This window comes from Pelobates fuscus, chromosome 8 (assembly GCF_036172605.1).
Source record: "Pelobates fuscus isolate aPelFus1 chromosome 8, aPelFus1.pri, whole genome shotgun sequence".
NCBI lineage: Eukaryota > Metazoa > Chordata > Amphibia > Anura > Pelobatidae > Pelobates > Pelobates fuscus.
The window spans coordinates 34831600-35119957 of NC_086324.1; the positions used below are offsets into that span (position 1 = coordinate 34831600).

At 38.1% G+C, this 288358-nt stretch overlaps 1 protein-coding gene across 3 annotated transcripts; it reads right to left on the reverse strand.

Annotated features, from left to right (window-relative positions):
- Positions 1-28889: 28889 nt before the first annotated feature.
- Positions 28890-167563, reverse strand: FIGN (fidgetin, microtubule severing factor). 3 transcript variants are annotated; one of them, XM_063429678.1, is made up of 4 exons: positions 167142-167563; positions 166121-166293; positions 33489-33518; positions 28890-32484 (listed from the first exon to the last, which is right to left on the reverse strand). In XM_063429678.1, the coding sequence occupies exons 2-4, from the start codon at positions 166140-166142 to the stop codon at positions 30242-30244; spliced, it is 2295 nt and encodes a 764-aa protein (XP_063285748.1). In that variant the 5' UTR covers positions 166143-166293; positions 167142-167563; the 3' UTR covers positions 28890-30241. The 3 variants fall into 3 exon arrangements, with proteins under 3 accessions (XP_063285748.1, XP_063285749.1, XP_063285750.1); XM_063429679.1 differs by lacking the exon at positions 33489-33518; XM_063429680.1 differs by lacking the exons at positions 33489-33518; positions 166121-166293; positions 167142-167563 and adding an exon at positions 155163-155191.
- Positions 167564-288358: the final 120795 nt, after the last annotated feature.

Sequence of the window (288358 nt, forward strand, 5' to 3'; positions counted from 1 at the left end):
GTAAGGGGGAAAAAGAGTCACAAACTGATACCTCAAGAAGAAAGCAGTTAACATTCAGAACCAGATGTAATATACCTTAGTCCTAATAGCATTTTGTCTTTGTTTGTGTGTGTTTTCTGTGTTGCTAAATACAATGGTTGAGTCTGAGCTCTTATTTAACATAGATGATAAGGACATTTTTATTTATATTTATAAAATATTTTACCAGGAAAGATACATTGAGATTTCTCTCGTTTTCAAGTATGTCCTGGGTCCACCTTCCTTTTTCAATCCTCCACTTTCTCTAGGATTCCACTACACTAACGTAATGAGCTCTTGACTCTCAATTTCCACGAACGCATATATAATATTCAGCGCAATTATACTAAACAGGAAAAAGAAAGTCAATGGTTAAATGCAGATGTTATCACAATTTAAAAACTTCAAGGGGTTTGTATTCAGTGACTGTACATATATTTATCAATGAGATACATTGTAGATGTGCTGCGAGATTTCTGAATAATTACATGGATCAATTTAAATAAGCAATTAGATTCAATTAACTATTTGCCATATTTGAATAGAATGGGGTCTAGCCTATTTTAAAAATCAATCACATTATCAGAATTTTCCTAATGCATGCACACAGAGAGATTTGAATTAGAACTTATGAAAAATAAATCTTAACTTACTTTTTATTAAAACTTAGATTACCTTGATAACACCTGTCCTGAATAGTCCCATGCAGAATGTAACACTTATTGGGACATTTTGTCATTAAAGTCTTCTAAGTCAAGTAGTGAACTCTTACTTGCTGTGCTAATATTATTGCATCGTACTCTATACATGTCCCTTTCTTGTTGCTGTCACTACTTGATCAGACAATCAGTAATGAAGATTCTGAAATTGTTACCCTTATTTCTTCTCCTTATGGGTGTGAGAGTGATGGTTAATAATAATCTGTATATATTGCCTTACGTTCTTTCTCTATTTGTAGACTGGAGTCAACCCATTATTTGTAACATCTCAGTTTTGTGCTTAATTTTATAGGATTACTCAAACCTTGTTTTACCCCTTTTATTATGATTGCTTCCAATACCACTGTCACTTACTTACCACCCGCTTTTTATTTATCTGCAAAACATTGAAAAATTGTCTAAAACATCCCCATAAACCCAGTGTCTGGTCAAGTCCTCACGGATCTGTTCCATGCTTTTTTTCCTCGTCACACCACATCATCGTTTGATGTTCCTTGGTATGTTCAAAAGTTTATCATAGAGTAGCATTGTTGAGGTTTGTGCACATATTCAGTGAGCAGTGTAAAAATGCCAAACAGCTTCTTCTGATTTGATCCAATGATTCCCTATAAGAAGCAGTGAACGCTATGGCACTCATGCACACAGTATAAACATTCACATGGGGCAAGATAAGTTGAGTGACAGCTAATTCCACCACTAAAGCCTAATTTTATACACACACCTAATTTTAGCCAGCACTGATGCGTCTATCTCACCTATCACCTCACAGCTCTGAGCAGAGGAGGGGAGTGAGTGTGGGGTAGGCAAGGAGTTGTACAGAGGTAGGTGAAACAAATCCCTAGACACCTGAAATATCTGATAGGGAGGCAGCGAGGGCTGGGAGGGCTTACATGAGGACAGAAGGAGACCAATAAAAAACAGGAACAATTATTTGGCTACTAATTGCAGGTGTGTCATAGTGCTGCATGCAGGTGAAGTAGCTGATTACATCCGTTGCCAGCTTGCAATGCATGCTGACGATGAACACAATTTTGCATATGGCTCACAGAGTTCTGGGCTGCTTAAGTCACGTGTGCTAGACCCTAGCACAAAAGGACACATTTCTCAGCATAGGCAACATTTCAAGCTGCACATATACATTGCTTGCTCCATGACACTTCTAAAAGCAGAAGTGGCCATGGAGGTTAGAGTTACCCTTTAATATTAAAAATGTAAAAAGAAAAAAGAACAGTTCCAGTTCATTTCTACTGTTCCACATCCTACCAAAAATTTGGCATGAATTAAGTTTTGTCCTTATTTAGAGGGTCTTGAGTTTTGTAAGTAAAACGTTACATTATTAGTTATTACTACTTGATTGCATTTATCAGGGAATGCAATCATCACACTGATGCATTTACCCATGAAATAATAGTTTATCTTATTTCAATTGTCATTTTTCCTTTTTAGTACACCACAAATGCCGCTGCTGCCAGGCAAGTGCAGGAACAAGTAATATTTACCAGCAATGAAGGACAAGAAAACAAAAAAGTTTATTCTGTAATGCTCAGATTCCGAGGTACTTTCACCTCTGCCTAGCTGAAAATATCTCCCGTAGTTAGCCAGGCTGTGATGGGGCAGCTGCATGACTCCCGTTTATAGGATTCAAATGCCCAAAGGCTGTACTTCGTTATTTACTACCTCAAGCAATGGAACAGCCACTGCTTTAAATTATACTCATAGGAGCCTGTGTATAAATACACAGAATTAAGTTTTTTTTAGAATATGGCTGTTTTGCTCTAAATACATAACTGCAGATGCCACGTGTGTTGTTCCAAATAAAACTGAATGTATTAAGCAAATATGTTAGGATGGCTGTACGGCTTGTGCATTTGACCTGGATTACATAGGAAAACAATAAACGGTGCAGAATTTTAAATATTGACTGAAATTCTTACATACAAAACAGTGCAAACTCCTTGAGAATCTGCTTAGAAATAGCCTCACGTTTTAAAAACATGTATTATTATTATTTTTTTTATTATTCAATTCTGTGTTTTCTATGTCCAGACTCTCATTGCTAGGAAGAGTTGTTCATGACTATGGCATTGAAATGAGATAGATCTGCTTCTTTATATGTGCAATTTATTACAGTTTTTAATCATAAATAATAAAAAAGTTTTAAAAAAATCACCATTTATGAAATAAAATACACATGCTAATTTATTGTATGAAAATAAAGTCCTTTAAAGGTGTATGTTGTAGTATAATAACAAGTATAACATAATAATATTTGCAGCATAATAACATGATCATATCTGGTTGGCAAAGAAACAAGAAAAGAAAAAGGTCCAGGAAGTGCACATCTGAATACCGATGTGCATTCTACAGAATTGTTCTCTAACAATGTCCTGCTATTTTTAAACATAGCAGCACAGGTTAGGATCTAAATAGTAAAATTCTCAGTAATGGACAGCAGTTTGCCATTGTTGGCACTCCTTAGTATATTAGTGACCAGTTTCATGGATTTGAATCTGCAGGGCTGCTTAGATAAAAAAAACAAAAGTTGTAGCAAGTGAAAAGAGGACCAAAAATTACTCACTGACCTTAACCACCATGTTTTTTTTTTACTTATTGCAGATGTTATGGTGCAGTGAATTGATTTTCCAATGCCCAGCCATTTTATGGTTTAACTCCTTAAGGACACAACTTCTGGAATAAAAGGGAACCATGACGGAATAGTTCCGTCATGTGTCCTTAAGGGGTTAATATAGGCTTTTGTCCAGCAGCCAATGAGCAATACATCTGCAACCAATTGGAAAGTGCATAAGATAAACTAAAATTAAGCTAGAATTAATCAGACAGAAAGGATATGAATTAAGCTAAAATTATGACTTGCGATCAAATGCAAAGAACAGTGACCAGATCTTCCTCTTGTGTTTAAAGGGGGGGGGGGGGACATAAAATAATAAATGGTTCTCTGCTGTGTAGATCCAAAACTGGTTCTGGAATTTGGGATTTACATCCTATTTTGAGTAGGAGACCGGCTGAATGTTATGGAAAATGTGTTCTTATAACAACTAGTGCTCTATAGGTGGTCTAGCCCAGTTTTCTTCAGAAACCACATACAATACAGCGTTAATCAGAAATAGATGTAAAACTGTTTCAATATACTGTAGGAGTGATTGCTAATTCTGCAGTTATTGTATTCAAAGCCTACAATTAGTCACACTGAATCCTTTCAGAACATTAAGTGGCAGGAGCTTAATATTCATGGTATTAATTCAGCTTACATGTACAGGAGATAAAAATGACCAATCCCAGCAAGTCATTAGCAGCTGCATAGGTATCTCCAGCATAAACACAAATCCAGCATATTTTCTATGCAAATGACTGCAGATTGAAAAACCCATCAATAGGTGCTACAGTCTGCAAATAGTTTCCGTGTCGGCTTGGCAACTGTGACTCACGCTGTCCGACAAGTGAAAAGAAAACCGCAGTCAGCAGCTATTCAGCAGCAAATCATTAATTAATTACATTTTAATGAACCTTAAGCGGCTACTGTGGGAGCCTTCAGAAGTTTATCAAAAATGAAGAATTGCCTTGTGTAAATCCTAAGCTGACTAAAAAAAAATCTCGGGCCTGAGGGTAACAGTTCTGCACAATTTATATATATATATATATATATATATATCATTGAAAAAATGCTTAAGAACATTCAGAAATGCTTTTTTTTTTTTTTAATAAATGATGCATCCAAAACACTTCCCCCCACAGCTTAAACTTGCCTATGGGAAAGTTTAGTATAAAAGGCTTTAGCTGTCTTAAATCCACCCATGATGTCACCTATTGGATTTTCCAGTAAATTCAGTATTTACCTGGAATTTACACCCACTCAGGAGAAGACATCCTGGTGAACATCATTACAAAATGCTAATGGAGACAGACCAGCTATGGTAACTTAGGACCACTATTATGTCGAGATCATGTTGGGGAAAGTCCTCGTGGGACAGTAAAGATTTGTTACTCTTATTATTGAATTAATAAGAGGGGTTTAGTGTGGCCTAGATGCCAGGCTCCCCTGATCTCCTGACATTTCATCAATTCATGTTGACAGTTTTGTTATTATGTCAACGTCAATTATCCCCTGTTTATAACCAAACTATTGGAAGAAGAAGCATTTTAGCCTGTCTGAAATCCAGAAAATAGCAAAGAATATCAGCACCCACAAAAATTCCCATTCAGTCTTTCATTATGAATGAAGACATGTAGAAGATACCAGGATGAAACCATGCATATGGAGCAGGGCCTACATAGAGGCAGCTGATTATTCAGTGAAGTCACAGTAACATGGGCAATATAAACTAATTTATGTTGTATTATATTACCGCTTTCTACACATTTGTATTATTTTCCATGGAATGCTTCAGTACAGATTGAGTAAATTCATTTATGACTGTTTTGAATGCAGTGTATAGCTGGCTGGGGAACGCTACAGTTTAGTGATTTGAAGTGGTCATGGTGGCAGGAGTCTGTATGAGCAGTGTTTAAGGAGGCACATTAGGAGCTTCGCTTGTCGCTGGATTTAAGGTAAGGTTAAAAGTTTTTTTTCAGCATTTAAACAAGGGGACCTAATAATATTGTCTAATAGTGCATATTATAAAAAAAATGACAATGCTTAAGAATGGCTACAGACCCCTTTGGGTGCCCATTGCCATTTAAAGGCCTTTCGTTTGGCTTTGTAACTTCACCTAGACATAAACTCACAAATGTAGCTTCCTAGCCTATACAATTGGATATCGCTAGTGAGCTATACTTAATATGATACAGTACCCTACTACTAAACTTTTATACTTGTCTTCAAAACCCTAAGCCTGTTCATTTTTTAGCCAATATATCATAAAACATTACATCAAAGTTAAGCTTAGGGATACATTCATATTGAAACCAAATTGAAGTGTACCACCAATCACTGTCAGTTAAGTAAAATGGAATTATTTCTATCACAAATGAGAGCACGCATATGGCAGTGACAAAATGTTCCATTCTTGCACTGCCTTACATACATATGTGCATTTATTGCATCATACATTACAGAGTAAGAAACTATTTTACATGCAGATGTGGAATCAATTCTGTAAAAACTAAAAGCAGCATTTTTTTTTTTACTAAAAGGTAAAATGCAATTCAAATTGTTTTATTTTTCATTTCTAAGACCAAACTAGACAAGATATGAACTCTTGTTGTCTTTTATAGAAATATTCATATTTTAAATGCAAATGTTTCTAAAAAAAAAAAAAAGCCCCTGTAACTAAACTGAGCAAATTTTCTCTCAATTGACTGTTTGAATCCCATAAATTACAATGTTTCACGAAATATAAAAATTTGTTGGAAATGCTGATGGCACCAAATTCTCATCTAAATGGACACTATAGTCACCAGAACAACTACAGCTTAATGTAGTTGTTCTGCTAGCTACGACTGCATCCGCACAGCATTGGAAAAAGGTGCACAAAATCACAATTTTAACCGGAGCCGGAAGACTAAACAGCTATGTAGACCTATAGTGTCAGGAAAAAAGGATTTGTATTCCTGATTCATAGTGTTCCTTCAACACCCAAAGTGGATTCTGTGAATGGACAATTCAAGTATTTCCACAATCCCTACGATTATTATTAATCTAATGGTTAGTGAAAATTGTTCAGTTCTACAATGAAACATGAAAATAAATAAAAAAATAATTACGAATTAGTTTATAATTTTACATGAGTTTTAATCATTAGTCACTAGAGAAGTGTAATACAAAAATTCAATTATGCATCAGAGAAGACTGGACCGGAGTTGCTTATTGAAATATTAAGATGCTCCCACCAATTGTTAGCCTTACCGTTATGGATAACTGGAACTTCTTCTTTCCTCATAGTAGTTCACAAGCCGTTGTAGTACTATCTTTTGCACAAGCACATTAATTTCCATAGCATTTAGCTGAATAAAGGTGGTAAATGTGGTTTTAATAGTCTGGAAACCAACGTTTAAGTTACAAGTGTATTTTAGTATTTGCAATATTATATAATTTTGAAGAGATTAGTTTTTTTTTCTTTTTTATAATTCTTTATTTTTATAGTGCAAAAAAAGCAATGAGGGTCATAGAGATTTGACACAAAACATGAAGAAATATTGCATTGTTTTTTGTTAAAGTAGTAGACGCATAGTAGGTAGTCACAATGTCTGTTTAACTGAGAAATAACTAGGAACTACAGCTTGCGTTAGAGCAAATTACAGCTTGTCAGGCATTCATGCATCAGATGATAGAGGAGGTAAAGTAAATTACGAGAGACATACTCTCTCTGCCATCTATATTTGCCTTGCTATAAAAAAAAAAACTAGAACAATACCTCAAAACATTATCATAAAAAGTGACATAAATTGTGATAGGGTAACTATGTTTTGCTATTTTAAAATAAAAGAAATACAGGTATTTCCCAGTTTACAAACTCCCGCTTTACGTTTTCCCACCTTTACGTAAACTTCCCGGCCGCGCTGCCATTTTATTTCACCGCCATTTTGTGTCGGCGCTCTGTGGATGCGGACCAAGGAGCGTCCCCTTTGGAAAAGAGTTTGTGGTCAGGAGAAGAGAAAGGTAAGTGTGCTTGCTGCTCAACCCCTGCTGCCACTCTGCAGTCTGCCAGGAGGTGCTCACAGAGAGAGCACTTCCTGTCAGACCGGGTACTGTACAGAGGTGAGCAGGTACAGGAGGGGAGGGGGAGAGACACATGGACAGGTACAGGAGAGGAGGGGGAAGAGACACATGGACAGGCACAGGAGGTGAGGGGGGAGAGACACATGGACAGGTACAGGAGGGGAGGGGGGAGAGACACATGGACAGGTACAGGAGGTGAGGGGGGAGAGACACACGGACAGGTACAGGAGGGGAGGGGAGGTAGAGACACATGGGGGAGCTGGGAGTGGGGAATGAGACACATGGAGGGGCTGGGAGGGGGAATGGGAGACATGGAGGGGCTGGGAGGGGGAATGGGACACATGGAGGGGCTGGGAGGGGGGAATGGGACACATGCAGGGGCTGGAAGGGGGGATGTTACACATGGAGGGGCTGGCAGGGGGAAATGGGACACAGTGAGGGGGAAATGTTACACATGGAGGGGGGAGTGTGAAATATGGAGTGGGCAATGAGACGCATGGAGGGGATGGGAGGGGGGAATGGGAAACACGGAGGGGGGGAATGAGACTTCAACATGTGCCAGACCATTGAGGGTGGACCCATTCAACATGTCATTGAGAAAGGATGGTATGTATTCCTTTAATGTTCCTACAGCATATATGTATTTGCTATGCTTTCATTTTGTATTTGTATAATAATCCAAATGCTGTTCTGAACTCATAGAATCATATTCTCTATATTTACAATGCCTTTAGCATTAGATGTTCCTGACTATAGCCCTAGGTGATGCCACACTATGTGTAATTTGAAGCAATACATACAGTTAGGCCTTGATTTCATAGTGAATTCAAATTATTACACTCTGTTAGAAAAACCTTTCAATTAATTTACCTACAACTATTTCCATAGATGTTAATAAATAATTTGAAAAATAAAATTGTGATAATTTGATAAGCATAACCAAACCAAAGTTTTGGATAGTCCACTAATCACCCATAATCAAGGGTATACCTCATAAACATAAACAAATGTGTTATATTATAGGATATGTTGTATGTACAAGAATCAACACATTGTATGTACAACTACATTTTAAGATGAGCCATGTATTTTTCAGAGATCACTTTAAAAGAATTAAAAAAAAAAAAACGATTAAAAACAATGACAAAGTTAAAGGTTTAAAGAAAGTGCCTATAAAGTTAAAAAAAATTAAAGCTGAAGTTTTTCTGAGAAACACTATTGTGTTGGCCTCTTGCGAAATAAAAAAGTTTAACAAATTACAATGAACTTGCTTTTCACTAGGAGCAATATGTCAAATCAGTACTTTGTACAAGAGAAAGATCCTGACAGATTTATATAGAATAGAACAACGTCTGTGCATTATGTCTTATTTTTTTTCCCAAGGATAAGATGTTCAATTTAAAGAAAACTTTTTTGGTGGTTGTAATGACTTATAGTCAAGTTTACTCTAGTCTTGAACTTTTTTAAAACTCCTTGTTTGTCGGGATACATTTTGTTTTTACAGATACGTATGTGACTCATCCATTTCAGTACTATAATAAGGAGATGATCTCTGACCTCTATATCACAATTGAGACTTTTAATGAACAAGATACATCTTCACTTAAGGATGTGTCTAATACATATATCTACCCAGGAAAACTAGTCAGCTCTCAAAAAACTTGGTCAATTTGTAAAATCCAATTTCACACTGAATTGTACCATCCAGGCTGATATTGCATTATAGTCACTTCAGCCAGCCTCTAAAGATCTGATACATCTAAAATCATCATAAAAAGGTAAACCGCTAACTATTATAATATAGCAATGATAGCCATGGCATTTTTTTACTTGAGTTGGACAATAATAATATCTATACTCCAAGACATAATAATACACATTGTATCAACTTCAGAAGGTTGTCTTCATGGATTAAAACCAAAGGTTCTGAGGTTTGAACATATAATACAGTTGATGTGGAACTAAATTGTCTATATAAATATTTTTTGTTAAATGCTTAAAGGGACACTGTAGACACCCAGACCACTTCAACTCATTGAGGACCTCCAGCATCAGATGTAATAGTAAAGCATTGAATAATGTTTTCCAATGGGGAAATCCTAATGTGAGGCGGCCATTGGCGCGCATGCGCATTAGGACTCCTCCGCCGCTGATGCCAGAGCCTGACCGGAACTGGCTTCAGGTTAATGACTGAAGGGGTTTTAACCCCTTCAGAGATGCAGGAGAGGGGTCGCGGCGGAGGGGGGCACTGTAGGATTTTATAGTACCAGGAAAACGACTTTGTTTTCCTGGCACTATAGGATCCCATTAACTTTTCCCTCCCATTAATATGTAAACATTAATTAGCAGCAGCATATACTGCAGCAGCAGCAGCAGTATACTATTTTATATTTATTTTAAAGTTTTGTTCAAATAAAGCTATTTACTTTTTTACTTCCACACCTGTCGGCTAAGAGTGAGGGCTTTCAGCAAACTACAATATGGAGCCCACGCACACGAAGGGCTTATCCTCCTGGAGCCTGATAGTCTGGAGTGGTACTTCAACCACTCCACAATTGTGAGTTTTTATTTTCCTCATCTTCATTATTTGTTCTTATACAGTATTGCACTAGGTCTATATTTTTATGTATTGTAGATTGGACTGCCTGACAAGACCTGTGCAAGTATATGTCCAGTAATTCTATTTGTATCTGTCTGCATGGTAATTGTGCATATTTGGTGTTAATCCACTGCATATATCTGCATTATTACACATTTCTGTACCTATTTGGGTGACACTCTGCATGTCCTACACATTTTATAATTTGTTTTTCAGCTTTGAATGCTGTTTTATATATTAATTTGCGCACCTACACTTCTGTATTTTTAATATAATTCTGTGGAGATTGTGTATATCAGAACTCCCTGTAGGTTGCTGCATTAGCCTAATATTTTATACTTTATTTTTTCCAGTTGCGCCAACTCATTCAATCCTGAAGAGAAACAACTTTATTATTGAGAGCATAATGCTTACATTAAGATGTTGTTTTTACTTTCTGCTGGAATTTTGGGGATTCTGCATTCCTTAAATGTGACATTAGATTTCTTACATATATTCATAAAGAAGGAGGATATATATTTATGTCTATTTTTGTCACGCCTACTATCTGTAACCAAAAAAGAAAGGCTGATGTATAATACATTTTCAGACGGTGAATTTAAGATAAAATCAATTCGCCTATTTACATAATTGTGTTTATCTGGGTTTCTGAAATAATTAGATAAACAAAATTGTTATGTTATGATTTTTTTGTGGTAGCTATGCCTAAACTATTGGTTTCCTAGTAAAACTTTAGAATTACTGTGAAATAAAAAAATAAAAAAAATATTATATATATATATATATATATATATATATATATATATATATATATATAACTAATTGTATCCAATAAACACGAGTTGTTTATAGAAATATAAGTTTATATAAAATACGACCATTTGATATTTACATTGATGAGAATTATATTGACGCAAATGTCATATAGAATCAATTCATATTTTTCTTTAGTATCATTTATTTTACTGTCTGGCAAATTCTATCCATATATATATTTAAATGGTGCTTACTAGAAATAAAACAGCATTTGTCTAATGAAGTAATTTATTTTTAATATACATTTTTTTTCCACCTGTCATTAAAAACAAAAACAAAACACTCAGGGCCGGACAGGGAAACAAATTTGGCCCAGGAATTTTTTAATCACAGTGGCCCACTGAGTAGGGGGTGAAGGTGGAGGTGGGGCTAGGGGGGGGGGGGGTTGTCAAGAGCAATGATAACCATACCCCATCTCAAAGTGAAAATCTGTTGGTTCAATGCTCTTCCAGGGCAACCCATGCTTAGAGCCTGCTGAAGAGCTCTCACATGGAAAAACATCTGGCATTTGTTCTGCTCAGCGCAGAACATAAGTGGGATACAAGAGGACAATATGACGAGGGAAGCATATTGTGCATGTGTTTGGAGCACACTTAGGAATTGCGTGTTTGGAGAGTTAGTTGATTGTGGTGTGGTGTTTTATGTAAATGTCAGTTTCAGTTGTGTTGTGTTTGTGGTGCAATATGTGTGGCTAGGGGCTGTAGAGAGTGAGCGAGTGTGTGTATAGGGGATGTAGCAAGTATGTGCATAGGGTCTGCAGTGTGTGTGCGTGTGAAGGGTGCAATGTGTTTGTGTGTGAGGGGTGTACTGTGTGTGTGTGAGGGGTGCACTGTGTGTTTAAGGGGTTGCAGTGTGTGTGAAGGGTGCAGTGTGTATGAGGGGTGCAGTGTGAGTATGAGGGGTGCAGTTGGTGGGGGATGCAGTGTGTGTGTGTGAGGGGTGCAATGTGTGTGTGTGTGAGAGGTGCAGTGTGTGTGTTTGTGTGTATGAAGGGTGCAGTGTGCGTGTGTGTGTTTGTGAAGAGTGCAGTGTGTGTGCTTAGGATGCAGTGTTTGTGTGCTTGGGATGCAGTGCGTGTGTGTTTGGGGTGCAGTGCACTGGCCATTTACCCAGTTTGAGCGATGGTCAGTCCAGACCTGGTTAAATGATAAATTATAACTTGAGATACATTTGTCTTAACAAAATATGATTTATTTAATTGATGTATGCAATATTAGTACTTTCATATTGCATAGTAAATTAGAAATAAGCGCACTCTTCATCAATACTAGTCTAGGTTGCATATCCAGATCTGGAACTGATAAGCTCCAAAAATTTAGCTTGATAAACACCTTACTTAAAGTCACAATGCTGCTGCTGTGGAGAAGCCTTTTATAGCAAACACGCACCCCTTAAGGATCATGTGTTAAGTCACACAGTATTCTATAGGCAAAATGATATATGGTACATTGTCACTGGGGATGCTATTAATTGATTGGGATAACCTGCCTGACCTCACCTTTTAATCTATATAAGTATGCAATATCTCTGAAAAAAATCAATTGTTCAATAAAGGTATAGAAATGTCATATATTTCAGTATTACCACTGATATTATTGTATGTTCTAGATGTAACATAACTGTTTTAAAAGCTATGTAGAGAAAATATGCTACCAAAATGTGTTTAAAAAGATATATTAAGACTGAAGCAACTGGTCGCAAGCTGTTGTAGCTCCGAGCTAAATGCAGCTGAAAACCCGCTTTTTGACACCGAAAACGCCACTATTTGGACCCGGGGAACAACATCAGCTAGCCCAGGAGCCATGGGTCGCAAATCTAAAAAGCCCAAGCCCGATAGACCAAGCATGGGGATGAATATTGGTGACTTGTGGAGGCAAGCGCAGGGCGCGTGCGGACCTAAAATGGCCGCCCTATCGGGTGGTTGCTCGGATTTCTCCGACGAGCTGTCCATGGACGGGGAAGAAGCGATCTTACCGGCCCCAGCGCAGCCAAAGCCGGCTCCATCAGCTCCGGATTCAGCACCCGTTACCACCGCTGTGCTTAAAGAGCTCCTGGCGGACCTGAAAGCCACCCTTCAGGGGGACATAGCCACGATCAGCGGAGGCCTACAGGGCCTGACAGGCCGCATCGTAGTCCTGGAAGAAGCCTCCCAGACAGGCACACGCCGCATGGACTCGATGCAGCAGGAGATCCGAGAACTGCAGAAGCAGAACCAAATATATGAACGCCGCCTCGCGGCACAGGAAGATATCCGACGACGGAACAATTTAAAAGTCAGAGGGATCTCGGAGGATGTCCCGGACGCAGAGTTACCGCACTTTTTGAGGAGACTCATGGCCGCCCTTATGCCGTCACGCCAGGCTAAAGCTATTGTCCTGGATGGCCTATTTCGACTCCCTAAACCGGCTAAGGCACCAGCAGCTGTCCCGAGAGACTTAGTGGTCCACTTCAGATCCGGGGCCGACAAAGCAGCAGTCCTTGCGGCCCTTAAGGGGATATCTCTATACCAATTTGAGAACATGTCACTGGCTTTCTTCCAGGATCTCTCCAACAGCACATTGGCCTGGAGGTCCTTCAAACCACTTACCTCGCTCCTCCAGCAAAGAAATATACGCTACCGCTGGCGTCTATCACGCACCCTCCTTGTCATGCACGGAGACTCCACGTACCCGCTTCAAGACCTCCGAGACGCAACAGGACTGTTAAATGACCTGGGACTGCCGCAAGACAGTCTGATCAATATGGGCCAAACCACCGCTCTCAGAGCTCCACACACATGGAACCCGGCTGCAGTTATCCCGTTCACCCCACGGAACCCCACGAGAGACTCGTATGCTGCAACAACTACTTAAGGACGGTCACACATGCAGACTTGCCTTACAGACTTCTGCTTAGTTTTATAGCATATTACCTAAAACTCGCTATGCTTTGTAACCATATAGGTCTTCTATTCTTCTATTACGCTAAATATGAGGCTCACCTCGACAGACTGAATACCTGTATTCACTATTTCCCTACATAGTGTCCCACTTCCTCACCGACACCACTTCACTGATATCAGGGGGCAACATGGGCTTATTCACATCTCTTTGCTGTTATGCTCACTGGTTCTAGCTCACTGGCCCTCACATCCGTACCACACGGCACTGCAAAGAGCAACCTGCCCTTACATACACTCACCTGTACCCTGACATAACTGTGTCTTATCTATATCACAGGCGCAACCTAAACACTCCCCATCCATGTAGTGGCCCTAGCCCTGCACCAGTCTGCATTACTTTATAACTCGCTACGTTGCCTAATATTAAGGGGGCAAATTAAATGGAGCTTCCAAGCTTGTCATATAGCCCTTGGAAGCTTGAGTAATTTTCTGTCCCAACTCCTACACGACCCAGTCGCAAAGTACTCATCCACCCTTCTTGCTACAACAGGCAACGTATTTACATTTGTTTATTATTATTACTTTTATTGTTACTTGTCAATGTTTCTATACTTATAAAAATGTACATTTGTTTGGAATGCCATAGAAATATGCATACACACCTTGAACTACCCACCTTGGCTAAGCAGTCACACGCTATCAGCTGGCCGGGTCTGTTGTTTCATCACTTGCTGACCAGAGTTTAATGTGTCTAGCCTAGCTGTTTTGTGCCCTCGTTTTTAATGTACACTACACTGCTACTCTTTGATAAATAACAATAGACAAGTTGTTTTAATCGTTGTTGAAGCTTTATAACATAAAATGTGCAATGACCAGATATGCCAAACACTTGTTTTTATATGTTGTTCTAAAAAGCTGGCAATAGCTGTTGTGGCATTGCTTGCCTCTTTGTATCTTTCGTGCACGACAAAATAAAGAATTAAAAAAAAAAAAAAAAGATATATTAAACAATTTTAATGTAATCAATTATTTTCATCTTCATGTCTTCATGTCTATCTTCAATAACTTTTGTAAAAAAACTCAGTGAATGCCAGTCCATCGAGACAGGTGGGGCAGCACCAACCTACCATTTGTGCAGTAAAGACTAATGATAAGTGTGTGTTGGAAAAAACATATTGTGTCTGTCATGGTTATATCTGCAGTTTTCTCTACCTGTATCGATGACCGGAGATGCTACCGTGAAGCCACAAATTAATCATGTTAATATTTTTGGACGTTTATGAAAAAAAAAAAACTTTCAGGGTATAGACCTCTAACAGAGGCTTTGCATGCAGCATACTCTTCTGTTTTGTAGGGCTGTAATTGGTTAACAACACTAGGGGGCGCAGCTGGACCTCTTCAAAGTGTACTCCACAGCAACTGGAGTGTCAAAGGTTGTCTAACCCTGATCTATAAGTTTAAGGTGTTGAGGAAGGCATGGTTTATCATTGGGCCAAAGGCAACTGTTTAGAGAAGAAACTATTGCCTTTGGAACTGTCATTGAAAACTCCTATTAGCATAGAAAATCCCTATTGGAGGTACTAATTTATTAATGGGAGAGTGGGAAAATGGTGACCGTGGATGAAAATAAATAGAGGTCAAGATATTAGGGTATTTGTTTTATCAAACTGTTCTGAAAAATGTCCTTTATTATTGGTCTATAATCCATCTGCATTTATTAAATTGTTATAAAAATGTTCTAAACATATTCAGCATTTCTATGCCTGAATTCAGCCATTTTTCAGAAAATTATCTAGTTTGGGAAAAAAACTCCACATTTAGAATGGCAAAAAAAGAAAAGAAATGACAAATGACACTTTTGTTTGGAATTTTTTTGGTGGATGAAAAAATTGCATATATTAAAATATTATGGTGCGTGTAAAAGAAGCAACAGATAAGTCTCTCCCACTGAGTTCACAGCGTACACACACCTGCATAATGATAGGGGCACCACTGTATACTATTTAAATACCTATATTTAATTTTATTTTAACCTTAAGTGAAAATGTAGTCTTGTATTTGTATTAACGCCTAGTGAAGAAGCCATGAGGCTTTATAAAAAGTGAGAGTTCTTTACAGATTCAACTTCAATTCATAAAACCTTATATTGAGCAAGTAACCTTATTTAAAAAAAAATGTATATTGTTTTATTTGCTTTATTTATTTTGTTTTATTTAAAAATGAAATAACAGCAGCACATTTTGTTTTTGATGTGAGTATATACCTTTAAGGCACTGATGAGGGTTGAAAAAATCCTGGTAGCTTCCCTTTAAGGTACTGTTTAAATGATCATTGGATTATACATTGTTAATGATAGTTTCACTTTAAACACTGTCACACGGGTACTCTAACCAAGGGGTATAAAAAAAGGAAATGCATTCATAAAATGTGATCTTTATTCGTCTGTGTGCACTCATCGCCTGGTAATTTTAATTTACATAACAAACGTTAGTGTGATTGACAGTTGAATGTGAATCTATAAGAATTCAGTACAAATAATACAATCAATATATTTTTAGCTCAGGGTTGTTTTTATTTGAGGTATGCTTGTTCTTTTCTTATTTCAGGATAGTAGCATAGCCATATACAACAAACATTACAATAGAGAAAACTTTTCATAAAAATATCTGCCTTCAACCACTTCATTTTTTTTTTATTAATTTTTTTTTTTTTTTTGCTTTTTTGTTGGGGGTTTCTATTGAAACTAGTTAATCTTATATGTAAAACATATTCTCCCAGTGGTAGCAAGTATTTATGAAAAGTGATATTCAGTAGGGACAGTTAGTTACAATATTGAGCACTGATTTCAATTTAATATTACAGTGCAGACACTTAAGAAAATAAGATGCAGTGGATTACAATTGAAACTGTAGCAAAGACAAAAAGCATTTTCAGATTTTCAAGTTAATTGTACAGCGGCTTTCTACACACACATGATCAATCATATAATGATTCCATCAACATAAAAATCTAAGCAGAAATGTCTCATTTACATTAATAATGTCCACAAATTATATGAATTCATTTTGCAAGTGATGGATAATTTAAGCTTTCATCATCTAAAGCGTGTCTGTTTTTCCCCCAAAGAGAAATGGACTGTTTCATTTTTAATGAGTGCAATGATGATACATTTAGTTGCAGCAGATGCAAAAAAAAAAAAAAAAAAAAACACAATAAAACATCATTTTAAAATAGCAGAGCAAATAAATATACACTGATTAAAATTTTAAAAAGCTGTAGATAAGCGCTAAAGGCTCATGTACAGATATTTCTAACCTTTAGCTTTTAAGGACGTGATGAAAACAGGGTCCTGGTAAGACCTATGTCTGTATGTCTGCTAATTAGCAAAAAGTTACCAATACTTACAATGATGTGGTTAAACTGTGCGCATATCTTAAACATTGGAAAGACTAAAGCATTGACATTTAAAGTGTGTCAAAAGTATACATCTTTTGTTTGTGTATTTGGACAGGAACACTGAACAAACAGGAAACAGAGTGCAAATTGCCAAGATTTGTAAATATAAATAAAATGGAGTACATTGAGGGTATACCTCAAAACACAATACCTTACGATAGCCATCTCTTTACACTTTATTATTTGTTTGTATACATATGCACTACAACTGGACTGTTCGACTGACATTTTGCTGTTGTTGGCATGTACCATCTATGTTTCTAGTCTTCCATTTAAGACTTGCAGAGGGTTGAAGAAGTTGAATTTAATGTCAGTTAACTGGCTATAGTTCATCCATCCACCACTAAGAGATTATGCAGGGCTAAAAAACAATGACTAAATTGATACTAAAAGCAGGTATTGAAACATGTCCTATATTTTGGTTTACCATGGTCATAGAAGTGGTGTAGACACGTCTGATTATCAACTGATCAACTGCTGGGACGTGAGATTTAATAATGACATGGAAATAAATGCTTTCAATCCCATGAAGAACGGAAGCATTTTAGAGTGCAAATGATTGCAAACTTTCAACTCCTGAAATAACATTATAATTTCAAGTTGTTTAAAGCTTGGGCTTAAAGGGACATTATAGTCACCAGAACAACTACGGCTTATTGAATTTGTTCTGGTGAGTAGAATCAATACCTTCAGGCTTTTTGCTGTAAACACTGTCTTTTCAGAGAAAATGCAGTGTTTATATTGCAGCCTAGTGATAACTTCACTGGCCACTCCCCATGTGGCTGTTAGAGATTATTCCTGGGTCATGGCTGTCTAAAATGCATCCAAACATTCATAGTCTCCTCCCTCTGCATGCAGGCACTGAACTTTCCTCATAGAGATTCATTTATTCAATGTATCTCTATGAGGAGATGCTGATTGGCCAGGGCTGTGTTTAAATTGTGCTGGCTCTGCCCCTGATCTGCCTACTTGTCGCTCTCAGCCAATCCTATGGAGAAGCACTGTTTTTTTCCATTAACAACAAAAATATATAAAACATCCAAACACTATCCACTGTAGAAAAGCATTTACATGTACAGATTTCTTATGCCTTAAATCAGGGGTGCCCAAAAGGTAGATCTCTAGATCTCTAGATGTTGCAGAACTACAACTCCCATGATGCTTTGCATGCCTTTAGAATGTCTTTAGAACAAAAAAGCATCATGGAAGTTGTAGTTTTAAAACATCTGGGGATATACCTTTTGGGCACGCCTGTTGGAACTTTGGGAAGCTCGTTTTTGGTTTTAAGATTATGTTGCCTTTCATGCTATGTTTGTTTTAGATATACTCTTACATCTCAGGATTTTTGTTAATATTATATAAATTTTCATATTAGTAGTATATTGTTTTACCATAAAACAACCAATAAAGCTGATTTCTATTGTTTGTTGAAAACCATATCATTGCAAAGGATACAATGGCGCACAAGACTGGATAATTAACCTGTTTCATGTCCATTGCAATTGTAGCAATCATATTCCATTACACATATAGGTATATTAAGATAATAGCAATTTATCATTAAACACTTGCTAAATGTTCTATATTTAACAGACCCCTTGAGTGTATGCATCTTATTGAGTTGGTAGGGATGTTTCTGTAGTTGCTTTGATAGAATAAAGTATATTGATAGAATTGCATGGAGTGAGTGGTAGACTGAAGTAATAATCTTCTTGGCTCCCATTGGCTGCATACAATTTCTAAAATGTATTTTTCTGGTTTGCACACCCCATCTGACATCACTCCTCCCCTCTCCAATGTCCAATGAAACACTTCTCATACAGAAGCATTTGATTGTACAGTTTCACAAGCTCAGAGTGCAAGTATGCATCCTTATTCTTGGAGAGGAGGGAGTGAGTGAGGACTACAAGCAGAAGTGGCCATGGTGGTTGGAGTAGCCCTTTAGACTACAAATTCTTGGTGTGAGATGCTCGATTGGTTTCCTAGTGATTACTCCTTATTTAGCACTTTGTTGCAGAATAGCACCTGTTTTTGCCTTGATGAATCTACTCCATGACACCCCTATTTTTGGTAAAACTTAGTGCCTCCGAACAAATCTTCAGACACTCATTTTCAATCAAGAGTATCTGTCTTCCTCTCTCAAATGTTGATAAGTTTGACATTCAAGATCATTGGCAGCAGTTAACTCCCAGGGTAGTGGATATCATAGATTTTGTACAACATTCATCTGCAGATTTGATGGACACAAGTTGTTTAAGGAATTGTTATAGTTTATCAACAGTTGAAGATCTATGCCTTACACCCCTATGCTTGAAGGGTGATTTAAATATTTTCACACAACACTTTGTTTCTAACCCATATCACCCCTATTAAACATGCATGAACCTTTGGAATTTACACTGTATTATTCTCTCAGTTTAATTGCCTTTGACTATTGATCTGGCAGATGTTAAGACTGGCAGTGTAATTTTTTAAGAAAATAGTTAATTTAATATGGAATATTCTTGATTTACACATAATACTAAGGGGAATCAAGTGTCCTTATGCTGTAAGATTCTGAATATGCACTAATGTGGCAGATAGATTTTTGTCAGTTTATAAGCATTTTTATTTCTAATGCTGAGTGTGAAATTAATTCATGTTCATTATATCTATTTGAGTGCTTATTAAGTTAGAAGTGAGTCACGGTGAGTTAAATATTCACTTTCAAAAAGAAAGAAATGATTTAAGGGACACTATAGTCACCAGAGCAACTACGGCTTATTGTTATTGTTCTGGTGAGTATAATCAGTCCCTTCAGACTTTTTGCAGTCAACACTGTCTTTTCAGAGAAAATGCAGTGTTTACATTACAGCCTAGGGATACCTAAACTGGCCACTACTCATAGAGGTGCTTCCTGGGACAGTGCTGCACAGTGTGCTATGTTGACATTCAGTGTCTCCACCCTCTGTATGGAGACACTGAACTTTCCTCACAGAGATGCATTGATTCAATGCATTTCTATGAGGAGATGCTGATTGGCCAGTGCTGCATTTGACTTGTTCTAGCTCTGCCACTGATCTGCCTCCTTGGCAATCTTAGCCAATCCAATGCTTTCCTGTGGGAAAGCATTGTGATTGGCTTTGGACAACACTTCTGATGATGACAGATAAGTAGGCAGATCAGGGACGGAGCCAGCAGCAGCAGACTGGAATACAGATACATTGTTACTATATTGAGGGGATAAAGGGGAGGGGGCAGAGGTGCTAGATGGTGTTTTTAACACAGTAGAGCCAGGAATACATGTTTGTGCTCCTGACCCTATAGCGTTCCTTTAAGGCTAGAATGGCAAAACGTATAATGTTAAAACAAATAAAAATGTTAATGTAAAGGAAACAAACTTCTACTTTTCCCTTTACTGCTGCAAATCTTCAACTGCATAGGCCAGGACATGACTAATATTCTTAAAACAATCCTGTTAAATAAATAGAATTCTGTTCAGCATATACCATAAACTACATATGGTGTGAGCAGTCGTGGCACCAGTAATAGTAAAGTAGTATAGTAGGATAAAATCATCATCAGCAATTTTGGTAGTCATTTTTTACGGTTTGTTCGTTCTATTTACTAAGAAGCATTATATTAGTTCAGCAAGTTCAGCAAGTTTAGGAATGAGTTTAGGAACAAGAACATACTTAACTTATGACAACTTATTCTCTCAACTATACTCTCTAGTACATAGTCCACCAAGGTGTGAAGAGTACAATTCACCCCTTATGTGCATTAATATCAGGAAGTATTACTTTACTGAGAGGGTAGTGGATGCATGAAATAGCCTTCCAGCTGAAGTGGTAGAGGTTAACACAGTAAAGGAGTTTAAGCATGCGTGGGATAGGCATAAGGCTATCCTAACTATAAGATAAAGCCAGGGACTAATGAAAGTATTTAGAAAATTGGTCAGACTAGATGGGCCAAATGGTTCTTATCTGCCGTCACATTCTATGTTTCTATGTTTCTACTTTAAGGAATTAATACTTTATTGTGAGGCCAGGTTGAAAATTGAGTGCATTACATATATACATTAAATAAATGTGAAGTTTCCTACAAGGTCACATTGACAGTAAAGGTCTCTATAAAATAGGCACCCTTTTATATATTCAAAAAACATTTAAATTACATATGTATTTCAAATAGTGTGGTTCAAAAAATAAACTTTCTTTTAAAGCTTCTTGACCATGCATTTGCATGGAGACAATGCTAAATTAAAAAAAAAAGAAAGGCATGGATTTGGGTGATTGCATGAGTGAATAAAGTAGCTTTTTTAAAGGGACTCTATAGGCACCGAGATTACTTCATCTCAAGTGGTCTGGGTGGACTGTCCCTGTCCCCCTTAGCCCTGCAGCAGCAGACATTGCAGTTTCATAGAAATTGCAATGTTTCATTGCAGGGTCAAGGCAGTCTCTAGTGGCTATTTACCAGACAGCCACTAAAGTCACTTTCTTGCCTTTCATGGAGTTTCACGCATTGCATGTCCAGCATCTTCTAAATCCCCATAGGAAAGCGTTGAATAAGTGCTTTCATATTGGGAAGACCTAATGTGCGAGAGGCACTTTCTGCGCATGTGCATTATGTCCTTCCATTGGCGGAGGAAGAGTCCGATACAGCACAGAGGGACTTTGTCGCTAAAATCATGTAGGTTAAGGAAAGGGTTACAATCATAGGCATGCGCACGGGGTGTGCCGGGTGTGCCTGGGCACACCCTTATCCCTGCGGCACGCCTATGGATTGAGACCGGCAGGGGAGATCTCAGGATCTCCCCTGTCGGCTCATGCAGAGCCGGCGCTATCCGAGCGCCGGCTCTGTTCTAAGCCTCAATAGGCCGGTGGGGAGATCAAAGATCTACCTCACCGACCCACAGCAGCATGGGGAGAGGCAGGAGAGGACCCACTGGACCACCAGGAATGGCACATGGCAGCAAGGATCCCCCCTCCCTACATAAGGTGAGAAGGAAGGGGGGATATTAAGTAATCTGCCCCCACCTCCACTGGACCACCAGGGAAGGCAGCAGCATGGTCCCCCCTCCCCACAAAAGGTAAGAGGGGAGGGGGATATTTATAAACTAATCTGCCCCCACCTCCACCCCCACAAATCACCCAAACATACAGCGCACACACACATACAGCACACACACACAGCACCCACACACATAAAGCACACACACAGCACCCTCACACACACAGTACACTAATAGCACCCTCACAAACACACAGCATCCTCACACATAGCACACTAACAGCACCCTCACACACACACACAGCACCCTCACACACACAGCACACTAACAGCACCCTCACAAACACACAAACAGCATTCTCACACACACAGCACACTAACAGTACCATCACAAATACACAATACCCACACACAGCATACAAACAGCACCCTCACACACACACAGCACCCTCACACAGCACACGACACCCACACACATCACCTTCACACAGCACACTAACAGGACCCTAACAAACACACACACAGCACACTACCAGTACCCTCACACACATCACACAAACAGCACCCTAACACACAAACAAACCCTCACACAGTACACTAACAGCATCCTCACAAACACACACACAAACACCCTCACACACACATCACACTAACAGCACCCTCACACCACCCTCACACAGCGCACACACACACACACACACACACACACACACACAGCAGTGTATGTATGTGTGTGTGTGTGTGTATATATATATATAAATATATATATATACATACATACATACATATACACGCGGCGTGTGCTTGTGCTTTAGGGTGCACACCCTAATGCAATAGGCTGCACATGCCTATGGTTACTATACTCCCTAGCTGGCGCTTGTAGAGTGCGCATGTGCTGTGGTTGCTATGCTCAGGAGAGGCATTGCAGCAGCTGCAGATTTGAATAGAAGTAAGAGTTTACTATATTTAGGGGGTAAGTGGGACCAGGGAGGCTGCATTGTACTATAGGGTCAAGAATCAAGAATACATGTTTGTTTACCTGACTCTATAGTCTTCCTTTAAATAACCCTTTTTTCACTTACCTGATTCCAGTGCTGACCTCTTCTGACATCAGTCGATAGCCAAATCTACTGCGTATTAAGTGTGTACTGCTGCAGTTTTTCTAACTCAGCATTCTTCTGTCTATGGGACCTCTCAACTGTCCATCTTACAAATGGACAGAATTTCGGAATCAAATTCACCTTTCCTTCTCTTCCACCCTGGTTTTCCTTTTTTCTTAGGAGCTTATAACTGGAAAAGCAAATATACTGATCTAAAGCAATACTATTGGAAGTGATGCGTCTATGAATGCAGTGTATGTATTCAGGAAATGTATTATAAATTGAATAACCCTTTTTACACTTACCTGATTCCAGCGCTGATCTTGTCGCTTGGTTGGGCTCTTCTAACGTCAGCCGACAGTGGAACCTAATGCGCATGCGCAGCGAGTGCCGTACACTTATTAGGCCTTCCCCAAAGGCCTGTGGGAATTTAGAAGACACTGGACCTCCTCATGCAAAGTGTGAGGACATCCAGCATTTTTTCATGGAGTCAAACCTCCGTGGAAGACCATGAAGCATATCTTGTGGATAACTGGTAGACAACCACTAAAAGCAGGCCTAACCCTGCAATGTAAACATTGCAGTTTATTTGAAACTGCAATGTTTGCAGCTGCAGGAATAAAATGACAGGGACACTGCACCAAGGCAACTTCAATAAGATGAACAGGTCTGGATGCATGTAGTGTCCATTTAATGTTATTCTCAAGACTTCATTGAACATTCAAACAATATAAATATATATTATGTTATCACATTTTCTATAAGTAAATACTGTAAGGGTTGCCAAGTTCCCCCTCTCTAATTGGATATCAGAATTATTAGGAAATGTGATGGATTTGTAAGACAAAAACATCTACACAATCAGTTTTTCCACTTTTATGGACCTCCTTTCAAAATATCCTGACACAGTCTACTTATGGAATGGTCCTGCTAAATTCTGAAAAGACCAGTCGACTTTGATGGTTGGACCTGTTACCTTATTGATTGATTAAAGAGTCCTGGGGATCTCTAGTCAAAAATTCCTCCACAATTATTTGGTTATGATTATTAAACACTGCACTCATTATGGAGTACATTGTAAGGGGCTTAATAAGAGCATATTTATTGAATTATAAGATTCATTTTGGTTATCAAACAAGCTAAAATATGACTAACTGAGAGGTATATAATTTATAAGGGCAGGTCAGTTGGCGCAGTTCATGGCAAAAAAAGTAGACAAAGAAGCAATGCAGACTTTATGTACTAAACTTGCTAGAGTATGCAAAATATTTTTATGCAAATTATATCAATATTTTATACTTAATACACATACTCTGACTGTATATGTAAAATATTGGCCACATTTCGAAAAAGTTTGACCTGTATTTTTAAATGGAACCAGAAACTTAATTAAAATCATTAAATATACATATTTGTATTAATGCATCTGAATTTTTAATAAAGAAATTATTGTTTTTTAATTGTTCAGTGTTTGTTCCTGAGCAAATGTATTTGCATTATGAAACAAAACAAAACAAAATAAAATAGAAAGTGAAAACATATATTTAAAAATTGCAATGTGATGTTCATTAAATAAAAAATAGCTTTGAATGAGAATATTTCTTGATTTGTTTATATTACTGTGGCCAAAGTAATTTGGCAGGTACTATTGAAAATTAAGTAAAATGACTCCTCTTATGCAAATTAAAGAGCAATCTAAGCACCATAACTGGATAGTTGACAAGTATGCTAATTTAGAAGATCTATGGGTTGAGCAAAGAAATCCCTAAAGGATTTGCAGTCAGTCATATTTGGTGAATGAAAGAGCATGTTTTGATAACATTTACATACAATTTACATTGTACAATGAGCCAGTTGCATCACTCCGCAGGCTACAAAAATCAGGTAAGAGTGATTTGTTTTACATTTACCTGCTGTTTCTTTTGTATCCTTTCCACATCCAACTCCGGGCATTTACTAATCTACTAATCTTACCAATCAGTGTCCTATCCCTAGGAATGCTAGGAAAGAGAATCGGGCATGCCTGACAGATTTACACATGCAATTGTAAGTGGAAAACTTCCCTAGCTGAGAGGCGTGCCTAATAGTGCAATATGACCAAGTTTATAAACAAATAATACATACTTTTTACATTTTTCTAGTTTTTGTTTTGGTTTGTATATTTATTTTAAAGTGTTTGTTGGTTAAAAAAAAATTGTCAAGTGATGCATGTCCCTTTAATAAATTGGTGCTAAGCTGAAGTAAAATTCAGGTATGTGTGTGTGTTTTTTTTTTAGAGACATTTCAATACCCCATACATGCTATGCATTTATATAGAATGTATATATTACATAATGGTAAAATTGGAGGACGATGTATTATTGGAAAATAATGCTATCAATTGTTTCAGGAAATTTCGTAAATAACCTTATAAGTACCTTACAATCTACGTATAAATAAACCTTATAAATGTCTCCAGAGCTCACAAATAGTATTACTTTTCGACAGTTCGTCATTAAAAGTCATTAGATTACATGTTTTTTATAGGCTAGGGTTTGTTTATGTTTTAAGGGAAAGGAGGGGAAAAAGATTAACTTTGGAGTACTGTTGGGGTTTATGCTTTGCTTTAATGTAATATGATTGTAGTGCAGGGAATAAAATTAGTTACAGTGTAGTGAAATATTTAGTATTTAGTGTAGTGAAGTGAAGAGGTTAATGTTAAAGGATCACTATAGGGTCAGGAACACAAACATGTATTCCTGACCCTATAGTGTTAACACCACCATCTAGCCCCCCTGGGCCCCTCATGCCTCCATAAATATAGCAAAATCTTACTGTATTCAAGCCTGAAGCTGTAAATGTGCATGCTGTTTGACTCAGAAAAACAAGCAGTCTGATTACATCATCAGAAATTGTGGCCTGATCCAATCACAGTGCTTCCCCATAGGATTGGCTGAACCTGTCAAAGAGGCAGATCAGTGGCAGAGCTAGCATGATTCAAACACAGCCCTGGCCAATCAGCATCTCCTCATAGAGATGAACTGAATCAATGAATCTCTACGAGGAAAGTTCAGTGCCTGCATGCAGAGGGAGGAGATACTGAATGTTTGGATACATTTTAGGCAGCCATGAACCAGGAAGGATCTCTAATAGCCATCTGAGGAGTGGCCAGTGAAGTGATCACTAGGCTGTAATGTAAACACTGCATTTTCTCTGAAAAGCCAATGTTTACAGCAAAAAGCCTGAAGGTAATGATTCTACTCACCAGAACAAATTCAATAAGCTGTAGTTGTTCTGGTGACTGTAGTGTCCCTTTACTGTCTAGTGCATGAGGGAAGTGTGGTGATTAAGGTAAGGTTGTGTGAAATTAAAATATTAATATTTAGTGTAGTGTAGAGGTTAATGTTTAGTGTATTGGAGTAATGTGCTGATTAAAATAAAGTTTTAAATAAAATAAAAAATTAAAATAATTGAATAAAAAAAGGAATAAAAAATAAAATTACACACACACACACACACACACATATATACACAAACAAGCCCAGAAATCTGTAAAGACTGGATAGGTTTCAAGCACAATTGTTTTCATTATAAAGTGAAGCAATTCAATAATTGTCAAACTATGTGAATTTTAACAGATCATATTTTATTTACATGTAGTTTGTATAATTTACAGGTACATTACCATGTATTGTGAATAGAATGCTTTTGTCAAGTTTTGTATATAAGGTTCATACAAGAGTATGTGTACATATCAGTTTTTACTCTGAATATTCATCGTAAATCATAAAAGAAACATATTTAAACCTGTATAAATTGCCACTTCATTCCATTTTTGGTTGCAAGAAAATATTGTGGTTTTTTTTTTTTAAGATTTTTTTTTTAAGATTTTTTTTTTCTTAACAGATCATACTTAACATTTATCCAGAATATTTTATGAGTAGTGCAGCAATTCAACTAAACAACAATAAGGGAACACTGCTATTGGTTAGTCCTCTGCAACAACACACCACAATTTAATCCGTTGCATTCCAGAAGTGTGCCCAACACATTACTTTGAAAAATGTATGGCAGATCCCTGGCACTCAATGGGTTGATTTTTCATTACCAGAAAGATACGCTTCTCCATCCAGTATTGAAAAAGGTTAAAAGGTTTGGTCTCTGCAAGAATTTTTATGCAATTCCCGAAACGATGAATGATATAAGCTATTACAAAGTCACGTTTTTTTACAGTAAAACAAAGATTGTGTTGTTCAACTGGTATGGACACAATGCTGTACTTAGTGCTGCAATGTATTGTTTATCTCTTTGGAGCTCTGCGTTAAAGATTTTTATTAACTACTGAGAACTTTTGCCTTTTACAACCATCAAATTCCCTGATCCCAAATACCCAACCCCCAGCCCCTCACCCGACATACACACACTTACACATTTTAAGTATATGTGTGAAATGTTCCAAACCATTTTTGAAAGAAACTTAAAAAAAAAAAAAATCAGGATTTACAGGATTTTGTTCGATAGGACGCTCAGTGCATTTATTACATGTCTTAAATGTACATTGAATGCCAGTGCTTTGAAACAGCTTCATGCTGCCTCTATTAAAGTAAACAAACAAAAAATACATTCAAAGGCTATGCAGCAGTAGGATTTGGGGCATTTTGTTATCCGTACACTGCTTGTCTGTCTGCAAAGCTAGCCAACATCAACTGGCTGTCATGGCAAGAGTGGTAAGCAAACAAAAAAAAAAATACAGTAACAAAGCAAAAAAAAACAACATAAAACAAAATGCCCAGAGGACAATGGAAGGAGGTGAAAAAATAAAAAATGTCATAGAAATTACTTGACAAATTATACAATACACACGATGGGGGAATATTATAACACGTACTTACCAGTAAACATATTGTTTAGTTAAAACTATTATAGAAAAATCAGAGAAATCATGTTGTTCTTCGATAGCTGGTGATTGTCACCAAGGGAAAATCAGAAAAATTTAACTGCCATTTTTTTTATTTTATTTTTATACAATGTGTGGTTGATATGATTGTAATGCAACCTGGAGGATTTGTGAGTTACCAATTAAAGCTAAATCTTTTAGTTTGGAAAAGAGCATTGTAGGATAGTGTTTTTGAGAGATGTGCGGTAAGAGCACAAGAGATTTGAAGATTTTGAAAGCCTTTTGTGCTACTCACGAATGCAGTTGTTATATCTTTGAAGAATGTTTTAGTGGCTCCATTAGGTGGTATCACAACAGCTTATAAATGTGCGATCCTACAGGATCAAATAACACTGCAACTAGATACAGTATTACTAACAAGAAAACAAATTAAAACAAGCTCTTTTTTTTTCTTTAAATAATATATTTTAATGTATTTTGGTTGTTTAGCACTGCTCTCTTTAAGCAGTTTTTAGAAAAGCATATTATGAACTTGCTCTATCAGATTTCGAACGTAATGCAAAAAGTTTATGAATTATAGAGCTCTTGAAACCATCTTCAGAAAGTTATCTATGTATCTGTATATATTTAACTATACTGAGATACAGACACACACATGAATGAAACAGATAAATGTGTTTATGTTTCAGGATATATATATATATATATATATATATATATATATATATAAATATATAAATATATAAATACCCTAAACATTTTTGGTGTCTGAATTTTTTATTTTTTTTTTGGAATTTCCATCAACTATTTTGAAAAGGAAAATGTAAAATAACATTTCTCCACAAAAATGATTTCCCCATCTACATTGAATATGCTTTTCTCCAGGACTGGTAATACTGTACACCTGATGAGTCAAGAAAACTAAATATCGGCAGTTGTGTCAATGTTTAAGAATCAACAATCGAGTTGCATGATGTTTGCCCTTGCCTGAATGAATTGATTAATTATTAAGAAGCAGTAGATGACTTCCAGTTGCACTAGTTAATAAATACTGATATGAAAATAATTGTTGCACATTATGACCATAATTAAAAGGACTATTGTTTAACACTGCCCTAAGTCACAGTCTAAACCATGTTAGGTTAACCACATCTAGGATCTTCACCTGTTGAAGAACATATCTCCTATCATCAAACTCCAGATGGCCAAAGATGATAAGAGTCACTGTTGCCCAACACCAGCTGAAGGTACTTGTTTTAGAGTAAGATTTGATAGATGTCATTGGACAATTTACCATGGTTAGACTTTAGCCATTTTCTTTTAGAATCAACCAAATACATTCAAAATTGTCCATGCCTCTTTCCAATTGTTGAGGTAAACATACATTTCAATATAAATGTATTGTTGACGCCTACCATATTACTCTCTCAGCAGTACATAACATAACACATTCCTTTGAGGTACTGTACAAATCAATCACTTTCCTGAGTTTGCTGTTTTTTTTAGTTGTTTGTTTTTGCAGACAGGACATTAAAAAAATGAACTGCTGAAATTAAGGTCCAGATTATGGTTTCCTGTTCTACAGAACAGAGAGGATTGAGGAATATTGTTGCTTAGAAATGGTAAATCTGGCTTTTCTGTCTCTCAATACAACATTTTTTTCTCTAGTCCTCTAAATGTTTGAAGTTAAAGCTCTTTATATTAGCACATGCCACCAATGTAGTTGTGAGGCAAACAAACATAAAAAAATAAAATAAAATATAATAAAGCACCACGTCAGGCACTTGACAGCAACTAAATCTGAAAGAACAGCAGAATGGAATCAACACATGGGGTTCACGTCCTTCCAAAAAGTCAACCCACTTCCACTCTGCTTCTTTTGGAGTGCTGACTAGCTTGAACAGATCTAAACATCAATGTATGTTCTTTGTCATATGGTTTCAATCAGAACATTGGCTGATGCAAGTTTATTTCAAGTCTACCCTGACTCTTCAGATGCAAGGTAATCATGGTTGTCTAGGTACCTTTAATAATCAGGACACCACCAGGAAAGGGAACTCTTTTCCCCATTTTTATGTGCCAACATTCCTTGTAATGTTTAAGGAATATCACTGACTGCAACCAAACATTTTGTTCCATTCAATATACATATCAAGTTCTTTTTGAGATATGCTAGGTTGAATCTTGCAGAACACATTTTCAAAGTCTTGATATGTGACAGGCCTCAACTGGCTGGGCATAATGGCTGAAAGGTCTGAGGGTGCTATGGCATGGAGAGGACCTACCACAGCTTCCTGACACAAGCGAGCCACATCCAGTCCAGAAAAACCTTCTGTGCGCTGGACTAGGAGTGCAACCTCTTTGTCATTGAGACAGTAATTGTGCTGTGAGAGCAGTTGAATAATTATCTGATGTCTGGCTGTGCTGTCTGGAAGTGGAATTAAAAGTCTTTTCATGAAATATCTCCTAAGAGATTCATCTATTTCTTCAGGTTTACTTGTGGCACAAATTACAACTATTTGGTCCTCTGCAGACGAAAGAACAGTGTCTATCTGCATAAGAAATTCTGTTCTCATGCGACTTATTGGACTGTGTTCTTCGCTCACTTGGGAAGAAAGAAGCAGCTCAATGTCACTAACAAAAATCACTGATGGTTGTCGACACCTTGCCACAAGAAATGAGGCATGGACAATTTTGTCTCCTTCTGTTATCCACTTTGTGACAAGATTAGAGGCAGAAATTTTAAAAAATGTGGCACCAAGTTGACTAGCTATACATCTACCCAATAATGTTTTGCCTGTTCCTCTAGGTCCAAATAACAGAATGCTCCGAGGCAAAGCTGTGAGTCCACTGAAGGCATCAGATCGAATTACAGGCCACAAAACCTCTTCTTTTATGAAAGCCTTAATTAAATCAAGACCAGCAATTTCATCCCAGTCTACTGGATGTCCCTGGTTGATTATCTCATTACTTACAAGTTCAATGAGGTGTGTGTCAGTGTTTTTCAGCTGTTCGTCAACTGAGTGGCTGGATGAGGTAGCAGTGTGAAGCCCAGTGCCTTGCAGTGGATGTGGGAGAAGCTGTCTATGCTCATCACTATGTTCATTAATTGAAGAGGAATTATATTTTCCAAAACCTTCACTTGTTCTTGAATTTTTAGAACTGTTATATGAAGGTGGTGTTAGAGCTCTTGTGGACTGACTGGTAAATTTCCTTTGCTGCTCAGAGGGCCCAAGCTGCTTTGTAGGCTTAAAAGCTAATGATGTAGTCTCAACACTTCTGTCAAAACCATTTCCCCTATTTGAGTTGGATATACTTGTATCAGACATTCTGTACATGGGGCTATGTGAGGTTCTCTGTTGGCCATAGCTGTAATTTCCATAACTGGAGTCTATATCTCCTTGACCAGCCATGTAAAAAGCTTTTCTTTTCAGTGAACTAGCAGAGCTGTTGGTCAGGGCAGATGGTGCTATTGGTGTCAAACCATGACTCTGATAGCTATAGCCTGGGACAGTAGTGGGAGGAAGAGGAGTAGGTGCAGGGATACCTGAAGGAAGGTAGGCCGAAGGAGGAGGTGCGCTTCCAGGACTATAACCAGACCCAACTGATGACTGAGGTGGATAACCAGCAGGTGGGTAATTGTAACTGGAAATATTTGAGGCTCCATTATAACCTGGCACAAGAGCAGAAGGTGGTGGGGGAGGTGGAGGAGGTTGTAGGAGTCCAGAGCTGTGAAGTGGTGATGGGTGAGGAGATGGAAGTGCTGATGCAGATTGGCTGCTGTAAGTTGTATGCAAGTAGGAACCATTATATCCAGTGGCATATTCCTGAGATGGTAGACCTGAATGAAGACTAGGTACTGTGTGACCTCCACATGTACTGTTAGAATAATTAGGTTCTGTCAGGTTGCTGGCCACCCCTGGGGAACTGCCAATGCTAGCAGAAACATCTGATGGTGGAATAGTAGCACCCACCCCAGCTTTGCTAGCTGTAATGACATCAGTTACACAGTTCATAGGATAAACACTGTCAGAATTTAAAGAGCTCTGCCAAGAATCACTTTCGCTTTTTCGTCCATTTACTAGGCCAGATTGAGCTTCAGTGTAATTACTCAGGATAGGTCTTTCCATGGAGCCATCCAAGATTCCCGAATATTTTTCTGCATATTTCTTAAGCAGGTTAGACGCAGTCAGAGCAGAGATATCATCATTAGCCCACGCATACTGGTAGGTACGTTGCAGGTGGCCACGGTACGCTTCAACTTTGTGAGCCGGTGACCGTGTAGTTGAAGTTATATCGAAGTGCTGTTCTGGCCACTGTGCATGCTCCGGCGTCCACTGCATCTTCAAGCCTAACACAAAAAATATATAAAACAGATAAGAGGAAAGCATTAAAATAATTTTTTTGATTTGTTAAAAACAACATTATTTCTTTATTTAAAAACATTAAATCAATATAAAAAGTATTTCTATTACACTAGTATGTGTGTTAAAAAAAATAAGAAAATACGAAAATATTGTTATTTGCAACAAATTGCTCATGTATTGCACATTACATACACCACATGACTTGGTTAATAATGTTGTATAAGCAGCAATTCTATCTTTACAATACCAGTTTCAGGTCTTTTTTTTTCCCCTCAATCTAAAAATATGAGATACAGCTGGCAGATCACATCTAGGATACCTCTCTTATTTGGTGCTGAACACCTAGTTAGCAAAGCATAATGCACCCTGTGCAGAACAATATGACACAGACGCTGCAGGTCATTCCATAATCCAACTCTCATCTAAAGTGGTCCACAACAGTTTCAAATCTGCTTCTTGGAGTGCAGCAAAGCAATCTCCAAGGCAGCGATCCGTCGCTTTCATCACACAAAGCCTAGAACTCAGTATGAATTACAACTGCCTGCTTTCTGCCTTTGAGTTATGTTGTTGAACCTCTGAAAAAAAATAAGCATCACTTGTCTTCCCCTATCTTTTTCTTCTTACAGTCCCCAGAGTGCAAACAAATATACAAATGGGGGGCTTAAGTACCCTTAAAACAATCATCGAGCAAACAGTAACACATCATTTTCAATTAACATCATTTGAATGCCAGATTATTTGTGAAGGACAATCCTCTTTTCTTATTCAATTTAATGTAATTGTTGATTTTGCACCCTTATGTTTGTATTATGCTATATTCTCTTTATATCTACCTATTCATTTTTTACAACACATTTCAAACAAATCAATGCACATAATATTACAATCGCAAAACTTAACTATTGCATATAGTCTGCTGAATACTATACATATATGTATTTTTTTAGTTTTCATTTTTATTATTTTATATAATTAAAATATTATTTACCATAAAAGGAACGATGTGGAACTTGCCACCCTAAAAAGAAAAACAGATAAGGATTCTTTCTAAACAGTAGCTATAACAATGATTAAACAAAGTTCTCATCAGAAATCACAATTGCATATACATGTCAGTATACTGTCCATACTAATGGCTGAACTATTGGGGATATTTTTGCGTCTTCAAATAATTGCTTTTCACCCGTTGTGGGCTCAAGTGATAACAGTTCTTTCAAAAGGTTAAAACATATTATGACTTTTCAGGTTTTCATTTATTTTTCAATCCCCCCCATAAATCTTGGCTTGTCACTGGTCTTTAAGGGGTTAAAAAGTTTTTTGTTTTTTTTGTTTTTTTTTAAATCACTTTAACAGGAAAAGAAATGGCATGGCCTTTGTCTCAGATATAAACAAAAAGTAAAATGTCTAAAATGTGGATTGTACCAGTCACTCCTCACACCAATATTCTACAAGCTTTTGGAATATGTTTGCGCTTTTTAGATAAGTGATGAAAATAATTATATTTTTTTTTACATTGCTATAACCTTATTGTGAAAGTATTTTTCCCATATCACATAAAAAAAGTTTTCATGTTAACTGAAATCTTCCAAAAACCTCAATTTTGAATCTTCTCGCTTCTAACTTCCAGAATCCCATAATGCATTTGATATCTAGTTTTGCTATGCTAGATCATGTACAACACAGTTTGCTAACATGGCATGTCGATTCCCTATGGACTCTGCTTCTCTTGTTTGCACAATTTCTGCACGAGACCCTGGAAGTTAATTAGCAGGACGATGCTGTGCTAATTGTATTAATTTACAAGATTTTAGTCAAAGAGTATCATGCCAAGCTTGGCACTGCTGTCATGTTTCTGACTTAATGACTTTGAAATACCAAAAACAAGGTGGGAAGGATAGCAGTAATTACACAATAAATGAATAAAACAGCAGGATTCAATTGCTAATATATGTTATTGCAATTGTACTGATGTGCAATTAGATTTCCACGCAAGCCATGTATAAAAATAAATGGAAAAATAAAAAAGATATTTGAAAATACACACTTGCAGTAAAAGTCTATGTGTAGATCTGGTATTTGAATATGCTGAAGGCTGTGTGATCGAATATGTTTGGTTTTTTTCTAAGTGGATAAGTAGACATTAATTGTAAACTATTTAAAAGCAAAACAACGCAACAGGATATTTTCTCCCAATCAAACCTTATTACGTTTTCAAAGGAAGTGTTTCCTTGTCAAGTTAGCTATATCTCTCCATCACATACTTACATTTTACTGCTAAAATATAATATCCCTCTCAACAAACAAATAGCTCTCGAATTAAGTTAAGGCAAATTAAATACTAAATATAACAGGCATTTAGCATCTCGTATCACTTGCTGCTACCAATGTGTTTCACCTTTTAACACGAGGGGAAGAGATGATGACATACTGGACTCATTTTCAAAGATAGCTTACTCCGGAATCAGCTATAGTGTATGGAAATTGGTAATTGTTTGGTGTAATAATGCCCGATTACGCTAAAGGAACACTCCACAACTCTAAAGCACTCTAACTTGCTAAAGCAAAAGGCAATACTTCTCTTTGAGAAGCATTGTATGAGCATCATGTCAATTCCTGCACGTTGACCCTATTGTCCAATTCTTATCTAAGCAAAGCAATCTGTTGGCCAGGAAATCAATAGTGACGACAAAGTGGAATTTCAATAAAAAGTTGTTTCAATGAGATGCTACTATACTAAATATGTCTAAAATAAGGTTATGGGAAGAATGATTCTTTTCTACTAACACAATAAATGTTTCTTTGTTTCTCAGGCAACAACCTAGGTCATGCTTATGGTGGGATTTGCCCCCAAAATGATTCACAGCATCAGTGTAACCCCAAGGAAAGAGAAGAAACGAAAAAATGATCTAAACAGAGAAAGAACAACAATCAATTTGCACAAAGTAAGTACTGCACAGTCTCAGTACTCATTCTGCAATCTTTAAATAAGGCCCCTCTGGATCTCTGCTGTCAAGCTGTATGTGGCAGTATCACCAAGCTTACGCTTCAGCAGAGGCACACGAGTAAGTGCCTGCAAAGAATCCTGCTGTAAGCAGCTCTGGGAAATAAACAGAAAGTCAATAGCTATGAAAACAAGCCTTTTTTTTTTTCATTTCACACACAGATTGTTTAATCCAACACTGTTAGATAACTGTGAGCATCCAACAAAATAGGACTTGCAATTTACTATGCACATGTGGTAATGCTGGGTTATCATACACATATAATAAAACATATGCCCTGATACCAATAACTATATAAATGCTAATAATTACTATTATTATTTTTAGAAACTATTATTATTATAACTTATTCTGCAGGTGCTTTACAATACTACACACACATATATATATATATATATATATATATATATATATATATATATATATATATATAACAGTCCAGACTCTGGCACTCAACCCAAAAAAAAGTATATATTGTATATGAGTATATTACCAGGGTGCCTCCAGGCCAGTAGATATGAAGGTAAAAACAGGAGCACTCACTTGGATTTTTCAAACGTGTATTAACAGTCTTAACACAAATCTACATCAACGTTTCGACCCTTCAGGGTCTTTATCAAGATATATTATGTCTATAAACATTGGTGCTATATAAATGCCAATAATTCTAGTAATTATTTATATATAGAATTATTATTGGCATTTATATGTAATTAGTATCAGCGTGCGTTCTGTGCAGTGCAGATGCTATCAACATAAACACAAATTGCATTGCACTCTTTTTGATATCGTAAATTTTTGTGCAACAGTTCAGTCCAACAATATTGACCCTTATCTATCACATCCGGCCAATATTGCTACTTAAGAATGCTATAGTTATGACTGGGTGTTGTACACCCATCACCCATATTCAGGGCCGCCACCAGAAATTTTGGGGCCCCTAACTCAGCTCAGGGTCTGGGCCCCCTGGGGCCCGCCTCCAATCCCGCCCACAGGGTCCACCTCCAAATCCCGCCCACAGGAATACACACAGACACAAAAACACACACTGATACAAAAGGACACAGACACACACACACATACACACACAAAAATACATACTAACAGACACACATACTGAAACAGAAATACACGCATATAGGCATACGTACTGACACACACATACTGAGACATACACACATATACAGACACACAGGCATACATAGTGACAGATAGACACATACTAACATACATACATACAGACACACATGCATGAGGACTTACACACACATACACCGACATCACATACATACACACAGACATACATTAATTCATACTGGCATACATACATATAGACATACTGACATACTGACATACACACACAGACAGTCACAGACATTCTGACATACACACAGACATTCTAACATACACACAGACATTCTAACATACACACAGACATTCTGACATACACACAGACATTCTGACATACACACAGACATACTGACATACACACAGACATTCTAACATACACACAGACATTCTGACATACACACAGACATTCTGACATACACACAGACATACTGACATACACACAGACATTCTAACATACACACAGACATTCTGACATACACACAGACATTCTAACATACACACAGACATTCTAACATACACACAGACATACTGACATACACACAGACATTCTGACATACACACAGACATACTGACATACACACAGACATTCTGACATACACACAGACATACTGACATACACACAGACATTCTAACATACACACAGACATACTGACATACACACAGACATTCTAACATACACACAGACATACTGACATACATACAGACATTCTAACATACACACAGACATACTGACATACACACAGACATAGTGACATACACACAGACATACTGACATACACACAGACATTCTAACATACACACAGACATTCTAACATACATACAGACATTCTAACATACACACAGACATTCTAACATACACACAGACATTCTAACATACACACATACATTCTAACATACATACAGACATTCTAACATACACACAGACATTCTAACATACACACAGACATACATACACAAATACAGCTAATTTTTCTTACCTTTTTTTGCAGGTGGAAGGCTGTGGCTGATGGGAGTCGGCGTGGCTCCTGCGGGCTGCAGGCCTGTCCTTCTTGCCTCCCGCGCGGTGCTGAGGGGAGGGGAGGGAGCTGGGAGGAAGTGACGGCCACTTCCTCCCAGCAGTACTTTGCGGTTGGGATTTTTTTTTAAGGGGCCCGGTCGCGCTATTGCACGGCCGCAGCGCTGACCGGGCCCCTGAAGATACAGGGCCCATGGGGTGGCCCTAAGTGAGTGGGCCACCCGATGGGCCCCATCAGCATGCGCTACACGTGGGGCCCGGGCGGCCGGGCCCCCCAGGGCCGCCGGGCCCGTGACAACCGTTATGGTTGTCACCCCCTGATGGCGGCCCTGCCCATATTTCATCTTGCAAACACCTACCAGATAAATAGACAGACAGACAAACAAGACAGATAAGATAGTTGGATTAAAAACATGATCACAACCCAAACTATAAAAAAGGAAGCAGCACAGCCCTTTAGGGATCAATGTAACATATAACACTGTAACATAATGTTTATTTTCGTTTTTACATGTTATTTATTTATTTATTTTGCTAATGTTATGCATGTCGAACTTTTTGTTTTGTTGGGGGTTTTTGTAAGCCCTTTCTCGAAGTTGACCTTTTCTTAGTGCAATTAAAGCACAACTGCCACTAAGAGCCGGGTAGAGAAGTGTGTCCACTGAAAATGTCATTCTGTTGCAGACTGCTAATGGGATACATTAAGGAAAGACTCCTGTTAATAGCTGAACGAGAGCGCACGATTTTAAACAGATACATACAAGACATGAGACATAAAACAGATGACAGAGATGAAAAAAAAACAAGACTCAAAAATGTGAAGGGATTTAAGCTATTTTGTCAGATAATCTTAAAAATATTGACTAATTCATCTGCTTAATTTCAATTTAGCTACCAAGAAAAATGAAAATGAAACCAGTTTTGAAATCTCATCTGGTTTCTATAAGAATGGTTAATGTGCTTACAAACCAGGGAAACTAACACAGTCACTGCCAGAGACATAAGTTTTTCAAAGACGTTAGGCAACTGAAAGGAGATCTCACAAGCCTTCAAATTAAACATTGTAACAGACACTCTTGCTGTGAGTGCAACTTACTAGAATTCAGAATGTGAAAACTTTGCTTTCAGATATGAATGATTGTACGTAGCAGTTTAAATAACTAAAGTAATTAATTCAACTTTGTTTAAGGTTTTTATAAGACTAATTTTAAGCAATCTTGTAACTTCTTTGATAATGTAACACAACTATACTGTAACAGTTTTGTGTTTATTATCTATAGTCACATAGCTAAGCCCAAAAGAGCAACTGATCCGTGAACAGTGTCTGAAAGGGAGAAGCAAGCAATATACTTACCCAAAGCTCTCTCTCATAGGCACCGCCATCTTTCTTTTCCAGTTCTTGGCACTTCATCTAGCAGAAGATACATAAGTGCTGTGTTCTCCCACAGGGCGAGAATAAAACACTGAGATCCATGGACAATCTCACAAGATTGTGGATTGCTCTATAAATCTATAATCGCAATGCACGAGAAGATGCCTCTTTTCCACAACCGTTGTTGGCGATGGCTGCAGAGATTGACAAAAACTGCCTGTTGTCAACTGTTGAGAACCTCCTACTTGTGTTATGATATCTTTTGATTACATCGGTATTTTAATGGAATTCCAATTTAGTGATGAGTATTTCATAATTTGTAATGAGTATAACAAATGATTTAACTTCTCTAGAGGTAAAAAAAAAAAAAACCTGTCTCCAAAACAATGTCTATTTTAAGCTTTAAAGATGTATAGAGTTTGTAACAGATTTTCAAGGTGAGGCCTCAGACGAAACTCAAACATGAGGCCCCACTAACAAAAAAGTGAGACAAATAGAGTTGCAATACATGCACACTGTCACATATACACATTAATGCACAGTTTACCTGTGTATGTGCCTGAGAGTGTCTCTGACAGAGTACCTTGTGTGTGTGAATGTATGTCTCTGTGATCATGTTTGCATTTTTGTCTAGGACCCTATGTGTATGGGGTAGCTGCTTTAAGTGTGTTGTGTGTATGGGGGGGTGATGGTGAGAGGGAGGAGGGTGATTGGAGAGGGAGAGGGGGTGTTGGTGAGAGGAAGAGATGAGAGTTGGAGAGGCGGGTGATGAGAGGGAGATGGAGAGGCAGGTGATGGTGAGTGGGAGAGGCGGATGATGGTGAGAGGGGGTGATGGTGAGTGGGAGAAGCAGGTGATGGTGAGTGGCAGAGGGGGTGATGGTGAGTGGGAGAGGTGAGTGGGAGAGGGGGTGATGGTGAGTGGGAGAGGGGGTGATGGTGACAGAGGGTGATGAGGATGGGGGTGATGGTAACTGGGGGTGATGGTAAGGGTGAGATGTGAGGGTGAGGGGGTGATGTGAGGGTGAGGGTGTGATGTGAGAGGGAGGGGGGTGATGTGAGGGTGAGGGGGGTTATGTAAGAGAGAGGGGGGTGGATGTTGAGGGTGAGGGGGGTGATGTGAGAGAGAGGGGGATTATGAGGGAGGGGGTGATCCTGAGGGAAGTGAGTTATTGTGAGGGATTGGGGTTGATAGTGAGGGAGGGGGGTTGATGGTGAGGAAGCTGGGGGATGCTCAGGGTGGTGAGGGATGGTGATAGTGGGGGGGGTGGTTAAGGTGAGGGGGGTGATGCTGAGGAAGGGGGTGATGGTGAGGGTGGTGAGAGAAGGGGAATGGTGGGGGGTAATGCTGAGGGAGAGGGGTTGAGGGTAGTGAGAGGGGGTTATAGTGAGGGGGTAGTGATGCTGAGGGTGGTGAGGCAGAGGGTGGTGAGGGGGTGATAGTTAGGGGGGGTCACAACATACCCTTTCTTCCCTGGTGGTCCAGTGGGCTCCCTGGTGGTCCAGTGGGCTCCCTGGTGGTCCGGTGGCCATTGCTTCCGATCTGCAACTCCGCAGAGCTGCAGACCATGTAATCTCGCGAGACCATCAGAGCGTTGCCATGGTAACCCACGGCAATGCTCTGATTGGCCAGTTCTCATGAGACACATGGTCTGCAGCTCTGCTCACTGTGGAGCTGCAGACCAGTGTCTGATGGCTGGCCGGGCAGCCAGGAGGGGCCTCGCACCCGGCGGCATACCGGGCAAGCCGCCAGGTCCCCTATTGGTGTTGGGTCCTCGGTCAGTGACCGAGCACCCAACACAGTCTTCCCTCAGGCAGTCTAGGCTGCCTAAACCGACCTAATTAGGGAGCCGCCCCTGTTGCTAATGGTTCTGGACTAATAAGATTTACATTTGCTATCTGCACACTTTTGCAAACTGTGGATGTTAAACTTTAAGTAACTGCTTCTTTTTAAATTATTTTGATTGAAATACACAACACATATTCAAGAAAAAACACAAAACTATAAAATTCACGTTTTAATTTTAAGGAAATCAAAATTATTTTCAGTTACGATATAATGATAACTCACCTGAAATATGCATGCGTCTCAAAGGTGCTGTTTTAGCTGGGACTGTCCTGTCTCGGATTCACAAATACATCCCCTGGTTTCCCATGGAACACCAGGAAACTGTCCCCAGTCAGCACAATGCTAGCACTTGCACAGTGGGCACTACAAAGAGCGTGTCAGAAGTATCTGCATGATCTGCCCTATGTGGGGCCAACCAGAAGGCTGTCTGTCAGCCTGGTGTGCATTCACGCTAGGTTTACACACTCTTCATGACTGGTCCATTTTGGACATTGCTAGTGACCCTCATGCTCACCCAGGCCCATCGCAATCACAAACCTCACAAACTTGTTATTTGTCAAAAATATATACTGATTTTAAACAGGAAATGATGTGGATAAAACTGTTTAGTGATATGAAAAAGCATATTTTACAATGTTTAATTTCCAGTTTAGGATATTACAACAAGTTTGCCTTTTTAGAGTTTTTTGGCTATCACGCTACATGTGATTATATTTGATCCAGTAGCGCACAGAATTCTACTTTTCCAGGTGGCAAGGATGAGGTAGTCCTGGGGAAAATGGGAGATATAATACGCTTTTGGATTAATTTGGTTTCATTCCCCTAAAGCAAGGTTCCCCAAACTTCGGCCCTCCAGATGTTGCTGGACTACAACTCCCACGATTCTATGAATGAAATAGATAGACTGAGAATCATGGGAGTTGTAGTCCAGCAACACCTGGCGGGCCGGAGTTTGGGGAAGCCTGCCCTAAAGTGTACCATTACTTTGGAAAGCAGAACAGAAAGTTGTTTCAAGTAGATGTCAGATCTACTAAGATTAGTGGATTAGTCAGCCACCAGGAATCTGGTGCCAAAATCAGACAAATCTGAAAATAGCTAGTTATGACAATACTACCAATTGCCAAAAAGTGCAGGCGAAACATTTAAATATCCTGCATTAGAAGATTATTGTGTTGGATCTATTCTAATATTTGTGGCAGCAGATATAGCTTGTTTAAGTGATGGGATTTCTTATACACGATTTCAAGAGTACACTATGGTAAAAAAAAGAAAAAAAAGTCTTTATAATCTCAAATGCATAATAAGAAAAAAGTGAGACACAAGTCAAAACCAATAACTATTGTCAAACTTGGATAGTAAAGATCCAAGGATTCATACCGGAATATTGGAACATCCACCATCTGTGAAAGACAACTAGTTATTAAAATATATTATTTCATACTCATGGAATCTCAAAACAGTTGCAAACCTAAAGTTCTGACATCAAACTGGTCTGGAATGTTTTCTGTCATAAACATTTAGAATTAAGATTTAATGTCAATTTAAGTACAATACTTGACAAGTCCACTGACAGCAAAAGCTTTAGCAAATGATGTACTAAATACATTTCAAGTTTCCTTGGGTGCTCAACTTGGGAGTCTCACTATGGCGGAATTACTCTGAAATTAGCCTTTGGGGTGGACTACAACCAAATCAATGTTTACTCAAAAAAAGGACTTCTTGTAAAAGTAGTGAATTGGCCACGCATTCATTTAAGTGTTTAAGTGTCTAAGTGTAGCAAAGATCTACAGTTACTGGAAACAACCCAAAATCTAAAATATCCCGATAGCCATGAGATATTTACTTTGCAAATGTCTGTCCGTCAAGAGCCAAGATTGCAATTTTATTCTATCCATGTTCTTCAGTGAAAAATGCAGTTTGTCGTTATTGCCAACATTTTCAGTGAGTGACATGATTTTATATGGAATCAATAGAAGGAATCCTAACTAGATTCCCGGTACTGATTTCACATAAAGATACAGTTCTTATACTGCAGAAGCAGTAAGAGAACTGCACAAACAGAAATGCACTTTGCCTTCACTTACACTGAAGAATCTGATACTGCCAGCTTTTGTCTTTTATTTGCCTGATCAACTATCAGACAGCAGTAGGTGACAACAAGTGAAAAAGAGTATGTATCTGTAAGTAAATACAGAAAAGTGATTGACATATGAGGAATGGAGACATTTTATATTTTGATTTTAAAATGAAATCTATGCATTAGCTCATTGGTTCCCAAACCAGCCATCGTGGCCCACGAACAATACATGATTTCTGTATTTCCTTATTTTATTCCAATGGAGATACTGACAAAACCTGGATTGTTGGTTGGTCTTGAGAACTTGTTTGGGAAACATAGGAAATCTATGTTTGGGGAAAATTCACAAACATAGACCAGTTCACCAGAGCAGGGAATCCCTAAAATCTATGTTCAGAAGAAATTGGCCGCTAATGTGGAGAATCCCTCCAATCCCCATGCTAGAGAGCTGACCATAAGTCCGAGCCGTCGCTATGCAGGTAAGTCGCACAGCGGGGACTGTATTAAAGGTTTATTTCTACAGGAAAAAAATGTTATGTTGCAAAAGGAATGATTACAGCAGTGTACAGTATAAAATGATCTCCAAATTACTGTGAGTTTTTGTATTGCCAGTTAAGAATCTCGATGTATCCGCATATTCACACACCCAAATACAGACACATAAATACAAACATACAGGGTCAAAATTTGAATTCCATCAAGGAAAAGAACAATTTGAGTACATCAGAAATAAGCTGTGCTCAATTTTGACCCAATAGACTGAGCTAACAGGGGTCAAAAAACAAATTTATAGGTCTAATAACTGCAGGCCTTAGCCACGAATGAACAAGGCATCCAATGCTTTTATGGATCTTTTTTTTCTGAGAGCAAAGCATTTAAAAAGTGTTATGTGGTCAGATGTGGTTGGGAAAATTCTATATATTTATGAGATACATTTGTGCATTACACAGTTTTTTTACAGATGTTATCTAGATTATGTGATTAATGTAACAATTAAAAAAAAACTGAAGTACCTCTGAGCTGAAAATAAATAAAAAAAAAATTCTATTGGACAGGAGGACAGAGTGACACAGTACATTAATTCTGTGTCCTTCACTCCAGGGACCTCTGTATAATTCAGTCTGCATCTGATGTAGGAGAAGCTACATATAAAATTCATTTGTGTGGGCTAATGTGGTTTTTTTCACAGTTTCATACAAGACACCATACAAAGATTAACTACCTTCCACAACTACTTAAAACACTGGATTAAATGACTGCATTACTAGTACTGTGTGACACTGTCCAAATTGTAAAAAAAATATATATCTTCCATATACCAGTAATTAAATTTAAAATATATAATAAATATATTTTATAATATAAAATGCATCTTCTGATTGTTTAATATAATACTCTTCTTTTATATAAACTGAAATTCTATAACTTGTCAAAAAAAAAGTATTGTTACATATATGTGGAATCAGGCTATCTACTGTGTAATTAAAAAATATATATATTTATATTAAAAAATAAACTAAATAAATCAACTATTAATTTCACATAGGTGTTGCACAGTGCACCATTTGATTTGATTGAAGAATGTCTTTTGACCTATTAGAGACATGACAGGGTGCTGCATGGTTCATCATATTAAGTAATTATATTTTCCTGTGGAATAGACAGGCTTGCCTATATTTAAACAATACTTTGTTTCCCTGGTGTATTGTAGCACTTTTACAATAATTCTTCATTTCTAGGGAAAGCACATGTGTTTTATATCACATTTCCGAGAATGCAAATAGCCATTTCTTTCCACTTTTCTCATAAAACCGAAGATTTCATTTTGTCTTCTTTCATTCTTAAACAAAGAAACTGCTGACACCCTTAATCTAAATTGGTTGCTCGGGTTTGGTCACAACAAGGAAATCACTGCAATCAGACTTTCCGTCATTTAAAGAGCAGAATAAATAAATAAAATATAGATTCATTGTGAAAACACTGTAAAATTTAGCAGGTCAAATGTTAAAAACTTTCAGATGTCATGTGCAGCATCTAAGATTGGTGTCCCTCTGAGACCATTGTCCCTTAACATTTCATATTTATCATTTAAAAAAAAAATTAATAATTGTTTTAATTGATAGAAGAATTCTCGTATGGCACAAATAATCTACATGGTACCATTTAAGACATAAATAATAATAAAAAAAAAATAATAATAATAATAATATCAATTACTCAAGTTACCTTAGGACTCTGAAACAAAAATGGGAAAGGGCATCTAAAACTTACTTTTATTAAGCATGGCTACCTTTCTCTGGGATGGGGGGTTAATATTTGTTTTGGAGCAATTGAAAACAAATTTTCTCCCACCCCTGGTGCCATGGCTAAGGGATCACCAAGACTGCTGACTAAAAAAAATACTGTATCTAAAGAACTAGGTAATGTATGTATTGTTCATTAGACACTACTCCACTTGGTTCACAATGCCCAGAGGTACATGGCAAAAGGATTTTGCTGATAAGTGGATTATCATCCAGAAGCAGAATAAGTTAGTCTTTTTTTTTATTCCCGCTCGACATTGCTAATTGAACTGCAATCATGCACACTGATATGGTTTAATTGAAGAGTGGAATCTTGAAAATAACAAAGGTAATTAAGCTGTGATAGTATTATGATGTTATATCAAAGAAACCTCCTCTAGCAATCTTTCACCTTAGAAATAGTCCTCATAAACCTTTTCAAAGCCTTTTAGTTCTGGCAAGGCTAGCAGCTCTGGTTGACTGGTTTGCAGAGCTGTTTGTCAGCTCAACATGTTGACACACCCACTTTTATGGAGTACCTCCTAAAGCGCAAGGTCATTGCTAAGTGGCAAAAACACGAGAAACTTCAGCCTAACCTCCAGAGGAAGAGAGGCAGTATCTCATGAAACTAGTAGACTACAGTGGGAGTATTAACGGAATTAAGTAAATGGTAATTCACTATTGAAGGCTCCTGTGTGCGCTTAATTTATAAGACGAAATCTTTGGCCCAGTGATAAGTTTGATGGCTTCTCTCACCTGTACTGACTTATACACCTCTCACATGTCCAATTTGTAGACTTAAATCCTGCTACCCTACCCATAGCAATTCCTCTGTCTGGGTGCAGAGGTATGCCTTTCTCAGACTGTCCTATTTTATACATTTAAATGTTATGAGGTAAGAAGTTGTCTGATATTATTATCCATCTAATCTAATTTCTACATTGACTAGAAAATGGAAAGGTATAATTTATAGCATTAAAAATATTTATCTAGTCTAGTGTGCTTCCCAATGTTGTTTGATATCTTGGATGAATTCATGGCAGTAGCCACCTTGGAAGAGGCTGTATCTTATTTTAATGTATACATTTGTTAACAGTCGTGCCAGCATAGTGTATACAATAATTACGCATATGTACTTGACGCTGGCCATGGCATTGACTCTTTTTGTATAATAGACCCATTAACTGATATATCAAAAATACAGAAACAGGCACAACAAAAGCAATTTTTTTTTAATTTTAACTTAAATGTAACCATTAATATTCTTCATCAAATGCACTTAAGAATGCCTGAACAAACAATATTACATTTTAAAATACAAAATATATACACGAGACAATAATATTTGTCAACGCATCCTTATGCAATATCGGTAACCACATATTACAATATACGGGAAAATATTTGTACCTGGATATGTACATAGATTCAAATTCTTCTATTAATATAGGCACAGGAAATAAAAGCACCTATTATTTTGCTCTTCAGCATACACTATAGAATGGAATGTTTGTCATTCTCAATACTACTACTCAGCACGTACGACTATGTGCATTCTTCTATCTTGTCCTTTTTTGTTATATTCATTTTATTATACTATACTACTTTCGAAAATCTTTTATCAAGTTCAATGTCAAATTGTATTATCAGGAAGCATATGCTACACATGGTAGAAAACAGGGTGTTGTATGCGCTGTCCGCGGAACTCACAAAAGCATTAAAATGTTACTAAAGTAACCATTTGATGAAAAATGACAGCTTAATCACTATAAAGCATTTTGCATTAACACAGTTTTTTCCAATTCGGGAAGTAATGTCTCAGAATAATTTAATGGGGGTTAGACATTTAACGTTGTTAAATAACCTACATCTTGCACCCAAATTGAGTGTAATATCAATTAAATAATAACTTACACATTTCCAAAGTGCTAAAATGTGTTTTCAAGGTGTAAATCGTGAATAAAATGTTAAATATGTCATGATTTTTTTTTTATATGCTACGTCCATCTACTAATGCATACACAAACATATACACAGATAAAAAGCAAAACATAAAAATAACGAGTAAAATAAAAATAGCATTAGAATAACAATTACATTTAAAAATAAATAACGGAAAATAAAAGGCTTGATTTGTTCAATAGATCAAATTTGTTGATCGATCTAATCTAAAAGAACGAATTGAAACATCTTCCTATTTTGACTTAATTATCATAAAAATTATCATAAAAAATATCATTAAAAAAACTATATAACCATTTTGAATGTCCATCCAAATTTACAATTTTTACATACTTTAACCTACCACTAGGACAGTTTTGTACTCATTACAGATTCTTACAAAAGAAAGCAGAAAGGTTTTTTTTTTTTTCATACAATTCTTTCCCTTGAGCAATACAATTTGATGTAGACTAGAAAATACAGTAACATCGAGAACTTTTTATTTTTTTTTATTTTCTTGCTTGACAAGCCGTTGTAATTGAAATGAAGTCTAATCAGCCTCATTACTGTTTTCAGCAATTTGCACTAGCAAAGATGCTTATTAGGTAACTGTGTTTAATAAACCACTCTCTAGAAAAATAACAGTAATGAGCTCTTAACAGTCAATCCTCAGTGTGAATGTAATTTGAAAAGTGTTGCTGGTGCAGAATTGATTTTCACATTTAGTAGTGCCATAATCAAGTTTTAGAAATCTTTACAGAAGGTACAATGCTGAAATAACTTGCACAAACAGCGAGACTAGAAAAAGAATTGGCTATTTGAATTGCAGAGTGAATGGCCATTACGCAAAAGCATTTTCCTTGAAAGGAATATTTACTCCTCTTGAGAATAAAGGAAGCAAGCGCTTACTTTAAAAAAAAAAAAAAGATAAATATTTAGCTCCCTAGAGAAACTCTATGTGGGTAGGATGATTCATACTCAAGATGAGAAAAGTGAGAGCTAAAAGATTTGTGTTAAATAAAATATATAAAAAGTATTAAATATCAAAACAATTGTTTAGAATTTTGCTCCACTTGAACTTTTCTTAGTTAAACACTTACCTTGAGGTATAAATACTTTCAAAGACCCCAAAACAATCAGAGCACTCAATTTCAATAAATTTCAATAAAGTTGTTTTGATGCAGTCACCCTTTAGATTTAACCCCGCAACGTAAATAATTGCCATTTTGTAGAAATTGCTATTTTTTTCATTGCAGAGTTTAACACAGCTCTGGTGGCTGTCTTCATGCCAGCCACTAGAGGCACTTACCTTTGAGAACTCTGCTCTCAATAGAATGATGGTCCTAGAGAGTTGTTGCGCATGTCCGCTAGCCTCCCAGTCCTTCCCTATGGGGAACCATCGGATTGGCTGAGATCATCGATCTTGATGACCTCAGCCAGGGAAGTGGAGCAGCGAGGGCAGAAAGCTCAGTGAAATTCAAATCCACAAAGGCAAGGAGACTCCTAAATAGGTAAAGGAACACTATAGCATTATCAATATATGTTTCTATTCTTAATGTCTATAAGGCACTGGTTTAGATTTATCACAAAGTCCAAGCCTAACCTTTCAATAGTATCGCATTTACTGGACTATACCATTGATGCTATTTTTTCTACAACTGATGGACATTTCAAATACTTTTATTTTCATGTTTAATTTTCTTTGAAGGTTTTTAAAATAATGTTGACAACTTGTTGATCCTAGGTCCATTTGAAGTCTACTACTGCAACCCCTCCCCCCCCCCCCAATACTGTGGTCCCATAAAGTGGAACGCTATTGTGTTGGACAGGCTAGTGATGTAAACTGCCCAGAAGGGGGATCACCCATAGAATAGACATGTCAGACAGTCCCATAAAAGGTGGACTACAGAGATAGTGCTGTTGCAGCACTCTCGGTATGGTCCTAATGTGCTTAGTGTAGTCTAATAATGCACTTTCTGTAGATGGTTCCATGATGGCCCCAAAAGTGGGATACCAGGGAACAAACCCATACATAGTGGGGCCAGATTCTGAAATAGGGACTGTCCCATCAAAATTGAGACTAATGGGAGGCCTGATTCTGGTATGATATAAAGTGGGATATTCCTGTTGTAATTGTAGGAGATAATACCTCTATAATTTTAACCTTTCCAAAGTCACTCTTCCAATTAAACACCTTCAGTTTTGTGATACAGTTTCAAGTTTAGGAACCATTCCAAGCTGTCCATCTAACTTACCAGGCCTTATTCTCCTTGTCAATAATGGTTACCATGCATAAGATGGGCAGTCTGTTTCTGGGATATAGGATCCCGTAATATAGTCTCAGGATGGAGAATAGTATCAAAGGGTCTATATGACTCAAAATGCCAGAATCATAACTACTAGAATCAATTATTGACAAGCTAGATCTTCTCCATGTTTAAGGGAGAATGGTTGAGAAAACCTATGCACTAGTCCATGCTGCTGTTCCCAATTTTAAATAAATGTATTTTCTGTTGTACCAGTTTATCAAAGCTAGTTAATATGTTGCAAGGATGTACCGGCCCAGGGGGTGCAAGATTCGAGTGACCCAGCAGAAGGGAATCGCACAGCGCTCCCTCCTGCCAGTCACTCAGTGTAGCGTGGCTGGGCGCCGTGGACCACGGTACAGGAGCGTCTGTTTTCTGTACCCAGCCGGACTGAAAGGAAATGCTCTCTCAGTGAGCACTTCCTGTCAGTCTGGCCAGGTACAGGAAACAGAAGTTCCTTTACCGCAGTCCACGCCGCCTGGCAATGGAGGCACAACAAGTAAAGGAGGGGAGATGGGGGGTAGAAGAGACCACTAAGGGAAATATGGGGGGGAGGAGAAACCACTAAGGGAAAGATAGGAGGGGAGAGACCACTAAGGGAAAGATGGGGGGGAGGAGAGACCACTAAGGGAAAAATGGGCGGGGGGAGGAGAGACCACTAAGGGAAAGATGGGGGGAGACCACTAAGGGAAAGATGGGGGGTAGGAGAGACCACTAAGGGAAAGATGGGGGGGAGGAGAGATCACTAAGGGAAAGATGGGGGGGAGACCACTAAGGGAAAGATGGGGGGGCAGGAGAGACCACTAAGGGAAAGATGGGGGGGAGGAAATACCACTAAGGGAAAGATAGGAGGGGAGACACCACTAAGGGAAATATGGGGGGGAGGAGAGACCACTAAGGGAAAAATGGGCGGGGGGAGGAGAGACCAGTAAGGGAAAGATGGGGGGAGGAGAGACCACTAAGGGAAAGATAGGGAGGAGGAAAGACCACTAAGGGAAAGATGGAGGGGAGGAGAGACCACTAAGGGAAAGATGGGGGAGGAGAGACCACTAAGGGGAAGATAGGGAGGAAGAAAGACCACTAAAGGAAAGATGGGGGAGGAGAGACCACTAAGGGAAAGATGGGGGAGACCACTAAGGGAAAGATGGGGGGCAGGAGAGACCTCTAAGGGAAATATGGGGGGGGAGGAGAGACCACTAAGGGGAAGATGGGGGGGAGACCACTAAGGAAAAGATGGAGGGGTGAGGAGAGACCACTAAGGGACATATGGGGGGAGGAGAGACCACTAAGGGACAGATAGGAGGGAAGAGAGACCACTAAAGGACAGATGGGGGAGGAGAGACCACTAAAGGACAGATAGGGGGGAAGAGAGACCACTACAGGACAGATATGGGAGCGAGCCCACTAAGGGAAAGATGAAGGGGGAGAGACCACTATGGGAAAGATGAGAGGAGGAGAGACCAGTAAAGGAAAGATAGGGGGGTGGAAATGAGACCGCTAAGGGACGGGGGAAGTGAAAGAGATCATTAAGGGACAGGGAGAGTGTAAGACACACTGAGAGGCTAAGGAAGGGGTGAAAGAGAAGCACAGAAGGGTTGGTAGGGGAGACAGAGACACTTGCATGCACCCCTGTATTTTATTTCATTGAAAAGGTAGGAATACTGTGTTGGCTAGATTGTAGATACCATAGACATTTTTAAGAATCGGTGTTGTTTTAATGATTTTCTAAGACTCTTAAAAGAATAAATTTTTGAGAGTCCGTTAGGAAATTAAGAATTAGAATTATAATATTTAGTGGATTTTAGAGGTATGTACCATTTCAGGAAAAATAAGACAGCAAAAGATGTGATTAATCTAAAAATGAGTACTTTTTCAGCATTATTTAAATTAAATAAATTTGAGTGCTATCAGGAAAATAGTGATATGCAAGTTGTCATCATTGTTTTTATAGGAAAGCTTTTTAACATTCGTGCATCAAGAATCTGTACATAATCTTAACATTCATCTATATTTTGTCTCTCGTCTTGTCTTACTTTCTGGATTTTTAAGCACTTTTTAGCTGCAGTAAAGTAAAAGAGTTAGATCAAAGAAGAAGTAAGAAAAGCTATAGATATCACCAACAAGGAAACCAAAAGAAGAAATGATACTGTGTTTCTGTGTGAGCATGCCTGTGATTGCCTTTATAAAAACTTCATGGACAAGAATCCTGCTCAGTATTATTTGTGCTCTGCAGAAGTCAGCCTCATGAGGCTCCCTGCTCCCTGTGGTGAGGGAATAGCCTTTCTGAGCAAGAGGCATCTATTAGTAGCATACAAAGCACAGTCTGCTATTACCTGAGTGCGATTATCTCATTAAAGAGACAGCAGAGACAAGGGAAGGGGCTTTCTAAGACTATTGATAGCTTTCCTTCCCTTGTGAGCTTTAAACCAGTTCAAAAATGTAACATAAAAAATACAGTGATAAATAAAACATGCAATATTATAATAACCAATCAATATGGCTCACCCAGACTACGTTTGTTGATATCACTTTAAATAATTTTTTTTTTTACAAAATTAAAAGACTGAAAAATATATATGTTACAGGTATAAGTAATGAGAGACGTGGGGAATTCCCCAGTAATATAAATGAATGACTAGTTCAACATGATATTCTCTCTATCTCTATCTGTCTGTCTATCTATCTGTCTGTCTGTCCATCTATCTGTCTGTCTGTCCATCTATCTATCTATCTATCTATATGTCTGTCTATCTATCTATCTATCTATCTATCTATCTATCTATCTATCTATCTGTCTGTCTGTCTGTCTGTCTGTCTGTCTGTCTGTCTGTCTGTCTGTCTGTCTGTCTGTCTGTCTATCTATCTATCTGTCTGTCTGTCTGTCTGTCTGTCTGTCTGTCTGTCTGTCTATCTATCTATCTATCTATCTGTCTGTCTGTCTATCTATCTATCTATCTATCTATCAGCTTTTGAAGCAGCATGCTAGGGTTTTATTACTCGTAGTCATTTATTTGTCCACTTGTTTGAATTCCTAATTGAGTTACTTGTTTAGGTTTACTATTCTCAAAATATCTGTTAATTGAGAAAAATATCTTTACCGATTGGGTAACTATGATATAAATACACAACATGTACAGTCACATCCTTTATTGTAATACTCTCTGGCTTTTACCGTAAGTCAATAAGTTGCCTGGTGACTACCCAATTCACACTTTCCTTTTAAGTGAACAAAAGTTGTTAAATTGTTATTGATGTATTTAAATCATTTTCACGACTCTATACTGTAATTTCACAACTCTATACTGTAATTAACTTTAGGTGGCCTCTCAATTTTATTTTATTTTTAGTAGGTAAAAAAGAGGGAGGCTTAGTATATACCTATGCAGGTTGTTAGGATATCCATGAACACATAAGCAGGGGATCTAGAATTCTAGCGTATAAGTGAACAAAATTTAAATGTTATGAAACATATTATATATTCATGGGTGAATGACTACCAGTGATTCAGGGATTTACATCCAGTCTATCACAACATTTGGGGACTTGTGAGAGGCATGCTCAGTGAGTTTTCCCATTGATTTTAATACATATGAAAAGAGCAGCTGGGGAAATTCACAGGTCAAATCACAGAGAAATCTTTGTATAGTTTGTTCAATGCTGTATTTTGATTGGCTGTCTGCCTGTCCTTCCGTCTATTCACCTTTGATGCATTTAATGTCATATTGGATAAGGCAGATGCATAAAACACCTCTGCCTCTTAAGTTAGGATAGCACCCAGGTAGAATTAGGACACTTTACTTTGAGGCGGTGGTAGAAGCTGGATTTATCCGAATTTTTAGGTATCTTGCAATGTCTTGTCATATGAGATCAGAGAGAAATAGATTAATCAATTTAAGATCTGAAAGGAAATGCCTTGCTTAATACAAGATGATACTACTTTTGCAGCATATAACTGCAAATATATCGCTTACGACAAGACACTTATGAGGGAAATTCACATCTAAATCCACAGTTTTGAAATAGTGATTTACACATTGGCGGCCCTGTTCTAATTTCTTTCTTAGGAGCAGGCCTGTCGCTAGCGGTCAGGCAAACCAAGCAACTACTTGGGGCCACAAGCTGGCCCGGGGGCCCCAAGCACAGTCGGTGCTTCCTATAAGGCTGCAGTCGCCTGAGCACTCTATAGAGAGCCTCAAGCGGCTGCAGCACTCCTCGTCATCACCTCCCCTTCTCTGGCTGTAGCGTGCAGGAGCTCCTCTTCCTCCTGTCAGTCTGGCCGGGTACCGCGCTTTACAGGAGATTCAGTTTCCTGTTCCTGGCTGGACTGACAGGAAGTGCACACTGAGTGGACTGACAGCCAGGAGGAAGAGGAAGCTCGGCCACGCTACAGCCAGAGAAGGGGAGGTGAGAAGAACATAGGGAAGGAGGGAGGGGATGGGAGTATTAATAGAACATAGGGAGGGGAGGGGGTAGTAAAAAAACATAGGGGGGAGTAAAAAGAACATAGAGAGGGGGAGGGGAGTAAGAAGGACACAGGGAGGGGAGGGGGAGTAAGAAGGACACAGGGAGGGGGGAGGGGAGTAAGAAGGACACAGGAAGGGGGAGGGGAGTAAGAAGGACACAGGGAGGGGAAGGGGGAATAAGAATGACACAGTGAGGGGGAGGGGAGTAAGAAGGACACAGGGAGGGGGAGGAGGGAGTAAGGACACAGGGAGGGGGAGGGGAGTAAGAAGGACACAGGGAGGGGGAAGTAAGAAGGACACAGGGAGAGGGAGGGGAGTAAGAAGGACACAGGGAGGGGGAGGGGGAGTAAGATGGACACAGGGAGGGGGAGGGGGAGTAAGATGGACACAGGGAGGGGGGGAGAGGAGTAAGAAGGACACAGGGAAGGGGGAGGGGAGTAGGAAGGACACAGGGAGAGAGAGGGGAGTAAGAAGGACACAGGGAGGGGGAGGGGAGTAGGAAGGACACAGGGAGATGGGGAGGGGAGTAAGAAGGACATAGGGAGGGGGAGGGGGAGTAGTAAGAAGAACATAGGGAGGGGGAGGAGTAAGAAGAACACAGGGAGATGGGGGTGAGGAGATGAGGAAAACAAAGGGAAGGGAGAGATGAGGAGCGCGGAGATGAGGAGAACACAGGGGGGTGAGGAGAAGCAGAGATGAGGAGAACACAGGGAGGGGGTGAGGAGAATACGGGGGGTGAGAAGAGACTGGTAGGGGAGGGTGGGGGGAGAGGAAAGACCACTAAGGGGCAGGGCAGAGCTCTAAGCAGTATTTGCACTGTAAACCTTTTTTATTTATATAAAGTGTGGGTGAACTTAAACTGTATGGCTATGCTGTGGTTCCTGTAGGCTTTGCATGCATTTGGGGGGTTGGGGGGGATGGGGTTTGGGGGGGCCTCCATGTCCATTTTGCTTGGGGCCCCCAAACTCCAAACCAAGTGAAGCACTTTTTGAGAGTACACCTCCTTCGTAAATAGGAGGTTATTTTTCTGGTTTATTGTCCTCCTATATATTGTCTATATAAATATTTGTTGTTGATATCAGTTTGTTTATATCTAATTGTTATAATATCTATTTATCTATCTATCTATATGTACTGTGTGATAAAATATCACTCATAAAGTTATAAGAAACACCAGTGAATTATTGTTAAACTTTTACAATACATAAAACTGAGAGGCATTTTCTTCAAGATACACAACCTTTTAAACATTTCTTATCTTTGAAATTCTTTAATTTCGAAGACAGGTTTGTAGAGAATAAAAAAGTGTATGGTTCTCTATGAGTTATAACGAGTATTGTGGAGGGTTGCACAATACAGTATGAAATACAAAGTGCATTTACCTCTGCTTGTTTAAAAGCAAAACCTAAATAAAAGCAGCTATTCATTCTTAGTAGTTGACTTTTGACCATACATGTTAGAGGGAATAACGTTGATAAATAAGTACATTACACTAAAGTAGATTTGATGGGCCATTTTATATTAAGTAAAACCAGACCTAACATTTTCTAGAAAAGGTCTGCCGTGTTAAGTAGGAGGATGCCCTAAACTGTTCACTCAAAAAATCGGTTGTTGAACTTGATTGCATTTTTAATATACGTAATGTTTTTGAAAGAAAGACCGTAAAACTGGACATGTTTTTGTAATATAAATCTTTGGTGTGAACTGAGTATTTTCAATATCGGTTACATAACATACTCTTAGAATGATTAAAGTGTCTCTCACAGAGCTTTAAATTATATACTATTTGAGGGAAGCCGTAGTTAAGCTACAGTAGAGGAATTCATGCTGTGATTAATAGGTTAGAATCTGTTCTAGGATGATCTTTCATAATACACAACTCTGCTATTATATGGTATTCTATAAATTTTTGTATCAATCTCTTTCGATTCCAGTACAGAAAAACATGTCATCCAACATTCCAATGAAGACAACACCTCTAAGGAACAAAGTAAATATATTTTAAGATGCTTTGCTCATGTGACTTTAAAAATACAATATAATTACCTCAGTAGTTATCTACAGTAAAAACTGCAGGCTCATTGATTACTAAAATATATTTAATTTAGTTTCACCTTGAAATATAGCATTAAATACAATTTGAGAGTATACGTATTTTTAATCTATATATTGAGCAGAAATACATGCAAGTATTATGTGCAAGTTAGACAATTTATTAGTAGTGATGTCCCGAACGGTTCCCTGGCGAACATAGCTTGTTCGCGTTTGCCACGGATGGCGAACATATGCGATGTTCGGTCCGCCCCCTATTCGTCATCATTGAGTAAACTTTGACCCTGTACCTCACAGTCAGCAGACACATTCCAGCCAATCAGCAGCAGACCCTCCCTCCTAGACCCTCCCACATCCTAGACAGCATTCAATTTAGATTAATTCTGAAGCTGCATTCTTTTTTTCTTTTTTTTTTCTTAATTCTTTTTTGTGTGTTTGTGTTTATTATACATTATACTCCATAGCCAGTAACCTGTGTTTATTATACATTATCCCCCATAGCCAGTAACCTGTGTTTATTATACATTATCCCCCCACAGCCAGTAACCTGTGTTTATTATACATTATCCCCCATAGCCAGTAACCTGTGTTTATTATACATTATCCTCCCATAGCCAGTAACCTGTGTTTATTATACATTATCCCCCCCATAGCCAGTAACCTGTGTTTATTATACATTATCCTCCCATAGCCAGTAACCTGTGTTTATTATACATTATCCCCCACATAGCCAGTAACCTGTGCTTATTATACATTATCTCCCCCATAGCCAGTAACCTGTGTTTATTATACATTATCCCCCCACAACCAGTAACCTGTGTTTTATATACATTATCCCCCCATAGCCAGTAACCTGTGTTTATTATACATTATCCCTCCCATAGCCAGTAACCTGTGTTTATTATACATTATCCTCCCATAGCCAGTAACCTGTGCTTATTATACAATATCCCCCCATAGCCAGTAACCTGTGTTTATTATACATTATCCTCCCATAGCCAGTAACCTGTGTTTATTATACATTACCCCTCCCATAGCCAGTAACCTGTGTTTATTATACAGTATCCCCCCATAGCCAGTAACCTGTGTTTATTATACATTATCATCCCATAGCCAGTAACCTGTGCTTATTATACATTATCCTCCCATAGCCAGTAACCTGTGTTTATTATACATTATCCCCCCATAGCCAGTAACCTGTGTTTATTATACATTATCCCCCCCCCCCATAGCCAGTAACCTGTGTTTATTATACATTATCCCCCATAGTCATTTATCGTTGGACCTAGGCAGCATGATGTCTTAGGCCGGCCCAGAGAGTGAGTGAGTGAATAATATAATATATATGTTCAGAAACATATTAGTGATATATGTAAATCGGGTTCATGCAAAGAAGGTGAAAAGGTATTAAAGAAAAACACACTTATTGCATCAAATTTACAAAGCCAAACTTTTAAAAGCTTTCCTCTTTTCTTTCTCGGGATGAGGAATATATCGGTTGTAGACTGAGGATTTCCATCTGCCCAATCTTTTAATAATATGCACTGGAGTGTCAGTGTTGAAGGAGACCGAAGCTGCCCCTATTCTAAATGAAAGACCCGAGACATGGATACAACCCAATCTTAGGAGTAGTGTTCTGATGTAGAAGATGAATTTAGCCATAGTTAGAGGGATTCAGTGAGAGTAGTGGTGAAATGTGTGTGGCATGACTGAGTGTGGGTAAGTAAGAGTCAAGTATTTTAACTGGGCACTAGTTCTAGGTGGGATAAAGTGGTATAGCGGATGGATGAGTAGTTTGGTTCGTTTTAGAGGTTTGTAGAGAAAGTATATAGTGATCCAGATTTTTTGCGATATCCAATATTTTTAAGGTGGTCTCAAACAAACATAAAATGCTATATAAAATTTGTTTGAATATCGAATAGTCATGTACAGTAAATCAGAGAGGGCTCAGAATATCGAACCATTGATCGGTAACCTGGATGAAGTAGGGGGTCTATCTGTTTTATTAAATACGCGGTAATATGCTTTTAATGGGATAGTACGTTAGGAAAGGTGTGTGATTGGGATAAGTGGTTGTGGCTGTATTTACCTTATCCTGGGACCGACTTGGCTCCTAAGCTTGAGCCGCACGTGGCTGGATCACTCCTGCCTCCACACGAGCCGCATGCGGCTTGATCTCCTCTTCTGACTTAGCCGCGTGCACTGACCGCAGTGATCGGTCACGTGGCCCGCCTGGCACTAGGAGCATGGCTCGAGTCACGAGCTCGCTCTTAAAGGGGGAGTGGGAGCCAAAAGTTGATTCAGGCTCCCATTGGCCCACGTCATTCCAGCACCCCCACACACAAACGTTTTGGAGGTGTAGGCATGACGTGGGCCAATCACTGGTGTAACACAGTAATTTGACTGTGAAATAATAGCAGTCAGTTTCCTTCACACGTGTGCGTTTCAGGGCCTGCCAGGACACAGTGTCATATCTGGTGTAACAGTAGTGTACATTTAAAAAAAAAAATACAGGGGGCTTGTTGTCACCTTTCGGGGACCCTTGGTGTTGTACGTGGCTGGGTGGAGGAAGAGACCTTTAATGACATCAGTGAGGACAAGGAACGGGACATGGCTAGCTTGGTATCCAACCTTGTGCAAATGGGGAGTTTGCGGTTGTGCAAATGGACTGTTTGCGGTTGTTTGCGGTGCGTTAAAAAGGGAGTTTGGTCTGTCACTGTGAAGCGGGCGTAACCCTTACACTACCTGATCGATACAACATCATACCTGATGTTTTAAAGCACGTTATTGCAAACAATTTAGGAATGTTAGGTGATTTATGCCCTTTATGGATTAAAACCAGACTCTGCATCAACTATGTAATTTTCCATGGGAGTTTTGCCATGGATCCCCCTCCGGCATGCCACAGTCCAGGTGTTAGTCCCCTTGAAACAACTTTTCCATCACTATTGTGGCCAGAAAGAGTCCCTGTGGGTTTTAAAATTCGCCTGCCTATTGAAGTCTATGGCGGTTCGCCCGGTTCGCGAACATTTGTGGAAGTTTGCGTTCGCGAACTGAAAATGTTATGTTCGCAACATCACTATTTATTAGTATTAAAGACATTTAAGAAACATCTATCACCAATAGCAGTCAATAGCATCTACTATCAATAAGAACCAAGATACATTACAGTTGACGACAGTCTATAGCGGACATTAAATAACTGGAGGGCAGTCCTGGTCAGAATAAAACCTGAAGTAATGCTGCCTATTGTTTGATCTGAATAAATATATATATATATATATATATATATATATATGCACACACACACACACACATACATACATGTACACACACACATGCACTTCTTTATTTTCAAGCGTCTATATAGTGTTCTTATCTCGGGCACTTTACATAAAGAACATGATTTAACAGACAACGGGACATATAATCATACACACTGATAAAAGGAAGTAGAAACCCCTGAATGTGGACTTCAACTTCCTGTAAGGTACTATGCAGAACAGCTCGTAATTTTACAGTCTAGTATATGTAGGCAACTACTTTGTGTACTCCAGTGGAAGACAGAGATGCATATCACTCAACAAAATTATTAAAGCAAACCATACCTGGAAACACATATTAATGATCTAATTCAGTACTTACACAGAAAGTAAATAAACTATTGCAGGGATAAATTAATGGGCAATATGACTTGGTGCAAGACTGGCATAGTAGTCTGTATCAAGGCTATATTTCTTGGGAGCAATTTTTTTTCAACTGTTGCCATCTACCACTATCAAGAATGTGTATTACATACAACTAGCAAAGTTTTGGAATAGATCAATCGCACTTTTTTACATAATGAAACCTCTATTTAATGTGTTTTTTTGTTAAATATTGTCCATGTTTAAGTAGACCTCTTGTTCCAAGTTGTGCAGTCCTCATTTAGAGTGAAATACTGTAATTGATTAAACATAGAAAAGGAAACGAGTGAAATGATAGCTTTAAAATACACTTTCAAATGTTAGTGGATAAATTAATCTCATAATAGGTTTTAATGCAGACGGTTTATAGTCCTGGCAATGCATTGATATTTTACATCATTTGTGAGAATAATCATCAAAGTGTTTCACTTATGTAATAGAAGGAGCAATAGACAGACAGGGGAAATTCTACATTATTTATATTGTCAGATTCACGATGGCTACATTTCATTTTTCTTTTATGAAAATATTACATTTTAAAGAGTCATCATTCTATAAAAATGCATATGGATTTGTATTTTGTATCTCAAAATTATATGTTCATTAGCTTTGCTCAATTGAATCAAATCGGTCCATGAACTCCTTTCTGAATATTATAGTGAGGTAGGCATTAATAGATTATGACTGCATGAATGGGGCATGTGATAGATGTATTTTATAACTAATTTGTCAAAAAGGATATTTCATTGAATATAACCATACCAAGAACTTTGGTTATCTGTTATAGTTGCGATGGGTTTTGCTAGCCATTGAGGTACTGAAGAAATTACTAGGTGAGGGTGGTGTTTATGTTTTCTCACTCATAACTAATTAACTAGTGGGGGCAGCAATAGTGTACTGGCACCACCAGTTCCGCCACCAGAGAAACTGGAATTTTTACATTGTAGGGTTAAGACTTCCTCTCATGGCTCTCTACCAGGCTGCCACTAGAGGTGCTTCCTGCTGTTTTTTTACAGAGTTTAACTCCGTAAAATGACACTGGATATCCTCATGCAAAGCATCTTCAAATACCCAACAGGAAAGCATTGATTCAATACTTTACTACGGGGAAGGTCTAATGCACGCGGTACTCACCACACATGCGCATTAAGTACCCCCTCGTACTGGCATCAGAGGAGGAGACACAGCCTGTGCAGAGGGATCTCAGCACTGGATTTAAGTAAGGTGCTTAAAGGGGTTTTATCCCTTTGATAGCCACAGGAAATGGGGACAAGGAGTTAGTAATACAGCTTTATATTCCTTTAAAGGAATATATTCCATTAAGGAAATCACAAAAGGCCTGATGGATGAGAATATGTATGAAAAGAAGCAACTTACTTTTTATCTCACTTTCCTATTGATTTCTCAGCCTATCTAGAAGGTGTGCAGGCATTTTTTTGCTGTATTTGAAGTACTCCTTGCATGTACGATGATGGTTGGTCAAAATGTCTACAATGTCTACAGAGCCTTAAACCACTGGTACTCTGTTGACCTGCTCTGCCACACACTGCTTCTTAAACTCAGCACTGAGGATTCTAAAAGTGAATGAAGTAGTCTACCATACTCACCAGGGCTGATTTTCCACTCAACAGTGTCCAGTGGGCATGTTCTATTAATCCAGTGCTTAAAATAGTCCTTCTATATCATCCTTGTATCCTGCCTCTAATTCCTCTCTACTCGATTCTAAAATATTTAATTTATTGTCTACATTCTGATTATTTGATGTCCATCTTGATCTCGATGGTTTTTTTATTATCTCCATAATTCTCTCTTCAGCAACCATCATCCTATCTCCTATCAGCAATGTTGCTTATAACACTTTGTAAGGTTTAATGGTGATGTGTACATCCCTGCATCAATACCGAAATATCTCAAATAAATGTACATATCAAATTCAATATAGATAGAATATAATGATTACTGATTATTTCGGGGCTATGAGAATATGTAATGGTTTCAATATATTTCCATATTACCATGTATATTTTATAGAATATTGCATGAGAAAGAGGATAGATTTGAAGCAGAATTTTAATGGCTTACTCCTGATTTAAATTTGCAAGCACTTTATTTCTGCTCAACTTGAAATATATTCCTATGTAGAGCGTCATACCTCACACTGGCAAGTTTTTAACTTTGCAATTTAAATTCATCCACTGTATTTTTCTCACAAAGAATACCAATCTTGGGGAAAAAGGCCATTCATACTGCTCACTGCAGGCATTTAAGATTTAATGGCAGCCCGTGTCTCCTACTGACTTTCATCAGCCAGATATTACAAGTGGTGAGACAGACTAAATTGTAGGTTTAGTCATCTGTAATGTTGATATATGCCAAAACGAAACTTAGTGTCTACATAAGCATGTTAAGTAAATTGTGTCAGAAATACCCTACACAAGATAAAATTGGATAATTGATTTCAATCCAAATTACATACAGCATGCTTCAGTTTCTTTACATAAACGGAATATATTTATCGGGACTGGATTGACACATGGTAAAACGTGGAGACAGAATGGAGGCAGATAGAAGATTTCAGAAAAACATCTAAGGCAACAGTCCCCAGGGGAAAATAAACTGCACAAATCTTTTAAATGCCATTTTCTGGATTCTGAGGTTACCAAACATGAAATTTAAGAGACAGCCAAAGCAAAGTATAAAAGTCATTTCTGGCAGGGGTATAAAGAGGGCACAGTGTGTACCAACAACAATGAAATGCATATGTTTTATTTTATACATGTTTAAAAAAAACAAAAACAAAAAAACAAAGCTAAACTAGGAACGTTTACGTTAGGATATACCCTACAGCTATATAAATGTCCATCTGGTTTTGTATAAAACCATAAACAGTGTGACATTTAACAGGGTTAAAACAATATGATTGGAGCTGCACTTGAACCGAATGTTTTCTTGCTTATATCACTCTTAAATAACATTTTGGAATTTAGTTTCAAGATATGTGAGTGCTCTCAATTCATATCCGTTATTCTGGATCCGAGCAGAGAGAGTTGGACATCATGCAACAGCCTATTTTCTTTTAGTTTTTTTGTTGTTGCTGCATTCAATATTAGTTCCAAAGCTCCAACATATTCCACAGCATGGTACTTTGGCACTTGATATCTGTGTTAAGCACTTCTCATCTCAAGAGACAATGGGATATATGCAAGCATGGTGAAATAGTTAATTAGTTAAGATGAGAGACAGCTAAAGGATCAGTATGAAAGAAGGTGGGAGGGTGCGTAGATAACGTAAAACATTTGCGCTTGGTTGCAGAGGAAAGTCAGGGTACATGGATGATCTGCAGATGGGAAACAATTTAAATAATTTACAAACATGCTACAGGCTTTTCTGTAAAGTGGTACTGAGGAGAAGAGGGTTGGTATGGAGAGAGGCATGTGTAGCAGTTGTTAGTAATGTGAAAACATTTTGGCAAAAATATTCTCTCTAAAAATTAGTAATATATACAAATGTTAGAACTAGGAACAAGAGTTATACTAATAGTTGTAAAAGTATTGTAGGATATTTAGCTACAAATAACATGGATTTGTAATCTTAGTTGAAGTGTTCCTTAATTGCCTGCAGAATATGTTGCAAAATGTGGGTTTACGTGAAGAGCAAAGTCAAACTCAACAGAGAGGGGTTTATATACAAAACAGTTAATTGTAATGATATGAAAATGTAATTGCAAAATTCAATAGAAAGTAGTGGATTTGAAAATGTTCCAATTTTGCTACAGTAACTTCTTGACTATTTAAGTCTGGATTTTCCAACTAAAACAATTGATTGTAACACAATACCCAACTGAAATAGAATGAACAGCACTAACTAACAGCATCACCCAACCACACTGGGAAGATCAACATTACCAATACTCCTAGGAGTGAACAGCATTACCCAATCTCACTCCGAATGACAAGCATGACCCAATTTCGCTGAGAATGACAAACATGAACCAATCATAATGGGAATATATAGCATTACCCAATAACTTTCAAATGACCAGCTTGACGAAGTCACATTCAGAATGGCATGACTCAGTCATACTAGTAATGGAGAGCATCTAGCATGACCCAATCCCTCTCTGAATGACCAGCACAACCCAATCACACTGGCAATGTACAGCATGACCCAATCACACACTTATTGACCAGGAAGACCCAATCCCATTGCAAATGAAAAGTAGGTCCCAATCACACTGGGAATGGAAAACATTACTCAATCACACTGGGAATGGAAAACGTTACCCAATCACAGTGGGAATGGACAGTATTGCCCAATCTTATTCAAAATAACCAACATGATCCAATCACACCCTGAATGACCAGCATGACCCAAACACACTGGCAATGGATAGCATTACTCAACCTCACACAGAATGGCCAGCATGACTCAATCACACTATGTATGGACAACATAACCAAATCACATTGGGAATGGATATTATTATGCAATCTCACTCAGAATGACCAGCACGGCCCAATCATACTCTGAATGTTACCAGCATGACCCAATCACACTGGTAATATACAGCATTGCCCAGTTTACTCAAAATGACCAGAATGACCCAATCACACTTGTAATGGACAGTATTACACAATCACACAGGGAATGGACAGCATTGCTTAATCACACTTGGAGTGGACAGCATTACCCAATTTCACTCAGAATGACCCGCATGACCCAATCACACTGGGAATGGACAGCATTACCCAATTTCACGTAGAATGACCAGCATGACTCATTCACACTGGGAATGGACAGCATTACCCAATTTCACGTAGAATGACCAGCATGACTCATTCACACTGGGAATGGACAGCATTACAAAGCTACACTGGCAGCCAACAAGGTTACTTATTTTGCATTTTGAAATGATGAAGAAAGTGTGGGAGTGGTTATTCAAGCTATTAGTTTGCACAGCATTCTGTATAGAAGTCTTTTACTAATATTCAAAGGGTTATTCATGAAACTGGGAATTATCTAAATGAACCAGTAAATTGCAAATTTGAAGCGAAACAATAGCCAGGCTGAAAGAAAACCACATATAGTTTTTCCAATTTGCTTATTTTGGGCTAAAAATTGCAATTCCCTTGTCCATTACAAGTAATTCTGTGATTTGTGAATAAGCCAGAAAAAAAATGTCATAAAAGAAAGTATCAGTGTAACAGTGTTCAAATATACTTGATAGTATATGCTATAACAAAGTAACATTTTAAATCCTATAAACAGCAAAAAAACTGAAACACGACTCTTAAAACTATCTGCTCATGCAACTACTAAGTTTAAAAGATCACTGTCTCCCTGTTCAGTTTGACTCAAAACTTTAGTGATTTGTGAAAATTGTTACGTCAGAAAAATGTGTATTACATTTAATAGTAATATCAACTAATATGTAATATATATACATTTTTTTTACATTTATTTTTACACTTAATTGAACAATGACAGTGCCTCTTGGCTATAAATTCTATCCCTGCCTATGATTTTTAAATATACACTTTTTCAGAGGTGCTTAAAAAAACCGAAATGTATTTCACAGCTGATCCACAAAGCGCAATGAATAAAAAATATCTTGAAGTCTAAAACACTGTTCTATTCATTATTTAATGTTCTGGAAAACCAAGATGAACAAAATGATCAAGCACAGATGGGATTGTTTAGATGGCAAATTATTGGCTTGACACCAATTCGAGATTCATTAAAACCCGTTAATCCACCATTGTGTACCATATTGAATTTAATAAGTTTACACTCATATCCATAAACTGTAATATACATCATGATAATAGGGTGTTAGCTGTTATTTCAATACTTGTTAATTATGTGCCTTGAAGAACTTAGATTTTATGACACTTTGATAAAATTGCATATGCACAGCCTACAGAGATATCTTTTTCTGTACCGGTGTTATCTGTTAGCTTATATTTATTCACATTTGACTATCCATGACTTAGGAGTAATTACGCAGGAGCAAAAGAAGATGTCAGGGAGACATTCCAGGGTGGATTGCACCCATTCTTTTTAAATGTATTAAAAGTATTCACAATATAAATTCACATTTAGAGTAGATATATTTGCTACAAAACATCAGCCTTTGCATCATCTGATGTAAACCACCAAACCAAAAAGGGACTTGTGCTAACTTGCTATTGTGCTGCTGACCTTATCCCATAAGCAGTGCTATTTTCTGGGAGCTATAGTCTAATTCAGTGGTTCCCAACCCAGTCCTCAAGTACCCCCTAACAGTCCAGGATTTAGGGATTACCCAGTTATGTCTAAGATGTTTTTAGAAAAAGGAAAAAAAAAACACTTTATCAATTAGACCAGTGGTTCCCAACGCAGTCCTCAAGTACCCCCTACCAGTCCAGGATTTAGGGATTACCCTGTTGTGTCTAGATTTCTACTGAAATATCATCACTTAAAACAGTAATCTTCGCACAAATATGGAAACTCTGTAGGTTCACAGAACAAGATTAATTATTAAAGAAAACTAAAAATAAAGATTGTTAAAAAAAAAAAAAATACTCAGCATAATTAAAGGAGCACTAAATGCATCCAGACCACTTCAGCTCAATAAAGTGGTTTGGGTGATGAGATTTTTTTTAGTTTTAATTCTTCAATGTAAAGCATTGTTATTTAGTAGATACAGCAATGCTGACATTGCAGGGTTAAATATACTTCTTGAAACTATCTACCTGCGAGCCACCAGCATACCTCCCAACTTCTTGCCTGCACAATTTGGGACGGAGCCGGAGTCCTGAGGAGGCGTAGCCAGGGACAAGAACTAGCAATGGGCCACCTCATCCAAAAAAATGTCAGACTATCCTTAAAAAAGGGCAGGCTTGCCTCTTGATAGGAAGCCTGGCCAGCCTCCAGCTATCAGAACCATGCAAGGATCACTGCTGAAGCTCTCCTTGCATGGGCCTAGTGCCCGCTGCACAGTTCAAGCGTGTCTAATGATGCACTTGCGTTGTGCTGCCTGGGGACAGTTCCCTGGTGTCTTCAGATGTGGGTCACCAGGGAACTAACTTGGGATGGTGGGACAGCAACTCAAAATCATAACAATCCAGTGAAAAGCAAATTAGTAAATCTCGATTTTCACAGCTAGCCTCCAACCTCACCACTGCACATGTGCTTTTAGCTCCCCAATACTCTTATATTAGGAACATTGGATTGGACTGCGATTATGTGACGTTACAGGTGGCAGGACGAGTGGCAGCAGAACTTTATCTTTTCTTCCGTGATATTTTTTTAGGTTTAGGGGAAATTGAATATAATGGATAAAGGTTTGTGTTCCTAACACTATAGTGTCCCTTTAACCTACCCGAAACATTCATGTTCCATAAGAGAAATATGATCTAATTTAGTAGATGAACCATTTTGAAACAAGCAGTTCCGGGTGCTGGGCAGGACATTTTTTTTCCCATTACCCTAGTTACAGGCAAGCAGCAGGACTGATTTAGGGGCACAGGTCCCTCTCAATCCTGCAGCCTCTAATGAGTACAGACTGCGAGGGAATAATAACCATGAATTGCACTCCATGGAGGTGCAAACCACAGTCTCCACCATCAGGTTGTCCTCCCGATCTCCTCCTCCTGTCGGTTGGAAAGCGGTATCGGGCTCAGCAGCAGCATTTGCAATCTGCTCACTGTTGGGCTTCCTGCTGTCTCACTTCTCCCTCTGTCCCAATCCTAGTGTTTGCTCCCCTAAATTCTAACTCCCTAGAATTATATTTCTAAATAAGCATTTTCCGTAGACACTCTTTAAATATTTTTTTATGCTTCCATCTTAACATTCAAATAAGCTTTCTAATCCAAAAGAAACTGAAATATTGTGATCATTCTCAAAATGTTCTTCTAGTAATTACAGATTGTCATTTACTGTTGAGAGCAATTAATTTCTCATAAATCATACTTCCCTTGATACGGGAAAAATAAATAATATGTGGCATTCTCCAGAAAAAAGGTTTTAATTTCATTTCTGTTGTTCTAACTGAAATGGAATATTTAGGATTTTCTTTTAACATACAGAAGTATTAACACATTACACTATAATGTTATACTATATGCATTTATTGGCATCTGAATTGAGCAGCACTATAAAATGATAATTAAAAAAAAATTAGAAAATAACTCTTTGCCCCATTTTGTTTTCTATTTTTTTTATTTATTTTTTATTATATGTATTGGGTCTAAAGAGTACTATAGTTGTTGTTGCCACCCAAGCGTAGTGGGAGTTTGAGAGCTGTGTTAGTAATATAGTGTATCTCATTCCCGTGCAAGTGTATCTCATTCCCAATGCTCCTACATGAGAGGCATTGGATTGGACTCTAGAGGCGATCCAGTATGACATCACAAGAATCGCCAAGAAAGTCTCAGCACTATAGAAAAGGTAAGTGAAAGTCTTTTTTCAGCTTTTTATTGCATACACGAATGAGGCACTAGGACATTAAAGCTTTAGGAATACAGGTTTGCATTCGTAATGCTACAGTGTTCCTTTAAGTTGAATTAACCAAACGAGAAAAAATATCTAATTTAGCTTTGATTTGGCTACTCCTAATAACCCTAATAAGGATTAAATATTTAGGGAACAAAAATCTTTATTGTCAGAGAAGAACTTGATTGAATTATAGAGGAAGACTCTGTGGATGAATAACTAATTAAGATATACCCTGGAGTACAGAATGTCCTTTTCTTATTGCTGAGTGGTCAGTCAATGTCATCTTGTCATTCCTGACAAACATCTGTTTTGTCCAACTTAAGTTCAACCTGAGCAGTAAATTTGATTTAAGATGTCTACAGGCAGAATAATGCAAACGGGAACATTAAAAATAGATTATTGCCACCCTTGTCCTTTCTAAATATAATAATCATTCAAATAGTCAGGATAGTAAAAGCATAACCACTCAGAGGAATAATAAAAGTCCAGTCGCTAAAGACAAACTGTCATGTGTGAGAGAAAATTGTTTTTGAATCCAAAGAATGAGTAACAATTACAAGTCTTTTATATATGTCTTTCTAATATTCTTTGATTATTAAAACTACAGAATGGCATCACTAATGCTTTGTGATAAAACAGAGATAGGACATTTCATTCTAATGACATTGCTCAATGGTACAATGCAGCTGTCAGGATCCCTTTTATTAACGTTAACAATACAGGATGCAAAAGGGGGAGGGGGGGGCTAAGATCTACAGAATATTAGTTGCAAAGTGTAACTACCAAAGTAATGAACAATGTGTTCTAAAGGGATGCTGTCACCACTTAGCTGGCCCTCCACTCGCCTGCTGAGGTGGGTATTACAGTTTGGTCCACCTGTGCTCCTCCTCCACACTTGTTGAATTGCCATGCTTAGGGATAGTTCCCCAAACAGGGCAAACCTCCTCCAAATTGCCGACACACTGACTTCACTGCCAGGCAGCGTGCCAGCTTCTAAAGTGAGTGAGATCATGTCACTCTGCAGTGCCGGCTAGGGAGTTACCATAGCAAACACAGTGCAATGCATGCGGTTGCAATGGATGGAGAGCAGAGGAATGTCCCATGGGAGGTATCTACAACTCTCCTTATCAGTTCATTGGCTTTGAGTGTCTGCCAAGGAACTAAGAGAAAGATAGGAGAAATCCCTACTTTTAAATAGGTTTTTCTCACAATCTATAGATTTCCTGGCAAAACTGTTAGCACAAAGTATAGATGGATTTTGAGGCTCTTTTACTAAGAGCTAAAGTAATCGGAACTGATCCTGGGTGAGTGCATAGAGGTGGATAGAGAAGGTATGCAGTTCTAGACTCTGCACCTCTCATTAGGCTCTGCACATTTTAAATGGCATTGCAAACAGCTTGAGAGCTTTTAACCTTTTCCTTCCAGCCCTGCTGCCCAGCGCATATTGCAAGTGGGCGGGGCCGAAAAACAAGGGGTGTGGCTTAATGTGAGGGGGTGGGGTCTTGTGATGCACATCTTCACCAAACCGCCTCTTTGCACCCATTGATATAAAACCCTAATACATACTTGATTGCCATTTGCTGTACTCATCTTGCAGGATAATCTCTCTCTTTTTTTTTTTTATTATGTAGAATTATTTACCTTTAGTAAAGCTTTTTATTAACTAATTTATAACCTAGATTTTTGGATCAAGTATGGAATTATATTCTCTCACTCCGACCCTAATTATAAGTCTACAGTCCACAATATTCAATATCTATTTTCTTCTTTTTCCCTGCATTCGGAACTTTCAATTTCATTGCATTATCACTAAGATACCTCTCTTACAGTCAAAAGCTAAAGTCATTTCAAAGTGTATTTCAGATAATACTCCACTACAATGAATGTGTCTTCTTTATGCTATTACAATATGTTAAACTAAAATGGAATTTATCAAAACCAAACTTGTTTCGACAGAGTTTACAATCCAAAATAATTGCAAAATATATTACAAGCCATTAAGGTTAGTCATTTCTTACGAAAGACAAATCCTTTGTTAAAAATTATAATGTGGAAATAATATACTTTAAAATACGTACGTAACTCAGAGAATGGGTGAAATGTTACACTTCTCTAACACTTGGGATAAGGCAAAGTTTAAAACCTGCAGTTAACGAGAATCTTTTTCAAGATGCTGATAGTGGTCAAAATGTTGGGGACATTTGCCTAACAAGAACATGCTTGCTCAAGATAAACCCATTTCATATTATGTTCTATACCAGTAAATATATTCTTATAAATAATCAAAAAGACCATAGATGGTCTTATAGTGTGTTGCGGGATATGCAATCCCAAGGTCAGACTTGTTGAGAACATTTTATACAAGTTTATTGCCAATTTAAATCCATTATTTAATTGAATTATTTGGAACATAACAAAATGATGTATGTAAAGAGTATAAACTATTTGTTGACCAATTTTCTAAACAAATGTATAATTGTTTAACATATATCAGAGGTTGGGGTAATAAAAAACACAGTACTTTGTGTTTCGTTATATACTAATAGATATCAAAGAATTCTGCAATGCTAGAATAGAAAATTGGAACATGAAGTATCCCTCCTAATGAGGAACTCGTGGAAGTAGAGCTGCCAAAGTGGCCAGGCTATTCTGGATGCATATAGTTTTTTTCATGCTCATGGGCAGTTTGTGTAAAGTGCTACTCCAAAATATGTAATAGTCACATGAGGAAGATGTAAATATTAAAGGGGCAGTATAGGCAACAAAACAACTTTAGCTGACTTAAGCAGTTTTACTATGTAGATCATGCCCCTGCAATCTCACTGATCAATGATATGCCATTTCGAAGTTAAATAACATGGTTTATACAATCCCTGTGACCCCTCCCTGCATGTGACTTGCACAGCCTTCCTGTAAAAATACATCTAATGGTTAAGCTTCCTTTAGTGCACATTCTGTTTCATTTAGAATTTCTCGACTCCTGCTCTGCTAATAGCCTCTTAGATTGGCAGAAGCATCATTTGTGTGATTAAAGTACAATTTACAGAGCATAAGATTTTAAAAAACATCTAAAGCAAGTTAACATCTGATTTAAAAGGGAACCGTTGCTTTTCATGAAGGTTGTATAAGTCACAGCCAGCAGAGGTGGGGCTAGGGCTTCAGGGATAGAAACAAAAGTGATTTAACTTCTAAATGGCAGATAATTGAGCAGTGCATTATTAAGCTGAAGTTGTTTTGTTGTTTAGTGTCCTTTAAATTCACTTATCAACACATGCATTCTTGAAAAAAAAAAACTATCTGCACTTAAATAAATTCAGGGGCAGAGTTCTGATCATAGAACAATCACCAGAAACATTCTAGTGGTTATCATAATATTTTAAGAACATTTTGCCACCAAGTTTTGCAGGTGCAATACACATGTACCTAGAAAAATTGGGAGTGCATTTGCCTATTATGTATCAAATTAAATATCATCACACCCAGAATCATTAACTTTGACAAATGCCAAAATAATTAAGCTTAATGCATTGGAGAGGAAGATTCTAAACAATATTTTTGCGCAAATTAGCGAATTTCAGAGTTCATGAAAATGAACAGCAATAGTTTTTCATACTTTTCATTTCTCCAAATGTAATCATGTTTCTTAATCTGACAGCCCTGTGATTTACACATATAATATGTATTCTATTAGCTTCATAAAAAAAAATACTATAATAATAGGTGATGAAATGTATTTTGATTAACAATTCAAATTAAAGAAAAAACACATCATAGTACTAAACTAGATATATTTCATCACTGTCACAACTAGGCTAATATGGCTGCTACAGATGAATCAATTAAAGTTGAAATTGTAGGATGTTGCAAGCACTGGTGTGAAATGTAGCAATACTGATCCTATCAAGGTGATTTCCAATCAACTGTGCAGTGAAGCAAGAATTATTACTGTGAACCAGAGAAGACCCTTTCATTTCCTTTAATAGCATTCTTTAAATTGTGAATACTAATACAAAAATCAACATAAATGCCTGGTTAGTGTGTGCAATTATATTTGGAAAAATCATTTTCAACATAACAATAACTTATTCCTTGTCATAACCTTCAATTTATTACAATGTCTGTTCTTTTTCAATCCCCATGAATAGAATCCAAATTCTGACTTAAAACAGTTTAAATTTAAACTTTTAATAGACATTCTGGAGTATAAATGCTCACTATGACGGTATTAAAGGACTCACTTTTACACCTTATTCTATTTATGTGACCTGCCCAATGCTTGAAAAAATTATCAAATTACACTTTATGACATTATGGCACCATACTGTATGAAGAGTAAGTTTTGTTCTACTGTTATAGCTGCATAGCTAGCATTGAAAACAATACTTATATTAGACGTGTGCATGGCGAGGGGGGATTCACTTCGGCTGAACAATTTTTCCTGAAAATCGATTCTTTTTTGGGAAGTCCTAATTTTGGCCATATGTTGTTTCAGCTGAGCAGAATTTTGGTATAAATAAGATAAACAAAAGGGTGTAAAAATGGGTCCATTAGAGTACTGCATATATTTACATAATATCATATTGGGTATATATTTTGCTGTATACTGATAGGAGTATTTCCCTGCCATTTGGTTCACAAATCAAGTGAAAAAAGTAACCAATATAGAGAAAAACAGGGCGAGCAGTGAAAAAAAAATCTATACAGTATTTATATATTTGCTAAGTAAAAAATATCTTAATAAATAAATATTGTTTTTATGATTTACTGCTTATTTTTTCCCTCCGTCACTTCCCATTAGATCTGTAATTAAAATCAACATTTAGTGGCTCTCTCTTAGTCATCAATCATCTATCTTTTCAGTGGAATTCAGAATCACATATCAAAATGAACATGTTCGATCGTTGTGCGGCTTGATTGGTTCGTGATTTGGCTAAATTTTGGCCCAAATTGGGACGATCTGCAGATTGGACAGAATCTAATGTCCAGTGTATATACCAGCTCAGCCAGAGTACCAATGAAACATTGTGCATCATTGTGCTGGATAAGTTGTATAGCTATCAGAAAGTAACAAATACTCCCTTAAAGGAACACTATAGTCACCTAAACAACTTTAGCTTAATGAAGCAGTTTTAGTGTATATATCATGCCTCTCAGGTTTTACTGCTTAAAGGGACAATCTAGGCACCCAGACCACTTCTGCTCATTGGAGTGGTCTGGGTGCCAACTTCCACTACTCTTAACCCTGCAAGTGTAATTATTGCAGTTTTTTATAAACTGCAATACTTACATTGCAGGGTTAACTCCACCTCTAGTGGCTGTCTATTAGACAGCCACTAGAGGTCACTTCCTGGGTTCTAGCACAGGAAACCTGTGCTAGAGCGTCGCTGGATGTCCTCACGCTGTGTGAGGACCTCCAGCGTCGCTCAAAACCCCATAGGAAAGCATTGAAATTATTTTTCAATGCTTTCCTATGGGGAGACGTAATGCGCATGCGCGGCATTGCCGCGCATGCGCATTAGGTCCCCTCGGCCGGTGGGCGAGATCAGTCTCGCCCACCGGCCGATGCAATGAAGAGGAGGAGCGTCGCGGAGGCGGAGACAGCGACGAGGGACATCGCCGCTGCCTCAGGTAAGTCACTGAAGGGGTTTTCACCCCTTCAGTAACCGGGGATTGGGGGTGGGAGGGAGAGGGACCCTCGAGTGCCAAGAAAACGGATCGTTTTCCTGGCACTGGAGTTTCCCTTTAATTCACTGCCATTTAGGAGTTAAATCACTTTGTTTCTGTTTATGCAACCCTTGCCACACCTCCCCTGACTCTGATTGACACAGCCTGCATGACAAAAAACTGGTTTCACTTTTAATCAGATGTAATTTACCTTAAAAATGTTATCACTTGCTCTGTAAATTGAACTTTAATCACATACAGGAGGTTCTTGCAGGGTCTAGCAAGCTATTAGCAGGAGATAAGAAAATCTAAATTTAACAGAACTTTAGATGACTCTTTACAGGAAGTGTTTAGGAAGACTGTGCAAGTCACATGCAGGGAGGTGTGACTAGGGTTAATAAACAAAGGGATTTAACTCCTAAATGGCAGAGAATTGAGCAGTGAGGCTGCAGGGGCATGTTCTATACACCAAAACTACTTCATTAAGCTAAGGTTGTTTTGCTGACATAGTGTCCCTTTAAGGTTTAAGTAAATTGTGAAATGTAGTGTTATGCATTGTCCACATATTTTAATATATATCTTTAAACATATGAGGGAAAAATCAGTGTGTAAAGCAAACATCTGGTATACTAGAAACGTGAACTAAATCTAAGTAGAGAACAATAAAAGTTTCAGGTTATATAGAGAAAAAACAAGTGCCGATTGTCAACCCAACTAATCTCACATCACATGACATTCACGATACTGGGGTTAAACAAAATATGTGAATAAAAGAACACTGTACAAACAAACCTGTATTCCGAACTCTTCAGTGTCCATGTCCTTAATTTTATAGGTCCCCCTCCCAGTGTGTCATATAAAAATAATAAAGGTTTTTATTTACCCTTTGCACAGCATTTTTGATTACCTCTCCTTCTTCCACAAAATCATGGAGGAGGCATGGCCTCCTCCAGCATTGTCCAATCCAATGCTCCTCATAAACTGTGGAAACATTTAGCAATTGCTGGAACTTCCATTTTTTGCGTGTGCAAAAAAATGACACGCCATCATGTTAATCCCATTATTATAAATGCATTACACTGTGCAGATATCATTTTACTGACAGATCTAAACTTGTGGAACTTTAAATCTACACTGTTGGTGTTGAGTAAAAACCTACACAATTGCATGCATTTCTTCCCACAATGCCATGCATGATATTCTAAAATGTTAAATGTGTTTTTTCTTCTGACAAACAAATTAGCAAATTGATACTAATACAAATGTTTATACCGTTTTCTGTAAACTTCATGCAGAAATGCACCTTTGTACTCAAACTAAACGAAAATAATTCGATTGTCAACATTTACATGAAAAAAAGGAAACCAAAGGGGGACTAGGAGGAAAAACACCTTACTGTTTCTCATAAACTTTAATTGTATTCCTTTGATAGCTATAACCAACAAGCATTGAGCATTCTGTATAGTAGCACATGTATATTATTTTATAATTCTTGATTTAACACATTGTTTAAAAAATATTTTGGCAACACACATATTATTTCGAATAATGTATATGAAATTGATGTGAAATTATTGAACTTTCTCACACTAGCAGAAAGTGGTATAAAATATAAATATAAATGTGGCTGCCAAAATGTATGCAGGTACCTTTGTGTTCTCCCACAATTCTAATTGATTTTGCAAGTGCAACACATTGATTATATACGTGGCGAGTCCCCTTTAGTCTGATACGCACTGAAGCATGATAATATTGACAATTATTTATACCAAGTGGAGAGTTCAAGAGCAAATATTACATTAACTGCATAAACATTTACCAGTTTGTCTAAATGATATTTTTTTTACATACTGCTCCAACAAACTCCGTAGCTAGGATGGCAATAGTGTGGACAGCAGCAAACATTGTGCATATTGCTAAGATACATACTAAAATAAACGATTAAGGGCCCTGTTCATACATGCTATCTATTAATATCAAATCTAAAAATGAAAATCCGATTTTATACCATTTCTACTCTATGACACAAATCTGATTCTCCTATCTCTTCACATTTTCCATTATATTATTTTTATAAATATTAAATTGACTTTATCTAGACTAGACAGTTAGTCCATACTGTCATTAAAAACGGTAGATAGGGATCAAAATTTAAGCTCTCCCATTAGCCAATGGTGAGTTAAAGTACAGCCCTGGCATGCAGAAATTCACCTGTGGTGAGTGTGGCATGGACCCTTCATGTTTACAATGGCAAGTAATTTTTAGGACTTGAAATTGTTAACACTGAGGAGTAAATATAGGTTATGGCTTATTTAGAGAGGGAATAGCATCCTATTTTTTCATGTCTGATAACCATATTTAAAGAGACACTATAGTCACTCAGACTACTTCATCTCAATTACGTGGTTTGGGTGCAGTGACCCTGTCCTTTAAATCCTGCAATGTAAACCATTTCAGTTTTTAAGAAACTACAATCTTTACATTGCAGGGTTAAATACACCTCTAATGGCTATCTTACAGAAAACCACTAGAGGCTCTTCCACTAAACTGACCGTTGGAATTCAACACTCCTAATGTTCGACCGCCTGCTCCAACAAGAAAAAGCCATTAACGACTATTTGTATGCCCGGGGTGCTAGCACAGCCTCTGCGGAGCTGGGAATTTTTTTGCCACGTTACTGGACGCTCATGCGCAATGCCTGTAGGCTTTTGCCTTTTGAGGAGGTGACAAACCTAGTCAGTCGCACTGAAGGCACCATCAGCAACATCATACCATTTGTTTTCTTCCTGGAGTGTGCCCTGCGAAGAGTGATGGATCAGGCCGTAGATGAGCGCGAAGAGGAAGAGGAAGAGTTGTGGTCACCATCACCACCAGAAACAGCCTTATCAGCATTGCTTGCTGGACCTGCGGCAACGCTGGAAGAGGATTGTGAGGAAGAGGAGTCAGAGGAGGAATGTGGCTTTGAGGAGGAGGAGGAAGACCAACCACAACAGGCATCCCAGGGTGCTCGTTGTCACCTATCTGGTACCCGTGGTGTTGTACGTGGCTGGGGGGAAGAACATACCTTCAGTGAGATCACTGAGGACGAGGAACGGGACATGAGTAGCTCAGCATCCAACCTTGTGCAAATGGGGTCTTTCATGCTGTCGTGCCCGTTGAGGGACCCTCGTATAAAAAGGCTGAAGGAGAACGACCTGTACTGGGTGTCCACGCTACTAGACCCCCGGTAAAAGCAGAAAGTGCCTGAAATGTTACTGAATTACCGCAAGTCGGAAAGGATGCAGCAGTTCCAAAATAAATTAAAAAGTATGCTTTACACAGCGTATAAGGGTGATGTCACAGCACAACGGGAATCTAACAGGGGATGAGGTGAAAGTAATCCTCCTCCTCCCACGACCACGCCGGCAAGGACAGGACGCTTTACAGATGTGTTGTTGATGGAGGACATGCAGAGCTTTTTAAGTCCTACGCATCGCCACAGCCTTTTGGGGTCCACCTTCAGAGAACGACTCGACCGACAGGTAGCAGACTACCTCGCCTTAACTGCAGATATCGACACTCTGAGGAGCGATGAACCTCTTGAATACTGGGTGTGCAGGCTTGACCTGTGGCCTGAGCTATCCCAATTTGCGATAGAACTTCTGGCCTGCCCCGCTTCAAGTGTCCTGTCAGAAAGGACCTTCAGTGCAGCAGGAGGTATTGTCACTGAGAAGAAAAGTCGCCTAGGTCAAAAAAGTCTAGATTACCTCACATTTATTAAGATGAATGAGGGATGGATCCCAAAGGGACTAACAGTGGGCGATACATTCGACTAAAAAAGGCCTGATGAGGGGGACGTAACAGGGATTAAACTGATAAGAATAGTACTACTTAACACACCACTCCTATCTGGTGGCACATTAGATTGCACACGCAGTGCCCCAAATTTGAAGTAGGAGGACCGACCAAGCATCTTTTTCCATCTCTCGGTTCCTAAAATCGATGCCATATACGCGTCCCCTGATAGGGGACGTAACAGGGATTAAACTGATAAGAATAGTACTAATTAACACACCACTCCTATCTGGTGGCACATTAGATTACACGCGCAGTGCCCCAAACTTGAAGTAGGAGGACCAACCAAGCATCTTTTTCCATCTCCCAATTCCTAAAATCGATGCCATATACACGTCCCCTGATAGGGGACGTAACAGGGATTAAACTGATAAGAATAGTACTACTTAACACACCACTCCTATCTGGTGGCACATTAGATTGCACTCGCAGTGGCCCAAATTTGAAGTAGGAGGACCGACCAAGCATCTTTTTCCATCTCCCGGTTCCTAAAATCGATGCCATATACACGTCCCCTGATAGGGGACGTAACAGGGATTAAACTGATAGGAATAGTACTACTTAACACACCTTATAATAATGCAGAGAGAGGCAATGCAGAGAGAGGAGTCTGAAGAAGAGGAGTCAGAGGAGGAAGGTGGCTTTGAGGAGGTGGAAGACCAAACACAGAAGGCGTCCCAGGGGGCTTGTTGTCACCTTTTGGGGACCCTTGGTGTTGTACGTGGCTGGGTGGAGGAAAAGACCTTCAATGACATCAGTGAGGACAAGGAACGGGACATGGCTAGCTTGGTATCCAACCTTAAGCAAATGGGGAGTTTACGGTTGTGCAAATGGACTGTTTGCGGTTGTTTGCAGTGCGTTAAACGGGGAGTTTGGTCTGTCACTGTGAAGCGGGCGTAACCCTTACACTACCTGATCAATACAACATCATACCTGATGTTTTAAAGCATGTTATTCCAAACAATTTAGGAATGTTAGGTGATTTATGCCCTTTATGGATTAAAACCAGACTCTGCATCAACTATGTAATTTTCCATGGGAGTTTTGCCATGGATCCCCTTCCGGCATGCCACAGTCCAGGTGTTAGTCCCCTTGAAACAACTTTTCCATCACTATTGTGGCCAGAAAGAGTCCCTGTGGGTTTTAAAATTCGCCTGCCTGTTGAAGTCTATGGCGGTTCGCCCGGTTCGCCCGTTCGCGAACATTTGCGGAAATTCGTGTTTGCCGTTTGCGAACGGAAAATTTTATGTTCACGACATCTCTATTTAAAAGCATTACGGGAGACAATCCTCAACATCTAGAGTGCCGAAGGATGCCTACCCCAGCACTATAGTGTTCCCTTAAAATGTTATAATGTAAGAGCTCTGACCAATGCAGCAGGGAAGCCTATACATTTCCATGAATGTTATATGAATTAGACTTGTGCATTCAGTTTCAAACAAATTGTGACTTAACAAAAATTTGCGCGACTGGTGATTTGTAAAATAAAAACCTAGACCAGTAGGAAACCTTCAGCTCATCTCCGTAATGCTCTTGCAGCCATAATGCTAGGAAAAGCATCAGGGAGATGTAGTCCACAATGACTGGGGTACCATATGTTGCCTATATTTGACCTAGACCAGGGGTAGGCAACCTCCGGCACTCCAGATGTTTTGGACTACATCTCCCAAAATGCACTTAAGCCACAATGCTGGCAAAGCATCAAAAGAGATGTAGTCCACAACATCTGGGGTGCCGAAGGTTGCCTCGCCCTGCCCTAGACCATTGTGATGATAGTACTAGGGAATTTAATTGACCACCTCTGAAAGGTTCACTCGTCCTTTGTCTAGCCTCTTCATTTCATTATACCATATCAAATTTACACACTTTATCAAAATTGTCATTTTATTTTCATCAACTAAAACGAACGTGTTGCCTGCATGTTCAATTTGAAAATAAAAATATTTCTCACTGTAGGTCTAAAATAAAAGATTATTTGATTTAAAGCGTATATGCCAATAAGATTTTTAAAATGAAAATGTTTGAATAAATAAATAAAAAAATGCTAAGAAAAGAGTCTAACCGTACTAAACATAACTGTGTTTATTTAGATGTTCTAAATTCTGATTCGGCAATCTTGAATTTTTTTTTGATCTCGATCACTTGGGAAAGAATTGTCTTGCTACATTATGTGTCAAAATGTGAAAGTAACAAGATCAGACAATGAAGCAGGAGGGACAGAAGCTTTACACCTAAGAGAGTTAAAACCATTTTAAAAAATCCCATTAGCTTTGGCAAGGAAATTGATTTCCCAGATAATGAAAACACTTTTTTTCCTTCTAGAAGAGGATCCCAATGAAAAGAAAGAAGCTGGTAAAATGCTGTTGTTGGATAATCGAAAAGAAATAGATATAACCAAAGTAGATTTAATATAGTAATACGTAATATATATAAAAAAAAAAAGTCCCATGTGCTCATAAATTAATTAATGACATTATAAGGCCCTACACATTTATATCTACAAATTCAAAATGTAGAAAAAAAAATGTCATTCTCTTGCAATAAAAAATACAACATATCGGATCTCATGTAGCTTTTATCGAAACTGTCAGGTCTTCAACAAGGCTCCTGCTTTGTTTTACGTTTTTGTTATATTTTGTAATTTGATAGCTTAGCATTCTGATATACTCCCATGTTATATAATTGTACATAAACCAAGTCCCTAAGGGAAGAGAGATCAAAATACACTATATCCAACTACTTTGGCAGACACCACTGGTCTTGAAGGAAATTTTGCCCATAAATCTAGGGTTTTTGGTGAGTGGGGTACATTTTGCATTGCTATTTACATCAATTCTAAAAAAAAAAAAATAACAATATCAATTGTGTGCACATGCATGTATCCACAGAACTTTCCCACGCTGTGTAAAATGACACAGAGCACTCTGATTGGTGGATTTCAAACCAACCAATCAGAGTGCTGTGACAGGTAAATGTAGAGACTTACCTGTCAGTCTCTTCATTTACCTGTCAGAGCATTCTGATTGGATGGCTTAAACCCACCAATCAGAGTGCTCTGAGCCTAATTGCAGGGCGGGGCAAGGCTTTATAAGCCTTCCCCCTCCCTGCAGAGCTCAGTCTGCGCGGAGCCCTCGCTGGGTGAAGATGGCTTATTTTTTTTATTGCGTCGGTTATTATGGATATTTATTTGCCCTTTTTTGGGGCTGAAAAAAGAAGATTTTAGAAGAAAGAAAACATTGAATGGTAAGTTATTTTTTTTTTACAGGTTCTTAGTTAAATGTCCCCCCCTCATTATTTTTAGGGTGAGGGGGGTAGGTAGGGGGATCATTTTTTTTGGGGGGGAGGGGGTGACTAGGGGTTTGGGGACCCCTAGTCACCTGGGGACGACGACATTTTTTTAGGGCCCCCACCCGCCGCTCAGGGGTGGGGGCCAGGGGGGAGGACAATAGGTCCCCCCCATTGGTGTTTAGGACCCCACCCGCCACTCAGGGGTGGGCGCCGGGGGGGAGGACAATAGGTCCCCCCCTATTGGTATTTAGGGCCCCCACCCGCCGCTCAGGGGTGGGGGCCAGGGGGGAGGACAATAGGTGCCCCCCTATTGGTATTTAGGGCCCCCACCCACCGCTCAGGGGTGGGGGCCGGGGAGAAGGACAATAGGTCCCCCCTATTGGTATTTAGGGCCCCCACCTGCCGCTCTGGGGTGGGGGCGGGGGGGAGGACAATATGTCCCCCCCTATTGGTATTTAGGGCCTCCACCCGCCGCTCAAGGGTGGGGGCCAGGGGGAGGACAATAGGTCCCCCCCTATTGGTATTTAGGGCCCCCACCCGCCGCTTAAGGGTGGGGGCCAGGGGGGAGGACATTAGGTCCCCCCCAATTTGTCTTTAGGGCCCCCACCCACTGCTCAGGGGTGGGGGCCAGGGGGAGGACATAAGGTCCCCCCTTATTCTTCTTTAGGGCCCCCACCCACCGCTCAGGTGGGTGGGGGCCATCACTATTGTGGCCAGAAAGAGTCCCTGTGGGTTTTAAAATTCGCCTGCTATTGAAGTCTATGGCGGTTCGCCAGGTTCGCCTGTTCGCGAACATTTGCGGAAGTTCGCTTTCGCCGTTCGCGAACGGAAAATTTCATGTTCGCAACATCACTACTTGAAGGTTCAAATCAAAAAATTCCAGATAAAATAAGCTATGGATATTGATGTGCTACAAAAACATATCTACAATGAAAAATTTGAATCTAGTCAACTGCTTTGGCCATAATATACAGTTAGTCCTTGCTTTAGAGAAATCTAGGTATCTAAGTCTGAGTCTCATTTTCTTTAATAAATAATTAATCTGTATAAACGAAGGTTCTCCTATTACTTATAGAGAATAATCTGCATACTAAGACTTTCCAATAATTTATGGTGAAATGTGTACACTATTAATGAGGCATGTGTGGATGGAAGGGCAGCTTACCCTAGAATACATGATATCTCAATCTATTTTCAACAGATTATTTTCTGTAGCTTGTATGGAGTGTGCTTTTCACTCCATGTTATATGTACAGTGTGATTTTAATATAAATAATACTGAGTAAACAACTATAATATACTTTGGAAGGCATTGCTAACCAGTGGAGGCTGGTCAACAGGGAGCAGATGGAGCAGCATCCCTCCACCTCCAGTTATTGTCACAATAAAAAAAATAAAATACAATCTCTTGTTATCATCAGGACAATTGATAAGTGTTAGTTAGAAAAAAAATATTGTGGCTATTATTATTAGTTCTGCAGTTTAGCCCCCTACTGAGAGTTTAAGTCACTAATCATGTCAAGCTTTTGAGGCATTTTTTAAATAAATATCATATTTTCTGAGGGAAGACCTCTGAGGCCTGTACTAAAGGGATTTCTGATGTCACTCATGGTTTTTGCATTGGGACATCAGAGCTTAGATGCCCTAAAAGACAGACATGTGTACTGTTCTGCTTTGTAGGACTAACATTGGGTAACAGCATCAGAGGGAGATGTTTTACCTCTTTAAAGTGGTTGTTGTTTCTTGCATACATATAGAGTTTAGTCGGGTAGAGTCTATTGCCACACTATTTTCACTTGACTAGCTGTCACTGTTGCTAACTGCTTGGGCTAACTTGATTGCTTGGAGTATCCCAGATCATATCCATCAAATAGCAAATACCCATGTGGGCTTTTTTCAGTAAACAGGAAATTGTAGGAAAATTGAATAAAAATGTTCAGACCAAAATCTTTACCAACTCACATCACAACTTAACTAATTTAACGTGCATTCATAAATTTGGTTTACATTTCTCCACATTTTATTATACAGTGCTTAATTATCTCTATGTGTATAGTAGTGTATTGTAACGTTATTATTAAAACCAAACTGAACTATAACCAGCAAAAGCAGTTGAATGTTTCAATGGCTGTACCTCACAGGCAGTCAAGTGTTCTAATCCTGAACACATCACAATACACAACTTCCAACATGTGAGTGGTATTCTGAATGCTACCCTTGAGCAGTGCTTGTCATGAACCACTAATGGTACAATAATAAAGGATTCATATAAACAAAAGACAGAAACCAATATATTCAAGGAGATAGTGTAGGATGAAGACAAAAGAAAGCCATAGAAATAAAGGTGCAGAACAAAGCACTCCCATGAACCAAACGAAGCATGTATACAAAGTGAAAATTCAATCCGTAAGTACTGCTAGTACAGCCAGGATGCAACCTGTCATGTATCGGACAAAGACAGTCATTACCCGTAGGTGCGAGGAGACATGGTACAATGCTGTGCATTGGTCTTACCTATATCACCAAAAAGAAAAAAGAAGACTTGCCCACAGTCATGAGTTATACAGACAGACAATGATATTTACAAACATCCCCACCAATAACAAGCAGTTTTGTCATGTTCTTTTCTTCCCGTAAGATAGCGGGTAGATTAAAATTACAACAAACATCAGTGTATAATTTATTTCGATTACATAAATTGTAGAATATTTTTTTTAAAATACACTGCAATAAATTCACTGTTATTATGCAACCAGTAACCCTACTTTTCATTGTGTGTATGTGTATATAAGAAGTATATTCATTCTAAAAAAGAACATTGACAGGAGATGCTATACATTTTATGAAACATAAATGACATAAGACAATCTATTCTATAATTTCACTTTTAATTATTTTTTCTTGCTTTGCATATGAAGAACATGCTGCCTTTTCATATCTTGACTAAAACATGTCTAAGATTGCGAAGAAAACCGAACACCTCTTGTTATCCTTGACGTAATAAGAGAAGAATTATTAAAACAGAATACTATTATTTGTCAAAGAATTGTATCTACAGTGAAGGACATATTATTGTACTACTTACCAGTATGATATGAAGCACAAATATTTATCTTTATCTACATTACAGTTATGCCTCAATTGACAAAATGTGTACATCAAATAGCCTTCCAGATCATGTTAAATCTCACAATAACAGCCCACAGTACATCTGTATATCAAAATCACATTCTCCCCAAGGAATGAAACCTATAAAATATTTGTATTCTTGGCTAAGATATAGCATGAAATATACATTTATTATTTATTTTCTCTTACATTCACCAGTGTGAATACAGAAAATCACATATAACGTTCTTTACTTGCTACTAGCATGTTGATATCTTTATTATTGCGGTAGATGATTTGTAAATTTGAATGCATTTTGCGTCACTGTACATATAGTTTTAATACAATTATATAGAATGTATTATACATATCTTTTACTTTGTCTCTAATGAACTGTACAAATTCTACATTTTAGTTCAGATGAAAATATTTGTGGAAAAGAATAAATCATTCCAAATAAATAAAATATATAATTCTATATAGTGTTTTTTTTTTAGATAATTGATATTTAGGCTAAACTTCTGTGATATATACTCTTATCTTTATGGCTTATATGTGATAATTAGATCACAAGGGAAAAAATGTAATGGACTATACTATGTCCATGTATACTATGACTATTTTGTTACTATGTATAGTAACAAAAGTAAAAATATGGTAGTAACTCCAAAATATCATAAAATAGGTTCAGGGATGAACTACTAAAGAAGGTCATTGGTACATTTCACCATCTTGTTTATTCTTTGTTTGAAGTTGGCTTCAAATGTACCCGTTCTTTAAATAAAAGGGCTACATTCCTAGATATATACATTGTCCTTAAGGTTGGCCAAGTTTGCTGTTTTATTTCATAGAAATCTTTTATTTACTTGAAATAAAAAAATGACCTTCAATAAAGTTAGTTCTTCGTTTTTTTTTTTAAATTCTTTATTTTTGTTGCACAGTTGATTACATTAACAACGACACACGCCACAACAGCGTATACATGCTTATTAAACAGGCTAAATAGTGGCATTGACAATAGTGCATTTTTTGGTTTATGAATACAGGCTAATTTAATGAAAATGAGTTACAACTCTAACAGATATAGGCTTATTAGCTAAGGTTTGCAGGATTGATCTATCTTGTGCTGTACTCTATCTTAGACTTCGTGCTAAAGGCAGGTAAGTGATTATGTCGAGTTATACGTTCTGCCATAATGTTTAGAGAGCGAGTAAGATTACACCAAAGTAAATAAAAATAATGAGAGAACAACATTGATTACGTCAGTCAATTAGTAAATGCGATTAACCTATGCGATAAGTTACCTGAACATAAACAGTACCAGGCAGGCGGGCTTGTCATCTTTAACTTAGCAGGCTACAGGCGTTCTGAGTGTTTAACTGACGCTTGTGTTGAGGACTTATACAGTTATTGGGAGGCTATTATGAGAGTGCTAAACAAAGCTTAACTAAAGAGCTTAACTAAAGAGCATGGCTAAAGAACAAAAATAAAACAAAACGACTAAGCAGGGGGTATGACTTTGGAGTCCCTTGTCATTAGCGAGTCCCTGTTCAGGAGGCTACTGTATGGTTTCGTTTGCGTCCCTTGTATCAGAGGCTCCAGGCCTGGTCCTCCACGTTTCCCAGCATGTAGGTTCTCCTTCAGCCTATACCCCTCATGGGGAAGGGTGTCAGGTATGCCTGTAATTCCTGCAGGGGCATAGCAAGAAGCGGCTTTATGGATGCCAGTGGTTGTCCCCTCTGCCTGTCGCTGTGGGAGCCTGTGTTGACCTTGCAGGTGAGCAGTGTCTGTGTCTTTGGGGTTCCCATTATCAGTGTGTGGGCTCTGTGCTGAGGGGGGGACTTGCCTTCTTTTGGTTGCTTTTCGGGCCTCGGTTTCATGCAGGGTCTGGCTGGAGCCTGTGTGCCCCTTCGGTAGGGCATCTCTGTGCAGCGCGGTCTTGTCCGGTTGCGTTTACGCGGGAAAGGTCTCCGCCGCCTGCACCATGTTTTCAGAGCAGATCGTGGCTGGTAGCAGGGCTCTAGGTGTGTGGCTATTCGGCTGTGGTAATCTCCAGCTGCTTTGGAATGCTGGCGTGGAGCTTTGCGACCCGGTAACTACGGTCGTCTCCGCCGCCATCTTTGTCGAGCTCCCTTAACCCTGAGAACCACATGTTTGCGACGGGAGCGTGGATGCGGTGGTTGGGCTTGTGGCTTTTGGAGGGCATCAGCTTGCTGGCGCTCACAAATCTTGCGCTCCAGCCGTCTCCAGAAAGCCGAGAAGATTGCATCCAGTTTGTCCTCTAGCTCATGGTGGGTGTCTCTGGGGTCCGGGGGCGACGCGTTTGCCGCCATGTTAGGTGAGTCACAGGAGGTTCTAGTGGCTTGTGCTCTCCCTGTTGCCTCCGAGGATTGGACCGGGATAACCCCCGCCGGTCAAAGGGGGGGATGACGGGGCTCTTGCGTGGGGACAGATGCTGTGGTGCGCTGCTGGATCGGGAGATCGGCCGCCTCTCCCTTCCCAAGCTTGCTAGGCCGCCATCGTAGGCCGCAGCCTGCCACTTGTAGTTCTCGCTTGCGGGAAACACTCAAGTCCGGTGTCGGATGATTCACCAGGGCGCCCCCAGTAAGGGTAGCACACCCCGGCTTTAATTCAGGCATGAGATCTGCTGTTATTGTCCTGTAAATAGCCTTCAGGGTGGGAGCTTATCCACCATGCGACTGCTCTGCTTGCCGGTCAGGCCCCGCCCCCAGTTCTTCGTTTTTTACTGGCAGTTTTACGATTCGATTTTCAATTTGCATGAGATTTCATATTTTTATTTTTCATTAGTTTTTAAATAAAAAAAAAAATGAATGTATTGCATTATTCAGTTTATATATTAGTAAATCAAATAGTAACACTGAAAACTTCTCATTCTGTCTCATCCCAAAGGTACGATTTAGTATTGAGAGTGTGGTTCGTGAAAGTCATTGGAGTAAACTGAAGTCACTGTCAAGTTTATTGAGCTTAAACACAATGTGATTTGTGGTTTGTGTTGATGGTGTGGGCATTATTCTGTTGGAATTAACCATTTTACATCCCAAAAAGCTTATTGAGAGGCTCTCTATGCAGACCCACTCTGAACTGCTCATGTGCATGTGGTGAATGCACACCAAGCTGCTTGGCAATCATCCAGGCCCGTCCACTAAGTGCGAACAATGCAGAGAGAACTGTTTCAGTGTTGTTTCCATGGGACAAGACCTAAAATTGGCACTGTCCAGCTGGAATTAAGATGGTTGGGAGGACTGGCTTGTGCTATTGTAAATGCCATGAGGAAACACATTTGTGTGCATTTGAACCAAAGTAGTAAAAAAAAAATTTTTCTCAAAGGACCACACATACCTTCTCCTCCATGTCAACAATCTTGAACAACCCTCCCATATAATACGGGTTTGAGATTTCTTTTACAAAGATTTTGGAAGAAATATTAAAGATCCTTTCTATTTTAATATACTGGTATATTTAAGCCAACATACTAGCATTATACATTTTTAATACTTTAAATTTGTACATAGCATGCAGCAAAGCAAAATTATGTACTATGCAATCACTACAGTGCAGTGGTTCCCAACCCAGTCCTCAAGTATCCCCCTAAAAGTCCAGGATTTAGGGATTACCCAGTTGCATGTAAGGTGTTTTTAGAATTGAAAAAAATACATTTTAGACACAACAGGGTAATCCTTAAACCCTGGACTGGTAGGGGGTATTTGAGGACTGGGTTGGGAACCCCATGCTATAGTGGAACTGTAATTAATTATATAATTGGTTTAAAATAAATGTTAAATAAAATAGCAAAAATAATGCCCATCTAAACGATAAAATGTTATACTGAATATCATATTTGGTGTTAACTAGGTATATCCTGCACATGGAACATATAATTACAGAAAATGTTCTTTTTAACACTTCCATAAGAAGGCTGTAAACCTGTGATTAAGAGCCATTAGGTTTTTTTTTTCTTGTAAAAGAATTTATTATGACAAATGGTTTTCACTAATTGAGATTTTCCATTTCATAAACAAGCTTACTTGAGCACATCCACTGCTTTAATAAATAATAGTCCTGATAAATAATATAATCCATTAAATACCTTAGTAGAAATAAAATATAATCTATTAAATACCTTAGTAGAAATAAAATATAATCTATTAAATACCTTAGTGCTTCTTAGTTGTCCATAAAATAACGGTACATAATGCTTCTGTTCATTTGCCCCCTTAATGAATTCCATTTCTTTCTTTTTTATAATCAAAATCCAAGAATCTCATCCCTCATGTTATCTCAAGGGAGCCTACAGTAACATTATTTACTTTTATTATACATAAATGCAGAGTCTCTGAATTTTCCCCGGAGCCACAAGGATTTCCAGGCAATTAATGTGTATCTGAAAACATCTTCAGTCACCTTGCCTCTTTTTCACAACTCTTCTAACAATGACATCATCAGGAGAGAGTGAAGGTCTGTAGATTTTTAGACCAACAGTGTGGTTAGGTATGTCCGACTTACTTTTGGAAACCCTTACAAAAGGAGTGGCATTCAAACAATTCTTCAGCTAGAAAATATTAACAACTGATCTGTTATGGTTGTGTTGAGTATTCCACAAATAAAAAAGACACCTTCTAATCATCAATGGTATGTAAATCAGTTTATATGTTCTATGATTCCAGTTTTAACTTGGGCAAACAACATTAAAGGGACAGTATAGTCACTATAGTTTAGCTTAATGAAGCAATGTTGATGTATAGATCTCACTGCTCAATTCTCTGCCTTTTAGGAGTTAAATCACGTTGTCTATGCAGCCATAGTTACACCTCCCTACATGTGACTTAAACACTTCCTGTAAAGAGTCATATAATGTTTACACTTCCTTTACTGCAAATTCTGTTTAATTTAGATTTTCTCCTGCCCTGTTAATAGCTTGCTAGACCCTGCAGGGGTAATACAAATTAAATTTACAAAGCAGGACTTACAAACTTTTAAAGTAAGTTACATCTGATTGAACATGAAACACATTTACTTTCATGCAGGCTGTGTCAGTAACAGCCAGGGGAGGTGTCGTTAGGACTGTATAAACTGAAACAAAAGTGATATAACTCCTAAATGGCAGAAAATTGAGATGTGAATCTTCAGAGGCACAATCAATACACAAAAACTGCTTCAGTAACCTAAAGTTGTTCTGTTGACTATAGTGTCACTTTATCAGATGCAAGACATAAGTCCCTTTTAAAGCCAGAATTGACCAAAGCTAAGTGACCAAACTCCAGAGATTTTTTAATGAAGAAAATATGTTCCCAGCTGACTAAGCCAACATGACTTTCAAAAATCAGGGGGACATGTAATTATAGGCTTAACAGATTTGCATAAACAGTAGCAAATTCTGAACAGCAATTTGGCCACTACCTATTTTTAGTAGTTGATCACATTCACTTCTGTTAATTTTACACAACCGTATAAATCAAAGGAGTTTAATAAAATGACTACACTGTGGAAAGATATATTTACTCCTGCAAACAATGCTATTAGAAGCAATATACTCTACTAATATATCCTGATCTCCACATCGAGCAAAGCGACAGTAGACATTGTAAATTCTTGAAGCTAAGCTCTGTAGACTTCACCTTTGATAGGGCAGAAATCATACACTGTACCATGTTTAAAAGATAAACAATCATAAACTACTGGTTTGAGCTATTTCACCATAACGTTGGATGGACCTGTTGTCATGGAAATATTCATCAAGAGACAACTTTGTATTGGAATTGAGCGTTATCTAAAACTGGGATGGAATAATTCAATACAATTGATTTTGTGTATATATAAAATGCAATGTTTCTTAAAAATAAGGAGCCATTAAGATTTAATTTTACTAAATGGTAAAAATCACACCAGAGGATTTATTTTGATCTAAAACAAAAGCAATCAGTTTGGGGCTTTTATGCTGCCGATTGTCAAGGAAAATTAGAAAAATATACAGATTTTCAATAAGCCAAAATAAAAACCCAAAGCACAACAGAATATGTTATCTATCTTCTTGTTAAAAGGCACCGTTTTTCTTGGCACTATAAATGAAATGCATTAAAGGGACAGTCTAAGTACCATAACCTCTATTGCCAGTTCTAGTGATTTGTGGTGCTAGTAGACACCATCATCTAGTTTTGTGTCAAATTGCGAGAGAAAAAAAACACTTGCCATATGGCTAAGGTGGAATTTGGGAGCATAAGGAGGGTATTAAACCTATTTTTATTATTCCTTTATTCTATACTGTGGAATTAATAATCATGGCTAATCCATTGAGGTTTGTTTTGTGATACTTCCATTTGGCATTTTGGAGTTGTGGAATTCATTTGGAGTTGTGGAATTCAGTTGCTAGGTCCCAAATACAGATAGAAGGTGGGTGGTATGGATAATAGTATAAATAAGCATCATGGGTGGTTAGGAGCGATAACAGTATGGAAAGAATAATAAATATATACAATTAATCGGGGGATGCTGGTAGGTAAGATTGGTGGAATTGATAGGAAAAAATGAAAGAGGAGAAGATATGTGACGGATGGAGGGGGTGTTTTTGGAGCTATATGGATTGGGGTAAAAGGGATGGCTGGGAGGAATAGGATATGGGAAAAGAAAATGGTGGGATTGATAGGCAGTTATATAAAATACAGGATTGATGGGAGTGATAGGAAGATGAAGAAAGGAAGGGATAGGTGGTAACTATAAGATGTTTGGGGATCGAAGGGAGAGCTAGGAAACTATGTATAAGACCAAGTTCAGAAGAACCACTACTCATCCTTAGTATGGCAGTTGCTAGAAGGTTAAAAAAAATCATAGAATTTCACAGCTAAGATAAACAATGGCTTAACAATCCTTATGAAAACGTTTAAGTTCACGTTATTGAGCTCTCATAGAGCAGCAATCTTTTGACTTTTTTAAGAGGGTCTTTATCAAGTCATGTTATCATGTGTGAGCACAATAGGGGGAACTTAAAGTGGATACTAAAGGGTGCAGAAACATTTGCTTTGCATTTTTACTGAATGGGGCCTGATCCACAAGTGAAACAGATGTGATGTCACATCCCCACCACCCAATACAAGCTTTATTCACTCATGGAATACCCCATGGAAAGCAGTGGCAGGAGGCAGCAAAACATATTGCCTAGTAATGCACATGGACATACACCACCAGAGGTGGGGGTTATGGACCTCCTACTTCCATCACTGAACTTGTGGTACGTGTCTATAGTGTGCTGGAACTTCAGAGGACTTGAGGAAATCAATTAAATAGTCTAAATCATACTCAGGGCTTTTCAGGAATGTTTCACACTAACATTTTAACACTTGGGCTTTAAGTTCACGGTCAGCAGTAGTGACATCAATTGTCAACTATCCACTTTAAACCTTTCATTAGCTAAAAACATATTCTCATAATCCTATTTCAATGGTGTTGCGAAAAAGTATAAATATATTTTTAAAGTACAACATAAGCAGTTATTATGCTTAATAAATGTAATTTTGTTTTATTTTTATGGAAGCAATTAGAATAATATCACTTAGAATATTGCCAAGTCAGTGACAGCACACAAAAAAAGAATCCTCCTTGAATCTTCTAATATCTAAGAAAACTTTTCTTTTTCTGCAATTTTGTTGCAGTAATTGTTTATTTTCACATGCCATTGTATATATTTCTTGCTACTTACTGATACAAAACAGATTTGGAAACACATTTCTAAGATATTTAAGAGTCACTGCTAACATCACACACCATCTAGATGCCCTGAGCAAGAATTGATGCTATTTTATGTCTGTTTTGTGTGAAATAAAAAGAAAGATTATCCTTTGTGTTGGGATACTTGTATACTGTACTTCTGATAAATTTTTAGACTCAGCTTTGGAGTAAAAGGGTTAATTTTATAAATATTCTCATTCATAAATAATTGTCTCCCTGGTTTTCCATCACTGACATGTTTTGAGGAAAACCAAAGCAGTTTGTGTTTAATTGTGACAACATACAAGAAAACAGATGAGTGAGAGGTACAGATCCCATTTAACAGCGAGAGTCAACAAAGTTTCATTTCTCAACGTTAAAACCATAAGCTTTGTTTAAAGATGTCAATCACATTGCTGGACTGTCTGAAATTATTTACATATGTATTTGTCATAGGGCTGAGAAATCAGTCCTAAAAAACAACGTTTGGCAGCATCGCTTGAAATGTTCTGTAGCTTTGTGCTAAGAGCTGAATCTTTCTACAAGAAAAGTCAAAGAGTATTCTATCGTCAAGTTGACAGAAGGCTTTGAGATAAAATAAAAGAATGACATTCAGCAAGTCATTCTAAATCACAAGCAAATCAAAACCACGGGCAAAAATAACAAAGTATGGAAGTGGTGCGATTACCTGACCAATATAAACCCTATGATTGGAAAGGTTTACTTAAGAAAATTAATTGGATTTTTTAATACTTTTTAGTATAATTAAATAAGATTCTTCACCATAGTTGGTCACTGCTTCTTTCAAACGACACTGAGGTCCCATTTCCATCACAATTGCAATTTGAAACTGCTGGTGGGGACATCATTCCACTGGGAACAGGAAAACAAGGAAGAATTCTGAAAAAAACCTTCTAGTTACTCTACACATGGCACCATTAATTTGACTTTATCCATGATAAATAAAGATCAATATTGCGTAGACCACAGATAGCAACCTTTGGCACATCAGATGTTGTGGACGACATCTCCCCTGAAGCTTTGCCAGTATTATGGCTGCAAACACATTATGGGAGATGTAGTCCCCAACATCTGGACTGTTGAAGACCCTTGGATTACACTATACATAATATCCCTGTCTGCCAGACTTTGCCACTTCTATGGAGCATCAGAGGAAACCTATTAAAATTGCTATTATTTGTGTCATACATATTGCCCTCAATTCAATAAGCTTTCTAAATGATTCAACACTGTTTGAAAAAAATTCCAAATGATTTATCTACACGATATCTGTAGATAGATCATTTGGAAAGTGTTTTTTTTTTTAAATGTATTGAATCATTGTTGAGTAAAAATAAGTAACAATAAACAGTATATAGCAATTATTGTGCTTCCCACTAAACATCTTGACTTGGCATTAAAGGGATACTGTAGTGCCAGGAATACAAAGCTGTATTCCTGGCACTGCCGATCCCTCTGCCTACCCCCTCCCTTACGCCCCCTGCTACCCAGTAAATAAAGGGTTAAAACCCTTTATTTACTTACCTTATCCCAGCGCCAATGTCTCTCAGCGCTAGTCGAAGCTCTGCCCCTCCTCCATCCCGCAACAAGCACGGCATAATGCTCATGTGTCCCGCTGTTTTAGGATTTTTTTATATGTATATGTGTTTAAAGCACTAATAATTTCTTCTCAACATATCTTAGCAGCCATTGTCTCTTTTTAAAGTAAAATTATACTGTTTATCTTATCTTTATATGATAATTTGCATTATTTGTATAAATGCACACTTTAATCTAAAATTATTTTTTTGGGAGGGGAGGGGGAGTAATGTACTTTATCAATTGATCAATTTACTAAAACCCTGAGTGATTACACTGTCATTCAACTGATAACAGTGTAGACATAAATAAGAATATTGCCTAGTAACACAATTACTCTTTTAAAGCCCTTGGTGAGGACTTGGCATTTTTTGAGTAACGGTAAAAGGGTATTTCAAAATTATTATAATATTTAGATGCACAAAAAGACACACATCTATTATATATCTAAGCTAATAATATAGAGTGATATATAAACGAATAACCTATAGAGCATTCCAGACGCATCTAGGACACATTTAAATATATAATACAATGCATATTTTCCATAAATTCAGATGTTTTCGCCAGGGGCTTAATGTATATTCCACAGAAGCAGCATAAAATAATTCAATGGGCCTGTTTAAATATGTGCATGTACATTATATATGTCAAGACTTAGAGCTTTTCACATATGTTTAAGATTGCAAGTCCTGAGCAAGACCTTGTTAGAAACGACATGAAATATGACATATACTTTTCTTGATTGCAAATTCTCGAGTTCTTATTAGTATACATAATGGCATTAAAGTGTACATTGTATGTAGTCTGAGTTCTTTCTCCCACACTGTGCTATCAGACATGACCACTTATGCTAACGTTATGCATTGTTTACAAAAAACTAAACAAAGCAGTAAACTCAACAACGTTTAGAAAACGAACAAACAAAAACATGAAACAAAATAAAAATATAATAATATAAACACTGCTTGAAAGAGTTCACATTATAGAAAAACAGTACTTTGACGCATAAAGACCAATAACAGAGATGTTTTTTATCTAAACTTTGGGCTCCGTCAAGGAAGCTTTTTAGTAAAAAAAGAAAAAAAGGCTCAAAAAGTTACATACTCCTTTATCGGTTTAAAATAAAAGTGAAAACAAGTTACAGCTAATCTGTAATTATTAAAACCATTCTTCTATAAGCAAAAAAAATGTCAAAAAAACAGAAAGGCTAAAATCAGTGAACATATTTTGATAAACTATACTCAAATCTAAATATATTAACTTATAACATGAAGTTATTATTATAATTATTACTCTTGATTTTATTGTTTAGCCGTTTAGCACAAAAGCCTTAAAGTGACACTGTAGGCACCCAGACTACTTCAGCTAATTAAAGTGGTCTGGCTGCTGTGATCCTTTTGCACTAAGTGCTGCAATGTAAAACCTTGCAGTTCCAGAGAAACTACAATGTTTACATTGCAGCTCTAAGTCTGCCCTCTGTGGCTGTCTACCAGACAGCCACTAGAGGGCTTCTGGAATCCAAAGAGACTTTTGGTCCAATATCTGACGCTGGAGGTCCTGACCTCCAGCGTCTGATTTTCCCCACTGGAAAGCATTGAATAATGCTTTCCTATGGGGAGGTCTAATGCGCACGCAGCCATTGCCGCGCATGCGCATTAGAGCTTCCCGGCCGGCTGATTTCGGTGGGAGAGGAGCGTGGGCAGAGCCTGGCCCAGCACCGAGGGACATCGGCGCTGGATTCAGGTAAGTGACTGAAGGGATTTTAACCCCTTCAGCCCTGTGGGAGGGGGGCCCCAAGGGAGTGGGGCACTCCAGGAGCCAATAGTGCCAGTAAAACAGGTTTGTCATCAAAATATTTGAGATGACAAAAAAAATCTAATATAAAACTCTACCTACACTTTAACAATATTTCCGATATTCACAATATTTGTGTGTACGATTAGCCTGCACTCTGTAAAAAAGAAAATAAACAACACATCTTATGCAGATTTTTCTAACATAACTGGTTAGCTGTAAGGTATCCAATTAGAAATCAATAGATCCCTATAGTTTCCAAACAACCAATCTGCAAACGATCTCTGTTTTCATGTAAAAAGTCATGAAAGACCTAGACACTTGCCATAAGCATTTACAAATAGCACAATTAACACACTGTGAGGCCTCTGAGTCAAAACAGGTCAATAGTTCTGAAGTACTGTACAGTGAAAACAATTGTGGTTGCCATTCGCACAGCTCTGCTTGCTAATAAGCTATGCTATTTCTACAGCTCTGTGAAATGTTAACAATTATAGATGTGTTTGCTGCGTCTCCAATTATAACAATATTGTCAACAGTACATCTATAATCATTTTGCAAAAAAAAAAAAAAAAAAGATAGGAAAACTGTCACTAACGGTGCTAAAGTGTGCATCAGAATTTTGACAATTGCAATTATTGTATAAAATGCCTTTATTATTCGAGAAATGTCACAAAATGCATCTGCATTACAAATATTGATACAATTGAACAAAGTTGGTAAGTGCAGTGAGTGACAAAGAAAAACAAACAAAATGAGCAAACAAAAACACATATAGATCTACAAAAAGTTATATATAATTTCAGGCCTGACGTCTCGTTTTGGGATTCCATTCAAAATACTTAAATTAGCATGAACACTGCTACTCTTACCCATATTTCTACGGTTAAAACGGACCTCAGGCGCTAGACGATCAGGAGAAGCCACACTCCGAATCTCAAACAGGCGTGAGAAAGGCTCCTATGGGGGCTAAAACAATGATGTGTTTATACCTGAAATAAACTGCCCTTTCAGTAATTGGTGTACCCGATTGTGCTTCTTGTTTTTTAATATTTATAATTATTATGCTATTATTTATATAGCGCCAACAAATTCCGCGGTGCTTTACAGTGGGTGGACCAACACACATGTACTTGTAACCAGGCGAGTTGGACACACAGGAACAGAGGGGTTGAGGGTCCTGCTCAATGAGCTTACATGCTAGAAGGAGTGGGGTAAAGTGACACAAAAGGTAAGGATAGTATTAGACTAGTGACAGTTGCAAGAGAGGAATCAGTCGGGAGCTATTAACAGATTCATTGATATGCTTTTATGAAGAAGTGGGTTTTTAATGATTTTTTTTAAAGGGGTGGAGACTGGGTGAGCTTTTAATGTTGTCCTATCAATATCCTACTATTTTAATTATAGATTTGGGTCAAAATCAAAAGGTAACCTGAAAATAAAATATTTTTGTCCAGTTACAGACAGTTGTTTTACTACACCCTATTGGCATCCCTAGTGACATGAAGCTACCTTGGTTCATGGAAAGACACCCTAAGCACATCATTCAGATAAATATTAGAGGTACACTCCAAGCACCAAGAGTGTTTTGTAGTTGTTATGGTGGCAGGAATGCCATACCCTCCCCCCGTAACACACGCACAACCCATGTAAGTAGTCAAACCATTTAGTAAAGGTTTAACTTCTTAGCTGGGATTCACTGGGAACTGACTTTGACTTCAAAGAGCAAAAAACATTAAAGGAAAAAAACACAGAATAACCACTTTTGATACTGAGAACCTCAAATGCATAAGAATTAATATGAGTGAAAATTACTTTACCGTTATATACCCCCCAAAAATGGAATGAAATAATATTCTTGTGGCTTCCAATATTTATAGTAGTCATTATACTAGGATACAATACAAAATATGACAATTTTTGGCCAGACCATTTACATGCACTGAACTGTGAATGATGGAATCCAGAAAATGGAATGTGTGTGTGTGTGTGTGTATGTATGTATGTGTATATATATATAACATTTAAATTGATTTTGTCACCCCTCCTGGGTGGTATATATTCCTCATTTTCAGGTCCTCTACCAGAGGCCTGGGAGCCTGGGATTCTGTGCAAAATCTTAGCCGTTCCTAGAACTGCACTCTTCAGACAGCGATCTCAGATGTTCCACCTGCAATCTGTTGCCCCGAGTGCTCCTATCACAACTGGGACTTCTACTGCCTTCACTTTCCACATCCTCTCTACATATCCATGGCTCTGATTTCAGTAACTCCCAGGAGAGCTATTATAGTCACTGTTAATGCACGCTGTGCATGCTGTCATTAAAATAAGAGATATATATTAACTTTCAAATGGAATAAAAAGAGGTTTGCCATAGACATATTAGTCTATAATGGCTATTAAATATCTCTAATGCTACTGGCATAAAACAGAAGGCAAAAAAAGAACATTAAATCATTGAAGCTAATCATCTAATTATGATTTAGACCCCTAACAGAGAGCGTATCAAAGTATTATTCCACTGTTTTATATTGTTATTGATCTGTCGCTTGATTGGCTATTGAAATAATGCATTTTAAGTTGGTTAAACATATTGATTGCGACGCTATAAAGACTGAAAATGTAAAGCATTAATTTCTAATTTATTGTTCTATAAAATAAATAATGTTAAAATATATTGCACTTAATGTGGAGACATGTATTATTGAGATACATGCCTTTTTTTTTTGTTGCCAGGTAACTTCCATTCATTAACAGACTGCTCCAGACCTTGACAACCAATCGCTACTTCCTGCATATTGACAGACGTAACCTCTACAAGGTCCTCTCTACATTCTATATCTATAAACCAGGGTAGTGAGCATCCATCGACAGAATTAACTGACATAAATGGTGACTTCAGGGGTAACTGATGAAGACGGGCACTGAGAGCCTGATAACGACGCTGATGAGTGTAAAACAACATGTATCTGCAAATATACACAATACAATTTACACTGATTGATCAGTGCATTGATTTTAACTTTTTACTCTTAAAGAGATAAAAGTAAAAAAAAAAGGAAGCTCAATGTCACTTGAACAAGGCTGATTTTAATGTTCGTATGGTTTCTCTCATTGAACAGATTACAAGCTTTCCTAAGTAGACCGTGATATAAAATAGATTACATTCAAACGCCAATCTGTTTTCAAGAGGTAGTATTAATTATTTTTCATTCTCCCGTGACCACAAGAGTTTGAGACAGTTCTCTGGGTCCAACAGCTGCATATTTCAAACTTGCAAAGAAGGCCCATAACTGCCCTATTTGCTCACAGTGCACTTAATTGACCTTTGACAATTTTACTCAGAGACCCTCCATGAGAGCATATTATGAAGAGTTAAGAAATAAATGGGAATGGTAGAGTGATAGGTATTTATCAATTGGCCATCCACCATGTTCCATTCTATATTAGTGCACAGAGTGGAACAACCCGTATTAAAGTGCAAGCTCTGTGGTGCCATAATTGTATTTTTAGCATAGTATTGAATAGCAGCATTGCATAATAAATGAGGTTTACATATATAGGTTGAAAAAGAGACTTGCGTCCATCAAGTTCAGCCTTTTGCTGTTAATCCAAAACAAGGCAAAAAAAAAAAACAGTCTGAATTGCTTTTCAATTTTGCAAAAAAAATGGGGAAAAAAAATTCCTTTTCAACTCCAGAATGGCAGTCAGATCTCTCCTTGGATCAATAAGCTGAAGTTTTCATTTTAACATGCTGGATGGATAAAAAAAATTGAACTATCTGAACCTGACAGAGCGCTGAAAGGTTTGCTAGACACAAATATTTAAAGTGCTGTGTTTTGCATTGTAAAAACCTTAATTGTACAGTCTATGTTGAGCTTCAGTGCTGAATAGATGTTTTTATTTGGGTGAAGGTCTAAATAAAATGTATTGAAAATTACACTGCACCTATTTGCTCTGTTACTCTATATAGATCACAATCTATGATGAACTGAGGTTTTAAAAGGAGACCGACACTGATACTAAGAATTCTATAGAGAGATTGTGGTTCATGGGTATAATTAGGTTGATGGGACCCCTTTTACGCTAAGATGGAACTACTACTGAGTTTTCTGCATACTCTAATAGTAAAGTAAATCTAGCTATCGGGCTATGGGTTACACTGCAGTGTTGGTTTGTATTTTGAAGTTTACATTGTATGCCTGGCTGTCCTAGACCAGCCAGAGCTTCCTATGCACTATTGCAGGAAAGTCCAATCAATCATGCTTTTGTAGGTTTCTGTGTTTCTGCAGAAGCCAAGAGCACTCGGGAAACATGACATCACCTTGGACTCATAGGTGTTGCAGAAGTAGCTCCTCTGTACTATGCACGTCAGTAGGAAATCCATTTGTGTTTAATGGAGTAAGGGAATGAGGGCCTGTTCCTATCAAACAAGTGACAGTTCTGCTATAATGGCGAGTCGAGTCCTGAGCACTTGAGCTATGGAGAAGACATTGCTCAGATGCAAAAATATATAAATATATTGCTAGATACATAAAATAGTGATTTGCAAGATTTAGGTGAAATCAGATGAGAGTGTTTTGCTGCTGCCTTTGTTTCACCAACAAACATCCCTAGACATTCTAACTTATGGAACTAAAACAGGACACGCCATACATTCTATATTGACTCACATCCTAAGCCTAAACTTAATTTTATTGAGATAAACTGTTTGGATTGTTTAAAAACAAAATCTAATTTGTAACTCTAAATACTACTACTAAACCTAACTCTTTGTACTCCCTGAATCCTATATAACACTCCTAACCCCAATTCTAAATACGAAACCTAAATATTACTCTTAACCTTTACTACAAACCCTAAGCATTAATTACTACCCATAATCCAAAATCTCTGTTTAACCCTAAATTCAAACCATTGATCATCATCTCTAAATAGTATACCTATCACCGACCCTTTATACTATTCTTTACCAACCCATGATAAAATGACACTGCTCTTGCTTTAGACATTGTATGGTGCTGGAACATCACATCCCCAGAAAGTTCAAGGTTCACCCAAACCGCATCTAATTTTATGATGCTTAGGATCAGATTGTGCGAACAGATTTAATGTACATTTTAGCACTGCATAGTACAGGCATTGGCAACCTACGGCACTCCAGATATTTTGGACTACACCTCCCACGATGCTCTGCCAGCATTATGGGTGTAAGAGCATTGTGGGGGATGCAGTACACAACATCTGGAGTGCCGAAGGTTGCCTATCCCTGGCATAGTAAATACATACGTTTTACTAAGATTCTTTTTTTATAATACGAGTATGCCTTGTTATACCTGCATTGATACAGAGTAAAGTACGCTCAAAAAACCTTAATGGACTAAACAATATGACAGATGTTACCTCCGCATCAATGCTAGATATAACACTGGGCAGAAATATCTATCCATCGCAAGTAAAAAAACAGCATATTTTCTCACTTTCTTATTCCCCCTGCTGGGTTAATTAATGTTATGTTCAATAGGAATTTACAGGACAGAATGGCATATTTGCGTCATCCGTCATAAAGCATAATGCCCTTTGTTTTCGCAGATTCTTAACTCTGTGCATAGCACATTAACTCTGGGAGCATAATTGGTCATTTCTACCTCAACCATCTTTATTTGCCCTAACATAATATTGGGTCTTTGTGAAGTGAACTATAACTGATGAATAATTAATCCAGATTGGTCAGGAGAATGATACATTAAAATGATATAACAATCTTTTTTTAATGACCTTTTTCCTTTGCTTAAGAGTAAAGCGAGGGGTCAAGAGAAAATTTGAAACCTAAAATTACTATTTTAGTTTCCTTTGAGTGTTACACATCAAAGACTGAGCGCGATTTGAGTGTCTCTCTGGGAAAATCAGCTGATTGCTGAAGGAGAACCTACTTTGCAAACACAATGTTAATTCATGATCGCTCGACTGACATTAACTCATTGAGTATCAGGTGGGTAGCAGTGATTTTAAGGTGAATGTCATAATGTAATGATGCTTGCCAGATGATACCTGGAAGTTCAAACCACGTAGGCATCAATTTCCAACTTATTTAATATTCTACATAATCATATGAATAGTTGAACGAACACAGCACAGCCCATATAGTATATTAACTCCTATGTACATATTCTGAACCCTCTGAGGATGGGAAGAGGGTAATATTCACTACTATAATAAAGTACACACCTGTATTTGAGCATACGGAATAAAGGTTTCTCATATTCATTTGCTTTTAAAAGACAGATCGAAAGATAAACATATAGATAGACCAGGGATAGGCAACCTTCGGCTCTCCAGATGTTGTGTACTACATCCCCCATAATGCTCTTACACACATAATGCTGGCAAAGCATCATGGGAGGTGTAGTCCTAAACATCTGGAGAGCCGAAGGTTGCCTATCCCTGAGATAGACCATTACGTAGATGGACGGACATTTAAACAAACAGATAGCAAGTCATCTCCTAGTAACATTTGTAATAGTTTGTCTAATTTACTGTTACATGGTACAATTGCAGTAGAGTGAGATATTTTGTCACTATAAAAATGGCAATAATAATAATAATAATAATAATAATAATAATAATATAGACAGACATGCAGGCAGATAGAACATTAGACAGACCATATTTACTTGATGCCTTTTAGATCACATAGTGCTTAACAAGACAATGCCTGAGGAACAATAAGTAATGAAAACATTGACTTTTAACAAAGAAATTGAGGGTGAGATAACATCCTAATTACATAAAGATCAAGCAATCATTCCCTGTGAGTGAGAACTAAAAGCTCAAGTTATTATTGTCCCAACCTATAAGTGTCTTTGTGACTACATCATCCATATGACACAAAATGTTTGGTGGAGAAGCAACATCATTCATCTTACATTGTGAGTGCATTTGGCAGACTGAACAGTAGATGGAGTTGTAGCAAGATGAAAGGTTTGTCTACTGATTTTTGCTCTATATATATATATATAATACAAAGATCCTTGCACTCACGCTTGCAGTTCCTTCTGCTTTTGCCTATAGGCTTGCCGGGTGCCAGTCCTTTTAGGGATGTTGATGTAAATAAATTGAAAATGCAGGCTGCACTCACGGACTTTTAAATTCAATAGTATTTATTTCATCAAACAAGTAGATAAATCAACGTTTCGGTCCGCACAGGGACCTTCCTCAGGATCAAGTGATATCAGCCTGCATTTTCAATTTATATATATATATATATAATATAATTAGGGACAGTTGTGAGGTATGATTTAATAGGTTTGTAGTGTAATGTTTAAGGGAGGTCAATTTAAGGGAGATTATCATATGGGTTTTTTCACCTTCACAGGAAAATGACTCCAAAATGTAATTTACTACTGGGTGTATTATATGAGCTGTGTCAACAACAACAAAAAAAGGCTTCTCTCTGGTGCAAAACCACTGAATAGGAAATTATAAAAATTCAATGTCATCACAAATTAATAAGAACAAGGTCTTATACCTAAAATTCCTACAGTAAACATAGAATGTGACGGCAGATAAGAACCATTCGGCCCATCTAGTCTGTCCAATTTTCTAAATACTTTCATTAGTCCCTGGCCTTATCTTATAGCTAGGACATGGGATTCTATCATTTGTTGTGCCACTAGGTAGGCTATCTAACAGTCTGACTGGGTGACAAAAGTAGAATCAACCCCTTCAGGAACACAGTGGAGACCAGTGCAAACGTTTACAATAAAGTAAAATAATTAACAATGCAACATGTATGGGTTTTATTGGTCTCCATTGTAACCCAGATATGTATGCTAGCAATTAATGCACTGATATAGAATAATTTCTCATGTCATTTTTAAGGAGGACTAAAAAATGTGGTTAGAAGTTTGGGGAGGAAAACAAACACACAAACAAAACTGTCTGTGCTTATATAATGCCTATCAACACTGGGAGATATGAGATCAGGACAAATTGGAGGGCCTGAGAGGGGGTGTCACCAGCGACACAACTCATGTCACTGGTGATGGTTTTAATGGGCATGCATGTCCAGAAAATGGATGGATCTGCCCAGTAAAGGAATGTGTCCACCCACTGAAGGACTAATGAGGCCTGGCTCTAAACCTCAATACCTGAAAGAGAGTGCTTCCGAGGCACTCTGTGCAGAATCCTTGTGCCTGTGCATAGCACAAGCGTGTCAAATGACAAACTGACAGTTCCATGGTGTCCCCGGATGTGGAACTAGACCTAGAGACAATTCTGGGAATGCTACCTTTCAAAACTGCTTTTTTTAAGTTGTGCCTTTTCTAACATTTGCCTTAGGGTACACAGGTAATGTCCAACACAACATTTCTGAATATATTTAAATTGATAGGTAGTTTATATCACTTTTTGATTCCACTACGTCTTTGGTTATGCCAGTTTGCTAGTTTTCTTTGCCAGTTTTCCACCGTTAAACCAGAGATGTACCACACTGACATTACCATTAGGAAAAAGTGCATAGATGATGATTGGACATTGATCTACAGACATAAAACTTGGCTTTAAAACAGTCTGTCATTGCAAGGGAACCAATGGCAAAAAGTATGCATATTCAGCATAGGATTCTGGAAGAATTGTGGAAATATTGTCTTTCTAAACTGCAGAGGAATATCTTTTTTTTTTTTTCTATAGTAGTCATCGTTTCAAGTTTGGAGCGTTCATGACGTTTTATCGCCAAGAAGCTCAACTGGATAAAACGTGAAGAATTTCAATAGCAACCATCAATACAAATGTCGATACACTAATGATAAAATCCATAGCACTGAGCAATGCATTGCGCATCAATATGTTTCAACCATTTATTTTTAAACGTGTCAATGATTTCTCTCTTATTTATATTCATAAAAAATGGACTAGTGGACACCTTTTTCAGGAACCGAATTTAGGTTTTCTCCCATTTAGCTGTTACAAAGGATTACAGAGAGGAGCATTTTGTAGAACAATTCCAGTAATCACTCTTGTTACGTATTCTTTTGTCCTGTAATTTCTGTGTTACTGAGCATGCTATTAATTAGATGGTTGTTCATTCTGAAAGGCCTTATATAGTATATTCTTACCATCTCTTTATTCACAGCAGCATTAATTAAGAATTTTATGTTAAAAGTGTACATCTGAATGAGATGCAAAATGCTGGGTTAAAAAAATCTGGAAAAAAAATGCATATGAAAGGTTCATCAGTTGTTATTGACAATTATTATACCACAAGAACATTGTGGAAGTATGATGGAGATATAAGCAAACAAAACAATTGACAAATGTGGTCAAGGTGAAATAGTAAATAGCAACATATCAACTCCGTAAGCAGAGGTCCCAACATATAGCAAATCATAATACAAGTTTAAATTAGTCATAATATCCTATCATCAGAAGGATTAAAGAACAATCATCATCAAATTTTCACTTTTCATTATTTAAAATTACATTTAATGAAACAATGATTTATTTTTTTAATTATGTATATAGATTTTTCTTTCTTCAAAAAAATGCACATTTTATCAGTTGGATTAGATCAGTGGAGGATGGAGGATGGTGAAGTTTAAAGATGGTTGGGTGTTGCCACCCAGAGTTATTGGGCTTTACCCACTTTACCCCATGAGGTGCCAAGTACTGTTGGAGACTGTCTGGATTCTTATTTATCAAAAAAAAAGGAGAATGGAAACTGCAGATATAATTATCACAGGCATTTTTTTTTCAACACATATTTTCAGGTCCTTGCAATGCTAATAAAATGTATTTAATTTTTGTTGTTTTTTTTGTTTTGTTTTTTAACAAACTACATTTAGATCTGCACTTTGGACCAGCCTCCACTGGGTCAGAGTCTAGTGTTATCTGACCAACTACCGCAGTCTCAGACAGAGCAATCACAGCAGCAGGCAAGTTACCAAGATGGCTGCTCAGCCAGACAAAAAGTGAAAATTAAAAAAAAAAAAATTCACTATTCACTTTTCAATTTGAAAATTCTCTTTTGGCAACAAATAATACCTCATTACAGGAGTTTTAAGGGGCAGTTAAAGACACCTACACCACTTCATCTCAAAGAAGTGGTCTGGGTGCAGTAGCCTTGTCAGCGGACATTTTGACGAGGAAAGAGTCACAGTGCGGGAGACTTACCTAGAAACAAGGTAAGTAAACTTACACTCTCAGATCAGCATAGCAAATGCTCCACTGCCAAACGCTTACAGATATCTGAACATTACTTCCTAACTTTATTTATAAAAACAAGGCCAGTACACTATGAACATTGATTCCACCAACATGACAGGTACGCAGTATGCACGTATACACATGACTATACAAAACGGATGCACACATGACTATTCAGATGCACACATGAATTTGCTTCCAGTGCATTCCTTCTGAATGCTCCATGCAATGCTGAGCCCAACTGGCACCTTCTTCATGCCTGCAGTATGGACGTCAGACAGAACAGCATTTGCTAGAGACAAGTTGAGGCATTACGTTATTCCGTTTAGGTACCAAATTACATTGTGAAAATAATGGGCATGAGTACATGACTTTATTCTCTTTTGAGCACTTATGCTGTAAGTACTTACTTCACTATTGCAATATCCTTTTGTTTTTTTATATGATCTGCACACTGCACTCTATCGGAGATACAAGAGTTGACTAGAGCTTCATATATCCTTAGACGGGGATTGTTCCATCCATGTGCATTACAGCAGAGCTCTGAGATAGCTCTAGTAAATGTGAGTTATATACGATTACTTTAGCACTCACCCACTGGACATACCATATTGCACTATTGTTTTTCTTTGTTCCTTTTGTCTTTGAGGTCTACTGTATATGCAACTTTAAACAATTTGTGTACGTATACAATTTTTGAATTTTACTGTTTGGGGCACGGTCTCCTTCCTCCCCTTTCTATGAATCTAATAATGTCTATAATATAAAAATATAATTCAACTATAGTACAATTTATAAAATTTGTAAAAACCTACTGAATGATATCAATCGATAAGCAAATCCTTGACCCCTGATCCCTGATACCAATCCCTTAACGAAATAGAATCACAGAATCTCTTGGGAAATAGAAAAAGTTGGCATAAAACAGTTTAAATACTAAAAAAATAAAAATAAATAACACTACACAGAATATTATATTGTATTTAGAGTACTGTAGTCTGCATAGGTCCTTATCAGAACTTGTGCTTTGGCAATAGTTGTGTATTCTCCGTATTAGTTATTTTAACACATTTTTTTTTTTACTCTTCTCTTAAAATGCCAACGGGTTAATAGGGGTATTATATATTTCTAGTATATCACTACAGTGTATTAATGTAAGATCCTGTTTTGGTTTGCAAAGCCATTACAAAATGTTTATGTTCAATAAACCTGGAGACTGTTGAGAATCAATGAGAAAATTGCAACATTCTGGGTATCATATTGAAACTGTAAACATGTTCTACACATCTATTTTACTAGGTTGCCTATTTTGACCCAAAAATGCACAATTCCATTGCCCTTTTTCCACAATTCACAGTTATAATAGGGAACAGTAGGTTCTGTATTTAAATCTCACTGAATGCTTTACAAATAACAAAAAAAGTAATTTGTGTGGTTTATGATAAATTAATTCTACATAATATTGTGTATATACCCTAATAGAACCCAGAGAGTTAAACAGTCCATTTACATAAAACCCGTGTGTCATTTGGTCTTAAAAGAAGATAAGGGAAATGAATATCACACATTTGTATCCTTATAAAAATTGTATGCATATATGTAATGAATGATAACATGCAAAAGGCAGTATGTGTGCTGATTAAGTAGAAGACTGGTCTAAGCAAGAATTAATTCTATTATCATAAATGCCACATATAGGATAAGCTTACCGTTATCTCAAATTTCTTATGTCTAACTTAGCCCCTGTAAGTGAATTAATGCATCAAATTATTACTATTAATGTATTTATAAACTGCTAAAGTATTAAGCCCAGTGGAAAAATATTTAGAAACTAAGTGGAAAATAAAATATCAGAATAAATATATTCCTATGATACTACTGGTACTCAGTTATTGGTAATATTTGTGAAAATACAGTTTAATAGCTTAATTTTATCTAATTGCATGTCTGTGCTAATGATGTTGTTGTGCTTGTTATCTATTATATTATTAATCACTATAGACCAACTGTAACAAGCCGTGTTGTGCACAAGATGTGTAGTATAGTAATTCTATAAATGTGCATATAGTTAAAAATGCAGAAGGTAATTTGTGGTTAGTTTTTTATCAGTGGTGATGATTTGACAACCAATTTTAAAAATTTGGATCAGAATACCCATATATTTTTTTTCAACTTTTAACTAGCAATCATATACCTCCCAACAATGGGAGAGATGGATATGGGAGTGGCGTCACCAGTTCCATGACTATGTGTGGAAAAGGGGCATGCTCGTTTACTGTCAGGCTGCATAGCCGGCTGTATCAGGACCATGCAGGGGCTGAAGCCTGCAGCACAGCACGGGAGCATCTGTTAAAGGGACACTATAGTCACCTGAACAACTTTAGCTTAACCCCTTATGGACACATGACGTGTGACATGTCATGATTCCCTTTTATTTTTAGAAGTTTGGTCCTTAAGGGGTTAATGAAGCAGTTTTGGTGTATAGAACATGCCCCTGCAGCCTCACTGTTCAATCCTCTGCCATTTAGGAGTTAAATCCCTTTGTTTATGAACCCTAGTCACACCTCCCTGCATGTGACTTGCACAGCCTTCCATAGACACTTCCTGTAAAGAGAGCCCTATTTATGCTTTCTTTATTGCAAGTTCTAATAATTAAGATTTTCTTATCCCCTGCTATGTTAATAGCTTGCTAGACCCTGCAAGAGCCTCCTGTATGTGATTACAGTTCAATTTAGAGCTTGAGATACAATTATTTAAGGTAAATTACATCTGTTTAAAAGTGAAACCAGTTTTTTGTTTTCATGCAGGCTCTGTCAATCATAGCCAGGGGAGGTGTGGCTGGGGCTGTATAAACAGAAACAAAGTGATTTAACTCCTAAATGACAGTGAATTGAGCAGTGAAATTGCAGGGGAACGATCTATACACTAAAACTGCTTTATTTAGCTAAAGTAATTTAGGTGACTATAGTGTTCCTTTAAATGATGTGGGACACCAGGCAACTGAAGCAGGACAGTAAAATCGGGACGGTCCTGACAAAAAAGGGACTGTTGGGAGGCTTGTCAATTATCATATTGCATTTTCATATTAAATTAAAAACCCCATGCCAATCACAACTGGGATATGAAAATATCTTGTGAAATAAATAGTAAAATTGTTATTCTTGTTTTGAGCTGATGCATTAAAAATGGCACAAGCATAATAATAATTAAAAAAGGAATTCCCACCTTCAGATATGGAATCATGCTGATTTGTTAATTATTATCCTAATATTGAGCCTTGGTTCCATTAACTAGCCTAAGTCTGCAAACAGACCTCAATTTCAAATCTTCTTTTCTTTTTTACGGACAGATCCAATTCTAAAATTCCTATTCTCACAAAAATTGCATTGCAAGAGTCTCATCACATGAACAAGTGTAGGTATTGATACAGACTACACATGCAATTAACACTGTGGTCTGTATTCTTTATGTGACCAATTGCATTCAAGGAAGTAATTTGTAAATGTTTATAAGAAAAATACTATTTGGAGCTTAACAACCCTAGGCATTATAGCACACCATGGCTTTAGTCCACTGATCCTTAAAAGGACATTCTACTGCCAAAATACAAAAGCAAATATACCTGCTATACATGCTCAACTGAGCTAAACTACCAGGAAGTAACAGAACCGGTTGTCTAATTGACAGTCAGGGGGTGTAGACAGAGTAACTTGTAAAAGTGCCAATTGTTTATTGAAATCTGAGCCTTCCTTTAAAGGGACACTAAAAGCACCCAAAAATATCTAGCTTAATGAAGTAGTTCTGGTGTATTGAGCAGGTCCCTACAGTCAAACCTCTCCATTCACTGACATTTAGAAGTTAAATCACTTTGTTTATGCAGCCCTAAGCACATCTCCCTGCATGTAACATACATAGTCCCCCTACGCATTCCATGTAAAGAGAGATTTACTGTTTAAACTTCCTTTATTGCACAATCTGTTTAATTTAGAATTTCCTATATCTTGTTCTACTAATAGCCTGCTAGAGCCTACACAAGCTTTGTGTGTGATTAAAGTTGAATTAACATAGCAGGAGATAAAAACTTTTAAATATGGTGTGCTGTAATATTTGATTAAAAATTAAACCATATTTCTCATGTTGGCTGTGTGAGTCACAGCCAAGATAGGTGTGGCCAGGGCTGCAAAAAAACAGAAACAAAAGTGATTTAATTGCTATTTGGCAGAGAATTGAGCAGTGAGACTGCAGGGGAGTGATCTATACACCCAAACTGCTTCATTAAGGTAAATGTGTTTAAGTCTCAAAGTATGCCTTTAATACAAATTGGGTTTACTGTACCTTTAACAATAATTATTATATATCTACTATGTTCCTTGAAAACATTAAAACAAAGTTAAAAAAACAGGATGAATACACATAAAATGGCACTGATATTTATAATGACCCTGGGCAACATCACACTACAATATATTTAAGGTTCAAAAGACAGACACATTTCTCATTATGGATTCATTTTAAAGTAAAGTGTTACACAACCCCCTGGCACTCAAGAGCAGCTGCTGTAAATGACATTTTTCACTGTGAAATATATATCTCAACATATCCCCCTCTCATACTTTTTATTTTAACCCTCACACCTAATTAACCCCCCCCCTCCAAAAAAAATTAAATTAAAATGAATATATCTACTTTTTTTTCTTGACTCACATATTTCAAGAAGACAAAGAGCTCTTTATTAAAATCATTGGGCAGTTTCACTTGAAATTTTATTATAGGGACATTTTTTTTTTTTAATAGTGATACAAGCTTGTGCAAATTAAGTTCGAGGGTGGGAAGATGGATCCTAAAATAAAGGTGGCATCACCGACAAGGGATAGGGATATATCTCCTTGTAGCTTCTCTCCTGGCTGTTGCCTTGGGGGTGCCGCCTAATGTGACTTCAATATCAAGGGGAAACAATCTCGGACTACATTATACATGTTGGCATATATCAAATAACACCCCAATCTGTTTTAGTGAATACAGTTACAGTAGACTACATTGAGAAAAGTACATGTTTATTAATTATTGTTCGCAATAATATTTCATTCCTAAAGCATGGCATTGCAAGTACACTCAAACACAATAAAAACAAGCACATAAAGTTATTGTCTGTATGAGACATTCCTTCAATTGTTATTTGCTTGAAGCCAAGAGAACCTTTACAAATGAGAAATGCAGGTAGTGTACACATCATTTATAACAGCATAAGTGTAGTTGCCTTGAAAGCTTTTTTTTTTTTTTATTATCATTAAACAGAAACCGAGTTCTTCTTAAATTCTAAACATCAGGCCTCTATTCAGCTTCAAGGTCCCAGTTCTCTAGCAGATACTCTTTACCAGACTACCATCAGAATCCTAATTGTGTTTTATTTAGCATCATGTTGTATTGGAGTGCAAAATCAATACTATTTGTACAGCAATGAAGAAAAATGCAATCTATAAAGTGTTCTTATTGAGTAATTAAACACCCTATTATTGTCAAGTGTAGTGAAACCATGAATTTGACAAAATGCTTTATTCAGGAATATGCTGCAGTGATTAATACCTCCCTACGTATTAGATAAAAATGACAGTTCTTTGTGTGGGGTAGCTTGCAGCCACATCTATAAGAGAAGTAGATGCCACAATAACGGAGTAACCTTGAACTGAACCCATCCTCAAGAAATTAAATGCTTTACCGGGACTTTAAATCCTTCCACTTAGAGCTCATTTGTGTTTCATATCACCTGCAGTTACTGAAGAGAACTCATTATCGTAAAAAAAAAAAAAAGACAATCCTTTTATAATTTCTTTTATAAATGTGAATTTTGTTTGAACAAAAAAAAGAGTTTGCATCTGAAAGAAATCACAGTAATAACACTCTAAGCAAAGTAAAACACTTTACTGTTAATGTGCATTTGCCATTTCTCAGGTAAAACGAACAAAGGAAAAAAAAAAAAAACTACAAGAACAAAAAAAATATATATTAAAAAAAAGAATGAATACCAGAAATTATTTTCCATTTATTTATTTTTTATTTTTTTGTATTTAATGTACATTGCTCATGTATTGGTTGTTATTACAAGATTTATCTGTTTTAATCTTCCAGAATATTTTTTTTTATTATATTGCAGTGCTATTATCCCCATGTTCAATATGATATGGTATAATATGAATGTGTAACATAAATAACTAAATAAAACGTAATTGCAAAAAAAAAAAAACAGTTGTGCATTGTTTCACAAGAGTACTTGAAATACAAAAAGAAAAAAATAGTCATTAAGTAAAGTGACACTGCTATCAAAACTGTTGAAAATAATATTCATAACAATTAAAAATATTTACAATGAACTAATCTATATTAAGTTTAGCTGTAATTATTGAGGTTGAAGATCAGAGATCTGAGAGTATTGCAGCATGGAGACATCTTGAAATTGCACCACATTTTTCAAACCTGTACCCGGACCACGTTACGGATAAATAGCAAAAACAAAGCTTGCAAACACTAGGTTATATCAGCAAACCAATCAAAAACTGCTATTTGCAGGAAATGTTCTGTGAACGTTCTGAAACATGTCATTTGTTGAAATGTTTTGATGACAAAAACATATCTATAATAAACTTTAAAATGTATTCTCTTGTGAATTGCAAGAGCATATCAAATAAAATGTTGACTTTTAGATTAATTTAAAAACTCCAGTCTATAATAAAAAAAAACTTTTAGAGATTTTCTGCTCTAAATTCAAATGCCTATGTTTTGCAGAAAAAGCAGATTTATTTTGTAATATGACAAGTTAGAACATGGTACTCCAAATAATACAATACTGTCACACAAGTTGGGAGGACTGTGGCGACCACATATTTAAATAAGCTTGCACTGCACTCAGGATAAAATTAAGAGCATTTCAACCGATAAACAACCAGCAGCATTCAGAGTTTGGGCCTTTCATCCTAGCACACATACAGTGGCGTACACACAACCCATGGGGCCCCGGTGCGAAAACTGATCTGTGGGCCCCCCCCCCCGCTTACTCTGCGCGGGCTGGGGCCGCAACACATGGCGGGCGGGCACCTGGTCTGCGGTATGTACGCCAGTGCATGCATAAACACATACACTTAAAGGACCACTACAGACACCCAGATCAAATCAGCTCAATGAAGTGGTCTGGGTGCCAGGTCTCTCTAGTTTTAACCCTGCAGCTGAAAACAGTTTCAGAGAAACTGCTATGTTTCACTGAGGGTTAATCCATCTCTAGTGGCTGTCTCATTGACAGCCGCTAGAGGATTTTCTGCGATTCTCACTGTGAAAATCACAGTGAGAAGACGCTGAACGTCCATAGGAAAGCATTGAGTAATGCTTTCCTATATGGGCGGTTTGAATGCGCGCGTGGCTCTTGCCACGCATGTGCATTCGGAGCTGAGAGGCGGATCGGGACGGAGAGATCCCCAGCGCCAAGGGAGCCCGGCGCTGGAGAAAGGTAAGTGCTTTAGACACACACACACACACTCTCATGAACAGACGCACACATTTACTGACAGACACACACTCAGTGACAGACGCACACAAACATACTCAGTAACAGACACACACACTAACACTAACACACTCTAAAACTAACACACTCACTCACACTAACACACTCACTAACACACTCACTAACACACTCACTAACACACACTCACTCACTCACACTCACTCACTCACACTCACTAACACACACAAAAACTAACACAAACTAACACTAACACACTCACTAACACTAACACTAACACACTCACATTAACACTAACACACTCACTAACACACTCTCTCACTAACACACACACACACACTAACACAAACTAACACTAACACACTCACACACTCACATTAACACACTCACTAACACACACACTCACTCACTAACACTCACACACTCACTAACACACTCACATTAACACACTCACTAACACTAACACACTCACTAACACACTCACTCACACTCTCACTAACACACTCACTAACACACTCACTCACACTAACACACTCACATTAACACACTCACTAACACTCTCACTAACACACTCACTAACACACTCACTAACACACTCACTCACTAACACACTCACTAAACACACACACACACGTTTTTTCTTTTTTTTTTTTTTGTAATTTAATCCCCCCAGCCTCCTTACCTGTGTGAGAGCTGGGGGGATTCCCTGGGGTCCAGTGGTGTTGCTGGTCACCCGGCTGGCGGGCGCGCGAGGGAGCACTGTCCCCTGTGTGCTCCCTCTTCAGCTCCCTCGCGCGCCGCGTACTGATACCGGAGCCGGAAGATGACGTCATCTTCCGGCTCCGGTTTCAGTGCGGTGCGCGAGGGAGCTGAAGAGGGAGCACCCAGGGGACAGTGCTCCCTCGCGCGCCCGCCAGCCGGGTGACAGCAGGGCCAGCCTCGGGGGGCCCGGAGGTGGCCGGCTCCTGGGCCCCCCAGCAGAAGAGGTTGGCCCTGTGGGTACATACCGGGTCGCAGGGGCGGCCGGGCCCCCTGGTGGGCCGGGCCCGGTCGCAGCCGCGACCCCTGCGACCCTGGTATGTACGCCACTGCACACATAAACTCAGGGTTGACAATCCTCAGTCCTTTACAAGCTGACACAAAACCGGTAGCAGAGGCGCCGGTGCGAATATTGCCCTAGGGCCCCCCCATACGTCTACTCTGCCCCCTCCCATAAGCCCCCCTGTTCCCTAAACATACATGCAGACAAACAGATATACATGCACACACACACATAGGCACACACACACATATACAGAGAAATACACACACACACATACAGACATACATACACACATACAAACACACATACACATACACATACACACACATATACATACATACACATATACATACAAAGACACACATACACTAACACACACACATGCAAATAATTTTAGTCACCCTCCTGTTTCCTATCTTTTAGGTGCAAGAGGGTGACTTTCCCTGGGTTCCCACTCTGACTCCCTTATCTCCTTCCTCCTCCCTTGTGGCTCTCTATGGTTGCTGGGAGGAAGTGACTGGGGCAGTCACTTCCCCTCAGCGTCTAACATCATCAGATTGCAAAAGCGCCGCAGCGCTGACCAGGCCCTGTTGAAATTCATTGCCATCGGGTGGCCCTAACAGCATCCCTGGTGATTTTACTGCGCAGGCCGGGCTGCATTACATAGCCTCTTGGAGTGACGGGCCCGGTTGCAGCTGAGACCCCTGCAACCATGGTAGTTCCGCCACTGATCGGTAGTGCTATTTATATCGCTAGCACACACTAGCACATCTTCCGCCCTTCCACAATTCCTTCTACTGACCTCCTACTTGTACGATTCTGGCAGGTAAGTTAGCAGATTAAGTCCTTTGACACCAGTAAGTAGCAGAAACCACTCAGTCAATCCAAGTTACCAGTTACTAGCAATGAGTTGTGTAATTTAACACTGGGTAGCATTATTGTTCATGTAGACATAAATTAACTGCTTCACAAGGTACATAGAATCGGTGTTGCAACATTTTGTTACTAGGATGTTGTAACACTGATTGGGAGAGGGCCTGGGAAGGCAGAAACAATGTGATTCGCTTTACCTAGCTCATCTCCCTGCACATCACTATAGGAAGAGAGAATAATAATTAAAAAAAAAAAAACAGCCACAAATAACTTCTATGTAGGTGTGTAACTGTACTAATCTTGGGCAGACCAGAACAGGTATATCACAGTGCAGCCCTAAGATGGAAGAAACCATTATACTAACCTGAGACGTAAGCGCCAAGTTCTCACCATAATTTAAACAAATAATGCAATATGGGATATTCATTACAATATTGATATAAGATATTTATGAGAAGAAAAATTCCATAAAGGCAGGGCCAGATTTGGAGACTTCTAAGGAGTCCTCTGTCCCCACCTCCCCTCTCCCCCCCAAAAAATTAAAAATAAAATGATAAAGTGTGTTTGATTCATTTTTTTAACTACTGGATATTGCAGACATAAAAATGTCTAAAAAACATATACTGGTATTTAATAACTGCATATGTATTAATGTATTATGTGCATAGATAATATGTGAGTGTAGTGAGTGTATGCCTATAAATCCCTATCCAGCAGGTGTTTTGGGGAATAAATATTTCCATTTATTGCATAGAGTAAATGTAACTCTTCAATAGGATGACAGCAGCTAGAACATGGATTTGCTCAGCCTCTTAACATTTTACTGGCCTGTTTTGTGTGCACCAATTTCCTGTTTTGCTGACTGGGCATGTGCACAGACACAGCTCAAGCTGCCTCTAAGGGAGGAGAGATATGCTCATCATAGCTGTGCTTGCACAATATGGATGTTTCTTGGATAGTACAGGAGTAAACCCTTCTCTTTTGATTTTAATGCTTGAGAGCCGGGGGAAAATTTGAAGCTGTAGTCATGTTTGTATATTGCAGCAGTTAGAAGCCACACTGCAGGGATACAGGATGCAGGGAAATCTACACCTAATCTCAATATTTCCACTCATCAATAGCCATAGGTGAGAGACAATGTAGCCCTGGTGAGAAGTTCACTCCTAGTAAATGGATTGGAGAGAATCTTAATGGCCAGGCTAGCGGCAAATGATTTGTAATCTTAAAAGGGACACTGTAGGCTCTATAACCATTCCATCTCAATAAATTGGTTATAGTGCCTGGAGTCCCCTGTCACTGGCTCTCCAATCAGTGCTTAACCATTTTTGAGCAGTTTATCAATGAATGAGGATATCTTGCATCCCATAGCCTGGCCCCAACTGAACATGTAAGAGCAACATTATAGATTTAATAAATATATATTATATACATTTAGATTAGTTTTACTGCTCCTCCTTCTTCCTACATGGTAACATAAATGATGGAAGGAAACATGCATCCAAAATATAAAAGATTAGAAGATTGTCACTTTTCCTTCCAACAGAAGAGAGGTGAATTTACCCAAGTTTAATTTTTTTTTATCCTTCATCAGCATTTAATTGAAGTGCAAAGTAAATTCATGTCATTGAAAACAGACAAGACAGAATTCACAGATTTTTCCAAATGAACTTGAATAACTATAGTCAAGACGCATACAATTAACCTAGAAAGAAATTGTGAGCTTCTATTCATTCCATGACACCACCAATATATTTGAAAAACCACTATTAAAGGACCACTGTAGTGCCAGGAAATCAAACTCGTTTTTCTGTCACTATATAGTCCTTAGGTCCCTCCCTTCAGCCACTTACCTTAATCCAGCGCCGGGCTCCCTCAGCGCTGGTGTCCTCTCCTCCCCCTCCGATGTCAGCTCCCGAGTGGAGCAGAATGCGCATGCCCGGCCGGAGCCGCGCGCGCAATCAATCTGCCCATAGGAAAGCATTACTTAATGCTTTCCTATGGATGTTCTGCGTGCTCAATGCTATTTTCGTGATTGAGCGTCGCAAAAGCACCTCTAGCAGCTATCGAGAAGACAGCCACTAAAGGCTGTATTAACCCTGCAATGTAAACCTAGCAGTTTCTCTGAAACTGCTATGTTTACAGCTGCAAGGTTAAAACCTGGGAGACCTGACACCCAGACCACATCATTGAGCTTAAGTGGTCTGGGTGACTATAGTGGTCCTTTAACTAAACACTATTACCACTAGTATATTCACAAGTTCTTGATACAGGTTACACATTTCCAACAAAAGTATTTTATCATAAAACCATACCTGCCGACTTTCATAGATTTTAGGTATGGACTAGATTTGTGCACAATGGGATCATATGATTCATATGATGGTTTGGCTTGGCCTAACATCATTCATTAAAAACTATTCTGGGAAATATTCAGACAAACTAAAAAAAGGTGCAAAAATAGGCCAAATAATGTATTGCAAAATATATACATAACAAAAATATACTTTACCACCATTTGGTTCACAACTCAAGTGAGAAAAAGAAACCAAGAGAGGATAAAAGGAGAAGAATCAGTGAAAAACTCAAAATGTGTAAAATATATATTTATCAACTATTTAATATAGGGTTTTTTTCTGCCCCTCTTTTTTGCCTTTATTGTTCACTTCCCACTTGACAGGTGAATAAAATCAACATTTAGTGACTGTGCCCTAGCCATCGATCATCTCTTTTATTGTGAAGGTGGGTGGAACTCTGAATTGTAAATGTTCGGCCATTGCACTAGTTGATAAGTCCATATTTAGAGATATGGAGCTTTGGAGATATGGAATACGACCAAATAGTAGATCGTCCCAAATGTGTCAAAATTGCACTTTGGCTCAATCCAAATGTACAAGTCTAATATGGACTCCTTTGCTACCATCTGTTTTTCTGTGGTGTCTCACTTTTGGGTTCGTGAGAGAATAATCCCCGGAATATCATTAAATATGCATACTGCTATGTAAGGCAATTTTATCCAATAAAGAGATCTAAGACCATTCTGCCCAATGAAGGGCTCTTCTATAGTGCTGTGACGTGGGGCAGTCCACGCTAGTGTGTCTGTCAATCTTAGTAAAGATGCAAGCCTGGCTAAAACTCCCAATTTCAGTCACAGTTCAGTACCAGAAATACATTCACAACCAAGAGCGCTCCTCCATTCCAACCCAACAGAAATCCCACCGGGCAAGTAACAGTTTGCCTCCCCGTTTCAGTCATCACGTAGGATGGCAAATAGGCCTAATCTAACCCCTACGCACTAGGCAGCTGCCTAAATTCACCTTATGGTCAGTTATGCTCTGCATCTCACCTCCTTAACTGTAATAATTTTAGTTATTAAAGAATAAAGAATTCAGTATTCCAAATAGCTTCTAATAATATTACTGCTTACTCAAAAATATATTTATACAAGAAATGAGTGTACCTATTCTAGCATATTGTTAAAATACTAAACACTCATTTTTTTAGTAATATTCAGGAATTCATTATTAATGACAAGGTAGTAATAGAATATCTCCACATTTTATAGACATTCTCAATCTTTTCAGTCTTGGAAGCATGTGCGTATGTTCTTTTTTTAACTTTAACAGGATGCCAAGATGAAAAGTATAATCAATGTGCTTATTAGAATTTATAATGTAGCCAGCTATTTGTTCTTTAGAAGACAGTATTTCACTAGGAACATCTGACCAACATTTAATGTTAAATAGTCACCTACTATAGAAATCTTTGCTTAAATAACTAACGTGCCATAATCACTATATGGGTAGGCTGTCCCTTGATGGAAGAGAATCTTTAATCAGATTGTTCTGATAATGTAGCTAAGGGGTAGGCAGCTGCCAGCACTCCATATGTTTTGGACTACATTTCCCTTAATGCTTTGCCGGCATTATGGGAGATGTAGTCCAAAGGATCTGAAGTGCCAATGGTTGCCTACCCCTGATATAAGTGATTAAGAAGAAAGAATGGTTAAGAAGAAATCAAAATCTGGTGTAATATTGAGAAATTGGTGTATAGTTACACATATCTTACAACAATAAGTAAACATAGAAGTGCCGTAGGATTTAAAATGCGGCTGTCTTGATGAAAACCAGTTGACTTGTTACAATTTCCTGAGGTGATAAAAGAAAGCACTGAATTGTTTTGTTTTTTTTGCTTCAAGGGTTTTATACAGTACAATCTGCTATAAAAAATTATATAGTGTCAGAAATGAGCAACAGCATTAACAAGGTTATCGTGCAACCGTGCTAATTGTAGTTTTGCCACATGGTAGACACGCAGAATATAGATTTGCTGCTACATATCGCAATGGAAGCTGGAATTTTCTACTCTGCTGTCACAGCAAACAAGCTGAATTGCTAACGAAGTGGTCAGCGGAGGTGCTATCACACCTCACACCAGGTCTGATGAAGCCAGCCTTCAATGCAGAAGCAGAACTGGCTCGTTTTCCAGTCTTGTAATAAAGTTCATTGTATCTTCCTTATACATTCACGGCGAATCACTATAAGTTTTTTTTTTTTTTCAAGTGATGCCATGAAGATTTTAGTACACTACAAAAAAAGGTTTCAGTCTCATACTATAAAACGTTAATATTACAACACACACACACGCAAACACAAAGATATATGATTCATAAAAATGATACCATCAAAAATCCTGGAGACATCATAATAATAAGCACACGAGATGGATGTACACAGTAGTGGACTGTGCATTAATCCAGATTCAACTGGAGAGAGAGAAAAAGAAAGTTTGTTTGTGTGTGTGTATGTGTGTGTGTGTGTATGTATGTGCGTGTAGAGTATTATGGGAAATTAATCAAGAGGTTCTGAAGGAATTAGAATAAACCAGGGTTAAAACTCTAAAATATGCGTAATGTACATATTACATTGTATTTCAGATTAAGGTTAGTTTTATTGTACCACGGTAGTGTGGAGGTAGTGTGAAGGTACTGTAAGGATTAATGTTTAGTGTCAGTGCAGAGTAAGGGTTAATAGGGTTAAATGTAGTGTAGGAGTTAATATTTAGTGATAGCAGAATAATATAAAGGTTAATGTTTAACACAGTGTATTCGGGTAATGTGGGGAATAATGTGTAGAGGCATGTGTTAGGATAGTGTAGGGTTTAAGGAGGTTACTTTACAGTACTGTCCCAGTGCTGCCTGAGATTAGAGGGAGTTGTAGTTTCGGGTGGCAGCTTTTTCAGCTAATGCCGTTAAAATAGCAGCAGACTCAGGAAAGTGTGTCCAGGTCTGCCGAGCTTAGGTCCCCTAGACTGTATATATATATACACACATACCATAATATTAATTTAAATAGAAAATTATGTTTATCATAAAATATAACATATATAATATAATTTCGGCAGATATACAGACAGATAGATAAACGATAGCTTTCTAGACAGAACAGTTAGATAGTTTGTATGTTTTCTACTGCAAATCATGATACAGAATGCATATTTTACCAGGTAACAGAGAGGAAATTTGCTGTGCATGCTAGTAAAATATATTTTGCAACTGTGGATGCGTGACCATGACATACTTGCCTCACATTCTGTGAGATTGTAATGGCCAGCGATACATAAACACTGCAATATTGGCTTCATGCTTGATCTCAATGTCAATAAAATACATAGAAACCCTTTGCTAAATCTAATTGCTACTGTTAAAAGGATCCCACTGTGAGAAGCTGTGTCTTACAGTATTTATAAGTTGTAAATGCTGCCAGAGTTGAATTTCATTCTTTATAAATTGTAAATGGAAATCATAATATTTTTATCACATCAAAAGCTTTTGAAATAAACAGTTTATTAATATTTTTTTACATCGATGGGGTTAGTTTCTTACAAACTGTACAAACAGACGTGTCGATTAATTTCTGATCTGATTTTTGTATGGCTATTATGAAATGCATTAAATCCTTCGAAACAAGGTGATAGTTGATGCAACCTAATTTATATGTACGTGTACCACTGTTTAAAAAGAAAAACATTAGTGAGTTATATTGCCTTTGATCTCGGTGATAAATGCATTAGAATCAAACATTCTCCAAAAAAGTAAACCACGCTCAATACTAACCACGCAACAGACATTTACCTTAAATGTATACACATTATTCACACTGTAGCTTTAAGCAAACTCGCAGACATTACAAAGCACTTACACTATGTCACAAAGTAAAAAAAAATACTTAAAATTCTAATTAACTAGATATGCTATATGTGGGAGGATGAATAAGCCTGGGTGCAGTGATTCTCTATAATTGATGGTGACTATGACTATATTTGGGAAGAGGGGTTATCTCCTCTTCTCTCTTTCAGTTTATCAAAATGTATTCATACATCATGTAAATACCCTTTAATATGGCACGAAACGCTATAGGTACCAAACAGGACATGATTTCATCTAAAAAGTTCTTAATAGCCAAATCATGGGTCATACCTCTAGACACCACACTTGTATAAAAAGTTATATTTCTATGAAGTTTTGGAATCTATGTTTTTTCAGTTAAAGAAGTAAGGGTAAGATTGTAACTCTTCATATACTGAATATGTACTAGCTAACTGTGCCTTGACTGACGAATGCCACTGATGTTTCCAGCTGTGCATCTATAAGTTATAACAGCAATATAATCATCACCACTGGTACAAGAACAATCACCAATCAAGAACATGAGAAATCGAGACATACAGTACTGACAACTAATAAATATGTACATTCTGTGAGTATACAATTACGTGGTAATACGCAGCAATTGTGTATTTGTTTAACCCCTTAAGGACACATGACGTGTGTGACATGTCATAATTCCCTTTTATTCCAGAATTTTGGTCCTTAAGGGGTTAAGGCAATGAAACTTTGAATATATTAAGGAATAACTTTCACATCAAAACAATGTTTTAATATATTAATAATTTCATCAAAGTTGTTTTTTTATTTCTCTAATGAAGTACACGTGAAAATAAATATGATAAACTCTCATCCCTATCTTTAGTATTTGATATGATCCTTCAGCCACATGCATGAATCTTTGGTGGGACAGTGTTTGAAAACCAACTGCGATCTTCCTGATTCAATATCTGCACAGAAGCAGGTAAGATCATATTTACTGACAGTCGGTTTTCAAATGCTTTCCGACCAAAGGTGCAAGTGTATTGGTGAAATATTCTGTCATATAGTAAAGGTACAGATTAGTTTTTCTCATTTTTTTTTTTACATGTACTTCATTAAAAAAAAAAACACTGTTTGCTTTAAAAACCTAAAAGGATTATTATATTAAAAAAAAGTTTTAAAGTGACAGTTGCCATTTAAGTTACAAGAGTCAGTAATCCTGATCTGCATGCCAACTTGAATGATTTATTCTTTGAGATGAACTGAGGCTAAAAAACAATTGCAAACAATTTACAATGTAATCTAAGTACAAGATAGATTGGACCTGGACCACATGGGGACTGGAATATAGAGTTAAAATAAGATGTCATTTATACCTCCCAATATTAGGAGATATTAATGTGGGATGGAGGGTGGGATAAGCCAGTGTGGGGTATGACAGTAATGGAGCAGGCAATGGAGCAACCACTCTAGGCTGCCCAAGCACATGTAGGTACTGAAGCAGAGGTGCCCTCATCTCGGTGTACACAGTGAGGGTGCTTATAATTATAAGCTCACACTCTATTAATTGCGGATATTTCATTGTTGACACTAGGGCAACTCAGGGACAGTGGGACAGGATCCTAAATTCAGTACTGGCCAAATCCAGAACTGTTGGGGGTATAGTCATTAGTTATAATATAATATATATACAGTAAGGGAAAAAAGTATTCCCTGTTGATTTTGAATGTTTGCCCATTGACAAAGAAATGATTAGTCTATAATTTTAATGGTTGGTGTATTTTAACGGTGAGAGACAGAATAACAAAAAACAAAAAATCCAGAAAAACACGTAAAAAAAGTTATACATTTATTTGCATGTCAATGAGTAAAATAAGTATTTGACCCCTTCGACTTAGTACTTGGTGGCAAAATCCTTTTTGGCAATCACAGAGGTCAGATGTTTCTTGTAGTTGGCCACCAGGTTTGTACACATCTTAGGAGGGATTTTGTCCCACTCCTCTTTGCAGATCCTCTCCAAGTCATTAAGGTTTCAAGGCTGATGTTTGGCAATTGGAACCTTCAGCTCCCTCCACAGATTTTCTATGGGATTAAAGGACCACTCTAGGCACCCGGACCACTTCAGCTTAATGAAGTGGCCTGGGTGCCAGGTCCAGCTAGGGTTAACCCATTTTTTTATAAACATAGCAGTTTCAGAGAAACTGCTATGTTTATAAATGGGTTAAGCCTTCCCCCAAATCCTCTACTGGCTGTCTCATTGACAGCCGCTAGAGGCGCTTGCGTGATTCTCACTGTGAAAATCACAGTGAGAGCACGCAAGCGTCCATAGGAAAGCATTGTAAATGCTTTCCTATGCGACTGGCTGAATGCACGCGCAGCACTTGCCACGCGTGCGCATTCAGCCGATGGGGCGGAACGGAGTAGGATCGGAGGCAGAGAGCTCCCCGCCCAGCGCTGGAAAAAGGTAAGTTTTACCCCTTTTCCCCTTTCCAGAGCCGGGCGGGAGGGGGACCCTGAGGGTGGGGGCACCCTCAGGGCACTATAGTATGTTTTCCTGGCACTATAGTGGTCCTTTAAGGTCTAGAGACTGGCTAGGCTACTCAAGGACCTTAATGTGCGGCTGTGTGTTTTGGGTTATTGTCATGCTGGAATACCCATCCACGACACGTTTTCAATGCCCTGGCTGAGGGAAGGAGGTTCTCACCCAAGATTTGATGGTACATGGCCCTGTCCATTGCCCTTTGATGCGGTGCAGTTGTCCTGTCCCCTTAGCAGAAATACACCCCCAAAGCATAATGTTTCCACTTCCATGTTTGACGGCAGGGATGGCGTTCTTGGAGTCATACACGGCATTCCTCCTCCTCCAAAAAATGCGAGTTGAGTTGATCCCAAAGAGCTCGATTTTGGTCTCATCTGACCACAACACTTACATCCAGTTCTTCTCTGAATCATTCAGATGTTCATTGGCAAACTTCAGATGGGTCTGTTCAAGTGCTTTCTTGAGCAGGGGGACCTTGCGGGCGCTGCAGGATTTCAGTCCTTCACGGCGTAGTGTTACCAATTGTTTTCTTGGTGACTATGGTCCCAGCTGCCTTGAGATCATAAGCAAGATCCTCCCGTGTAGTTCTGGGCTGATTCCTCACCATTCTCATGATCACTGAAACTCCACGAGGTGAGATCTTGCATGGAGCACCAGACCGATGGAGACTGACAGTTATTTTGTGTTTCTTCCATTTGCAAATAATCTCACCAACTGTTGTCACCTTCTCACCAAGCTGTTTGGCGATGGTCTTGTAGCCCATTCCAGTTTAGTGTAGGTCTACAATCTTGTCCCTGACATCCTTGAACAGCTCTTTGGTCTTGGCCATTGTGGAGAGTTTGAAATCAGATTGATTGATTGCTTCTGTGGACAGATGTCTTTTATACAGGTAATGAGCTGAGATTAGGATGCTATCCCTTAAAGAGAGTGCTCCTAATCTCAGCTTGTTACCTGTATAAAAGACACCTGGGAGCTAGAAATCTTGCTGATTGATAGGGGATCGAATACTTATTTCACTCATTGACATGCAAAGCAATTTATAACTTTTTTGACATTTTTCTGTATTTATTTTTTTTTTTTTTTGTTATTCTGTCTCTCACTGTTAAAATACACCGGCCATTAAGATTATAGACTGGTTATTTCTAAAATCAAATACTTTTTTCCCCTTACTGCATATATTTTTTTTTATATATATACATTTTAGATATTTATATAAAAATAAATATATATAATGACAAAAGATAAAATATTAAGTATAATGTCACTTTTAATATTATATTTCTTGCATTTCTTACATGTTTCCATTTCCTATTAATTAACTGAGCTGACGCAGAATACACCAATTATTGATTTGCTATAAATTATAACATTATTCCAAAGTACAATCATTCTAAAGTCATATATCTCAGCAGCATACTAGACACTCATACTATTTGCATGCAGGCAGTGGTATTTTTCATTTAAGAAGAGCTAAAATATGCTGTCATCTTTACCACAAATGGTATCTTCTGGATCTCAGTGAGCACACATTCTCAGTGACAGCGAATGTGTAATTATTAAACCATTATTGATTCTTTCTATTTTAAACTGTAAATTAATAACTGAAAAACAAACCTCATCAGCACATCCAGAAGCAGCTCTCATTCTAATTTTTTTTTTTTTAAAGACAGAAAAGCAGAAACGTGTACTAAAAGCAAAAAGCAAAAACAAAAAAACAAAAAACAAACACTATAATTATTTAAATACAAATCTTATCAATGTAACGGGGAAAAGTAGTTGCTCCACATTACAAAACACATTGACACTGTTCTGTTAATAAATATAAACATATCTCTTTGCTCCGTAATTCTTCTATTTTTTTCTAATATAAATAAAAAGGAATACTGAAGATTATAAAAAAAAAAGTTATATTTATGGATATGACTTCATGCAATTCACACAGTTTGTTCCAAAATAAATTAAGGTCTTTAAACTGTTCAAAATAAGAACTGAACATTTCTCAGTTCAAAGTACAAACAGTTGTATGGCTTTATTCTCCATGGGCTCTCCATGGGTCCAGGTTTACTAAGATGTTTAAAAAAGGTCATGCAGATCTATGTGTTGGACTAATTGGGGCTGTCTTTAGAATTTAGGACATTCATCCCATGTAAGGGTGCTTCGGTAAAGAAGTATATGTAGTACTGAGTGGGGCAGGCCAATGCAGCCCATCTGTAAGCTTCCGCGACGTATCACGGTGCACTTCCTTGTATCCCTCTCCGATCCCAATCCTGCATTTAGACCTCAACTTGGCAGATATGTGCTTGGTAACTGGTCCTTCAAGCCAACGTTATAGGAAATCTTGAACCATTGATAATATTGTTGCCATTGTGTGTTTTATTTATCTACTATGAATAGAGATGACAGAATTCAATGAAAGCACATATCTTGTGCTTGGTGTCCAAAATTATGCAGTCCAAAATACACAAAAGAGTTTCTAATGCACACAATATTCATAGACAAATGACTAAAAACAGGCAAAAATATTGTTTTTGCTTATATGTTGTGTTTGCTTTTGTTAGCTATATAAAATTAAACATAATTTTAACGGGATAGATTAATTCAGAGGAAAATGAAGGTGTCAGCTTCCATCTACACCATGAGTACTAGATATCAACATATTTCTAATTATCGTGGTGGATTAGAATAGTATAATCTTTGATGTATAAGGTGTAGCACACATTTCATTGATAATATGCATTGACAGCTTAAACCTGATATCTTTGACAGGCCTAAGTGGAAAGCTTACACGTTTCCAGTCCAGATCCTTCCACTTTCTATAGAAATGTGTATATAAAATTGACACTTTGAATTTATTTTAACCACAATGTAAAGCTACCATTGTTGCGTTCACCAGTGTGTTATTTTACCTAGATTAAACATTACTTTAACAGCCCTGTTAATATTTGTACCTAAAATTAACTTTTGAGGTCAAGCGTGTATCAGGTGTATCTGACGTTACTGTACACCTTCACAGTAAACTCTTAATAAGACAGCTTTGTCATCTAGATCGTCTTGGCTTCTTTTAATTCCTCTTGGAAATGGCTATATGTTGGATAAATGGCTAAATTAAATCCATTTGACATCTTAAGCACGTTTCCTCCTTTTTGAGTGTGTTAGTCTCTCATTCCAATGGAGCAAGCAGATAATCCAACTTCTCACTACTGCTATGCTAAAACAACATCATTTTAATGGCTGCAGTTGGCTTAATTTAAAAATTAAACACTAGCCTTTGATGACACCGAGTAGGTGTGTGAAAATCTGCATATAGTTTGGTGTTGGAGGGACAGCAGTAATATTTTGGGGCAGCACAGTAATGGTTTGGGTAAAAAGGTGGAGGATGCGGGTTGTTATAGTGACATGAAATTGTCTTGCCTTTATTCCTTTTATGATCACACTCTACGGTCTTACACGTCTTTTTCTAATCCGTGAAAAAAAGAAAAACAAAATTTATTTAAAAAAAAAATATCATCATTAGTAAGCCAGGGAAAGAGAGAGAGAGAAAAAGAAAGAAAGAGAAAGAGAAAGAAAGAGGGAGAGAGAGAGAGAGAGAGAGAGAGAGAGAGGGAGAGAGAAAGAAAGAAAGAAAGAAATTGGTGAATGAATGGGAGGTTTTGTATAATTGTATAACCATCCCAGAGCTATATGATAATTTACCAGAAAACACACTGATGTTAGAATTCATCCCATCACAAAGCATTATCAATTTAAGAACATATCAGAAGTGAAAGCAGAGGGGTACATACCACAAATCTATAAAGTAACTAGCCTTACTTACCTACTGAGGGGGAAGGAACAGCTGAACATTTCTACATTTTAGAAATCCCATGTGTTTTAACTCACAACTTTCATTTTAAACAGTGTTACTTCCTGTCTGGCCTACAATTCAGAATCGAGAACTCTGTAGCGTGGAGGTAAGGAAATCACTCTTCTTGTATGTTCTCTTTAGTCTTTGTACAATATGCATGCCTCCCAACTGTCCCGAATTCGGGAGGTCAGTCCCGATTTTCAGTTCCGGTCCCACCATTCCGCCTTAGTCTCCTGGTGTCCTTCTTTTGGGGGCACCAGAGCACAGTGCCCTACATTCTAAGCAAAAGGGCATCGATAGAGCATCAGTAGACACACTTGCGCTAGAATTAGGGCTCTAGGACCCTGCAGGAAGTATTTAAACAGTGTTCCCTAGTGGACCAGCCTACATGATTGACAGGCAGCCTGGCATTCACACCAGGCTGATCTTTCATTAACTTGAGCGAACCAGCCCTCTTTCTGTGCAAGCCCGCCCCTTGCAGTATAGAGCTAGTGGAGCTTTGCCCATTAAAGAGCTCTGCCGGGCTCCATTTACCTCCCTTACATTGGCATCCCAATTTGCAGATTGCTAGAGTTATAGGAGGCATGAATATATTATAGTGAAAATGGAGGGGCAGGAGTTATATGACGATTTCCAGAAACAGATTAAGTAATAAAACCTCCATTCTCTCATGCAAAATATTAATCAGAAATTCTCTCTTGCAGGAATTCACCAAGTCAAAAACTCACCAAGATAAAAACAGTAACAAAAAATAGAACAAGGAGATTAATTGTAGCTCACTCTCTTGAGAGCCGCAGCTTGGTCTTTGTTACTTTAATTTATTTGATTACATTAATCAGTTCAAAGCATTATTAGAAACATTTTCTAAATCCTGACTACAAAGGGTTTTTTGGGGATATAAAAATCTGAAGTTTAAAGAAAGCAAAAGAAACGTGCTTTTGTCAATATCTGTCTATCTACCTATCTCTCTCTCTCTCTTTCTCTCTCTCTCTCTCTCTCTCTATCCCTTTCTCTCTCTCTATCTATCTCTCTCTCTATCTATCTCTCTCTATCTCTTTCTCTCTCTCTCTCTCTCTCTCTCTTTCTCTCTATCTCTTTATCTATCTACCTATCTATCTCTCTATCTCTCTCTCTCTATCTCTCTCATTCTATCTCTCTCTTTCTCTCTCTCTCTCTCTCTCTCTCTCTCTCTCTCTATCTATCTATCTACCTACCTACCTATCTAAATACACATACACACACAAGATGGCATTTTCTAGTTGTTTAAGCTTTTTCTCCTGAACCCTTTCAACATATTAATAAAATAATGGTCTGTGCACTGCTATGAGGGAATAAAAATAATAGATTCTACGGATGACCAAATCCGAGCTAAATAAACCTTGAATTAAATTCATGGTTATATACTCAAACATTTTTTAGCCTTTGCTACTTGAAGCAAAATATAAATATTATCTGAAACATTAATGATTGTTTATTTATTTTTTTATTATTATTATTATTATTATTATTATTATTATTATTTTGCAAAACTGATCAGGAAAGACAGATTTTCTTTTAATATACTATGTTTTCTGCAGATAAATGAAAACAAGACAGTGGAAACGAATGCACAACTCAGTCAAATGTTATGGGTCCGTTCAGTAGATCAACAGTGCAGTGACCTCCTGTACCTCTGACTCATTATCTTGAATCCAAGTTCTGCTGATAGGAATTGGGATTTGAATTTGCACACCAATGTGCAGCATTTCAGGATCTTGAGCACAGCAGACAGATGGGTCACAGTGAAGTGGAGGACGTTTGCCCCCCGGGAGGAGAAGGCTGAATGAGTGACTGTTGCACAGTTCAAGCAGTCGACATGCTGCTGCTGACTCAGGAGTGGTCACTGACTGGCACCTCTGCTACAATCCAGGCATCTCCGCTGGGAGTTATTATAGACCAATGGTGCTGACAAGTACATATGAAAGTTAGGGACTGTTCACGTCTATACTATAAACACACACAACACAAATATAATATATAATATAATAAAATAAATCTTAACCATTTTAGCATAAGAAAATAATTATTTTGTTTTAATTATTACTATTATCTGCCTCATCCAAGGTACTGAGAGGGAGACAAAGAACCACAAAGCAAGATAATAAAATAAAAAAACAGAAACAAACTTCAAACAGGTTTAAAAAAAAAAAAAACGTAATTATGTCATCTCTTGCATAGTGATTTTAGGACTACTGGAGTCTAATAGTGAATAAAGCTGTAAATCAGAGAAACAACTAATGCATGCAACAGACAAACGGATGTCATGCTGGTACGATTAAAAGACCTGTGCCAATACCATAGAAAATTAATTTATGCACCACAGAGGACACTCTGTTTTAGTGTCTTGGTGCTCTGCTGCTGAACCATTTGGTAAGTAGGGTTCTGGAACCTCATGTAGCTTCATGAATTTGGGCCCCCTAATTAATAGAGAAACTATTTATCACAGGACTTTTTATAGCATCTTGGCTTATTCTGTTCAGTAAATTGTTATGGCCAAGGAGAATGGAAGCTATTCAAGCTGTGTATTTGTATAAAACAGTGGTGTCCAACTTTGCTCCCCCCAACATGCACACTCCCCCAGCTGTTGCTGGACTGAATTAACAATAATTCCCAACCAGCTGTGGGATAGCAGAGAGTTTAGGGAACCTGTTGTTCCACGGCAATTGGGGGCCAAGAGTAAACACCCCAGCTATAGAAGATTAGATTGAAGTCTAATGAAATCCAGGTAATGTGTCCAGCATTTATAAAGATACATGATTTCTCCTGAGTTTAAATGATGTTAGATTTTACCAACTCAGAATAAAATATCATTTAAAAATGAATAAAGAAATATAATTAAAGAACAAATTAAAGGACGCAATGTTTGCATTTTAAGAAATCATTGTCCTTTTCTTCCAAACTGCAATTTGCCCCACTCTTCATAATTCATCTTATCCCAAATAAATCACTTTAAGTGCAATTGTCCAAGTAGAAGAAGTATTCAGTTTTCTAATTAAAATGTAAACTGTATAATAAAGACATCAGGTTTTTAAGCAAATGTCTTTTTTCCTTGCCACTTGGGGTATGGTAATTACTGGAGCAGATCCATGAATGCTCTTGAATTCCACACAGGTCCAGATTAAACCTTGCTTTTTTACACAAGGGAATGCTAGGCCTTAACCGATTCCAAGAACATGCCTTTCAGCTCATTCTATTTAATAGAGCAATGTATGATAAATACAATAACAGTATTGTTTGATTATTATGTGGTTTCCAATAGCGCTGTGTTTAAAATGTTTAACTCTTTGTTTTTTTGTACGTGTCAGAGGACATCCCCAACTGACATTTAATTAGTTAAATGAATAAAGGATATAGCTAAGGAAAACAAAAATAATAATAATAATAATAATAATAAAAAATGAAAATTATATAATAATGATAAAATTATAATTATATAAATAATTTCTACACCTGATACCTGATAGTGATTCTTCAGTAGAGCATAAAGCGGAAAACTAAGTCATAAAATACAGTGTTCTTTAAAACAAAAATAAAATAATAATATGAAATAAGTGCCTTATCTCTTAACTACTTTGTGACATTTTATTAAAACTGGAAGCTTTGTACGCAAATAAGGCACATTATTATTATTATTATAATTATTATTATTATTATCGCTATTTATATAGCACCAACAGATTCCATAGCGCTTTACAATATTATTAGAGGGGGGATTTAACTATACATAGGACAATTACAAGAAAACTTACAGGAACAATAGGTTGAAGAGGACCCTGTTTAAATGAGCTTACAGTCTATACATGCAACCTCCCATCTTCACACCCCTTAAATAAGAAATGCTCTTTAAAAATAAAATAATAAATTTTGTTATATAACTGCATCCACGTTGTGTGAGACATAACGTGTAATTTTGCCAAGGGTTCCATCTGTTCTCTGCACGTGTGGATGTTTATTTACCTCCCGACATTATCAGGTGCGCAAGTAGAGAGAGAGAAAAAAAAATCACTTTTGTGTTAATTTGCTAGTGGTTGGGAGGGTCCATGCTAATTAATATACAAATGAAACAAGCACAAACCATATTGGAGCTATACATCACTCATTACTCTTCATAGATTCAGAAAAAACTTAACATGCAGCCGCGACACCGTCCCTTTAAATTAGCAATATTTAACACTATGTAGAAAGACATGTAAAATGATTAATAAACACACACACAAACATGCATAGAAACAATCTAAAATATAACTAAAATCAGTGGATTAGGCAGGTAGTTTCCCATTATGAACAGAACTACAAATCCCATGATGCCATGCTCACAAAGCAAAAAAAGTGTGGACTCAAGCAGTTCTCTTTCGGTCGACTTTGACACTGAGCAGATTCTTGAAGAGAATTGATGCATTACACTTTCTGGGTAATTCCTTTACAAATTACTACGTATACACAGGGAATGCATTCATTATATGTACTGATCTTTCTGTTTGTTTAAAGATCAATATATACACTACAATACCACTTATCTACAGAACAACAGACACTATGTCTCAGTGCAGAAACAAATAATGGAAGGTATGTAAATATAAAATACCTACTGTAGGAAAAAAAGATGAGTAACATTTCCCCTTTATGGCTACTTCTATACAATAATCAATTTATTGGTTAATAAACTGTAAATTAATATATCTTATATAGAAATAAATGGCGAGAACATTTATTTAAATATATATGTAATATGTATTATGCTTAAATCAATTCATAAATATATTGCATATGTTTGCATACTTAATATATATATATATATATATATATATATATATATATATAAAAGTCTGCATTGAAAACATATTCTGCCCGACTGCCTAGAGTGGCCAATTACTTTTTGCATGCAGGAAATCCGAGTTCAGCTTCATGTTTTTCCTGAAGGAGATATAACATTCTAACACAATACAATTCCAAAAATTTATTTTTCAAAATTTAATATTTAGGATGCTTTCCATAGGAACTCCCATGTAAGTTAAAAACGTTAGATTTTCTCATAGATGTCTCCCATAATGCACATTAATCCAGGGAAATGATCTTATTATGAATATTAAAATTCATGAAACTAGACTAAAAAACCTAAAGTATGTATTGAATTCTACCTGAATCCTGAAAAGATTTATTTTTCTGCAGAAAACAAGAAAAAACAAAAAGAATCAATACACTTGATTACTTGCGGGATAACTTTACTGCAAAGAACTTGACTTGTGCTCAGTTTTTTTGCAGACATGATACTATGTTATTTTTGCTTGAAATAATATCACATGATGGAAGCAGTGATACAGTAGTTGAATCCCTGGTAACAAGAGAAGCTCGAGATGTCTACTAAAAGAATTTTTTTATTTTTTTTACCTCTCAGGTCTCAAAGTCTACAATCTGACGGCTCAAGCCAACCCTCATATTATTTTTACATAAATGCCAGACAAGCTTGTCTGCTAAGCTAACCTGGCTTATGAGGACCTAAGTGACTATCAAATGTAAAAAAAAAAAAAAAAAAGTGCGTCTATATTCTGCGTAACGCAAGGCAGCATTACAATCCTCTCGACGTAATGATTTAAGATTAAAGCATCAAAAATAATATGAGAAATTATAACCATTAATAATAAAGTTCTTCAGTAACACGACACTAAATTCTCTCCCTAAACACCCTAGCAGCATTTAAGCTTTATTTCGTAACCCGACAAAAATAGCAAAGACTCTATTCAGAATTTACAGAAATTATTGTTGATTTGGGGATGTGGTCAAGATAATGACAATGGCTTATTTCCACTGCGGTTAGTTAATAGGGTATAAGCATACTTAACAGCAGCCGGGATTTTTTTTTCTTTAATATGCATTTGATTATTTTATTGCTTTCTAGAACTGGTTCAAGATTATTAGTCTCAAATTACCATTGAAATGTAAATGATCAGTGTAAAAAGCAGAAGATTAATAGGAAGAGAGCAGTTACGTTCCAGGCATAGTATAATATGTATTTTTAAATTTGCCTGTGCCAGATGCTGCCAGTCAGAACAAAAAACTGTCCAAGCAGACAAAGTGTGCGCCTGAATGTTGATCGCGTTGGAAAGTGAAGGGGGGGGAGGGGGAGAGTGTGTCAAGGATTCGTGGTCCTTCATCTTTGCAGTAGAGCAAACACGTCTCCTAGTATAGCATAGACAGCTGCTTCCACTTTCTAATGTGCCCTAACTTAGATCAGTGAAAGAATTGTCAGCACTCACAGAAACACACAAAGATAACACAGTCAGCTGCCATAGCAAGGCGAATACAGCACAGCTCAGAAGAAATGGGATTTGTTCCATTTGCATGATGCTGGCTCCCTTGGGCCCCTTTCTTTCATATCCAAGGCACAAAAGACAACACTTAACATATTTGCTTAAAGATGACAACCTCATGTTGATTTCATTTGGATGTAACAGTGTCAGGACTACAGCTATAGGAATACATTATATCTATAACACTGGTTGACAAATGTATCCATCAGTAGACTTGTCTGATTAATGTGGCTTATACAACCATTTTAGCCTCCCATGGGTGCTGTCTAAGTAGTAACTTTAGAAGAATGAAGGTCTAATTTTATTACACTGCATTTCAACCCACTAAACAATATTATTTCTAAAATACATCATTTTTATTGGAAGTCTCCCTGATGACAAAAATCCACTAGCCACTTGAGAATTTATGAACTGTGAGGGTCCTCCGAATCCAATACGCTTTTCATTTTCGACAACTTTCTCTTAGCATGGTTAAAACGTCACCGAATAAAATTAAAAAAAAACATGTTTGAAGAAATGTCATGGTCCAATTTTAACATTCTTATTTTGGATCTGCTATAGTGCAGTAATATCATCTAGTCAACCCCATATTTTCAAAATATGCAGGAAAGGATCTAAACGATGTAGATGTTAAAAAAAAAATGCAAAGAATAAAAATAAGCTTTCTATACACATGTATTCGAGCATCATGAATTCATTTTGATTTTTTTCCTAATCAAGTGTAAAAAATGAAGACTGTATTCATTTATGTTATAATACACAATTCTAGTATGGCTGATTTAAGATGTTTTCCCAATAGGCATTATTTAACCGATGTACTGCATTCTGCCTGCATTTTTCTTCAAACCTTAAACAATGTGTTTCTATTTTATTTGCTTGCACAAGAGAAATAGCTTTTAATTTATTAAATTAGCCTTGATTTGTAAAAAATACAGCGTGGAATTTTTAGCACTGCAAACAATTACTTTTACTTATTTTCAATTTGCCTGCAAAGTAAAGAAATACAAAGAAAATAAGGATGTAATAAAAAGTAATACAAATACCAGCAGGTTCTCTAATTCTTAATTATAAATTAAACTCAACAAAGGACTAAAGAAACATATACAACAGGAAAACAGTATTAAACAAGAGCAATTCTCTCCTTGGGAGGAAAAGAATTCCTTTAATATCACAATTATTGAATATCCAGAAACATATTAATCCCTGCATTCATAGGCTTGCCATAACAGAAGAAGAACATCCTGTGACTTATGTGGAACAGTATCAGTTGTCTTACTTGAAGGGACCCATTTATAGACATGTGCACTCACACCAAAATTAAGCTGTAAATAGTTGAGCGGGACTACTTCTGAATCCGAGAAACATCTGGGTCTACAGCCTAAACCAAGCTCTACTCCCACAATGTCTGAGTAATTGCTTCTATGATTTATACTTTGCTATTTCTATTAAAACTGGCTTTCCAAGGAGCCATTGAGAAGGTAAACTCTATAATAAAATAGCTAATCTGAGCTCACGGTTTACAAAAACAGATTTTTATTTTTTTTAAGTATAAAATAAACGGGGTTTATTATAAAATGTTATCCAACGCATTACAATACAAAGTACAAGGTTATTGTTGACTTTAACAATGGCTAGAAATAACATTGATCCAATCATGGGGTGGGATGAATGAAAAAATTCTTATATTTTTATTTTTATATTTGAAAGGTATACAACATGTCATCTCACTTCTTGCTGCCCTGACTGCTACTGAAGGGAGAAAGATAAATTAAATGATGATGCCAATCTAAAGCAATATGGTACTGTGATCATAAAATTACCAACTGCTAAAATGGTTATTTAATTACCCTTTAATGAGATTCAGTCCGGCTCAGTTGATGTCCTATCTTGAAATGTCACTCAATGAGCGGCACAATTCCGATTGCTTTGTTATTTGATTGAAAGTCGGTGGAGCAAAATGCTTTTAATTTAATTTAGTTAAAACTTTATTCTAGTTTGAATAATGAGTAGACACGCAATAACCCCAATAACAGTAAAACAAATGTAAATGTGTATTGCTCATTGGACATTGGAAAAGAACCAGTAGGATTGTGGGGACATTATATATATTGCTGTGTAGCAAAATAAAAAAACAATCACAATATTATCAGTAGTTTTAGCATTGAACAATATCTGCTGTGGTTGTATTAGAGCCTGTGCAGTACATACACAGACCACTAGAGCTTATATCAAGGAAACTAAATAGACAGAAAAACATGCATTTTATACTAAAACAAAAATTGATTAAAAATTATATATACTTAAATCCTGCACTATATTAGTCTATAGCGGATCTCCACTCCTTAAGGGTTATTGTCACTTCCCCAAATTTGTATTAATATGTTCCTTATGTTTAACAAATATGTATTTGTGAGATGCGAAAAATATAAATTAATGTATACCTGTATATTCCCATCTCTTTATCCTGCAAATGGGCACCTCCGTCTTAGCTCCCTGTTTATTACTGTATTACGCACTGTTTTTCTGCACCTGACAGTATAAAGTGTACATAAATAGATGAAATGACACAATGTTTCTATTTCTCCTCTTAATTTGCAATGTTGTTTACCCCGGCCTTGCCTTGTCTGAACTGGATTATGATATAATTTGCTAAAACTTCAATATGAATTTAAAAGAAAATGAAACTTCTCATGATATAAATGTTAACACGTTATAGGTGATTTACAGTGATTTCAGGTGATTTCAGGTGTTTCAGGTGATTTACAGTGTTTCTAATGTAGGGTAATAACTGCTTGATCCAGGGATAAATCTGACTGCCATTCTGGGGTCAAGAAGGATTTTTTTTCCTAGCTTGTTGCAAAATTGGAAGTGCTTCAAACTAGGTTTTTTTGGCCTTCTTTTGGATCAACAGCAAAAAACATATGTGAGGAAGGCTGAACTTGATGGACGCAAGTCTCTTTTCAGCTATGTAACTATGTAACTATGTAACTATGTACTCAACAGGGTAAATTCCAAAGAAATAATAGTTCAGTCCTCACTAAAGTAACTTTTTCCATGTTGCCAATGCAAAATGACAAAGCACAGCTTTTAACTGCATCAATGAGGATCTATTAAATTAAATAACAAATATATTAAGTTTTATCATATTAGTAGAATGGACCTATGATTGGACCTTTAAAATAATGGGTGCATGTTTCAACATGTAAGATGCTCTCTAGGGGCACCTGTATGTGCTCTCCTGACCCATCTCAAACCAACCAGTGTACTATGCAGAAAAGATAATTATTGAGAAACATTGGGCCCAGATTTTCAGCTGAGCGCATCAATGACTCACTGGCGGAACATTGCGAGTACAGTATATACAGTTACTGGCCAGCTGGCCAGTGATTGGCTGAGGGTGTCAGCTGACACTCTCAGCCAATCACTGGCACCAAATACTGCTCAATGACTCCCATCTCTGATCAGTACAGAGGCTCAGCTGAGAGACAGAAGAGGGACTGAGGGACAGAAGAGCATCTTAGATGCAAAACTGTTTAAAAATGGTTTAACACCAAGAGGAATGGCTTCATTCAGGGACTCCAGCATGTAAAACAACTGTAGTTTTTTTAAGGGAAGTGGGCCCCTTTATTGTCTAATAACAATATAATATAGCATATCCTGCTATGTAAATATAGGTTTTAATATAAAAAAATATTGAGTCTTTTGTTTCAGTTACTGATATTTCTGATTTAATAAATAGGACTCTTTTTGGTACAAAACATGAACAAAAATAATAATTAAACACTGTAGCTAAATCTGTAAACTGAATAATGGACGATGAGTCACTTGTAAATACATCCTACTCTTGTATCTTTTGAATGTTGCAATGTACAGCAAAGTATGACTAATACTTATAGTCCAAGTTAGTGTAATAGCAATACAGAATATTATTTGGTGTTCTAAATTATTCAATAGGATGCAGTAATGCTTTTCTTAGTAGATTTATATCACAAAAAGATCAGATGAAGAAAACAAGTTTCAGATATTTCAGAAATGGGATACTCTACATATTAGTGCATTGATTACTTTACATGCCAATATAATTATGATTAGATAATAATTACAAAGCTTGCTGAATACAAGGGAACAAATGGTGGATATCAAAATGTGTTGAATAGTTAACAACACGCAAAAGCTTTATTGAGCTCTTTTAAATCATATAATGTATGCATATTTATGTCAGAAAAATGTTCATACCACCTGGGTTGTTATAGACAAGAACTGGTAAACATCCCAATGTGCCAGGAGCTCTCCAATCTGTCACATGTTTGCTCTTGTCACATGGCAGACAAAGCCAATATAGCGAAAAGATAATGGTCACGAACAAATCTGCACTATATTAAAGGTATGGATTATGGCCAAATTCTAAATTATATGAGTAATCAAATATTAATCAAGGCAGTTGAAAATGTTGCAACTTACTCATCACTTGTGTAGGTCCCCAACCATCCTGATTTCTACAGGCAGCCACAATTTAAGGGTGCTGTTCTGCCCTTTTGGGGACCTGTCTGTTAAAGTTGTAGTGAAGTCATCTAATGATGTCCTAGCATGATGATATAAGGGGACAGTTCCCTAGCATTGAAACAGTGCTCTCTGCATTGCTTGCCCTCAATGGATTGACCTAGATGATTCACATTCACGACAGTATGATCAGCCAATTCTTGAGGCAGGTCCATCCCCATTCTGGGCATGTCCAAATCCCTTTCGGCAGCACCAGAAAGATGATATGCATCATTTGTTTGCCCCATTTACCCTGACAGCTTATTCACCTTTTTCACAGGACACCGATGTTGGGGGGTATGTCGGTCTTTTAACCTGTGCAACCTAGTAGGCAATGCAAAGTATCTCTACGTCTTGGGTTAGTAAAATGAATCTAATTAAGAAAAATAATTTCAGTCTATAGCTATAAAATTGGTCTATCAACATTTGTTTCATTATTAGAACATACTCATTTTTATTCAGTTACAAATGAAAATACATTCTGCTTAAAAAATCGATAATGAAAATATAAGGGATTCCATGTATCTGTTCCACACTGACCAGAGCCCTTTTTTTTTTTTTTTTATTAATAGTACCAGAACACAACTATTAGACGAAAAAACTAAGGCAGATCTATAAAAAAAATTAAAAAAATTGTTTAAAGTCTACAATGGCTGGGTGCAGTACTACAATATCTGTTCCACTATTAAAGAATAGACCATTTAATAATGTATCAAAATATCTTCATCATATAACATGAAAATATAATTAGCAAAAGACACAACAAAAATAAAACAAATAAAATAAAAACATACCATACAACTGTTAGTATATATATATATATATATATATACATATATACATTTATATATATAATTTTTATTAATTATTCTTGCATATATATTTTTTATTAATTATTCTTGCATATATATATATATATATATATATATATAAGCAAGAATAATTAATAAATTAATAAAAAAATTGCAAATTTTAGCAAATGGTAGCAATTAATTCTTCTGCACACATTTATTTAAACGTCTTGTGTTGATATATTCCTATTAATGATCCAAGAAAAAAAAAAAATCATTCATGAGACATTATTTCCAACTGAGTATTGCATAAATTGAATATACAACTGTGGATGATAAACAATTTAACCTTTGCTCATACTAGATGAATGAGACTTGACAGGACTGTCAACAATCCCTCCTCTGAATAATTTACACTATTTTCCTAGGCAGGAAAAATAATCACATATAGCACATATTAATAAAAAAAGGCCAAATATAGACCAAAGTTTGTATCTGATGTTATAGCCATTATCAAACAAAAATCCACAATTTGATATATTAAGTGTTGCAGGGCAACCGAACTCAAAGGAAAATCTATTTTAACTAATTGTGTCCATTTTTATTTACTCATGTCGTCTTTTAGTTATTGAATTGCATGGATCAATTTTTCTTTCTTTTATCTGAAATAACGACCAACAAAAGCAAATATCAAATATTTGGATCAAGGGCCGTATTTGGGAATCCACTATTTGAATTTACTTGATTTTTATGCCCTGGAAATGTAGTCTTAAACACTTAAAGTGTTACAATATAGATAGACTAGTAAGTTTACAGATCTATTACACTAGAAAGAAAACTAAAAAAAAAATGATAAGGAAATAAACCTGCCATTGTCTCAGTGTACGTTTTGTAATAAGAACCATAAAGAACCATGTGTGAAACCTATTGTACCTCTTGTCCCTCACTTTGAAGAAGAATGACATGCTAACGGTTAAAGGGACACTCCAGTACCAGGAAAACAAATCGTTTTCCTGGCACTGCAGGTCCCCTCTCCCTCCCACCCCCCATCCCATGTTGCTAAAGGGGTGAAAACCCCTTCAGTGACTTACCTGAGACCACCGCCGATGTCCTTCAGTGGTGGTTTAGGGTCCCCCACGCTCCGTCCACGCATGGCCGCCGGTGGGATGAGACCTAATGTGCATGAGACTTAGATCTCCCCATAGGAAATCCTTGAAAATGCTTTCAATGCTTTCCTATGGGGATTTTAGCAACACTGGAGGTCCTCACATAGCGTGAGGACGTCCAGCGACGCTATAGCACAATACCTGTGCTATAGACCAGGAAGTGCCCTGTAGTGACTGTCTAGAGGACAGCCACTAGAGGACAACTTAACTCTGCAATGTAAATATTGCAGTTTATGAAAACTGCAATAATTACATTTGCAGGGTTAAGAGTAGTGGGAGTTGGCACCCAGACCACTCCAATGGGCAGAAGTGGTCTTGGTGCCTGGATGTCCCTTTAATGACTAGAGGTATGTTTCCCTTAAAGTTCTGCTCAGGGAATCATGCAATACATGAGCCTATAAATCATCCTGTTTTACATTTCTGGTTGCAAATGCAGTGTGTGCTCCAAAACACACTATGCTTCCCATAAATCGTAGTATTGGAGGCATTTTTGGAAATCAACAACTATGAGAACTATGACAGTTGAAATTTCCCATTTTCAGGATGAATAGGACATCCTTGGATTCATATTCTCAGGATTTTGTGAAAGAGAGGGACACTCAAAATAGAATTAAAAGGGATGCACTTGTGCCTCAAATCACTCTGGCTACATAATCTCTGCATTCTCTTCACGTTACGAAAGTTGGATAATTTATAAGGCAGCTTAGACAGCCACCTAGGAACCAGGCTCAGACAAAAGATCTCCCTGCTAATCTTTGAATCCCCTCACCTGCTCGAAGGATAGTTGTGGCCTGTGCTAATATTGGGTGCAGAATCATTTAAGAGCACTCTCATGATCCCCCGGTGCTTCTCAATGACTCAATGACCCCGGTACTTTAAATCATTGACTGAGTTCCAGAACTGTGACTCAGCAAACACTCAGGAAATCTTAGACCCCCACCCCCCCCCCCCAACACACACACAACACTCAGCTACCACATACACAACTCTGACAGAACAGAACTCTTGGCCAGGCAGTGGTCCCAATCTGGCATCACGCCCTTAATCTGACTCTGCTCTTGACTAACCTTGGCAATCTAGTTGGACATCTGTGTCTGCAGAGGCATAAACCTCAATTCCATATTACTGAATACAGGATTGCAGGACCTCTAGTCTATATCTCCAAGCACGAGGGTACAGAATGATGATACAGAAAAAGAAATATTTTATACACTGTGCCCTCAGCCCTTAGTTATGCCACTGGCTTCTTTAGAATGAATCTAGTTATTCATAGTGATAATAGGCATTGTTGACTGATCCATTAATCAGAAAGATAGTGAAGAGGTGTGCAAATGTTTACAGGTGGGGAAGGTCAGAGATTATTCTTATCCAGCTCACAAATTTGAATTTAAATGATGTACTTAAATAAGCAGTCTACTAATTTTGCTTCCCTAGGCCAATGACCTTTCCCTTGAGTGTTTTTTTTTTCTATGAGTACAAAATTAGGCATATTAGCTAAACCAGAACTTGTAAGCAATTTACAATTTTTCCAGTTTCTATATTTAGGCCTAAGATTTTAAATTCCCTGATTAATTTTTTGATTCAGTGAATAAACAGGGCTTCCCTCTTAATTCTAGATAATTTATAAATTCGCACATCTATCTATCTATCTATCTATCTATCTATCTGTCTGTCTGTCTGTCTGTCTGTCTGTCTGTCTGTCTGTCTATCTATCCATCCATCCATCCATCCATCTATCTATATATCTAATATCTATCATCTATCTATCTATCTATCCATCTATCTATCTATCTATCTATCCTATCTATCCATCTATCTATATATCTATTATCTATCATCTATCTATCTATCTATCAATCCATCTATTTATCTATCTATCTATATATCTATATATCTATCTATCCATCTATTTATCTATCTATCTATCTATCTATCTATCATCTATCTATCTATTTATCATCTATCTATCTATCTATCTATCTATCTATCCATCCATCTATCCATCTCTCCCTGCTTGTCTGTCACATATGTATTTTTTTTGCACAAATTTGTTAAGCTGTCACTATTTATTTTATGGGTATTAATTTTCCCTACATGAAATATTTCCATCCTGCATCCTTGATCATGTTCTTGTATCACTAGTAACACACTCACTATGAGTATAGAATTTTCGAAATTGTTCAAATAAATGCAGTTTGCAGACGAGCAATATATTTCCGTCTACTGCACATAATATTTCTGTAGGGATATAGTTTAAATAGTAAATGCACGAGATGAAAAATGAACAACAATCTACTCTTGGAGAGAAATAATGTGTTGGAGAATACTCTATGACTTTATGAGCTAGCAAGATCGTGAAGAGCTTCAAAACAGTTTCCTTTAAGTTGCTATCATTTGAACCTGTCAACCACAGACTTTTTGTATGTTACAAACTGACATCAAAGCCATTCACTGCAATGCCTTCAGCATCTATAAAAGTGAAATGCAGATTACATGTGTTTCACTAGTACTGTCCAGTTTAACATCGTGAGCAGTTGCGTAAATGTAATTTGCAAATGTATGTCTCTGTAATGGGTAGCTTCAAGGTTACTCGACTATTATTCAGCGATGTGTTTTGCATTTATATTTTCTTATCATTTACTAGTAAATGTCTTAATATATTCACATAAAACCAACTGGAAGTACAGAACGATGTAATTAGTCTAGCAGCTACTTTAATAAAAGTTCAGTTCAACATATTGACATGTGGCAGCAATGCAATTATCAGCCATTAGCCCAATTACTCCCCCCAAACCCTCCCACCACAAACACAAACCACTAGAATCAAGTTTTATGTCGTCAGAATGTGATATATAAAATAAGTACAGTAAGGATAGTTATTACATGGAATATAGAGGGAATGTATATTAATGTGCAAAGATTGCACTTCAAGAACAAAGAAAACATTAAAATGTGATAATAACACAGATTTTATATATTTAACATAATTCCAATTTAAAATTTTATATAAAAGTTATCCCTTATATATTGTTCTCCCAGTGCTTGTGTAAAAGTTAATAATAATTAGATATTTATACTTAAAGGGACACTATAGTCATCGGAACAACTACATCTTATAGTATTTATTCTGGTGAATATAATCATTCCCTTCAGGCTTTTTGCAGTAAACACTGTCTTTTCAGAGAAAATGCAATGTTTACATTACAGCTTCGGATGGCTACTAGAGGTGCTTCCTGGGGCAGTGCTGCACACTGCAGCACTGCCATTCAGTGTCTCCACTCTCTGCATGGAGAACTTTCCTCATAAAGCTGCATTGATTCAAATGGAGAAGGCTGTGTTTGGCTTGTGTTCGCTCTACCCCTGATCTGCCTCCTTGACAGTCCCTATAGTGTTCCTTTAACTTATACTTATATATGTGTTGGAAATAGATGTGCCAGCCTTCCCTGAGACTTCCCTGTATAGTCTCTCTCATAAAACATACAGTATATTCAAAACAAAAAAATGGGAACAATGCTAAAATCTAAAAGAAAATATAACACAATGTTATAACACAGTTTAGTATGCATAAATATGTACTCAGAAGATATATCAGAAAGCAGGAATATCAGGGTGCTTTCCCTGGTGATATTGCGGTCTAGGAACTCTCTCCTTCAAAGTTTTAAGATGTTTCTTGTTATAACAGAAAAGTTTCAGTGCAAAATAATCGCTTCAAAAATATTTTTTTCCAGAATTAAAATAAATTACAAAAATAAAAAACATCTCCTATGTGTTTCAATCACCGTACATGCAGACTTCCAAATAAACCAACAAACTAATAAAAAAATAAAAAAAACAATCTGGTCAAAACATATTAAGACATAAAACCTTCCTGATATCACCACTTTTAAATATCCCTTCCTATTGTCAATTGGACATCTTGGAGGTGTCTGTTCCTCTTCTACTATCATATGATGCCTGCTTTCTCCTATATCTTGTGAGAGCATATTTATGGATGTGGAGTTGTGTTATTTTTCTTTTAGATTTTAGTCATATATTTAATACCAGTTTTTTTTTTATATATATAATATATTTGTCCATTCATAGGAACGTTTACCATTTACTTAATGTTAATTGCCTGCTAGAGTCAGCAGCTCTTGTGTGAATAAAGTTTACTTAATAAAGCTAGAGGTAAGAACTTCTAAAGTAAACACATTGTGCTGTAAAAAGTGAAGCTTTAAAGTAAACACATTGTGCTGTAAAAGTGAAGCTTTTTTTAAATGGAGTTGAGGCTGTGTGAGTCAGAGCAAAGGGAGGTATGGTGAGTTAAAAGTGATTGAACTCCTAAATGGCAAAGAATTGAGCAGTGACAATGCAGGGTCATGATTTACACCAAAGCCACGTTAGTCAACTAAAGTTGTTTTAGTGCTTTTAGTTTCCTATTGCATATGCGTGAACATGTCAACTTTCTTACTAGGTCAAGTTTAGCTGATTATTATAGAAAACTTTAGAAAAAAAATTATATATGTCTCATAAAATATGAAGTAAATACATTAAAAATTATATTCAGATAGATATTAACTAAACTTTGAGTATTTAAAATGCATTGCAAATGCACAAAAATGTGTTCAGGCAAATACCTTCCAAATTATAAACAGAATTTAACTAATTTGGTCAAAGTGATATCCTGGTAAGTGATGAAAAAACGGTCTTTAGAATACCTTATTACCTACCAATACATCATGTCTACAGGTACCAACAAGGGCTACATTTATGATGGTGCTGTGGAGAGGTGGATAAGAGATCTAAGGCTCCTTTCCCAGTGCGCTTGCTACTTTTTATCAACAAGCTGCTGCTACCTGTTGATACTGTTAGCAAGCAACAACTGACTACCTACTACAAGCTTTCATCAGTACCAACAAGGAATTAACAACTTCTGCTACTTAAAGCGAGTCACTAAGTATTGACTAACCGCTCACATTATGCTATATGGAAGCTGCCAACTACTACTTATCGACTTTATTCCAACCCTCTCACTTAATAGATGCCAATAACCCTAAAAACACAAGCCTCTTGCCCAATGCAAATAAATTAACAGCAATCTCTTATACATCCGATAGGAAAGTACATTAGCTATAGGTCTTAAAGCACGTATTAAAGAATAATAAGGACCGAACATACAATGTTAAAAAATCAATACATTTAAGTTGCAAAAATATATATCATAAAATTTCCCATAACAGCCCCGCCCCTGGCCACACCCCCACACATGCTGCTAAAATTAAAGTGCCCCTCTTTGTCCATCTGAAATGTTGGGAGATACGCAGCTTTCACTGTTCACTTCTCTACTGTTTAGGAGTTAAACCACTTTTTTTTATGCAGTCCTTGCCACACCTTCTTTGACTGTGACACAACTCCACTACTACTTTTAATAGCATTATATATATTTTTTCCCAATGTATTTTATCTATGTTTATTATAGCTTCCAAATATGCTCACTGCATCCACAACGTATCTTTGTAATTTGACAGGGCCAGCCATGGACATGGTAGATTGCTTTGAGCAAAAAGTAGGTGGTTTAACTTGTTGAAGAAACAATTTAGAAAAATGAATAAATGCATGTGTTTTATTTTTACTGTCTTGTTCAGGTACGTAAAAATATGCATTTTTAACCTGACCTTTTCCCTTTGCATAAATGACCACTCGTTTTTGTTTTTTTTTTTAAAGTGCATGTTGTTGCCTTTATGTGCAGCTACATTAAACAATCGGCATCTCCTACAGCTACCTCAGTGATGTTCCCTTAAAGACGTATTAATGGAACACTCCACACACCTACACCACTTTAGCTTGCTGGAGTGCTTTATGTGTGAAGAGTGTATCCATTTTGTTCATTTTACAAAAAAGTGCAGATTTCAATAGAAATTGTCACTTTTATAAATTAAGCTTTTGTCACCTCCGTGGCTGTCAATCAGACAATCCGTCCTGTTACCTCCTGGTTTAGTTAGCTCAGTGGAGCTAAATTCAAGAGGCAGTAACTGCCCAGGACACTTGCTTTGCAGAGACTTCTCATTTTGCTGCATTGGGAAGTCTGTGATTAGACAGGCAAAGGAAGTCTGGGTGATGTTAGAAGGGGAGGGCTTACAAAGGCAGCAAACAAGAGATCTGCAGCTTTTGCAACCTGTTTTTAGATATACCGCAATTAAAAATGCATAATTAAATGCATGCAAATTTTCATTGTGGGTACCTTTAAATTTACAGGGCAGAGTAACATATTTGGATTCTGCAGCTACATAAATTTGATGACAGGCTATCAAATATGATATATCCTTGGGAATAAGTAAAGGCATTTTTGATGGGACTTATGACATTTTAGAAAGCGGGTTGGTATTTTTCCAGACAACACAAAGAGTGGAAACTGAGAAACCTTAGTCGTAATTAAGCTCTAATCAGATTTTGTTAAAAAGGCTTTTTTTTGTACAAAATCTTTTAAACTCTGGATATAAGCTAGTCTGTAATGCACTTTTGTCATTAAATAATAGTCAGCAAGGCAAGAAATTTGACCTATCTTTGCTTATGAGAACTCTTAATGAGGTATACGGTATTCATTTTATTAGTAATTAATTTAAACAGGCATATGAAAAGCCGTTCTGTGAAATGAAAATGAAGAATTCTTATTACACAAAAATCTTCCGCTTTAGCTTTTAACAGCTCTATACCTGCCAATTCCAAGATGGCCAAAATAGGATTTGTTGGCGTGGTATGTCATCATTTCAAGAGGTCAGGCATTGACAGATTAGTTGATATGATGAGTCGCTAATTACCCAATCAGGAAGGTTTGTAACTCATCATATGCAGAGACTAAATTGCCCTGTACTACCCAGAAAAGAGATGTATGAGAGAGCAAAACCATGCGACAGAAGTCACAATTCAAGACTACACAATCCTAGGGTATTTTTGAGATAAGCATATACATTATAACACCAAGTTTGAACACTCCATGTTTTCGTTCAACGTTTAATATACATTTTGACTATAAAAGTATTTGTTAAAAAAAGTCATATATATATATGTGTTCATAAAATCATATCTTATCAACTTGTAACAGATAAAAAAAATGCATAAACATCTTTATTCCCATTAACTTAGTTTAAATAAAATCAATAAATAAAATAAACAAAATATTACATGAACAAACACATTTTTTATTTCTTGTAATCTACTGCACATTTACACCATGATCAAGTGTACGAATCTGACAAAGTAATTAAACCATACGTTTGGCAAAAGGTTGACTGCTTTTGAGTATATTTCCTAAAATGTTGACATTATAAGCACCACCAGCTGGAATGATACAGAATACTTTATTTTCAATAAACACTATAAATTTTCTCTTACATTTGTTAGCTAATTATATTAAACTGTTGAAGTTGAAATGTGCAATATCCAATTGTACTTTTCTTTCCATTTATCTAGAAATTTGACTTCATTCTGCCCTCTCATTTTTATTTCTTTCCCTTTTTTTTCTGCTAAGCATTATTATGGGCAAAAGGTTCTTTCAAAATTGGTGGAAATCCGAGTAAAATAGAACAGCACAATTCTTTATTCTGTCCTTTTGGGAAAACAGCCTTATGCTTCTTAAATGTATTCTAGTTCTCTCAGCCTAAGGCTGGTGCTGTATCCCAATCTCTCTCTAGAAACCAGTTCACCTACACTAACATGCTTATCTTTGTTTTCTGTTTAGCAGAAAAATTGCTGTTATAAGCCAGAGGTTTATAGAGGCATCAATCCTCACTAAGTCAGCACTTACACCAGTTACGTCCAGACTTTACACAGGAGTAAACAGCATAAAATAAATTATGCTAAAACTGCTTACAATTCATACACTTAGATAATCTTAAATTGTGTTGATAAATACATTAGAGCGTCTGATAAAAAATATTTATTTTACCCTTCACGTCTGGTGATTCATTGGAATGGACTGGGTATAGTTTCTTTCTTATTTATTGTGAATAAAAACGCATTGTTAACATTTGGTGAACATATTCAAACACACAAACCAACACGTATAAAAGGACAGCCCTAGGCCAATTTTGGTTAATAGATTATACTCTTTTTTTTTGGGGGGGGGGGGGGGAGGGGGTAAATTATGTAAAAATGCCACATGGGATAGGTATTCTCCTAGGTTAAATTTTTTAGGGGGAAGGACAGGGTAAAATTTACTATAATATCCAAACTGTCATCCCAGTACACAGTACCCTTCTCTTAATCACCTCCAGAAAGCCCCATCTCCCACATGTTGCATCACTTCCCTTGTACCAGCTGATACTATTTTACGTGCGAGAGGTCCACTTTAACCACAGAGTACTATTGTTTTATATTTACAGCATTCTTCAAAGGTTAGCCATATATTTTAGATGGTATTCTTTAAGTGTAAGAGCATCCTAGCCTACACTATTAATGATCAGAATATCCTTTATAGAATCTTTCAATAAGAATCTTTTAAAGGGCTCTTAACAATACATGTGAAAAAAATGATGTTGCCGTTATGTAACTCCTTTGTATTCATTCTATCATCTTCAGAATGATGAAAGGCTCAGATGACCCTGCCATGTTTGATAGTAACTGCATTAACCAACTGAGCTATTTCACAAACCACAGAGGAACATGGGCAGAAATCCAAATTTAGACCACAAACATTCCAGGCTGAAATATATGCAAACACTGAACAACTGTGTGAAATTAAGCAGTTTTGCACTTTGTCAATTTAGTACTGCTTCATCAACAAGCAATGAGGTGGTAACCACATACATGTGCAATACAAGTTCCCACAAATGTAATTTCTTTTTAACACTGAAGAAGAGAGACTGAGGAAATGGACCCATAGATTCTACTTTAAAGTAAAGAGTCTACGTTGTGTCAAAGCGAACCAAAAGAGGAGACAAGTAGCATGCTTTGCTTTAAAAACAAAACAAAAAAAAACCTCACATATCACAGAGCCATGAGGCCACATTTGGGTGCTTAAAGAACAGTAAACTTCCTATAGTTGTAATTGCAATCCTGGCTAAGTTTATAGCTGATCAAAGTGAGTAACTCACAAAAAATTTGTTTGCACCTTATTTGCCGTTATTGAAGAGTCAACTTTCTATTTTAACTGATTGAAAAACTGATGCAAAACTAGTTGGAACTCAATCCTTGTAGTGAAAAGTAGCCTGGTCAAACCTGGAGGTTTCTTTGAATAAAAATAAAATCAGTTTTTGCTCCCCTGAGCCTTTGTCAAGTCAATCAACTCAAGTTCAGTCAGCTCAAACATTAGTGAGTATACCCTTAAAATGATTGTCCATAAAATTAAAAAGTAACACATTTCAAGGTATGACATAAATAATATGTAATTATACAAATAACTGACATAGAAAACCAAAATAACCTTGTACAAAATTAAGTAATACAAATCCCAAAAGATTGAACAATGATTCAGAGAAAGAAGATCTTGAGCTATACTTGCAATTATGGCCAGGATTCCTTCAACGGCATGCTACAATTGTTAGCCACCAAAGAACCAGACACCTTGTGATCATTGACACTCTATAAATACAAATTATTACATCTGGCTCTTAAAAGTCTACATGACTCCAACAGACAGTTTAACCGATTCACATAACTGTTATTATTGGAAACAGATTTTACAGCCCTCCTCATCTTTAAATGATTATGGGTAAGTATTGTATGCCTTTGTACAATCAGGAAACAAAAACAGAAGATTAAAAAAATAAAGGACATAGGTGCAAGTTTACTTTGTTCTACAAAATATATATAATGTTTCGAATGCACATTTAATTCCTTCATAAGAAAAAAAAAAGATTCCTTGATTTGTTTTACGCACCTTGGGAGCAAACATTATTCCCTCTCCAATATTTGTCTGTTAACAAGGAATCATTCACTTTAACTCATAAATTCCACACTTAGCCTCCTAACAACATTTCCAAGCACTTCCCTTAATAGTTTTTACATGTTGAAATTGAGTTTTGTTTTGCTGTAGTAACAGTGAGTTGACATATAGCTGTATAAATATAGCTACTAAATAATCGCATTACGTAGAAATTTGAATCCCTCAAGCAGAATTTATTTTTAATTTGGCAGCATTTAAATATTTGCTGGAGTAAGAAAGATAGCTGTATCATCTTGATATAGATACATTTCTAAAACATGTGAAATGAATGCAAACATCATCTATAAAAGATAGTCAATGTTCACAGCATATTATTGCAGTCTAAGGTTGGATGACTAAGGACGCATAATGCGGAATCGAATCTTCCACATCATCCAAGCAGCTGCCTGGTTAAGCACCTGGAAGAGTCCCAAATTTTTGAAAAACCACCCAAAAAATAGTTTGACAGAATATAGAGAGAATCACTACCCTATATCCTTTACAATGAGCTGTAGTGGTTATGGTTACTAACATGCCTTTGCAACTTACTAACAAAGAAGCCTTTTGGATCAATTCCATGTCTTTTTGAAAAAGAACATTAAAAAACAATTTATAAAAAAACAATATAAAATTCAAAACATAAATAGATATTTTCCCTGTACTGTCAGGCAATACACAATGAAGATAGAAATACACAATTCAATGTTCAGTTTGTTTGGACACTACTACAATATTTACATGGAGGTAATGTCAAACGCAGCAGGCACACTTGAGGTTCTCTTGCTTGAGGCATTCTCCTTACTGTCAGATGCTTAGGGCAATCATTTAGAGAAACTATTCTGAAAGGTCACGAAAAGGCAGGACTTTGCATTGTGTGATCAGTTTCACTTACATGTCATAATTGGGACACTACAGTGAAATTATGGGGGGAAATGTTTGCCCTCAGCCGAACAGTCAAATATGCATTTCAAGGCTAATTAACCTAGAAAAAACAACAACTTTCAGATGTTTCCTCCACAAGCCAATAAAATACCTCTACAGACAATAACGTGCATTTAAAAGGTGACTCATTACAGTCTTCCTTCCTAAAACATCACACAGTCTAATAGAGTCAGATGATGACAATGTGTTGGCAGTCCGTTTTTTGTAACCACCAGTAAAAGTAATTCAGCTCAATTTTAAAAATCCAGTTGTTTTATATAAAAACAGGATTTGAAGGAAGACACCAAAATGTATTAGGGGTTAACAGCATGTTTCTTTGTCTTATTTTATTAATGAAGCACATATAAGAGAAATTGGCACTTTTAAAAACCCATTTATGACATCTCTCAGCTGTTCACCATACAGCCAGGGGTTATTAGCTTTTAGTGCTATTAAAAATAAAGGTTTCTCATTGGCTTGTGGATAGCTGCACATGCTCCCTGTGACCTAGTGCATTGGATTGGCTGCGCAAACATCACTATTGATGACTTCATGGGGGGCGGACCAGACCTAAGGCATAAAGATAGTTTGGCCAATGTAACTGAAGTAAGCAAATGTGAGCCATAGGTCTTAGAGCATAGTATTGCCAGGGCTGTTAGGGTGTATGCAATTTTTCGCCCACATCTGATAATACTAAAACCATCAAATCAAAGCTGGATTCTGTTACCAGAGACAAATTTCACTGCAGTAAATGAATAACAGTTCTCATGGGTCTATAGGAAAAATACTATTTAATTACAAGGGATATGTGTATCTCTTAAAACAGAATCTAATACTCTTAAGAACTGAGGAATATGTCGGCACTATATAATTCACACTGATAATAGCTCATAAGTTATTTCGCTGTGCTTTCAATTGATTTGGGTCATGAGAAATTTACATTTACATTTATTTTCTTTTTGCTTTTCTGACCTTATATTTCAGAGTGTATCTTCAGTATCTATCTTCACGCAAAAAAAAACCAAAACAAAACAAAAAAAAAACACTAGATAACTGAGTTTGCCTTTACATCTTATAAAAGGTTAGGCAAACGTGGTGGCCAATTAATCTGGGAATTTCTACACTACACTACAGTCACCTGAACAACTTTAGCTTAATGAAGCAGTTTTGGTGTATAGAACATGCCCCTGCAGCCTCACTGCTCAATCCTCTGCCATTTAGGAGTTAAATCCCTTTGTTTATGAACCCTAGTCACACCTCCCTGCATATGACTTGCACAGCCTTCCATAAACACTTCCTGTAAAGAGAGCCCTATTTAGGCTTTCTTTATTGCAAGTTCAGTTTAATTAAGATTTTCTTATCCCCTGCTATGTTAATAGCTTGCTAGACCCTGCAAGAGCCTCCTGTATGTGATTAAAGTTCAATTTAGAGATTGAGATACAATGATTTAAGGTAAATTACATCTGTTTGAAAGTGAAACCAGTTTTTCTTCCCATGCAGGCTCTGTCAATCAGAGCCTGTGGCTAGGGCTGCATAAACAGAAACAAAGTGATTTAACTCCTAAATGACAGTGAATTGAGCAGTGAAATAGCAGGGGAATGATCTATACACTAAAACTGCTTTATTTAGCTAAAGTAATTTAGGTGACTATAGTGTTCCTTTAGATTATCCACTCGACGAACAGCTGTCTCAGGAGTATCATTGTGGCCCTGGCTCTATGGGAATAGCCCCAACCGATTTTCTCTCTGCGTCAAAATAATGTGCCTGCCATTTTGAAAATACAATTTCACTATTTTTACTTGTTGTTCCTTCATGAAATTACCCATGATGAATCTCCCAAGGCTAACATTTTTACCTGCCAAATCATACTCTCAATTTTGGCCCACCCTGTAAAGTTTCTTCTGAATTTGAAGAAGTACTGGACAATATTTTATTATTAAGAAGATCTAAACAAAATAGAAAAGTACTTGAGCACTATACCAAATCTCTATATACAATTAAATAACACTAATTTGCATATATCCACCCAGAATCCTTTGCAATCCTTTGCAATAGGTCTCCCCTGCCGGATGACGTCGGCAGGGGAGGAGCGTGGGCGGACCCTAAACCAGCGCAGAGAGACATCAGCGCTGGTCTCAGGTATGTCACTGAATGAGTTCTAACCCCTTCAGCAACATGGGATGGGGGGTGGGAGGGAGAGGGGACCTGCAGGGCCAGGAAAACGATTTGTTTTCCTGGCACTGGAGTGTCCCTTTAAATAACACAGAATGTTAGTACCACTGCAATGGATAGAATTACTTCTGTTATAAAATGTACAAAGTGACATTGAACAATGTGTAGGTAATTATTATCAAAGCTTTTGAGCTGATGAATATTATAGCCAATGCTGCTGACCAAGAGTAGTGGAAGTGTGCATCCAAGGCTTATTTATGTGTATTAATCCATTATTATAAACCTACTGCTAGAAAGACTTTTATGATTAGTTACATAGTATGCAGTGTGTAAAACCTAATGGAGAGACAGTTGCTTGCCAGGAAAGATAGTCTGGGAAGAAGTGTATAAGAATATCTTCCTTACCGTTTCAGCTGCCTTTGCATAAACCTTTATATTCCATCTAATGCTTGTGAAAGAAATAAATGGACTTTTAAGTTCAATAAATAATATTTATAAGTATAGCTAATGTGGAATAGCACTACCAGCATACAAAACTCAGCCACTACATTATATTTTGAAAAAAAAAAAATATATATATATATAAATATTTCCTGAAACCACTTGTAAGCCATTTAATCATTAATGAACCCAGCTAACATTATGAAGAAATCCAAACTAGAAATATGCCAACAGCCTATACACACAGGGCTCATCAATGCCAGTATTTACTGAACATAACCTCTGATCACAATTGTCTATTAAATCTACTGCAACATTCACAGCTACAATTTAGGCACCATTGTCATTTCATAATGTGTATGAATATCATATAAAATTTAATAAAAAAAAAACACAAACACTTTTGGCATGTGTTAATTGTCGAAGAAACAGTAGTGCCTTTAACATATTTATTTACCTCCTTAATTAGCCGTGTCTGCTGTGGTGGTTCAAGGTAAGCGTACATTAGGGATCAGGAATTTAAAAAATAGAAATGTGGAGAATTAAAAAGAACACCAGAGCTACAACATTTCAGCCATGTATTAAAAAAGTTGATTCAATGAACAGAAGGGAACAACCCCTGATTGAGTCACCCACCTGCATGTTTTTTGATTAAGTCTATTTTTATTTTTGTTTTATATGCACACCAGAAGATCAATGATTTCATACAATATTCCACAAATTGTGACTGGTTAGCCAAACCAAAATCTCTCACTTGAGAAATTAGGATCATCTGGATAAATAAATCAATGAGAATTTGATAAATAGTTTTCTTGCTGTAATGTAATTAAACATTTGCTGTAAGTCTAATGCATCTAATTTTAACTGAGCCAAGAAATGTTAGCAATAGAAATTCCTTCAGTGACTTGCCGAAATGGGGAGTGTAATTTTAACCCAAAGGTTTGCAGCTTTCTGTAAATTTGGTGCACTTTGACCACATGCAGAGAAATGCAGAGAAATAAAATGTCACAGAACTGGACCACTGGACCATCCCAATTCTGGTTGGACAGTCCCGATTTATGGGTCCCGGTTTTGGGGACACCAGTGGACTGTCCCCAACAATCATAGCACGTAGCATAGACATGCTTGTGACATGTTCAGGGCACTATTACCTGCAAGGAGCACTGCTTATATGATTGGCAGACAGCCTGATGTGCATTCCTGGGCTGGCCTTAGATGATTGACAGGCTGACCTGTCTGTAATTTGTTCTGAGACACCCCCTTCCTGGGTGGATTTGTCCCCTTTGGCTGGAGCTAGTGATGCATTTGGACTGGATCCCAAATTAGTGATATATGTTAGTGTACACATGTAGACTTTAAAGTCCACTGTCCAGAGTCAGATTTAAAAAATTGGGGGTGTTTATATGGTAGATCACGTTTTTGGCTAGAAATAGATAACAATTAAAGAACATTTAAATAAATACTAAATTAATAAATCAAATGTTGGCAATGTCTGTCAATTTAACAACTGACCAATTTGTGTGACATAACTAGGCATGCAGAGATTCATCAGACTACACAACCTACACTGAATAGCCGCAGTCATTAATAGTTGATGTTTTCTCATCCAATCAGCTGTTAGTTTAAGTCAAACTTGCAAAGCACTGTGCCATGTCTGAGTGTGGGTAGTAGGAGGTAGGAATCCATAGAACATCTGCTAATATAAACTATAGTCAACTACACGGGATGATGAGAATTGTTTTCTACAAAAGCAAGCTGTTGTGACAGATCTTCTATTTCTAAACATGGCACATTTTAACTGGTACTCTTTGTTCCTACCCTAAAACAAATTACAGATCCATCATAAGTCAAACAAAATCTTTCTTTGATGAACATTCTACACAGATCAGTTTACAGAACAGTGTTATCACAAGAGATAAGGTACACATTGTACAAATAATTCAAAGATTGCGGTTGTCATGGAGACATTGAATTCTCAAAAAACAAACTACTTGCACAGATTTGTGCAAAAAAATGTGTAATTCACCTATGCCTTCCCTTTGAAGGATGAGCCATAAAAACATTTAATTTTTACTTCTTTATTTAAATTTTAAAAAATGAGCGGTTGGCTCTGGAAATAAGCCCAGCAATAAATGTTAAGATGTGCGCACCTATCACTCTATCCCTAAACTGACAAACAAAAACTTCTGCAAACTGAAAATGTTTATTTTTCTTTCTCATGGCAGCCAAACTTAAAAAACAAATACAAAGGAAGAAAATTGTTCACAATTTCTGACTAAAGAGCCAAATTGTTTCTATCAACAAAACAGCCTGAGGCTGGAATTTTTCCTACTGAGATTTTTGCTGTTAATTGCCTCATTGTAGTGGAGAAAGGATTTCAGAACTAAAAAAAAAAAAAGAACTTCTTTTAACTTGCCTTCTGGCATTTAAACCACCTGTTATTTTATTTGTATTTTCTGTACTTAAGTGGATGTAATATATATGTATGTATGTATGTATTTTAAAAGTGTACATGCAAGACTGACCAATAGTTTATAGCTTTCAAGACTAATTTGTGTCAGTAGACAAAAAAAAAATACTGTGTGTCTGCTCTGGAGTAATATTCACACATATACCAGAAATGTAACTTCTCAAACGCGTTTTGATGAGTTAACACTTAAATATACACCATACGAAGATCAGAAACAGGCAGTTAACCCTTTGATTGCTCAGCCCATTAAAAATCAAAGTGCGTAATATTTTGAAACATGTCTCGTTAACCGTATAAAGTAAATGCAGGTCCTATCCACATTTCCACTTACAATTTACTTTTAATCTTTCAAGAGTCATTAAACCCAACGATTAAATCTTTGTCACAGGAACAAATGCTTAGATCTAATCATTTAAATATTCTCTAGAACACACAATATTTGTCATACCTTTAAAGTAGTCATAATTTATATATTTAAAAAAACAGATTTCAAATTACAATCAGTAATACGCTCTAGGTAATTATTTTACCAGCGATATCAAATGTGTTATTTAATTATTTAATTCATTCACTTATTCATTTTTCTTGGTTGCAAATGAAAAGATATCCAGTGGATGATTAGATGTGTGCTACATTGATTGTGATGATATTGCCATTCAGAAGTACAAGCGTTCTGTTATGAAGGATTTTTCTCACATTCCTACACACAGCATATAGCAACAGAAGATTAAATGTAGGCTGGATTATTTCTGTTCACTGAAACAATCTTGTGAGCATCTGGGTTTCCAAAGGACATAAAAGAATCTAGTTACGTTTCTGAGATCTTTTGATTTGGCTGTTCATAGTAGAGCCATCCTTGAGTGATGTCAAAAATAGCTTTTGAAAATAAATGGTGAACCTACAAGTGCATTCAGATATAGTCTTGTTGGACCACTGGTAGATAATTTGTGTTTTGATTTAAATACTCTGATATCAACAGCCTGTTAAGTTGCTGAGCAAAAACAAAACAAAAACAACAATAATACAAACTCAGATTTACTTGGAAAGCTTACGACTGTAGCGTTCACCAACCAAAGGACGAGGGTTTACTTATTGCTACTGATTATAAAGGGCATACAGAAGACATCGTAATGACATATTTCAATAAATAGACGACATTGGGCAATGAAAGTCCGTCATCTTTGCTGGAAACTTTCAAGTGGAATGACCTATGCCATTCGATTTCTGTCATGTACGACGTTATATAGTATTCCTAATTAGAATTATTATGCGTTAGTTTAAACCTTTACATTACACGAGCTATGCAATTATTTGCTCACACGGGGTTAACATGAGCTTGCCACATTATATGTTATACATGTAAAAAAGAATGGAATTTTGAAACAGATGTGCCTTCTACTATAAGGTGCACTAGACTACACAATACAGTTAACACTTACACTGTATTTACATGTATGTGAATGTATTATTATTTCGTAAGATGCTTCTATATATTGCGCAGCACTGCAGAGTATCCAAATTAAACAAACCCACATGTATTTGTTAACATAACGTGTTTAGATATCAATGAAACAGGATTAGATGGATCTTAAAAAGTTCTAGTCTAAGAGAAACAAAAGTATAGTTGTTCAACAGGTAAAAATGGAATAGGATGATGTGGTGGTCTCTCTGCAACCCCATATTTAGATTATTTATATGGTTTATGTGACAAGAAATTTATAACACTAAGACACTGGGTTTAATTCTCACACGGGCAATTAGCATTTGTCCATTTATTTTACGTTTTTCGGAAAGATGTCTCGGAATGAAATTTCCATGAAGTTTCTCAAGTTCACCCTGTAGAAGACACCAATATAAAAGGAGAGGCTTGAAAAGCAAGTTTACGAGGACTATGGGCTTAGGGATTGAAATTTTGAAGGTAAAAATCTGAAATTTGAAAAATAACAAGAAGACAAAGACAAAAAGCACTGCTTTGTATGAACAAAAAAGACGATTATATTTACAAGATTCTAATAAGGAAAAATTATCTCCTAAAAAAAGGATGATATACAATATATTACTAGTAATATATGGATACTCTATACAGTTACAGAGATTGGAGACAATTGCATTTAACAATGTTAGAAGGAAGACAATGCATTTATACACTTAGACCAGGACTAGTTAAGTTTGGCAACGCAGCTCTTTACAGATAGGGTATCTCACAAAGCTCAGCCAGCCTAAAGTCTGGGTGAGCAACAAAGTAAAAGGTAGTAGACAAACATGTTCAGTATGAAGCTTAGAAACCTACTGATCTATCTGGCAAGAGTAGTGAACTCCAATCCTTGAAGAGAGCAGACACATTGAATTTTCAGGCTAATACAACAATGCGCAGTCATACACTGAATTAATAGTCTTATTAAATGCTAACTATAAAAATCCTAAACCGGTGACGAGACTTCAGACCTTGAGTTTTTAAAGAGCTCAAGAATCATTGTATGTACTCTGACTGAAGTGAATACTTCAACTCAAACCCATGATGAGCTGAAACCAAGACAAAATGGTGAGATCATTGAGGGTGAGAAGTTTTGTCATTACATGCAACAGGCAACAAAAGCTACCTCTTGTTCATATAACAAAAGTGTATAGCAGGGGTGGACTACGTCGCCCACGATGCTTTGCTAGCAATATGGCTGTAAGAGCATTATAGGAGATGTAGTCCACAACATCTGATAAGTATTACGTATATACTTCTTCCTACTAATCACTTTAAGGATAGACGTTGCCCCTTTTTTTAGTAGCTAGAGCTAAGGTAAAGATTCTGATCATCTGTACATTCCTGCATATTCTATGTACAAAACACCCAACTCCCATTCCTCTCATGTGCTCATTGCACAGAAGTATATTGCATCACTGTCAATAGAGAAGATGTCTAAATCCTTTCAAGTAGATAGAAATACAATATATGCCAAGCGAAACAACGATCAGTCAAGTGCATTTAAAAGAGGACAATTTAAAGTGTCAAAGGCAAAACCACTGAGCTTAATATTATAAACATAGTAGCATTAATAAGGCAGTACCGACAACATACACAGTACTTTACATAGTACTCAAATAAGGGTTATTAAACTGCTTCACCCTCCAACCCCCGCCTAAAAGTTTTTTTGTTTTTTTTTTTACTACAAATCTCATAATTCTCTTCCAAGCTATAGCTGTGACAGCAACATCTGGGGAGCTGCAGTTTGACAGCCATGTTTAAATAGTATTAGCAATCCACATTAAAAGTCCGAGATAAGATAGCGAGATGAGGGCCCCTGACCACCAGCTTTTAATGACCAACAGCTTATAACAGCCGTTGTTTTACAGGAAATAGATTTCAGAAAATATTCTCTTTAGGAATAACAATCTGAAAAAAGGAATGCGGTATAAAACATAGTTCGACTTCCTGCCACCAGTGAGGAGATGTAAGTCCATTTAAAATCATCTTCCGTTCTGGGCAAAACCAGTGCATTTGTATCAGTCCTACGGACATAAGTCAAGAAAAAAGTTTTCAGAGACAACATAGCTTGGCCCCTGTTTGATCAGCCTTATAAGTCAACATAAAATATATCTTTAAATAGACCAAGATGTATCAGAATGGAGTCAAAACTATTACATAGATGTAACCTCTTAAACAAGAAATTGGGGGCATACGTTCACTTTGCTGAACACACACGGATTGCCATATTAAATAATAAAAATATAAAGAAAAAAACATTTAACTGATTGCATCTGAAACAAAAAGCTACTCGTTAGTAATGATGTAAATAAATACTGTGTTTTACATGATGCAATCTACAGATTTTAAAGCAGGTAAGAAAAATCACACTTGATCGTCAACTGATTCTAAGAGAAATCTATATTTAGGATCGGAGCACTGCTATCTATTATCTGTAGTTGTTCTTCTCTATAGGAAAGTGATTTGTGAATATTTTATTATGGAATATAGTCTCAGGTTTGCCTGGATGGGGGTTAAATAAAGCCATTCAAGATCTTTTGCAAGTGACACCATTTAACCTCCTCTCCACTAACAGGTATCGTGCAAAAGTATTTTCCTTATAAAATATTCAGTGCAAGTTTCATTGCAGCCACTGTACACAATGAGGAAAACTGATGCCCTTTGCGGTCTATTTTGAGCAAAACCTTAACATTTATTTAAAAATACATAAACTGCATTTTAAATACGTAAGGATGGAGGAGGATCGACCATAACAAAATAGATTAAAAAAAAAATATATATATGTATATATTTTTTTTTTCATCTGATCTTAGCTTACAAAATCACTCGTTAAAAAAAGGTTAATTGTGCTGTCAGCTTTTCAAAACAATTTTAAAAAGAAAGACTCACACTTTGTTTTTGCAAATGTCCTCAACTGCAATACCTTTGCTTTGGAAGAGAAGGTTCACAGACAGATAATATTTCATTGTATATCGAGTGTGATGTTAAATAAAGTAAAATGTGAAATTCTAACAGTTTCAAACAAGTCTCACAAATAACCCTTTTGTGCTAAAAGTTGCTACTCAAGAGAGAGTTAAAATCTATGAATTGTAAACATGTTGGCTCTAAAGAATTCAATCATCAGAATTCTGTGTCAAGTCCTGTGCTTCAGAATGATTCTTTTATAGAGTGGAGTGTCAAAAAAAAAAAAAAAAATTCCTCTTTTGTTAAACAAAAAACAAAAACAAAGAATTATAAGCAGTGTGTGTCTCGCTGTGCATCAAGTTAATATTCACAGCTATTTGGAGATGTGAATTCAGAGTCTCTGCCAGCAGATTGCATGTTCATGCTGCAGTAATTACCAAACATTTTCGTATTAGCGTGTTCTAATTGCAGGAAATTAGGCTCATGCTCTATTAGGACAAGCATTTTATAAGTAAATAAAGTAGATTAAAAATACTTTCTTTTACCAATTGTGAAAAGAATTATTGAGCTAGGTCCTCTAAAATAAAAACAGATATTTAGAAAAAAATATATATGCATACAAAAACAGAATAATGCATTTTTCATCTATTTTTACACAATCCGGCATGTTGACAATTTTATAAAATTATATCCATATAATTTACAAAGTGATATGGGGGCAAGGACTTGCCTCTTTTATATGCATTGTTAAAATAGCTGACTTAATGCAGTGATCCTATCTTTTGAAATAATGTACTACTTAAACGTATAAAAAATAAATAAATATGATATTCACAAATTTCTGTGAAAAAGAAAAATGCTGTAAGAATTGGGAATGCCATAATACGTGTGTATATATATAAAACATACATTCAGACACAGTTCAGTTTGCACAAAACTATGCTTCATATTTTATTGCATTCAAAATATATGAATATGTCTGTTGCATACTGTTATTTTTTGTAATATGCATGCTCCATGCATTAAAGAGTAATCTATGTGATTAATTTGCATGCATTTGGTCATTCAGCAAGCTGTTTGCTAGCTACTTGGTACAAGGTAGCAGCTTATCGGTTTGCATTTACAATTTATAGATTCTAGAATATGTCCTTAACCCGTTGATGATCTTTCCTAATTAGCAATGATTTGTTTACCCCCACAATCTTTATTAACCCTTTAAGTCTTGCCATTTGCAAAAGGATTAGCGAAACCCTGATCTACGAATACGTCTGGCAGAGAGGTGTTTAAATCTGCGATACCATTTAGCAGGCCGGTTCAGCTGCAAAAGCATAAAACCAAACCTCCCTAATTGTCAAGACAGACCTAAAATGTCTTAATCTGCTGTAAATTGGAGGACTCACACCATGAGAAATGGCTTTCTGAACAGGCTTTCATTATTTCATGCACTGGAGAAAGTCTCCTTTGCAGATCCATTTTAAGAGTTTGTCAGTGACTCAGGGAAAAGATTACAGATCTATTAATTATTTAACTACTGCTAATCAGAAGTCTATTGGGCTATGATGCCTTCCCAAAGTCTCTAACAAAGATTGCCGTTCTTTAGCAGCAGTCCTTCCCTTTTAGCCCCCTCTGAAATCAATAAATTGTGATATAATCCTAGATATTATTCAATAATCCGCCAATAAAGTTGTTGCTAACTATTCTGGCAGCAAATAAGTTAACATTTTACTGCCAAAAAGTAAGGCAATCTAAGACAGGTCTCTCAGGGAATGCTATGCAAAGTTTATGCTTAACTCCTCCTTAACAAAGGAAAAAAGCAAAGGAACAGACTGTTATCTCGAATTTTAACTCGATGAATGGCAAAATGATGTCTACAGCATTCAAATGGTTAAAGATTAGAAATGAATGTGTGAACAAACAGCCAAAAGTAAAAATAACAACAAGTTGAGTTATATCATTAAGACAATTTCTGGCCTATTTTGATTAGCTGATTAATTGTTGATTAGAAATGCGGCAAGATCAATCATTTTCTCCAGCTTGGCATGAACACATAGCGCTAATTGAATCTGACAGACCAGCTTTTTTTCTTCCACTAAATTTAAAATACAAACACATGCAGGTCCCTAGCTAGGGTTGTGGTCAAAATGAGTTCACTAGTTACAAAAATTAGTAAAGACAAGAAAAATTCTGGAACATCTAACTAATCGAGAAGAAGAAAAATGTATGACTGTTTTAATCATTAATACCAAGTATTGTCAGTTTACCAAGAATACTTAAACATAAACACTATATAACATGTATCAAAGGAGATGGATAAAATAAATTCAAATGTCATCTCAAAACAAAACATATATAGCATGTCTTAAAATTTATATTTAAAGAATGCCATAGGTATCATAACAAGACTATATTTATTAAAGGCAACGTAAATGCAAAAACTGTAAGATATAATAGTCATTTTTAGATTATAAGTTTAACCAAGGTAGCATCTTAGTAGATAGGTAAAAAAAAATGCACCCATCGATTATATCGTAATGTACTGTAAGACATTACTTGTGAATTAAACTGACTTTGTATAGATGGAGACATGCACTGTATTGACCACAAGCATTATATAATGCAAAATGACTTAAAGGCTTAAGTTGTAAATTACTTTATACATAAATCTCAACTGAAGATGACTTAAATTATATATTATTATGAAATTGCTAGTAATAGCTGTAAATAGCTAGCAGCTATATATCAACTGTACAGTTAATGTTTAGAAAGAGGATGTAGATTTGAAAATGTAAACGTTTTATGATTTTTTTTTTTAACACGTGATTTCTTTTAGAGAGATTTCTAAAATAGAACACAATTAGAATGCTTATTACCTAAAGTGCATCGAAGCAAATTAAGAGCCAACTTGCAAACATTTTGACTAAAAAAATGAATTGGAATATATTTCGATATCAACTAAGTTGGCGATAATTGGCGACACTGCCACTGCTTTTGTGGTCTGGCTTCTGCAAGTCAACTGTCAGCTCATCACACCTTACTGTTTAGTGGATAGACTCTATAGGATGTCATTTGAAAGGCCAAAGAACATACAACAGGAACATGATGGAATTAAATATATTGTTTTGTTTTCCTGATTATTTAGTGAACATATTTATTTTCAAAAAATATATGGATAAAAAAAAAAAATATATGATGCTTTGAAAAAAAAATATCACAGATGTAAATTGAAAAAAATAAAAAATATATGCAAATATATTTTGGCTGGAAAAAAAAGGCTTATATAAATCTTGTGGTTCGCTGCAAAGCAATGTATTCTGGAAGCCATGGCAAACAGGAATAAGTAACAAGTTTATGTGTTTTCAGTGAAAACAGTACAAAATGTGGTTTTAATTTATGTCAGTGCTCACCATTTGATAAATGACTTCTGAATTAGCTATTTTACGGGCAGCACTAATATTTCAATCTAAAATGCAGTTTTGTCATAAAACTCTTTAATTTACTCAAAACCCCCTCTCATTGTATAAAAAAAAATGCTATTCTGAATAACTGTTCACATTCGTACCAAAAATGTTAGAGAAAAAGCAAATGCATAATAATTGGCAGCTTAATAAAAAATGTTCAGTATATTTTTTCACTATGCACATAAAAACACACAAGAAAGTCTAAACTTATCACATGGCGTAAATCACTGAACAAAAAACATGACATGAATGTAAACAAACACTGAAACAATGTACACAAACACATCCTATGCCCAGATTAAATTTGGGATCTGTACTCTCAGGACAGACAAGCCTTATACTTTGAAAATGCTATTAAACATCTAAATTTTACTCTTTGCCTTGTGTGTTGTAAATCACAGGATGCTTATAGTTGCATGCTTTTTTTCCCAGGTTTTTTTTTTTAAACATATCACATGGATTCCTTATTGTGTTTTCTTAACTTGTTTTATAAATTTAGGATTAAAACATCAAAGCAGTGTCCACATTAGAGCCAAATTTTAAAGGATCAATGTGACAAGTCTCAGCTTGATAGATGTTTCTCTTGATAAACGACTTGTTCAAAAGACACACTGTAGCTTTCATTTCCTGACCACAACACACTTTTAATTTGCAACAGCAGAGCAGGCAAAAGTGTTAGTTCCCAATTGCCAGATTTTCAGCTCAAAACAATATACCAGAACTGCATTGCATTTAGCAGCCACAGTTACCCCAGGGAAACTTTTATGTTTTCTTAATATATGTGTTTGTGTGTGTGTGTGTGTGTGTGTGTGTGTATATATTTATATTGATAAACACATACATACGGTGATATATATTTTCGTGATCAGGCCAAATTTTCAAATGAATATGGTATATAGGTTAAAAATGCTTTCAAAATTAAGTAAAGCTAAAATTGCTAAACAACTGGTTGCAAATTCAGAGCCTAAGTGTTATATACACAAACAAGTAGGGATGTTTATTTTTCCAGGCCACCGCATATCAAACCACTCAATTCTGGCTCCTTGTACAGTGTCCCCTTCTTAATTTCAAATTCCTAAATGTGATAGCCTCCTCATCAGCAACCCAAGCCCAATCTGCTCTGAATATATATTACAGCTTATCCCATCTGGCAATCAAATTCGCTTCAACAGCTCCGGGAAAAAGGTTTGCTCTCTACAAAACATTTCCCCTGTGCAGATTATGTGCATGCAAAATAAATAGTCTACTTATTGATCAATCCAAGTCAACAAGTAACAAATGCAAAAGGCAATCAAGTGTGTATTAATATCCTCTTATGAATTAACAAAAAAAACTAATAAAAAAATTAATAATGTTTCTATAGAGCTGCCATGATTTTATCTTATTTTCCTTTATTTTGTAATCACTAGAAAAACAACAAACACTCATTAAATAATTGACTCACTTCCCATCCTGAACCTGATTCATAATCTCTTTAATAGCTTGCTGTTTACTGTATAGTGTATTATTATTTTTACATAGTTTTTAGTTGCTATTTTTTTTTCTCACAATGCTGAATGCTGTAAAAATACTAAAACAAAAATCTCTTTAAATCCTCTACTCTAGCTCTGCTGACCTTTGGGTGGAGAATAGGGAGTGAGAAAGGAAGAAAGGTTAAAAAAAGTCAGTTGCAATAGTCTTATAAACAACAATTAAAAAGTGCTAAAGGAAACATCAAAAAGAAAGACACCACCATTTAAAATAACCTTTGCAACCAAAACAGTAAGCAATCAATAAGCAACTATTTTTGGATTACGGGATTTCAGCAATTATCCTGACACTAGTAAGCCCAATCAAAAATTAGAAAACAGAGGAAATTTAAAAAAATATTAAGTATTACTGATTACTCCAGTTTTGCACATTCAAGTCCATGGCATGCTAAATAAAAAAATTATTAACTAGCCCCATCAAAAGTAAAGTTTCACATTTTCTATACAATAATATTGTTACATATTTGTGCATCTTTAAGCTTGCCAAATAAACATAACTATATACATGATATAAATTAAACTAAAATCAAGAAATACTCTTGTCTAAAAGTACTTGAAATAACTAAGTAACATTCACAGTGTGTCTGTATAAAGACATGCATGATTGCTCCCCCTCTGCCCCCCATACTATTAAAGTGTCATTATTTTACTAAGAACATGTGAAGCAGATTTTAAAATTGACATACCATAAACACTGCTACTGAGCATTTCTCGCCGGCAGAACACAAAAAAAAGGCAGAATGAGATTTTTCACAAGCAGGAATTCCAATGGTTGATTTTCATTAGAGCCACTTTTCCTCTTAGTTATCAAATGTCACTCTCTTGAAACGTGGGCCCTTTCGTCAGGTATTCATTTAACCTACATGCATATAATTAAGAGGGAAAGCAACATCAACAAAAAAGATCTCAGATCACAGAAGAAGAGAGAGAAAGGGGGAGGTTGGAAGGGGGGGGGGGGGGGGACACATGCAATGCAAGTCTATGTCAATTTCACGTCCATTGAAACTAACGAGAGCTCCAGGGAGACTAGTAATACAATCACTAGATTAAATTATACCTCTTTCTCCCCTGATCCCAGACAGCAAAACACCCACCACAATGTTTGTTTACCCCCTTCATAGATACTGCCAGCTTTGGCTAATTATTATTTTTTTAAAAAAAACTGCATCAAATCCCAGCACAGTGTCAGAATCCAGATCTCTGCCAATAACTTTCTATGCAATGATCCAGATTGGACTTTTGACCTACTTAAAACTAAAGTTATGTCAAGATAAGGCCCCATCTCAAATGGCACTTTAAATAAAATACATTTTTAAAAAATATATTTTAACATGTACAAAAAAAAAAAATAATAAAAAAATAAAAATAAAAAAATATACATTTGATAATGAAAGTTGCTGAAAGTCTATGGCTGTAGACAGAAATAAATGGATAAAGCTATTGCTAACTCATGCTGTAAGGCACAGGGAATGGATAATCAGAGACAAAAAATACTGCAATGATACATGTGTGTGTAAAATACATTGTATCATCACCCACACAGTTTATTTTCACAGCTCCCCATAATTAAGCAATATTAGTAGAAATCACCCGGTGGATTTTTTTTTTTTAGATCTTAAGATCTCATGGCTAAGTTACCCAGTTCCCACAATTAAAAAACAAACAAACAAAAAAAAACACAGTAGCAGCTCTGAAGTCAGCACTTACCTGGCCGGGTGACACTGCCTGCCGATAGGTTACAGTAGCATCGATTGCCTGTGTTTGCTGATGAATGGATGATCGCTCGAAGTGAAGGCATCAGTTCATTCTCTATAAACAGATAGTTCTGCACATGCTGGAACAGAACGAAGGGGGTACTTGCTCTTTAGAATGTAGAGCCCTCTCTCTCTCTCTTTTTATTATTATTAATATATATTTTTTAATGCTGCCAGTTTCTTGCAGGAAAAATACTGTCAGAAATGGAGAAAAAGGAGAAATCAGAAAAAAAAAAAGGTTGAAGTTTTAATTTGTGTTTCTGGCATAAAACCCTCAGCAGGGTCGCAATCTTGTTTTCCTTGTACGTGGGGGTTGGACTGCTAGAATCATCAGGCTGGCGTCTGATGAATGTCCTGTGGTCACTCCCATGTCCCAGCCCCTCTCCCCACTGCCTGGGGTATGCATGGTCTAAGCACTTCCTCCTGCTAGCCAGGCACAGTGACAGAATGCACACACACACATAGCATCTCACACACACAGCCACCTCTATTTATCACAGCCAGTGTATTGTGCTGGGAGAGGGAATATCCGGATTTCTCCTTGTGATCTCCATTTACTGGGAGAGAAAGAGATGCTGAGAGCAGATATACAAGGAGGCAGAGGCAAGCATGCCTGCAACATACAGCAGGGGGTGTTTACAGCAGTCCTGATTGATGGTTTCACACACACACACACAGGGATTTTCTGGTAGGGGCTATGGACTTTGCAGCATACTTGCAATTGATTTACTGCAGTGAATGTGGTGAGCTGTGCTAGGTTTACTAGGGTAAAATGATTCTCATTGTCTGACTTGTGAAGTTATTAGCAGTCCAGAAAAAAACAATATCCTGCTTTTATTTAGAAAATATGTGCTTTGCTGCTTCAGAACATCTTGGGATAAAGGATTGTGTTTTTAAAAATGGGAAGCTTATGAGATATTTATATATACACATATATATATATATATATATATATATATATATATTTTTTTTTTTTTTTAATTTGCTGGTTTTAGTCTGTACTGCCATGACTTTTGGGACTGACAAAGTACTTTTTCAAAGTATCTTAACATGAATAGGGATTTCCTGAGCTTTTCTTGGGGGAATAAAGAAGGATTCTGCTGTACTGTCTGTTGTCATTTTATAAGAACTCTGATATTCTGTGCTGGTGAGTTCACCTAATTTCCTACCATCTCAAGAATAAACAAACAGCAAAAAAAATAAAAATAATAGTGAATAAGCTGGTGTGACATCCCATAGATAATAAATCCCACAGAGAATAAGTTGGTGGGTATGTTTTTCTAAACCGCTTTAAGTTCCAGCTATTGGGTAATTCATGATCAGTACTACCCAGCAGTATGTAGTATTCACATCCTGCCAGACATTATTATTTCATTAATTATTTAAAGAATCACAGTGGAACTGCTGTGATTATGATATGACTTCCTCAACATTTGTATTCTAATGCCAGGCAGCAATTATTATGTACCTCCTAGCAACATATCAAACCTGTTGGACTTTTCCATAGAACATGACCCAAGATGGCAAATCTAGTATCAGAGTTTATAATGCTAGGTGGTTTATGGTTCTGGTATGTTTAGGGTTAAGGGACTTAGGACTTCACTTGCCTGAGCATAGTGGAAGTTACAGTCCACAGCATTTCAAAGGTAACCCTAACCATAATTCTTTAGCACTCTAATCTTAAATGCACACAACCTTGACCATAAATACCCTCTTTTCCTTACTGCTGTACACAGCGTTATTACTGCATAGGGTACAACAGCAAGTTCTTTGTGCTGAAATGATGCTCACTGTTGGAAGTAATGCTGTAATGGTACCAGGTTTTCTAGAATGATGCAACATTATTGCACCTCTATCAAGAACTTTTATACAGTTTACATTTTCTTGTCAATATTTTGAAGTCGACTCCTTTTGAGTACACTTGTTACATAAGGATAATATAAACCAGTTGTTTGAGTAGTAACATTTATCATCATGGAAGCAAGGCTTGTGTCGGAGGTAAATGGATTTGGTTTTTAACTAACTGTGATTTTTCCAAATTTTGGGCGAGTCATCCAAATCCTTTAACTCTAAATTGGCATATCACCGAATCACGAAACAAACAAAATGGACAATTGGCGAGCCCTTTTATTTAAATCATAATTCGGAGTTCCATCCGTGTTGGAAAAATTATGATTGATGGTTAAGGAACAGCCACTAAATAGGTAAGAAAAAAAGTCCAAAAGAGGGGAAAAGAAGAACCAGCAAAAAATTCTATATTCATATCATATCATGTATATTATACATCATATATTTAATAAATATATAGATTTTTTGCTACTCCTTTTTTCGATCTATTAGTTACTATTTCTCACTTGATGTGTGAAACAAATGGCATGCAAATGTGCCTTATAGTATATTGCAAACTATATACATAATTTGCCCAAATCATTTTTTTTTTTATTTTGTGTTGAAGAAATTCGTCAGAACCTAAATAACCCATGAACGAATTAAGGACCAGCTGAACTAAATTAATTTTTGTCAACAGAATATAAGTGTACTTCCCTTAAGAAGACATTCTAGGCAACCTGGGAAAACAGGGGGAGGGTCTGATTGCACCAAGTACACTACAGGGATTCTATGCAGGCCACCATAGAAGCCAGACATGCTCTGTAGTGTACATATGACGGAGAGATCAGCACTTATTATTAAAGCGCCAACAAATTTTGCAGAGCTGTACAAAGGGTGAACTAACAGCAGGGCCGGCCTTAGGGGTGGGCGAGCTGTGTGGCCGCACAGGGCGCCATGGACCAGGGGGCGCCATGTGGCCAACACAGCTCGCACATAGCCAGTGTCAGGGGAGCTAAAGCAGGTACCCGGATGGAGGATTAATTATTCTCCACCCGGGTCTATAAAAAAAAATGAGGCGCTGGGGGCGGGGCTTCACACACGGTGGGGCAGGGCTTAACGCACGGTGGGGCACGGCTTATCATGCGGTGGGGCGGGGCAATTACATACCTGAAGCTGCACAGGAAGAGGGAAGAAGGAAGAAGTCCCTGCTTCCCCGACAACCAACTGCATCCACTGGAAAGTGGTAAGTGTGTGTGTGTGGGTGACTGTTTGCCTGTTTTTGTGACTGTTTGCCTGTTTGTGTGACTGCCTGCCTCTGTGTGTGTGTGTCTGCCTGCTTGTGTGTGTGTGTCTGCCTGCCTGTGTGTGTGTGTCTGCCTGCCTGTGTGTATGTGTGACTGCCTGCCTGTGTGTGACTGCCTGCCTGTGTGTTGTCTGCCTGCCTGTGTGTGTGTGACTGCCTGCCTTTGTGTGTCTTCCTGCCTGTGTGTGTGTGTGTGACTGCCTGCATGTGTGTGTGACTGCCTGCCTGCCTGTCTGTGTGTGTGACTGCTTGCCTGTGTGACTGCCTGCCTGCCTGTGTGTGTGTCTGTGTGACTGTCTGTCTGTATGACTACCTGCCTGTGTGTGTGACTGCCTGCCTGTGTGTGTGACTGCGTGACTGTCTGTCTGTGTGACTGCCTGCTGGTGTGTGTGTGTGACTGCCTGCCTGCCTGCCTGTATATGTGACTGTCTGTCTGATTGCCTGTTTGTGTGTGTGTCTTCCTGCCTGTGTGTGTGTCTGTCTGCCTGCCTGTGTGTGTGTGACTGCCTGCCTGTGTGTGACTGCCTGCCTGTGTGTGTGTGTGACTGCCTGCCTGTCTGTGTGACTGCCTGCCTGCCTGTGTGTGTGACTGTCTGACTGCCTGCCTGCGTGTGTGTCTGTGTGACTATCTGTCTGTGTGACTGCCTGCCTGCCTGTGTGTGTGTGTCTGTGACTGCCTGCCTGCATGTGTGACTGTCTGTCTGACTGCCTTTGTGTTTCTGCCTGCCTGTGTGTGTGTTGACTGAGTGACTGCCTGTCTGCCTGCCTGTGTGTGACTGTCTGTGTGACTGCCTGTGTGTGTGACTGTCTGTCTGTATGACTGCCTGACTGTGTGTGTGACTGTCTGTCTGTGTGTGTGTGACTGTCTGTCTGTGTGACTGTCTGTGTGACTGTCTGTCTGTGTGACTGCCTTCCTGTCTGTGTGACTTCCTGCGTTTGTGTAACTGCCTGCCTGTGTGTGTGACTGTCTGTGTGTATGATTGACTGTGTGTGTGTGAGTCTGTCTGTTTGTGTGACTGCCTGCCTGTGTGTGTGTGACTGTCTGTCTGTGTAACTGCCTGCGTGTGTGTGACTGCCTGCGTGTGTGTGTATGTTTGACTGCCTGCATGTGTGTATGTGTGACTGCCTTCCTGTGTGTGTGTGACTCCCTGCCTGTGTGTGTGTGTGACTGTCTGACTGTGTGTGACTCTAATTGTGTGTGTCGCTGTAGCTGTGCTGTTGTGTGTGCTTGTATGTGTGACTATCTGCCGTTAACTGAGTGTGTGTGTGCCAATCAGCGTGCATGAGTGTCTGCATGCTTGTAACCGAGTGTGTATGACTGACTCCTTGTAATGGAATATGTGTGACTGTGTGCCTGTAACTGTTCGTGATTGTGTGCCTGTAACTGTGTGTGACTGTCTGCCTTTAACTGTGTGTTTGGCTCTGTGACTGTGTGACTATCTGCCTGTAACTGTGTGTGTGTGTGTGACTGTCTGCCTGTAACTGAGCGTGTCTAACTGTCTGCTTGTAACTGAGTGTGTGACTGTCTGCCTGTGCCTGTGTGTGTGACTGTATACAGGCAACTTGGTGGGAGTGGGCACCGTGAAAACTTTTCACACAGGGCCCTTAATTGCCTAAGGCCGGCCCTGACTAACAGACAAATATTTGTAATCAGATGAGTCGGGTGCACAGGAACAGAGGGGGTTGAGGGACCTGCTTAACCCCTTAAGGACACATGACATGTGTGACATGTCATGATTCCCTTTTATTCCAGAAGTTTGGTCCTTAAGGGGTTAAATGAGGTTACATGTTGGAGGGAGTTATTGTATGAGGTTCATCATTCTACATACAACTATTGCTTTTACATTATGCAACACCTTTAGAGAGCTGCCTCTTTGAAATGTCAATAGATTACTTAAAAGTACACATCAACATGATATCTGACCATTTTTTTTAATGTCATATATGTTTATGACAAAAAATGGTATTTCAACTTCTGTTTAGATATTTCAGATGCTGTCTAAAAGCTGGAAAGGTAAGAAGATTCAAGTCTCCAAACATTTTTATCGCAACATATTATATATTAATATACATTGTTTTTTCTTCTAAGTATCCCTTTACAGCAAAATGTAAATAACGTTGATGTGTATCTATGAGGAGATGCTGATTGGCCAGGGCTGTGTTTGAATTGTGCTGGCTCTGCCCCTGATCTGCCTCTTTGTCAGTCTCAGCCAATTCTATGGGGAAGCATTGTGATTGGATCAGGCTACCACTTCTTCAGGCAGTGGGAAGGTCTAAAGGAAACAGGGACATGCAAGCAAGAGCAAACTTGAATATAAGTAAGATTTTACTATATTTAGGGAGGCATGAGGGGACCAGGGGGGCAAGATGGTGGTTTTAACCGTATAGGGTCAGGAATACATGTTTGTCTTCCTGACCCTATAGTGCTCCTTTAATAAGTGAGTCTAGATATAAATAACTAATTGGCAGGGGCGGGCTGGGCCGGGGGGCAGGGAGGCAATTGCCCCCCAGGCCGCCCGAAATTATTTTAGGACCAGCCGCGGCAGGCCGGCCCTTTAAATGCTGCAGCCACCGAGCGCTCTGTAAAGAGCGCTCAGACGGCTGCAGCTGCTTTTCCCTCCCTCCCCTCCCCTGTAGGTGGCCGAGCTGCACTCCGGTCCGCGGTCCCGGCTGAGGTCCACTGAGGGTGCACTTCTTCCTGTCAGTCCGGCCGGGTACAGGAAACAGAAACTCCTGTTCCGCGCGGAACAGGAGTTTCTGTTTCCTGTACCCGGCCGGACTGACAGGAAGGTGCACACTGAGCACCTTCCTAACACTCCGGCCGGGACCGTGGACTGGAGTGCAGCTCGGCCACCTACAGGGGAGGGGGTAAGAAGAAGGGGGGGGGGAGAGTAAGAAGAAGGGAGGGGGGGGGAGTAAAAAGAGGGGAGGGGGGAGAGTAAAAAGAGGGGAGGGGGAGAGTAAAAAGAGGGGAGGGGGAGAGTAAGAAGAGGGGAGGGGGAGAGTAAGAAGAGGGGAGGGGGGGAGAGTAAGAAGAGGGGAGGGGGGAGAGTAAGAAGAGGGGAGGGGGGAAGAGTAAGAAGAGAGGGGGGAGAGTAAGAAGAGGGGAGGGGGGAGAGTAAGAAGAGGGGAGGGGGGAGAGTAAGAAGAGGGGAGGGGGGAGAGTAAGAAGAGGGGAGGGGGGGAGAGTAAGAAGAGGGGAGGGGGAGAGTAAAAAGAGGGTAGGGGGGGAGTAAGAAGAGGGGGGAGAGTAAGAAGAGGGGAGGGGGGAGAGTAAGAAGAGGGGAGGGGGGGAGAGTAAGAAGAGGGGAGGGGGAGAGTAAGAAGAGGGGAGGGGGAGAGTAAGAAGAGGGGAGGGGGAGAGTAAGAAGAGGGGAGGGGGGAGAGTAAGAAGAGGGAAGGGGGGAGAGTAAGAAGAGGGGAGGGGGCGAGAGTAAGAAGAGGGGGGGAGAGTAAGAAGAAGGGGGAGTAAGAACAAGAGTGGGGAGTAATTAGAAGAAGGGGGTAAGAAGAAGAGGGGGTAAGAAGAAGAAGGGGGAGTAAGAAGAAGAGGGGGGAGTAAGAAGAAGAGGGGGGAGTAAGAAGAAGAAGGGGGTAAGAAGAAGGGGGTAAGAAGAAGAAGAAGGGGGTAAGAAGAAGAATGGGGTAAGAAGAAGAAGGAAGGGGTAAGAAGAAGAAGGAGGGGGTAAGAAGAAGAGGGGGTAAGAAGAAGTAGGAGGGTTAAGAAGAAGAAGGGGGGTAAGAAGAAGGGGGGAGTAATAAGAAGAAGGGGGTAAGAAGAACAAGGGGGGAGTAAGAAGAACACAGGGAGGAGGGGGGGTAAGAAGAACACGGGGGGTGAGAACACACAGAGGGAGGAGTGAGAAGAACACAGGGAGGGTGGAGGGGGGATGATAAGAGCACAGGGAGGGTGGGTGAGTGTGAGAAGAGACCGCTAGGGGAGGGTGGGGGAGAGGAGAGACCACTAAGGGGCAGGGGAGAGCTCTAAGGGACAGAAGGGACAGCTCTATAGGACAGGGGGCAAGACAGGGAGCTCTTTAACACTACGCACACACACACACACACACACACAATGCATCCCTATACATACACAGAAACACACAATGCATCCCTATACATACACAGAAACACACAATGCATCCCTATACATACTCAGAAACTGAACATGCTTCCCTTACACACAGAGAAACACACAATGCATCCATTACACACACACAATGCAACCCTTACACACAAAGACAATGCATCATTTGCACACATACACAGAAACATACAATGCAAACCCTTACACACACATGCAAACACACACACACTGTTTTTCTTACATACACACAGAAACACAATGCATCTCTTACTCTCAATGCACACACATACAGACACACACCTTGCATCCCTTATGCATACAAACACAGATTCACACAATGCATCCCTCACACACAACCAGAAACACATAATGCATCCCTTATACACAAATACACACTGCTTCCACTACACACAAACACACTGCATCACCTGCACAAACTGGTATCCCTATACACTACATACCATAAGCACACATATTAGATAACACATAACACATCCCCTACACACTCCACTCCCTGTGAGCGAGCTCATGGGTGGGTGGAACATATAAGTGGACTTATGAGTGGGCCTTATGGGCATACTCACCGTCAGGCACTGGGGCCCAGACCTTGAGCTGTGTAAGAGGCCCCCAAAAAATGGAGCTGCTTCCAATTCTCCCAGAACGTTGAATTTTGTGACCACAGTTGCAAACAGCCTCCAGAGGTCCTGTTCTACACCAGACCAGTGGAGCCAAACTGCAGCCCATCATCATCCTCATCTAATTGTAAGTAGGCAATCTAGTATATTATTAGTGACACTAATCTATAATTGACCTCACATTAAAGGGACACTATAGCTTAATGAAGTGGTTCTGGTGTCTATAGCTGGTCCCTGCAGGCTTTTTAATGTAAACACACACTGTGTGCAGCACTGGCGTTAGTTCATATGGCAGATCATATGGGTGGGGCATTGTGATGTCACATAGGGGGGGGGGGCGGCAAATTTATATTTTGTCTAGGGCGGCAAAAATCCTTGCACCGGCTCTGATCCTGGGCAGGTGCACCAGTCTACTGGTGACCCACAGGAGGGGAGTGCACTGATTGCACTGCACTCTCCTCCTGCCCAGACCCGTCTTGATCGCAGTGCAAGTGCCCTCTGCCCCTAATTTACAGTGGCTCACACTCACAACAAGCAGTGCCTGGAGCCCTTTGCAGAGACGGAAACAAAGAGGTTCTGCGGCAGCTGGCCGTCCTGCAAGCATTACATTAAACAGCTGTTCCCCATGCAGCCACAGGTGGCGTTGTGCTGGGAGACTGTGATTACTCTTCACTTCCTCCCAGCCTACAGAGCAGCGCATGGGGGAGAGAGGAGGAGGCATGATTTAATCTTGAATAAATCCTCTAAGCAAACCTTTATAAATTTGGGGGGGGGGGTCAGCTCTGTTTCCACAGTTTATTGGTGTTTACTCTCATCTCTGTATTAATATTGAGGGATGTCTAAGTAGTAACATCAGTGTGTGTCAGCAGGGCCAGCCGTTGGGGTGGGCAAGCTGTGCGGTCACGCAGGGTGCCATGACAACAGAGGCGCCCGGCGGCCAACACAGCTCACAAGTTGGGTACACCAGCATATTTCATTTAAACGATTCGCTGGTGGTCCACTGGTGCGCACCAGCAGTAGGTGCAGTCAGATCATATCCTCTCCCTCGTGGTTCCGGCGCTCAGTTAGTGAGTCAGAGCACAGGCTCAGAGATTCTCAGCCTGTGCTCTGACAACATTGAAAGTCAGAGCCGTGAAGGAGCGGGTATGGCAAAGAGCTACGGATTAGCATAACATCAATATCTGTTATAAAACCAGGAAAAGGTGGGCATGGATGGTGAACTGATTTGGTGGCACAATGGGCCACTTGACTGGTTTTGCCCCCCAGGCCTAAGGCTGCCAGCCCTCCCCTGCTAATTGGCACAAACAAATTATTCTTATAATTTTATAAGCACAGAAATTAAATTGGGTTCTGAATGTTGTCAAATTTCAGTTTCAGGGACTTTTAATTTATTCTCAGTCAGATGACGAGAATAAAATATTGCTTTGTAGAGATACATGTTGCATCTGTAGCAATGGAAAATTGAATGAAACATACTAGAGTGAGCTGATTTATTAGTGAGATGAGATGCCAAAGGTTCTTCATTTTATACACAAGCTATAAATGAAATATACCTAAATTATTTGTTTTTGTTTTTTTCTTTTTTTTTCTTTCTGTTTTCTCTTTAAACAGAATTTATTTGTAAAATCTATCATCTGGGAAATTACAAATAAATAATTTAGTCAGGATGTATTTTTGCTGTTTTGTAACATGTTTACAAGCTGTGATGTTTGGCACATAAAAGCCTTTTTATAGCAATCAATATTTTCCTAGTAGTTAAAATTTCAGTTTTGAAACCTGAAGCTGTTGATTTCTTTATTTCCAGTGATTTTGCTAATGTAGTAAAAACATATAGTCATTTATATTTTCTAGGAGCATAGACGTACTCTGTAAACGGTAATGAATTAAAATGAAATGTTTAATTAGCATCGAAAATGCCATCTGCCATAAACATTGTTCATGTTATGTGATGTAAATGAATGTTGGTCATTTTCTAGTGTTAAAAATGTAGGCCTAATGTAGACAGCACTTTGGTAATTGTACTGTCACCCTTAAATCATTTCACAATCTAATTTTCCTTAAAGGAACACTCCAAACTTGCTGAAGTGCTGTAGGGGTTAACAGTTTTTCACACATTAGAAAAGTGCCAGTTTCAAGAGAAATTGTAACTATTGGGAAGTGTGTTTGTTACACCCCCCGGTTGTTAGTCACGGAGCACAAAGTGGAAAGAAATGCTTCTCAGGTGAATGCATCCCAAATACTTCTCTATGGAAAGCATTGAATTTACATGAGAAGTATTGTATTGGCTGGGAGAATATCATTACTGATGATCTCCCAGAGGTGGAGTGGAGCTGTGGCAAGGGATTAGAGGTAAATTAATCCCATGTCTCGGGCACTGCGTGTGTGTGCTTGTGATGGGGGGAGGAAGTCCTGAATCTAACTGAACTTTCACATTACAAATAAAAAATATATATTTATTTAATTTAATAGTAAACTTGACTATTTGAATGACTTGGGAGGATTGTAAATTCCCCTAGGAATCGGGCCCTCAACTCTTTCTGTAATTTTTTGTCAAATTTTGCATTGTCTCAGATGTTTTGTATCTGTTTTTTTTTTACTTGTACTAATTGTACCCTTGTGCAGTGCTGCGGAATGTGTTGTTTTTTTTTATAAATAAAGTATAATAATAATAATTTGGAATATAGATAAAACTTTCACGAGCAATGTTCTGCTGCAGTCACAAGTTCCTAGTGCAATATGTATTGGTATTTTAAATTGTAAACTGATTATACAGACAACTAACTCACAATTTTTAGAGCTATTCAGAGCTCTGCTGTATTGTGCATGGATGTACAATCCCCTTCTTAAGTTGCACAGTGGTTATATCCAATGGTACTCAAAATATGGAAATAAAAAGAGAAAAAACTCCAATAGTGTAGATCATACAGGTAAGTATATATTATTAATAAGACATCCTACTTACAATTGTAGAGCATATACCTGCTCTAATAGTGCAGAGCCATGGTGGTATGATCCCCACTTCGTATATACAAGAACCATGAATCAGTACAGCACAAAAATAAGAAAAGATATAGGTTATGCCTATTATACCAAGGATTTACTTTAATATATTAGCAAAACCATAAAAGCAACAATCAATAAACAATAAATTATAAAACCAACCTAAGGCAATGCTATCTAATGGGTTCCAATACTACACTTTACTTTCCCAACAGGGCTTCTTCAGAAGGAGTATTGCATAAAACTCAGCTTAGCATAGTTTTGCAATAAAACTATTTTACATTTTTAATCTTTAAAACTTTTTATATAAAATAAATTGATATGCTCAATCAATTATTTGTGTAAAGAGTTTACATGCTAGAGGGAGTCCAGTATAGTGAAACAATGGGTATAAGTAGGGGTACTGAAATAGGTTGCTAGAAAAGTAATCACTGCAAACTTAGTAGGTTATTTTTGACAGTTGCAGTAGAGGAGTCATGAGCAAATGCAAATATTACAAGTTTTAGAATTAAATGTTGTATTTCTTAAACTGTGTACTTTGTCTTTAAGAGATATTGCAAACTGACAAGGTGTTAGAAATGGAACATATTGTTTTTTATAACTGTTTTCTATGCCATAACCTCTTACCTAACTACAGTGCATAATATGTTTGCGCCATTTTGTCCTTGATGAATTACAATAACAATAATGCATAAACAAGCTTCAAGGCTATGCTACGACTCTTTCAGTACGCAATATACTGTGGTAACCTTAGTAGATAAGGAGGTTCAGACTTTGGGATGCCATCTTGAACTAAGTCAGGAAAATTTCCATGACGTATACACCCTTTAGTTATGGACTTGTATTTTTGCCAAGTTAAGGGAGGTCCTAAAATGAAGTATATATATAAAGAAGTGTTACTTTTTCATATATGAACTACGGTAACCCTAAAATGGAGACACCTAAGGTATAAATAGGTGTACTTTTAAATGTTAAGACACAGAGGAGAGACTTGGAGACAGAAGTTGCTCCATCTTAAAATGACAGAGAGGCTGACATGATGACATGTTCAGAAGGGTATGTTAACCTATTAATGATATTTGCAAGCATTTAATTTCATCTTATAAACTCTGCTATAATGGATTTTATATGTCTATATTTATATTTTTATATAATAAATATCTAAAAGACAAAACTATTGCTTCCAAGACAATCCTTATTTTATATTGTATTCTCAATTATTTATATATGTTAAATAGAGGATCTCTTACACTAACTATATACAATTATGGCTAAGATATCTGTATGGTTAGCCCTACTAAGTTCTATGCTTTAAGACGTTATAGTGGTAAATAAGGGAACCAGTCGCGGTTACAGAGTCCAGTATAGTGACACAATGGGTATAAGTAGGGGTAATGAAATAGGTTGCTAGAAAAGTAATCACTATGAACTTAGTAGGTTATTTTTGACAGTTGCAGTAGAGGAGTCATGGGGGGGAGGGGGTGGATAAAAACTCACTAACCGTTTAAATGATAATTCGTATTCTGTGTTGTACCTTAACCTACCCCCGATATAGCTTAATTAAGTTATTTGCAAGTAAATATGTGGATATAGACTATCAGTGATATCAGCGTATCCTCCTTCCCACATGGCATTTTTGTGGCATTTTTTTAGAACTGCAGATGTTTCTTGAAATAAGATCTCTTTCCTCTCTTCAGTCACTGATTGTTCTAGATAACCAAAAGGTCATTCTGCATCGGTTAAACTATTTCTAGGCTTTTCCCACTGCAATACTGTGGATTTTGATTTGATTTCAACACATTTTATGGTATACGTATGTTTTGCAAAATAAGAAATAATAGAAATGAGAGTCCCATTGTAAAGTAGGCTATATATAGGGGACATTCAGTTGGGTAGGTAGTAATAAAGGGAATTAGAGTGTCTATGGCAGTGCTTTTCTAACCTGCCTTCAACAGACCAATAGCAGTCTATATATAACTGTATGAATATATGAATTCTAATGAATTGGTTAATCTCTTAAACATTGAAGTTATTAACCCCTAAATCTAGAATCTTTAAAAATTTGGTGCTCTGATTTGTGAACCACACTAATCTAGTAGTCAAAATACCATAAAGGTCATATAGTCACCTGCACAGATTGTGCAAAATGTTGTATTCATGGTTATAGTGTTAGTTAAACATAAATTGCATGTGTGGATCCATTAATGACAAAGACATTATAGTACAAATCTGTAGGTCTTTAACCCCTTAAGGACACATGACATGTGTGACATGTCATGATTCCCTTTTATTCCAGAAGTTTGGTCCTTAAGGGGTTAAATGGTTTTACTATAACCCTTTTCACACATATATATACAGGAAGCAAAAAACAAAAAGGTTATTGTGGGGAAAATAATTGTGATTGAAAACCCCTTCCACCTGAAGTCTGATAGTTAATGCAACGTTAAACAAAAATCTGCACACCAGTCAAGCCATAAGTCTTAGATAATAATTAATAAAATATACGTACATAAAAAATATTGTATAAACGGTTCACATAAAACATCATCAAAAACTCTATGTTTTTATTTCTGAGGTTTTATGTGAACCGTTTATACAATATTTTTTATGTACGTATATTTTATTAATTATTATCTGGGGTGCGGTTCCTCTTTCCTTTTTGTTTGCATTCTTCTTTTCACAAGGTTGGGAACCCTTGTATTGGTTACCGCTGCCTTTGAATTATTTTTTGTTGGAGTGAGCGCCTATTATATTCTTTTCTATAAGCCATAAGTCATGCTTTTCCCCCAGAAATAACAAATTTGCAGAGATGTTACTACAGCAAATGATTCTGGGTGGGCATGTGCAAATTAGTTTAACAAAGAATCAAATTTTTGCCTCATCCCATTTTAAACATGGAGTCTGTGATGCAGAATGACCTTTTGGTTATCTAGGTTATTTTTGAAAAAAAAAATTCCCACCATAATCGTTTTGGTTTTTGCTTCCCAAGCACCACCAAGCCTCAATAGCAAACCATTAACCAACCTCATGCTGATGATTTGCATTAACAATGAAACAGCTGTTCATGAGTGGTTCACTGGCTTTGCATCTTTTCCAAAGTTGTGTTTCAAAGCTGTTGTATACAGCAAACACTGACTCAAAGGAATCCATGTTTAAAATGGAATGAGGCAAAAATGTGATTATTTGTTAAACTAATTTGCATATGCCCACCCAGAATCCTTTGCAGTAGTAACATCACTGCAGATTTGTGATTTATGTGGGAAAAGCTTTTATGGCTTGTTTTTTTTTAAAGTTTTATGGCTTGACTGGTGTACAGCTTTTTGTTTAACATTATGATATAAATATATATATATATATATATATATATATACATATATATATATATATATATATACATATATATATATATATATATATATATATATATATGTTTGGGGGACAAACTGAAACATTGATTTTTAATGTAAGCAATAGTGATGTCCCGAACTGGTAGTTCTGGCGAACATTGCTTGTTCGCGTTTGCCGCGGACGGCGAACATATGCGCTGTTCGGTCCGCCCCCTATTCATCTTCATTGAGTAACCTTTGACCCTGTACCTCACAGTCAGCAGACACATTCCAGTCAATCAGCAGCAGACCCTCCCTCCCAGACCTTCCCACCTCCTGGACAGCATCCATTTTGCATTCATTGTGAAGCTGCATTCTTAGTGAGAGGAGGGACAGTGTAGCTGCTGCTGATTTGATAGGGAAATTGATAGCTAGGCTAGTGTATTCAGTGTCCACTACAGTCCTAAAGGACTCATCTGATCTCTGCTGTAAGGACAGCACCCCAAAAAGCCCTTTTTAGGGCTAGAACATCAGTCTGCTTTTTTTTTCTGTGTAATGTAATTGCAGTTGCCTGCCTGCCAGCCTGTGTGTCAGGCTCACAGCATATAGTGTGCCCAATTGCCCAGTGCCACCACTCACTCACTGGTGTCACAATAGCTTGCATTTAAAAAAAACAAAACTTTTTTGACTGTAATATAATAGCAGTCAGTTTCCTTCACTAGTGTGCATTTCAGGGCCTGCCAAGTGCCACCACTCACTCACTGGTGTCACAATAGCTTGCATTTAAAAAAAAAAACTTTTTGGACTGTAATATAATAGCAGTCAGTTTCCTTCACTAGTGTGCGTTTCAGGGCCTGCCCAGTTCCACCACTCACTCATATCTGGTGTCACAATAGCTTGCATTTAAAAAAAAAACAAAAACTTTTTTGACTGTAATATAAAAGCAGTCAGTTTCCTTCACGCGTGTGCGTTTCAGGGCCTGCCAGGGCACAGTGTCACACAGGTGCAACTCATATCTGGTGTAACAGTAGTGTACATTTAAAAAAAATAAATAAAATTTTGACTGTAATAGATTGAATAGCAGTTAGTTGTCTGCCAGCGTGTGTGTCAGGCTCACAGCGTATACTGTGCCCACTTGCCCAGTGCCACCACTCATATCTGGTGTCACAATAGCTTGCATTTAACAAAAAAAACCTTTTTGGACTGTAATATAATAACAGTCAGTTTTCTTCACTAGAGTGCGTTTCAGGGCCTGCCCAGTTCCACCACTCACTCATATCTGGTGTCACAATAGCTTGCATTTAAAAAAAAACAAAACTTTTTTGACTGTAATATAATAGCAGTCAGTTTCCTTCACGCGTGTGCGTTTCAGGGCTTGCCAGGGCACAGTGTCACACCAGTGCAACACATATCTGGTGTAACAGTAGTGTAATTTAACCCCTTAACCCCTTAAGGACACATGACATGTGTGACATGTCATGATTCCCTTTTATTCCAGAAGTTTGGTCCTTAAGGGGTTAAGGACCAAACTTCTGGAATAAAAGGGAATCATGACATGTCACACATGTCATGTGTCCTTAAGGGGTTAAAAAAAAAATACAATTTTGACTGTAATAGATTGAATAGCAGTTAGTTGTCTGCCAGCGTGTGTGTCAGGCTCACAGCGTATACTGTGCCCACTTGTCCAGTGCCACCACTCATATCTGGTGTCACAATAGCTTGCATTTAACAAAAAAAAACTTTTTGGACTGTAATATAATAGCAGTCAGTTTCCTTCACGAATGTGCATTTCAGGGCCTGCCCAGTGCCACCACTCACTCACTGGTGTCCCAATAACTTGCATTTAAAAAAAACTAAACTTTTTGGACTGTAATATAATAGCAGTCAGTTTCCTTCACGCATGTGCGTTTCAGGGCCTGCCCAGTGCCACCATTCACTCACTGGTGTCCCAATAACTTGCATTTAAAAAAAACAAAACTTTTTGGACTGTAATATAATATCAGTCAGTTTCCTTCACGAGTGTGCGTTTCAGGGCCTGCCAGGGCACAGTGTCACACCAGTGCCACTCATATCTGTTGTCACAGTAGCTTGCACGCATAGTACCACTAATCGAAAAAAAAATGACAGGCAGAGGCAGGCCACCCCGCAGGGGCCGTTGTGGTCGTGGTGCTGTGATTCCCTTTGGCCCTAGAATAATGCCAAGTGTTCAGAGGCCACGTACCCTGAACTTGAAAAGTTCTAAAGGAAAAAGTTGACTGGCTAACACAGGACACCCAATCTTCTACAGCTTCCGCTCGGAACCTTGACGCACCATCCTCCTCCAGCTTAGCTTCGGGCACCTCTCAAGTTACCACTTGCCCGCCTTCCGCCACCACCAACACTAGCACCACAGCCGCTTCACTTGATCTGTCAGAGGAGTTATTTACACATCAGTTGGAAGAAATTAGTGATGCGCAACCATTATTGCCAGAGGATGTAGATAACAGGGATATGTCTCAGTCAGGCAGCATTACACACGTATGGTGTGATGATGATGATGTTGTACCCACTGCTGCTTCCTTTGCTGAATTGTCAGATACAAGTGAGGCGGTTGATGATGATGATGTGTCCTTGGATGTCACGTGGGTGTCTGCTAGAAGAGAAGAAGAACAGGGGGAAAGTTCAGATGGGGAGACAGAGAGGAGGAGGAGGAGACGAGTTGGAAGCAGGGGGAGGTCGTCGCAAGGAGCTAGTGGCACAGTCAGATAGCATGCATCGGCACCTGGGATCAGCCAGACAGCACGCCAATCAACGCATGCTGTTGCCACCACCAGAATGCCGTCATTGCAGAGCTCAGCAGTGTGGCATTTTTTTGTGTGTCTGCCTCTGACAACAGCGATGCCATTTGCAACCTGTGCCAAAAGAAACAGAGTCGTGGGAAGTCCAACACCCACCTAGGTACAACTGCTTTGCGAAGGCACATGATCGCACATCACAAACGCCTATGGGATCAACACATGAGTACAAGCAGCACACAAACTCAAAGCCGCCCTCCTCCTGGTCCATCATCTTCAGTCACGTTAACCACTGCTGTCCTCCTTGCCCCCTCTCAACCATCTGCCCCTCTGTCTCTCGCCTTGAGCCGTTCCTGATCATCTGCCCACAGTCAGGTGTCTGTCAAGGACATGTTTGAGCGTAAGAAGCCAATGTCACAAAGTCACCCCCTTGCCGGCGTCTGACAGCTGGCTTGACTGAACTCTTAGCCCACCAGCTTTTACCATACAAGCTGGTGGAGTCTGAGGCGTTCAAAAAATTTGTAGCTATTGGGACACCGCAGTGGAAGGTACCTGGCCGAAATTTCTTTGCACAAAAGGCAATCCCCAACCTGTACTCGATTGTGCAAAAGGAAGTAATGCACAGTTGGGGCAAGGGTCCATCTGCAAAGCATGGTCAGGGCAGGTATATCACCTACACTGTGTATTGGGTAAACCTGCTGACTGCTGCCAAGCATGGAATGCGTGGCTCTGCAGAGGAGTTGCTGACACCGCCACGACTTGCAGGCAGGCCTGCTGCCACCTCCTCTACTCCTCCTACTCCATCCTCTTCCATAACCTCCTCGGCTGAGTCCTCTTCTGCTGCTGCGTCTTGCTCCACATCAACGGCACCCCCCCAGCTCCCCAGGTACTGTTCCACATCCCGGATATGGCAGTGTCACGCCATCTTGGAGTTGACTTCCCTGAAAGCAGAGAGTCACAATGGACCAGCACTCCTGTCCGCCCTGAATGCACAGGTGGATCAGTGGCTGACTTCGCACCAACTGGAGATCGGCAAAGCGGTTTGTGACAGCGGAATAAATTTGTTGGCGGCATTGCATTTGGGCAAGTTGACACATGTGCCGTGCATGGCACATGTGTGTAATCTGATCGTACAACGCTTTGTGCATAAGTACCCAGACTTACAGGACATCCTTAAGCAGGCCAGGAAGGTGTGTGGCCATTTCAGGCGTTCCTACACGGCCATGGCGCACTTTTCCGATATCCAGCGGCGAAACAACATGCCAGTGAGGCGCTTGATTTGCGACAGCCCGACACGATGGAATTCAACACTCATAATGTTCGACCGCCTGCTCCAACAAGAAAAAGCCATTAACGAGTATTTGTATGACCGGGGTGCTAGGACAGCCCCTGCGGAGCTGGGAATTTTTTTGCCATGTTACTGGATGCTCATGCACAATGCCTGTAGGCTCATGCGTCCTTTTGAGGAGGTGACAAACCTAGTCAGTCACACCGAAGGCACCATCAGCGACATCATACCATTTGTTTTCTTCCTGGAGTGTGCCCTGCAAAGAGTGCTGGATCAGGCCGTAGATGAGCGTGAAGAGGAAGAGTTGTGGTCACCATCCCCACCAGAAACCGCGTTATCAGCATCGCTTGCTGGACCTGCAGCAATGCTGGAAGAGGATTGTGAGGAAGAGGAGTCAGAGGAGGAATGTGGCTTTGAGGAGGAGGAGGAAGACCAACCACAACAGGCATCCCAGGGTACTCGTTGTCACCTATCTGGTACCCGTGGTGTTGTATGTGGCTGGGGGGAAGAACATACCTTCAGAGAGATCACTGAGGATGAGGAACAGGACATGAGTAGCTCGGCATCCAACCTTGTGAAAATGGGGTCTTTCATGCTGTCGTGCCTGTTGAGGGACCCTCGTATAAAAAGGCTGAAGGAGAACGACCTGTACTGGGTGTCCACGCTACCAGACCCCCGGTATAAGCAGAAAGTGCCTGAAATGTTACTGAATTACGGCAAGTCGGGAAGGATGCAGCAGTTCCAAAATCAATTAAAAAGTATGCTTTACACAGCGTATAAGGGTGATGTCACAGCACAACAGGAATCTAACAGGGGAAGATGTGAAAGTAATCCTCCTCCTCCCACGACCACGCCGGCAAGGACAGGACGCTTTACACACGTGTTGTTGATGGAGGACATGCGGAGCTTTTTAAGTCCTACGCATCGCCACAGGCCTTCGGGGTCCACCCTCAGAGAACGACTCGACCGACAGGTAGCAGACTACTTTGTCTTAACTGCAGATATCGACACTCTGAGGAGCGATGAACCCCTTGACTACTGGGTGTGCAGGCTTGACCTGTGGCCTGAGCTATCCCAATTTGCGATAGAACTTCTGGCCTGCCCCGCTTCAAGTGTCCTGTCAGAAAGGACCTTCAGTGCAGCAAGAGGTATTGTCACTGAGAATAGAAGTCGCCTAGGTCAAAAAAGTCTAGATTACCTCACCTTTATTAAGATGAATGAGGGATGGATCCCGAAGGGACTGACAGTGGGCGATACATTCAACTAAAAAATGCCTGATGAGGGGGACGTAACAGGGTGTCGCGGCTGCCGGCCCACTGCGTGATATTTAAATCCCTAGCTCACCCCAGTACCGTGCCCTGTCGTGGTTTCCTGTTCCTGGTTTCCTGAGAGTGCTTTATCATTGTGAATCTGATTTCCTGGTATCCTGATCTTGTCTTTTCCCTGGTTATTCTGAATTCTGGTTTCCCTGACTTGGCTTGTGTAAACGGTATTGTGTATTTTCTGGCTTCCTTGACCTCGGCTTTCCCTTTGACCATTCTCTGTCTCTAGCGTATTAGTCCGGCCATTCAAAGGTCCGGTTTACGCTCTGTCCTTTTATTTTCCTTTTTTTGCCTATGTATATGTTTACATAGTTTCTGCGTGCTGGACCACACTAGTAGTCGTGACATTGGGATTAAACTGATGAGAATAGTACTACTTAACACACCACTCCTATCTGGTGGCACATTAGATTGCACGCGCAGTGCCCCAAATTTGAAGTAGGAGGACCGACCAAGCATCTTTTTCCATCTCCCAGTTCCTAAAATCGATGCCTTATATACACGTCCCCTGATAGGGGACGTAACAGGGATTAAACTGATAAGAATAGTACTACTTAACACACCACTTCTATCTGGTGGCACATTAGATTGCATGCGCAGTGCCCCAAATTTGAAGTAGGAGGACCGACCAAGCATCTTTTTCCATCTCCGGTTCCTAAAATCGATGCCTTATATACACGTCCCCTGATAGGGGACGTAACAGGGATTAAACTTATAGGAATAGTACTACTTAACACACCTTATAAAAACGCAGAGAGAGGCAACGCAGAGAGAGGAGTCTGAAGAAGAGGAGTCAGAGGAGGAAGGTGGCTGTGAGGAGGTGGAAAACCAAACAGAGCAGGCGTCCCAGGGGGCTTGTTGTCACCTTTCGGGGACCCTTAGTGTTGTACGTGGCTGGGTGGAGGAAGAGAGACCTTCAATGACATCAGTGAGGACAAGGAACGGGACATGGCTAGCTTGGTATCCAACCTTCTGCAAATGGGGAGTTTGCGGTTGTGCAAATGGACTGTTTGCGGTTGTTTGCGGTGCGTTAAACGGGGAGTCTGGTCTGTCACTGTGAAGCGGGCGCAACCCTTACACTACCTGATCGATACAACATCATACCTGATGTTTTAAAGCACGTTATTCCAAACAATTTAGCAATGTAAGTTGATTTATGCCCTTTATGGATTAAAACCAGCCTCTGCATCAACTATGCAATATTCCATGGGAGTTTTGCCATGGATCCCCCTCCGGCATGCCACAGTCCAGGTATTAGTCCCCTTGAAACTACTTTTCCATCACTATTGAGGCCAGAAAGAGTCCCTGTGGGTTTTAAAATTCGCCTGCCTATTGAAGTCTATGGCGGTTCGCCCGGTTCGCCCGTTCGCAACATTTGCGGAAGTTCGTGTTCGCCGTTCGCGAACCGAAAATTTTATGTTTGCGACATCACTAGTAAGCAATAAAAGTTACATTTTATTTTTTTGAATTGGAAGTCCCTGGAGTACTGTCTTATACTGGATGAATATATATATATATATATATATATATATATTCATCCAGTATAAGACAGTACTCCAGGGACTTCCAATTAAAAAAAAATCAATTGCTTCTCTGTGAGAAGAATTTAATTGAACTACAGAGGAGAAACGAGTGATACAACATGACGTTGGACGTGGACACGCTTTACGTGGTGCTGGATTCAAAGTAAGTTTTTACACTTTTAAGAGGATCTGGAATCCCTGGAGTACTGTCTTATACTGGATGAATATATATTCATCCAGTATAAGACAGTACTCCAGGGATTCCAGATCCTCTTAAAAGTGTAAAAACTTACTTTGAATCCAGCACCACGTAAAGCGTGTCCACGTCCAACTTCATGTTGTATCACTCGTTTCTCCTCTGTAGTTCAATTAAATTCTTCTCACAGAGAAGCGATTGATTGTGCTGTCTTCACCACTTAAAGCACATGCACACACTGCGCTAGTATGGGAATGAGTAGAGGATGGACAAGGGAGGTAGGGAATTATTGAAAAAAAATATATAAAAAAGAATAACTATAAATGCAGGGAGGCGGGATGGAGTGCTTCAAGGGAGGGAGAAGTGTTCTTAGACATGGGAGTGACCCTTTAAAGCATTCAAAATGAAAATTCCATTGCTATTTTTTCCATAATCATTAAAAATATCAACTATCAGTATTAAGTTATTAAAAATGACATTGAAGCTCTTACCTGCCAGTCAGACACAGCAAGATAAAGCATATTGGACAAGAGCAGAAAGGACATGTTACCTACATCTATATATATATATATATATATATATATATATATATATATATATATATATTCCTAACCCATCCACTTTATGTTTTGCCTAAGTCTTTTCATACTAAATTGTATGTGTCACGTTTAAACATTTGTTATGAAGGAACACAACTGCAGATTTCGTATAGTTGAATATTTATTAAAGAAAGTAAAAGGTAAAAACTTTAATTCCAAATTACAGGCACTGTAGCTTAAGTAGTAAATGATAACTGAAGTCCACAGTTACAGGCACTGTAGCTTTAAGTAGTAAATGATAACTGAAGTCCACAATTACAGGCACTGTAGCTTTAAGGAGTAAACGATAGAAAATTGCAGACACTGAATCAATAAAGAGTCTCTTAATAGAGTTAACGGTTTAGGTGAGAAGTAATTACAATAGCTGTTCCATACTTTAACTTAAGCAAGCCAGATGCAGATAACTGATATGAAGTATGAGTTGAGTTTAGCTGTAACAGGATTGTTTTTACCGAAGGACTTTTGGAGACAGGTAATAACAGCTTTTAGATGCAACTCTTATCACATTGGTTTTACTTAGCTTCCTGCACATAGAACACTGGTTCCCGAGATATCCTCAGAGGCGTATGAAGATTGTTTAATCTTTAGTCTTGGATGAGGAGAGGTGAAGGGAACTTTGCAGAGTCTTTCAGTCCGGTTTGGTAGCAGAGGCTTTCACAACGAAGTTGTAGCCTGGTTGTGAGTAAGGAACGTAGTTCAATAATCCAGCCCTGATCAGCTGGTGCAGTCAGATTAAATAGGCAGACTGTGTCATAAAGGGGTGTGGCTAGGCTCCGTGGAACCAGGAAGTAAGAGGATACCATAGTTAAGGCATGACAGTATGCTTTTGGGAAGCGGTTTGAGATGGAGAGTACTGCCCCTTTCAAAAAGAGGTAAATGCTTAGAGAGCTCTATACTGTCATTATGGTGTTCATGACGAAACATTAACTACTAGGGACAGATTGCAATAATTTATACCTTTGTATGTAAAATCGTCCCATTTTTTCACAATAGTTGGAGTTTAATACGTTGCCCCCACCCCAACCAATTGGTAATGGACCCATGAAAATAATCAATTGAACATTTGGACAGTCTACTCTTTTTACAATTTAGTCTGGTTTCAGTGAAATTGACACAGTTGAGGCGAGAATAGTTTCTCTTTTATATTGTCTGTAGCAACAAAAATCCTATACAACTTGAACATGGTAAGTAGTACATTAAGAAATGAATATATTTTATGCCTTTGGTCGTATGTTTCAGACACTATTGTGTACACACTACCCTTTCACTGCGCGGCATTGAAGCAATATTTTGATACAAGTTCAATATTTCTAAAGAGGTTTTAAGATGACATCACACTTCTAGGGGATGTGCATGGCTAGTAATTTCAACATAGGGATTTATTTACAATTCTTTTCAAACTCCGCTGTGACCAAAGGTTATTTTAATGGCCAAAGGTGGCGTTACACAACTGCTTTAAGTAATAATACTATATATCAACATTGATCTTCCTCAAAGCTGCATTGCTATTACAGTAAAATTAGCACAATGCATTTTCAATGCCCAAGAAGAGCTTTCTTTAATAGTATTATGGGTACATTATAGACATGCAAGAGCATTGTGTCATTCCTCAATCTATTCATAAGAAGCAATGATTTGTGCATAGTAGCACAGAATTTATTGTTTAAATATTTATTTCTGAGACTCAATTATGTTGAAGAAGATCTTTTCAATATCTAAAGCATTTACTATTTTAGACAGGTCGAGACTACTTTCGATGGATAAATACACTGATAAAATAGATAATTGTTTTCCTATAGTGAGGTAACAGCAATACCTTGTGTTGTGGAATTACATGACGCAATGTAAGGATAGCCTTGAAGATAATTGATTTTATTAAAGCAATAATAGTGCGGACCGTGCATTTAAAACAAGGCTTGCTTGTCGAAGTCATCCAATCATTCTACAAATTGTTGTACGTCTTCCATAAACATAGTCTAAAAATTGGGATTCATTAAAGAAAACACCTATAGCGAAGATCATTCAGATACTGAAAGGGTTTAGTCATTAAGCCTTAGATTGGAGAAATTGGCAACCATAGACCAAAATGCCTGCACGAGTAAAAACAACTCTCACGTTAAGCTGTTTTTTCATAGTCATTTTTTTCTTTATATTTATTTTTTAATCCCCTTGTCGGTTTGCTACGCGGCCCTGTTGGTGGCAATTGAAAGTTTTTAGTTATTTTTTTAAATCACAAACATGCTCTAATATCTCATGTGCTCGATTTAGTAGATTGTGCCCATGAGAAAGATAATGTGTGCTCACAGTTTAATTCATGTGTAGGCATAATATATATATAATAGTTAACTTACGGCCAAGGGTGCCATGGAGTGGTACAGCCAGTACACAGGGCCCAGGCTGCCCAGGGGCCCTGGCGAGCCTTTGCCCTATACCCCCATACGTGCATATATACCCCCAATGTGCAGTATAAATATATATATGTATATTGCAATAATAATAATAATAATAATTGATATATATATAAATATATATGTATATCAATTATTGCTATATATATGTACTTGCGGGCCACTACTTGCTTCCATAGTGAAGAGGAGGCCAGCAGACTCCTGGTTGTCTCTCTGCCAGTGTCCTCTTGCCGGCTGCTGTGGGTTGCCATGGCAACGCTCCATGCAGCATGTAAGAGGGGAAAGGAGCTGCTGCCTTGCTGCTGGAGGTGCAAAATGAAGTCTGGGTTCCTGCTCTATAAAAGCATTCATGGTTCTGCACTGTGCCACCGGACCACCAGGGAGTATAATGTGCCACCACCCTATACACATATAAGAAGTAGAAAGGGGGAATACAATTATTAAATATATATATATTTGTGGTTGGGGACAATAAGCCGAGTTATAGTAGTAGTGGCATAAGTCGGTTGTGGTGTGCAGCAACCGACGTTCGTGTAGGCCTGTAAAAAGCGGGCCAACCAAATTGAATGGTTTGATAAAGGGAGTGGTGGGTGGGCTTCACCCACAGGCTCAGCCTTATATATATATATATATATATATATATATGTTTATGTGTTTGTAATGAATGTAGTGTGTGTGGTGCATGCAGTATGTGTATACATTTCTGGGGTGGGATAGGGGCTTCTATGAGCAGTAAGCATATGAGCAGTGAGCAGTAAGCATTGTTTTTTATATTTTATTAAAATATATATATATATATATATATATATATATATAGATACATATATGTATGTATGTTTGTATATATATATATATATATATATATATATACCGTATATACTCGAGTATAAGCCGAGTTTTTTAGCACATTTTTTGTGCTAAAAAACCCCAACTCGGCTTATACTCGAGTCATAGTCTGTATTATGGCAATTTGCATTGCCATAATACAGACTGGGGGGAGAGGGGGGCTGTCAGAGCTGTACTTACCTCTCCTGCAGCTCCTGTCAGCTCTCTCCTCCTCCGCGCCGTCCGTTCAGCACCTCGGTCAGCTCCCAGTGTAAGTCTCGCGAGAGCCGCGGCTCTCGCGAGACTTACACTGTGAGCTGACAGAGGGAGCTGCACGGACGGCGCGGAGGAGGAGAGAGCTGACAGGAGCTGCAGGAAAGGTAAGTTACAGCTCTGACAGCCCCCCTCTCCCCCCACTGAACTGCCAATCCCACTGGACCACCAGGGAAGGAGCCCCCCTCCCTGCCATGTATCAAGCAGGGAGGGGGGACGAAAATAAAAAAAATTAGTAATAATAAAAAATAAAAAAAAGTAAATAATAAATAATATTACAAAAATAATAATAATTAAATTAAAAAAATAAAAATAATAATAAATAATAATAAAAAAAATTAAAATAATAAAAAAAAAAAATCCCCATCCCCCACCAAGGCTCTGCAACACACACACACACACACACACACACACCACTCATACACACACACACACCACTCATACACACACACAAACACACTGCATTCATACACACACACTGCATTCATACACACACACTGCACTCATACACACACACTGCATTCATACACTCACACTGCATTCATACACACACACTGCACTCATACACACACACTGCATTCATACACACGCTGCACTCATACCCACACGCTGCACTCATACCCACGCTGCATTCATACACTCACGCTGCATTCATACACTCACTGCATTCATACACTCACTGCATTCATACACTCACACTGCACTCATACACTCACACTGCATTCATACACTCACACTGCACTCATACACACACTGCATTCATACACACGCTGCACTCATACACACACACTAAATTCATACACTCACACTGCATTCATACACACACACTGCATTCATACACACACACTGCACTCATACACACACACTGCATTCATACACACGCTGCACTCATACCCACGCTGCATTCATACACTCACGCTGCATTCATACACCAACTGCATTCATACACTCACACTGCATTCATACACACACTGCACTCATACACACACACTGCATTCATACACACACACTGCACTCATACACACACACTGCACTCATACACACACACTGCACTCATACACACACACTGCATTCATACACACGCTGCACTCATATCCACACGCTGCACTCATACACACGCTGCATTCATACACTCACGCTGCATTCATACACTCACTGCATTCATACACTCACACTGCATTCATACACACACACTGCATTCATTATACACACACTGTAAATAAATATTCAATTAATTTTTTTTTTTTAGGATCTAATTTTATTTAGAAATTTACCAGTAGCTGCTGCATTTCTCACCCTAGTCTTATACTCGAGTCAATAAGTTTTCCCAGTTTTTTTGGGTAAAATTAGGGGCCTCGGCTTATATTCGGGTCGGCTTATACTCGAGTATATACGGTATATATACAAACATACATACATATATGTATCTATATATATATATATATATACAAACATACATACATATATGTATCTATATATATATATATATATATATATAAATGAAATATAAAAAACAATGCTTACTGCTCATAGAAGCCCCTATCCCACCCCAGAAATGTATACACATACTGCATGCACCACACACACTACATTCACTACAAACACATAAACATATGCTGCATGCACTACACACACACACACACACACTGCATCCTCTATATAAACACACACTAAATCAACATTACACATACCCACTGCATTCCATGTTAGACACACACTGCATCCATTACTCACACCACATCCACTACATACATACTACATCCACTACAAACATACTGCATCAACTACACACCCTGCATTTACTACACACACTCCATCGACTACACACACACACACACACCTTGCATCCACTAAACACACTCCATCCACTACACACACACACTGCATTCACTATAAACACACACCTTACATCCAATATGCACACACACACTGCAGCCACTATGTATACACACACACACACACACACTACATCCACTACACTTATCCTTGTGGGTGGACTCGGGGGTGTGCCATCTGGGTGGATTCTGGGATCGGAGGACTCGGGGGCGAGTCCTGGTGGCCCAATACTTGTGCTGTGAAAGAAGTCCCCACATTTCTGATGGTAGTCCAGCTCATGTGCATGATCTACTAAATTGGTCCAAGATAACTATATCCTGGGCTGGCTCCAGCGATGTGTATCCTCCCGCCGACACTGCAATTTGCAGAACCTTGCCTCTCCTGTGACATAGAGCTGCAAGTGACTGCCCCTTGAAACTTTAATGCCAAATGGTGATTTCAGGACCAACATCCTCCATTTCTTAAAATTAATGAGTGTAGTAAATGTATTATCACAAACACAAAGTCAGCACTGATCAATCTAATGTATGTGTATTAGTTTATTTAATTTACTGATTTTACTTCCTGCATCATCTGTTCAATAGACTTATTGACTACTATATCAAAATAGTTCTCCAACCATGTCAACTATTGCATATTATGCACCGTTTAAAAATCAGCATTCAACATTATCTTGCTGGCTTCTGAATATGAGTTTGAGATTTTACTTACATCGAGTGCACTCAATTCAGCAGGTCAATGGGATTTTAAAGGGTTACCATCGTGAAATGTTATTATTCAATTTAACTGTAAAAATAGCTTTAATTGCTGTGGTATTGTTCAATCGATATAGATGTCATATATCACTAGACTGTAACTTCTTGATTGCTGCTTTCATTACAAATGGCTTATGTTAAGATCTCATTATCTTTTTGAGTCTCCTGAAAAAAATAACTAAAATCTAGTCTGACAGCATTGCTGCATTCCATGCTGAGCCTGGAATAAGTCAAATTCTTAAATGAAAAACACAGGATTTTTGGTAAAATAAAGTAGGTGCAAAGCATAGACTATGATCAATTTGTAGTTTTAGGAACACAGGATAGAGACATGCGCAGACACGTAACCCCCACCCTCCCCCATAATTACACAAAACAAACTCAAATCAAAGTGATGACAAGAACATTGTATTAACACATTGTGTGAGCATTTATTTTGTTACCTCATTTTATTCTAATACATTTTTTTTAAGATAGTGACAAATAATACCAGACATCTAAAACCAGCATAGGACATAATAAACAGGCGAATAGAAGACAGCATATGGTAACGGCCTAGCTGGTAGAGGTAAGTATCTAATTTTAAAATTAAGTAAGAAGAGTAAACTATCGCATGAATATGCTACCAATGATAACAGTAGGAATGGATCAAATTATGCAATGGTAATAAACAAGGGTCGTAGAAAACTCCAGCAGCATTTAGTATTGAGCGTGAGATGGAGATTAGAGGCCAAGTGTAGGCATGTGAGATCAGCATGAAAATAAAAAAAAAGGTACAGGCACTTAAAAAACAGCAAAATTAAATTAAATTGACTGCAAGCTATTCAGGCTGAACCTGCTGAGTTACACCTTTGGTAAGATTAGTCCATGGAGCAGGCATGATTTATGAGCCCAGGGTGAAGGCCAAAAAGAGACCACATCTGGGCACTGTCAAGCTGTGAGGTAGCCACCATGATCCAACCGCTGTCTCTCCGGTCTCATGTGTAGATGTGGTGGGACCTAGAGTGCACCCCCTGAAGGAGCTTTTTGTGGCTGCAGCCTGTTCTCGCAGCTGTGGCCGCTATGTCGGGCAAATGGATTTCCTTTTCTTTGCCATCTCAAACATGGAGGCCTTCTCCCCTCTCTGCCTTGTTTCTGATAGGGTAAAGTTGGGCCTGCCTTTGGTGCTGTTGCAGCATTAGCTAGGCTGAGAATATGCAGTCCCCTCTGCCTTGTCCTCATTCTGACACTGACCTCCAGATTCTCCTGCAATCGCCACCAAAAGGCAGCACAGAGCTGATGAAATCATGCTAGCAGTGCGCCACATGGATGTGTGAGGTCAGTGTGGTATACAGGAGCCGTCTCAGGGCAGGCATCCATCATCTTAGGTAAGTCAAGTTGAATCGTAATATTCTCTCGTGCCTATCCCCAAACACCAGTGCCAGTGAACATGGAGCAGAAGTAGTACTGTGGTGGACCAGGATAACCTAAACCGATCCAAGATGACAGGATTTGCAAGGCCCTTCATGATGTTGAGGCTGGGGGCCTCTTCAACGACCCCACATCAACCACCAGGCTGCAAAACAGAACAGCCGCAACAGTAGCTTCGGGAGAGTCCACAATGTCCCAAATCCGCTCCCACAAGAGCACTGAACAGAGGGTGCGTTAGATACCCAGTCAGCTCAGCAGAAAAGCGGATATATGGCTTAAAGTTGGCCATTCACTTGGAGTTTCTAGTTGATGTGACTTATTTGCATGGCAGTCAGGCTCTGCCCTATTCAAAAACATGTTTAAGCTCTTATTTATGTATTTCTAAGTCAATTTCACACTTGTCATCTTGACTTCCTATCCACAATGTGTGAAAAGCAATTGTAAGAGGTGTACATACATTAGGCATAATGTATTTTTTACTAAATATTCAATTCTGATAAGAGATGTAAACAAAGGCACAAGGCACCTATGTCTTTTACTTTAATATACTGGACAGAGGGTTTTTTAGCATGGTAAGTTATTTATATTTTCTAAAAACGTATCTGCCGGCTCCCCCAGATAGTGGCTGAGCATTCTATAGCCTTGCTTCTTGCTGATCTGGTTGTTGCAGTGATGTTCACTAAAAGTGTCACTGCTATCGTCTAGGAACTTGGACGAATTTTCAAAGGCTTCCGGTAGTGACATCATCATTGAGGATCCAATGGCAGGGGAGGCAGGTGAAGGTGAGATTTACTTACCTGAACCCGTCCCTCATGGGTCTGGCCATCTTGTTCTGGCGGGTCCTCTTCAGTGCCAAGAGCCGACGACACTGCTGTGCTCTCGTGCATGCGCAAGAGTACAACAACTGAGGCCTATAGAGAATCCTGCAACATAGAGCCAATTCTCTGCAGCCATCACTGTTGCTCTGCCCAGAGTCAAGCCGAGGAAATATACAGAAACAAAGGAGTCCCTACATCTGTATATCTCTTTAATGAGTTGGGATTTCAGTGAAATTGTGACAGCCAAAATGAGTATTTCATAAAGATTCTAATAAATTGTTCTGCTATTTCCTAAATAATGTAATCAGCTCAATTTATAGAAAAATAAATTATTCAAACATGGCTATGATAGAGTAATTTATTTCTGCAAAGCCCAAGTGACTGCCAAAGTCTAAGGGCTTGACCTACAGATGAAGGTAGTTGTTAAGGTGAAGACTCAGCTGACACATTCAGTTCTTTTCTTGCACTGATGATCTAGGACCAGACCTCGGCACTTGACCCCATCATATTACCTAACACAAGATAAGTGTGAACATGAAATACATAAACAAGATAGTTGAAAATTAGAGATGTCCCGAACAGTTCACCGGGAACTGTTCACCGGCGAACATAGCTTGTTTGCGGTCGCCGCGGCGGGCGAACATATGCGACGTTCGGTCCGCCCCCTATTCGTCATCATTGAGTAAACTTTGACCCTGTACCTCACAGTCAGCAGACACATTCCAGCCAATCAGCAGCAGACCCTCCCTCCCAGACCCACCAACCGCCATGACGAATAGGGGGCGGACCGAACATTGCATATGTTCGCCCGCCAGGGCGACCGTGAACAAGCTATGTTCGCCGGCGAACAGTTCCCGGCGAACTGTTCGGGACATCTCTATTGAAAATATAGTATGCCACCAGAAACAATTTCAAGAAAAAACAACCCATAATCTATTTTATCATTTATGATTACTGATTTAATCCACTGAAGCTAAGATAGCTCGAGGTATTCTGTGTGAATTAATACTTACCGAGAAAGTACAAACATCCCGTTTTCTTCTCGTCACTTCTGACAAATATCCAGCTTTCTATATGTTTCTGTAATCTGAACCTTAATACAGTAATAAAAAATAAAGAGAAATATATAGTTGAGAAAAGAGAGCTGTGGTTGGACACATACATAATACTTTTTTCCATTCTTCTTATGCCCCTGCTCTCTCCATTTATATTATGGCCTTCTATTCTAACAGAGCGATTACTATTAGTTAAGCCAGATGGAAGAATGTCAGGGCTTGTGTCCACATTTTGGATGGATTCCAAACCGGTCATTATCTACTGAATGTGTGTCCTGCTTGAATGGAATCCGATTGCTCAAAAGTTCACTTTTCAGTTCTCTGCTCTTTCTAGTGTGCAGTTCTTAACGTATTAAGTTTTGATCTAAGAAATATTTTGCAATTGTTATTACTCTAGATTATGTAAAATGGTCTGTGGGGGCTATCGTATCACCATTGCTCTTTTCACACATATCACCTGAAATTGATTTTTAAGGTCCTTTTATTTTATTACAGTGATATATATGGGATTGTAGAACATCTTGTGCAGCCACCTCTAAGCTTGACTGCAAAACCTTTCTCATGCATAATCTTTCTTTGGTAAAGTCCATGTTAATGAATAAACTCAGATGTAACATTTTAGATAGATAGCTGGGCATATTATATTTCTTTTCCGTGAGTACATTTCATATGTACATTAAAAATTACAGGTTTATTCATTAAATTTGTTATTAGAAAGAGCATATAATAATCGTTTGGCCAATTGGGTGCAGCACAAACAGCAAATATTTACAGTATATAAAGACATTGAAACAACATCTGAAAACTCTGCTACATAATTAACCTCTGTTGTCTGAGGGATTAAAAGACAAGCACATGTCTAGATCTCTACTGGTTAAAAGGGAGACTTTTTTATTTTATAATGCTTTGTCTGTTGGCTGCTTATTTGGTCAGTGGCCAAATATTGTATTTTTATATGCACTTCTGGATTCTTAAAAAAAAGTATTATTAAAGGGACACTATAGTAACCTGAACAACTTTAGCTTAATGAAGCAGTTTTGGTGTATAGAACATGCCCCTGCAGCCTCACTGCTCAATACTCTGCCATTTAGGATTTAAGTCCCTTCGTTTATGAACCCTAGTCACACCTCCCTGAATGTGACTTGCACAGCCTTCCATAAACACTTCCTGTAAAGAGAGCCCTATTTAGGCTTTCTTTATTGCAAGTAGTGATGACGCGAACATAAAATTTTCCGTTCGCGAACGGCGAACACGAACTTACGCAAACGATTGGGGATAATGTATAATAAACACAGGTTACTGGCTATGGGGGGGGGTAATGTATAATAAACACAGGTTACTGGCTATGGGAGGGATAATGTATAATAAACACAGGTTACTGGCTATGGGGAGGATAATGTATAATAAACACAGGTTACTGGCTATGGGAGGGATAATGTATAATAAACACAGGTTACTGGCTATGGGGGGATAATGTATAATAAACACAGGTTACTGGCTATCTGGGGATAATGTATAATAAACACAGGTTACTGGCTATGGGGGATAATGTATAATAAACACAGGTTACTGGCTATGGGGGGATAATGTATAATAAACACAGGTTACTGGTTGTGGGGGGATAATGTATAATAAACACAGGTTACTGGTTGTGGGGGGATAATGTATAATAAACACAGGTTACTGGCTATGGGGGAGATAATGTATAATAAAAACAGGTTACTGGCTATGGGGGAGATAATGTATAAAAAGCACAGGTTACTGGCTATGGAGGATAATGTATAATAAACACAAAAAATAAATACAAATAATAATAAAAAAAAAAGAATGCAGCTTCAGAATTAATCTAAATTGTATGCTGTCTAGGAGGTGGGAGGGTCTGGGAGGGAGGGTCTGCTGCTGATGGAATGTGTCTGCTGACTATGAGGTACAGGGTCAAAGTTTACTCAATGATGACGAATAGGGGGCGGACCGAACATCGCATATGTTCGCCATCCGTGGCGAACGCGAACACGCTATGTTCGCCAGGAATTATTCACCAGCGAACCATTCGGGACATCACTAATTGCAAGTTCTGTTTAATTAAGATTTTCTTATCCCCTGCTATGTTAATAGCTTGCTAGTCCCTGCAAGAGCCTCCTGTATGTGATTAAAGTTCAATTTAGAGATTAAGATACACTTATTTAAGGTAAATTACATCTGTTTGAAAGTGAAACCAGTCTTTTTTTCATGCAGGCTCTGTCAATCATAGCCAGGGGAGGTGTGGCTAGGGCTGCATAAACAGAAACAAAGTTATTTAACTCCTAAATGACAGTGAATTGAGCAGTGAAATTGCAGGGGAATGATCTATACACTAAAACTGCTTTATTTAGCTAAAGTAATTTAGGTGACTATAGTGTTCCTTTATTTTTTTTTTTTTTTGTCAACTTTGATTTGCTAAGCCTGCCTTTGTAAGTTCTATTGTAGCCATACAACAGAGGATAAGATAGGCCATAGGATAATCCTAGGGGCACTTTGAGCTTGTTTTAAACTTTTTCTGGCATACTTCCAACATATTACTTTGATGCAACCTACTTGATCCTGTCTACTCACATGATTGTTATTACATTGCTGCTACTTTAGCATGATGTTCAGCAGATATGAACCTAAGACTCAGACCAAGCAATTGGCCATCAATTTGCTTTTGTTGTGATGGACTCAGACCATGCAAACTAAGATGGTGTCTGCAGTAGAGACATATTTTAGTTCATTGAGGACTCAACATCAGACAGGGACACCTTAAGAGGTGGGTGCCTTCCCTAGAGAAAAATAAGGTATCTATCTGAAAACATGCTTAGTGCAATACGTACGTGCCACCAGTAGTTACAGACTAAATACAGAAGTTGGTAATCTCACTGGAGGCTATTCAGGTCCAATCCAATAAATAGAAATGAATGTTAGGATTAGAGGGGTCCCTGAAAATGTTTGTTCCATAGGTTTGCCTGGCTATAGAGCCTAATATCTACACTCTTGCAATACCATACCTGAAGGTCAGCCTCTTTAGATGAATGCTGTATACTGATTTCGGTCGGATTTCACTGTCCAAATAATTGCTGATTACATGCTGATGTTATAATCCAATTGAAAAACATATTTGATCAAAAGACCATTTTTTAAGCCGTGGTGTCTCTGCCTACTATTATATAACAGACATCCTTTAATTACCAGGACTTCCCCTTTCAGACTCTTTATTGGTGAATATGCTACTCCGTAGTGACTTATGTGCTCTGAGATCATTAGATCCAGTATATTTATTTTACGTATCCTATGATGCCTAATTGAATCACAACAGTATTCTCTGACTACATTTGGCTTTAGTAACTCTGTGAATTGTACATAGTCGTAACTTGGTAATTTTCACTTGATTTTGGCAAAATCTGGTGTCTAGTGAATAATCCAGATATAGTTCGACAGTATCTATTAAAGGAAAACTGTCAGTTTTTATGGAATTCACACCATTGAAAAAAACATTAAAAAAAATTACTTTTAACTTGAGTTAATCTTTATTTAATGAAATGCTTGGTTTTCTTTTAAATTAATATTAATGTTTTCCAAATTAAATCATAATCCAACCCAGACAAGGCAAAGCCAGGGCAAACATTTCTAATGAGGAGGAGAAACAAACATTGTTTAATTTGCCATCTTTTCACTATGTTTCCTCATTTTTTTTCTGCCAGGAAAAAAGACCAAAACTTGTAATAATGATTGACGGGGTAAGCTATGTAGGGTAAAGGAATTGTGGATTCATACATTTCATTTTATTTTCACACTTCACAAATACACATTTGTTAAATAAAGGGGTAAGTAGACATAATATTAGCAATCATGGAAAGTGAAAATCCCTAGTAATGAACTGGTCTAGTAGTTGTTGTGTGATTTTTCTTTCTTTGAAGAACCCTCTGAGTGATTGCATGATGTAAAGAAAGGCCATTGAAGTGTCGGTCTACTGGATAAATGTGCATTTGTCTTTCCATAATTCCACTTGGGCACTGAAATTATACTAAGGGCAAAGTTTTCATAATTAAAAGAGAGTTTCTATTTTCTGAGTATCTTTATGGCACCTGTGAAATGCTATCTTGAGGGCTTATATGTCAATGCATAAGAGGATCAATCGGCGAAAATACATTACACTAAATTATTTAGAAGGACATTGTTTTCAGTAGGACTTTGAATACAAGTGTGATATGAAGTGTTGTGGTCACATGCTTATCTTAAACATGGTTATTACATACGCATATGTTTTGCCAGTCAACTAGAATTTATTTGCTAGTTAAATATAATGTTTTTTGTTTTTTTAAAGTAAACTCTAATTTATTTATTGGATAATGCTCTAAAGGTAATGCTCATGGATTTAAAGGGTTCCAGTTTAAATGAAAGGGGAAATGTAATCTTTAACAGCTTTAATTTTTATTTGGGCATAGCTTGTGAATTGTTTAGGAATTAATTCTTGGGTGATTTCTGAGCAATTTGTGCTCATCCAGGGGGATATTTTAGATGTATTATGAATATCTCAATTCAATGTTCTCTGAATTTGCAGTCACAAACTCAGACTGCATGCCACCTTCATGAGGAATGATTGTCCTGTTTTGGGTAACAACCCTGTAGCAGAATAATCCTTGGGACATCACCCTTATTCCTGCTATAGGCTGTCCGTATCTTTTTGTCTGCTATGTTTTGTGCTTATAGTCCATGTGTGGGACAGATCCCCCTGTCTTTGGATTAACTTGCTTTTTACCCTGTTCGCCTGGCTGTTCGGGAAATACAATTCACCTCGCATGCTAACACTGTCTTGTTCGACAACCGAACAAATTACCAAACTCCAGACCACCCAAATGTGGAGTGTGCTGCTTGTTAACCCCAGTAACCTTGTTTCACACCTCCACAAACTGCAACAACATGAACATTCTAAGCGGTCGGCTGGGTGGCCGCCATTCATATGTGCGAACATGTGGCAACGGCCATCTTTAGCCATGAACAGAGACAGTGGTGTTTGGTTGTCGCGTGTATGGGACTAAAATCGGACACTCAACGACACAAATACCACTGGGACTTCCACCTTCGGTTATGTTTGTGGGAATTCAGACTAACAGAGTGGCGTTCAGGGGGAGCAATACTCCTGAAAGAGACCAACCACACAGCCTGATTTCATGGAACCTTTTTGGACAGGTGCCTCGTGTGCAGTCGGTCTAAACTATACCCCGGTGGTGTTTCGGCTACGCTCCTGGAATCTGAGTGCTTTTCGGATATGTTGGGCTCTCAGTTCCAGGCTATCCGGGGATATAGGACTTAAGGGGGTATCTTGTGTGGAACTGTATGTTTTGGCGTGATTATTATTGTACATGTCCTGGACCTGAGAGTTAATGTAATTATGTTGTGTATTTTGTCTCAGTCAACTCTCAGATCCAGTAGGGAATGCCCCAGTAATGTGTAACTGAAAACCCCTTGCATGGAGTTTCACATAAAAGGTTGTGTGTGGCTCCATTAAAACCAGTTATACCCTCAGAGTTGAGTGTAGTCCAGTTGCTGGGTAGGAGGTGGGAGATTCCTGGATGATTTTACTGTGTTTGGCTGTTCCCTTGGAGTATTCTACTTGTTCCTGAATGTATGTTGGAGAAACCAGTGGAGGAGAGTCCCTGCTAGGACTAGGGCTCCGCTACAAACCCCAAGCAGAGTCAAACATAATATAGGGTGTTGGAGGTAGGATGAACCCAGTGTTACATTATTATAACAGTGATGCCTGAGGGTGCCTGCGGGTTAATGTGACCAAAAATAGTGTTTTAATAACAAACTGTTTTTGGTTGCAGTAACACTTGGTGGCATGGACCCACATAACAAAAAAAAAGGAAAACAATAAAGAATAAACCAACCTTAGTTCTCCATGCAGCTCAACCCCTTTTTTGATGATGTAATTCCCCATCAATAGACAACTTAGATATCACTGACGGGGTGTACTGCCCTTAATTGTGTGTCTGCAGAATGCTATGTTTGCTGATGACAGACACTCTTTATACACAAAAACAAAATCTTCACACCGAAAATCTTGTTCTGGGCTGCTGGAAGGGAAATTATATATCTGGCAGCAATGTATTATATCTTTGTACGTACAGTGTTTCAAACCTAAATACTGCACATAGAGACTCCAAGCACCATGACCACTTTTAATCACTGAAGTTACCATTGGCGCTTGGAGTTTTGATGTCATATATTAGAAATCTTCTTTCTGCACAAAAGGGAGTCTCTAAAAGGGAAACTCCAGTGCCGGGAAAACGATCCATTTTCCTGGCACTGGAGGGTCCCTCTCCCTCCCACCCCCCAATCCCCGGTTACTGAAGGGGTGAAAACCCCCCTCAGTAACTTACCTGAGGCAGCGGCGACGCTCCTCCTCTGTATTGCGTCGGCCGGTGGGCGAGACTGATCCCGCCCACCGGCCGAGGAGACCTAATGCGTATGCGCGGCAATGCCGCGCATGCGCATTAGCGCTCCCATAGGAAAGCATTGAAAAATAATTTTAATGCTTTCCTCTGGGGAAATGAGCGACGCTGGAGGTCCTCACACAGCGTGAGGACATCACACAGCGTGAGGACGTCCAGCTACGCTCTAGCACAGGTTATAAAAAACTGCAATAATTACAGTTGCAGGGTTAGGAGTAGTGGGAGTTGGCACCCAGACCACTCCAATGGGCAGAAGTGGTCTGTGTGCCTGGAGTGTCTCTTTAACTAAAGGAAGGTATCATCAGCTTTATTTATTTGTGCTTAACTAATTTACTAAAAAAAAAAACGCACCAAAGATATTTATTGCATCTAAGTGCATTAAATAATATATGATTAAATAATAATATGATATTCAGAACTTTAGGTAATACCGTAAAAATCTGATTATAGGATATTTACATGTTACAGATTCTCATATAATCCACCAGTCCATTAATTAATGTAATTAAATAATTTACATATTTATGGCTTTATAAAGCACTCTCTTAGCTAAAACATTGTACGAAAGAGTCAGGAAGTGACTAGAACAAAGGCAATAGCCTCCCGTCCTGTGAAAAACATGCTGTTTATTATAAAACAGTTCTTAGTTTTCAAGGTATAGTATATATATTTATATGTATTTTGACTATATAAATTAAAATACATTGCATAAAATAACATGCATTGAAATTATCGTGGCCATTTTCATTATGGACAAGTAATTGCAGCAATTCCTGACTCAGAAATAATAATTAACCGTCAAATGTTTCCTTGCTTGCTTCCTCATGTAAACACATTTAATTTGTCTGCTATAATTCGAAGTGTTTTGCCTTAAGCTGTATTGGCTCTTTGCTTAACAATTCCGAGACCACACAATACAACTCTTAATTAATAGCAAGAGGAATGTGAAAAGATAACACATATGATAAATTGTACCATACCATAAAAACAGAAAGAGCACCATAGAACAATTGTATAATTTTAAAATTACATATACATAGGTGGAGTTTTTTTATATATAAATATGTTTTGTTTTATAGAATTGATCCGAGTAAACCTAACAGAATAGCTTTTTGTTTGTGTTATTTAACTTCGTTGTTCCAACAAAGAAACTTATTTGTGTTTTGACATTCCGTTACTATTGTGAAAATGCCTGAACCCATGTTTAAAACACCCAATAAATATTACTCTCATATAAAAAAAAGATATTATGGGGGTAGAGGTAAGATCTTCTGAGATTGAAGAAGCATTTGAGAGCTTTCCTACTCGTGTCGTTAATACCAAACTTAACAATCCTACTTTACAAATTATCCTGATTAAGGTGACATTATTATTTTTTTCAATCCATGCCAAGGGCTCCTGGCAAAAATCAGTAGTTTACTGTGTTGGAGGCAGGTCCGATTTTTATGAGGAGTCTGGCTGATTCCCATAATTGTGCAACGACTTCTCCAACTGCTAGTCAAATGATAGCCACAGACTCAACCAAAGCTCCTACTGCTACCTGAACATACATCTAGGAGATTATTAAATAAATTGATAATGTACGAAACTTTTTGGTCAAAAATACCAAAGGTGCCCAAACCATAACTGGTAAAATACAGGCAGAGTATTGGATGGCAGACTTTGAAAAGTCAACAGAGTATTAGATAATCAAATCAATAAGACCTACAACATATTTCCCATCCTCCCCGAGTAGAAATTTACTATTGATTGAATGCATAGGATGGGATAGGCAACTTTCAGCACTCTAGGTGTTGTGGGCTACATCTCACATATGCTCCCACAGCCATAATGCTGGCAAAGCATCAGGGGACATGTAGTCCACAACATCTGGAGTGATGAATATTGCCTACCTCTGCCATAGGATCTACAATGCATCATGCATACCTTCCATGATATCAAATGGAAGAACTGATCTTAGAGACTTCTAAAAATGGCATTCTGTTAATTATGCATTTTGGTGATATATGCTCACAACATTTTTAAAGTACTCAAATAACTAGAAAGAAAAAAAACTATAAAACAACTAAAAACATTCAATACTAGGAACTTCAGCCTCATATACCTGTGAACCTAGTGATCTTTTTTTATATTTGAAAACTAGGCATAATATACCAATGTTTTTCCCTCAACAACAAGGGACCACTAACAAACTAGAGGAAGTAATGGGAGAGGAGCATGAAGGAGAAGAAGCTGAGGATGAGCAAGAGGTAAAAAGATAGCAAATGGAAAGTGGAATGGAGATCAGGTAATATTCAATATGCAAAATAAAGACATACAAGAATTCATGTTGTGTTGATAAGTTATTTGAAAAAGAATACTTCTCTTTTGATAGTATCTCTTTAAATGTATCAATGGGGACACTTTAAAAACTATTGTGCCCATTGCAGTAAGCAGTATAACTTATGCAAAGGTCCAAGGCTGCAGTTCTATTCATTTCACTTATAGCAAACAGTAGCGCACATACAGCATACAACTTAAATTGTCATACTGTCAATGTGTTAGTTATTATTAAAAAATAAAACAAAGCTTCTGAGAAAAAAAATTAAATAAAAAAAATGTGAGGAATTAGCCAGACACACTTAACTGCAAAAATATATTTAAAAAAAAGCACTTTTGGGCCACTCTTGCTACACTTTATTTCTATTTTACCTTCCTCCCTGTTGATCTTTTTTATTTTCACTTTTTTATTAGCTCACCCTTCCATCTACTTTTACACTAATCTTATCCCTTTTTTCTCTTTTTATAAATGTCTCTCTTGTGTTTCCATGTTATATTACATTAAAAATGTAAAAGTTTTTTTTTTTTTTTTTATCCAGTTAACTTGATTTGGCCCACATTTTTAAATTCTTGTGTTTGTGAATGTATTAGAGAAAAATACAAAGAGAATTTCAAACCCAAACAGGTCCATGCAAATCTATATGTGGTCACTAATACTAATTGGAATAGTGACTTCCAACTGCTTTCTATTTCACTCTTTCTCGAAAATAATTGTGCCAATGGTGTGGATCAATGTGGCTACAATTTAGTACTGCTATTATGACCATAGAATTCTTTTTGGGTTAACAAACTCAGACATAATTTAATTCTTTAAAAGGTATTACTGTATCTAAATGCATATTTTCATGGAATTTATTTCTGTAAACATTTAGCTAAACAGACATGGTGACATTTGTCTTTAATATAATCAAATTTCAACATTCTTGTCTAACTCTAGGGAGAATGTTATTGAGATTAACCTACAAGGTGACCTTAGGACATGATAATAAGGTCCTATAACGTCTCATTTTCAGCTTTGAATTCTTAAGAGTTTATTTAGTTTGACTGACTGTACCAGATTAATGCCAGAAAAGGGATGCCTTGGGTTACGCTTGGCTTTCTTTAAAACTATCATGTTATTTCAACATGTGACAAATATATGAGGTAATGTTTACAAATCCTATATTGACTGCCTTTAAGAATTGTTTTTGCTAATTTCGTAACAAAAAGTAACATGTTTTAATTTTTTATTGAATCCTCTTAAAAAAGAAAAAGCCACGTTGAGAAAAGGTGTAACTAGACTCAATCCTGTTACTGAATTTTAAGGTAAGTCGGAATAGTAGTAATTTGTCTAATCATCAGTAATCTTTAATTCACACTTATTAAGGTTAGAATTAGCTGATACACATCTCGTTTTATAAATTATTTAAAACATGCTTTTGTCCCCTTTCAATATATAGATTTCTGACAATTTTGCTGCTCCCCTGTTGGTGGCATTATTTTTTTTTTATCTACTCAGTATTATTACTATTAGCATTTATATATCACCAACATATTTCACTGTACTTTACAATTATAGAAAGAGGATACTTAGACGCGAAGAAGGCCCTGCTAAAAGAGCTTACAATCTATGAGGATTTGAGTTAGGCAGATATATATTGTTAGGTGTCCTGATTAGGATACAAACTTTCGTCTCCCAGTTCTGAAGCAGTGATGTTACCACTGCTATAACCAGCTGATATTAAACAAACCCGAATCGACTGCCAAATAATGCTGATGTTTCTCCAGCAAAATAATGGTTACCGATGATGAATTATGGAATTAAATACAGTTCATTCCACATGCAATCCAGGGCTAACGCTATACTGTCCAGATGACAGAACCGAGATGGTGTAATCACACTTTACTTATATCTGTAGGCTTTGGATTTATAGGCCAAGCCATATCAAATGAAAGCTACTTTTAGAAACCAGACTTTAAGTGGAACGGTAAGTAATATGCACGTATTTCTGTGTTCATTACATTCTTTTAGAATTTTGGTGACCTAATGAGGACAAATTTATTTCAGGCTCAAATGGACAGATTCTTAAACACATATATGTTTTCTAGCTCAGTTATTCTGCATTAAAGTTTTGTAATCCCCAGGGTAATACTAAGAGCCCATTGGGCCTGGTGCTGACAGTGTGATGGGCCTAATTACAGAATCTTATCGAAAGAAAACGCTAAAACAGTCATACCTCCAAATTGTCATGTATCTGGTGGAGGTGGTGCTGGATGGAACTCACAGGATATAGCTATCAGAAAACACATACCCTATGTTAATCTCCTCGCTTTTATCTTTCAAGTAAATGCATACACCTTAACAGCAGTGTCCAGTGAAGCAGGATTCGGGTGGGTGGGGTAAAAGGTTGGGCCACTGAAGCAAATCACATAACCAGAACCGTCCAAAGGGACAATTATGCCCCCAAAAATCTGCCCAAAGAATTAGAAGGTCAGCCTGGCCTAAATGCATGTCAGACTATCTGCCAATCATGCAGACTAACCAAAAAAGGGCATACTATGCAGACAGCACCAGCTTGGAATAATTGTGTTTTATAATGCGCTCGCTCCATGCTGTCTAAGGACTGTCCCCTAGCATTCACATGTCCACTCCTCTCCTTATCTTTTTACTAGCAGGCAGAAGCTCCTGTTATACAGTTAGGGACAGAGAAAAGGTGTCTGTAGTGAGTGTAGACGAAAGGGAACATGCCATAGAATTAGAGAGACTGAAGCAGCAAGAGCTATTGCATAGTGTGCAAAGTTATATTTACATTAACTCATTTCATTGTCAGCCAGTCCACACAGCCACATGTGAAGAGTAGTAAGAAAAAAAACACTTTTTTTTTTTTTTTTAGCAATGGGCTATTTTATGGACATGGGCCTGGAGCTACAGCTCCATCAGCCCCTGTGTTAATCCGGGGCTGGTATTCCCTTTGTTGACTTTTTGTGATTTAGAAAATAACCATATGGTTTGTCATTAATGCGTATCGCCATCAATTTTATTGTGTCATAGCAAAGCAATGATTGTCTAGGCTGAGTATTTTATATTGCTTATATTGCTTATCAAAGGATTAAGATCTAAAAGAAAAATAGTCAGTAAGACTTATGACTTAGTCACCCGACTGGTTGGTGCCATTCATTTGCTTCTTATTTTGGTCTCTGGCAACATCCAGGTAAGAATGTCTGAAACTGCAATGGATTAATTTCTGCACTCCTAATTAATAATGTCATAATCTGTGGTGTGATATCTCAAAGAGATGACAAGGAAGATTTGGACTGAATAGTAATCTAAGTATTTTGTGCTTAGTGATTTAGCTCTCAATTTAATATTTTTGAAGCTTTTCAAATCAGTTAATATTTTTGGATACACTTTTAAAATAATTTAATATTTTGAAAATATATTTTAATATATTGCTATTGTTTGATAGATTGATTTTTTTCACATGATATATTTTTTGATATAGCAGTATTTTGAAAAGAATATTTGAAAATGTTATCCACAAATATTAAATTATTTGAAAAGCTTATCCAAGAATATTAAATTGAGGTCTTGATTGGCAAAGGATAGGAAACCTTCAGAATTGCAGATGTTGTGGAGTGCAGTAATACTGGCAAAGCACTAGGGGAGATGTAGTCCACAACATCTGCAATGCTAAAGGTTGCCTACTCCTACACTAAACTGTAAATTGTAGAGAACTGAAAATCAAATTAAAAAATTTAGGCTGAAACAGTTTTTTTTGTTTTTTTTTTTAGAAATTATCCTTCTGGGCTATAAACATTGCAATCTGAATTTTGAAATTTTAACGAATTTTAAATTTTACATTTTAATGAATAAACCTACTAAAGTGTGACATTTTTTTTTAACTAGGCTTAGCTGATTGGACTATGATTGTGGTCCGTTTTAAAAAAAAATATAGCTAGGTAATAAAAACATTGAGGATAGAATGCAAAATAGAATAGGATGGCGCAGAAATATGGAGAAAAACACAAAACCAATGAATGCAGCAACCTACAAGGGGATCTGATACAATTCACCAAGTAAGAAATAGACCATAGAAAGTAGGTGCGCAAGATAGGTATATCCCTTTAAACAGTGAAGTGTGTAAGGCATGCAAATTTGTCATGCAATAGATTATACAATCGCAAATGCAAACTCTTATTGGGATAACACCATATATCAAGTGACTTATGCAGGGAAATGCACACTTATAAAAAGTAAATGAATAATGAATACTTGCACAGGTCTGCTCAGATGGTGTATTCTGAAAATATAAAGAGACACAGACCTAGTGCAATACTGTTTCAACAAATAATTATAACTAAAAAGGAATGTTCCAAACTCACAATTGTGGAGTGGTTGTAGTACCACTCCAAACTATTTCGCTCTGGGAGGATCAATCCCCTGTGGTCGTGGGATCCAATAAATTGACAACTGGAAGCAATCACCCGGTATCCGGTCCGTTTTAGAAGTAAAAATCCATTTATTCCAACATAAAAATGTGTGTTTAAAAATAACAAATAAGTATATTCCTATTGCTGGTTTGAGAGTTCAGTAAGTCCAGAGTTACGTTTTACATCAAAACGAAAGTAGTAGTTTTCTTGCTCTGTCTCCGGTTCTCCCAGCCAGCGAGGTTACTTCCGACTTCCGGTTTCCGGTATCACGCAACGCGTTTCGCCCCGCCTCTTGGGGCTTTCTCAAGCATAAATGTGGGTGGCTCCCAATGTCTCTTAAATAGTGTTTATTCAATAGCCCAATTAGTTCCTTGGCAAACATTGTTATTTAAACCTATTGTGCAATACTCATAAAACACAAATATATCTTAAAAAACCAACTTCTAGTATGTCTTATCATTTGGTTTTAGTTGGTTAAAGATGCATACATGTGCCTCAACAATATCCAGTAAAATGGAGAGAGAAAAAATAATTAATACTTTAAAATAGAGATTTGTACCACAAACATCTGTGTAAAAAATAATTAAAGCGACAATAATTCTTAAAAGGAGCTTGTGTTTTAGTAGGGTAAAAATTGTTTACCATAATGACTAAGTACATATTTAATCAATACATTATATAAATAGAAATAGAAATCAATGAATAGAAATAGAAAAGAAATAAAAAATATAAAGTATATATGATAGAGGAAAAGACTGCCATAAATATATTAACCGGAGAATTTCACCAATTCACCAGAACCAGAAACAAGGGGGATATCTCCTAAACATATACTAATCTATATACATAATAATCTCTTTATAAAAGGCTAAATATTAGCTATATTAGTCATATGTCCCCGATGAATACCAGAGAGGAAAAGAACCCTAGAGGAAATTACAGAAAATTAAAAAGGTCAAAATCGATATTCAGTCCTGTAGGGGTTAATGTGTCCATATAGTAAGCCCATTTCATCTCTTCCTGCCCGATCTTCTTAATGAAGTCGCCACCTCTCCAGTCTTTGAATACTCTTTTGATCCCGATAAAAGAGAGACCTGAGGGGTCTTGATTGTGTGCCTCCTTAAAGTGATTCGAGACACTGTGACTTGTGACCCCCTTCCGAATGTTATATACATGTTCACGTATCCTTACAAGGAGAGGCCGTGTGGTTCTCCCAATGTACTGGAGACCACAGGGGCATTCTAAAAGATATATTACATTATTATTGCGGCATGTAATATGCTCCCTTATATCGTATTCCTTCTTATTTTTAGTTGACCGAAATTTGTGCACTACTTTCTCAGTCCGGCGTGTGTCTCTACATCCCAAGCAAGTTCTACATTTGAAAAAACCTTTAAGGTCCCCAAATGCATTATTAGTTATCGGTGGGATTTTTTCTTTTATGAAGCTTCTCACCAGTGTAGACTTAAAACTAGGTGCTCCCCTGAAGGTGATATTTGGTTTTTCAGGTAATGTGTCCCCAAGGTCTTTATCCATTTTTAGGATGTGCCAGGATTTATTAATCACCCGTTTTATTGCTTTATGTTCTGAGTTAAAGTTGAACACCATTAGATCTTTTGGGGGGTCCTTCCTACTGTTTATGGATTTCTCTAAAACATCCCTCTGTGTTAGTTTTTCTACCTCTTGCCATGTTTTGTTTAGAATGTCATCAGGGTAGTCCTTCTCCTTAAATTTGTTCAGTAGCTCTTTAGCTTGTATCTGGAAGGTGTTATCCTCTGTACAATTCCGCCTCAGTCTCAATAGTTGCCCTTTCGGGATACCATTGAGCCAAGGTGAATAATGGCCACTATTGTATGCCACATAGCCATTGGCATCCACCTTCTTAAAGAAGGTTTTGGTCTTTAGTGTGTCGCCTGCTACGTAGATGTTCAGGTCTAAAAAATCAATGGCTGAGGGACTGATGTTATGGGTAAGTTCGATCCCCCAGTCATTCTGATTAAGGAACTTCAAATAATCCAAAAAAGTGTCCTCAGTGCCATTCCATATAAGGAACATGTCATCTATGTACCGGCGATAGGCAAGCACGTGTGCACCCCAGCCATGGTCACCATAGATAAAACTTTCCTCCCAATGGGCCATGAATAGGTTGGCATAGCTAGGTGCATACGTGCTGCCCATCGCCGTTCCACGTAACTGCAAAAAGAATGAGGAGTCAAACCAAAAATAATTATTCTGGAGGGACCATCGGATACACTCCAGGAGGAATTTCACTTGTGAGGGGGGTAGATCATGGTACTTCAACAAAAAGTGTTCTACCGCTGCACATCCCCTATCATGCGGAATGCAGGTGTAGAGTGAAGACACATCACACGTAATCAGGAGGTATTCTCCCTTCCATGCAAAATCTTTCACCATATCGAGTACGTCCATAGTGTCCTTCAAATATGATCTAGTAAGAGGAACAATAGATTGTAAAAATGTGTCTATGTATTTGGAGATATTATAGGAGATGGACATAATGCCCGACACTATGGGTCTGCCCGGGGGTTCTTCCAGATTTTTATGGATTTTTGGGAGTATATAGAAAACTGGGGTTCTCGGGGATTTGATATTTAAAAATTCGTATTCTTTTTTGGAAAGGATCCCTTCCAGTCTACCCTTGTCTAGAATCTTTACAAGAGACTTTCTTATCTCCCCTAATGGGTCTTTCCTCAGTTTCTCATATATTACCCGGTCCTCTAATTGTCTATTACACTCTGCCACATATTTTGTTGTGTCCATCACCACCAAGCTCCCGCCTTTATCTGCGGGTTTGATGATGATCTCTTCATTTTCTCTGAGACCCTTCAATGCCTGTCTCTCATCATATGTGAGGTTCGGCTCTTTTTGTCTCTTTTGCAGCTTCTTTAGATCTTGTGAGACCACCCTCTCAAAGGTTTCTATTGCACCCTGTTTTAAATAACTTGGGTAGAAGGTGGATCTATTTTGTAAATTGGAGTGTTTGAACAGATCTTCCCTCTCAGCTTTATTATATTCTTTATTAGAGTTGAGGAAGAATTTTTTGATAGACAGTTTTCTACCATATTTCAGCACATCAATGTGCGCTGTAAATAGGTCGAACTTTCTAGACGGAGCAAACTTCAGTCCCTTATTAAGCACTTTAATCTCATTATCCCTGAGCGTATAAGTCGAAATATTAGTAATGCCAACCGGAACTATCGGTTGTATCTCTTTTCTTTTTTGTTGTTTCCCTCCTCTACATCCTCTAGGCTTGCCGTCCTGGTTCTTTTTGTTGAAAAATCCCTCCTCATCGGGGTTCTGTCTAAAAAATCTGATCCTTCTTCTTTGTCTAGGACTGAATATCGATTTTGATAAGTATTCCTGTTGGAGAACGTGTAATGTTGAAAGGTGTTTTTATTAGGGGGCATGTATTCCCTCCTTTCTTTTTGAGATCTAGCACTATCTCTATTCGTCTGATAATTACGTTCAGTTTGACTGTATTTCCTTCCCCGTTTAACAACTTGAACCCAATCATCCTTTTCTTTTTCATGGGGCTTAGACTCCCTTTCCCTCCATGAGGTTATCTTTGGCTGTGTGGGCTTTTCTGTAACAAATTTTACTCGGTCCTGGCGCCTATAGTGGTTCCTCTGTGGGGTTATGTCAGAGCTATTCCTCTCTCTTTGGAAATTTCTGACCCTCCCCTCTTCATAATCTTTCTTATCCCTCTTATATTTCTTAAATTTGGTATCTTTGATTTCCCTTTCAATTTTATCCAGACTTTTTTTAGTTCTATCTGACAATTCGTTAAAGTCTTCTGTTCCCACACAAGGTTGCAATTGCTCCTGTATGGAATCAACTTGTTTATCAAGTTCCGTCAAAGACTCCATCCTACATGAGATAAGGATATTCATGCATTCCATTGTGAAGCGTTCTAATGCCGCATCCCAAATGGCTGCATATTTAGCATTTTCCTTCTCAAAGGTAGGTTTCTTAAAAAAACGAAGACCCCTAGGGGTAATGTTTTCTTTCAAGTATTTTTCCATTGTGGCAATTTCCCATTTATACTTAGTTTCTTTTATAAGTAGTTTCTCCAAATCTTTAAATATAATATCAATATTACTGTCAGTTTGTTCTTTAATCTCTACATGATCATCCTCCTGATCAAAAATACATTTTTTCTTTCTATGATCAAAAACTGACATATTCGCAGCCCCTAATTCCAATGTATCAGAATAAAACAGTATAGAATGCAAAATAGAATAGGATGGCGCAGAAATATGGAGAAAAACACAAAACCAATGAATGCAGCAACCTACAAGGGGATCTGATACAATTCACCAAGTAAGAAATAGACCATAGAAAGTAGGTGCGCAAGATAGGTATATCCCTTTAAACAGTGAAGTGTGTAAGGCATGCAAATTTGTCATGCAATAGATTATACAATCGCAAATGCAAACTCTTATTGGGATAACACCATATATCAAGTGACTTATGCAGGGAAATGCACACTTATAAAAAGTAAATGAATAATGAATACTTGCACAGGTCTGCTCAGATGGTGTATTCTGAAAATATAAAGAGACACAGACCTAGTGCAATACTGTTTCAACAAATAATTATAACTAAAAAGGAATGTTCCAAACTCACAATTGTGGAGTGGTTGTAGTACCACTCCAAACTATTTCGCTCTGGGAGGATCAATCCCCTGTGGTCGTGGGATCCAATAAATTGACAACTGGAAGCAATCACCCGGTATCCGGTCCGTTTTAGAAGTAAAAATCCATTTATTCCAACATAAAAATGTGTGTTTAAAAATAACAAATACGTATATTCCTATTGCTGGTTTGAGAGTTCAGTAAGTCCAGAGTTACGTTTTACATCAAAACGAAAGTAGTAGTTTTCTTGCTCTGTCTCCGGTTCTCCCAGCCAGCGAGGTTACTTCCGACTTCCGGTTTCCGGTATCACGCAACGCGTTTCGCCCCGCCTCTTGGGGCTTTCTCAAGCATAAATGTGGGTGGCTCCCAATGTCTCTTAAATAGTGTTTATTCAATAGCCCAATTAGTTCCTTGGCAAACATTGTTATTTAAACCTATTGTGCAATACTCATAAAACACAAATATTTTTTATTTATTTTGATGTAAAACGTAACTCTGGACTTACTGAACTCTCAAACCAGCAATAGGAATATACTTATTTGTTATTTTTAAACACACATTTTTATGTTGGAATAAATGGATTTTTACTTCTAAAACGGACCGGATACCGGGTGATTGCTTCCAGTTGTCAATTTATTGGATCCCACGACCACAGGGGATTGATCCTCCCAGAGCGAAATAGTTTGGAGTGGTACTACAACCACTCCACAATTGTGAGTTTGGAACATTCCTTTTTAGTTATAATTATTTGTTGAAACAGTATTGCACTAGGTCTGTGTCTCTTTATATTTTCAGAATACACCATCTGAGCAGACCTGTGCAAGTATTCATTATTCATTTACTTTTTATAAGTGTGCATTTCCCTGCATAAGTCACTTGATATATGGTGTTATCCCAATAAGAGTTTGCATTTGCGATTGTATAATCTATTGCATGACAAATTTGCATGCCTTACACACTTCACTGTTTAAAGGGATATACCTATCTTGCGCACCTACTTTCTATGGTCTAATAAAAACATTGAGGTGAGACAAAACATAATAAAACTCTGCACAGTGCAAATTTAAAAAAAAAAAAAACACTGTTATGCATTATCTGCATATCTCAATGTGGACAATAAATTAATAGAAATGCAAGAATATAACTAAACAATTGTTAAGACTTTATACAGTTGTTGCTGTTGAATTCTCAAAAAGCACAAAATGTTGTCAGTATGCTTGAGGAAGCCCTGAGAGGGGCAAAATGTGTTGCGTCACCAGTCTGAACCTGGAAGTAAGTGTGTATGCACTGAGAGAAGCACAGGTTTAGGAGAGAGGTTGGTCCAAACTTTCTGGATACTTGTATCTACAGGTTGGTTTAATGCTGTTTGGAACATAATAAAGATTTGAAGGAATGGCTCTGGCTGGTGGTGAGTCCATTTAAGTAAGGAGCATCAGATTCCATGTACACAAGGGACTGATCCTCTCTCAACGATATAGTTTTGAGTGGTACTATATCCACTCTACTTTTGTGAGTTTAAGTGTCTATTGGATGCACCATTTGATTGCCTATTTGTTTACACTGTTGCACTAGGACTTTTTTTTCAATCTCTTTTAAGAGATCTATAGATCTTCTGGATCTGTGTGATATAGATCATTTGTGATACTGTGCAAGTATACTGGATGTGCTCTTTATCGATGCTTGCCGTGATCACCTAGCACATTTTAGGTTGTTTTGCACATTTATTGTTTATGCACTGCTACAAAAATTTATATTTACTGAATATTATCTTCATGATAAACATAGCTGTCACTAATATATATTTTAGGAGGGATCATCACTATTGGTTCCATTTTTATTTGGTGGATACTTTTTTAGTTTTTTTTTTGCACACCATTTTTTATTAGTTTTCTCTTTTGTGAATTTTTTACCAGGAATTTTGAATGTTTGCTGAACCGGGAATATTTAATTCTGACACATTGTTAATTAGCTGTATAATTGTTTGCTGGAGTAACTTCAACTTTTGAATTGCACTGCACCACTTTATATATAAATATATAAGGTTATGCTTCCCTTAATGATTTCCTTAATGCTCCCAAAAGCAAAGCAAGCCTGTATAATGTCAACAGAAAATGCATCATTGCTTCATTAATTATATTTAAAGAACATTTAACAAACCAGCCATTGCATGCCTTAACAAAAATATTAAAAAGGTATTTTTTGTAACATTTTGTATCCCTGCATTCCCTTCATCAAAGGTTCTCTTAGTTCCAAAGTCCAGGCACTTTATAATTAGAAGCATATTTACAATGATGCTGACCTTTTCAAATGTTTATTTTGTTTTTGTGAACTTTAACCTTGTCCATAACTAGCTGTTATTAACAAATTTCGAGGGTAGAGTTACCAAAATGATATCAAAAGAAATGTGTTTGTATACATTTCAGCAAATCAATGAAGTAGTGGCAATCAAACTGGAATTCCTATAAAAGAAATGTTTATTTTAATTAACTATATCGATAGATAGATAGATAGATAGATAGATAGGTAGATAGATAGACTAAATGTCATTTTTTTCAATTAAATTAGAAAGAAAAATGTTCTATAGACCAGCTTTTTTTCAATAGAATATTAATAGATAAAAAAAAATAGTGAAAAAAATCTGATTTATGACCACCACAATAACATTTCAGCCTCATAACCTTACATACTTCTGCATACATGTATTCACACATATAGTAATATCATTTTCAAAAGCTTTTATGTGAGAAGTATAAGTATCACTACATATATTATCAATAATCATAGATGTACTAGAGGTAAAAACACAAGAGGAAACAATCTTTTCAACCTGATTGCCTTGGACTGAGAGGATAATCAGGTCAAATGAACAATAATTAACACTTATCTTTTCCAGTGTGGTCCTCATTGTACATAATGCATTCAATACTGCTTTAATTTAGTTGATTTTTTTTCTTGACTGTACTGAGTTATCTGGATCTACAATAATCTGCTCTATCTATCTAAGTATTATCATTTTATTATTTATACAGCGCCAGCAAAATTCCGTCGCACTGTACAATGGGTGGACTAACAGACTTGTAATTGTAACCAGACAAATGGAGGCACAGGAACAGAGGGGTTGAGGGCCCTGCTCACTGAGCTTACATGCTAGAGGGAGTGGGGTATAGTGACACAAAGGGTATAAGTAGAGGTAATAAAATAGGTTGCTAGAAAAGTCTTCACTGGGAACTTAGTAGGTTATTTTTGACAGTTGCAGGAGAGGAGTCATGGGGGTGCGGTGAGGGAATGAAAATCTGCTAATATTATTAACGCTTTCAACGATGTGTGTTTTCAAAGATTTTTTGAAGGAGCGGAGACTGGGTGAAAGTCTAACGGAGAAGGGAAGGGAGTTCCACAGAAAAGGTGCAGCCCTGGAGAAGTCTTGAAGGCAAGCATCAAAGGTGGGAGTTATGACAGAGGATAGACGTAAGTCTTCAGCAGAATGCGGGGGCCTCGACAGTACATACTTGTGGATAGGATAGGTAGGTTGGAGCAGCATTATGTAGGGACTTGTAAGCAAGCGCCAGAATCTTAAATTGAGCCCTATATCTAATTTGAAGCCAATATAGGGACTAACTGAGGGGGGAGGCATGGGAGGTGTGGGCGGACAGGAAAATTAGCCTTGCCACCACGTTTATAATAAATTGCAATCTAGGAACACGTAAGACCACTGAGAAGGGGATTGCAGTAGTCAAGACGAGAAAGAACAACTACATGGACCAGCACCTTAGCCGTGTCTGGTATTAAATAGGGGCGGATGTGAGCTGTGTTTTTGAGATGGAAGCGGCAGGATTTGGCGATTGACTGGACATGAGGGGTGAAGGAGAGGTCAGAGTCAAATTGAAAACCGAGGCAGTGAGCCTGCGAGGTAGAGGTAATGGCGGCGCCGTTGACTTGGAGGGAGACAGACATGGGAGTAGCAACACTTGAGGGAGGAAAGACCAGAAGTTCTGTTTTGGACAGGTTTAGTTTTAGGAAGTGAGCAGCCATCCAGTCAGAGACATGAGTCAAGATGGGCGGAGAGAAATCAGGAGAGGACAGGTAGATTTGCATGTCATCTGCATATAAATGATAATGGAAGCCAAAGGAGCTGATGAGTTTACCAAGGGAGGCAGTATAGATGGAGAATGGTAGGGGACCAAGGACTGAACCTTGGAAAACACCAACAGAGAGGGGTTGGGGAGAAGAGGCAGAGCCAGAGCCAGAGAAAGAAACACTGAAAAAGCGCTGGGAGAGGTAGGAGGAGCACCAGGAGAGAGCAGTCTGTCGTAAACTGAGATTATAGAGAATGAGAAGAAGCTGTGTCAACAGTGTCAAAGGCAGCAGAAAGATCAAGGAGAATTAGGATAGAGTAATGGCCTTGAGATTTAGCAGCGATTAAATACCTTGGTCACAGGTGTTTCAACAGAGTGACGAGCGTGGAATCCAGACTGGAGCGAGTCAAGCAGAGAGTTGGATTTGAGGAAGTCTGTCAATCTTGCATACACAACTCTCTCAAGGATTTTGGAGGCAAACGGCAGTAGCAATGTAGGGCGGTAGTTGGATGGGGAGTTGAGATCGAGGTTGGGCTTTTTCAGAATTGGCGTTATGGTTGCATGCTTGAAGGGTGAAGGAAATGTGCCAGAGGAAAGGGAGAGATTGAAAACTTTAGTGAGAGGAAGAGCAAGAGAGGGAGAGAGAGTGCAGATGAGATATGAGGGAATAGGATCGAGGGAACAGGTGGTGGGGCGGGAGGACCAGAGCAGAGCAGAAACCTCTTCTGTTGGAGTAGGTGCGAATGAGCATAGAACAGTGGAGTGAGTGGGGTTGGGTGATGTATTGGAAGATGTATTGGAAGGGGAGGGAGAGAGATTAGAGATCTCTCCCCTGATTGTAGACATCTTCTCAGTGAAGTGAGTTGAAAAGTTTGAGGCGGACAGGGTGGTTATAGGAGGGGGAGCAACAAGGCGAAGGAGAGCATTAAAAGTGTGAAATAGGCATATGTATGTATGTATGTATGTATGTTTGTATCTATCTATCTATCTATCTATCTATTTATCTATTGTTCTTTTTCTCTCTCTCTCTCTTTGTTTGTCTGACTGTCTGTTTGTCTACCTATCTGTCTGTCTGTCTGTCTGTCTATCTATCTATCTATCTATTTAACTATCGTTCTTTTTCTCTCCCTCTTTGTTTGTCTGTCTGTCTATCTATCTGTCTGTCTGTCTGTCTATCTATCTACCCCTGCCTTTGTCTGTCTGTCAATCGATCAATCAATCAATCATATTTCTGTCTATCCACATAAATATTAAAATATATTTACAGATTTACTTAAAACTGTTCTTTTGCTGGCATTTGTACCAAAAGAAAATGTCTTTTGGAATTTATAGCTATTCATAACATGCTTTCCATGAGCACTGAAGAAATTACACAAATATACAATAATGATAATGTTTTGTTTCAACTTATCTTACAAAGATTCTTCCCAGAAAATAATACATTCGCAGACAATAGTTGCAGAAATGACAGATTATTCCCCTAAGGGCTATTGTTTCTTCCACAACAATGATACACTGAATATTATGTGTTTTAGAGAGAGAGAGAGAGGGTGAAACATGCTTTTTCCCTTTCCCCCCCATATAATCAGGAAAAAATAAATTGCCTTCATCTGTCACAATTCCAATTACATAAATAGTGATATTGGGTGAGTTTGAAATAGGCACTATATATATATATATATATATATATATATATATATATATATATATATATATATATATATATATATATGTGTGAGCTGTAAGTCTTTTTTTTTTCTTTATGAATAATATTATACTTGATTCAAAATATTTCATAAAGTGTATGTACAATTATATACTTTTTACATTTTACTTAAAGATTGGCTAGTTCTTGGATTGTCAATTTTGTTGACAATGGTTTAAAAAGAGGGAAAGATTAAATATTCTCCCTTAAGCAGATATGGGGTCATATTTGTACTTTCCCCCCATCTAATAGGAGCTCTTACTTAAGAAATGCAGATTTTACTTGATTTGAATTTTTAATAATACAATTTATATTCTTTGTTGAAAATTGACATTTTTGAAATTCCATTTTGCACCATCTTGAGGAATTCTCCTTATGTGTGGTTTAAGTTCCCGCAAGTAACAAGTCATTTCTCATGTCAATAACAATTACTCCTAGCGACATTTGCTAAAGTTGAAATCCAAACATATGCAATAAAGATGTGAAACTGACCTTGTAGAGAATTCCAAATCTTCTTTTAAGTTGCCTAAATAACAGGGATGGCTTTAAGGAAAATACCTACAGGTTTTTCAGCTCACATAACTGCTAATTAGTGCAGAGTGGTCATGGTGAATATAGTTCAGGAATTTTAAAGGAACACTTTAGGGTTGGGAATACAAAACTGTTCATTCACCTCCGTCCCTCGTGTTCCCCCACCACAAAGCAAATAAAGTTTTTTTCACTCACCTGATTCCAGCACAGAGGCCCCTAAGTTCTGTTTCCCTCTCTGCCTCCTCCAACATCAGAACCGAAGGGGATCCAAATGCGTATTTGTGGCGGGTGACGCACACGCATTAGGCCTTCCCTACAGAAAAGTATTGACTCAGTGCATTCCATTGGAGATTTTGAAGGCGCTGGACATCCTCATGCAAAATGTGAGGATGCCAGCGTCTTTTCCAAACTCCGTAAAATAGACGGAAGCACCGCTAGTGGCTGCCTACTAGGTTTAAACCTGCAATATAAACATTACAGTTTCCCTGAATATTTTAGAGCAGCATTAAGGGAATAGGGACAGTGCACACAGACCACTTCAATGAGATGAAGTGGTCTGGGTGCCTATAATGTTCCTTTAAATGATCTTCTGAGCACTATGAATATAAGAGATCCCAATTGCAGTATATGTCAACATGAAGTAAGGAACAGTACAAGATTCTCAACTCATTGACTGATAATATTTTTTACATTGAGATTTCTAATGTACACACTATTTATTATGCAAAATTATTCTTAATCTAATAATATACTTCTATAGCATGACATATGTATACTAGTACCAATGTTTTGTATGATAAGATGGCTGAAATAACGTATTTGATCTGTTTTACTTATTTTTATTTATTTTATTTTTTATAGAACAATATCTGATTGGTTCATAAAATGGATAAGTGCAATTAGATTGCATTCCTATAGAACATTTTTATATTACAAACCATTTATGTTTTACTGTAGATTTTGATGCTGTTATTGTACACATCGCAGTGGTGAAGTTCAGAGAGGATATCTATTGCATATCGTGCCTGATGTCAATACATGTATACTCATGTATACTGATGTATACTCATCATATCATACTATGTATGATTTAACCATTAGAACGTGTCTGCATAGTTAGGTCTACATAGTTCTTATAATACATGCAGGATTATAAAACAAGATTCACTGTTAAAGATACATTTTCCAATCTAAATAAAATTTAGAAATGCAGGTAGAAACATTTTTGAACTCCAGAAACTACTCATTAATAAACCCTTGTGTTATTCTGCTTCCTTGGCTATTTTTGACCTACTCAATAGCCTTTCTTTAATTATCATTGCATCTATAAGACTACTAGCAGTACAATAGGTTTTGGAATAGCTATGTTATAATATAGTATGTAGAGTATATCCTATAGTATAGCAATGGATAGTTTTCACAAAAGGATCAGCGCTAAATAAAGGTGCAAAAAATTAGGTTTTATATTGGAAGGTAGCGCACCTTAGAATGAGAGGGGTTCCCTCTTGATACCCCACAATTTACAAAGAAAGAAATGCAAAGGAGTAAAGTTGCGCCTTATAAAAATCGGAATATTCTGAAATAATAACAAAGATAAAATACCCAATAAAACATATAAAATGCAAATAAAAAAGTAAAACATGTATAAATAAAAGTCTTAGAAAGAACAGCCAAGCTTGATAAAATCAGACGTTCTCGACGGTTTGGTTCTATAGTATAGTATGACTGATTGCTGAACTTCACAACACTATGATGCACTTTTTCGAAAGCTTGGATCATTGGATGTTGTCCTGTGTAATAACCCTCACTTACCTTTATCTCACTGGGCCTTAACTACCTATTTTTTGCAAACCCTCTAACCCCAGTTTTTTTTCTACCTTTTATTTACTGTCCTGTGTCTTTGCCATATATGATGAGGAAAATTGGCAAACTACATCATGTAAATTGGCACACATTTGGTGAAATCATAATGCTTGAAGTAGAAGGTTGTATACAAATAATCTTGTTATTACTGCTGTGAACCCCCAAATCTCCTGTGAGGTAATAAAGAGGTATTTATTCTCATAATTATAAATTCAAAGCATGTCATTGAAATTGTTGGAATTGAAAGAGGAAATAAAAACAGTATTACCCACATTATTTTCATTATTACTTTATGTATGTTCCTACTTGTTAAAACATCCCAGTCAGCATGTTGTGTTCGTTCTACAAATAATTTTGTTTTTGTTTAAACCATTCATTTGTATCAGTTTGTGACATTGTCTCGTACTATTTATGCAGGTCAAAGTTCTCCAAGTTTAAAAGATATGACCTTCAATAGCTTTCTACTTACAGTTGATTATAGATTATTTGATGGTATACTATACCATTTCTTGCATTATTCAGTTGGTATAATGAACAATCTGCCAGTTTGTTGACTGATCCACCATTTTCCATATAATTAACTCAAAATGAGGGTTCACCCTCGAGAATTATTATACACTGAAATTGATCATCTTTATCCTTGGCTGTGGAGTCTTGTAACCAGCAAATAACAGATAGTGGTCTTTGTTATACAGAATACAGAATTGTTTTACAGAATATGTGTTGAAGGTAAAGAAAATTATGCCTGTAGACTAAAACCAAATGTGAAAATTGATTGGCATTCCTGGATGCGAGAAGTGTTCTGGTGGGTGGCAAAGAGCACATCTTTGACCAATCGGTAAAATAGGGATAGGGCTACCCCAGAAATAATAATTTCTCCTTTGACCATGGTTACAGTTAACCAGGAGAGTCTACATTGTCTCAGGGAAGAGTTTGCATATTACTTGGAAGGCAACAGTATTTGGCTAGCAATTATGCAGAGCACAATCACAATTTTAAGCAAAAACAGTATTGTACACTCTACGATAAATGTTATTGCAATATTAATATACATACCAAATGGCATTGCTGAATTAATTATCTGAAGACATGGATAACCTTTGTTCATTATTCATTGCATGCTAATTAATTTGAATAGGATTGAAGGATTTGGTAAGAATTTTAAAGGACCAGTTAAACAAAACATATTATTTTTTCTTGCTTCAGACAGAGCATTTTTATGCCATTATTTATATGAATGTACCGACAAATTTATTATATTTATTGCTCTATACCCAAAGTCATAATTCAATGTGTTTATTTAAAAACCACTGGAAGAGAGTGTTAACCACTTCAACCATGCATAGTAATACACATAATGTAACTAACGATCTGGATTTTAATTTATTCTTTATCCATTGAAAACATCACACAGAACCATAACAAAACACTAATGATCAGTTGTATACCATAGAAACGTTCCATAAAACAAAAAAACAAAAACAAAAATAGAGTGATTCACTCATGTGGCTTTTATCTGTAGAAGAGAGGGCAGTAGAGCTAAGTTTTTGTTTTCTTCCTCACCACATTTCTGTACTTTTCACTTCCAATAGCCTGCTTTTTTTAAACATAGCATTTCGTAGATGGCATGTATTAGGATCTATTTGTACTAAATCTTCATCCCCAGAGTGGCCTCTGTAGTTAGATTCCTTACTTAAAATCTCTACCAAGACATGCAGCTGAATATTCATATAAGTAGGACTGAGACATTAAAAAAGTGAAGAAAGCTCTCTGCTGATATGACATCTACATTTATATATTTTAGTTTCTCTGTCCACAGTCTCTCATTTACACTATATAACCGTATAGTCAAAAAAGTGTGTACACCTTCTATTAAAGGAACACTACAGGGTCAGGAACACAAACATGTATTCCTGACCCTATAGTGTTAAAACCACAATCTGGCCTGCTATGGCCCCCCTTACTCTCTAAAAATAGCAAAATCTTACTTTAATTCCAGTCGGCTGCTGCTGGCTCTGCCCCTGATCTTCCTGCTTGTGACGGAACCATCCGTCTGTCTAGTACTTTTGTGGATTCGGCTATTTTAGGCCATCCGTCTAAAGGACTGATTTGGGATGTTATAAAGTATGTTTTACCGTTCCAGCCTGTTTTCCAGCCGTTCGCCTCGTTTCGCACGAACTCCCTGTCTAACATATGGGTGGCCGCCATTTTGGGACTGTTGCACGTGTTCGCGGCCATCTTGTGTACGAACAGCGGTGTTTGCCTGTGAACGCGTGGAACTAAAAACGGATACCCAAACAGGCGAACACCGCTGAGACCTCCATACACCCAGAAGTTCGTGTTGGAGCAACCGAACGACGAGCCATTCGGTAGTTACTTGTAATCAGCTATGGGGAATCCAGCGAACTCGGAGACAGTTGTGGATGATAAGGATTTCGTGTGATTTTAACCGGCGAACGGAGACCGACTGCAGGGCCGAAACTTGTGGAACTCTTTTCGGCTAGAAGATCCGTGCAGTCGGTCAAAACTTCAATCGTCCATAACTCCCGAACCCCTTAACCGAATGGGCTAAGATTTGGACAGAGTGTTCCCCTAACCAAGACCTTTCAAGCGGTGCTGGACTCAAGGGTGTACCCCCTGGTTTTGGGGTACATCCATAACTGGGGTGAATTATTGTACAGTTTAATTGTGTTATGTGATTATCTGAGGGGAGGAGAGGTGGTGGTGTTACCCTGTGTATAATTGGTTATTTTCATCCTCCCCCTGGGAGTGCCCTGTGTGTGCCTTTTCCTAATAAAAAGCAGGCTGGATGTTCCAGTCCTCAGATCTTGTTTTGACCCTCAACACGGAGCTTCAGTCTCGTTATTGGGGGGATTCTTATTTACGCTCAAGGACTATTATTGGGAACTTATGCCGTTGGTGGATATCGTTACTCGAGAGATTACTACTTCCCCTGGTTATGGTTCATGGATTATACAGTATACGAACAAGGACTTGATACGGTGAGAGGGGAAGGTAGACTAAACAGTGACTTACTTATTAAGACAAAAGGTGTCTTAACACTGCTTGAATGACATCATCAGAAGAGGTGTTCTGAGCCAATCACAATGTTTTCACATAGGAAAGCATTGGATTGGCAGAGCTTCTCAAAGAGGCATATCAGGGGCAGAGCCAGCACACGTCAAATACAGCCCTGGCAAATCAGCATCTCCTCATAGAAATGCATTGAATCAATGTATCTCTGTGAGGAAAGTTCAGTATCCCATACAGAGGGTGGAGACACTGAATGGCAGTCACACTGTGCAGCACCGCCCCAGGAAGCACCTCTAGTAGCCATCTGAGCAGTGGCCATTAAATGTATCCCTAGGCTGTAATGTAAACACTGCATTTTCTCTGAAAAGACAGTGTTTACTGCAAAAAGCCTGAAGGTAATGATTGTACTCACCAGAACAAATACAATGTCTGCAGTTGTTCTGGTGACTATAGTGTCCCTTTAATCCTCTTGCTACCAGTACTTACATTTTTGTTACATATATACAAAAGTCATGTTTCTGCCCTGTGGGAAAAATTTAATAAGGTGTGATACTGAAAGGTTTCATGCAAATATATAGCAATTTATGATAATAATATAATAAATGTAACTATTGTTAAAATCGTCTTAATTGATGTTCACAGTATTGTTTTACTGTTTAAGTGTCTGTTAAGATTTAAGGTAAAAACTTGATTAGTTTGTTCCTGAGTAACAAATCAAACACACTAAAACATGTTTAAATGACAAATTGAATTCATTATGTCAATTAACTGAAAATAAATGTTTTTGGGGTTGTGAAAGATTTCTGGTTTTTGTCCAAATTTTCAATTATTGCTAAATGCAAATTCTAAATCAACCTCTTTTACATTTTTCTACTTTGACCTTTTCATTACTCACATTACGTTTGGCACCAAGTGATACCTAACAACGAGGACGACTATTATATAATCATCAGCCTTAAAATGAGAATTATACCAAGCAAATTATGTTGGTGTTACATGGTACGATCTGTTATATATACCTCAGTTTACTTTGCAATATTGCAACTTGTGCTGTGCAAAACACTATGATATTTACAATAAACCAAAGATTGTTTTCTCATCTGTCCATTCTGTCAACAAGTCTTTTCCTATTCTTTTCTTTCTTACCTATTCCATATTTGTATTTTTTTTTTAAATCAGACAGTTTTCCAACAAAACATTTCATTTCCATAATCCCCTAGTCCCTTATAAAATGGTTATCATTTTCAAATAACTCACTGGGTAATTAACCTATAATTTAGACATATGCTTCTCCAACTACATGTTTGCAATACAGGTCAATATTTACATGCAGTTCGTCAGTTCAATTTAAACAACCGGCACAGGTCTTCACAAATATGCACTTAGTTAGCCAGCTCACGTTCCCAGTTGGGGGTTACTTAAATTGAAAAACACAAAACAAAAACAAATAGAATCATAAGTACCGATTTATTCTTTGATAAACCCATTTCTTTCCCATTTGTGGTACACCGTATAGCAGAGCATTTTCTTATTTTGACAAATTTTTGTATACTAACAACACTGAGAATAAGTGGGGCAATGATGCAGCCATTTGTAACTGGGCCACTGAATCCTATTTTGCCATGAATATTTGCACTGAATGAGAACCCATCTTTTATTAGTGGTGTTTGGGGGCCTTAGGGGTATGCCAAGTAATTAGTGAGATCAAGTTAACTTTCATATATGATGGCCCCAATTCCCTTGTTACACACATGCTCCTAGCCCAGGGACAGGCAATCTTTGGCACTCCTGATTTTGCGAACTATATCTCCCTTGATGATTTGCAAGATTTATGGCTTTGAGAGCATTATGGGAGAAGTAGTTCACAACATCTGGAGTGCTTATGTTTGCCTACCCCTGCTCTAGCCTATCAATATATATATAAAAAAAAAAGCTTTTAAAATCCTTAACTGTCAAAGCTCAAACAATAATAAATCTACCCATTATGATGTCATTGATATCTTTGTTTTAGATTTGTCACAAACTCGATACAACGCTGGAAAATTCCTTTAACATTAATACTGCCGCTTGTGTTATGAAATTTCTAGCAGGACAGATGGCAAAATCCTGTCATTGAAAATAAAAGTAATGCTATAACTTAGTGTATAACTCCACTGGGGAAATTGAGTACCATAATAAAGTACACTTCCACTTTTTCGCAATGAAATTCAATGACTGTTGAGGAGTTTAGGGTTTAGAAAATTGAAAAATGAAACCTTTGGTTTTTCAACGCTGTTTGATGATGTGTAGCAAGTCCCTTTATGGACTGAGGCTAATATCCAAATAGTAACAAGCTTGCAGTGAATGGAGCCCACAGAGGATAAGCTACTAAATCTTGCAATAAAAGCGGTGTGATTTACAGTAAATTCCAGAGGGCTGACAGCACCACAGCTGAGGGCATAAACACTCCTTTCATGGCTGAAGCATCAGTCGGCTGTGTCTGCTGTGAAGTACAATCGAGCAGTGAAGCATGCTGCTTACGAGCAATGACTTTGATAAATAACTAGGAAGTCCCACTGTTGGCTGAAAACTACAAGTTGTTCAGCTGCAATTCTGCATTTGTCCTGCTTTAATGGGTATGGAAGTAGCTTTAGCTGTAATCTGTCAGTGATTGATTGGACCTTTTCTGAAAATCCCCTTTCCACTCAGTGTGCAATTTTCAATTCTCTGCAATATCTACAAACTTGTAACATGTGTGTCTGTTGTAGTTATGAGCTTCAAAAACATATGTAATTCTGCTCGGAGTTGAAATCCTTTGATGAATAGACCATAGTTTGTTTGTGTACAGGAGGAAAGTGATCTTCTGTGGACAACCACTTACATTAGGGGTGACGTGTGTAATATTTTCATTTAAAAGATTTTAAACTCGTTATATCAAAATTTTTGTGTTTGGACTATTAAGCACAATAGTAATTGGAAATTGGTATTCTAATGACAATAACATTGAGACCCCATTATTTCAATGGTGAATGATCAGGTCACCAGTACTGCAAGGATAGTGACATAAATGGGGAATAATGCATAGTTCGGCTCTGTACTTTTCATGGACACTAATCTTGGGCAGAATGCTTGGTTGCCTAAAATTAGTGGGATTTAATTTTAATGCACTATGATCATTTGAATTCAGCCCCTTACTGAACTGAATTAATGAAATAGCAACTCTTACTACTGTCAGGAAACACTTTGATGTATGTGTTCCAATGCTGCTCATAAATCAGAGAACAACTACCAGTTACCCCTACAATACCCTAGCACACTACCCTAAATCCTTACCCTTACACTAACTAACACCTTAAATCTAGTCTAAATATATTATGTAATGTAAGAAAACCTCAGAAAAATATGTAAAAATAGTAATGTCATATCGGGGTTTATTATGATATTGTGATACCTCAATGGCATTTTATTCCCATAATACATGGTCCACATACACACACATTGTATAGATAGCTTGAGATATAGATATATATATATATATATATATATATATATATATATATATATATGGAACATGGGGGGGTGGTTGCACTCACCTGAACATGCTTAAATGGGGTGCTGCTGGGGGCCATGTTATACAATACACAAGATCCAGCGCACTCTCCTATCTACTAAACAGCAACTTCAATGTTGACAGATTTTATTAGTTTTTAAAAGGTTTTTTTTAAAAAACACCTTATCTAGGCAAAAAATAATGGGGATTTAGTTACATTATATGATCATACATTGCATAAGCCTGCCACAACGTCAATGTACCCCATCTTTGGCAGGTCCTACTCTCACAGTCTAATGTCTGCTCTTATGAGATTAAACCACTTACTTGAGGAACAAATTCCATCTGAGGCTCTCTGCAGTACAAGACTAAATAGGGACCTGAGATGAGGCACCTGTGACAGGGAGGGGTGCAAAACCAAGGAGTTGGCTAGACTCCCAAATATATATATATATATATATGGAACATGGGGGGGGTGGCTGCACTCACCTGAACATGCTTAAATGGGGTGCTGCTGGGGGCCATATTATACAATAAACAATACACAAGATCCAGCGCACTCTCCTATCTACTAAACAGCAACTTCAATGTTGACAGATTTTATTAGTTTATATATATAATATATATATTATTTTTTCACCAATTGAATGAAGTCCCTGGAGTGCTTTTTCCTATTTGATATATATATATATATATATATATATATATATATATATATATATATATAAATAAGAAACTAATATATTATTTGATACTGAAACTGATATATATATATATATATCTCTTAAGTAAACGGACTATCAGCTACAAAACAAGCTAATGAGAGGGTTAAATTGGAATGACACACATGCTTGTGGATTGACCCTAGGTTAAATGTTAACTCATCCTCTAAAACAGCTTTTATGGAGGTGGTAAGTGGATGTGCCCACACACAAATGCAGATGAAAGTAGTTTCATGAATTACAACAGAATTCAGAACTGCAATTAAGTTTGAGGTAAAACAGCAAATAGGAAGATAATTTAGTAAAACAAGATGACAGTACTTTGCAGTAATGCTGGTTCCCTCCCTCTCCCGTTGCTCATTTATTCGATATTATCAAATAATATATCAGTTTCTTTACTCAACTCTACTTGAGGCTCGTTATGGCACCCTAGTAAAAGATTCCAATCATTTTAATGTTAATCAATGGTAATGCTAAAATATACATCATTAAAGGGACATTGTAAGCACTAAAGAACGTTAGCTTAAAAAGCAGTTTTGATGGATAGATCAAGCCCCTGCAGTATTACTATTCAATTCTCTGCCATATAAGTGAGTTAAATCACGTTGTTTATGCAGCTCTAGCCACAACACCCTGGCTTAGACTCACACAGCTTACCTACAAACTTCATGGAAAATAGTCTAAATTGTTTAGCTTTTCTTATAGCACAGGATGTTTGGTTTAGAATTTCTTACCTCCAGCTCTGTTAAAAGCCTGCTAGGTCCTGAAGTAGCCTCATATTCATGCTTACAGGTCAATTAACAGAACAGGAGATAATAACTTCTAAAGTTTGATTGTGATTGAAAATGAAACAATGTTTTTTCACAAAGCCAGGGTTGATGTGGCTGCATAAAGAGAGACAAAAGTAATGTAACTCCTAAATGCAAGATAATTGAGCAGTGAGACAACATAGGTATGAGACATACACCAAAACCACTTTAGTAAGCAAGAGTTGTTTTTGTGCTTAAGGTGCTTTGGTGCTTAAAAACAGGAGGTAAAAGAACCATGGGAAGTCACTTCAAAAGCTTCCAGGTGCCTTCATGATTATCTAAATATTTTCATTAAAGGCTTCATAATTTTACAAGGAACCAAAAGTAGAGAAAATTATGAGAGTAATCATATAGATTGTGAGATGTATATATCTTGGCTTCTATCATTCTCTTAATAATTCATATAGATAACATAGATATTAAAGGTAATCAGTATGTGGTGTCTCAGAGGAGTCAGTCCATGTCTTTTTTAGAATGGGAGATTGGGTTTAATAATGATCTAATGAACCCCTTTAGCTCAAGGTTTTCAAACAAAATCAGGGGTCCAATAGGCGCTCAGAGCCTGACTCCCTTTGCAGCTAATAATATTGTTTGAAGATTTTAAAAAGACTAGAAAATAGGCAAAAATCTAAAAATAGCAATCCTGCACTAGAAGAAAAAAGGCTAATTAAAAGGGACAATCTAGGCACCACAACTGCTACGTGCCAATGTTATGGTTATGGGGTCATTACACTGAGAGTGCAATTCATCAGTTCTAAGTCAAACCATGTTTGAGTGTTTTGACCAAAACCAGGGTTCCAATGACACCTGTACCCTGACCACCTACTTGACTGACCCACTTGTTTAATAAATGGCTTTAAAATATGAACACAATTGATTAACCGCCATATTAACAACAGCCAGGCATGAGATGAACCATGCTTGAAAACAGTTTGACTAACAACTGGGGGATGGTTACAACAGCCAAATGGCTCACTTTGGCATGTAGTGGTTGCATTGCCAAGGCTGTCATTTTCCATTATCTTTTATTCTTTGATTACTAAAATTGCTATTATTTGAGCTATGCCTCTTGTTTAGTCTTTTTATTGTTTTTTTTTTATTTTTAATTGTCATGGATGTGTTGTTAAGAAAAATACCTTATACAAAAAGCAATGCATGTGATCTTTAGGAATAGCTGGCATTCTGTGTGTTGCTCTGCTCTGCTATAGATCAATGACTAATTTGGCAGTCACTTCATATCTCCTGCTGATATATGTTGTTTCTTATATTTAACCACTTATGCTATTGGTGGTTAGCTCTACTTTTGCCACGTCCCTCATGATGACTGAGAAATCACATGTTCCTAAGTCAGCAACCAATTAAATACGGTAAGTAGATATTAATAATGCATGTGCTTAATTATTGGAAATTAAAACAGCATCAATCATAAACCAGTGTGTTACATGGTGTGGTCTATAGATGTATTTATGTATTCTTAGAGTCACGAAAGTTCTAAAGGAGGAATTATATAATATAAACCTCAAGGATGTGACAAATACATTTGAAAACAACACATAGAAAAAAAAAACAATGATACATGTAATCTACAAAATGTACTTTATTTTTTCGCTATCAGAAATGCAATAAAACTTAAAATAAAGATAAAATAATAACTAAAAAAAAGAATGTGCATATCTGCAGCACTATGTTATTTTCAGTTTTATAGATAGTTCTGTACTTTTTGTTCAATAACCAGCAAAATTAACATAAAGGTGTCAATGGTGCCATGGATCCTTATTAGAATAAAACTATTTTTAACACTTTTAACAAGTCGATTAGAAAATACAATTTATATTCTCAAAGTATATTTTGTCATTTTCAAGTATAATTTTTGCATTCATATTCTTGTATGAATTTTAATGGAGACACTTAAATTGTAATTATTCCTCTCAGCTCAAACACAGGTAACAAATGGAATTCAATCAGTGTTTGCGCATAATGACCATCATTAAGAGAGAAATAATAATGACATTCTATCTGCATTATACTTGCACTCTTTACACAATGATCTGAATCCCATTATTGATCTCCATGGAGATAGGCAATTGTCACCTATTCTGCATAGTATCTGAATGTTAAATACATTTGTTTGGAACAAATATTTTAATGAATATACTCAGTTCTACTTAATTAACCATGTGATAGCTGAATGTGTTTACTTAATAATCTAATGTTCATCACCATGCAAATGGTACACTTGTGTAAATGTGTAGGATGAAAACAATGGTATCTTAAAATCGAAGAGACTTAAATGTGCCTCTATACTGAGGAAATACATGAGAATACAGAAAATGATATATAGGAAATTATCCCCATTTTTTTTTGGCATATAAACATTGGCTACAACAATAAATCAATGTATATGTTTTGAGTAAAAGCCCTTAGGTCTGTGATTTCAGGTGAACTTGTAATTTAACAGATGAGCTGGTGGCGAAGAAGGAAGTCATGTATTTGCTTTGCGAGCAGTCAGGAATAAGCAAGTCGTATTGAGCTATGTTCTTCTACGGTCATGTGACTGCCCCCGTCCACCCCCAGACTCTGAATCACCTGCTGAAAGAATAGCTCTTTTTAGATTGATATGACCTCATACTAGAAGAGAGGTCAAGCTGATGTAGTCCTCTCCAGGTGAATGGTGGCTGACTGCAAAGGGATAGAGGAATACTGATTAAAGAAAGGTAGAAAGAAACAGTTTCACTAAAAATGGAAAGTAAATGCAACACTCTTGTGCGGCAAATATGTAATCGACCTAAGAAATTTTTCCCTTTAAATCTCTGATAAAACAATAAAAGTCTCACAGGATAACAAACAAAAATGAAGAGATAAAGATGTTATCATTATTTGCTTTATACCTGAAGTGCATCATCTGCACCAAAGGCCCAAAAGAAACCTCAGCCGATTATGAGGAGATGTTTGGATTCTCATCAATGTATGTCAAGATTCAACTATTGCAGTTTAAGAATGTTTACGAATTTAGACCTAATATGATGTTCAGGGAAGTTAATTCAAACCATTCGTAGTATATGGCACACTGAAAAAAATACTTACATGTTTTATTAACAAGTTTGGATATGAGTAAAATAAACAAAGTCCTGAGGTCAAATAGCATTAGTGTGAAGGACAAGTCTACAGCTGCATTAACACTAAATTCTAAACCATAGACATATAGACAATCTATGATATAATCTGAGGCTCTAGGTCTCTGCCCTGCAAAATGAATGGAATTTTATGTTTCCAAGTCATTTATCTAGTTCTTTAATGTTTAGCTGTCCTTTTGATTGCATTCATTATAGAAACTACATTTGATCGAATAAATATCAAATATCCCAGTTCTTAAACAATTTTGCCCCACTTAATGTGCATCCTAACAAACTTGTTAATGAGAGATTTTAACAAAGAAAAATATTTAAATTCCTACATATTTTCTAAATCTGTGGTTTTAATCTTAGTTCAGCGTAGCCCTTTATTAAAGATTCACTTAAGGCCACATCAGAACCACATCATCTTACTGTCCATGACGCTTTTAATTTTAAAAGTGTTTCATTTCAGAGATAACATTTTTTTTCATGTATGTAGGAATGCCTCTCTGGCCTGTCAATCAATCAGCTGATATACTTTCTTCCTGGCTGGCAATATCTGTTCTGTGCAAATTTTCGTCTGACAAGCAGTATGCTAACCCCAGACATGGTGAATTTGTCCCCGTGGCTGCTAACAGGTGCAGCATAGATAGATGTCTTTATACAGCTATGCATGACATTGTTTGCTGCTATCATGCTCAGTGTCATTCTGGCTCATGGGGGTCAAAATAAAACATCTCATTTACTGACATGGTGAGTCAACCACTTGCTATCTAGCTGGAATATGGAATATTACTCCCAATGGTTGGCTGAGACTGATAAATATTATTCTCCACAAAAGATTTACATAGTAAATCTTAATTGTATGCACACATAAAAACGAATTAGTACATTAAAACAGGACACTAACCTACACAGCCTAAAAGTATGTATTTTTACATAAATCACTAACTCGAAATAAAGCCACCCATCTTCATGTGAAAGCTTTAAAACAGAGATTTACCTTTAAAGGGATTCTCTAATGCCAGGAAAATTAAACTGTTTTCCTGGCACTGTAGAATCCTGTGGTGCCCCCCTCCCACTTCACTGAGGGGGTTAATACCTTACCTGAATCCAGCGCCGATGTCCCTTGGTGCTAGGTCAGGCTCTACCCATGCTCCTCCCCGGCCAAAATTTACCGGCGGGGGAGACCTAATGCGCATGCGCGGCATGGCTGTGCTCACACTAGGATTTTCCTATAGGAATTTCGGTGACGCTGGAAGTCCTCAAGCATAGCATGAGGACGTCCAGCATCATTTAGATAAAGTCGTCTAAGCACCGGACGTCCCTCGAGAGGCTGTCTTGTGGACAGCCACTAGAGCAGGACTTAACCCTGCAAGGTAATTATTGCAGTTTCTGATAAACTGCAAAAATTACCACTGTAGGGTTAAGTGACATGGGACATTTTCCACAGACCACTTCAATGATCTGAAGTGGTCAGGGTGGCTAAAGTGTCCCTTTAATGCTTCCCTATGCAAAATATTTGACTGGGCATGGCCGAGCACTACCAAAGTGCTAGTCAAAAAGGGGATCGATCCTTATAACATGCAAAGGTCAGTTCTGTAGCTAAGGAAAGGTAAGCTTGAAGTGATTAGGAAATGTGTGCATTTGTTCGTAAATGTATATACAGTATACATATTCCAACAATCAATTGTATGGATTGAAAAAAAACATGGAAACATAGAAACATAGAATGTGACGGCAGATAAGAACCATTCGGCCCATCTAGTCTGCCCAAAAAAAAAATAAACTAATGGTTCTTTTTTAGACATAGAGTTTTCCGTCATTAACCCCCCAAGTCTTCAATATGAATATCTTTCATCTGCTGTATAACCTTTTCCATTTGATGAAAGTAAATATGAAATCCGCAGATTTGCTTCGGTGCACTTTTGCAGACCTACACGTTTTATAATAATCACTTTAGTATCTTCGTGTTGTATCAACACCCATGATATGTTATCTGCCTTCCTCACTAAGACTAGCGATAGCATTATACATATCATAAAATAAAAAAGGATCACAAGTGGAGACTCCTGCAATTTCTTCTTTTCTTGTTTAAAAAAAACCTTGAATTGTTCACTATAACTGTTATGTTTCTATTACTCGTTCTCGTTTGATGGATTTGAATAAAGAGTTAAAACGAATACAATTCAGAGCAACGATATGAAAGAATATTGCATTAATTCTGTTAGATGGAAGTAAATGGTTTGTAAATAGTATCTAGGACTTTCATCATGAACATTTTGAATTATACAGGACTTGATTGTTTTAAATATTCAAGTGTAACCATTGAAATAAATTCTGCATATCAGTGATTGCCTCTCTCCCAGATAAGAGCTTATTATCATTATATGTATCACTTTGTATTTCATCAGCTCCATCTGTGCAATCCACATTTTTTTATACATTTTAAAACGGGTGTTAGCAATAACAGAATAATTCTGCTTTGTCAATGTGCAAGAGCCATATTTAAACAAAGTACCTGAAATTGTAAAACTACGTTGCACTTTGTAATGAAAATATTAATGTACAAGGCTTGGGAGTGCATGCTATGTCGACTTCTATAGTATAAAAAACTATTTTATTCCTTTTGCTTGCTTTGTTCTATGTATTTGCAAGACATTCAATTAATTATAGAAGATAAATATAAATAATATGATCAATACTGTTATTTTGCCAAACAAAGAATTATTTATCAAAATATTAGTAAAAATAAAATTGAAAACTCACATTTATTGAAGTCTTCCTTATATGCCAAACGTTGAGACCAAAGGTGAGCCAAAAAAATTTCTAAAATGACTGCTCTAATTTAAAAAAATATGAAATTTGTTTTCTCAAAATTTGAGGTTTCCAAATTCACCTTAATTTCAGTGCTGTTGCTCCAATCTACTACCCATAAAGTCATCATCCCCTATGACTTGTGTCCAGGTAGATGCTTCTCTTAAAGACCATTGGGACACTTGGCAGATGCAAGACATTTGCTTCAATCTGCCAACAAGGAAACCAATGCTTCTCTATGAGAAGCACTCATTTCTGTTTTTGATCTACAATTCAGTTTGAGTGTGGGAGGAAATCCTCCCAGCAAAAAGGTGTTACTGATGGGATAAATACAAGATCTGAATTCTCCTGAAATAACCACAAAAAAATAAGCCAAAGGGGATATACAGTTAATTCATAAAGCACTGAAGTACTGGAGTATCCATTGTTGACTGTTGACTAGTGTTGTCGCGAACCCGAAATTTTCGGTTCGCGAACGGCGAACGTGAACTTCCGCAAATGTTCGCGAACCGGCGAACCGCGCGAACCGCCATTGACTTCAATGGGCAGGCGAATTTTAAAACCAACAGGGACTCTTTATGGCCACAAAAGTGATGGAAAAGTTGTTTCAAGGGGACTAACACCTGGACTGTGGCATGCCGGAGGGGGATCCATGGCAAAACTCCCATGGAAAATTGCACAGTTGATGCAGAGTCTGCTTTTAATCCATAAAGGGCAGAAATCACCTAACATTGACACCTGTCCCCAAAGCCCCTGATACACACTGACACAGAGCAGAATAGAGACTGTTCCCCGTCCTCAGAGACCATGATACACACTGACACAGAGCAGAATAGAGACTGTTACCCCTACATAGGGTCACTTGGCAGATATGGCGGGGTCGTGGGAGGGGGAGGATGACTTTCACCTCTTCCCCTGTTAGATTCCCGTTGTGCTGTGACATCACCCTTATACGCTGTGTAAAGCATACTATTACAGTGAAAACAAATTATTTATTTTAAATCTAAAGCTTAACCAATTGTTAAAACAGATATGAGTGGTGGCACTGGGCAAGTAGGCACAGTATCCAATGTGAACCTCACACAGAAGCTGGCAGGCAGGCACCTGCAATTACATTACACAGGAAAAAAAAAAAAAAAAGCAGCCTGATGTTATAGCCCTAAAAAGGGCTTTTTGGGGTGCTGTCCTTACAGCAGAGATCAGATGAGTCCTTCAGGATTGTAGTGGACACTGAATACCCTAGCCTAGCTATCAATTTCCCTATCTAATCAGCAGCAGCTAAACTTTCCCTCCTCTCACTAAGCATGCAGCTTCAGAATGAATCGAAAATGGATGCTGGGAGGGAGGTTGGAGGGTGTGGAAGGGAGGGAGTGCTGCTGATTGGCTGGAATGTGTCTGCTGACCGAGAGGCACAGGGTCAAAGTTTGCCCAATGATGACGAATAGGGGGCGGATCGAACTGCGCATGTGTCCGCCCGCCGCGGCGAACGCGAACACGCTAAGTTCGCCGGGAACTGTTCGCCGGCGGACAGTTCGGTACATCACTACTGTTGACAAGTTGACTGTCAAGTTGACAAAATTTCTCTTCATGAATTGGATCCCTGCATTTTAGTACAGTTTTAGATTTGGAGCAAGATACTTTAATGTATGGAAATAAATATATATAACCATTTTCAACATGTCCTTCCTTAAAACCATCCACTTTCAATGTAGCTCACATGGCACGAATCTCAACTGCTGTCATCCTCTTTCAATATTCTGTCTATAGAATTCTGTATATTCCTTTATGCTTCTTTTCCAGTTTATTAACCCAAGGTGTTATTGCATATTACATTTAATCTATTCTATTTTGTTTATCGTAACCCACTATTACCAAGTGACTTTTGCATTCTCAAATATTCCATTTTGATTTACTTAAATACATTTTAAGCTTTGTATGCCGTACATTCCAAACTCTATCTTAAAAGGTCTGTCTAGTAAGTATGCCTTATCTGACATGCAAATAATACCTCTCTCGGCTGCATATTATAACTCTTTGCATAGAGGCGCAGGATCTAGCATATTGTCAGTTGTACCTAGAAAACCCGAGCAAAACCTGAAATTAGAGATCGCTGTGACAAAATCATAATAAGTAATTGATCAAGCATTAACATTAAGTATAGGTCTGGTTTATAGAAAAGGCATTTGCATTATAAAAGAAAGCATTAAACGTGACTAAACTATTATCCTGCAGGTAAATTCATAAATCAATGTTCGGTTAGCAAAAAGACAAAAGATTGTTAAGACACCCTTTCATTATTATTTGAGTTTGTTAATGAAACGTTCAAATAAATACACTTATAATTTGTATTACTACTGTTCATTACTTTAGCCAAATGATCTGGCTGGAATACATTATAAAAAAACGCTATAACATATAGGAATAATATTACTTATATATCACTTATCTGGAAATCACCTACTGCTGATTTACATTCATAACTCTTCTGTTAATTTCCGTTTGTTTTCTACCTGCACTGTCTACTGACTGTTACATGTCTTGTAACTTTCTGAAGCATATAATTGCTATATATACATATATATATTGAACAGACTCTCATCTTCTTCCTAATACATTGGTTCTACATCTTCTTCTAAAAACCATTGGATCTACATCTATGTCATTTGCAACCTTGCTCACTTTTACCTGTAAAGAATAACGGTAGATATCCAGCCACATGAGCATACGTTAATCTTGCTACATGTTAGCGGGAATCATAACTATAACCATTTCCACATTTCATGGTTCTTGCTGGTTCCTGACCATAAATCTATTCTTGCTCTTGCATATCAGGTTCTTGAACACCTGTAAACCAGACTCTTTCCTGTCTTGTTCCAAAGATAAAAATTCACCAGGGATTGCCTGTTTTTTTGCCAAAATATTCAAAATCAGAGAACAATTTCCCACTCTGACTTCCTGCTTGTCTGTTTCAACTTAGATATTGCATTTCTTTGGTCCATTCCTAACAATTGTCAGTTTTGTGAATAACATTGAAAGGATGGGAATGGTTGTATATACATACTCAAATAGGAATTTGGGGAAGCTACGTTACAGTGATCCATGGTGTGTACATATTCATTTTCTAGAGACCCATGCCTCAGGAGACAACTATTCTAGAATAAAAGAACCTGCAGTTCAGAATCGCTCAATATCAACTTCCATTGGGTGAAATATAACTAGCCTTGACTGTTCCATAGCTGAAATTTCCTGGACGTACAAACTCCAAAATCTGTGGGGACTAAGTCTGACCTGATTGAGGCAGTTGAAGACTAATCCTTCTACCTCACTGTGATCTGACCAAATGTAATAAAATGAATGACACATTGCTGACCAATTTTAGCCAGTATGCATTTTATATTTTGAGGATTTGTTTGTCCTGGTGCTTGTCAGCCTAACCACTGAAATAGCTTCAGAGCTGTTTGAATGATGCAAAGATGCTTTTAGCTTTTGGTGTTTAGTTTCTGTTATTGAGAGTGTGTGTGGCAAAACAACGGCTTTAAGCAAGCTGTACTACCTGATTTCTACCCCCAAACCATTGCTCTTTTGCTCCTCTATCTTCTCTTAGTATTAATAACAAATATAGAGTAGAGAATGCTTCATGTTGAGAAATTATTTGGCCAGAGCTCAGTGCCATTAATGGCTTTTGGCCCTGAATTGGTGCCAGTGTATAAATTGGCATTTCTCTCTGAATTGTCACCGGTGCATAAATAATCCTCGGTCATTGTACTGTCAAACTCAATTGAAATGCCATATCTGCTAGTTTGTATGTTTGAAGCAGTCTCTCTACAGGTATTAGAAAGAATATTCTTGTCTGTCTCTGTCACATAATCCCTTATTATTTTCATTTATGTAGCACCAACAGAGGTAAAGGAACTAAAAAATAATTGGATCATCTTATCTTCTCAAACTCCGGCCCCCCAGATGTTGCTGAACTACAACTTCCATGATTCTTTGAATTACATAGATAGCCAGAGAATCATGGGAGTTGTAGTTCAGCAACATCTGGGGGGCCAGAGTTTCAGGACTCCTGTTCTAGTCACTTGCACCAACCAATATGACCACAGTTATACTTGGCGAGCAGAACAACTAATATGAATTATAACAACCTGCTTATTTCTTTTTTTGAGAAAAATTCAACCTAGTCAGTGCTCTATACAGACACCCTTAACCTACTGAATATGTACAATGAAGCATTTCGAAAGCTGATCTTCTTCGTCGGGACTAATTTTGGTGTATTTAAGCCTAGTTCTAGAGGTTATTCACTAAACTCTAAATTATAATGAATTGAAAACCATATTGCTAAAATAGCTAAACTTATTATAGCAGAGTTTGAATTTTTTTTTCCCAAATCAACTATTGTTTCCTAAGTTTAGCAATCAGGATTTGAGATTATTTTAGTTGACTACAATCTGGTATTTAGTGACTACATCCCCTAGGATTATGTCTCTCATACCTCTGCATGTCAGCTGATTAGACCAGTGGTAGTCACATCACTTCTTTAGTAATGAGAATCCCAGGTTTCAATTCTCGACAGACTACCTTGCCAGTAAGTGTCCTCTGGCAAAACACCTCACGATATCTATCTGCCCACCTCCTCATAGATTGAAAGCTTGCTTAGCACCTCAAAATAATCAATTTCTATCATTTTAAAGTGTGGCAGAATATGTTGGTGCTAAATAAATGCAAATTATAAATAATCTCTTGTAGAGATGTCATATTTTATTTTTAACACTTATTATCAACTGCACAGGGGTTTGTGACTTAATTAAAACAATAATATTGTAAATAATGATTCAACATCTCGCTAAATTCGTATTTAACATGTTTCAAATTTTAACACTGATTCTCAAAATGAGAAAAAGAGGCTAAGTGGGAGAGTGAGGAAGAAAACAGTTAACATCAGTTAACCTTTTGAAATGTTGGTGAAATGCAGGTATATCAACAAAAATTATGTATGTAAAACTATGCAAATAACGCTTTTGTAATCATGTAGCTAATATATGCACATATTTCAATTAAGTGTTATCTTATCACAAACTAACAGTCTAACAGTCAAACATTTGAATCAGACATAGGGTTATGCTACACTTTGAAAATACCTAAAATTATAGATGTAAATATTGGCTTTGGTTTTATAATCTATATTTGTGTATTTAGTTTCAAACAAATTGCGATTCATCCTAATTTTGGGTGATCAGAGGTTCGTTTGAAATCTTGAACTCTGACAAATATATGGACGAATCACAACACAAACAATATGGACACTGCACAAAATTGCTCCATTTGATACGTGATATGGAGCGCCCCAAAAAATAAATAAATAAAGATTCATGGCAAAATAAAGAATACTGATGGTTAGGCGACAGTTACTAAATGCTGATTTTATTCATAGTTCAAGTGAGATGTGAGCAGTAGATGGGAGAAAAAGGAAGGAGCAATAAAACAAATCTACATTTGTGATTATATATATATTCTATATTTGATAAATATACAATATATAAATATAGATTTTTTTTTTTATCTCCTCCTATATTTTCTCACCTGATCTGTGAATCAAATGGCATGACAATGCATCTATCGGTATGCTATAAAATATATACATATTATTGATATTTTGTAGTACACTGGTCAGCCAAATGTTACACACTTTTGGGTTGTCCGAATATTTTTTTCTGACAATATCACATGGATAATGTGTACTAATGAGTGGAGCAGTATTACCATATATGAGACAGAAAGGAAAAATATATATATATATACAAACTGTTCTCGATGTTTAGTATAGCTTCCAGCAATAATGATGTATATGCAAGGAAAGAGAGAAAACAATAGTAGTGCAGATTGTTTGCATAGAAAATATACGCATATGTACTGGTAATAATTCACAGGTTGTAAAGTATCCCTTTAAGGAATGCTATGGTAGAATTCCAATAAAAATGACATAAATTTATTATCTGCCACATGCAGAAATGGTACATATATATATAAAATATAATAAAAGGAAAAAAAAGACAGGGTGACAAGCCCCTTACTAGATTTGTTGGTGAGTGTGACACATATGTGCCAACTCACTATAAGAGCTTATGTGTTGGGGTGGCAGGCTGCTTTGTCCGGCGTTTTCCCTGTTCGGCTGCAAGAAAATCTCTACATGTGTTGCCGTATACCGGAACAAACGCTTCAGGACTCCGTGGTCTGCAAGCTCCTCCCCTTTTGTGACGTCAACGCGTTTCACCAATCGGCTTCCTCAGGACGTGCTCACAACCTCCATCTTGGTTGTGGGCTTAACAAAGCAGCCTGCCACCCCAACACATAAGCTCTTATAGTGAGTTGGCACATATGTGTCGGTTGTGTGTAGATAGAGAATTATCTTTAAATAAATTATCTCTTTTCAAAAAATAGTGAATAAAGAAATCCAAAAATTGAAACCATTAAATAAATATCAATTAAATCTTTCACCACAGGAATATAAAGCATTAAAAGAATTAAGGCAAGATAAAGAAATAGTTATTAAGCTGGCGGACAAGGGGGAGGTACAGTAATTATGGATAAGGAATACTACCTCGAGAAAGCCTATAATTTGTTGGGTGACCAGGTAACTTATTCTAAACTATGTAAAGACCCAACAGATGATATAAAAAAGAAATTTAATTTACTAATTACTCAAGGATTCGAAACAGGTATCCTAAGTAAATCTGAAAGGACTATATAAATATAATATTTGAAAAAATCCTGGTATTCTACTTCCTACCCAAGGTCGGTAGATAGTAGTAAATATAAAAAAAAAAACAGGCCGTCAGATAGTTTTGGGCATTAACTCGGTTTCATGCAGATTATCTGAGTATGTGGATCACATGCTCCAACCACTGGTTCAAAAGACACCTTCGTATCTAAAAGATACTACGAGTATACTTCAGATACTGAGTGAAGTCACGTGGGAAGATGACTATTTACTAGTCACAGCAGATGTGGCTTCCTTATATACTAATATACAACATGACTTAGGTGTACAGGCGGTAGAGTACTTTTTAAAATCTTCCTCTTTATATCCACCACAACAAATTGAATTTATTTTAAAGTCTATATCTCTTATTTTAGAGAACAATTATTTTTGGTTTCAGGGAGACTTTAATCTCCAACTATGCGGCACAGCTATGGGCACCAAGTTCGCCCCCAGCTACGCCAATCTCTTTATGGCTTATTGGGAATATACCCATATTGAGGAGGGCAGTGGCTGGGGGTCGAGCTTGGTGCTATGCAAGAGATATATAGATGATCTCATCATAATTTGGAAGGGTGGAGAAGAATCACTCCACAAATTTATTGAAATACTCAATTCCAATAAATGGGGCATACGGCTGACTTCGGAAGTAGAGAGATTAATTTTTTGGACCTCACAATATATATTGAGAATATTAAAATAAAAACAAAAACTTTCTTCAAGCCAGTAGATGTGAACAGCTACATTCAGCATACAAGCTGTCACTTTAGTCCATGGCTAAATAATGTGCTGAGCAGTCAACTAATTAGGATGAAAAGGAACTGCACGGAAGAAACAGTTTTTCTAGAACAAAGTCAAAAGATTATAGAAGATTTCAAAGAACGAGGATACAAGGAAGATTTTTTAATTGAAGTTAAAAGAAAAGTAGACAAATTAGAAAGAAATAAGATTTTACAGTACAAGGAGAAGAAAGAGAATAAAACGGTGCCCAATGTCCCATTTATATGTCAGTTTTCGGGAGGACATAATTATAAAGTGCGTAATATCATTAAGAAATATTGGCCAATACTTAGGGATGACCCTATTTTAAATGATATTTTAACAGATACACCTAAAATTATACATAAAGGAGTCCCTAATCTTAAAACTACTTTAGTCAATAATGTTTTAGATGAACCACACCAACGGAATAACTATTTTTTAAACCAGCAGCAGGGTTTTTTTTAGGTGCGGCTATTGTAGCGCATGTAATAAAACAGGCAATAGAAAGCAACATGTTAAGGATTTTACTGTCAATAATATAACATATAAAATAAAAGAGGGTATAACATGCAGTTCCAAAAATGTTGTATACCTGCTTACCTGTACGTGTGGTCTACATTATGTAGGACGTACTACGAGATCTTTACACACACGTATAGGTGAACATGTCTATAACATAAAGAGGAAGTATGCGCTACATCAAGTGTCAGCACATTTTGCACAACACCATCAGGCTGATCCTACACAATTATGGTTTATTGGAATTCAACAAGTCTTGAGAACATGGAGAGGTGGAGATTTTATGGAAAAAAATAGGCAAGGCCGAAATGCAGTGGATATTTATTTTAAACACTATGGTTCCACACGGCTTGAACAATTATTTTGAAATCTGTAATTTTTTAAAAGAATAATTAATTTATATTTTTAAATTCATTTTTGATTAAGTAAAAAATAGACATTTTTTAAATATATTTTTAATGAGATTTTTTATCTATAGAATACCCACCCTATATCTCCATGCTCTCAATTTAATCCCTATCTGGTTTATAATTAAATTTTTTGTATCTATTTTTTATATCTATATTGATGTAAAGTTTTTTTTGTGATTGCACTTTGTTATGCACCTTTTCCCACTGGGACACTTCTCTGAGAAAATTATTATTATTTTTAATTATTGTTACATTTTACTTGTTAAACTATAAATATTCCTTATGATATGCTAACTAATAGTTCCCTTTTTTATCCCTTTTTTCCTTTTCTAGTCAGTATTGCTTTAAATCATGGTTAATATTAATATGATTGATATGTTGTGTATCTCTGTGATTTTATTAATGCCTTTTTTGTTATTTGAGTTAAGAATTCTTCTCTATTATGAATGATCTTTCAATAAGTTTGTAAAGATTGTTGTATTTTTGAGTCCAAGTTTCATTAAGTATTAATGTTAAAATGTTAAGATGTTCAGCTGTTTTAATTCAGAAAGCGGACTTTTTTAATTGAATTAGCAACAACCAATCATGAGTGATTGATGCCCTATTTAAGCCCACAACCAAGATGGAGGTTGTGAGCACGTCCTGAGAAAGCCGATTGGCGAAACGCGTTGATGTCACAAAAGGGGAGGAGCTTGCAGACCACGGAGTCCTGAGGCGTTTGTTCTGGTATACGGCAACACATGTAGAGATTTTCTTGCAGCCGAACAGGGAGAACGCCGGACAAAGCAGTCTGCCACCCCAACACATAAGCTCTTATAGTGAGTTAGCACATATGTGTCACACTCACCAACAAATCTAGTAAGGGGCTTGTCACCCTATCTTTTTTTCCTTTTATTATATTTTATGTATATATATACCATTTCTGCATGTGGCAGATAATAAATTTATGTAATTTTTTATTGGAATTCTACCATAGCATTCCTTAAAGGGATACTTTACAACCTGTGAATTATTACCAGTACATATGCGTATATTTTCTATGCAAACAATCTGCACTACTATTGTTTTCTCTCTTTCCTTGCATATACATCATTATTGCTGGAAGCTATAGTAAACATCGAGAACAAATAAAAATTTATAGTAAACATCGAGACATCAAGACAAATAAAAATTTGTCCAGACTGAAAGGCTACATGGACAAACCAATTTTTTCCACCATGCACAAGTCTATTATATTTATACTGTTGATCAATTTTTAATATAATATTCCAAGTTGCTTGTGTTTTTATTGGATACATTTTTTTTAAAGACCATAATAGGTAAGAGTGTTAACGACCTTTGTCAATTCATTCAAATCAACATAACCCACGAGAGCTCTATGTAATGGTTTATTTCCTAGAGTCCTCTGGCGTCATTCCTCAGTATACTATTGTACTGTTTAAGAATGGTTTGATATAAAAAAGGGTTGTTCTCTGCCACTAAGCTAATCCACTCCAGCACTCTGAATGAATCAATGTAATCTTGTCACTTGCTATTGAGCATATAATATTTCTGCATTCCAAATTAGCCTCATGTTATGAACCCCCAGCCAAGATGTTTTTTTTCTTACTTTCAATGGAATACTTTATGTTAGCTCTTTTCTTTTTGCATTTCATGACCCTCTTTATTTGGACAACAAAATGCATTAATCATTGATCCCCATAAATAGTTTAAGGGAACAAGGAATGCTATGCAAACCACCTTTTATTTATTTATGTTTTTATTTTTACTTGATGAGCAAATGGTACCTTCCAGTTAAATGGAGGCCCTATGAGACTTTATTAACTTCTATTTCAAAGGGGACAAATTATGGTCTTGAGGGCTCCAGTTGTGTTTTTAACACTACTTATTTATTTGTGTTTATTCCAGTGAGAGTATAGTGGATATTTTGATTTTCTCTTCAGTAGCATTGAAATTGTTAGTTTTATCATGAGTGGACATGTTGAATGTTCTATAGGTGTTAATTTGGTAGGCTGTTTTTAAAGGACTAGAGTAGTCTAGACAAGGTAAATAGAAACCTGCATAGGCATTTATTTTTGGTAGATGCAATTCCATATCTAATACAGTGGTTATTCTTCAGTAGGATTCTACTGGTGACCAACAAGTGTTTTCAAAAAGTGAATATCATTAAGTAACCAAACTAGTGCATTGGTTATTCTTCAGTAGGGTTCTACTGGTGACCAACTAGTGTTTTCGAAAAGTGAATATCATTAAGTAACCAAACTTAATGTTAACATCCCATGTTATGTGCTATATACTATTAGGTGAGACGAGCCTGTTACCCTGTTTGCTGTAGAAACCTAGGAGGCATGTAGATAAAATGTAGATAAAACATTTACTGACCAACTAAGCAGATTTAGAGCCTAGAATTTCTTTGTTTCCTAAATTTTTGCTCTGTGCCATGTTGTCAGAGAATATGTCTTTATCATACACAACAATACAAGAATGCTGTTAGTATCTTTTTTCTCAGGTTATAGTTTTTTTTCTCCGATTCATATCATGATTGGAAAGTATGTATGTTATTTCACTCAATATTTTTACAAAGTGATATACAAACCTATTTATGCATACACTTTGGTTTCCAACCAGGGAAATACACAGATGTGTAGCAGATTGACCATCACATTTTGATTGACATGCAGCTGTGGAAACATACATAAATGCATAGAGAGTTACCCATCGATCACCCTTAAATCAATGTACATTTTATTCACAATCTGTAAGCCTCAAACGTTAGTATCAAGCAACAATAAAAGTCAGTTCAACTTTCAAATGTGTCATGTATTATGGCAGAAAAACAACAGCCACTCTAAAGCATGTTTTGGAAGACAAAATGGGGAAGAAATATATATTAAAAAAAAAGGATGGCAAAGTCAAAAAACCTCACATCCATTTTTACTGATGCACAACTTATATTTCTATAATCATACCATTGAAATACTAATATAATATAATGACACTCTTGTTCTCATATGCTACCCATCAACTGCACATCTTGGGAATATGCAGCACAATCTGGTTACTTCTGTTAACTGTAACACTGCAGGCAAGGATGGGGGTAGTAGTGGAAGCTACATCTTGTTTATTCGGGGCTGCAATTATTTCAAAAGACAGAGAGAACCTCAGTACACCTCTACATTCGAAAGGTGTTTCAGTCAGTCTTCAGCACCAGCATTTTACCTGGAGATGTGCTTACCAAAAATTCCCAAAAGTGCCCAAATAGTGAGCTGCACTCATATCTGGGATTCGACCTGCTACAAGAGCAAATGGCTCATAGAGCTAATTGGTAGACTTTCTACCATTACTTTTTTATTGCCTTCATAAGTCTGATAGTGCCTTCTCAATCAGACCATTATAAGATGACATTCTTTCCTAGCTAGTGCACACAATACTATGTTCTTTAAGTATTCCCTGCAACATAATGGATTATTATGCTCAGTCTGCATATGCACCAAGACAAAAGGGAAAGTTCTATTACCTGATTCGATTTTTTTTTTGTAGATAAAACTCTTGTGGCAAAGTGACATGCCAGGGACACTGATGTTGCAACTAGCATTCAGTACTTCATTCAGATACAGATCTTCAATCAGCCCAGACCACAGAGATGTTTGAGCCCACAGATGCACTCCTAACCAAGACAGACCTCTGCCACTACATGGCTTGCTTTACTAAGTAATCAGATCTGAATTTATACTTGCAGTACACTAAACCACACAGGAAGTTAAGGGAAATATTACGGAGCGATTGGTCTTGGAACAGTAAAACATTCTGGCAGTTTGCAGCCGTAACCCAGGAGAATTACTCACTCCATATAAGAGTGGATAAGGGAAAGTAAATATTAGTACAGCTCTATCAAATTGTTACTGATAATGGTCTACTCCTTCCTCTACCCCCTGGCTAGTGGGATAAAGGGTTAAAATTATGTTCCAAAAAATAAGCAGTGGTGTGCTTGCAATTATACTTAACAAATAGTCTTCTAGAAAAAAATCTGTGAACAATACCATAGACACTGTAATAAATTCCGTTCTTCTGTGTCTTTTTCCAGTTGATTGAAATAATTATTTTATATATATTTCTTCTTAACCAAAAATACTTATACGCAATCTGACTTACGGTTTCTTCAGGTTTATTCTTACAGTTACTGATACATAATAAAACAACAAAGGATGTTACAGGATAATGGATGTTCAACAGCAGATGGAAATTTCTGGACTCCTGAAGGGAGAGTTTAATTACATAGGAAGACAGCCGGACGAGAAGAAAAACCTTGTGTAGCGAGCAGCAAGCAACAGCAAGACATCGTGGTCCTTTGTCCCCTATTCTATATAGATATGACCATAATGGTGTCAGAGTATGACCCTAGCCATATAAGGACAAGAACTCAATCCACATTTCAGAGTTCTCAGACAAGGAAAGCCTTGTGACTTATTGATACCATCTGTTACTTATGTCAATCCAGACATCCATACATATTCAATAGAAACTTTGAATATGCAATATTCTACAGACACATAATAGTATAGACCATCTAATCTTAACAAATGTAAAAAGAATGTAAAATGTATGTCTGGGGGTCCCACTCACATTTACCTGAGCCTCCTCAACCTTGGCTCTGGGTATTTATGCTCCACTTGAAGGGGATATATCCTACAGCTTGTGAAATCTCCATCTTCACAGTGTCTTGACTTTGGATGTTACACTTGTGGAGATAGGAGACACCAGGACCCAATGGTGAAGTATCAATAAACTTTATTTGTGTAAAAAATGATTAAAAGCGGCTTACTATAATCAATGGTGATATTCCTGATTGGGTGTCCACAATATTACATAAAATATAACTTGTAAACGCCAAACATACAGTCTCCTAATGGTTTTTCTGGCAAAAGGTCCCATGGGGCTTCCTGCTTCACCTCTTGATGATGTCAGCGGTGACGTGTTTCGCTTGCCTTCCTCGGGCTACCTCAATTAGCTTTAGTTGGTGAAATATTTTAAAAGCCCAGAGGGCATAGGCACTATTTTACATTAACAGTATAAGGTCAAGCACACCATTAGCTGGTTAAATACTTTTATCACAATTATTATTACATTCACCACATTACAAGACTAGACAGGAAATATTAGTGGGACATTTGCTGGGCCCCTGCCCAATCTTCTTTTTGCTACAATCCACAGTTCAAAGGGTTGGAGAAAGAAGGGGGTATCCAGATGCATTTACCTTTTAGTTTCTTTAATTATTTTAAGTTAAGGGCCACACAAAACACAACACTTAGCACTAAAAATGTAAATTTGTTTCAGGCATGTCCAGTCTGAGTTCTCTAAATAGGGTTCTTTAGCTTGCATTTAAATGAATCGTTACATAGTGCCCACAGTATCAAACACCTGCCATAAATAATGATCATGTTGAGAATCTAACATACTCAGTATATAATAGGATTAAAAACTCCCTCAGTAATTTGAACAAAAGGTAAATATAAAAATATATGTATATTATCAACACAGCCACCGTGGAGATTTTAATGACGTTGTACATGTGGCTTCCTCAACACGTATATCATTTTAATCACTATCATCCTAGCAACAGCGGGAAGGACTTGCATAATGTTAGAAGTAATATGAAGCAGCATATAAATCATACCAAAACAGTAAGAGCTGTTCAGTTAACAGCAATTTAGGTAAATTGCTTTATTTTTATGTTTGGGCATTACAGATTAAGATATATGTGATTTAAAGAAATAAAATATTGTAGAGACATGAGAAAACTAGAATGTGAGTATTACACATTATTAATGTTTTGATGCTAGGTGCAACATTCATATATATATATAAAAAAAATAACTTACATTTATTTAAAATATTTAAACATATATCTTATGTTTTGCTTTGGGATATATTGGATACAACAGAAGTAAAAAAAAAAAAAAGGATTAGTGCAACAACCAGCAGGAACATTTTAATTGGTTTCGAGTGTGAACCTTAACATAGTAAAGATTCAGCTATGATTTGTATGGAACTCAGTCACTAAAACCCAAGAAGGGATAATTATTGGACCCAATTCAGAGTGAGGGTTACAAATTGCTTGTCAGATTGGGTAATACTGAATATCATGGGAATTGCATTAACTGGATTTGATCTAAGTTTGGCAAGGGGGACTTGAAGCTGCCAAACTGATCTCTAGTGAAGCTTGTCCAGATTTGGATCCCAAAATTGATATTTAGAGAATAAGCCTCTATGTGTAAAACGATTTTGCTTGAAACTAAAAAGTAAGGTGTAAACATTCTGTTGCTAAAACAAAAATGTAATTGAAGTCTAAAATATTTGTATTCCAAAATACCTTATTTTTTAAGAGTCTCTGCCTCTATCTGATGACATAGTCCAATTTTCATAATCAAATAGTTTCATATACACATTGTGTAGCTATTTGGGCAGGACTAAGTATAGATCAATCAATCAATCAATAACCACAACTGCACTCATGCATCTCGTCTGCTCTCTGGAACCTCCTCATTTGGCCTCACACAATGGTCCAATTCAGCAACCCATACAGCGGGAAACACTCTTGATCTTGATCTTGCCTTCACCAACCTCTGTACCGCCTATAATCTCTCCAATATTCCTTTTCCTCTATTTGACCTGAACATTGCTGGAGAAAGTTTCACTCCGCATCTGACTTTCTCCACTATAAATTTATGCTGAGCTCATACAGCTTGGCTCTTTCCTCTGCAAAAGTAAATTGCTTCAATACCCTCATAACCACACTCTCCCTACAGCCCAAAAGACTATTTCACACTTTTAACTCTCTTCTTCATCCTGTTGCTCCTCCTCTTCTTACCGACTTAACCGCCACAAACTTTGCAACTTACTTCACTGACAAAAGCTCCAGTCCTCCCGCCCCACCACCTGCTCCCTTGATCCTATTCCCTCACATCTCATCCGTACTCTGTCTGCTTCTCTTGCTTTGCCTCTCACTAAAATTCTCAATCTCTCCCTCTCCTCTGGCATATTTCAATTACCCTTCAAACATGCAACTGTAACCCCCGATTGTAAAAAAAGCCCAACCTTGACCCTAACTCCCAGTCCAACTACCGCCCTACCTCACTACTGCCTTTTGCGTCCAAGATCCTTGAAAGACTTGTGTATGTGAGATTGACAGACTTCCTTGAGTCCAATTCTCTGCTCGACCCACTTCAGTCTGGTTTCCACGCTCAGCACTCTGTGGAAACAGCTCTGACCAAAGTATCAAACGATCTACTCACTGCAAAATCTCATGGTCACTACTGTATCCTAATTCTCCTTGACTTTTCCGCTGCTTTTGATACTGTTGATCATAAACAGCTTCTTCTCATCCTCCGTAATCTCAGTCTACGAGATATTGCTCTCTCCTGTTGCTCCTCCTACCTCACCCAGCACTCTTTTAGTGTCTCTTTCTCTGGCTCTTCCTCTTCCTCCCAACTTCTCTCTGTTGGTTTCCTCCAAGGGCCATTCCTTGGTCCCCTACTGTTCTCGATCTACACTGCATCCCTGGATAAACTCATCAGCTTCTTTGGCTTCCAATATTACTTCTGTGTGGATGAAATGCAAATCTTTCTGTCCTTCCCTGATCTCTCCCAGCCCCTCTTGACTAGTGTCTCTGACTGCCTCTCTGCTATTTCAGACTGGATGGATGCCCACTTCCTTAAGCTCGACTTGGCCAAAACAGAACTTCTGGTCTTTCCTCCCTCAAGTGTTGCTACCCCCGTTTCTGTCTCCCTCCATGTTAATAGTGTTACCATCAGCTCCACTGCGCAGGCTCACTGCCTAGGTGTTCTCTTTGACTCTGACTTATCCGTCACCCCTCATGTCCAGTTGATCGTCAAATCCTGCTGCTTCCATCTTACAAACATTGCGCACATCCGCCCCTACTTAACGCCAGATTTGGCTAATGTGCTGGTCCAAGCCAATGTCCTCTCTGAACCATGACTACTGCAATCACCTTCTCGGTGGTCTTACATGTTTCAACTTGTCCCACTGCAGTCTATAATGAATGCGGCGGTGAGGCTTATCTTCATGTCTGCCCGCACCTCCCAGGCCTCACCCCTCTGTCAGATCTGCATTGGCTTCCCGTAAGATATAGGGCTCAATATAAAATTCTGGTTCTTGCTTTCAAATCTCTACATAATGCTACTCCCACCTATCTATCCTCCCTAATACACAAATATGTCCCGTCTAGGCCCCTACGCTCTGCCGAAGACCTGCGTCTATCCTCTGTTCGTACTTCCACCTCTGATGCTTGCCTTCAAGACTTCTCTAGGGCTGCACCATTTCTGTGGAACTCCCTTAGCTTTTCCGTTAGATGCTCACCTAGTCTCCACTCCTTTAAAATGAATTAAAACCTCACTTTTTCACAAAAGCATATCAATTAAACTGTTACTTGCTCCAAAACCCCACACTAAGTCTTCACTGAATACTATTTTACAAATCTACTTCCCTAATACTTCCCTTACCTTTTGTGTCACTTTACCCTCATCCCTCTAGAATGTAAGCTCATTGAGCAGGGTCCTCAACCCTTCTGTTGCTGTACGTCAAATTTGTCTGGTTACAATTACATGTTTGTTAGTCCACCCATTGTAAAGTGCTACGGAATTTGTTGACGCTATATAAATATAATAATAATAATAACTGCTAATGGCAAAACTAAATTTAGCTTCTAGCTATGTTTCAGCATCCATAGATAGCGATCTATATATGAAATCACAGTTTTAAACTATGAACTAAAAATTGGATAACATGCTAGGGTGCATGATGTTAAACTAATTCCTATTAGAAATGAATCCGCAGCTTAATTCCACATGTGCGAGCAACCATGTACATTGCTGTAAGAAAATGCTATTAGTGCTATTTATAAGATATGTAGATTTGGCTAGGTACCGACGAGGGTCTCTTAGAAGTCTGAAACCAGAAGCTACAGCAAAGTTGCAATTGTTTAACAGTTCTTATAAACATTCTATTTTTGGTCACTTTACAAATGGTGAAAATAATCACTTGAATCCCTTGAAGATGTGTTTCAGGCCAAAGTCCAATTCGGTCAAATTTAGACCAATAAGGCGAAAAGGCAAATTTCCAAACTCCAAGCCAAAATATATCCGAATACACCCAAACTAATCAGTATGTGCAATGGTCAAGTATGTCTGTTTTAGTGTGTGATTTTGAATTTCAACCATGGTGGCAAAAAAGAGGTGACTGATGGGAAAAAAAGATGATTGATAGCTAGGGGACAGTCACTAAAAATGATTGTATTCACAGATCAAGTGAATAGTGACAAATAGAGAAAAAAAAAGTAGTAGCAGTAAAAAACATCTGTATCCATGTATATATATTTAATACTTATAAATATATATTTTACTGCGCCTCCTGTTGGCAGGAGAATGCTCCTATCATATTATATATTATATACATATGTTGCAGTATATTTTTTGCAGCACATTGATTGGTCTATTTTGGCACACTTTTTTGTTCTTCTGATTTAGTTTCCAAATCAGAATCTCGGATCCAGAATTCTGCCAAAATTTCTGCCGGAATTCTGCCAAAAACTCTGCTGTAATTCTGCCGAAATTTGGGTGTTCTGAAAAATGTTCTGTTTACAGGAAAAACGTTTGATTTTCTTGCCGTGCAAAAGTCTAATTACAGGTATGTTTACACAAATGAGTCTATATATCTAGATACACTAATACAAAAGACAAAGGGAACTCTGTTTTTGAACTTTGAACTATGTGCTTCATACAAATTGCTGTACGAAAAACAAAACAACAAAAGTAGATATTTTTAGATGATGCTACATATTACATGTTCTTTTGCTTCTATCCTTTTTGCATTTTAAATAACATTTATTTAGTCTTAGCCTTTAATGAAACTATAAGGCCTCCAAGAATATCTGCAACAGGCATATTCTTCAGAAACTGAATGAAATATATTTCTTTCTTTGGTAGATCCCACCCAGTAAAGACACAGCGAATGATCTATTGTAGTAGACCTTCTAGGTACAGTGACAGATGCAGGGAAAAGATTAAGTGGAAATGAAAAGGTGCCCTTCCAATAGAAATAAAAAAGCTACTGATGTTGCATGATGAGACTTTTTTCATCAGTTTTAAAATGAATATGAGAGCTCTTGACATTTTAAATTGTGGTTCTTTGTTCAAATTAAAATATCAAGTGTAAACAGTCTATAATCTATCACAATATGTTAAGTTTCGCTTGTCACTTCTGTGCTATTATTGCAATTTCCGAATGACCTAATGTTGCTCTTCACTTTTATTTTACGCAAATTCTTGACAAGTTTTTTAAAGATTCTCAGAAATATTAAATGTATTTTTACTCATCTATGGCCGTATTTACATTTTAGATATGTTTTAAAGAAGGACAATATTTTCAAACAGTATGGATAGCTATGAATTAAAAAAGTATAGTGGTGGGATCTAGCTTATTAAACAAATGTTATAGTTCTAGGTTTTTAAGTTAAAATTTATCATGAATTAATGTTTTATTATTTTTTAAATAATTACATTTACAAATTCACTGCTGAACCCTGTAAGTATATTTTTATGTTTGTAAGTATTATTATTCAAATCTTTGAATAAATTTAATAGTAAACTACATTTACGAAAATGTATTTATAATTATTGCTACTTTGGCAATCTCTGCTTTACCAGTTTCTAATGTTGGGAGGTATGTTTAAAAAGTGTCTGCTCTGAAAAGTGGCTGAAACATGAAAAAAATGGGCAAAACTATGTTCTCTGGTCCTCCTGTTTCCATAACGATTCTTCCACTTTTAGTACTTTTAGACCACTTTTCAGAACACAATGCTTTTTATACAAAACCCTTTTATCTTGACTGATCACTGGATACTTAACTATAGATATGCATTAACAAGAACTGGACCAAGAATCGTGCAATACTTTTTTTAATTTTTTTAGTATGAGCACTTGTGACCATGGGTTTGCTACAAAATTCATTTGCTAACTAATACTTGTGTTCTAGTATGGGAGCCACACACTGTACTGTAGACAAGCAGGTATTATCTTTATTTATGAAGAATAACACTAGGAAAATGCTAAAGTCCTTTCTGCTGGATTTGAGATGTCTTCTGAAGAAGAATCCTAGTTTGGAAGCTGTTATGAGTTAGGTCTTTGTTTTTGGTTGACTGTGCTACCTGGGTTTAGGCTTGACTGATATGCAATCTAACTCAAAATACATAATAATTAAACATGTTGAAGTGCAAAATTTAGATTTTCCGTAATGCCAGATTTTTTTATGTATTTATTAATTTATTCCAAAACTACAAAAACAATTGACACTTTTGTAAGAGGGAGGTACCTTAGGAAGAAGAAACGAAAAAGCATTCATGATAACAGAAAATGTAATACAGTACCTTTGCCTTTGCAGGGCTTTTTTTAATACAGTACAGTGTGTGGATTAGTGATGTCGCGAACATAAAATTTTCGGTTTGCGAACGGCGAACGCGAACTTCCGCAAACGTTCGCGAACCGGCGAACCGGGCGAACCGCCATAGACTTCAATGGGCAGGCGAATTTTAAAACCCACATGGACTCTTTCTGGCCACAATAGTGATGGAAAAGTTGTTTCAAGGGGACTAACACCTGGACTGTGGCATGCCGGAGGGGGATCCATGGCAAAACTCCCATGGAAAATTACACAGTTGATGTAGAGTCTGGTTTTAATCCATAAAGGGCATAAATCACCTAACATTCCTAAATCACAATGGATATGGATTGACACCTGACATATGACATATTGACACCTTGACATATGGATTGACACCTGTCCTCACAGACCCTGATACACACTGACACAGAGCAGAATAGGGACTGTTCCCCCTACATAGGGTCACTTGGCAGATATGGATTGACACCTGTCCTCAGGGACCCTGATACACACTGACACAGAGCAGAATAGGGACTGTTCCCCCTACATAGGGTCACTTGGCAGATATGGATTGACACCTGTCCTCAGGGACCCTGATGCACACTGACACAGAGAATAATAGGGAATGTCCCCCCTTCATAGGGTCACTTGGCAGATATGGATTGACACCTGTCCTCAGGGACCCTGATACACACTGACACAGAGCAGAATAGGGACTGTTCCCCTACATAGGGTCACTTGGCAGATATGGATTGACACCTGTCCTCAGGGACCCTGATACACACTGACACAGAGCATAATAGGGACTGTTCCCCCTAGAAAGGGTCACTTGGCAGATATGGATTGACACCTGTCCTCAGGGACCCTGATACACACTGACACAGAGCAGAATAGGGACTGTTCCCCCTACATAGGGTCACTTGGCAGATATGGATTGACACCTGTCCTCAGGGACCCTGATGCACACTGACACAGAGCAGAATAGGGAATGTTCCTCCTACATAGGGTCACTTGGCAGATATGGATTGACACCTGTCCTTAGGGACCCTGATACACACTGACACAGAGCAGAATAGGGACTGTTCCCCTACATAGGGTCACTTGGCAGATATGGATTGACACCTGTCCTCAGGGACCCTGATACACACTGACACAGAGCATAATAGGGACTGTTCCCCCTAGAAAGGGTCACTTGGCAGATATGGATTGACACCTGTCCTCAGGGACCCTGATACACACTGACACAGAGCAGAATAGGGACTGTTCCCCCTACATAGGGTCACTTGGCAGATATGGATTGACACCTGTCCTCAGGGACCCTGTTACACACTGACACAGAGAATAATAGGGAATGTCCCCCCTTCATAGGGTCACTTGGCAGATATGGATTGACACCTGTCCTCAGGGACCCTGATACACACTGACACAGAGCAGAATAGGGAATGTTCCTCCTACATAGGGTCACTTGGCAGATATGGATTGACACCTGTCCTCAGGGACCCTGATACACACTGACACAGAGCATAATAGGGACTGTTCCCCCTAGAAAGGGTCACTTGGCAGATATGGATTGACACCTGTCCTCAGGGACCCTGATACACACTGACACAGAGCAGAATAGGGGCTGTTCCTCCTACATAGGGTCACTTGGAAGATATGGATTGACACCTGTCCTTAGGGTCCCAGATACACACTGACACAGAGCAGAATAGGGACTGTTCCCCCTACATAGGGCCACTTGGCAGATATGGATTGACACCTGTCCTCAGGGACCCTGATACACACTGACACAGAGCATAATAGGGACTGTTCCCCCTACATAGGGTCACTTGGCAGATATGGATAGACACCTGTCCTCAGGGACCCTAATACATACTGACACAGAGCAGAATAGGGACTGTTCCCCCTACATAGGGTCACTTGGCAGATATGGATTGACACCTGTCCTTAGGGACCCTGATACACACTGACACAGAGCAGAATAGGGACTGTTCCCCATACATAGGGTCACTTGGCAGATATGGATTGACACCTGTCCTCAGAGACCCTGATACACACTGACACAGAACAGAATAGGGACTGTTCCCCCTAAATAGAGTCACTTTGCAGATATGGATTGACACCTGTCCTCAGGGTCCCTGATACACACTGACACAGAGCAGAATAGGGACTGTTCCCCCTACATAGGGTCACTTGACAGATATGGATTGACACCTGTCCTCAGGGACCCTGATACACACTGACACAGAGCAGAATAGGGACTGTTTCTCCTACATAGGGTCACCATTTTTAGCCCAAGGCAGCTCATCTTATCAGGCCTTTTTTAGTCGAATGTATCGCCCACTGTCAGTCCCTTCGGGATCCATCCCTCATGCATCTTAATAAAGGTGAGGTAATCTAGACTTTTTTGACCTAGGCGACTTCTCTTCTCAGTGACAATACCTCCTGCTGCACTGAAGGTCCTTTCTGACAGGACACTTGAAGCGGGGCAGGCCAGAAGTTCTATCGCAAATTGGGATAGCTCAGGCCACAGGTCAAGCCTGCACACCCAGTAGTCAAGGGGTTCATCGCTCCTCACAGTGTCGATATCTGCAGTTAAGGCGAGGTGGTCTGCTACCTGTCGGTCGAGTCGTTCTCTGAGGAGGGATCCCGAAGGGCTGTGGCGATGCGTAGGGCTTAAAAAGCTCTGCATGTCCTCCATCAACAACACGTCTTTAAAGTGTCCTGTCCTTGCCGGCGTGGTCGTGGGAGGAGGAGGATTACTTTCACCTCTTCCCCTGTTAGATTCCCGTTGTGCTGTGACATCACCCTTATAAGCTGTGTAAAGCATAATTTTTAATTCATTTTGCAAATGCTGCGTCCTTTCCGACTTGTTGTAATTTGGTAACATTTCAGCCACTTTCTGCTTATACCGGGGGTCTAGAATCGTGGACACCCAGTACAGGTCGTTCTCCTTCAGCCTTTTTATACGAGGGTCCCTCAACAGGCACGACAGCATGAAAGACCCCATTTGCACAACCTGTTGTGGTTGGTCTTCCTCCTCCTCCTCAAAGCCACATTCCTCCTCTGACTCCTCTTCCTCACAATCCTCTTCCAGCCTTGCCGCAGGTCCAGCAAGCGATGCTGATAAGGCTGTTTCTGGTGGTGATGGTGACCACAACTCTTCCTTTTCCTCTTCACGCTCATCTACGGCCTGATCCAGCACTCTTCGCAGGGCACGCTCGAGGAAGAAAACAAATGGTATGATGTCGCTGATGGTGCCTTCGGTGTGACTGACTAGGTTTGTCACCTCCTCAAAAGGACGCATGAGCCTACAGGCATTGCGCATGAGCGTCCAGTAACGTGGCAAAACAATTCCCAGCTCCCCAGAGGCTGTCCTAGCACCCAGGTCATACAAATATTCATTAACGGCTTTTTCTTGTTGGAGCAGGCGGTCGAACATTAGGAATGTTGAATTCCAACGTGTTGGGCTGTCGCAAATCAAGCGCCTCACTGGCATGTTGTTTCGCCGCTGGATATCTGCAAAGTGCGCCATGGTCGTGTAGGAACGCCTGAAATGGCCACACACCTTCCTGGCCTTCTTCAGGACGTCCTGTAAGCCTGTGTACTTATGCAGAGTGCTTGTCCGGTGTGACTCTCTGCTTTCAAGCAAGTCAAACCCAAGACGGCGTGAAACTGCCATATCCGGGATGTGGAATAGTACCTGGGGAGCTGGGGGGGTGCCGTTGATGTGGAGCAAGACGCAGCAGCAGAAGAGGACTCAGCCAAGGAGGTTATGGAAGAGAATAGAGTAGGAGGAGTAGAGGAAGTGGCAGCAGGCCTGCCTGCAAGTCGTGGTGGTGTCACCAACTCCTCTGCAGAGCCACGCATTCCATGCTTGGCAGCCGTCAGCAGGTTTACCCAATGCACAGTGTAGGTTATATACCTGCCCTGACCATGCTTTGCAGACCAGGTATCAGTGGTCAGATGGACCCATGCCGCAACACTGTGTGCCAGACATGCCATTACTTCCTTTTGCACAATCGAGTACAGGTTGGGGATTGCCTTTTGTGAAAAGAAATTTCGTCCGGGTACCTTCCACTGCGGTGTCCCAATAGCCACACATTTTTTGAACGCCTCAGACTCCACCAGCTTGTATGGTAAAAGCTGGCGGGCTAATAGTTCAGACAAGCCAGCTGTCAGACGCTGGGCAAGGGGGTGACTTTCTGACATTGACTTCTTATGCTCAAACATGTCCTTGACAGACACCTGACTGTGGGCAGATGAGCGGGAACTGCTCAAGGCGAGAGACGGAGTGGCGGATGGTTGAGAGGGGCCAAGGAGGACAGCAGTGGTTGATGTGGCTGAAGATGCTGGACCAGGAGGAGGATGGCAGCTTTGAGTTTGTGTGCTGCTTGTACTCATGTGTTGATCCCATAGGCGTTTGTGATGTGCGATCATGTGCCTATGCAAAGCAGTTGTACCTAGGTGGGTGTTGGACTTCCCATGACTCAGTTTCTTTTGGCACAGGTTGCAAATGGCATCGCTGTTGTCAGAGGCAGACACACAGAGCCAGTCAACTATGTCCTCAGAATTTTTCAAGTTCAGGGTACGTGGCCTCTAAAAATTGGGCATTATTTTAGGGCAAAAGGGAATCACAGCACCACGACCACGACGGCCCCTGCGGGGTCGCCTGCTTCTGCCTGTCATTTTTTTTTGGATTAGTGGTACTATGCGTGCAAGCTACTGTGAGACCAGATATGAGTGGCAATGTGCACTGGCAGAGGTTGGCAGAGTACACACTGTAGGCCTGAAACACCCGCTTGAAGACAAGAAACTGCTATTCAATCTATAAAAGTGAAAAAAGTTTTTGGGTTTTAAATGCACGCTATTGTGACACCAGATATGAGTGGCAATGTGTACTTGCAGAGGTTGGCAGAGTACACGCTGTAGGCCTGACACACCCGCTTGAAGACAAGTAACTGCTATTCAATCTATAACAGTGAAAAAAGTTTTTTGGTTTTAAATGCATGCTATTGTGACACCAGATATGAGTGGCAATGTGCACTTGCAGAGGTTGGCAGAGTACACGCTGTAGGCCTGACACACCCGCTTGAAGACAAGTAACTGCTATTCAATCTATAACAGTGAAAAAAGTTTTTGGGTTTTAAATGCACGCTATTGTGACACCAGATATGAGTGGCAATGTGTACTTGCAGAGGTTGGCAGAGTACACGCTGTAGGCCTGACACACCCGCTTGAAGACAAGTAACTGCTATTCAATCTATAACAGTGAAAAAAGTTTTTTGGTTTTAAATGCATGCTATTGTGACACCAGATATGAGTGGCAATGTGCACTTGCAGAGGTTGGCAGAGTACACGCTGTAGGCCTGACACACCCGCTTGAAGACAAGTAACTGCTATTCAATCTATAACAGTGAAAAAAGTTTTTGGGTTTTAAATGCACGCTATTGTGACACCAGATATGAGTGGCAATGTGTACTTGCAGAGGTTGGCAGAGTACACGCTGTAGGCCTGACACACCCGCTTGAAGACAAGTAACTGCTATTCAATCTATAACAGTGAAAAAAGTTTTTTGGTTTTAAATGCATGCTATTGTGACACCAGATATGAGTGGCAATGTGCACTTGCAGAGGTTGGCAGAGTACACGCTGTAGGCCTGACACACCCGCTTGAAGACAAGTAACTGCTATTCAATCTATAACAGTGAAAAAAGTTTTTGGGTTTTAAATGCACGCTATTTTGACACCAGATATGAGTGGCAATGTGCACTTGCAGAGGTTGGCAGAGTACACGCTGTAGGCCTGACACACCCGCTTGAAGACAAGTAACTGCTATTCAATCTATAACAGTGAAAAAAGTTTTTTGGTTTTAAATGCACGCTATTGTGACACCAGATATGAGTGGCAATGTGCACTTGCAGAGGTTGGCAGAGTACACGCTGTAGGCCTGACACACCCGCTTGAAGACAAGTAACTGCTATTCAATCTATAACAGTGAAAAAAGTTTTTTGGTTTTAAATGCACGCTATTGTGACACCAGATATGAGTGGCAATGTGCACTTGCAGAGGTTGGCAGAGTACACGCTGTAGGCCTGACACACCCGCTTGAAGACAACTAACTGCTATTCAATCTAAAAAAGCAGACTGATGTTCTAGCCCTAAAAAGGGCTTTTTGGGGTGCTGTGCTTACAGCAGAGATCAGATGAGTCCTTCAGGACTGTAGTGGACACTGAATACACTAGCCTAGCTATACATTTCCCTATCAAATGAGCAACAGCTACACTTTCCCTCCTCTATCTAAGAATGCAGCTTCAGAATGAATCTAAAATGGATGCTGTACAGGAGGTGGGAAGGTCTGGAAGGGAGGGTCTGCTGCTGATTGGCTGGAATGTGTCTGCTGACTGTGAGGCACAGGGTCAAAGTTTAGTCAATGATGACGAATAGGGGGTGGATCGAACTGCGCATGTGTTCGCCCGACGTGGCGAACGCGAACACGCTATGTTCGCCGGGAACTATTCTCCAGCAAACAGTTTGGTACATCACTAATGTGGATGTATAATAATGAATTGTAGACTTGTGTACAAGTAATTTTTACCTGCAACGAAGGAAACAAATTCCTGCTAATCTATGCTGGAATGAATTGATTCATCTGGGATTTTGCAGTGCAGATCTATTTGTTCAGGCATAGATTAACAGGAATTTTATTCATTTGTCAGAGATGAAAAGGATTTGTGCGCAAGTCTAATGATTAGTAAGAAGAATCAGAGAGAGAGAGACTATGACAGCAATTCTGATGCAGAATAGCGAAAAGTGCTTAGAGAAGTAATGGAAGCAGGGTTGGCCTTAGGCCTTTAGGCGCGCTGTGTGAAAAATTTTCACAACGTCCCTCCCCCTGGTAACACCCGCTCACCCATGTATCATATATCTATAAGGATGTAGTATTTTGTATAGGGGTATTTAGAGTTTAAAAAATGCATGTAGGACCATGTGTGAATGCTAGTGTGTATTTTTGCAGTGTCACATGCACACAGTCTCACAGTTAGACATACAGCCAGATGCATACAGTTATAAACATATACTGTCATAAATTGCCACATGAACATAGTCCCAGACACAAAGCCACTCGCACAAAGTCAAACACACAGTTACAGTCTAAGGCGCACACATACAGACACACAGTTACAGGCAGCCGCATACAGTCATGGGCAGACAGTCAGATGCAGTCACACATACACACACAGTTACAGGCAGACTGTCTCTCACACACACACACACACACACACACAGTTACATGCAGACACACAGAGTTACAGACAGTCACACACTCACAGAGTTACACACACAGTTACAAGCAGATAGTCTCACACACACACTCACAGGCAAAAAGTCACACAGACAGTTACAGGCAGACACACACAAATACAGGCAGACACACACAGTTACAGATAGTCACACACTCACAGAGTTACACACAAACACAGTTGCAGGCAGACATTCACACACACAATCACAGGGAAACAGTCACACACAGTTACAGGCAGTCATACACACACACACACGCACACACCGTTACAAGCAGACAGACACACAGTTACAGGCAGTCATACACACACACACACACACACACACACACACATACACACCATTACAGGCAGACAGACACAGTTACAGGCAGATAGTTATACACACACATAGTTACAGGCAGACACACAGAGTTACAGACAGTCACACTCTCACAGAGTTACAAAAACACACACAGTTAAAAGCAGACAGTCACACACACACACCCACACACTCACAGGCAAACAGTCACACACACAGTTACAGGCAGACACACACAAATACAGGCAGACACACACAGTTACAGACAGTCACACACTCACAGAGTAACACACAAACACAGTTGCAGGCAGACATTCACACACACAATCACAGGGAAACAGTCACACACAGTTACAGGCAGTCATACACACACACACGCACACACCGTTACAAGCAGACAGACACGGTTAGAGGCAGATAGTTACACACACACACACACACACACAGTTACAGGCAGACAGACACAGTTACAGGTAGACAGTAATGCACACACAGTTACAGGCAGTCACACAGTTACAGGCAGTCACACACACATGTTTTTATTGTTCATTTGTATTTGTTTTATTGCTGTTACCTATCTATATACCAGGAGGTCCCTGAGGAAGTCCATTTGGACGAAACGCGTAGGACCTAGTACTATAACAGTTTATTTTGTATACTTATACTTTTAATCTTTTTTAAATAAAGAAGAAATACTTTTTTACTCCACTTCCTGAGTCGTACTTCACCTTCCTTGGAGGGGAGGCACCCTTGGGAGCAAACCATTCATCAATCTTGTGAGTTCTATTCTACTTAACGCACTCATATTTTATCATACAGTGTTGCACTATTGTTTTATTTTATTCTTTGTAGATCTACAGCTGTATCCTCATTTTTGCATACATCTAGTCACACACACACACACACACAGTTACAGGCAGACAGTCACACACAAACACACACAGTTACAGGCAGGAAGACAGACACACACAGTTACAGGCAGACAGACAGACACACACACACAGGTACCTTATTCCATTATGCTCTGGAGCAGGAGGGGTGGAGGCTTGCAGTCCTTGTCTAGCAGTTGGCGAAGCATGAACTCCTTCCTACTTTCAGCGTGCAATATAACCGGGCAGTGTAGAGGCTGGTTTAGCCCCACCTCCGCTGCCAATTTAGCCCCACCCCATCTTAATATTTCTTGCTCTGCTTCTTTACCAACGGTCCCTGTATGTGTGAGCTGTGTCGGCTGCCTGGCACCCCTGCTGCCATAGAACTCTATCCGGCCATACAGCTTGCACACCCCTAAGGCCAGCCCTGAATGGAAGTAGGTAGTACATTGTTCACTGAATGAAATAGCACTAGAGGAACAACTGCGCGCATGTCTGGAATTTGCCCCGGTCACTTCCTCCCAGCAATCTTAGAGAGCTGTGCGGGAGGAGGAATCTGAGGAGGGAGTCAGAGTTCCCACTCTGACTCCCATCAGCTGGAGCTAGCCACTGGGCCCCAGGGAAAGTCACCCTCCTGCACCAAAAAGGTAGGAAACAGGAGGGTGACTAAAACATTTTGTGTGTGTGTTAGTGTATGTGTGTGTATTAGTGTCTGTATGTATGTGTCTCTATATGTCTGTATGTATGTTTCTCTGTATGTGTGTGTGCATGTGTGTCTGTATGTATGTGTATGTGTATCTGTATGTGTGTGTGTGTGTTTGTGTATATGTGTCTGTATGTATGTTTCTCTGAATGTGTGTGTGCATGTGTGTCTGTATGTATGTGTGTCTGTGTGTATGTGTCTATGTGTCTGTATGTTTGTGTCTGTGTGTCTGTATGTATGTGTCTCTGTGTATGTGTGTTTATATGTATGTGTTTAAGTGTATGTCTGTATGTATGTGTGTATGCGTGTCTGTATGTATGTGTCTATGTGTGTGTCTATGTGTGTGTATCTGTTTGTCTGCATATGTGGGGGGTGGGTGGGGACATATGGGGGAGGTTTATGGGTGGGGGACGGCCCCAGGGTAATTTTCTGCTTGGGAGGTTTGGTTCACTACAACTTGCTATTTCAAGAGTATACCTCTTAAAAGTTAGTTAAATTGTCCTTTTTTTCCCAAAGAGTAGGAATCCTAAGTCTGGTGCGTAATCACAGGAAGGTCATTAGCGCTGGTACAAGAGGGTTGGCAATGTTACAGTTAGTCAGTCAGTAATTCTCTATTGATCAGCATTTCTCAATCAATCTTGTTCTGCCTAGATTATTGATGCAAAGGTATTAAGTAGAAATTTTATTTCATCTAACTTGTTGGCTTTGATGTCAAATGAAAGTCATTTGTTCAGTCAATGAAACATACAATAAATCAGTGTAAAGAGAGCTATTTAAGAACTTTATTTTCACCTTTCTCCTTAGTTATGTAATTAGTTTTAAAATCACTATAATTAAAGTCATGTTTTGACTTACTCTGTAGAGCTCAGCAATATAGTTGAAAAATGAGACTTATCACAGAAAGATATATGAGTAACATTTTTTTCCTGGATACAGCAATTTTAAGAAGTGTTCTTATATCAGAAGTTGATAACGATGAACAAATTAACATTAATTTCTTCCCTATAAGGTTTACTAAATGGAGATAGAGCATATCGTTCTAATGCACATTTGTGTAGAAACATGTATATATTGCCTAATGTTTAAATTGAAACGGTTGACTAAATTGTATTTTATTTTGCTAGGAAAGACTAATATTGTTTAACAGATCTGTTTACGCCTCAGCATACATTTTCAATTAGTTTGGACTTTGTACTTAGAAAATGTCTCTACCAACAATTTTCTTATTATGTTTTAATTATATGTAGACATGTCATGTTAGCAACATAAGTCAACCAGTCAACAGCATTAAATCGAAGTGACTGACAAACTCCAGCAATAGGGGGAGCTGCAGCAAGTTTATGTAGTTGAATAGAATTAACAGTTTATCTCAGTTGTCAGCTTGTTCTGTGGTTTAACCCCTTAAGGACACATGGACATGTGTGACATGTCATCATTCCCTTTTATTCCAGAAGTTTGGTCCTTAAGGGGTTAAAGAACACTTCAAGCACCAAAGCAACTGCAGCTCACTTAAGAATGTTTGACACTTTACCCGAGGTCTGGCAGGTGCCTTGCTGCAGCTGGAAAACTCTACATTGAAAAGTGCAGTATGGCGCTCATTGACTGAGAACACTAATGGAAGCTCCTTACAGGAACTCCAGGCTCCAAAGGAGGCATTGGTGGGCTGCGTAAATCCACATTCAGCATATTTCATTATCAAGGTTGGAAAAAGCAGCACAACTCCAAAAAAAGGATTCACTGGAAAAGGCAGGGAGCCATCAAATTGTACACTAAGGAGTTAGATAACTGGCTCCTGTGCAATGTTAGGGAAAAGAGGACCAATGAGCTAAAGAGTATGAACTCTCTGGTCATAAGGGAATGGGATTTGGGGTACAGTAATTTTGGCGGAAAACACATTACAATAAAACAGCTAGTTTGCAAATTGAAAATTTGATACATGTTTAGAATTTGTAAGACCATATACTGAGGTTAACTGATGTTCAACAAGGATATATACAGAACAAGCAATTGGTTACTTAAATAAAAATGGTTAAGTCCTACACTATAAGAGAAAATTAAGAAAAATTAAATGACGGTTGTGTGTTTATATATATATATATATATATATATATATATATATATATATATATATACACACATTTTTTTCAAAATCAACTTCTAAAACATTTTACTCTTGTAGATGAAAAATGATATTAAAAAGAATAGCATTATTTTTAACATCAATTATCTTTTCACAAATTTGATATATATTTGAATATATGTCTAACAAATCTGTACTTCACAAGTATAGAGTAAAAAACTTTCATTGATTGCTAATGATCTACAACTGGTCTGCTTAGAATAGATTTAAATATGTTCTTGCATCTTGAATCTTTTAATTGATAATAATCTTGCTTTGGTGAGGTTAACCACTTAACACTACACCCAATTTATCTTCTGCATTCTAAGATGTAAATCAATGTGTATTCTCAATTAGAAAGTTCTATACGAAAAGAGAACAAAATATTGCGTGCGCGAGGTGAACTTCAGATCTGTTCATCATTCAGTCAGTTTATGAGAGTTTAATATTATATTGTTTGAAATGTCAATGTTATGGGCTGTCTTGATATTCAGACCCATCTAGAATAAGGGTAGTGCTTAGAAATAAATCAGGGCATGATCAATATACATATGTCCTTGAAAGATATAAGCCTACCGTAGATTTCACAACAGAATCACGTAGGTTGGATATTGTGTTGACCTTATATTTGAACTTATTAAATTGGCATCTTCAGGGCCATGATATCATCTGGTTAGAAGTTTGATTTGTAGGATATAATTTACCATAGCATGCCTTATTTTGATAATCTGATATCAGAGACTAAATGGTGCACCGGATAGGCAAATTGAGAGCAAATAAAGAGAACAGAATCTTCACAGCATCAGAGCGTTTAAGCTGAATTAACAAGTGTTTGGTGGTTAAGGAAAAAGCATTATGTATATAATACATATAATTATTGTAAGGTGTTGATGTTTTATATGTAAACATGCCTTGACCAAGAAGGTTAATGTTTCAAAGCTAAAGCCAAGCCAACAATGTGATCAACCCATATTTCACTTCATTTCAAGGGTGGAACGCAGCCTCTGCTGTCATTTTGAATTGTCTTTCTTTTTGAAGGACATTGACTTTTTGTTCAAGTTGTAGAATATCCATTATTCACATTGGACTAAAAAACTAATGTGAAAAGACGCTAAAAAAAAAAAAAACAGAAAAGAAACCAAGAAAAGAAAAACAAATAGCTGCAAAATTTCCCTAACTAATTTGATTTCTCTGCACAGTAATAACAATATTAACCAACACACAATAGGGGTGTGATTGAAATAATCAATCTAATAATACTTATCGTTAAGATGCACAGTCTTCTAATATGTGAAAGCACATGTAAAAGAATAAATATAATACACCATATAGTAAAAAACTCTGATTAAACATAGTGAAAATCAGCTTCACACATGTAAAATGCATCTTTTATACATATATATCTATAAATATATATATATATATATAAATAGAGAGAGAGAGAGAGAGAGAGAGAGAAAATCCAATATGCTTGCACTCCTAGTAAAAACAGTAGTTATTGCCCGGTGCTGATCCAGCAAAATTAGTAGAAATCCAAATAAACGGAGAGCACTCCAGGGTCTTTATAGTGTACAGTAGTTAAAATGTAACTTTTAATTCATCAAAAAATGATAAAATGACATCAACGTTTTGGCTCACATCTGGAGCCTTCTTCAGGATTAAAAACATGTTTTAACTTGTTGCTATTAGTGATGTTGCGAACATAAAATTTTCCATTCGCGAACGGCGAACGCGAACTTCCGCAAATGTTCGCGAACGGGCGAACCGGGCGAACCGCCATAGACTTCAATAGGCAGGCGAATTTTAAAACCCACATGGACTCTTTCTGGCCACAATAGTGATGGAAAAGTTGTTTCAAGGGGACTAACACCTGGACTGTGGCATGCCGGAGGGGGATCCATGGCAAAACTCCCATGGAAAATTACATAGTTGATGCAGAGTCTGGTTTTAATCCATAAAGGGCATACATCACCTAACATTCCTAAATTGTTTGGAATAACGTGCTTTAAAACATCAGGTATGATGTTGTATCGATCAGGTAGTGTAAGGGTTACGCCCGCTTCACAGTGACAGACCAAACTCCCCGTTTAACGCACCGCAAACAACCGCAAACAGTCCATTTGCACAACCGCAAACTCCCCATTTGCACAAGGTTGGATACCAAGCTAGCCATGTCCCGTTCCTTGTCCTCACTAATGTCATTGAAGGTCTCTTCCTCCACCCAGCCACGTACAACAAAGGTGTCACCGAAAGGTGACAACAAGCCCACTGTATTTTTTTTTTAATGTACACTACTGTTACACCAGGTATGAGTTGCACTGGTGTAACACTGTGCCCTGGCAGGCCCTGAAACGCACACTAGTGAAGGAAACTGACTGCTATTATATTACAGTCAAAAAAGTTTTTTGTTTTTTTAAATGCAAGCTATTGTGACACCAGATATGAGTGGTGGCACTGGGCAAGTGGGCACAGTATACGCTGTGAGCCTGACACACACACTGGCAGGCAGGCAACTGCAATTAGATTACACAGGAAAAAAAAAGCAGACTAATGTTCTAGCCCTAAAAAAGGCTTTTTATGGTGCTGTCCTTACAGCAGAGATCAGATGAGTCCTTCAGGACTGTAGTGGACACTGAATACACTAGCCTAGCTATCGATTTCCCTATTAAATCAGCAGCAGCTACACTGTCCCTCCTCTCACTAAGAATGCAGCTTCCAGGGGGCGGGGCCTAGCTGTCATGGAGGAAAGACGCACTTCGTGTGAGCTCCCTCAATATCTCATTTTAAGCAGCTATCAACAAGTTAATTTCATCGCAGAAGGGGATGACCCAGCAATGTTGCTCCTACCTGACCAACCCGACATGCTTAATAGCGGTCAGCAACTCGACAGAGTATTACTTACCTCCGCGTGGCAAGTGTGGCCTGGTGCTCACCGGGTGGGAGAGGCAGCCGATCTCCCGATCCTGGGATGCCCAGGAGCAACTACTTCCCGTCAGGAGTCCCGTTACCCCCCCTCGGACTGGTGTGGGTTATCCCGGTCCACCCCTGAGAGGCTGTCTGGAGCTAATGGATGCACAGAGCACAGCCGCCCAGGCTGACATACTCATCTGCGACTCTCCCAATATGGCGGCAGCCACGTGTCCTCCTGGTACCAGCAAAGCATGGCAGGATATTGAGTCTAAGCTGGACAGACTCTTTAATCAATTTTGGAAGCAAATAACAAGCAGGAAGCCCCAACAAGCTCCACCACAGCCCCAACAAGCTCCACCACAGCTAAGCAAAGCAGTCCCCATTAAAATCCACCAACGCAAAAGGCGTTGAAGACTGGACCGGAGACACAAACAGAAATGCAGAGCCTGCCCCACGTCAAGCACTCGCCTCCACCATAAGCCACCACAATCCCGCACCGGACGTGAAGCACCACCGGGACAGATCTGGCCACCCGACAAAACAAGCTTCCACCACCTCAAGCCGTGAGCCCGGCACTCAGCCAGAGACTTGCCTTTGTTGTTCCAGGTATCAGGAACTCCCAGGGTCTGCACCTGACGCCCAGAAGGGATCGGATGAGCACAAGCAGTAAACAGCAGCCTGCCAAGCATGTCCCACTATAGCCAATCCTCCACACCATGCCTTTGATCACATGAACTGCTCTCTGCACATTAACTAATCGTAAAGTAGCAAGTTTTTAAACATGTCATTATTTCACCTCCTAAAGAGTTTATTGTCATAGTTCCTACATGCCTTTACCTTAACTGTCCATGTATTATGTTATTCACTAGTCTCATCTCATGGGGTGACTCACACTTGATTTATAACAAGTGGTGGAGCTGCTGATATAAATACACAGTTGATAACGTGCAAGCTACACCCTAAACATGACAGCCACCTTTCACAACAATGTACTGCTATATACTCATACCCTCAGTGCAACTGGCCGTGATATATGCACGTTCAGCCTATCGTTCAGCACGTTCAGCCTATGCTCAAATATAACACACTTCTGTCTAAAAAAAAAATTAAAAAAAAGAATGCAGCTTCAGAATTAATCTAAATTGTATGCTGTCTAGGAATGTGTCTGCTGACTGTGAGGTACAGGGTAAAAGTTTACTCAATGATGACGAATAGGGGCGGACCGAACATCGCATATGTTCGCCATCCGTGGCGAACGCGAACAAACTATGTTCGCCAGGAACTATTCGCCAGCGAACTGTTCGGGACATCACTAGTTGCTATTATATAGAATGTGAATCACACTTGCATTGTTAAAACAATAGATTTGTGAGACATCCTTGTGTTTTGGATCCTAAAGACGGTATATAACAGTCTATTCACCTCTCACATACTATTACACAGCACCTCCCACAATGCCATACCTTGGACTTTTTTTTTCTTGATGAACTGCAATTTGTCTAAATTTGGGTTGATTGGGTGATCGCACAAGTTCCTAAACACCAATCCAAAATGTAGTCAAATCACTAACTAAAGAATCATGCAATGGATAATCATGTTAGTTTTGATTCATGATTTAGCATTCTGTCCACAGTGACAAAAAAAAATAAAAAAAAATTATGGGAAATAGGGAACAGTCACTAAATGTTGCTTTTATTAACAGATCACGTGAGAAGTGACCAATAGAGGAGATAAAAAGGGGGAAGTGGGGGCAGTAAAAAAAACTATATTATATATCATGTTTTTGATAAATATATAATATATAAATGTAGATTTTTTTTAAGTGCTCCTCTTTTTTCCCTCTATTGGTTACTTTTTCTATGAACCCAATCGTGTGAAAATACAAATCATTGCACTGCAAAATATATAGATAATATTTATATTCTGCATTCCATCCTCTCCACCCAAAGAACCATGGGCACACGCCAGAAGAAATAAAAAAAATTGGTTAAACTAATGCTGCGAGGCTGTCAGCATCAGATAGACTGCAGCAGTCATAATTTTTGGAGGAATGTGGAGGGATACATGGTGAACTGATGCAGAATCAGAGAGCTACAGACTTAAATTAAGGGGGACTGTGGAAGAGATGACATGTTGGAGTGGTCACCAGAGATAATTTTTTTGGGGAAGGGGGTTGGATGGATAGATGGACACGAAAGGGGGAAGGAGGTGGATAAAAAGAGAAACAGGATATACAGAATTGGTCCTTTCTCGGGCTGCCCTAAACTCGCACCTATCCCACAAGATAGCATTCCAACTACGCAAGGCACAAAAGACTTATTATGAATATGGCAACAAAAGCAGCAAAATGCTAGCCAGAGCCCTCAGGAAGAACAGACAAAAAAGCTTCATAAACAAAATTGTCCACAACGGCACGACTCATGCCACGCCAAAGTCCGTAGCCAAAGGCTTCCGGGATTATTATGAAACACTGTACAACATCTCTCCGCGGGGCACAAACTCAGAGGAAAGAGAACCCAACATCCACGCCTTAAGACGACAGGCTTACCTAGACACCCATATCCACCAAAAATTAGATGATGACACTGCACACTCCATGGAAGAACCGATCACGGCAAAGGAACTATCCTTAGCCCTGAAGCATGTCCCAGTTACAGGCCGATCTCCCTGTTGAATGCGGATCTAAAACTGCTTGCAAAGATCATAGCGCTACATATTCAACCAACCCTGCCACAACTGATACATCCAGACCAGGTGGGGTTTATCAGAAACAGGGAAGCACGAGACAACACTACCAAAGTGATCAACTTGATACACGCAGCCAGAAAGACCATGACGCCTTCGCTTCTGATATCTACAGATGCGGAGAAGGCCATTCGACAGGGTGGATTGGCCTTTTCTGTTTGACACGCTGAAACAAGTGGGACTAGGACCAAACATGCGGGCATGGATCGGAGCTCTATACAGCAATCCAACCGCATGGGTCTATGTAAACAACACTCTGTCAAACCCGTTCGAGATACGGAATGGCACCAGACAGGGGTGCCCCCTTCCACCCCTACTGTTCGTCCTGAGCCTGGAACCATTTCTCAATGCCATAAGGGAAAGGCCAGATATTAACGGCATACGCAGCGGATGGGGAGAGAGCAAAATATCAGCGTACGCAGATGACCTACTATTCACAGTGCAGAATCCACTAGCGTCACTCCCGGCCATTATGCAGGAATTCGAACAGTACAACGCCCTAACAAATCTCCAAATCAACTATACAAAATCGCAAATCCTCCACATCGCATGTGACCGCACACTGATTGCATCACTTAAAACGCGCTTCCCACTCCACTGGTGCAAGGAAGCAATCAAGTACCTAGGAGTTTGGATAACCTCTGATATCTCGCACCTCTTCCGACGCAACTTCCCTCCCCTACTGGAGACGGTGACTGCAAACCTCAAAACGTGGACGGTGCCTCACATCACCTGGCTGGGGCGGGTGAGTGTCCTCAAAATGAACGTGCTCCCAAGGTTCCTGTACCTTCTGCAGACACTGCCAATACCAATCCCTCAGACATTTTTCGCTCAGGTGCGCAGAGCCTTCACAACATACATATGGAACAACCGGATGGCCAGAATTAAATACGAGATCCTGATCAAACCCAAACCGCAGGGCGGCCTTGGTCTCCCTGACCTAGCCACATACCACCGAGCGATCCACTTACTACGGGTGATCGAATGGACAACAGCACCACCGGATAAACTCTGGACGAACATAGAAGCCAGCTTCACGACACTTCCTCTGCGAACACTCCCGTGGCAACCCAAAACACCAGTGACCAGGGGAGACCGAAGCCACCCCACAATAGCCGCCACCCTCCACATCTGGAAGAAAATACAGGCAGGGGGGACCTCTCCCCACCGACTTCTCCCCTTTACCCCATCACGGGAAATCCGGTATTTAGGGGCCTGGATACCGCCCGGACAATGACCAGCCTGGGACTGCCGCCACAATGTAACCTACATCACCTGCTCACAATCGGAGCTATTACACCGCTCCCTGAACTGCCCATGCCGGAACCTCCAGATCTATTGACAAGATTTAGACACCACCAACTCACACTCAGACTCAAACAAGTACCTAACATAAACTCGGCTGACAGACCGCTAACCACGTTTGAGACACTCTGCACCCAACCACTCCCCCCACCACATGCCATATCACTGCTCTACCGGCTACTGCAGACACCACCAATAAACCAGAACTTTCCGTATTTCACTAAACACTGGGAACGAGACTTAGGCCACCCTCTGACAACAGAAAAATGGACCAATGCCTTTACGCTGACGCATAAGTCGTCAATCAGCACGAAATACCAGGAATCCGGATACAAACTAATCTCTCACTGGTACAAAACCCCAGAGAAACTCGCTTCTATTAGCAAAACATGTGCACCGAAATGCTGGAGATGTGGCAAGGAGCTGGGCATGCTATTCCACATATGGTGGTCGTGCATCCAGATCCAACCATATTGGCAAGAGATACACCGGATCATCTTGGCACTCACAGACGACTCCGTAGAATACACTCCAGAAACCTATCTGCTCCACATGACCCCCATACCGCTGAAGACCTACAAGAAAACCGCCATTCCATATTTGATAAACGCAGCGCGCAGTCTCGTCCCGACCTTCTGGAGGCGGAGCTCAGCCCCCTCCACCAAAGACTGGATCACGAGAGTAGAAGACATCAGGAACATAGAGGAAATCATCCTGATGGCAAAGGGAAAAAGCCAGACCTACCAGAAAATCTGGTACCACTGGACACATTGGCTAACAACAATCTACCCAACCCGGAACAGAAATACACAACTTTCAATGGCGATAGAACAGTCCCCATAGTGCACAAGGACACCACATATGGCGGAGCCACCTCCGGATGCCTCCCTGGTGGAGGGGGAGGGGACCCGGAGCCGACCCGCTGACACCCCCTCTCCTACTAGATCCCATCCTTTACCTCCAGACCAGACCCCCCCCTCCTCACCCTCATGCTCTTCCGTCACTCCAGGTTACTGGATGCAATACCCCTCCACTCTGGAGGAACATTCCACACACATAGATGGCCCAGGCCGAACAACCACACAGCAGCAAAGAACCCCCCCTAACACAAACCCGACACCACTGACCCACCCTCCCCGACCCTTCACCTGCCAATGGCGAACCAACATGTCGGAAACAAACAACGGGCTAAGATGACAAGATCCCCTCAGTCTCACAGCTAGTATTATTCCACGGAGGGGGTTTGTCTCAGCACAGAAGTGCCAGTAAAGTGTGTCTGAAAAGCCCCCCTAATCTGTCGACTTACCTGGGATTAGTGTATGGTTAGGTAGGGACAGTTCTGTATTGGCTTACTGGGATGTATTGCAAATTCTCACCTTGTTTTTACTTAATAGTAACATTAGACAGAGGGGGGGGATTTTGCTACTTATTCCCAACCCTCACACTCCATCAAGGGGCTGCCAACACCAAAGCTCTGCTTTGATCAATTCCTGTGGTAGGCCACGATAGGATGAGATACCTCAAATCTGTAGCACCTTGCTGAATACCGAAATGTCGTTTTCGCTCCTGCCCGAGGTACCATTTCTGTTCTTTTGCATGTTTTTATTTTTATTCGTACACACATATGCTTGTGTTATGTCTGAATGTATATTTCAACATGCTGCACAGGTAACAGCTTTGATCGCCTGCCTGCTTGTTACATTATGTACTTGTACCTTGCTTAAATCACAAAGAAAAAGAGAATTGGAAAAAAAAAAAAATATATATATATATATATATATATATATATATATATATTTATATATTATTTGAGCCCCATGATGCACATACAAAAATAATAGTGGAGCAGTACCTTTTAATACTCCTTTATTTCAGTAGAAGAATTTTGAAATGCCTAATTTTCTGGAAAATCCTCCTTTATCACATTAGAAATGCTTTACACTTGCTAAAGTGAGGGATCTCCTAAAAACCCTTTTGTTTCAACAAAATCATTAGTACAAAGAAAAAATATCTATCACAATATACTGCAACACTATTATAGAAAGAAAGTTGGCAAACTACACCTCTGCCAACAGAGACGCCTTCTACACCCATCAGTAATAGCTACCATCATGGTATATTTCTTCCTTTTTGTTTTTTTTTACTTCCTGTAATTCAGTTTTTGTTACGTTGTATTCTCCATATCCATATTCTCACTCTTGCTAATAAAGGCCATAGAGCCACGAATTGATTCATCCACCAGATGGAAGCACCCACAGACAAAAACCCTGAACAAACGGGCCACAGTGTTAACGCCTATACAATGTATTGATCAAATGTATAACCATGGAAAAGTCTAATGCAATCAGAATTTGCATACCTGTTGATTCATAATGCAAATGTATGTGTACTAACCTGTGCAATTATTCCTTTCTGTAACGATTAACACTATGCCAAAAATACCGAACCAATAAACACAGAATGTAAAAAAAAAAAAAAAAAAAAAGAGAGAGAAACATGTGGGGGTAGGATGGAGAGAGAGATACATAAGTGGATGTGATATAAAGGGAGATGCACATGTAGGAGGATGGATAAAGAAAGACACAGAACACAGGATAGATGGATAGACAGGAAAAAACATGGTACAATACAAAATATTTTCTGCTGGGCTATTTTGGTCTACATGTTACCTACACTTGTTCTTTTAGAATTTTCCATGATACCCAGTATAAAAATACTCTGTTGTGCATATTTGTACATGTAAACCAGTGGTAGTCAACCTTTTTCTACCTACCGCCCACTAATGCATCTTTTTGGTTGAAAAAATTTCCTGACCGCCCACCAGTTTTCGCGCAAGTGCAGAATATTTTTTCAAAAGGAGGGTGTTTAAAAAAAAAAAAAAACATTTATCTTTTTATTTCTACTTAATGCATGTTTATAATGTTTTTAACTTTTTAAAGTTTAATGAGAAAACAATAAAGTAAATTGAAATTACCTTTACTAGTGAATAATGAGATCCTTGAGGTTGATGCTGCAAGACTAAACATTTGATATCTGGTTCGATTTTCGTAAGGAACAAAAGAAGGTCTCCTATTTTGGTGATATATTTAGACGACTTCTCTGTTTGCGCATAATATGATTTCTCATCTGTGCGTCAGCTCCACACCTCTCCCTCCTCAATTCCCCTCCCCACCTTTTTTTCCCTTTTTTATTTTTTAACCTTTCTCATAGCAATGCCCAGTAGGAAGGCTGAGCATACAGATACACACATACAAAGACACACACACAAAGACACATACACAAATACAGACAGACACAAGACACACATACATTCAAAGACACATACACACAAATACAAGACACACACACATACACACATATATACAGACAGACAGACACACACACACAAGACACATACAAAGACACACATACATACAGACAGACACACACAAGACATACATACAAAGACATATACACACTGAACACATACATACAAAGACAAGATACACATACATACACACATCTATACAGACAGACAGACAGACAGACACACACACACACACACACACACACAAGACACATTCAAAGACACATACATAAGACACACATACAGACACATACATACAGACACGCACAAGACATACATACAAAGACACATACACAAACAAACACACACATTATATTTAAGTCACCCTCCTGTTTCCTACCTTTAAGGTGTAGGAGGGTGACTTTCCCTGGGGTCCAGTGGTGGCTCAGGTGGATGGGAGTCAGAGTTCCCACTCTGACTCCCTCCTCCTCCTTCCTCCCGTGCGGTCTCTCTGTATGCTGGGAAGAGTGACCGGGGAATCACTTCCTCCCATGTAATCACAGGGGGCCCGGTCGCGCTGTTAAAGCGCCCAGCGCTGACCGGGCCCCCTCACAATCCACATCCATCGGGTGGCCCTGACAGCATGGGCCACCCGATGGACCCCTCCATATCTGGCCCCGGTGGTTTGCCGCGTGGGCCAGGGCCGCAAGTGGTAATGGCGGTACCTGGTTGCAGGGGTACCGCCGGCTCGCACCCACCCGCCCGCTCACCCAATCTCTCAAAATTAGAAAATCCCTACCGCCCACCTGGAATCCTGAAACGCCCACTAGTGTGCGGTAGGGACCAGGTTGACGACCCATGATGTAAACACACAAAAATAATTCCTGCACTCAAACTCCCACTACTCGTGGGTCGGCAGCAACAACCTTAGTACACATCAGCCCCAATACATACAGTCAAAAACTAAGAAAAAAGTTACCTGGGCACTTCCCAAATCCATCTGCATATTTAAATAAATGGAGGTTACCCAGTAACTCAAATGGCCATTAGATGCAAGCCCACCTGCCAAGTCAAGGCAAAACTCTTAGGTGGGTCCTACACTGACTATTTGTATATGTATATTGTTCACCAAGGCACACAGAGCAAATGGCTTTCAGCTTGTCCCAGTTGGAAAGTTTAGTTGGAACACTTAACTCTGCCCACTCCCTAACTCCCTGGCAACATCCATCAGCATGTATTTGCCCACCTTTTCCCAAGAAACACCTCTTTAGTTTTCACTCCTCAATGATACCAAGAATAAAACGCTTTCCCTAGATATGGCTAAAGCCAATAACTGTCCCAGATCAGATATCAGCAAAACTAGTAGCACCCTGTAAAAAATACCAAAAGGGAATTAGCTGCCAACTCTAGAACATAACCTTTATTGCTGATTATTTAATTTTCTTTACAGAGAGACTTCACATTGCAATCCCTTTGACAACTTTACTAAACAATGATTCCAATGACCATAAACACATTGCTAAGTTCACATCCCTATTTCTAATTTTTCATTTATACACATATCTTACCACATCCTACTTTAACCCCTTAAGGACCAAACTTCTGGAATAAAATGGAATCATGACGTGTCAGACATGTCATGTGTCCTTAAGGGGTTAAACAGAATCTTACAGACAGCCTGAAAATAAAAATTTGAACCATTTTACCCAATTTTATTATACCAGCCCTTTCCTCATTTATAAAATATTTATACTCCAAATACAAGTTAAACTATTTTCTCTCTTCTTTCTCGCTTGGAATTATTTTAATTCCTCTCATCCATGAATTCATCATGCTCATCAGTTTTATATTTAGATAGATGTGTCCATCCTTTAATTGTCTTCAGGGATATCTTTTGTTTTATTAAAAAAACAAACACTTTTAACAAAAATATGAAGGCTCATTAATTTTATCTGTAAAAAACTATCACTTTGACCATTTAAGCAGTTATTGTAGACCTATATTTACAATAGCTAGGGAGAGAGCTCAGCCTTCACATAATTCTTGCAACAGTAGAATTTTAATATATTGTTAATATATTGTTTTATCCTCTGCAATCTAGCACACAACGTATGAACCCTGTTACATATGTTCTCTCAATCTATTCTATGCTCTTCCTTGGAGTACATCATAAAACTACTCAGCTGTGTCCTGGTGTGAATTTAGGGATATCCTGTCAAGATCTGTTTGCAATTAACTATCCAGTTCCCACACATGCAGGCTTTATGCAGGGAAAAGAACACAGCTTAAGGGCTCTAATTACGGGCTGCAAGAATCAAGCAAGTCAAATAATGTCAGAAACAATTATTTTCCAGAGAAATTCAAAATTCACCGGAGAAAATACAGATGTTAATTTGTCAGCATGTCTCCCAGCAGCAGAAAACAATTCATCTCTTTGTTTAGATTTATTTCTGCAAGTGTGTAAAAACTGTGTGCGTATATTCTTAAATACTGATCCGTAATTCTTTTATATTATCTCTTAATATATGTAATTGTGATATATATTTTGAGATGTGATGAGTTATTGTTTTATACAGAAGAAGCAAAAGAGAAAATAGAAAGCAAGTGATATTTTTTAATGATTAAGAATGTAAACAACATTCCTTGAGGAATTTTCTTATAACATAATGGTAATGAGTATGAGGCATTTTGATTTGCATATTATTTCACTGTTGAAATCACAGATATTTGTTTCTTATCTAATATATAGATGTTTGTGTGCTATAGATGAATGAATGGATGCACACTACCTGCACAGATGCCCCCGTTCAGCTAAACGTTGCTGGGGCAAGTCCCGCACCTTGTCAGACTTCCTCCATTATAAATTCTTTGTGTCTTCATATCCTCATCCTTGTTAAATAATCCTACTTTTTATCTTGTGTTAGTTCATGCTCACGCAATCTCAGGCATCTCTTTAATACCTTTACATCTCTCCTTCGCCCACCTCAGGCCACCCTTCAAACTGACCTTTCAGCAGATAGCCTTGCATGCTACTTTCCCGACAAGATTGAAAAGTTAAGGAAATAATTCTCCCCCCTTTGCTCCTCCCTTTCGCAACCACACATCAACCATTCCTTCCCTATCCTACAGGCCTTCTCCCCAGCTACAGAACAGGAAGTGGCTTCGCTTCTCCTCTCGTCTCACCACCTGTTCGCTTGATCCAGTACCTTCCCACCTTATCAGATCTCTCTCCCCTTGTACCATCCTTAACACACATCCTAAACTGCTCTCTGTCATCTGGTGTTGTCCCTGCTCCCCCAAAGCATGCTACTGTCGTACCCATCCTAAAAAAGACATCCCTAGACTCGTCTTCCCCTTCCAACTATTGTCCCATATTCCTGCTTCCTTTTTCCTCAAAACTTCTAGAAAGACTTGTCTTTACTCGTATGACTCACTTCCTAAATACCAACTCCCTCCTCGATCCTCTTCAATCTGGCTTTCACTCCCTCCACTCTTCTGAGACTGCTCTTATTATAGTTACAAATTACTTAATCACAGCTAATTCTTAAGACCACTACTCTATACTAATTTTTCTTGATCTCTCTGCTGCCTTTGACACTGTTGATCATGGCCTCCTTCTCCTAACTCTTCAATCTCTTGGTCTCTGTAACACAGCCCTCTCATGGTTCTCCTATCTCTCCCAATGCTCATTCAGTGTCTTTTTTTCCAATGATACCTCCTATCCTCATCATATCTCATTTGGAGTTCCTCAAGGTTAAGTTCTTGGTCCCCTTTTGTTCTCTCTCTATACTGCATCTCTTGGCAAACTCATTAATTCATTTAGATTCCACTACCACCTGTACGCTGATGACACCCAGATATATCTCTCCTTCCCTGACCTCTCCAAACGTGTCACCAATTGCCTCTCTTCTATCTCTGATTGTATGTCCTCCTGCTTTCTGAAACTCAATCTCTCTAAGAGTTTCTTATTTTTCCTCCTCACAACACTGATCCTCCTCCTTCACTCTCCCTGCAGGTTGACAGTACCCGCCTCACTTGATCCTTGCAAGCTCGCTGTCTTATCCTGGCCTCACCTTTGCTACTCATGTCCAGTCTGTTGCTAAAACCTGTCGATTCCACCTTAAAAACATTGCCCGCATATGCCTTTTCTTAAGCAAGATGCTGCCAAGGATCTTGTTCATGCTCTAGTAATCTCTCGCATGGATTATTGTAATTCCCTCCTAATTGGTCTCCCCAGAAGCCGTACTGCCCCTTACAATCTGTGATGAATGCTGCTGCCAGGCTGATCTTTCTCTCCTGTCGCTCCTCTCACACCTCAACCCTCTGTCAATCCTTACACTGGCTTGCTGTACCATACAGGTGTCAATTTAAAATACTAACCCTTACCTATAAAGCCCTAATCAACTCTAGTCCCTCTTACATTTCTTCTACTGGTGACCTTATCCTGTCTGCTGCTCGCACCCTTACTGCAAATTCACGCCTGCAAGACTTCTCACAGTCTGCTCCTTTCCTTTGGAACAGCCTGCCTATCCCTGCCAGACTCTCCCCTAGTCTTCAATCCTTTAAAAAGTCCCTCAAAACCCATCTTTTCAGGATTGCTTATGGCCTCCAAGAGTAAATTCTATCTCTCAAACCGTCCTCTTGCTCTATCCTAAGGGGCCAAACTCCACTCTCACCTCTAGTTCTGCTACTTTCCCACCATGTCTATTTGCTGTCTCCCTCAGTACCCTTCCTATTGTTTTTATACCCCACCTCCTCTAGACGGTAAACTCGTTTGAGCAGGGTCCTCAACTCAGTGGTGGACTAAGGGGGAGGCGGAGGGGGCGGTCCGCCCCGGGTGCCACCTGGTAGGGGGGTGCCATGACCCTGGTCTGAGGACTAATGGGGGACGTGTGAGCTGTGCCCCATGGCAGCTGGGGTGTCGCACAGCTCACACGGAGACCAGCAAGATTAACTGGCCGCACGGGATGAAGAAGGGGGCAGAGCTACGGCCATTTAGGGGCAGAGCCTATCTGTGAGCGGGGGTGGGGCTTAACACAGTCCTTACAAGCTGCTGTAACTGATGCACATGGAGGTGCAGCAAGAAGAAATCCCTGCCTCTCCACCTAACAGGCTCCAGCCAGGGAAGGACTTCAGGCCAGGGAATCCACTCCTCCAGCCCACACTGTCTGTAAGTAAGAGTGTGTGTCTGTGTGTGTGACTGTCTGCCTGAAACTGTAACTGTGTGTGTGTGTCTGTAACTGTCTTCCTGTAACTGTGTGTGTGTGACTGTCTGCCTGTAAATATGTGTGTGTGAATGTCTCTCTGTAACTGTGTGTGTGTGTGTGTGACTGTCTGTAACTGTGTGACTGTCTGTCTTGTGTGTGTGTCTGTAACTGTGTGTGTGTGTATAACTGTCTGCCTGTAAATATGTGTGTGTGTGTGTGTGTGTGTAACTGTCTGCCTGTAACTGTGTGTACGTGTGTGCAACTGTCTGCCTGTAATAGTGTGTGTGGGTGTGTGTGGGTGTGTGTGTGTGTGTGTAACGGTCTGCCTGTAACTGTGTGTGGGTGTGCGTAACTGTCTACCTGTAACTGTGTGTGTGTGTATGTAACGGTCTGCCTGTAACTGTGTGTGTGTGTGTGCGTAACTGTGTGTGGCTGTAACTATGTGTATGACTGTCTGCCTGTGACTGTATATGTGACTGTCTGCCTGCAACAGTGTGCGTGACTGTGTGTAACTGCTTGTAACTGACTGTGTGTGTATAACTGTCTGCCTGTAAATATGTGTGTGTGTGTGTGTGTGTGTAACTGTCTGCCTGTAACAGTGTGTGTGTGTGTGTGTGTGTGTAACGGTCTGCCTGTAACTGTGTGTGTGCGTAACTGTCTACCTGTAACTGTGTATGTGTGTATGTAACGGTCTGCCTGTAACTGTATGTGTATTCATAACTGTCTACCTGTAAGTGTGTTGTGTGTGGCTGTAACTATGTGTATGACTGTCTGCCTGTGACTGTGTTTGTGACACAGTCACAGTCATCGATACACATAAACACAGATATACACTCACAGATGCACAAGGATATTCACTGTCAGACATACATTCTCAGGTACATACACACTACACATTGACAGACATGTACAAACAGGTACCAATACACACTGCGAGACACACTGTGATTACATGACTATATCTGTGATTGTATGTATGTGTCTTTGTGTCTCTGTACTTCAGTGTGTTTATGTGTGTGTCAAGTGTATATATGAGCATTTATCAAGGTGTGTATATGCATGGTTGTGTTAGTGTGTGTATGTGTGCGGATGTATTTTTGTGTGTGTCCACATTGGCAATATAGCTGGGTTGGTATATGAGGGTGGGCAATGTCATGGTTATGTGGAAACATATGCAATATACATACACACATACATACACACACACACACACAACTGAGTGCATCTTGGATAATGCATAAATGAGACGATTATAGACTATGTGAGGGAAATATTTGATTTATTTACAACTCTGTTTTCCTATCTGTAAGCTCATTAACTAGTAAAAAAAATGTTTTTCAATTTCTGGACAGACTAAAAAATTTTTTTAAAAGAAAAATATAATCAAACTTTACTTTCCAGGGCACCCAAAATACTCTCGGATTCTGGGGATGGTTTTTCTGCAAACTGCTTGGCAGTGAAGGGGTTAAAACATGACATTATGCAAATTATATTTAATCAATTTTAAATGGACATCATCTGATGCATTTTTTTTAATGTGTACATTAATTAATGCATTCAAAACCAAATAAGCTTAATAGCAAATTAAATAGACGTTCATCGCTTTTTCGCACAAGCTATTTACAATGACTTACAGGATTTTGCTGTTCACTGAAAAGCTCACTCTGTCCCTGAAGGTGTTAAGCCATTGAGTGAGTTGCACATATTTGTATTAAATATAAACCATTCCATAGAACTCTAGCCAGGAGCAAAGAAGGCTGTAGTAGAAACTCTCTATAATGGAATCATTTAAAATCATGACCTACTCTATGGTCTAAGGCAGCTGTGCATTATTTTTAGCTCTGTCTGTTATCCTTGACTCAAACATGTTAATAGTAGTGAATAGAAGTGATACATAGAATTCTAAGCTATTTTATTCTCCGAGATGAGATTAAAGAACATTACCTTAGGGAAGTTTTTTCTTCTTCTAATGTATACAGTGAATTATTACAATAAAATGAATTTTGACATCTGAAATAACAAATGACAGCTTAATATAGAGAAACAAAATACATAATAACTTCTTGGGGAAACATACAATTGTTCTATTGATAATGATAAGTTTGAAAAAGGATTTTTGTGCATAATTAATTATTCAGATAAACAAATGAAAATTACAGAAATTCAAGTCAAATTTACAAAGGATTTCTAACAGATAGGTTCTCTAATATTCATGATTCTAGGCAACAGTGTTTTTTTATCTTTTAGTGTTTATGAGGTAAGTAAGCCATTAAATTCACATAATTTCAATAAGATAGCTGTCTTGTGTCAACATAATGCTTTAAAGGCATTCGAAAGTCATTTCATTTCTTTTAGATTTTTCTACCAATAAACCATGTATTCTTAACCAAAAAATGAAAGTGATATGTAATTCTAAAGAACAGTATGCATTGGACGTAACATACCATTACACATATTCACTATTGCTTTTTCTAAATTATTATTTTTAAAAAGTATTAGTCAAGTTATTTAAAAAAAGGGCACTCCAAGGTAACGTGGCTACCAATAATAAAAATATAAAAATACACATTTATTATTACAGAGCTGTAAATTATTATTGATTTTATTATTATTATTTAAAGCATACTAAATATGTTGCAGCATTTCATGCAATAAAATGTGCATACTAACTGCAACAAAACACTTTTAGCATAAAGAAACAAGACGGGATGAGACTGTTACTCAAAAGAGATTATGGTTTAAAAACAGTGGGGTATAAAAACAGTGGTGTCATGTAATATATACCCATAGGATAATAAAATGTATATCAAAAGTAATATATAAATATAGATTTGATGACCTATGTAGAGAAGCATTAGAGTAGATAATAGGGAGGTGAGACATGTAAGATGTAATGTGAAAGAAAAATTAACTAGTCATTTGGCAGGTGTCCATATTTAAATCAATGTTTATGGATTTATTAAATGGATGGAAACTAATGGAAAAGCTAATAGGTCAAGGAACATTCCCTAATCAAAAGACATTCCAATAAATTGGTACTGCCCTAGAGAGATCGTGTGAACAAGAGTTGGGCATGTAGGGCTAGTATGAAAAGAGGGTGCAGAAGTGTAGCATCAGAAGCGTGTGTATGTATCGGAGCATAACTTTATACAACTCTATGTGAAACTATACTATTCTGTATTTCTCATTATGACCACGCAAACTTCGCCTA

What these genes read in the sequence shown, in the direction of transcription:
- FIGN (XM_063429678.1), bottom strand. Translation starts at nt 166,142, where the DNA reads ATGCTCAGTAGCAGTGTTTATG. An exon ending in GCTCAGTAGCAGTGTTTATG is followed by an intron (nt 33,519 to 166,120) that starts GTATGTCAATTT and finishes TTTTCTTTTTAG; the next exon opens with GGTGGCAAGTTCCACATCGT. An exon ending in TCCACATCGTTCCTTTTATG is followed by an intron (nt 32,485 to 33,488) that starts GTAAATAATATT and finishes TTTTTGTGTTAG; the next exon opens with GCTTGAAGATGCAGTGGACG.